Below are 217,408 nucleotides of genomic sequence, written 5' to 3'. Positions count from 1 at the left end.
CAAACACTCCTGATTGCCCACCCTCCTTCTCTCTCTCTGTTTAAACAGCCTCTCTCCGGAACTCCATCTCCCTTCGTACATACACTTCGTACTTCGAGCCTGTTTAACGGGGGGTAGAGCAAGGGGGTGACATTTCAGGAGTGAGAGAGACAGAAATTGCGAGGAAGCGAGCGACGAGGGGAGGGGAGGGGGGGGGGGGGGGAGATAAAGTGAGCAAGAACTCGCGATAGGAAACATCAGAGAGCGTTTAACCATTCTCGAACTTTCTCCTGTGTAACACCCCGCTGCTCGCCCCTTCCCCATCTAATCCTCTGGTGTTTTCCTCTTTTTGAAAGCTCCTGAGAACTTCGATTTTACGAGACCTTACACAAATATTTGACATTTCGAAAATTAACTGGAAAATTCAACAATTAAGGAGCCCGCCTCGTCTTTCTTTTGTCGAATCATTTTCGCCATTGTTTTTCCTTGCAAATTCATTCGTAACGTCATTTTTTTTTTTCTATTATGACAACCCTTTATCTCGATTCGTGCTCCCAAACACCTGCAATTGTCACGTGGTAGGAAATGGCTCGAGACACGTCCAGGGAATGAAGAATTCAAATGAAGAGGGGTGCTCACACGTGCCAGCTTTTAAACGATCATTCTCGAATCGCACATGCATGAAACGGTCACTCAAACCTTTTGTCTTTAAGGCATCTTTCAGCATTTTTTTACCGTCAGTCTAATCGCTGCCGATCGCTCAGGGGCCAATAATTATTGTTTGCAAAACACGGAATTATTTTGAGCAAAACATGTGAATTTTCACATTTTTTCACGATCATTAGAAATTTTGGTCCTACAGTTCTGGGCTCCTATTAAGGGGGAGTGTCAGTGTGACGGGCTGGAAAATGAGGTACTTTCTCGGAATTTTTTCGGAAAAAGCGGCTCGATCAAATTATTTAAAATGTTGTGTATTAATTTGTTGAAGTTATCAAGTATACGAGGAATTTTTTTTTAACTCTTAATACATTTTATTAAGCAGAGGAGCGCTCGCAAAATGGCGGTGTCAAAAAAAGACTTTAAATTATAACAGTACAGCTATCGCAGCATTGCAGAAAATTTGAAAATTTTGATTAGAAAAAACATGGCGCCCATTGAGAAAAATCGAATTTTACACAAAATTTTTGCAGTAAATTGTTAATGAAAAAGTAATGAATTTAAAAAAAAACTGTACGAGGCGACGATAGCGATAAATTTTCTGAAGAGAATCCTTCTTGATCGAAGTCGAGTGGACGAAATTTGACATAGTCATGCCTGACATAGTCAGGTCAAAAAACGTGCTTTCAAGAAAAACGCGTTTCGAGTTTCGATAGGATAAAATTGAATGATGTAACTTAAATATTAATATAAAACAAGTTCTTACCGATTAATCGGCTGTCCCTGGACCATGTAGAAGCTCCTTTGGGCCCAAGCTCTTTTCTGGTCACACCGATATTCCCCCTTAAGGGGGTTTCGAATTTTTCGCACCGATATGCCCACTTAAGGGGGTTTCAAATGAACGCTCGTCTCGCAATCGATTAAGGGGGTCGATGAACACGATCATTGATCATGAGAAATCAAAATATTTCAAGAATCTTTTAAGGTGGCTGTAAAACTTGATGTCTAAACGGAAAATTGAGTGAAAATATGATGAAAAATTGTGAAAAATTCTTATTTGCCTGGAGAAAAGTGCGACAGTTTGATAATAACGGATGCGACGACTATTCGGGATTTCTAACGTTATTAAGGCCGTTGAATTTTCTCAAATTGCGTCGTTCACCGTTCTCGTTTGAGGAAACGAAGATTTTCGCGTTTTGCTGGATAGTACGCGTGTTTGTAGGTGAGCATGTGCGTGTATGAGTTTGGTCTCGTCGTGGCTTGTGTTCCATGTTCGATCGAGGCGTAACGGGCCGTTGTCTCTTCGGATGCGGGTACCTCGCTCGATTCAAGGGAGGGAAACGCGATAGAGAGAGAGAGAGCAAGAGAGAGAGAAAAAAAGATAAAAAGAAAGAGATTAAAAAACAAGAGATACGTGGAAACTCGAAATGGAAGGGGGAAAAGGTTCCTCGAGGGAGGATGAAAATCCACACACGATCGAGAACCTTAAGGGATGCTAAACGAGCAAAAAGCAGCTGCGAATATTCTTAGTTGATTTAATAACAAAAATTGAGATCTTGCGAGTCTTCGTCGCCTGAATGTCCATCCCAAAGTCGCAGCCAACTGACCTCTGAACATTTTTCAACCCCCAAACACCCTCCCTCCTCGAACCTCGAGTCAAAAACATCGAAAAAGTGCTCCAAACTCAAAATATCGTAAATACTCAAAAATAAGTGTTCACGAGATCAAACCAAGGGGAAATAAGATTTTGGAGGGATCGAAAAAATCTAAGAAAAGCCTGAAGAGACCTCGGGGGTGGTTTCCCGTTCCGAAAAAGCCTGAAAAATAATAAAACCCTTAGGAAGATATCTAAAGCAGCATTTGTTCGTCGACGAGCAACCGCGAGCCCAAAAACAAGTGAACCGACGTTTTCCAACCCCTGAAACACCCTCGAAACCCCCGATCGCACAAAAGTCCTCGAAACTCGAAAAAAACGTGTAGAAAAAATTGCGAATCGTCGGAGAGGGTTACTTTTTCTCCACTCACCCCCTCGCGGGCCGCGGAGCCGGAGATCGCGGAGGCTCGCGATTGGCCGATCCTGGCCCCTCCCCGAGGCGGATCCTGAAGCGCTTGCCTCGAACCGGGCCCGAGATAACGCAGGAGAGAATTTCGACCGCGGAGCAACGTGGCCCTGCCTTGCCCTCGACGAAATCCTCGACTCTCGATCAGTCCTCGGCTCAACTCCGAGTCGTGAGCACCTTCGAGTCGCCCACGATTAAGTGCTCCGCGATCAAACGGTTTTCCAAGTTCGGACGATTTAAAAGTGGCGGTAAAGCAACCAAAACAGCGGCCAAAAGCCCTCCAAATTTTGTGCTTTTTTAAACAACCATTTTTCGTCGCTCGCTTTTTTTCGTCGCTCGCTTTTTCTCGTCGACATTCCCACGAGCCTCAACAGTGCTTCTTCGCCTCGTTGTTTTTATCGCTCATTGAAATGGAGTTTTTTCGTTTTAAGTGCACCGACTGTTCACTCATGAAAATCGTTCACGATTTTTAATCCGCACCAACGGAGACTCCGCTTTCGTCGAGCTCCTCCTCCCTCTGGAATTCCTCCTTAAACTCTCCACTGAACATTCTGACAGCCACGATTTTTCAAGGAACATCGACTATGGTTGTACTGTAAGTATTCGCTTTCGATTTTTATCCATCATTTCAACAATAAACACTCCGATTCGTCATCGAAAATCGTCATTTTTCATAAAACTCTCGAGAAAGCACGAAAGATTGTTGCTTCCGCGCAAATATCGACTGGGAATTTTGAAAAATTTTCCGAAAATTCGAAACCATAATTTTGGAGCAAAATTTGAGTTGTACCGAGTGTTTTTTTATTTGTTTTTCCCCCCCCCGAAAATTTAGAGATTTTCTTCCTGAGAGGGTCTCAGTAATTTTAAGAATTTTAGTGTACCTTTCGCTTTCATTCGATTTCACAAAAACTGCGTTTTTTCGATCCCTTTCCCTCGTCTCTATCCTCGCTGCCTCTAATCAGTGGGCGTTCTGCGACTGGGCGATTGGCTCGTGGGCGTCGCGATCCCGTTCCCATTGGTCGAGGCTCGAAGGGTCTCGTAAAACGGGGAGCGTCAGGGAAGGGGGGCGAGCAGAGGAAAATCGTAGAAAAGGGTGGTTTCTCACGGGAGGAAAATCGGCCTGGAATTAGCACTTTTGTTGAAAAGTGAAAGTTTGAATTTTCGACAAGAAATTCTTTTCTTTCGATCAATTCAATTCTGGAGAAAAGCTTAGCTCGGGTTTCCACTGAATTCGATAGAAATTTCACCAAAACGAAAAGCGAATTTTGTCGCGAGAAAATCCTTTCGACTACGAAAAATAAAGGTTTTTGGACGTTTTTTTTTGTTTTTTTTCTCTTTCGTTTTTCGATGATGGAACCTCGAAAAACGTGGGTCCGACGAGAGCTCAAATATTCGCGGGATCTTTATTCATCTCGTATTTTTTCTTGCGTCTCGAATGAATCAGCGATTAAAGAGGAAAAAAGAAAGGGAAAAATATGCGTAAAGGACTCGTCGTTGATCAAGGCGTCGACGGCTCGCGCCTCTCGACAGATCAAACAAACGTTGCCCGTGCCGTAAAACGATCCAACCTTTTATCAGCGATCTCAAAGGTCGTGAAACGACCCTTTTCTCGGCTCGCACGCTCCCCAATTTCGGGGACATAAATATTCGCGTAAAATCATTCCTGGGATTAGTCAATTCGCTAATTGTTGGTGGGTGAATAATGGGAATTATTTTATTCGAATAATTGTGGAAAGAAATCGTTTTTTTCTGATCGACCGAATATCCGGGGGCCGAAAGAAATTCAACTTTTCGTTTTCTCATGCGGCGAATTTAGAATTTCGAATGATTTTTTTTGAAAATTTGGTAAAAAGCAACTTTCCTCAACACCGATCGAATTTGTGGAGCAAAATGGAATCGATCGAATTTCAATCATTTTCTATTTATAATAAATTTCACGTTTTAACGTACAACTTTATTTTAAATATATCTAATGAATCGTGAAACATTCACGACGCTGAAGTTTCCAACGTTGGAGTTCAACGAAATGAACGAAAAAAACGTTTTTAATTCACCAATTTTTTATTTCACGAATCGTTGGTGCAGCTTGCAAAACTACGAATCGCAAATTTGGCAGGGAACAAAATAGGAGAATTACTGGAATTATTGGAGAGTTTTTTTCGATCATTTCGTTGGATTCCAACGTTGGAAACTTCAGCGTCATAAACATTCAAATTTCCGTCTTCGAATGGAGCACTAATTTTTCGGATTTTTTAGTTCATGGACCACAAATCCCCCTCGTCAGTCGACCCCAGTCAATTTCATCTCGTTTCTCAATTATTTTATCCATCAAGAATCCCAAAATGAGGTTCGACATTTGAAAAATCTTGTGATTCCCCTTCGCTCGAAGGCGAATAACGGTATCGTTGTGTTTATATTAAAAACGAGGTGAATTTAGGCCCAAAGAATATTGTTCTTGTCTGGCGAACACGTTCGAATAATTCAGGAGTGTAAACCACGCAATTTAGCGCATTTCGTATCGAATTCTGCCCACGTGTTTTCTCGCGATTCGCCGTTTTTTCTCTCCTTCGTTATTACCATTATTATTATCATTGGTGCTGCTACCATCCATTCTTTTTCTCCTGCCGTCCGAACTGACGCGTACTCCGCCAAATTTGGTTCTCCTCGACGGCGAATCGGGACGAAAGAACCGTTTGGTCTCGCTCGATTCTCGCAAAATCATGGCGAAAAATAAAAAACTAAAACAAACGTTTTCAAAGTAGGCAAATAATCGAACGCGAGACTAATTCCCCGAGCGGATTCTCTTCGTCCAGCAGGACTCGCGTTACAAGCGCGAATCGCCGTTTCGGCACAAGCTCGCGATAATATCGGCAGGAATAAACTGCCCATTTTTCTCGTACTCGAATGAAAAAGGGGGAAAAATCACCTCGAACACGGAATTATTGATGTTTCCTAATTGTCTGTAATTCAGATGAAAATTCGAGCGCAGAATTCGTTTTCCGATTAAAAATCAATCGTGCTTCGCAAAATCCGGAGATAAAATCTTAACGAAATTCCCAAACTTTTTATTCCCCAGCATCAACGAAGAGTGCGACTCGCCGCACATTTTTAAAGAAAAATCAATGAAAATTATACCCGAAATGCCAGTTTTTATGCCTTCCTAAAAATACGATCTTCTTGCGGAGACTCAGAATTTCGAAAATCCAAATTCTCAATCGAATTCCCATTTTTATCGAAACGAGGCACTAATCTAACGACGAGATCGAACATTTTCCGAATAGCTTGCCTCAAACGTTTATCCTCGGTACATTTATACTTATTCTCTCTCCCTCGCTTGCTCACTTTCTCTACCGCATCTACACAATCTTGTTGCCGGATCACCGCCCGATGTATCATCTTACGCGGTGCTAAAGGCGATGACTTTATCACCGATCCGGGCAATCATTCACCTCGAGCTGACTTCTCGCCTCGCGCGTCCTCATCCCCTGCCCCTTTTCACATTCATCCATGCACATTCGTGCGAACTTTAACACGCGGATTTATAGAGCTCTCACAGTTAAGGGCGTTTCACCGCGTTCCCGCCGCGCTCGCATTCGAGTGTAAAAAGTTTCTCGTAAAAATGGAGCTTTTGGGTTTTTTCGTTGGAAAATCGAAAGTGCTCGCGCCGGGGGCGGGAAAATACTCTGAGAAATGGGCTGCTCGATGGGAAGTGTTGGCCAGGGAAGCGTCGGGACACTCGACCGAGATTCCTGATTTGAGTTTGCACGAACTTTGGGGGAATGCGGTTTTTTATATTTCGGAAAAAGGGCCTCGAGCGAGAGAGGAAACGAGGAAAATTTTAAATCGACAGGAAAGTATGAATTCGGTATTGTTTTTGCTCGGCGAAGTGAAAGAGGGCGGACGGAGAGAGAGATTTGAGAAGGCAGAGTAGGTGTCCAGTCGGATCGATCGTAAACGTCGGGATTTTATGGTGGATCTTTCGATAAAACGCTGTTGAAATGTGGCTGCTCGTGGCTCGTCAACGCCCTCGAAGTCTCGGGAGCGAATATTTTTTCATCGGGTTCAAATGGAAGTTTGAATCGGCGGAGAGAGGAGAGGATTTTTTAGGCTTTTTAATCCTCAAAAGTCGGCGGATTCCGAGGTCGAAAAGTCGGTGATAAACGGAGTGGAAAGCGCACGAAAAAATCTCGGGAGAAGAAAAATTCGGAAAATCATCGACGCAGATTTTTGCACAATTATTCAAGTTCGGAAATGGAGCGACTAATGGCTTTCGATCTCAAAGGGTTTCGCCGATATTCCAAAACTCCTCGACATTCGCTTCTCGATTAATCGAGCCGCGGTGCCGTGAAACGCTCAAAATTCCCGGAGTGATGAACGCGTGGGAGATTCTCGTCGCCATCAAAATTTCGTGGTCAATGACTCGCTCCCGCTCGCGGCTACGTAACGTCGCAGTTTTATTCCCATTTCTTATTATTTTTTTCAGTGATAACGCTTGAGAAATGGAAGCTTTAGGGGCTCCTTAAACTCGAAGGAATTTATCAAATATTCGGCGAGTTGAATTTTTTAAAAATCATCTTCGATCGACCTCGAGCTCAAAACAAAATCCATTTTTATATTTCAATTTTTTTATTTTTCGGCTCCGATCGAATTTTTTTCGCATCAAATATCTCTCCGTACGTTTTCAACGAGGGAAAATGTTAAAAAACCTTTTTCAAGTTCTCATAGTCTTTATAATTTTTAAATTGAAGAACAATTGTCGTTTTTTGGAATCTGGCTTCCGATCAAATTTTCATTACAATTTCATTCAATTGAGCACCAATCCTCGGAGTGAGCGAGATTGTTGCGAGAGGCGAGAAGATAAAGTGTCGCGAGGAACCGCTGATTGAGACGCGTCGCGTCCGCGGACCGGACGAAAAAACGGGCTAAAACTCAGCGTGTTGAGAAGCCTCGACTAATTCGTAGACAAATCGGTATCTGATGGGCCTAACAAGCCGCGCTCGTGTCCGTGCGTCTGTACTACGATCGAGGGTCGTCGCGCGGCAAATTGAGAAAAGAGGGGAAGAAGATGAATCGAGGAAAGAGGAAATCGCGGGGTGTTTGATTTATCGAAATGGAAAAACCGAAGGGAAATCGGCTGAGAATTTGATGAAGAGAGAAAGCAACGAGTTTATTATTTGCTGATGAAAAGTCAGCCAAAAGTCCGACGAAATGATTTTTTTTCAACCTCAACGGTCGAGAAATCGACGAAACAAATAGGAAAAATAATTAAATCGAAAACCTGCTGGAAAAGCGAAACTCGGGAGGGGAAGAAAAATTAAAAAGAGCCTCGAAAATCGGCGAAAAACTCAAAAACCAGAAATTTTTACGTTCATTACGGACGAAAACGTGAACTTTGTCAAAAATTCGATAGGAAATGAGACGCCAATGAAAGAGGGGGACAAAAAATCGTAAAAGTGTTGAAAAAATGTTGAAAAAACGATAGAAAGGCCGGGGGGGAGGAAGAAAAGAAAAAATTGGAAGCTGTGCGAAAGAAAAAGGTGAAAAAAATCTAATTCGAAATTGCGCAACGTTGCGCGGGAGAGAATGAGAGGTGAAGGTGAGACGACAGCAGGAGATAAAATCCCGATTTATGGTTGCGAGATTCTCGCACCGTTCGTTTCGTTTCGTACGAAAAAGCCCGCGGGATACACGAATACTTGAGAGAGAGAAAAAGAGAGACGGGGAGAGGGAAAAAAGGAGGAGACCCGGAGAGCGGAGAGAGAACGGCACGAGTGACACGTTCTCTCTTCTCGAGCATTATAGTTATGGGTGGCCGTGGGTGGGCTGACAAGAGCGCGTGTGCAGTTCCCGCGGCTTCCTGGAATTCCTACGAACTTTTCTCTCGCCAAGAGAATCGAGGATTCCCCAGGGGGACTGTGACCCGGGCAGAGGGAGCGAGAGAGGACGAAAAGCCCGAAAAACAATGACAAATCGGAGTGAAAACAAAACTCGGTTATCGATGGAATCAATTGAGACGTGTTTTTGCCTCTTTTTCTTTTTTTTTTATCGAATCCAGAAAAAAACGTGTGATCGATCGATTTATTGGAGTTTCATCCATTTTCAATCGAGTTCCAAAACGACTCGAGTCGAAAATTCAATAAAGAGTTCATTTCGTCTCGAGTGAGTTTCGATTTTATACACACAAATTATTTACGACGGCGTCACGATGGAGCGAAAAAAAATTGAAACTCCGCTGTTCCTCCTTAATTACCTTCTTAATTCGCCGGAATTCGTCCTCGATCGTTAAAACTCTGGTACGACAAATTTCTTCGATCGAGTTTCGACCACTTCACCACTTTTCAAACGGTACTTCGTTGAAAAAAACCAAAAACAAAATATATGCTGTAAATTAAAATTTGCAAATTGCTTCCTCAAGATGCTCAAGATGCACGATGGAGCTTACTCTATTTTTCATTTTTACTTCCTCGTAGAGGAAGCTTCGAGCATCGTGCATCTTGACCATCCTGAGGAAGTTATTTGCAAATTTTTATTTCCACCATTTTTTTTGTATACAAGAAAATAATGTATTTTCTCTGCCTTCTTTTACGAACTTTAATTTATCTCTTTGTTTAAATTCATTAAAAAAAAAAAAAACTAAATGACGAGCCATCAGAAAAAACAGTTCGCAACTTTCAATTTTCACCGTTTTTCTATTTACACTGAAATTAAATAATTCCGACAAGTTATGACGCTGAAGTTTCCAACGTTGGAGTCCAACGAAATGATCGAAAAAACTCTCCAATAATTCCAGTAATTCTCCTATTTTGTTCCCTGCCAAATTTGCGATTCGTAGTCATTCAAGCTGCACTAACGATTCGTGAAATAAAAAATTGATGAATTACAAACGTTTTTTTTCGTTCATTTCGTTGGACTCCAACGTTGGAAACTTCAGCGTCGTGACAAGTTTACTGGAAAGTGTAGAGGAAGTACAGACTCATACGCGATAGCTTAAAAAATTTCCAAAAATTCAGGCGGTTAGACGATTTTTTCAAAAACTCGTATTTTCGTAAAATTCAAAATGTCATAAAATTTAAACCGTTCGACCGATATTCCTCAAATTCAATACCAACTTTCCTACTACGATAGTCTATTTGTAAAAAAAAAATTATTAATAAATCTTAAAATTTTCGAAAGTTAGAGCGTCGACAGTCTTTTTATGAAAATTTCAAAAGCTCGTCAGATTTTCCGAGTTATAAGCGTTTTAATTTTGCAGTGCCAAACACACACACACACGCGCGCACACATCCGGAAATTTTTTCTAGATATGATTTTTCGACGTTTTGGAACATTTTGGAGACGTTGACATTGAAAACTGGAAAAAAAAAATGTTCATCGTCACAAAGCTTCCTCGATGAGCTAATTGATTTTGAGCGTGAAACCTCCGCCGCGGTTCAAATGCGTGGTCGAGAATGCGTATGCTAAGTTTTTCGAAAAAAAGAGTAAAATCGATAAAATTGAGAAAATAGTTAGAATCGATAAATTTGGAATTTGATAGGTAAAAGGAGCGGCGAACCAGTTTCTCTCGCCCACGAGTTCCTATTTTTGGCGTATTCGCGTGTTATCAACGACACTAAAGATCGTTATTGAAAATGACGATTTTCACGATTCCACAAAAGGTTTTTCGCTTTCACGGCGTTCTCATGGGGTTTTTTTGGTTCCAGGAGTCGAGTTGGCTCGCCGACGATGTCAGCGACTGTTGCCGGTAATCAGCAACAGCAACACCCCCACCAAGAATGGGACATCAACGACTCGAGCGTCCCACGGGTAATTATTGTTGTGAATTTTCATCGAATTAAACGGAAAAACGAAAAATTTTCATCGGTTCATTCATTTTCCGACGAAATTGGAAGAAAAGGACCGGAGCAAACGAAAAAAAAGTCAAATTTTTCATCAACTTGCTTAATGTCGACAAAAAAATACGGAAAACCCGTAGAGAAAGAAAAAAACAAAGATTTTCATGAATTCACTCATTGCCAAATGGAAAAACAAGAAAAATACCGAAATTTCATGAAAAAAAAATCAAATTTTTCGTCGGTTTGTTAGTTTATAACGAAAAAAATGAAAAAAAAAAAAAAAACTGTATAAAAAGGAAAAAAGCAGTCATTTTCGTCAATTTATTCGTTGCCCAACGAAAAAAAACCAGAAAAAGACTGAAGAATATGTAAAAAAAAATGAATTTTTTCAACGATTCGTTCTCATTTACCGGAAACGAACGAAATAAACAAAAAAAATGATAATTTTCGATGATTTGATAGTTTTTTGTTGTTGAAATTTGATTGATTTTTCAAGTCAAAACGAATGTAAAAAAATTCATTCCAAGGTCGCCGAGTACGACTCCTGGTCCGAATGGGCCGACGGCCACGTGAGGAAAGTGTACGGGCCCGATTGCGAGGAAGCGAGAAGACACGCTTCCGGCTGGGCGATGCGAAATACGAACAATCACAATGTCAGTATTTTGAAAAAATCGTGTCTCGGAGTCTTGGTGTGTTCGCAAGGGTGCGTTCTACCAGGCGGTGGCAGGGTACACCTCAGACCAGCGATTTGTGACAAGGTTAACACTTTTTTCAACTTATTTTCCCATAATTTTGAGATTTTTTGAAAAAATTTACATTTTTTATTCCCAATTTTGATCCTACGCGTCAGAATTTTTTTTCGATGGCAAAAAACACTTTTAAATCCACTAAAACTTCGCATACATTACTTTGTTTTATTACTTCTCGACCAAATCATCATTTAACCCTTGCAGTCCCGACTTTCTTACAGTGACGCATTTTTCGTCACATTCTGTATTAAGGAGTTTTCGGGGTCCCCGATGACGAAAGCGATGGCAGATTTTCAAAATTGAAAATTCATAACAAAAGTTTCAGGCCAATTGGATCGATTTTTTAAAAAATCGTCCGCCATATTGGATCCGTCATTTTGAATTTTGGAAAAATGACATCGGATTCGTCATCAGCGACCCCGAAAACCCCCGAGTAACAAGTTTCGGGCTAATTGGATCGATTTTTGAAAAAATCGTCCGCCATATTGGATCCGTCATTTTGAATTTTAAAAAAATGACATCGGATTCGTCATCAGCGACCCCGAAAACCCTCGAGTAACAAGTTTCGAGCTAATTGGATCGATTCTTGAAAAAGTCGTCCGCCATATTGGATCCGTCATCAATTTGAATATCCGTCAATAAAAGGAAAAAAATGATGTTCGTTACAGGCGAGGAAAAAGCAACAAGGAAAACCTTGTCCAAACAGGCAGTGCTCGGGTCGCTTAGAAATATTGTCGTGTCGTGGTCACTGCGGTTATCCAGTAACACACTTTTGGAGACACACGGAACACGCAATATTCTTCCAAGCCAAGGGGCAGCACGATCACCCCCGACCGGAGGCAAAATCGACCTCGGAAGCGAGGAGAAGCGCTGGAGCTGGCAGGCGAGTTCGAGGACTCGCTGTTCTGCTCGCCCGAGACGCTGCCCTTGGAACTAAGGTACAGCAATCGAATTCTTCGAGCTTCGATTCGAATCACTCGCACTTGATTTTACACTCACTACGCGCCCACCGCGAACGAATTTTTACTCAAAACACTTTGCACTGTAGCACACAACTGGGGTAACTGCCATTTTGGAATGATAAAAAAAAAACGTTCGAAAGAAGCTGGAAATCGGCGGGCTCAAAAACTCTACGAAACGACCCATAGAAATTTATTTCAAATCGCATTTTCAAACGAAAACGAGTCGGGTCTCGAGAATCATTATCGATCAATGGCCAGCTCGAACGAAAACAGCGATAAAAATCGTTTGTTTTAAATACATTCGCGAACGTTTATTATAAATTTAACATTTACCTTGCTCACTGGATTCCACGCGTTGTTTTTTTCGAGTCGATTTTCTCCACAGAACATTATTTTTCATCATGTCGACGTAGCAACTTTCCATGATTTTTTTCGGAACCCTTTTTCCAGCTCCTGTCCTTGAGAGGCACGAAGCGACTGAACTCCGAAAACTTGGCGCCACCTCCGAGAAGCGCTCAACCACCACCGTTAATCTCGGACAAAGGTAAAACTATCGTTTCACTTAATTTCTCAACAAAAAACACTGGCACCGCCGTTGAGAGCGCGCACTCGTAGGAGCGGGGGCGAGAAGAGTTAGAAGGACTACGAAAAATTTGAGATTTTTCATCGTGACTAGCGAAATTGTTTACACTGTCAAAATGGAATTCTTACGTCAAGAATGTAAAAATTAATTGAGTAAATTTTTGAGTTGGTCAATATGTAATTTTCGCCTCATTCGAAGTCAAGATTAAGATGTAATTTTTGGCTGAAAAACTCTGAAAATTTTAATTCCAATTTATTCCATGGAATCGTGAGGGACATTTGAATATTTAATTTTTCGTTGCAGGATATTCTTGTTCGTGTTCTCCCTTCGAGTGCGTGTGCGGAGTTGGAGCGACAGGAGTTCCTTACAACAATCAATCGAACGGGCAGCAAACGACTTTGTACAACGCTCAAGGTTCGTCGAACGAGGGTTATTGGGTGCACGAAAACATGCACGAGGGTAGTCCGAACAATCACGAGAGTCAGGCGACGAGCAGCGGTTATTGTCTGCCGAACCAGCACGTCGCCCAGGAGGCTTCTTACCCGGATTTTCCTTCGTTTCCGAGCGACATTTTCCAGCCCGAAGAAATATTTCAGTTGGACCAGCCTCTGAGGGCGGATTTCCCGGTGAGTTCGGGGAGCGTGGACCGTTCGCCGGCGAGTTTGCTTGACCTTGGGAGCGGCACGATAAAATACGAGGTTAAAGGGGGCGAGCAGTCGTACTGGAATCAGCTGTTGAGCGACGACTCGAGCAGCAGCAATCCGAGCCAATCGCAGACGGCGGATGAGCGAATTAACTTTCCGAGTTTCGATTCCTCCAAAACTGTAATCGATCATTACGAGAGAAGGGAGAACAATTCGAGCGAGGAGCATTACGCGATCTACGGGAGATCCCAAGTCGAGAAAATTTACGCGAATGATTCCCGAAAAAACGATCAATCCTACTGGAGCGATACGAGCGAGCGGCAAGATTACCAAAACTACGCGTGTTCTAAACCAGAAGAGGGCGCTGGCATCGATTCCCGGAGATCGATCGATTGTTACCTTGCCCCGAGCAAGATGATCGATAATTCCTCGATTTACCAGCAAAAGTCCATGTCCCACGGGGCGTGTGACGATAAAATTTCTAAAACTAGTCAAACTACCTTAATCAACGAGCCTAATCACTCGATTTTCACGCCTTTCGACGATTATCATCGTCTCATGGTCGAACCTACTTTACCGACGAAAGCTAACATGGCTCAATCGATAAGCGAGCACGAAATCTTGCAACAGAATCGAATCCTCGACGACAGGCTCAACTACGTTCATTCGGAGGCCCACAATCCTTCGAACAACGGGAATTCCGTCAGTGAGAGGCTCTTCGACGGCCACGATTCGAGGGTAGGAGCCCAAAGAACCAGCCCCGAAACTTTTTTTTATCCTGCCAACGAGCGCTGTCAATACACCTGTGAAATTCTCGACACGAGATTGCCCAATTTAACCAACACCAATCCCTGCACCAACATCAACTCTTACGGCGATGTTTCCGACCTCGAATTACCCGCTTTCGTCGACTACACCCTCGTCGGCATGCTCTGCAGCCCCGGAGACAACAATCCCTCGAACAACAATAATATGGTCAGTAATTGTGCCCAAAACACTCAAACTTTCGTTCCCCACCATTAAGCCCAATTATTTGAGGTTATGACGCGAATCGACGCTTCAAAATTTCGGCATTTTTTTCTCCGCAACCGAACAACTAATTGGGATTCAACTGACGTCATTTTACCCAGAAAAATGGCAAAAGTCAGTTCGATTTTTCCATCTCGAGCGGCCACTTCACTTTTAAATAAAAAAATCAAATATCTTCGAATCAGGACGTGCAGTGAAAATCTCAAAAGTGGCAACGCATGCAAAAAAGTGAAAAAAACTTCGAAAATCACCGCAATATCGATTACGTGCACTGATGCGAGAAAAGACCGAATTCCTGCTCAAAATTCCGTTGCGTCGACGATCTCGACGCGTCCGATTCCGGCGGTCGTGATGCGTCGCAATCCAGGGAGCTTTTGTTCCCCCCAAAAAAACGAACGAGAAAACAAGACTCAATTCTCCATTCTCCGAGTCTTTAGAGATCCCTCAAAACTGTACTTATCGTTGAGAAAAAAAAAGAGAAACCTACAAAATCGCACTTTATTGATCTGACTGAAATGTAAGAGTTACTATATATCTACGACCACGATTTTTTCCTTCGACCCTAAAATATAGTGAAGAAAAAAAATATATGCATATATAGATATATAAATGCGTGTAAATTGAACATGAGAAATTAATCGATGCGATTTTTTTTCTGCGTTAAAATGTATTTGTATTATAAATAAATCTATCCATAGTTGCAAATGATTTTCCCCCTTTTATTTTTTTCATTTCAAACCACTAATCACGACGAGTGTGCTCACTAATTTATTTGGATTTGGGGGAGGGGAATTTTTGTTTCGTGTTGAATAAAAAATGAGCACAATTTTTTTATATTCATAATATTTATTTGTTTCGTATTTTCGTATCATCTATTCCTCCATTCACTTTTGTCTCTTCCAAAATCTATTCGTCGCTCTCTGTTTAATAAAACAGACCCGAGAGCCATCACAATACCGGCAGGGTCTCTGTTTTCACAGTGTCTTCACATTACTCAATTTTATATTTTTTCTCGTCCTTCTTTCTCGTACTTTTGATATCTCACATACATATTTCATATAATTCGTACACCCGTATCGATACAACGAATAAATGTGCATTCTTTTCTCTCAATTAAAAAGCGAAATATCAATGAATCTTCGGAAAAATTCGCAACCCTTTTTACTCTCAAACTATACGCAGATTTCTCTCTCTCTCTGTCTCTCCCGCACACACGAACACACATACACGCGGACGATCGATATCAGCGTTATAATTAATTAATGACAGTATCAATAATAATATTTACAAATAAATGATCGCAGCTGCCACTAAAGCGTGTAATAAACGTTTTGTTTTTTTTTTTTCTTTTCTTTTCCTCTTTTTTATCACTCAGCTTACTTTTGTTTTATCAATATGATTTACGTCTTCGACGAATAAAGCAATATTTAGATTGCAGAAAAAAAAAGTTATCGGGGCCTTACTGAAGGAAATGAGACTCATTTCTTTGACGAGTTTTGTTTGTTTTTTTTTTTTTTTTTCGGGGATTAAATCTATTGGTTTTGGGAAAATCAACTTTTTTTTCAGCCACACTGAAAATTCTAGCCGAATTTATTATTTTTATCTCGAAATTTCTTCTTCTTTTCCTCACCTTTTTTTCTCCAATCGTACAAAAATTAACGCATTTATAATTTAATTTGAGGGATTTTTTTTTCTCGCTTTTCATCTTTATTCTGTTTTCTTCATCGATGTACTTTCTAAACACACGTTATCTAGGTGAAAAAGTAACGCGAACCTTAACTACGTGGGATTACACTAGAAAAATAAGTGAGGAATTTCATTTAAAAAAATTTTTTTTTTTTTTTAATTTTGTAATTTTTTCAAATTCCTTCGATGCCACGTCGAATAATGAAGTTTAGCCCTCCTGGCATTTTTCTCTCCTCTTTTTATCGCCCTTCAACATCGTTCGAACCGAGAATATGGATTAAAACATTAGAAATTAAGTGTAAATGGCTTTTGGAAAATCGTTAAAGCGAACTGAATAACAGAATCGAGGCACATCCACGTTTCGAAAAACTTTTATCACTTTTTATTCACAAATTATCATTTTTCGATTGTTTTTTTTCTCCTTTCGACCAAATAAAACAGTAAGACTAGTCGGGATATTGGAAAATGGCAAATTATCAAATGATCGATTAATCGACGTGTTATATAAACAGAAAGAAAATTCAAATCTACTTTTTGAAGAGAGTTTTTCGACTTTTCTGAGGAATACTCGAGGCTCTTCGAAATCCAACGTTCAAAGGAACGTTTCGGGGGGGGGGGGGGGGGGGGGGGCAAAATGTTTCATCATTCTTAAAAATCGAAGAATAATAATTATAATGATAACAATACAGTTGCGTAGTATTCAATAATAGTTATGTTATTCATTTTTTGTGTTCATATATATATTTGTATATATATCGTGGCAGAGTAACATGAAATTCGAAACTCGAAAAGTCGTCGGAATATCGATTATTAAAAAATAAGGTTCGATGTGACAAACAAAAAGAAAGTCAATGAATTTCCATTGCAACTTGCATTCGATTGGCAAATCCTTTCAGCAATAACGTGAAAAAAAAGCAAAAGTTCCATAACATTTTGTAGATTTCTATTTGAGACGTCATCGTGGTCCGAAATCGAGTTTTTGAATTTCGAATTTCCGATAACTCGTGGCCGCTTGTATAATAAGTTTTTTGTTGTTTTTCTTGTTTAGGTGCAAAAAATTGTTACAGGACTCACTAACGATCACAGCTATATTTTACGACGAACTACGTTATTCGCTAACGCCTCAAAAACCAACGATCTCGACGTTTTTAAATCTTTCTTCGTGGATTTTTTGTTTTGTTTTTTTGCGTTGTATGTTTTGAGATTTTTTTTTCGATTTTAAACCTGTTTTTTCTCCCTTTACCGTTCTCGATTCGTTAAAAATTCGTATGTTTAAAAAACGACGAAAAAAATGTCCTCGCTCGAATGAACGAGGAAATATTGTAACGAAAAAATTGTTGTGTTTCCTCAATCGGCCATTACACAGACTCTTTCGAAATCGATAGCTCGCGATGATAAATTTCGAATTCAACCGCTCAATTCTTCAATTAATCATCTCTGATCGATTCGACCGTTTACGAAAATTCACCTTTTCCGTATTTTGAGAAAAATAAAAAAGAAAAGTGTTTTTTACCACAAATATCTAACCTAATTGCTCCTTTTGGTTTTTCTATGATTTTTCGTTATTTTCTGTCTTTTATTTTCTCATACCTAAGTCCGAAATACTTAAGATTTTGAATGGATTTACAAAATTACTTTGAATCAGTGTCGCTCATATTTAGTACGCTTATTTACACGCATATATTATTTAACAATAATAATTTCTATCGTCGCTATTATTATTATCGTTTATCATTAATTTTTCATTAATTTATACGTATTTTCTTGAAAAGGGCAATTACGAAGCTTTATCGCAAAAATCTTACGGCTAAGATACCACACGGTGCGAGATATATTCGAAGAGATTCGAGAAACAAAAAAAGAAACTTGAAAATCGAGTTCTTTCTTCTCGCTTCGGGAATTCTCGAATCGAAAGTTTGTGACGTGACCTCGAATGCATTCGCCGCCTGTTTAGAGTTGGACGATAAAAAATTCTTTTACGCGTCAAATTTTCAAAATTCGATCCTTCTGATAAAATGAGTGAGTGAATTCGAATTTTTCAAAAGCTGTCGATACTCTTCGACAGAAAGATTTAGTGGGACAAAGAAGCGAAGAATCTGAAAATAATGTTTTAGTGAGGTAAAAATTCAAAAAACTTGATTTTCGTTTTTTCATTTCAACCATTCGAGGTCGATTCTAAGTGCTAAGGCGAAGAAACGTAAAGAATATTAAACTAATATTACACGTTTTTGCGTTCGACCACTACGAGCGCGAAAAAAAATTGAATTTTTTTTCCGCCTTCGTTTTATCGTTGTGGTCCATTTATCTCCTTAAGGATCGAAGGAGAGAAAGCGAATAAAACGACGATAGTGTGTACTAAAAGTATCGTTGGATGTTGCTTTTTTTTTGTTTAGTTATATTTTTTTGTAGTTTATTCACGTTTTTTTCGCTTTTTTGAAATTCTCTCATTTTTGCAATCATCTTTTTCTTTTTTTTTTGCTTTTATCTTTAAGATTATATCACAATAAAACGCCAGCGCATCCTTCCGCCTCTTTTCATGTAATTAAACTTGCGCGTAACTCTGCCAACGTTGACCGATCGCTTCAATATTTGCATTCGTTCATTTCAATCGTTTCGTTTGATTCTATATTTTTGCATTTTCATGTTCTTTTTCTTTCTTTAAATAATATAAGATTTCGCTTGCTTTCTCAAGACATTTTCAATATCGAGGATGCGTTTCGAGGCTCTGGCAGGTTCTGGCCTTGATTCGAGTTCGCGGATGGTCGCGCAGACGTCAAGTCGCCGGAATCACGATTTTCGCCCACTTATTCTTCGGAGGCTCCAACTTTTCGTCGGGATTCCCCTCGTGATCGATTTTCCCCCCTCACAGAAATCAACCCCCGAGAGAAATCCCGGGGACGCGATTCCGCGATCACAGCGCTTTGTTCACCAAGTCGAAGAATCCACTCAAGATTCTTTCTCTTCTTTTTCTTTCCTTCACCTTTTAATCTCGCACTCTTATGCTCTGTCAGACAAATTCTCCTCTTTCGTTATCAACGAAAGTTCCAAGTTTAGGGAACGTAGGCGAGAGGCTTGATTCGCACTCTGTAAAATTTAGTACCTTTCGGCACGTTGTAACGATTCTCCGGCTGTGAAATTGAAAAAATTCATTAAAATCTCATTTTTTCTCGCTTTCACTTCTCCACATTAAACAGAAGATGGATAAACAACTTTATGAGCAATGATTCGATCGAAAATAGTAAAAAATCCAAAAGATTATTCAAAAAATTAACTTTCGAGTTGTAAATAACTAAATAGGCATTTTGATGATCCCAATGAACAAAATTGAGCATGATCTTTTATGAGTTTTCAGAAGAAAATACTATAAAACGGTGATTGGGATGCGATACGGGCATAATTGAGCGATGAATTTGAAAAAAAAGATGAAAAGATCTTCACCTTTTTCGCATGACAATATTGTTTGTCAACGACTTCGCCAAGAATATGTTTAGCAGTGGGCGTGCCATCGGGATTGATCCAGAGTTCGAGAGTGTCGAAGCACTCGGAATTGAGAATATAGAGAGTTCTCGAGTCTTGAATGACGCTGTAGTGTCGATGGGGAGTGTCCCATACGACGAGGACTGTGTCGCCGGGATCGCAGCTGGTGAAAGTGACTCCGACATCATGAATGTCAGGATAAGTGTCGGGATTTTTAATTAGAAGATCGCGGTAGTGGCTGATTATTTCGGAGAGTCTTCCGTTGGTTTCAGAGGCGGTGGGATTGTCGATGCTGGAAGTGTCGGAGACGATTGCGACCGAGGCGGTCATGTCTTTTTCCCGGGGATCGTTGCTCGAGCTCGCTTGGCAAGAAGAAGCTGCTGCGACCTCGAGATTCGCCAAGTTCGAGCGTTTCGAACGCTCCTTCACGAGCTCGATTTCGAGCCGAACCTTTTCCATTTCCAGCGCTTGGACTTTCGCCTGAATTTCGTCCTTGCTCTCCCGAATCAAACGCAACTCTGCCGATAATCTTTTGTTGTCCAACTCCAAAAGCTCCAAGCGACGCGACAGACTCTCGCTCTCCGATGCCGACGCTTCCAAACGAACTTTCTTCGACTCCGACACCTCCACGTCGTCCTTCCCACCCGATAACAACGTTTGGAGAGTTTCCTCCAAACCCGAACTACTCTGATTCATTCGCAACCTCCCGTCGCTCAATTCCTGACGCAGAGCCGCTCTCTCGTTCTCCAACTCGTGGATCTGATTCTCTCGCAACTTCAATATCATCCGGTTTGCTATCATCTTACTCTGGAGACAATTTTTCTCCTCCTCGAGATTTTCGACCTGTTGAGCAAAAAATAACTTTCAATATTTTATCAATTTTACGAGTAAAAACGAAACTTTCGATCTTCGCAATTTGCTTTTTGCTCTGCTACGGATTTTCTGTTGGAACGATCGTGAGCGACGATTATCCACATTCGAGGAATTTACTAGAAAACTTTTTTCTATTATTGACAATGAGTTTTTCGAGAAAAATCGTACCTTCTCGTTGAGTACTTGACGTACTTCGAGATCGTCGTCAGTCAAACGACGAATCATTTCCTGATACTGTTGACACTCCTCAACCAGCGCAGTTTCTCGCAATCTGTGAGCTTCCACTTCTTCGACCATTTGACGAGCAGCTTCGCGCAAACGATCGTCAAGCTTCGACTGAAAATCGGAATTTTCTTTCTCGATCGCCTTTCGCACTGCTTCGCTCTTCTCGAGCTCCATTTCTTCTTTTATTTTCGAGAGAATCGCCTCGTGATTCACACGCTCGATAACGTCTGGGCGCTGCAAGACGATAACAAATTTCTGTTGCAATTTCTTTTCAAATTAACATTGAAAGGAAACAATGAAAAAACTGCGGAAAAAAAAGTAATCCAATATTTTCAAGACTTCAGTCGTTACGCCTCAAGTATTTTATGAAAAAAGGGGAAGAAAACATGAAGAAATGGGAATGAACACAAAAATGGTTTGATGATTACAGTCAGTTTTTCGAAGCACGAATGGCTACAGCTTTGAAGTGAAAAATATAAATGTAAGAAAGTTTTTTTCAAAATTTTTCCGTTTTTTACTCAGCCGAAGAATGAAAAAAGTAGCATTACCTCGATTTTTTCGAGGCTCGAGTCGCTAGGGCTTCTTTCCATGGTGGAAGTGGCCATAGCGACCATTTTGAATCTCGTGCGAATGGTGTCGAGTTCAGATTTGTATTCCATCTGTAATTTGTCGGTGGCTTCTTTGACAGCTCGTTGTTGTTCGAGATTGGCTTTGGCGAGATTGTCTTCGAGTTTGCGGATGGTTTCGCGGCAATTATCGAGGCTGTTGCGAATGTCTTCGATTTCGAGGCGTTTTTTCTCGCGAGTTTCCTCCAGTGCAGTTTCTTTTTCGATGCGAGCATGTTCCATGGCTTCGTCCAATTGTCTTTGCAATTGTTGTTGCAAACTTCTCATTTCTTCGCGCTCCTCCTCAAGTTTCTGTCTCATGCTGTTTATGAGAAATTCCCGATCGGCCAACTCATTCTCGACGTTTCGGACCGCGCCGTAAACGTTACGAATTTCCTCGTCGCGATCGGCCAGCAGCTTTTTCACGTCCGCCATTTCCAGCTCGTGATCGACCGTCAATTCTTGCTCACGCTCCCGCAAAGCGCTCTCGCACTTTGCCGAATGTAAAACGAGCGCCCGACGCACTCGGTCCGTTATTTCATTCAGATCTGAATTCTCCACGTGCATTTGCTTGCGCAACAGCGATAATTCCTCCCGTAACGAAGCCAAAGTCTCGCTCGTTGACAGTTTTATGCTTCTCAATACGCTCCGCAAACGCTCCACTTCGCTTCGAGTGTTTCCTAAATTTTCCTGCAACAAAAGTTTCCGGGATTTTCGTTAATAAGCGTTTTTTCACTTGGACACATTTCTTATGGGCACTTTTATGCGTCTGACAGAGAAACTGTTTTTACCCATTTTTCAATTCAATTCTTTTGCAGGTAGCAGTTTTTCTAATCATTATTTTATTTTTTCTTCGCGAGTTTTTTTTCACATTCCGAAAACTCAAAGTTTCATTCTCACTTTGGGGAATGACTGCCTTATTATTGATTTAAGGTAGCGAATTTTTTTTGCAGATTTTCACTAACTCTCTCTATAAAAGCCAAAAAAATGGTGAAGAGCAAATATTTTTGGTGAAAATCTACGCGTGAAAAAGCCTGGTAATCGATATCTCGAAAAAGACAATTTTTCAAAAGCAACTTTTGTCCCGCATCGATAATCAAACTTTGACGATGAAAAGTTCGACGATCGATGAAAGTCAATTTTTTATGATTAATTGAAGTTATGAGAATTTAAAAAAGACACAGTCAATTTTGTACAACAATATGCGAGAAGAGAGCAAAAAAGTTAGGATCCAAGATAGGGCGATTGAGATTATTTACAAAAATCGTATAAACATCAAGTGCGAAATACATATTTGGTTAATTTTTTTAGTTGAGTGTTCGCTTTCTTTGGTGAATATCGAGAGAATGAGAAAATTACTAAAGAAGCGATAAAATGAACATTGATGAATCTCTTTTTTCGATAAATCGAAGCCTTGTGATTAGTTACGTGTTTCGTGTGTGTTCGTGTTGGATTATTGATAATTGTGGACAAATTTGTACGAAGGAATACGAGGAAAGGAACCAGAGAAGTGCGACGGCATCACAGCTATCCTGGAATAAAAATGATAAAATCTAAAAAAACGGCGGTCGTTCGTTCATCGTTGATGAACGGGGACATTTTTTTTCTTTTTCCCCCCAAAATTCTACAATTTTGGGATTTTTATGAGGGAAAAGAGACTAAGAGACAGAGTAGAAGAGAAAAAACAAACTATTCGAACGAGTTAGAAGTTTCTAGAGGATTTCTACGTCATAAATGAAGGAAAGACACAGAATAAATTGGTAAAATTCCCACAAAGATTAGGGGATGGAAGAAATTAGTTGAAAATCATTTCGATTACCTTCGTTTCGATATCAACTTCGAGGAAAATACAGTTTCTTTGAAAAAAAAAATTGGGAGAACAAATTTTCACTTCTGAATTGTCAAGGAGTTGAAGAATGAAAATTGAAAAAAAAAAACAAAAAAAAATTGTTTAAATACAAAAACAATGGAAAACATGAATTTTCATAAATTTTTCGCCTCCTCCTGGTGTGTTATCGAAAAAAATTGCAAGGATTTCGCCCCGAAATACCAATGAAAATTAGTTCTGAATCGAAAAGCGTTTGGAAAAAGTATGAAAAAGTGACTCCAGTTTCCAGGGTGATTTTCACAGGAAACATCGATGAGAAAAACAGAATAAGAGCTCCGAGAAAATAGAGAGAGGGTGAAGAAGGGATTGAGGGCTGTGAAAAAGAGAGGCAAATGGAACGTTTTTACTGCTACGACTACGAGTTGAAGAATCGTTTTTTTTTCGTATCATTTTTTTTTTTTTTAAATCGAGCCTGTAAATTCGTCCAAGTACCTGAAGAAGGGAAACGATAGCCTGGTGCTGTGCCTCGTTGTTATGTTCGCTAAGGCTGCTGGGCAGGGATTCGTCCATATAAAATTCGGTGCCCATGAAATCGTTGATATTTTCGTTGGAAGGGCTGCTCGCCGGGCTGTTAAATCCTTGTTGGAGATTCGAGTTATCACGTTGTAAAATAGTTTTGCCGTCGCACGTTAACGAGGATTTGGATGGATTGGAAATGGCGTTGGGAATATTCGAATTGATTGAAAATTTCGTTTCGCTCGTTTGTCTTCGTGGGGATGAGGAAGAATCCTCGTAATTACTTATATTTGTCGTTAGTTTCGAGTGCTTTTCGTGACACTTTGTAGTCTCAGTTAACTCGGCACACTCGGCCAATGGACTCAGAGGCTGCGATCTCTCGTTAAAGCCGGAATTAAGGGGCATATTATATGATTGCACGTGCTCGCTAGACGAGGACGAACGATTCAAATCAATCGCTCGGGAATTCAAGGACGACACGTTTGTCGAGGTCGAGGACGAGGGTGACAAACTTCTCGAATCATCATCATCATCATCATCATCATCACCAACCTCCAATTGCTTTTGAAGCTTTTGCTTCTTCGTATCGTCGTACGAATTCAGCTTCGAATCACCCGCTACTATTCGACCTATTTTCTCGAACTCCTCCGTGTCGGTCTCCGACTCGAAACCAACCCTGTGGATTCAATAAAATCTGTTAGCATTTTTCAACCTTACGTTGAGCTTGGATCACTACCGGGGGTCATTCTGGCCGTAAACCGTCACTTTTTGCCGACCTTATCAAGGCATTTTGTCAGGGAATTGAGAAATTTCGGTTTTTGTATGGAAAAAATGACTTTTCCAGAAATTTTTTGTCTCAATTAATAAAAATGATTATTGAATTTCGAGAAAGGTTGACGACTGACCTATCGGCGACCATGGGAACACGCTCGTTTCCTTCTTCCTTCGAGGAAGGCATGTCAACGGGCATGGAAATGCTGTCTTTCCCTTTGATTCCATCGGTGCTGCCATCGGTGAGGCTTTTTGAGAGAAAGAATTGCGTGATGGTGTTGAGATCAGGTGTGGCTATCGAATCGGCCAGGTCGGGTAGTTGGTCCTTCAGAGATTCCATATCGTCGACGGTCAACTGTAAAAGAATGTAAAGAAACAAAGATAAATTGAAATGACAATAACTTGGAGGAAAATGTTGAAAAATGATGGAAATACTGAAACTCTGAAGCGAAGAAGTTTGAAAATGTTAATAAACGTACTTTGGGCAGCCCACTGTCGAAGACATTCGGAGCTTGGGTAGCAAAGGGTGGCGGAGTGTCCTCGAGCCCAGGGAAGAGTGTATTGAGGAAATGTCCTTCGAATTTATTTTGAAATTCTCGTCTGCGCGCGATCTCTTCGGAATGAACGGTGAGCAATTGGCAAGCTAAGTTGCTGGCCCAAACGAGGAAAGCTTGTGAGAAGGTGCGTCGTCTGACGACTTCGGCAACGGCGGACAAGTACATTTGTGGGGCGAGATGGATTTGCTGGATGACTTCGAGGTGGCGTCTGAGGCGTTTGAGGCTTTCGTGGTACATGACGAGTTTCCCATCGACTTCCATCATTTTGTTTTCCACGTACATTATCCATTTGAGTCGATGATGAATGTTGACCGAAAGTTCTTCTTTAGCTTTCGTACATCGGCGACGAATGTCCCGCAATTGGCTGTGATTTTCCATCATCACAGCCAATTGGCGTCTGTGGGACGCACACAAATCTGGCAAAACGCTCGGATCCCCCAGGTTACTGGCGCGCGTCTGGTTCTGCGAAAATCCTTGGGCAAGTTCGCCCTGCTCCTGCACAAGCCTCTTCGTCTGCGCCATCAATTGTTCCAGGGCGAATAAACGCTCGCCCAAGCCCTTTATCTCCTTCATTTCCGGCTTGTTCGCCGCGTCTATCGCGCCGTTCACTTCACCCTTCAGCCCCTCCATCATCCGCTCGTCGAACTGCTCCAATCCTCGCGAGCACTGCTCCGCCACCTGCTCCAAACTGCTCTGATTGTCCTTCGCTGATATCCACTTCAGTAAACTCAACGCTTCGTCGCTCGTACACGCCGACAAATCTTGGGACCCTCCGACCGCTTCCTCGTCGTCCGGCGACAGAAAACCCTCCGCCTGGGCTCGCAATGCCGGCAAAATCGGAATTTTTGACAGCGTTCCCAAGTCGCCGTTGAAACTGCGAAAATTTTCAAGATTTTTACATTTTTTAACAAATCCCTCCGCATCGATGCTTTCTTTCCAAGTTTCAAAAGCTTTTTCCTTTTTTTTTTTTTCAAATCGATGTTTCTGTTTTTCGTGGAAAAATAATTTCCACTGGAATTCAAAGTTTTTTCGAAGATTTTAGAAATTTTTCCACTTTTTTTACTTTTCACCGCTTATTCGATTTCCCAACATTTTTCTCACCAGTCGAAGTGTTCCTTTAAGCAGAAAATCAGTAAAAGTTCAAGTTTCTTCGACGATTGCAACGATTTTGGATTCTTTTGATCAAATACACGTGACGTTGGACATTCTTTGAGTTTTAATCACTTTGCAGACCAATTTTTGTACAGAAATGTATTGTTTTTTGGCATCTGAACGTTCAATGATATTTTGAAAAATCTTTGGACATGAAATTCAGAAAAAAGTGATTGCAACATCGAAATTTAATTACTTGTTAAGTAGCTGCATGTGTTGCTCTCGCTCGGTCAAATAGAGAGCGAAGCTTTGTTGCAAAACCTCGGCTCTGGATTGAAACATGTGAGTGATGTCTTCCAGATTGGCAACAACAGCGGCCCAGCCTTGTTGCTGAAGATGCTGGTCGTGAACGAGACGCTCGCAGGTTCTCGTTTGTTCTCGAGCGAGGGCGCAACATTGCTGAGCGAGCTGAGCCCGAGCTACGAGAGTCCCGTAGGTCGCTGGCATGGCCAACGAAGCGTTGATCTGTTCCACGAGATCGACATCTGAAACAAAAATTATACACAAAGTTTTTAAATCTTAAATTCGAAATTTCAGATTTTATACTCATCAAAATAAACACTAGAATTGAAATTTTTATAATCAATTTTCATATCGCATTAAAATCAATTTCGAATATAAATTTCCATTTTTTTTTCATCGAATTTCAGGGATCACAGACTCCCAAAAATTCTTGTTAAAGATGAAATTATAATAAATAAATAAATTAGTCAATTTAAGTTGTTATATATAATTATAATTATAGGGATAAATTTTTGTCATGTTGATAATAAAAAACAATTTATTCAGTTTATATTATTTATTAATGAAATGAATCAATAATGAAAAGGTGGAATTCCAAGTTTAATAAATAATGAGATATTTAATATAAAAATTAAAAATTTTAAATATATTAAGTTACTAATTAAGTTTATTAAATTTGAAGATAAAATGATTATTATAGAAGAAATTGATTGAATAATAAAATATTTTATTAAAAGTTCTTTATAATATTTATTAATAAAAATAATTAAAGGAATGAAAGTTATAATATTTAGTTCAATTGAAATTCAAATTGAAAATCAGGAATTTAAAGAAATTGAAATTAAAGGTGAGATAAAAAAAATAGGAAAAATATAAATTCAAATAAATGAATAAAAAATTATAAATATAATATTATTAAATTTATATTTATATTAGGTTTTATATTTTAATAAAAACATTAACTTAAAATCCTTTCTAAAATTGAAAGTTTTCAAAGCAATATTAAAATTCAGTTTTTTCACGAGCGGATGTACATTAAGTTTCTTCAGTAGCAATATTCGACTTGAATTCTCATTAGAAACGATTCCAAAATGATCTTCAATTGGTTCTAGAATAAATTCCTTTTGCGCTCGTATTCGAGATCAATTTTTTAAAATAATTTTCACAATCGAGAGTATTTTTTAATCGATTCCAAATATTTCAAGGCTTTCAGAGCCGACTCCAAAGCCAAAATTTCTATTTGAGCCACGATTTGTGGAATTCTATTCGCCTTGAGATTAGTCGGGGGGCTGAATATTGATGCGAAAAAAAATTGAAGAGTCGCGAGAGCAGCGAGTTATTTAAATAAACCGGTGACTGATTGGGCGGTTTGGGTCCAGGAAGCGAGTGTCAAGGTTCGGCCTGGCGCCAAAAATGTTGCCTCTCTCTGTTCAGATGAGACGAGAAAAGCGAAAAATTAAGGGAGAAAAAAAGCTGAAGGAGACGAGCAAATATTTGCTTGGAAGAGCGACGACGAGATTGGAGTTTCGTGCAGTGCATCAGATTGGAAAATACGCGAAAGATTCGACCAATTAGTTTCAGCGAGCATAGAAAAAAATGGCCGATTCGATTCGAAAGCAGGAAATGAAAATGCGAAGAGAAAAAAAATGAAAAATTAAGAACGAATTATCTGCGGAATCGTGGGTTGGAAAGGCCGCTGAAAAAAAACGCTGTTGGAGCACACACGTGCGGCACCGAGATTCGTACAAGGTCGCGAGCGAGTTTCTATCTCGACGGTACCCTCGAGCCGAGTTGCGTCACTTTTTTACGCTTTTTTTTCTCTATTCCTCATCATCTTATATAGAACGGACAAAGTTGAATGGAATAGTGGGGAAAAAGGAATATCGAAGATAAAAAGGGAGGGAAAAATGGGGCGGTGGGAAGAGCGTTAAATCGATATCGGCGATGATAAGGAAAAAAATCGTCGCAATTATCACGACGAGTGAATACTTTTTATTTGCTTTATGAGAGTTTCACTTATTGCGTCAGCCTTAACGAAATGGTGAGCAATAAAGAATAGTCGATTTCCAGTAATTCGATGAGTCGATTTATTCCAAATATTCCATTGGAAAAATACGAAAATTGAGAAACTTTTAACTCGAAAATTCAAAATTTTCGTATTAAGAATAGAAAATTTCGAAAAATTTGGATTTTCACTGTTTTTTATTGCGCGTCGCTTGCATCGTTTATAAGCAGCGAAACAACGAAATGAGTTATTGGAGATTGTTGAAAATCCCGGAAGCGCCACGTGCTCGGATCCACACACGCGCACGCACGCATCGTTGGGCTCGGGAATTGCGAGAACGTTAAATCTCAAGTGCGATCCAAAGACCTCGAGAAATGAAGGACGCCAAAGCACACCGCGTATTGAAATACGAAAAAAAATGAGGCATCGTGTGTTCGAGGGTATTCGAATTTTTCTTTTATCTGGAATTTCAATTTCGAAAAGAAAACATTTTCGTAAATATTCATTGACACAAGTCCTCGTCGATATTTCTCAATGGTCGAGTATCGTTAGAAATAAATTGAATGATCGTTGCACGTCGAAATTTCATTTTTTTCAATCTTTTTGACGTAAAATTGATTTTCCTTGACAATTATTTGTACTCAAATTTGCATTTTCCAATTTATTTTCTTGTTACGTAAATTTCTAGAAATCTAATGAACGATTTTTCTCAATAATCACGTTCAGTGACGCAGTGATTGAAGATTTTTATTTAAGGTACAACTGGATGGATAGCTCGACCAAAAATTATATCTGATTGGAATTTCAGTACTTCGTGATGCAATAAAAATCTGAAAAAATTCAACAACATTTGGAAAGCTGTGACCAACAATTATCAATAATAATACTGCCCAAAAGTTGATAACAAATTGTTTAAACAATTAATTATTCAATAATTTTGCAGTGACCTATTGTTTTTTTTTACGAATCAAATGTGTGTATTTTCCCGAATGCTCACGAATTTTTTCCGAATTTTCGTGAATTTTTGAAATTTCTTGAAAAAATGTTGAAAAAAATTTTTAAAAATTTGAATTTTGGATATGTTTTAGAAGACATATTTACCATCAGTTTTGAAAAGTCTCAAGGTTACTGGATCAAAAATGTACAAATAGAGCCACTTAAATAATTAAAAAAAGGGCATTTCAACAAACCACGAAAATTTTGAAAAAAATCATGCGCATTCAGAAAAATGCGCACATTCGATTCGTAAAAAAAAACACAAGGGTTTACTGTAAAATTGTTAAAAAATTATTTATTTAAACAATTTATTAATAAATTTTGTGCAATATTATTATTGATAATTGTAGTTCATAACTTTCCAAATGTTGCTGAATTTTTTTAGCAACATTTTTTACCTTAAAAAAAAAAAAGAAGATAAAGGGTAAAAAGAAATGTTCCTTTTCCTCAATCTGATGCAATAGCAGGCGAAATTTACTATTTCAAATATCATCGAGATACGAGAAGACTTGAATGAAAAAATAAAAAAAAAAGCGCGAAAAAATCGAGTTCCTCGACTCTAGAACGAGGCTACTGAAACTCAATCGATGCGAGCAGGCCTCGATATGAGTCACGATTTAGTATAACGACGAAATTTCACGCAGCACATAAATATTCAATGCGTTACTTACACACCGACGGGAACAATATTAAATATATTCGAGAATAAAAAAACGATCTGCGCAGCGAGGGTTCTCGCGGAAAAGACGAGAGTCGAGGGGGAAACATTGATACCGATTTGAATGTTTGGAGCTTCGAAAAACTACGTCGAATTGTGAGGAAAGACATACTTTTCTACGACGCAAAAGAAAAAGGGAGAGATAATCACAGAAATTTGGATATTTCTACGAATATTTTTGCTTATCGAACTTGAAGATTTTCCAGTGAATTTTCAGGGAAAATAATTTCCCGCCCCTGATAACGGTGTTTTTGTTAGATCCTCGAGAATCGAAATTTTTCATGGTTTCTCTGAAACCAGTGGACGAGCGAGGAGAGGACAACCGGAAGTTCTGATAATTCTTAATTTTTTCGACTCCCGCGATGAGAAAAGTGCGGAAAAGCGCGATTGTTTGAGTGCGATTAATAAAAAAAGCAGCGATTTCACGATCGTTTTAAACGCTCAAAGTTTCGTTATTCGCGCTGAATGAAAAGAAAATTGAATTTCCATAAAAGGATGAAGAATCAAAACTTAGAAATAATTAAATTGATAAATAATTCAAGATTTTCACGTGGTTGAGCACGACAGTGATCAACTGTTTTGCTTCTAGTATCGAAACACGCGACTCGATGCATATCCACGGATATACGTGTATGCACGTAAAAACATATGTTCGCGTACAGGCATTTCTGGGAAACCGAAAGTAGGAAAAAAGCATCGATAAAAAACGGCATTGAAGTTGGCGTGGTTGGAGATCCGTACTCGCGGGTTCTTCGTTCCGCGTTGAAATTCCCGTGGGCACTGAAATCTTCGATTTCTCAATTTACAAAATCCCACAAGATCGTACAGCAAAGCGTAAGAAAAATATATAAAGCTACGAAAAAGCTCTTCGAGTGCTGACAAACGGAAGAAAAATACGAAAAGAATTTAACGAACAGTGGCAAAAGTTCTCGGGCTTCTGGCGGCGGCTCGCAATCTCTCCTTCCCCCCCCCCCGAATCTCCGTATAAATATAGATTCATTAAAACAAATTGTGTCCTACGAGCACAAGATTTGCCGCGGGCTTGCACGCGGATGGGGAGAATGAGGGGAAAAAATAATACGCGCGTCGAAGGTCAACGAACTTTTTGGCGTGGCTTTTAGAAACGGAGAAAAAGGAATAAAAGTGGAGCGCGATGAAAATAATAATAAAAAACGTACGAACGTACAAAAGCCCGAGATTGTGCAAGTTTTTCAACGAACGAAAAAAACGAATCGGAACGAAGCTTTGAACGAAAGCTCCCGACGCCTGGAGCTGTAAATCTAACTGGGATGAGTTCATTTTTCTCTCGATCTCTCTATGTGTGTGTTGAAAATATTGTATGTATATTTACAGCTGCAGTGTTTTATCCTTGCGTGGGTCGTACGCGTGCATGAACTCTGAGTGTAGAAAACGTGTACATACGTATACATCGCGATGCTTGTACACGTTCAGCGACGATATATGGGTCGTTTCATGTTAAATCGATAAACTGTGAAACCGCAGAGTCATTGGGAGGGTTGTGATTCGTTTGTTCTTGAAAAAACCGTTCCAAAACGAAGTTTTTCGACTTTTTCGCATGGAAATAACGAGCTTTTCGATCGTTTGACGTGATATTCTTGAAGAGGAGAAAATTTGCTATCGACTATCAGTGCCACACTTAGGGAAAGGGGGAAAATAAGTTTGGGCCCGTTTTTGGGTCCTGGGGCCGATTTCGGAAAAGCATTGTCAAAATTTCGATTCGATTATTTGACGAGACATTTGTGAAGAGCAGAAAATTTGCTATCGACTATCAGTGCCATACTTTGGGAAAGGGGGGAAATAAGTTTGGGCCCGTTTCTGGGGCCTGGGGCCGATTTCGGAAAAGCTAAAACTCTCGGAACTTCGACTCGCCATATCTCAGCGGGAATTCATCGTACGATGGCTCAACGGGGGTGTTTTGGATAGGATTTTGGTAGACCTAGCGACTGTCGGTGGACTCGGAACGATTTTGCAATTCCATAATACGTCCCGGTATCGGAAAAGGGCCGAAATCGGTCGAGGAACTAAAAAGTGAATATAATAGCAACGAATGAAGATATCTGAGGAAACCAAACGGCATTTTGAAGGGGATTCGAATCCCGAACGAATCGACATCATTAAAAATGAAAATTTCCACCGAAAAAAGTGCCGCAGCGCCATTTCCCCAAAAACCTTCCAATCGTTTTGATTCTTCCCAGAGTCACTCAACTCAAATTTCGAATAATTTTCATGAACGGACGTCTCAGTTAAAAAGAAAATCAAAAAAGCTTTTCTTTGGGGAAAAAAAGCAAAAGAATCGCGTCGCTCTGAATGACAAAGGAAAATGGAAATCGAATGACGAAAATGATGGTAGAAATAAATGCGAGTCCCTGAGTAGGTTCTCGTCGCGTATGTGCGACGCCCGAGTGTGTGCCGCGGATTGGCGATTATTTGCGTCGTCTGATGACATCGCGACACCTCATTGAAGAGGAGGCACGACTGGCCGGCGGAAAATTGTGAGACTTTAGAATTCTCCTCGACGAAGGGAGGTGCAACATTCGCGTTCAAGTAAATATGTGCTGCGTAAGTATGAGAAGAGTTTGCGCGACTCTTTGATGGCATAGCGACAGTAATCGATCGTGTGAACGTCACGGATTCGACAATCGGCAACATTATTTCATTAAGGAGTTTCGGTACAGAAGTCTAAATATTAAGAAATTGATGAAATTTGGTGATAACGTTCTTCAACATCAAGTGCGAAAACACAATAATTTTTTTTCAAAATTTTCTTCTACTAGGTTATCTAGTAATTACGCATTAAGGTATTACTGGATGGATAGCCCAGCCGATAAATTGTACCTGATCCGAATTTCCGTACTTCGTGATGCAATAAAAATCTGAAAAAATTCAGCAACATTTGAAAAATTATCAACTACAATTATCAACAATAATATTGCACAAAAGTTATTAATAAATTGTTTAAATAAATAATTTTTTAACAATTTTACAGTAAACCCTTGTGTTTTTTTTTACGAATCGAATGTGCGCATTTTTCTGAATGCTCATGATTTTTTTCAAAATTTTCGTGGTTTGTTGAAATGCCCTTTTTTTAATTATTTAAGTGGCTCTATTTGTACATTTTTGATCCAGTAACCTTGAGACTTTTCAAAACTGATGGTAAATATGTCTTTTAAAACATATCCAAAATTCAAATTTTTAAAAATTTTTTTCAAAATTTTTTCAAGAAATTTCAAAAATCCACGAAAATTCGGAAAAAATTCGTGAGCATTCGGAAAAATACACACATTTGATTCGTAAAAAAAAAACAATAGGTCACCGCAAAATTATTGAATAATTAATTATTTAAACAATTTGTTATCAACTTTTGGGCAATATTATTATTGATAATTGTTGGTCACAGCTTTCCAAATGTTGTTGAATTTTTTCAGATTTCTATTGCATCACGAAGTACGGAAATTCCAATCAGATATAATTTTTGGTCGAGCTATCCATCCAGTTATGATTTCTTATGCCCGAAATGTATACCTATATATATGGAAACGCTATGCTTATAGACGTGAACTTTAGTGATCAATTACTCGATAGCTGTGTAGAAGAAAAGTCTTAAAAAATGTGTATTGTTAAATTTGGCACTAAAGAATATGTTGACCAAATTTTATAAAGTTCCGAGCTTTTTGAAATTTTTTATGTTTTTAGCATGGTTTAGCACGGCAACATTGTATCGCCTGTACCGAAACTCCTTAAGGATGGAGAAACAAAGAACGCGGAAGTGGCAGCATTTTTTTCGTACTCCTGGGATCAGTGGCTGGCAATTAGTCACGAGATTGTTAAACGGCTCTCGAAATGAGAGAAGGAGGTCAAGAGGAGTGAAAAATTTTATCGAAATTCGTACAAATTCGGTTTCGTCTCGACTCAATTATCATTTTCGGGCCCAATTAATCCTCTTCGCAATAAAATATTCAGGGTTTGTGATTCCAATTATAGAGGTCAAGTGAAGCACGAAAAAAAATTAAAAATCGAAGCATCGAAAAGCGACGGAGGCTCGTTCCTTTGTTTTCGCTCATTTTTTGTTTGTTTTTTTTCCCGTTTTATTTTTTTATTTTGTTTTTTTTTCTCGCTTTTTCTTTCCCCCCGTGACCGGTCGTTATCGCGAGAGTTTAGCGCGAGACGAATAAATGCATACAATATTTCAGGTCACCCGAAGCAGCGACGGTTCACCGAGTCAGAGGTCTTCGATTGCGCGACGCAACGAAACTTGAGTGTAAACCGCGAAAGTAAAAAGAAAAGCTGAGCAGTGCGGCGGGGAAAAACGGAGCGAGTCTCTCGAGCACGCCCCGACAACGACGACTCTTTGCTCGCTCCTCTCATACCGTCTGCGGGATCGAAGTCTCGCTTTCGTGAACTAGATTAATTGTCGATCAAAGAGCACGCAATCGTTGCACCCATCATACTATTTGTATGCGTGTATAAATAAACAAATAAAAAACTTACTGCAGCATCGCTTTTACTTTATGCAACACATCCAGCTTCGATCGCGATCTACGACCTTAAAGAATTCGCTCTCATTTGTGCGCCGCCCAACTTCAAATCTTCATTCTCAAAAAAATTATTCTAATAAAGACAAAAACGAGGCGAATGAACGAACGAATGAAAAAATATATCGTAAAACAAATTCTCTATTTAAAAGATTTTTTAAAAATGAATTTCAATCATTTTTTTAATTAAATTCAAGTTGAATTATGATTAATTAATTACTATTGTTATATAGCATCATTATTAATTAAAATAAATATTAAAATGACGTGAAAATTATAAAAATACTTTATTTTTGATAAAAAAAAAATTGGACAATTTTTTTTCCAATGAGAAAAACTCGGTGGAAGGGATTTTCATTTTTTTCCTATATCAAAAGTTCGGTGGAGATTTGTTTTTGAATTCTCTTGAAGGAGAAACAAAAATGGTTGAAAATGAGGAAATTTTGAATTGAAGGAAAGTGGAAAAGTGCGGAGACGAGGACGTGGGAAAATGGGCTATTATTTCACCTTATTGAAAACTGCTTTAAATTAATTCTGACACGTCGTAATGAACGAGTAGAATTATTATTTTAATTTTATAACACCGAAAATCGTCTTAGAAACTATTTTTCATTTACGATTTTGAATTTTCGGACGGAAACGCTAGCCGCCATGCTGTTTTGGTTTGTGACGTCACTCCGTTGGTAAACAATAACATTGCGAAAGTCCAAGCAACAAGATTTGTGAAAATAATGTCTTCTGACTTATATCATTGTTGTCTCGTGCCTGAAGGCAATAATACGAGGGTAAAAACGCCAAAAAAAAAATGTGGATCCATTTACCATTGGTAGATGGGTCCTTTCTGCTTTCACAAAACCCTCTTCCATGATGCGATTTTAATAAATAAAATAAATGATAAAGTCCACAAAAGTGATAACAACTTGTAAAATTTTCAAATAAATCGAAAAAAAAAATGAAACACCCAATATGGCCGATGGCGTTTTAGAGGTTTGAAAATCAGATGAAAAAAGCGATTTTTAAAATTGAGTTATAAAATTTATATTGCAATTTTGAAGAATAAATATTGACGTTTCTCATTTACTTTTTACGAAATCTATCATAAACGAGTACTTTTACATATATATTTTTTTTTACATGGTATAATATTATTTAGGAACTCTTTCTTTCCTAAGAAATATCGTTCTCGTACGATCCAATCGGATTTAATTGCATGTGAATTTAGAAGTCACGCGATTGTCGTTAAAAAACGTTTGGACGATAAAAATGTTAATTTTCGATGTTTTTGGTGAGGCGGCGTTTTTAAAGTTTTTACGAATTCATGAGATTCGTCGATCGGTATTCAGGCTTAAAAAATGCGAAAGTTTGATGAAAAAAAATGATTTTCATCGGGGAACGAAAAAATAAAAAATTTGTCGGGTTCCGAGTATTTTGTATTCCCCCTCCCCCCCATTTTTTCGTTCTATTCTTCGTTTTATTTGTACTTTTGAAAGGGACTGTAGAAGCGTTTTCACGCGGGGGGGGATTGGCGATGAGAGTCAAGAATTACGCAACGCGCACGCATAACGAGGAGTGCTCGAGTGGGTCAGAGAGAGAAGGAAGATAGAATAAGTTGAAGCAAAGATTGTCGTCCGTTTGGCGTCGCACAGTCTGGCAACGTTGCATCAGCTGTGCCCGAGCACTCAACGACCTCGTCAGGCGTCCCGACAGGTAAGAACAAAAACAAATAAAGGATCGCCAATTTTTCGGTTAAATTTCTCAACAGCCGTTATCATAAACTAGAAAAAAATTCAAATGAACGGCTCAAGCATCGATCGAAATTTCATTTGAATTGATTTCTGCGTGAATTATCACATCGTTGATTTTTAGAACGATACGAATTTCAATTCCATTGGAATAAACTTGTTTTCGTTGATATTTCACTGACTAATTTAATTTAGAATTTTTTTCATGAATTATTCAAGAAAATGGAAAAAAAAATTGGCTGAAAATTGACTTTGCGAAATGAGTTTTCTTCATTTTCTTTTCATGTTTAGAGAATATTTATTCGTAATGAATTTTTGTTCCAAGACCGATTGAAATTTCGTATTTCTCCTCAATCCGACTGTCCCGGATCGAAGGACCGAATTTTTCGATCCGAAAAACTGAACAAATCCGATTTAAAAGGTTTTTTCATCGAAAAAGCTGAATAAAAATGCAGTAATTTTTGGGTTATTTTTGAATTTTACGTTCAAATATCTGAAACGAGTGAACTTGGCTCTTTGATCGACGCTATCGTTGGTTCTCGAGAAAAATAATTTATCGGTTAATTTTAAAGATTTTACAAAGCAAAAGTTTCGTTTGAAAGGCTACTACGAAGATAATGAAATAAAAGAAGTGAATTACCAGAGCCGTAATCGGTGTGCGGCGTGGGTGGAACATGACTCTCGATGGCGGCCTTGCTGAAGAGATAGATGGGATTGGTGTCGGTTCCAGCGGAGTAGGAGCAAACACGAGCGTTGGGTTCGAGGCTTTCGCCGCCACTCATGAGGAGCACCTGATGAGCGGCCATAACCCCGCATCTTCTCTCGATAGCTTCCTTCAGTTCGGAGACACTGAAAGAGTCAATATCGATTCGTAGTAGCTTACAAATGAGCCAAATTATCGAAAAAAGTGGTTAAAAAAAGCGTGAGAATTAGTTGAAGACATCGATAAAAATGTAATCGAGTGAAAAGAACACGAAAAACCGAAAGATTTTGAGTTTCTACGTCGGGGAGTGCGGCCCGCTTATATAGCCCAGGGCCGCCGTGAGCGTTGACGAGAAGCACAGCGCGCCCTCGCCACCTAGCGGTGGGGCGCGGTACTAATTTTTTTTTCCCCCCGTATCGTCTTGACTCCTGCCCACGGGATTGATTCTCCCCACAAAGTGCCCTCCGCGTCAAATTTTTCTCCCTCAAACCCCCGTTTTTAAATCGCCGCTCGTTGCCCAGGCTAATAATTCTCCGCGCTCTAATTCGCCTCGTGGCAAAAGGGAGCAAAACAAAAGCGCGTATTCTGGCCGATTACGAGCGCGAGATTATTTGCGTCGCGAGTTGCGCTGCCGGTGGTAGTTTGCCAAAGTACCGCAATACACCAACGAATAAGACACAATCCTCTGCACAGGCTAAATCTAAAATGGCGGAGCGCTATCCAACGATCTTTCTCCCGGAGTGCTGGGCACACGATCAAATAGGAGAGCGTAGAGAATCGGGAGAAAATTAGCTGAGACCGGAAGAGCTGGGATAGCAACAACAAAAAGAGGAAACAAAGCACGAGGATCGAGCCAGAGAAGAAGAAAAACGAGAGATCCGAGTCTAAGATGAGAAAAGAGTGGGAACGAGGGCTCTCACAGCCTCGTAATATATGACCTGCTTCTTACGAGGCTCGCACTACCGTCTCATACGCACAAATATTCAAAATATGGGACGTTTCGTTCTTATTATTATTCGCGAAGCTTTTTTCCCCTTTTTCATAATTTATTAACAACAATAATAAATAAATACAGCACACGAGCGTCCCACTGCTTTTCAGCGAGTTATCACAACTCGAGTTGCCCTCGAGTGGGAGATAATTGCCGGACAACGCAAGTTTCCATATCCAGGCCACGATGGGACCGAGTTACGGAGATCTTGTTTTCGATAATTGCTTTATAACGAGCTCGAGCCCTCCTACCTCTTCTAATCGCGATGGCGACGAGCAGAATTTTATCAAGATTCGAGCGTCCCCTGTCTAAACATAATTTTCATAGGAAATATCGCGACGGGTGAAAAATCATTACAAAACGCGAGCTCGAACAATCTCGACTATATTTTAATGAATTTCAAATATATTTTTCAGCTCTCAAAAAAGCGGCTGAAGCCAAAATACTGGAGGGTAAAAGAATACAAAGAAGCCCGAATTGCTGAAGAACCTTAAAGAAATGCGAGGATTCTTAAAAAACTCATTTTCATCATTTTTCAAATGACTCGAATTCTATTTTTGACCGATGAAACACGATAAATAAATTTAATGCAAAATATCCATTGAAAAAACAAATCAAATTTAAATTCCCAAAGTTATTTAGCTTCCCAAAGACATTCCCAAAAGAATAAAAAGGGAGAAAAAAAATGAAGGGGAGCCTGCCAAAATCGTGGGAAAAAATCGAAGCCCGTTCCCACCTCCGCGGACGCGTTTACACTCCGTAAAGCGGAAATCCTCACTGGCAGACTTGTCGAAACCCAAAAAATCGTGACCCGATGAGAAAACGCTTTGAAATTATCACGAGATTAATTTGTGGCGAAGGTGGAAAGGTTCCTCGTCGTTTTCTATTATACAAGCGACGTTTGTTTGTCTCCGTCGCTCCGGAGGGTTCATCGGCGTGACGGGAAGGGAAGGGAAAGGGGAAGAAAAATAGACTCCCGCGGCGGAGAGGCACGACTTGGAATATTGGAACAACGACTATCGACTGGAGCTCTTGTTGTTGTTATTATAATTATTTTACCGGTACTTGTTACACGTACAAAATACGTATAGATATACAAAGAAAGCGACGTATGCAAATTGCTGTAAAAAGTCGCATGGAGATTGTACGACCTGGTTTTTGCACTCTCTGCTTCGAGCTCGTTGTAAATTAAAGCCTCGGTAACAAAATAAAACGAATAATTGTATGAACGAATAATTTAATGAAACGGGGATTGATATTTTTTGTTGTAATTGTTTTGTTTTTTTTTTTTTTTCGTTCACGTAAGTTTTTGGTTACTCTTTTAACGTCAACAATTTGATTTGTATGGGGGGAGTGATGGATGAAGAATTTTTAAATGAATTTTGTTGACACGAAACGAAGTTTAGCAATGAAATTGAAATGGAATGTGAATAGAATTGAAACTTTTTTAAAAAAATAAATAATTTATTTTCAAGCTCGGAATTTGGGTTGTTGAAAAAATGGATTTTCGTGTTCTTCTAGGTCGCGATATTCTGGGAGACAAAACGGGAGAGGATTCGCTGATAAATAGTCGAATATTTATTTCTTTCTCATTTATAATTATAGGAGCGCATTGCCACGTGCGATTTTGGCGAGGGCGGGTTTTTGCTATTAAAGCGCGATGATCGAAACTTCGCAAAAATGACTTCTGCCAAGAACGCAAAAGACGAAGGCTCGTGCGGCGGACGAGTGCGGTGTAAAAACGTCAAAAATGGACGAGAAAAGAGGAAAATTAGACAAGCATCGATTTTTCACTAATTTTAACCTCCTTAGCCGTAAAAACTGTCAAAAAACTTTTGTTTTCCTCCATATTTTCGTTTCTAACCTCTTTCGACACGCAATCAAGTTCTGGGTGCAGCACCACAACTGTACACGTTTCCTCTATGTTTATATCGATCTCTTGAAAATTCGCGCAGTTTTTAATATACAAATATAAACGCCGCGTATTTATGGTCCACGATGATGCTGATGCAAGGCTTTTCTCGACAGGAAACATCGGTTACGTACTTGCCCCTCATCGGGCATCCATTTTATATCTTCTATACTTATATTCAACGTATTTATACATGGCCATCCATATATTCATCGTTATACCTACACGAAACACACATTGCTAATTATATCCGCGCGTTTACCAAGCCACGTGTGAAGTTTGTTCGTTCTACATGTATTCCCAAAGTTCTGCAACGTAATTAATATTTTAACGTGACTTTAATTATAGTTCCGAGTTATTCTCGACCTGTGGTCGAGTCAAAAGACGACTCGGTCACGAAAAAATGGCAAGGATGGGGAAAAAAGGTATTTTGAGAGAGGTGAAAATTGATGGGGAGGTTTACGAAATCATTGGGGATTTGAGGAAGCTGATTTTGACAGAAAGACAAAAATTGGCGAGTTATTTTATGTCAGAACAAATTCTTCGAGTCAAACTACGTGTGACACTGAAATATACGAAGGGTAAACAATTTTTTGTTTGTATAAAAATGTGTTGGAGGGAGAAAATAATTGCTGGACATTGGTCTTTCGCAAATAAGAAAATCATGTTAAAGCTTGGCAAATGTTTTTTAAGCCGATCGGTGAAAAAGTAAGAAACAATATTGCGGAAGAACTCACAAAAACAACTCCGGAGAAGATTAACGAATTGGAGGAGTTAAAAATTGTAGAGGAAACCCAGAAAATTGGTGCATCACCTTTAAATATATTGAAAATCCATTGAAATGTGAGAGAAAAATTACCTCTGAAGGGCCAGTTTGATGTCGAAGGTGATGGTAGCGCCGGTGTCGACGTGAAATATGTAAAGCATTTTTGGGCCGGAAGTGGAAAAATGAGAAGCTTGAAAAATTCTTATTTTGTAAATGGTTTTTCTTCTTTGAAATCAGGTACGGGCGAGAGCGCTGCAATTTTTTTTTTTGGAATGGCGTTTAATATGAGATCGGATAACTCTTAAGATATTCCAGTTTTGTTTTGTCGAAGAGAGTAAACTTGATTTTTGTATCGCAGCCTTTGTTTTGGTTTAGTCGGAACGAGAGAACCAAAATTTTGTGATTCAGAGCTGTTGCAGAGATTTATTGCAGTAAAAAACCAAAAGTTGAGCCTCGACGCTAAATTTTGAATTTTTTGGCGCAGTTAATTTGAACGGGGCCGTACCCCGGGTTTCCCACCGTTTTCGAGGACGGCCCCGAACCTACGAATCCTCATGGATCTTCGATTCTTTATGTTTCACAATATTTCCTCCGTTATCAATTATTTCGATTTTTCCTCGTTCTCCTCATCCCCGAAGAAAAGTCTTTGTTCTCAAAGAAATGATGCTGGAGTCGGAGTACCACTGGCGGAACGAGACGGTCAGAAAATGTCACTCAAATCCGAAGAAACTCGTATTTTTAAATGTATTACTAGACCTTTTGAGCTCTCGCGAAGCAACGTTCCGAGAATGATGAAATTCCGCTCGAAAAAACGTCTTCCTTAGCAAGCCTCTTGTGAGAACGGTCAGGTCCCGAAAAACTTGTCACAACGCGTCAATTCTCACTTATTTCCTTTGTTTCCTTTCGCGAAAACAAATGTTTCAATGTCTTTGTCACTCGCGCGAGGCTCTATTTTGTAGATGAAAAGAGATTTTATTTTGTCTCCTGAAAATAGTGCGAGCGAGCCGCAATAACGCAAAAAGCTCGAAATTCGACAGAAATTTGAGAAAAATAACACACGAGAGTGATAAATCGTCGATCACTTCCGCAATTCACTGAAGAGCCTAGAAACTCAATTTCTTCCTCTTTATTTCGTGCCTGCGTCGACTGTCAACACGTAGTTTTACGGAAAAACTGAAAATTTTGCGAAACCAAAACAAAAACAAAAGAGTGTTTCTTTTTTTTTAATTCGCGAGAAGAGAGACGCTCGGTTGAGCGCGCACGAATTGCGGGTTTACACTCGGAGGCGACGAGCCGCGCACTCTCTCTCAATGCGCCCAGTGGCGCTGTGTGCTCGCCCGGTGAAAAAACGAACTAGCAATCGCCTCCTGTCTTATTCACCCGATGGCAGGCCGATCAGCTGCTCGGTCAAAACAAAGAACCCTCTTCCGCGCAGTTGCATATATAAAAATCACCTCTTCTTTATTTATTTCGTATTTTCCACAATTTTTCAACGAACCGCTCTCAATTACGATGGATTACCGTACTCGCACTAAAATCCTTGAAGTTTGTGTATTTCGAATTCACAAATTCTCCATAATCTTCAGCTCACAATCGAATCATTCAAAATTAAATCGTAGTTTTCCGTTTTTATTTTTTTTACAAACTGGAAAAATCGCCAGAACGATTTTTATTTTCGTAAGAAATGGCGACGGAGTTGAGCGGTTTTTCAATTTCCGAAATGACGCAATCTCAATTTAAAATCGATCTTTCAAAAATTCAGCGGTACTCTTCGATTTGTTCACTCCCTCGAGCCGGAATTGATGGTAAAAAAAATCAATTATCTCTCGAACTTCGGAAAATCGCAGCGAAATTTAAACTGTTGTATTTTTTTACGAAATGTTGCAAAAATTGGTGCAAAAAATCGAATTTCCGAATATTTATAGACGGAATTTGATCACTCCGCGAAACTGGACAATCGAAAAAGCGGTTTTCACGTAATATTTGTGTTTATATGTTTTCTATTATTATATACATATATGTTTATATATTTATATGATTCTGTCTCTATGCGTGGCTCTCTTCGTCAAAGCTGCGCCGCAGTAGCGTGAAACGAATGCGCGAACGAGTCCTCGGGGGCCGCGGCGGCAGGCTTAGGAACAAAGGAGACTGCCCGTGAAGCTCGCACGAATACGAAACTTGACTCACACATGCACAGACCACAAAACATATAGAGATAGACGGAGGCTTGCGTTTTGATGCACTTTCCCCGTTTAGCGAACTATAATTAGACGATTATGGATTTTCTATTTAATTTGTCGCTTTTCGAGTTATTCAAACCGCGGTTAGATACCCGACGCGCTGTAAACTAATTCTTGCGCGATTCGTTCGGGTCTCTTATTTTTATGGCCTTTTCAGTTGTATATTTTATGTGTTAATACGTATTATTTTGTCTTCGATCTTTATTTGTTCCATTAGTTTCTCAATTGTTTGTCTCTTACTCGCTAGTCTCGTTTTTTCTCTCGTTACATATGCGTCTGTTGTACGTGTGTGTATGAAATAGAGAAAAAAACAAACAAACGAAAAACAATTAGAAAAAAAACTAGCTGGCAACCGCGTTGCTCGACATTTTGCTCTGACGCATAGCGTCGCCAGCTGTTTACTGGCCCTAGCGAATGTTCCTCGGTTTCTCGAGGACCGAGAAAGAGAACGCTCAGCGTCATATGTCTGTATGTCTGTATCTATCTTTCGTGGCGGGGGGAGAATCGTAGCTCCGTTGTGGTGGGGAGTCACGATAAAAAGAGAGACGAATGAGTGTCGCCATTAAACATGCGCGTTCCAAATGCGCAGTGTTTTTCGAATGCGCACATTCGACGTTCTTTTCCGTTGCATGCTTCGGCTTCGGCTAATTTTATCAAGTTTTTTATTTTTTTAATTATTCGAAATTTGCACATTTTTTAACCAACAGCGTTTGTGATGAGCTGCTTATGACATTTTGGAAGTGCGCGGGAATAACCTTTTGTCTAGAATTTTTCATGGAATATTTTCGAGGAGGGGTTTGATAAAATAAAAATTTGTTGGTAATAACTCAACTCTTGCTAGAAATCGTGTCTTTTGGCAATGAAAATGTTCCGTAATCTGAGAATTTTAATCAAAAACACAAAAGAATATTACGAGCAGTATAGACGACTTTAAGGCGTTGATGAATCGCTCAGAAAATCCTTTGAAAAGAATACTTCAAGTAGAATAATGTCGAATCATTCCGGAATCTTCATCCCTTTAAACGCATACAAATAAAGGACGAGTCTCGGCGTTTCCAGGTAAAAAATGGATCTGACCCGAAGGTATTTTCTAACGTGATCGAAGTTTTTTCATCTCCATCGCCGTACAGTACCAGAAAAAAATTTTTTCACTTCGAATTTCAAAATGAATTCAAATTTTCCATCGAATTTTCAAGAATTTGCAAAATTTTGTCTACAAAATTTAAAACCGAAAAGCAATTAAATTTTGAATTCCAAGTAAAGTTGAAAAAAAAATATGATCTCTGCGTCAATTGACATAAGAGAGTGATATAATTGTTACAATAATGCGAATCGATTCGTCCAGCGAGAAAATAATGACAATAATGAGAGAAAATGCGTGCTGCACGATCAGCTGTGCGAAGCGAAATGAAATGGGAATGGGATGGGATTCAGAATTGTGGATTGTCGCTTGGCTCCGAGCGCTCGGGTGGCGGTGAAACGAACTATTTGGAGTTGTTTTATTTTCTGACTCATTCCCTCCCAACTGTTCCCAACGTTCTTCGCCATCAAGAGAGTATCGGACGTGAAATAGCAACAAAAATGCGAATAAAATAGAAAACCACTTTGTGGTTTTATTTGTTGACCCATTTGTACGAATTGAAATTTATAGCATAGATTTTCACGGTCAATCTATACAAACGAGCAGTACAAATATTTTTATCTGCGAGATCAAACAACTTTACGCTCTTTTTTTGTCTCGAATCTCGCATCGTGTTTACCGTGTTCTACTACCGATATGAGAAGTATCAAAATTTCAACTCTCTTCCGCACTTTCCGGCGATCGTAAAATCGCATTAAAATATAGTCATTTTAGACTTCTAGAGGTGAATTTGAACAGCAAGAAATGACACATACGTTGGGATTTCGATAGCAAACTAGTGATTCATGAACTATGTCAATATTCGCGAAAACTTAACCTTTTTTCCAAGAAACTCGCTTTTGTGAAGTACAAAACCACGAAAAACCTGTTCGTGATTTCGAATATCTATATCAGAGTCGGTTTTATGATCTCGAAAAATATAGGCAAATAGTCAATGGATGGTCAAGAAAAAAACATTCCCGAATAACAACAAGCTTCGTTTTTTTTCTTCGTATATATTGAGATGACAATAGAGCGTCGTGAATGGTAGTAAGAATAATAATTCATAATTAATTTTTAACGATAATAATAATAATAATCATAATGGTAATGATATACAATATAATAACGAGAATATTACTAATTCGTAATAATTAATATTCAAGAGATAACAATTAAAATATACATATACATTTAAATCATGCGTATATATATGTATAGATATATTTTTAACGAAATTTTTGCATATATTTTTTTACATTTTAAACGCATTAATTTACAGGATAAGGCTTCGAATATTACCAGCTATGATATTACCACTTTGACGTTTCTAGAAAAATCTATTGATTGGAGTCATGAAGAGTTGCAAAAATTTTGTTCATGTCTATGGCGGTGCATTAGAAAATGACTAAGTTTTTATCTCCATTTTTCCTACTTTCCATCAAATTGTATGAATTTTATCAGAGAATTTACTTCAAGTATTGTTTCAAGGAACTTTGAGATGCGTTATTTGGGGGTGTAAAACGATTTTTCAACTATAGTATGGTTCATTTTCAATCGACTCCTCCGTTTTGATAGATTTTCCAAAAGCGATTTCAAATTATGTTTATCGTTGAGTTTTAATCAAAGATTTTTTTCAAACTATGAATATTTTTAAAGTCGCTTAATCGAATTCAGAAGGAAAAAAGATCTTTCGACCTCGAGGGTGAAAAATGTTGAGTGCCAAATTTGTTGAGCTAGAATATCAAGGGCGGTAATTCCTCAGCTCTATTCGTCCTGTAAATATATATCTATACATGTATATATGGATGATAAAATTCAATATATCTCATGATATGGTTCTCTCACTCTCTCTTTCTCTCTCTTTTAAATAAATTATTTCTCTTTTCTCTCCCTCTCGCTCGTGATAAAATGAATAACAATTCAACGAATATCAGTGTTTTCAATGCTGTTTCTCTCCCCTTTTCTCCACCCCTCGTTCCCTCATTTCCATTCGCACAAAGTATGTGTGCGCCTGATAAACGTGCAGTCTCTCCGGTAAATTTTCCAAGCGATTAAGTAAGCAGTTTGACTTGAATTTGCTTCGATATTCTCGTTATTTTCATTTTTTTCATTTTCCCTATATTGGGCGCTTGAAAATCGTCAAATTCGTTCTCAACCGTTTCTCAGTTACACGTTTTTCAAACTTAAATATGTATTTTTATACAATACGTTGAAAATGTTTTTTGTATTTTTTTTTTACTTCAATTCTCCGTCGCTGTCAACTTTTCGACGCTGTCACATGTTGCGACGAATTGAAAAGTTAATATTTATTTTCTCGCTATCTCGCGCGGTCATTAAACGCGACGAAAATTCAGAAATCGATATCAAAACTTCACAATTTTTTTGCTCCTTCCCAATTTATGATTTTTTCTTCCCTCCCTCCATTTCTCTTTCTCTCGTCAATGTTTTGTTTTTTTTTCTAGCTTATAGTACAACAATTTATAACTAATTGTTTATATTATAGAAAAAATGTTTTTCACCTCGGGGTACCCGGATTGGAAGGCATAGAAGGCACGCGGTACCTCGTACGTTTTATTCCCATTTAACAAGCTTTTTTATTTTTTTTTTCTTTCGTTATCCTCCCTTCATTTCTTTCAATATTCGATAATAATCAATATTTTATATATATATATTTATGCGACACTCGCACGATCCTCTCGAAATTTCCTTTTTCAAAGTTTTTTTCTTCACCGCGCCTTCCGCGCGTTCTGGAAATATTTGTCGACTTAAATGGGATCGACTTTGTCAATACTCGCTTTGGGGATCGAGAAAAGCAATGGCAATTCATGATTTTTTTGTGAGATTTCATCTCCTGACGAAAAATTTGTAAAATTTTTTGTTCTTTTTTTCTACTATTCTTTTGCCTGCTGGTTTAACAAAATTATGAATATTTGATCGAAGAACGATTCTGTTTTGCTTCGCTCGTTCGATTTTTTCATGAATTATTACTATTTCATTGTAATAATTATTCATTCATTTATTCGTTATCCACATTATTATTACGATTATTATTATTCGTTTTGAATTTATTTGAAAAAAGGTAATATCGTGGACGAATAATTCCTAATTAAACCTACGAATTGTAATCGATTTTTCAAAATGTTTTTTCCCAATTCATTTTTAATCCTGAATTTCATCTTTTTTTATCTTTTACACGAACTCGACAATTTTTTTTCGCTTAATTTAGTTCGGCAAACGTTTGCTAAAATTCCGTCGCAAACGGGGCTCGATTTTGTTTAAAAAATTTCGTGTAAAAATAGCAGTTGCAACGACCAGCGATTGGTTTGTTTGTTTTATCTGTTTTCGTTGAGGAAAAAAAAGCAAAAGAAAGTTTTTCGTGGTTCGTTCTGTTCGAGCCTCGCAGGGATGAATTAGGAATATTCCTGTGACAAAAAATTCTTCTGCTCTTTCCGGCGCGCCCCCGACTTTTCAAATGTTTTTTTTCTATTTTTTTTTTTTCCATTATTCAAGGCTTGTTTATTGGGATCTGACATGGAGGCGTGGCCAAGCTAAAAATGGCGCATACCGGGGTGCAACGTACATGTATGTGTCACATCTTCAAGTGACTTGTGCGTGTGTTAGTTGTCCATGTTGCACGCCGGTTGTAGTTCAAAATTTGACAGCAGATGTCTCACGAATTTTGTCAGATCCCAATTGGTCTTTCGTCATCTCCGTTTGGCCCTTAAATTCATTCATTTGTGAACAAAAAAAAGTGTTCTTCAGGAGCGAAAAATCGATGGAGTTTTGTTCGTTTTGTGATTCACGATCTTCGCCCCCCTCGTTTCCGGAACGAGGAGAAAAGATTTTGCTTATGTCCTCGTCGATTATTCGTTTGGAAGCGTGTATCGGGGATTTTCCTTGATGCGGTGAGGACCTTTACAAAGTTGTTCCACCGTTTTGTGAAAACCTGGCCACGCAGACGCTCCTCGTTTCGGCTCGACTTACTCGAACCTTTTTGCTTTCGTAGCTCTGCCCTTTTTTTTATAAATGTTTTTTCTTTCACCCTCTGTGTTTGTCCTAAAAAAATTTCTTCCATCTCTGGCTCAAGTCACGTCGACCACGCGACGCTTGCAATGGTTTTCGGCTGGCTGCTACGTCAACAACTTGAAAAACATCAGAGCCAGCGATATGTTGATGAAAAGCACTATCATTACGAGCTGCTGCCTCGAGAACCAGTCCTGAAAACAAGAAATTATCAATTATTGTTATATTTTCCATTTTCACATATTCTAATAACGTTTTGAACGTTCTGAAAATATTTTTGAGGTTACAAATACATTTTAGAAGTCCTCGAACAAGGAAACAATATCTCAGAGCTTTCCAACTACTTCGGACACTCCGAAAACTCGTCAGAGAATTTTTCAATTAAAAAAAAAATTATTCTCACGTTCCAAAAACGGTTCACTACATTTTCAGATATTATAAAATCATTTCAGTTCTAAAACGTTTAATCGAGCTCACGTGACCAATTCGAAATCGACGGTGGCGCCTCCCGTAGTAAAGTATATAACTATTTATAGCAAAAATATTGAAATCGCGACAAATAAATTTGGTAATGAGCACTGAAGTGGTGTGAATTCGGCTCCGACTCTTCGGTTGTGGCAAATGTGGGTGCAATTTGTGATAAAGTAATGTTTGCGACCGGCCTAAAAAGTGTCGTGGCGTACGTAAACTGCTCCGTATTTTTATTCATTGTTTTGGTGAGAAAAATCTGGTGTCCGAAAACGAAGTGCAGCCGGAGTCTGCACATTTTTAAATATTTTTAATATTCTCGATGAAATCCGGTAGAAACGGATTTTAGTTTGGGTTTGTTTGGACACTTGGCGTTGGCGATGCTATCGCGCTCGATGACATCGACACGCGAATACTAAAAAAAAATTTTAGCAACATTTTGCCCTTCTTATGGACACTGGGTAAGGAACCCCGAAATTTTTCTAAACATCAACATTTTTTTCTCGGTCATTTAACGAACATTTTAAACATTCTAGAAGTCAGGAAAACGCGACGCGAGATTCGTCTGAAATTCTAGAAATAATTTTTTCTTTTTACATTTCAGTATAAATTTTAGAACCCTGCTAGAATATTCTAGAAAAATGGAAAATTTTTTTCTAGAAATTCTGAAAGCTCTTGCCAATTATTTATTATCGAACTTCTAAAAAAATTATTTTACACATTCCACAAAATGATTTCACGATTTCGTCGCTGCTTAGTCACACTTCGTAGCTATCGATGCTGGAATATCAAGAAAGGGTCGTCAAGAAAGAAACAGAGCGAGAGAGAGAGACAGAGTGAGTGAGAGAGTGAAAAGAGACATTGAAGAATGCGAAATTTTGAATCCCCATCGTTGTTTTTTGTATTTAGAACTCACTTTAACCTGAGGACTGACAAGATAAAGCAGTGGATTCGCCCTGAGCCTCTCACTCTCGTCGATCTGACGTCGTACTTCCTCCCTCCTCATACTGCTCAACACGCTGACCTCCTCTCTTGACAGCGGAGAGGTCGCTGTCAACTGTATTGGCTGGGCGACGTCCGGCAGCGATTTCTTTCTCTGCAGTGGCATCGCCGCTACGGGTATCGCCTAAAAACGCATATTACAGAGGAAGAAAGTCAAACAATTTTTTCTAAATTTACAGAAAAATTCACTTTTGCCCTTTTATATAGTTTTTTCACATTGTCGAGTTATCGGTGGGTCAAAATTTTGCTTATATTTTGCAGTTACAGTTTTTCCATCGCTCACAACAATTTGCTCAAAGTTAATTAGTTTTTTCATTAAAAATAATGAATAAAATTCATAAAAATTAGTTGAAAAATGGTTTTTTCGGTTTTAGAACACTTTAAGGTATTCCTTTCGCTATCCCTTTTTTTACTGTCGCAAACTAGGGCACTCGAAATTTGGACCGATTCCTAACCTCTGAGAAGTCGCTGTTATATGGGAAAAGCTTCTGTTTCTGCCATTTTTCCTACTTCTATCGTTGATATCTCTTTTAAACATTCGATAACCCTTTATTTTTATCGTTGCTATGGATTCTTTACATTTTTGCTTCCTCATCGAGGAAGCTTCGATGAAAAATTTTTTTTTCCAGTTTTCAATGTCAATGTGCTCAAAATGTTCCAAAACATCGAAAAATCATATCTAGAAAAAATGTCCGGATGTGTGCGTGTGTGCGTGTGTGTGTTATGGCACTGCAAAATTCAAACGCTTATAACTCGGAAACGGTTTGAGATACAGGGCTACCGTTTTGCACAGATGTTAATCTATACGAGCTCTTCATTCTCTGATAATTTTGTCAGAATTTGTAAAAAATTACGAATCTGACGGCGTTTTGAAATTTTCATAAAAAGGCTGTCGACGCTCTAACTTTCGAAAATTTTAAGATTTATTAATAATTTTTTTTTTTTTATAAATAGACTATCATAATAGGAAGGTTGGTATTGAATTTGAGGAATATCGGTTGAGCGGTTTAAATTTTATGACATTTTGAATTTTACGAAAATATGAGTTTTTCAAAAAATCGTCTAACCGCTTCAATTTATGGAAATTTTGTAAGATATTGTGTATAAGTCTGTACTTCCTCTATACTTTCCAGCAAAGTTGTCTGAATTATGTAATTTCAATGTAAATAGAAAAACGATGAAAATTGAAAGTTGCAAACTGTTTTTTCTGATGGCTCGTCATTTAGTTTTTTTTTTTATGTATTTAAACAAAGAGATAAATTAAAGTTCGTAAAAGAAGGTAGAGAAAATTCATTATTTCCTTGTATTAAAAAAAAATGCTGCAAATTAAAATTTGCAAATTGCTTCCTCAAGATGGTCAAGATGCACGATGCTCAAAGCCTCCTCTATGAGGAAGCTTTGACCATCTTGAGGAAGCAATTTGCAAATTTTAAGCATTTTTTTTCTATCCGTGAGACAGTTTGTATCAGGAATTTAGAGTTATTCAGTGTACGAATTATTGAATAAAAATGTGGTGATGACCGATTCTCCACAAGCTCCCGTAGAAATTTTACGATTTTTAACATTTTAATTCTTCATTAAACGATCGATAACCTGACCTGAAATTTCGCCAATCTATTTGGATGCAGTTGTACTTTACTGTAAATTAAAATCAATTTTTCGTAGGGATTTCGGGTTCGTGAAAGGAATACCTTAAGACGTTTTAGAAACGAATATAAATTGCTTGGTTACTTGGTGTTAAGGCACTCGGACATAAAAATAAGCGAAATAAATGTTTATTGACAGTAGCCAAGGTTTGCAGCCTCCCCGCAACCACTTTTCGTTTGTTTTCCCCATTTTTTTTCGTCTCGTTTCCAAAATGTGCTGACTTTCGACGATCTTAGAAGTATTTTTGGTTCGGAGGTAAAAATCGAGCGCATTTCTGAATCGTACCTCGACGGGAGGCGCGACGATCCAGGACTCCGAAGCCCGCCTGGCCATGAGGGCAGGACTGCACAAAAGCGCCTCTTCCTCCTCGTCAGGCTCAGCCCACCCGAACATTTTCACGATTTGTTTGTCTTGCGATTCGTCGAAGGTCAAAAATAGAAGAAAAAATGTTTCATAGCGATTTGGACGTTTGTCTCGGTGATTTTCCGATCGTGTTTGGCCACGCGTCGTTGCGGCTCATTCCAACCAAGAGTTATCGAGATTTTTATCCAAAAAAATTTTTGTCCCAAGCTTTTCACCAATCGACACTTTTTAGAAAATCGTTTTTCCGGTTTCTGCCATTTTCGCAAGGTCCTCGATCACGTGAAAGTGGCCTGGACCCAAGTCGTCAGTTTTCCGATCGATTTTTAAGCGTTTCACAAATATTTACGTCTTCTCTTGTTATTATTAAATTTCAAGGTTGCTCGGAGGTTTCACACGTTTACGAAAAATCTGCTCGACGATTTGGCCGCTTCGACCGTTTAAGATGCTTTGAAAAATCGAGCCGAAAATGATCGAGTATTTAAAAATAGAAATAGCTTTTTTTGGTAATCGATTACCAGGCTGAATTGAATCGCGACAATAAAATCGAGAGACGGCGAGGAGCGCGAGGGAGCGCGGCGAAGGCGAAAGCTCGAACTGTGATGTTCGCAGGTCTGCCGGTCTTGGTAACGAAAATAGAACGTCATTTGCTCGGGGTTCGAGGTTCTTCCCCGAAAAAACGTCTCGGTCGTCTCCCCCCCACCAGCAGGTATCAATGCTCGATTCGCACGCCGGTTGATCGTGGAAATAGACGGACGGCCGCGAAACCGTGCGAGGTTAAATGTTCCCCCACTTTTTACATTTTTTTCTTTGCGCGGAGGAAGGAGCGTGCGAACAGGGTCAAAAATAGAACCGCGGAAAAAGCTCGGAGGAGCAATTTTTCGTCAAAAGTGACTGAAGAATCATCATTTTTCTCACATTTCGTTCCTTTCCCGCCACTTCTGACACAGCAACCTTCTAAATATATTTCCAAAATGTCGTAACACCGAATCCAAATTCACAACCAAAAGAGCAGCACAATCGCGCCTGCATTTTTGGCCGCTCGCCAGAGGCGCTGAAATCGATCGTCTTTTCTTCATATTTCTCTTTATCTTACGAAATCAACGGTGAGCTTGAGCATCAATTACGAATGAATAAACCCGAATTTCGTCGTCGAATCAGCCTCGTTTCGTCAGCCATTATCGAGGCTTGAAAAATAAATCGATATCGAGCAGTAAAAACTGTGAGCAGTGGTAATTGATGCTCAAGAAATTCCAATATTCATTTTCAAAAAACGTCATTAAACAAACATTAAATAAGTTACGTTCCTTCGTGTTTTTTCGTACCTGTAGTATTTATTGTGCAATATTTTTCTCTAGGCCCGTCGAAAGCTCACATTTTTCTTTCTCCCTCTCCTCCCCCTCTCATTATTTCTCAACAACGTTATTCGAATAATTATTATATTTGCGCATTCGAAAACGTACTTTCAGAACGAAGGTAATGGAATTTTTTTTGTTTTCTACCACGCTGTCATATGTAAACAACGATTTACACATCTATAAATGGGACTTTTCGATAAATTCACAATCATTAAGGATTAATACACATTGCTGCATATCAATATTTCAACATCGCTATTATAACAACAACAATATAATACGATTACAAACATAAAATTAACAACAACAATAATAATAAGAATAATAATAAGAAAAAAAATTCATAACGATACTAATAATAATTAATGACAAAAATCACGTTAATCACAATTTATTCGTATCTTAGGCTATTCGTTAATTTTCTATTATTCATTAATTATTATCTAGAGATCAGAGAATCGTGTGTATGTGTGTGTGTGTGTGTGTTGCGGTCAGAAGCATGCGTTAGAAAAATAATGTATCTCTGAAGAAGATGTGGGGAAGGCAACTGGTTTCATGGTGGATTGGTGTGGAGGGTATACGAAGCTTAGTCGTTCGATCATACTTTTGTTACTTTCTTCGGTGGTCCCCCTCGTTGGTGGAGTGCTCGAAAGAGGTTTCGTTCTCGGATGAATGTGACTTTGCTTATGAGTTTTTTTAAAATCGAATATGAGTAGAGTTTGAGGTCTTGATGGATCGAAAGAAACGAGGCGAGTAGAAGAAATGTGGGAAAATGGTGATTTGATAAATTTTCATGAAAATTCAGCTTCTTTTATGGCATTTTTTTTACCTTCGCTTTTATTCTTTTTTTCGTGAAGAGTCGGAGGTGTTGAGTGGCGAGTACTGATCGGGGCAGTGATAAGAAAATGATTTTTAAGCTCGATGAACGATCGATGAGAATGAAAAAATCAACTTTTGCTCGAAATCTTGAGCTGTCACTATTCTCGATCAGGATTTTCGTTCGAGACGAACTAGGCCTTTTTTGTGCTCATTCGAACAAACGTCGATACTGTCAAGTGCTGGGACGTGGAAATTGAGAAAAAAAATGGAACAGAGAGTAGTACGAATAATTGTAATCTTAAATAGGATAAATGAAGGAATTTGTTTGCTTGTTTTTTTTTCTTTTTTCTTTTTTTTTAAACGGTCCCCGCCTCCACAACCGCGATCACAAAAACCTTACCTTCCCCTTCGTTCTTCCCGCAATATATTTATATTTATACATATTTTTCATTGGTTTGCTTAAATATTCGTTAAATTTGATCGATCGGGGTCGATCGGACGTCAATTCAATCACGTTATTATTATTTAGTATTTTATGTTTCTCTAAAGCTCGCGCTACCGGAACACCCCCGGGGGGGGGGGGGGGGGGGGGGGGATTTTTGGCAAAATTCGAAATGACAATTTCCTTTTTTTTTAGCACCTGACGAAAATCAATGTTTTACAGTTTTTTAAGTTTTAATTTTAAGGTTTCGAAATTTTTGAACTCTTCGTTCTAATTATTCGCAGTTTTTGAACTTTTTATTTGTATATTTAGCAATATTTGGACGCACATTCAAGCTTCTCACAATTGTTGGACTTTTATTCGATTTATTTGGAATTTTTCATTCGTATTTTCGGTAATTGTGAACTTTTCATTCTAATTATTCGCAGTTTTTGAACTTTTTATTCGTATATTTAGCAATATTTGGACGCACGTTGAAATTTCTCACAATTTTCGATTTTTTTGCAATTTGTCAGTTTTCGAAACGAATTTTTTGCAATTTTTCGACTTTTATTCGAATTTTTCCCATTTTTGGGATTGTTATTCAAATTTGAAGACTTTTACTTCGAATTCATCGGGATTTGTGAACTTTTCGTCCAGTTTTTCGCAACTTTTGGATTTCTTTATCATCCGACGAATTGAACTTTATGTATATATAAATATTTTCGTGTATATTATATCATATTTTTAAACAAGGTACGCTCGATTTCACGCTCCCACGAATTTATTTCCTCTCTCTTCAAAAGGTACTTTCTGGCCATTTGAAAAACTCCATATTCCTTTTAAGGGGAGGTCCTGCCGCAGAGAGTGAAAAAATCTATCGTTTTCGGGAATTTTTCTTACAGTTTCAAGGATATTCCAAAAGTGGAAAAATATTTTTTCAATGTAAGAAATAATAATTTGCCCATGGTTTATGCGCCAAGTCTGATTGTCGTAATTATCGTCTGTAACAAAAATTCCAATTTTTTTTCCATTTTTGGCCATTTACCTTCCATACGAATCCATAAAAACTCGAAAAAATTGTGACATTCTATATTTACAGCACATTGAAGTGATATTTTTCGTTTTTACAAGCGTTTTTTTTTAACTTCCTAAAAATATAGAATTTCCCAATTATTTCGAGTTTTTACATTGTAAGCAGCTGAGAAACTTCGACAATTAGACTTGGCGCATGAACCATGAAAAATTACTATTTCTTACATGAAAAAAATATTTCTATACTCTTGTAATATCCTTGAAATTATACCGAAAAGTTCGCTATGTTAAGTTACTTCCGTCTATCGAAAAACATTCCCGAAAACAACAAATGATTTTTTAGACTTTTTAAAAAAGCACGACCCCCCTTAATTCGTATAGATAAATCGCAGTCGTCGGTACGCAAATAAATTAATGACTGGAGGGCACGTTTTTGTTGCTTAATGCGCGAGTGAGGAACTGTGCTGGCTTCAACGCTCCTTAATCTTCATTTTTTTTCTTGTTCTTGTTGTTTTTTTTTTTTTTTATTCAACAGTAAATAGATGCTCTACTATTATTCTTCATACATGTATAATGATAGCAATAATATATGTGTATATTTTATTTTTTCATCAATTTTTTTTTTCTCTTTAGGAATTATTGTTCTGAGAGGGTGGTCTGTGATTTTTTCGTCTTCAATTCTTTCCCCATCCGTCATTGAGATACGAAAAATTCGCCTTTTTTGTTTTCATTCCAGTCGAAGGGTTTTCATTCCCTTCACATTTTTGGGTCCCCCAAGAAATTGAAAAGAATTCTAGGACAATTCGGATCGTTTGCTTCTCTTTGAAATAAATTTACAATTTTCAGTTATTTTTTGCATTAAAAGTGAACAAATTTTGACTGTTCTCTGCCTAACTTTCGTAAAAAGACAAATTTTGAAGCTTCGATCCTCTTATAAATGGAAAAATGAGAGAATTTTACAATCAAAACCGACAAAGCTTAGCGAAGAAAGCTAATTGCTAATTTAAAAAGAATAAACAATTAAATTGATGATCAAGCATTTGCGGTGGAGTCCAAACCCTCCGAGTCCAGTTTCCAGATTCAATGCTACCGAAATTCTGGATAAAAACTTGTTTGGCTGGAATTGAACGAGGGAATTTTCGATTGGATCGTAAATTTCCAGATTCGTATTTCTCTCGTGATGTCGAACGAGCGAACGAATGGTTCAATGTTATTTAAGCTACTTTTTTCGTTTAACAGTAACATCGAACATTATATGCAAATATCGAACGCGTGCGTCTCCAGCGATTAAACAATCCTCACTGTTCACCGATCGCGAAACGAAAGAACAAACGGATTAATCAACATTTCCTGTTATTTTCGTATTCGAAAGAAAAATGTGGAGATTCGTCGCATTGGAGTGGAAGGTCGAGGAGGCTTTTTTGGTCCCGGACGAGATTAGCTCATTCGTTTTTATCCACGAATACGACAATTCAATATCTCAATATCGTCTCCATAAATCATTATTTTTAGGACGGTCTCGTTCTCGCTAGAAAAAATATTTTCCATTATTTTTTATTTTTTTTTAGGACAGGCACTGTTAGCGTGTCCGAGAAAAAAGCCTTCCCGAGTTGCCATTGAACAGAAAATCGATAAAATTTTTGTTCGTTCTCCCCACCAAAATTGGTGAAGAATAGCGAGCAATTATCACTCGACAAGCACGCGTGTCGTCTGCGACAGCTAAAAACAACGACACACGTCTACCAGGTACACATTTTTTTCTATTTTCTTCAGATATATATTTTTTTTTCGTAATTTCGTATTTCTTGCTTCGTAGGAACTGAAAGTACGAATAATTCCGTAATTCTTCGCTATTTTTCGTTTACACTCGAAATCCCTGAATTCCGATTGATTTTCAGGACGCAATGGATTTCCTGGCTTTCCAAAATGCACGGAAATCGGTTGAATTTTTTATTTATCACTCAAACGAATAATCGGGGTCCAAGCTCGTTTGGCAAAATCTTTTTTCGGGGAAAATTGCTTTCCCGTAATTCAGCGGTAATCGAAGCTAAATGAATTTCGTTGAAAAGCCGCCTCGAAGTGGGGTTTTTTTTTGTTTTTGTTTTTTTTTTTTTTCCATTTGAAAAAGACCAAAAACGGTTTAAGAAAAATATTCTTAAAGAGCAAAAAGTTTCAAAAACGCTCGTTTCTCTTGGTCATTTTTTTCTGTCAACAATGAAACGATAAAAAAATAATGAAATCGTCGCCAACTGTGCTCGCTCACTGTTTCGCGACGATGCTCAAAGCCTGGCGCTCATTTTTCCTCGTTTTCTCTTTTTGACGGTTTAATGAAGTTTTTGAAAATGTACTTATACTCTCATAGGGTAGCGGGGGCCTTCGATGTCGCTTCGAAGCAGGCGGGGACCGTCCGGCTCGTGTCCTGGGTACGCATGCACAGAACACACCACAAAACACCACAAAGTTACAGACATAAAAAAGAGACAATTTTTTCTATACGGTGTTAGCAAAAATCCCAAGAAAATTGAGAAAAGTCTAAAAATCGTGATCGAAAGAGTCTAATTTAAAAAAAAAAAAAAAAAACAATGATCAAATGGATTTGAACGTTCGGAAATCGATTTACGATTCGTTTCGTATTGCCAAAAGCTTTGTTCGAATGAAGAGTGAAAAATATCGAAAATTTATTGAAAATTCCCGCAATTAGTTGACCTCTCGAGTCGGGTGCTTAATTTAATTGTATTTACTGATAAAAAAAATGACAAAATCGAGCCAAATATGAATTTGAAATGGAAAAGAAAAGCACACTATAAAAGTCATGAAGTTGCGATTGAGTTCGTAAAACAATGAGTGGAAAAGATTTCTGACTCGATGAAGCAACGAATAGAGTAAGTACAAAAAATGATTGTTAATATCGAACGAAGTTCGATTCCAATAGTCAGAATGAAATAGTCAAAAAGTCATTTCGAATCCTAACATTTGTGCGAAACTTGAAAAACTTGAAAAATTTTGAGGTGGAAAAATTGAAGTTCGATTGAACCACCGATTCTTATCGAACCGGTTGGTCGTTTGTCCATTAATTTATTAGTTTTTGTTAAGGAATCGTGATTTGGGTGCAAAAATGGCCAAAGACAGAGGGAGGATTGAAAAACTTATGAAAAACGTGAGAGTGTGCGGGTCGATAAATGAGCAGTTAGAAAAAGGAATGACAACGCAAGGATGATAATCAGTGGGAAAAAAGTTGGAGTTTTTTGGACTGACCTTGGGGATCCCAATGCCTGCGCCACCCGAGGCCGCGACCGAGCCTCGTCCCGGTGGCACATAAAGACTCTCCGTTCTCTTCGGCTGGCCAGGACTCGGCAAAATGTCTTGTCCGAGGTTGCGGTTCTTCAGGAGCGCCCCTTCGAATTGGCTCGATGTTGGAGGCATGTACGTTGGGGTTGCAGCTCCACTGCCAACGACCGAACCGTTCAGCGGTGTTCCTGACCTCACCAGACTCGGGCCCCTTATCGATCTTTTGGTGTTTCCAAAAAAAAAAACAAAGATTTTTAATTAATTCAGTTTTTCCATTATCAAGCTTAATGTCAAACGACGAGTTTTTCGTTTCTAAATAGTTTCAAGACATTGGCAAGTGCATTTATTTAGATTTTTCATCAATTTTCTTTCATGCGTTCTATTCATTCGCATCGATTCAATTTATTTATTGAATTTGAGTAAATTCATCAAATTACACGAAACAAATCAATTAATCCCAATGAATGAAATAAAATAATCTCACACGAGTTTAAGCTCAAAATTAATTGATTAATGAAATCAGATAAAATGCGGAATTGGGTGAAAAATTATCGGAATAAAAAACGTTCAGTCAATAACGGTTTGATGAAAATCGATCACTCAATCAGTGTCGATCACTCGGTCAAAAAGCCAATTAAAATTCGTTTGATTACCTTTCGTTGGGGTCTTGATTGGTCGGTATGCTTTTATCAACGGACGGTTGTCTCGAGCCAATTAACCGTGAGTGAGCGCGAGCGTAACGATCCACCGAGCTGTCTCGACTCGGTGGCCTTTTGTAGTGGTCCAGCCTGTTGGAAAAATCACAAAAACCATTAAAAAAAATATACGAAATGAGAATTCCATTGATTATTGGAAAAAAATTTGTATTCAAAAGTATTGAAATAGAAAATAAGAGCAATTGACACAATCGAAGACATCGAAAAATTCAAACTCCTTGGAGAGTTCTCATACAGAAACGCTCGGGTCCCAGACCCCCCGAATGAAAAGGAATAATTGATCGACCTGTCGTTCAGAGACTGATTGGCAGCTCCACCGGCAGAGGGACGATCCTGAGGGTTGAGGATCCGTGAGTTTCTTCGTATACTCGTTGAGCTCGGTGGCCTTTGGCCATCGATGTTCGTCGTCGTGTTCGAGTCATTTTGATAGATCGATTGTTGCTGCTGTTGTGGTTGAATGGGGGTTTGGCCGTAGACGGATTGTTGATTGTATTGATTCGGTCCGCTCCCATACTGATTCGGTACGACTGGGGCCTGCAAAGAGTAATCATTTTACAGACTGTCGATAAGGAAGGAAAACTGGGGGAAAACGAACAGGCAGCTCCTCTCGGCCGATTTTCAATGGTTAAAACGACCAGAATGAATGTTGATTAATGAAACAACAACGGGAAATTACACAAATAATCACACGAAGAATTCAAAAAATTTCAACATCTAAGGCGGGGGGGGGGGGGGGGGCGGGGGGCTGGGCGAAAAATCACGAGAGTTTCGTGCTCGCTTACACCGTAAAGCTGGGTTCCGAATTGATTCATTTGGGCCATGGTCATTGGACCGTACATTGTCGGTGTCATTGGAAACAACATCTAGAATCATAAAGAAATGGAAAACGAAGAGTAACCCTCGAGCGAGGCACTTTCTCGCGGTTGAGATGAGAGCTACGCGTTTGAAAGTGCGCGCGAGTAGATCGTCAAGCTTCGAAGAGGAAAGCCCTTTGGAACTTTTCCCTGAGAAGCTCAGTCCCTGGGGATTTATCTCCAGAACCTCACGATCTAGCCACCAGCGCAGTTTTCTTCAGGGATTCGATAAACTTCGGAGCGGATTTGACTTGCAAGCTCGCCGTTAAAATGACAGTCAAAGCTTCTTAGGCCCGACAGAAAGTGAAGGAACAATTCTGCCGATAAATCGTTCTCACCTGCTGACTGGAGTACGCCGCTGGGTACTGATTCTGGAATCCCTGAGGGCTCGAATTTTGCTGGTAACCAGGATAATGGTCCTGCGGTTGTTGTTGCGCGGGTTGCTGGTTGTTGGGCGTTTGAAATTGGGCGTACTGGCCGCCTTGAACTACGAACTGGTTGGGGCCTCCGGCAGGAGCGTACGGGCCCGGTGCCGCGCCCGGGAGCCATCCCATCTGGGCGTATTGTCCAGGCAAGCTGTTGCCAAACTGATTGGGTTGCGACTGTTGTTGATTCTGATAGGGATTTTGTCCGTAAGGATTCTGGTTCATTTCGGCCGGTGAGAGTTGGCTGGAAAGGGGATTCTGGTTGATGGTCTGATTGGCCATCTGGCTCTGCTGAGCGGCGTTGGAGTTCTGGTTGCTCGTCGGCGTTTGATTTTGTGCGGGTTTCATGCTGGCCCGTCTCAAGGACTGATTGATCGATTGTGCGATCGTTTGCGACGGGCCCATGGGCTCAGCATTGTTGCCGGATTTCAAGGGGCTGGAAGCTGCCGGCTGCTCGGCAATGCCACCCTTTTGTAAAATACTCTTGCCAGGCGAAGTGTCTTGCGGCGGTGGAACGTATTTTGGGATTTCCCGGTTGCGCAGCCTCTCCAAACCCGGCTGCCGGAAATCCGGGGCGAACTGACGCGCCGTCTGCTGCGCGAGCTCCGAATCCGCTCGTGCATGCTCCGCCGACATATCCGCCAACTCCGCCTTGCCTCGCGCCGTCGCCGTCCTCGATATCGCTATGTCCGCTTTCTGGAGCGCTATTTTACTCGCTCGCTGCGCTGCGCTCACCGCAGCGTCAATCCTCTCCCGAAACTTTGCCGATCTTATCAGAAACAAGTGCTTCTTCTTCTGGCTCGTTATCAACACGTTGTTCTTGTACTTTCCTTCCTCTTTGCTGCCGTCCCGAAACGTCGTTACTCCGTAACCGTATTTACGGTTGTTGAACCATTCACCCTCGTAACGCAGACCGTCCGAACGCTCCGATATTCCGAAGCCCGTTCGCTTGTCGTTCTTCCATTCACCCAAGTACGTCTCTGTCACCGAGGCGTCCATTTGTTCATCCTGTAATACAAACAAAAGCGTTTTACCGAAAAATTCCAATGCAGCGACTAGTGCAGACGAATATTCGCGACTAAAATTCAATATTTTTTCATTATTCGTTGTTTTCAGTGGTTCAATGGAGTGAAAAATAATAAAATTGAATGAAAATTTTGAAAATAAGTTAAGACAGAGTATTTCAGAGGTTGATTCACGAGGCAGGCGAGCCGTGAAATTTCGAGGGGAAAATAATTATAGGAAAGTACCTCAATTACGAACGAGGCGTTACTGTCCGTATGAACCGAGGCCGAGGCTTGACTCTGCGAGCTTTCGGTCGACATCCAGGAAGCGGAGCTTGCATTGCTCCTAATACTGCCGCCCGTACCACGCTTCTCGAGATCTCCGGTGCTCCTTTGCTTTCGTATCTTGAGACCCTTGAGAAAAACAGAAAAACAAACAGACATCACAGCACCTTAACGAAGCGATAAATACTGAATTACTCGAGTTTTTATCCAAAGCGCTGCCATTGCGAGGTAAATTGAAATAAATAGTAAAACTAAAGAGCATTTTCTTCGTTTTTCGACCGGTTTCAACTTTTTTTTTTCAAACAAATGTTTGATCGACGTTCGATTTCTCAAGATTATGAAAATTAAGAAAATTTCTTGATCGTCGATGTTGTAACAGAATTATTCGTTTTTTTAATTTTGGAATCGAGTACATTGAATTCGTTTTGAACAGCCTTCGATTTGGCTCTCGATTTTTGAAAATATTTTAATATTTCGATTCATAAAAAAATGTTTCATTTTGCTTAATCATAGAGGAAGCTATGTGATGATGAAATTTTTTTTTTCCAGTTTTCAATGTCAATGTGCTCAAAATGTCCCAGCAAAACATCGGAAAATCATATCTAGAAAAAATGTCCGGATGTGTGTGTGTGTGTGTTATGGCACTGCAAAATTAAAATGCTTATAACTCGGAGAATTTGCAAAAAATTACGAATCCTACGACGTTTTGAAATTTTCATAAAAAAGCTGTCGACGCTCTAACTTTCGAAAATTTTAAGATTTATTAATAATTTTTTTTTTACAAATAGACTATCATAATAGGAAGGTTGGTATTGAATTTGGGGAATATCGGTTGAGCGGTTTAAATTTTATGATTTTTTGAATTTTACGAAAATATGAGTTTTTAAAAAAATCGTCGAACCGCTTGAATTTTTGGAAATTTTGTAAGATATTGCGTATAAGTCTGTACGGTCTCTATACTTTCAAGCAAAGTCGTCGGAATTATTTAATTTCAATGTAAATAGAAAAACGATGAAAATTGAAAGTTGCAAACTGTTTTTTTCTGATGGCTCGTCATACAGTTTTTTTTAATGGATTCAAACAAAGAGATAAATTAAAGTTCGTAAAAAAAGGCAGAGAAAATACATTATTTCCTTGTATACAAAAAAAGATGCTGCAAATGAAAATTTGCAAATTGCTTCCTCAAGATGGTCAAAATGCACGATGCTCGAGGCTTTCTCTATGAGGAAGCCAAAATGAAAAATATAGCACCTCATAGAGTAAGCTTTGAGCATCGTGCATTTTGACCATCTTGAGGAAGCAATTTGCAAATTTCAATTTTTTTTCTATCAATTTTCCTAATTTTTTTCGATAATTTTTCACGAGTTATTTATCAGCTAAAAACGGGTTTGGAGGTCACGAAATTTACATTTTCGCATTTTCCAACACTTGACGACGATTTTCGCTAGGATATTTCACGGAGATTACGAATCTCTCCAAGTTGTTTGAACAGACTCATCGATTCGAAGTAGAAATCTAAAAAAGCTCATTTTCTAAAAAATTTTCAATTTCGAAAGGTAAATTAGCAAAATGAAAGTACAAGCATTTATTTCAATGGTCGACTTACCGACAGAATGCCTTTTTTGAGGGATTTTTCAGTGAGGCTTTTTCGCCTCGCAGGCGGATCATCGCTCCGGGCTTTGAGTACGAACCCACCCCGGCTGTCGTCGACGCGACGATCTCGTCGATCGGTTGGCTCCGGTGTCGGGGCGGCTGCCGGTGCGCCGTCGGCGCTCCTTAAGGAAGTTAATGAGGCACGAATTGCCGCTTGTTTCGGCGGTTTGTAGTGGCTTGCTAAACCGAAGGGTGCGCTGGCCCTCACCCCGTAGCCGTGGCGCATTCCTCGGAGCCATTGCCCCTGGTAAGTGCCTGTCAATCATTATCGAATTGACAAATCGCAAATGGAGTTGACAAAGTCGACTTGAATATTCTATTTTTTTTTCCAAAAAAGCGATTAAAAACCTAAAGAAGCCAAATTTACGACAAAAATCTGACAATTTCAACTAATCATTAAAAATTCAAATCTCAATAAATTTATTCAATATCGAATCGCTGTAAACGGAAAATAATACGATTTTTCGCATCACGCGACGAAAATTTGAAGAAATTTCGCAACGAATTGCGTCCCTCGATTACAATAATTCATTTCCCCAATTTTTCTCATCCGATTCCATCGCAGCGACGCGACGTAAATTCATTCATAAAATCGACGGCGTATCAAGAGGCAAAATAAGAACGATGAGAATGAAAAAACCATGAGATAATTGGGAGTGAATGAATAACGGAGGAGTTCATTAAAGTTTTGAAGTCGCGGGGTATCGAAAGATGCGAATGTTCCTACATTGACATTCGTAATGTCAGGATTCCTCAGTGCTGATTCGCCTGACGCAATATCCGGTGATTAAGGAGCCATGACAGTGTAAAATTTTTCAAAAATCGATTGTTTTCCAGTCTCATCTTAAGGTACCTACAGTTGTGCATATTATCAAATTTTTCAATTCCAATTCGAGTTATTACGCTCCCTACGAACTTCGTAAGTGAATGAGAAATTAAATATTTACTAAATATTCTTTATCTCATTCTTTCTTACTTTTTCACGCGAATTTTTCGGTAGAGTTTCAAGGATATTTAATAATAATAGCAATAAATAATAATATTTTTTCAACACCGAGAGAAAAAATTACTAGAACCAATAAAATGTAGTTTTGAAGCGAAAAAATCATTTATTTCATTATTCGCCAAAACATATTAGACAATTGGTTCCCTCATATATTTACTTGGTTCTAACAATTTTTTATCAATTATATTATATGTAATATGCAGTTTGAATCAATAACACATTTTATGATTAAAAACATGCATGTTTTTGAAGGAAGCACTTATTTTTTTTACGAATCATGATTTTAACTATATTATATTGTTTATGTATTTTAACTATATTATGTTATCAATTGCAAAATTATTTTTCACTGCCCGTGATGGTCATCACAGTTTATGGTACATCTCTGAAGCCATTTTAAGGAGTTTCGGTACAGAAGTCAAAATATTAAGAAATTGATCAAATTTGGTGATAATGTTCTTCAACGTCAAGTGCGAAAACACAAATTTTTTCAAAATTTTCTTCTACTTAGTTATCGAGTAATTACGCATTAAAGCAGATTTCTTATGCCCGGAATGTATACCTATATATATGGAAACGCTATGCTTATACACGTAAACTTTAGTGATCAATTACTCGATAACTGTGTAGAAGAAAAATCTTAAAAAATTTGTATTATCAAATTTGGCACTAAAGAATATGTTCACCAAATTTTATAAAATTCTAAACTTTTTGAAATTTTTTATGTTTTTAGCATGGCAACATTGTATCGCCTGTACCGAAACTCCTTAATCGAAGAAAAATTCGTACCTGCATGGGGATTCGATACCGATCTACCTACATCTTTCTAAGTACGCACGCTGTCCACTAGACTACCACGACGTTGTTAGATATAAACTGAAAAAGGAATTATATAAGTTGCGTAAAGTATTATTTCGATTATTTATTTGTTGAACGATGACAGTCACTGTTAATTTGAAAACATATTTTCACGGATCTATCACTTCATTATATTGAACTCTTATTTTAATGAAAATCTTTTTAGAAACAAAATAATGATGAATTCATTGCAAGAAAATAATTTTTTCGAAAAAAGCAATTTCGTATTGAAGTCGCTTTGTAGATTCAAATAATCTAATGTTTTTTATGCGATAAATGTAATTAATCGAAGCGAAAAAAATTTAATCAAATCTATCATGCATCTAATCGATACTATTAAATAAGAGTTTAATATAATGAAGTAATAGATTCATAAAAATATGTTTTCAAATCAACAGTGATTCGCTTGGTTCAACGAATAACTAATCGAAACAATGCTCTGATTTAATAAGTAAATACACGTTCTCAAATTAAATAATTTTTTTTCTCAGTGAACGTGAGAAATACTAATTTGTATATGGTTTATGCGCGAAGTCTGATTGCCGGAGTTTCTCAGCTGCGTGCAATGTGGAGATCGTAATTATAGTCTGCGACTAAACTCCGAATGATTTTTTCCATTTTCATATATATTTCTTCCTCATTCGAATGAATCTCCGTTCGAAAAAAATGGCACCGAAGCTGGTCGTGTAAGCCGGAAGTGAAAAGGTTTCGGAGGCTTTCGAAAAAAGGTGGGAAGCCCGGGGCCGAATGTTCGGCGTCGAAGGAGCTTAAGATCGTTTCCGTTTGTAGAAAAAGCGTCGTGCTGTTTTTGGTTATTTTTGCAAGTGTCAGAATCCCCGTACTGCGGAGGTTCGTGTGGGTCGCTCGCGTGCGGGAGGGCTCCGAGTGCGGCGAGTTCCGGCAGCTTTCTGTCTGTCTCGAGGCGTTGGGTATCCCCGTGTCGGCGTTCCGGTCGGAGCGGGGGGTTCGGCGGAGCTTTTCCTGCGGCGTTCGGGCGGCCAAGGTGGCACGAGTCTCCCCCCGCCCCCCCCCCAGTATGCTGGGCTTGGAGCTTTCTCCGTGGAGTTCTCGGGCGCAGGCTCCGCGGGATTTTTTTCTCCGGCGGCGTTCCCTCTCCGCTGTCGCGGAGCGGGCCGTGCTTTGATTCCTCTGCAAGCTCGACTCACGTGCTCCGCCAATCCAGGTCAATTTCTCCTCTCGAAGTATCCCCGGCGATTCCGGTCCACCCTTTGGCTACACCGGAACAATAAAAGCGGCGAGAGGCCCGATCGAACCGAAGCTCAAATGGAATCGAAGTTTTTTCCACGTGCTCGACCAATCCGGGTCAATTTCTCCTCTCGAAGTATTCCCGGTGCTTCCGGTCCACGCTTTGGCTACACCGGAACAAAAAAAGCGGCGAGAAGCCCGATCGAACCAAAGCTCAAATGGAATCGAAGCTTTTTCCTGGGGGACCGTACTATGGAAGAGGAAATAAAAACAATAGTAACTGCTGAGACAGGCGAGACCGATAAAAGCAAGCAAAATCATTTCCTTTATATAAAAGCTCCGAATTCGATGCCCTTCCCTGAAAAAAAAGCTCTCCTCTCCAGGCTCACGTGGAGTTACTGAGAAACGCTGAATAAACCCGCGCTCGCTCAAACGAAACTCAAATTTTACACTCGACCTCTCGCCATTGAGTTTAAATGAGAACGAGATAGATTAAAGCTTAGGAATGCCAGATTGCTCATAAGAGATTCGGAGTAATGTACCTCTCGCCCGGCGATATTCACGCGCGGCGTAAACGTATATGTACACAAATATATTTTACAGTCGAGCCACTCGACGAGCTTTTACAACTCCCTGGCGCCTTATGTCGTACTGGTCACTTGTCCGGCGTCTTATATATATATAAATATATATATTTATATATTTATATATTCATATATGAACCTGCGTATATGTATATTGTGTGTACGGCCCTGAAATCGTTCTAGCAAAGCCACACACACACGCGCACACACAAACGCGCGCGCGGGGCACTTGTCGATGATTGGCTGTGGCTGGTCAGCTTGAAATAGACGGACCGCGTCTCACTATTTTCTCGCTGATGCTCGTCGAATTGCACCTCGTATATGTGTATATATATCATTGTATTAATATGTATACATCGATGTATTTGATAATATATTCTTATAAATTGATAAATATTCGTACAAAATTGTATATCGTGACGAATATTCGCTAAATATCTTTATACGTCGATATATTGTCGTGTATATTCATGTGGAACGATATAACGAGTGATTCCTCGATATATTCATCATTTTATCTTCGAATGTATTGACATACGTCGAGACTTTATCGGTGTTATTGATGTTTAATTAGTTACGATCGAAAGAGAAAAAGAAAATAACAAAAATACGGGAACTAATAACATCATTGAAAACGCTGTGATTTATGAAATATCGGTGAAAGAATTTTCGAAATCCGTTCGAAATCACTCTGCTTGCGGTAAAGACTCTAGCAGCGACTCGTCTTCATCTTACTATAGATTTGTAAATGTACTTGTTTCGAGTCGCTACCGCGACTCTAAATACGTCGATATATCACGGAATATATTGATTTACGTTGATATATTAGCGGATATTTATTTTGATATATGTCGATAAATATTCGTAAAAATAAGTTTATTGGGATGAATAATATTGGCTAAATATCTCTATATATCGATATATTTTCGTTTATGTTTATTTACAGAGATATAATAACTTATTTCTCGAGCTGTTTACCATTGTATCTTCGATGTACCATTGATGTACGTCGAGACTCGGTCAGGTTTATTGTCATACGTCGATATATCACCGAATACATTGATTCACGTTGATATATCACCGGATATTTATTGATATATGGTGATATATCTCGACGATTGATTCACATTGATATATCACTGGATATTTTTTTGATATATCACTGAATATATTGTTATTGCTTAAAATATTGATATATTTTCCTGTATACTTATTTACAACAGTATATCATTGAGTATATATCAATATATTTTCGTATATATTGATATGTTCCGGTATATTTTCGTAGACATTGATATATATCGTTGTATTTTATTATATAGTCATATACTTCGGTATATTTTAGTATGTATTGGTATATGTTGGTAGATTTTGATAGATAAAGTGATAACTGATATTGATTCGTGTGTACTCTTGTATTACGTGAATGTATTCGTGTATATACAGGTATTAATAGAGATATCCAAATGGATAAATACAGACATAATTCGTCACACAATCGCAAAATCTTTTTCGACTCTGGCATGTTGGTGAGAATTAGTCGGTACGAGAGTGTATTTCCGTCCGCCAGCCTCCAACTTCTCAAGCTACACAGAGGCGAAAAAAGCTGCGTCCCCAAGACCGTCGAAAAGTGCGCGCATCGCCATTCTGACGGTTGATGAGTTTTTCAAAATAATTCTGAACGCTTTTTTTTTTACCTTGGACACAACAACGGACCGATTCCAAGGCTATGTGTGTACCGCCGTTTTTATGAAAATGGTAATTTCTTTTGATCATCGAAAGGTTTAATGGATTGAAATGATTGGGAATGAAAAATCGAATTTACTTTCGTTCGTTATAGAAAGCTTTTTCTTTTATAATACCGTTAAATATTGAAGGAGAGACTCGGAAGGTAAATGAGTTTGAAACGGTGCAAGAAAGAATTCTCGAAGAATTTATACTTGGAGCAATTTATTTTGGTCCACCCACGAATTCCCTCGAGGTCATTATTCCTCGAGCAATTAAGGGGGAGGACGAGGAGAGAATCGAATGAGAGAAAAAAAAATCAATTCTTTCGTCTCGGAATTTTGAATATTTATGAGCATAACGGAATCGTTAGGCAGGAACAAGAGACAAAATTCAATGCTCCGAACGAGGCACTCAGACATCGAATTATTCAACTCGGTCTGACCTTTCCTACCCGGTGCCGATTACTTTTTTAACTGGATATGTCGATAAATTGATTGGAAAGAAGAAAAATGGATTTCACAGGGGCGAGAGAGTGAGACATTTGTGGAATAGGAAAATGGCGAAGGGAGCGACAATTAATCGATGCTTTACCCGCTGGATGACGACCTCCCTGTCCCGCTTTTGGGTCAAGGTCCCCCTCAGCACCATCGGGAATTCGTGTGACCCAGACTTTATCTCAAATATATCTACAAAGACGTAAATATATACTCGATACACACGAACGATTGTTTCCTTCATCGAAAAAGCTTCATTTTTTATTCAAGAGCTTCTTCAGGTCACTGTACACGGAAATAGGAATTAATCGACCTCCATCAATCCATCACCTTATTTTCGAACATCCGAAAAAGGATTCTTCGCGAACAAACGTTACCGAGGCGTCGGAGGATTCGAGATTTCTATTTTTGGCGGTGAAACGAGCGTTTTTTTTTTTTTCTATTTTATTCATCAAATTTTTCTACGTTATCAATTTTTTACGTAAAAAATGTAAATTGTAATTTATGTGAGAAACAAACTTTTCATAAAAAACATTTGAAAAATCAAAAGTTTAATTGTTTTGGAATGAAAAAGAAGAATATTGAATTTTCGTATCTGCGACCCGAAAATAAACCATTTTTTCGTGTAATTCATTTACAAAGAAATGGAATTCCTCCAATTAGGAATTCGGTTTTGTTAATCGCATCGTCCATGGGATAAAAAACTAAAAAAATCGTTTCGAAGTATGAGATTCCCTGGTTCTTGGTGTTCCCGATTTATTGTGAATTGGAAAGATCGGTCGGAGAGCTCAGAACTCCAACTGTTCGAGTTAAAGAAAGTTTGCTTTGATCAAAAATCAAAGGGAGTGGGTGCAGTGAGGAGAATTCCACAGATTTGACGTTTCAGTCGGCGTTTACATTGGGTAAAGTTTACGAATGTGTCTCATCCCGTTTATTCGACGATATATTTTCATCAAAGAATTCGCTGTGTAGAAAAAAAGCGATGTTACAGACGCTGCCATTTTTCTAAGACGTTAAAAATTAGTTGAAAGAATGCTTTCGAGTTGACTCAAAGTTATAAACAAAAAAAAATCGATAAACTATATAAATATACGAGCAGGCAATGAATTGATGAGTGTGCCTTCCCGATTTAGATGCACATTAAAATGCAGCGAGAAAGGGTTCGTTTGCTCGTATGGACGAGGAGGGATGAGTCAAAAACGAGAGAATTTCGTGGGCGTTTCGGGTGCTCCCGGAATTGAGAATGGTTTTGCGCGAGAGTTTGAAGCCGGTTCAACGTTTGACGTCAATACCAAGAACAACTTTGACGGAAGCTCTTTTCCTTTTTCCCCTCTTTCGTATCCGCCTCCTTCCCGCCCCTCTCGTTTCCTTTTCCACGATATATTAATAACCAAAAGCGATTAAAAATACGTCATTTTTTCATAAAAATAAACCTACGCGGCTCAAACTTTCTCGAATAATGTAATAAAAACATTGGAAACCTCACGATACTACGATAACACAAGCTTTCGAGTTATTCTGGCCTTAAATACCGGTACTCGAGGTATTTTGACCCCTGAATACCGGTACTCGATAACATACGACCCCACGGTGACGTGCGTATCGAGCCAATGTCACCAGGAATTTACGACTTTCCGACTTTCTTGTACTCGAATACCGGTACTCAGAGTATTTCAATCTTCAAGCGGCCGTACCCGAATACACCTGTCCCGGAATGCCTGCGCTCGAGGATATCGAGCTCCCGAGACGCGGTTTCGATACAGAGTCGCTTGAGTACCTGTACTTGGGTGAATTCGTCCTTGGATACCGGTACTCGAAAAGCTCGGCCACGCGAATCGGTTATACGGAGATTCGGAGACGCGTGCGTCGTTGAGTGTCGCCCTGAGTACTTGTACTTTGATTATTTCATGCATGAGTACCGGTATTCACAGATTTTATACCGGAAGCTCGATTATATTGAACTTTGGAGACTCGTCTTACGAGTCCGGGTTGCCTGAGCACCTGGGCTCTGATAATTTTATGCTTGAATACCGGTACTCAGGGTTTGATGCTCTTAAATACGGTACTGAGCATGAGAGCAGCTGATTCCCTGAACATACGCCGCTCCAGATCGCTTTCCGGGTAACAACCTCGTTCAAATAACCCGCGTCCGGTATCTCGGTACTACGAGTACCGCACTTGGGGCGAGCCTGCACTCGAAATTACTTTTCTCATGAATGATATACGCGCCGACAATAATTAAAGGACACAATATCAACTTATCGCTTAGTTAACATCGCTTTTTCGAATATCAGGACTCTAAGTATTTCTTCGTTACAAGTATCTGTACTCGAATGTTTTTTTGAGCTAGAGAGGGGATTTTTATTAGTTTGAACTCCGTAAAGTCTGCTATGTAAGCGTCAAAGGATTGTCGGCGATTTTCCTACTTCGAGTACCGGTACTCGGACGTGTTCGTCCCCTAAATACACTCCTCCTAAAACCGCGCTATCCTCGAGTCAACTACTCGAATACCGGTACTCGGAGGGTCTTTTAGCTCGAAATGCCTGTACCCGAGTACTTAATCAATGTGAAATTCACACCACCTGACACTCTAACCGACGAATGACGGAGTGATGGAATACAAGCGCTCGAGTGCCTGAAACAACAATATTTCGTACATGGGGCGTCTAGAAAACGACTATTTTCCTCGAATACCGTGGCAGATGAGTAACGAATTATTTGGATCCTATTATTTTGACAACCCTGGCTTTATTTCTCGGTCCCCTCTCCCGCTCTCTCTCTCTCTCTCTCTCTCTCTCTCTTTCAATGTATTTTTTCTCGCTCTATATCTGGAGCACGGTAGAGCCGACGACGGAACGGCCGCGTTACGAAATTCTTCGTCATTCTTCGTGAGTGCGAGAAAGCCTGCGCGAGGATTGCTCAAACGTTGACGATGGGGGATCGGATTAAAGGGAAAAACGTGACGGAAAAAATAATGGGAAAGAAGGAAAAGTTGAAAAATAAAAATAAAGAAAAACACACACTTTGGAACGAGAGTGAAGCGCGCAGAGAAAGAGAGAGAAAATAAAAAGAAGGGTAAAAATGGCCTCCGAAGACCTTGACGGCGAGGTCATTAGCCGCAGGCCATAACCTCATTTTATACTCTGGAGCTTTTTTATTCTCTCTCTCTCGCTTTTTCTCCATCCAGCCCGAAGCTAAATCCATTTTTCTTATTGACAGACAGAGAAATACTCTCATTCGCGAATCAATTCCTCGTAAAATGAATAAATTTCGATGAAATGGGGAAGGAAAAAAAGCACGGAGCATATTTCCATCAACCCCTTGACGGCGCCTCAAACTCCGTGAATCGGGCACAAAAGAGAGAGATTATTTATCACGCACACGCACACATTCCTTTTTAGATCAAGGTCAACGAGAGAGCCAAAGAGACTACGACGAGGGATGAAAGCTCATCCGAGTGAGAGTGAGTGACGTTGGTTTGAAGAAAAATATAGAAATAACACAATAATAAAAAAAAAAGCCCAGCTGCCCCCCTCCAACTTTATTGTTGTTTGCTTCAATTTGTTTTTTACGTGCCCACGCTTTCCATGGGTTTTTCCGGATCCTCAGTCAACGTCACCCAAGTTTTCGATGAAATTTATCTGTTGTTATTTTTTTTTGATCCCGACTACCTTTTTATTTTTTAATTTTCTGTTTTTTTTTTTTTTTTTTTTTTTTCAAAAAATTTGCATCATTTTAAGTTTCGATCGAGTTTTTCTCGTAAAATCGACTCTTCTGTCTGATTTTCGTCGTAAACGAATGTTGAATTTTCACTCTGCCATTGAATTCGTAACATGAATTCAAATGATGAAAAATAAAAATCGACATTTTTTGTCGTAAATTATTTACTTCCACGAATAAATCATTTTCGGAGGGGTAAATAAAATTGGGGGCTTGATTAACTTGATTCTTAATGGACTCACCACTGTCGGCGTAAGTCTCGGACCCGTAACCGTCTTGCAGGCCGCTTGCCCATGTGCCTTCGTACCTCGCTGTCGAGGTCGTCGATTGTCTCACCCCATAACGACCCTTAAAACCCTGAGTCCATTCGCCCCGGTACAACCACCGCCCTCTCGTCTCCATACCCAAACCGTGGCGTTTTCCATTTTGCCATTGTCCCTCGTAAGCCGAGCCACTGAAAAATTCAAAGAATTATACATCCCAAAATGAAATTGTTACCAAGGGAATTTATTAAAAATTAACAAAACTTCTTACGAGCCTGAATTCTCATTTTTTCCAATAAAATTCCATTCAATAAATCATTCATCGAACGCCTATTTAGAATTATTGTTTTTTTAACCGCCAACGTGAAATAAAAATGGCTGCAGAAAGCCACGTTTTCGAGTAACCCATTTTTTTAAAAAGCATCGGAAATAATCAATTGTTCAGATTTGAGAAAAGATTCGATGAGAATTTTTTTTTTTTTTTTTTTATTATTCTCGCACTCAATAATTTTAACGAACGATTTAAAAACTTATTTAAGTCGAGTAAATGGAGTTTAATGAAAAAAAAATGAAGAAGTAATGAGCCTTCGTGAATCAGTGACGAACAAGTGAATCGTACGATTCGTAATTTTGAGGAAAAACGATTAACGAGAGCGAGAGAGTTCTTGGTCGTGGACTCGTTTCGCATTATGAAAGAAAATATTAAGGATTCGGGCTCGTATTTTCGCGTCTAATGGACCGGTTTGTATCTTTGATCGTTTTAATGGTTTTTTGGTGGCCCGCGAGAAACGTCCCAGTAACCCGGACTCACTAAATTTCAATCCTCATCTCTGCCTAGCGTTGTCCTTGGACTCGGTGACCTACATTCAGGATCGCAGCCTCCCCTACCGGGATTCCAGCTCTCCCAGCCTCCCTACACAATACTCTCGCTCTTTTAGTCTCCGCGCATACACTTCCATACGAATTTGTATACATCCGTGCATGAGAAATCGATATTTTGACCTTCCGATTATCCCGAGCCTGCTACGATTCAAGGTTTTTCGAGGCTGGAGGATTTCAAGGTCGTTTTTATGCCTCGAGTTAGTTTTTTATCTACGATAATATAATCCAGGGATCAAAGTCGTTCTTTATTGTCACGGGGACTAGATTCATCGGATGCGAAATTGATTGAATTCAAAGCTCGGAAATAAAAAAAAATCAAAACTCGTAGAAATGTTAAATCGATTATTATCGTGTGAATTTGGAAATTTATAATTGAGCTTCGAGTCAATTGTGAAATCTAAAATTAAGTGTCGAATGAGTTTATAAATTCGGATTCGAATATCGTGTGGAAAGAGAAAACCATTTTCACTCGAAAATTCATTCATCGAAATTTCTTCGCCTCCAAATATAATTGTTCCGAAAAAACAACTAAATGTATCAACGAAATGTTCAAAATATATTATATATTAACGAAGTACGGAATTTCCGTATTTCGTGATGCAATAAAAATCTGAAAAAATTCAGCAACATTTACAATTTTATGAACTACAATTATCAATAATAATATTGCCCAAAAGTTATTAATAAATTGTTTAAGTGAATAATTTTTTAACAATTTTACAGTAAACCCTTGTGTGTTTTTTTACGAATCGAATGTGCGCATTTTTCTGAATGCGCATGATTTTTTTCCGAATTTTCGTGGATTTTTGAAATTTCCTTTTTTAAATTTTTTAAGTGGCTTTATTTGTACATTCTCTATTGTACATTCTGAAATAATTCATGAGCATTCGGAAAAATATACACATTTGATTCGTAAAAAAAAAAAAATAGGTCACCGCAAAATGATTGAATAATTAATTGTTTAAACAATTTGTTATCAACTTTTGGGCAATATTATTATTGATAATTGTTGTTCATAGCTATCCAAATGTTGTTCATTTTCATCAGATTTTTATTGCATCACGAAGTACGGAAATTCCAATCAGATATAATTTTTGGTCGAGCTATCCATCCAGTTATACCTTAAGCTGGAAGAGAATTAGAGCTTATTCAGGACGGAGCACGACGAAAGGTGAAAAGCTTAAAAAGCGTGGAAACGAATGGGGTAGGGGGAGAAGATGAAGAGTCGAAAAAACGTACACGAGGGGCACGAAAATCCTTGGGAATGTCTGCAGATGTGAAAAATCCTCGAAAAGATGAAAAAAAAAAGAAAAAAAAAAAAAACGTTAGAAAATGTATATATAAAACATGAGAAGAAGAGTGGAGGTTGCGAGAAGTTAGAGAAACGGAAAAAAGAAAGAAGAGTCTGACCTGGGCCACGTGTAAACACCGGAGACCTCGAATCCGTAGTGCCAGCTACCGGAATATGCGCCCTGACCCTTTGGCCCGGTGCACACACCGTGTCCATGAGCTTTACCGTCCTCCCAGCCGCCGCAGTAAGTGCCACCGTCGTCAAAGTCGAATCTGCCGCCGTTAACCTGAGGCCGATTTGGGCCGGTGGCGTTGGTAGTTCCGGTGGCAGCTCCCGGTTGTCCGGGACTGGTCGTCTGGCCACCACCTGCTATACCGTTCGGAGCACTCGACGTGCTCTGCTGGCCCTGCTGTTGCATGTCGCCACTGTTTTTCCCCTCGGCCTTTAGCCCACTCCAAAATTTTCGTCACTTCAATTTTTCCCCACCTTTTATTTATTACTTTCGTTGATTAAGCTTTTTATTTATTATTCCATTTTCCACCGGGGTCAGCAACTGCTCGCCTCCAAACTTTTTCCCTCCACGCCCCCACAGTTCGCCATTATTTTCTTCGGGCTTTTTCAACTTTTCGAGCCAAGCCCCAACCCCAGGGGAACGATCCCTTTTTTCCACTCACTCACACTGACACTACGAGGCCAACTCTGTGACGAGATCTTCGGTCACGGGGCCTGCGAATAATCCAATTTTTTTGGGACCGACTCCAACCTCCTTCTTGCACGCATTTCTTCGGCTACCTTTGCAAATAAAATGGACAAATTTTCTATCAGTCTTTCAATCGAGTTGTCTCCAATGTCGATCATTATTTTTTATTCAATGTGTTTTTTAAAAATTTTTTTTTTATGCAATTTCGTGATTCATTCTCCATTCATCGAGAGCTCGAGGATTCGTCGATTGGTCGAGCTTTCAAGTTTTTAAATCGAGTTTATTTCAAATGATTTTACGAGTCTGGCAAATTGGGGCTGATTCGAGCAGAAATAATGAAGTTTTGGAAATGCATTTTGGAGCTCTTTTCGATTAATCGACTTTTATGGACTTTCGAGTTCCACGCGGTTCCGGTGCGAGAATGAATGGAAAAAATTGGAAGCGAAACGAGCAGCAATCGTTTTGGTGAAAATCATCGAATTTTGTAAACGAGCTTATTCCGGTGGAAGAAAAAGGGCTAAGAGCCACTCTTTCGTTCGGGTTCATTTGCTCGAAAACAATCGAATTTGAAGAATAATTTTCCGAGCTTTTTTCCGATGAATCGATTGAAAAATGTTGTTGTTCCCGGTTAGAAGCTCGAAATTTTTAGTGCTTTTACGAATGAGTAATCATCGAGGCACAACGAGCGATTGAATTCAAGTGAAAACAATCGAAGATTAATTTCCCGAGCTTTTTCCCGATCAATCGGTCAAGTAACTTTAGCCTGCTTTTAAAGCGATTAATTCAATCGAAAATATAATGAAACTTCTAGATCGTTATTGAGCTCTCGATATTCTCGAAATTTGGAAAATTTTTTTAATTTTTTCTCTCGATTTTCTTTCCCCCGTTTTCATTAAAAACTTCAACCGGAAAATTCGACATGATTTTTTTTTGCTTCGCATCCGCGCCCATTTTTTCGCCCGCGTGTCGACGTGGCTCTCGAGGCTTCTCGGGTACAAATCTCGGCTATAATACGAAGACGATCTCCCACAATTGTACGGAGGTATATACGAAAACAGAAAAACACAGACGATCGTACGAAGCGCGATTCCTCGTTCGTTTTTCCACCGTGAGCGCCGTTCCGAAATAACCGGCCTTCGCCCTCGTGAAACATATAGAGAGAGAGAGAGAGAGAGGGAGAGATTTTAGAACCCGGAGGAGGAGGAAGAATGAGATATCCACAGGCGAAAATTGGAGTACGAGCGAGGGCGGATCGAAATACAAAAAAAACTCAAATTTCCACGGAAAAGACGTAAATTGCTTGCAAGAAGAGCATTCGAGGGAAAAAAAGCTCATTCGTTTAATTATTCTATTGCACCAGTGCGATTCAACAAGTACGAACGGAATTTGTAAGATCGGAATAATTCTTAAAACTATAAAAATGATGTAATAAATTTATTCGAAGCTTCAAAATAATATTGAATAAAAAAATCGCCGAGACAATTAATCGAATAATAAAACTCTGTAAAAGTTCATTTTCTCGAAGAAAAATCATTCTGAAATGAGTTTTACTGAAAGAAAAAATCTTTCGAAAAATTGATTTTTTGGGTTATAAAAATTGTCCATTTGTTCGATTATTTATTGGATATTTGAAAATTTTTTAAAATCCCTCATTCGACAGGAAACTTTGAGTGGAGCAGTTTTTTCGATTTTATTGATAAAAAGCGTTGTTCCGTCTCCGTAAAAAAGTGTGTCGAGTTTCAATGATTTTTCTCTACAAATAATAATCCCTGGCGAGAAGCTGATTGAAACGAATAACTTTTCAATTTAATCCTAGCACACGGACACACGTCAGTCGAGAGATTCCCGAGCGTCCTGCGGGACGCGGTCTACTTTCGAACCCCCTTAAAAATAGACGTCGTCGACCGCCGCGCGCGCGAGAACGAGAGAGAGTGAGAGAGCCACAGACAGAAAAAGAGAAAGAGAAAAAGAAGAGTGAGAAATCCGGAATCTCGCGAACCGGGTTCGAGACCTCATAATTCTCATTTCTCCAATTTTTCCACCATTTTAACCACGAAACGCCAAAGCTCGAAGAGAGAAAAATATTAAATAGAAAAAACAAAAAAAGAACCGGCAATTCGTCAATTTCACAGCACTCTTCGTATTTTATAATCGTGATCCCCGGGATTTTTGCTAAGCACGAGTCACCTCATAAGTGTATATACATATATATAAACATCGCGTCACGTAAATATATTTACGCGCACGAAAGAAAGGAGAGGAAAAAAAAAAAAAAAAAAAAATTGGCACAAATTTGAGGTTAAAAACATTCACCAAACATTTTTAGTTCGACAAAATTCAATGTTTGAGCAAACATTATTTCACTGATTCACTAATTTTATTTATTTTATTTTATTTCATTTTTTTTTTCATTTGTAACGGATCGTTAGTTATTATTTATATGTACACGTGTATTTACTTATAGAGAAAAAAAATGTACATATGAGCGTTCGTAAAATTGGCCCCCGAGATTGGTGATGAGAGTTCTCGGGGCGCGTCCGCGCCACGCCACGGCCCTGACGCAAAAAAAGCTCTACCCGTTCGCGTTTAACTCGTCGTTCGTCGTCATCGTCGACGACGACTCTTCGCCGAGAGCTTCTCGCACGCGTTTCTCCCCCTCGGCCGCTCGCGGCCCCCTCCGCAGCCTCCTCCTTCTACTCTCTACCTTCCTCCTCGTCCGCGCCCCGAAAAACGCGAATGTTCCCTCTCCCTTGGTGAGCTTCGTGTAGGTGGAGAAACGGTACATGCCGATTATGTGCCAGTTCCTCGCGGTTTGTACATAATTATATATCGGCCACGGCAAATCGACCGGGATTCGAGCTTCCGAGCTTTCGATCTTGTCACTGAATTCTCACAGCTTTGCCAGGCCTGAGACCGGCTACGAAAACACTTTTTTCGAACTTTTTATCTCAAGTACTTTCCGAGTTATGCACTGTTGGAGACTCATCTTTTGGGAGAGCTTTTCATGCGGAAGAAGCTCGGGCAACTCGAATCAGGCTGTCCCGCTTTCATTTTCACCTCCGATTGGTCAGATTTTTGGGACACTACAGTTTTTATTTCAGATTTTTATGTCAAATAGTTCTCGGAATATGAATTTTTTAAATATCTTTTTGTGACGGGACTTTTCATGCGGAAAAAGCTCGGAAAATTCGAATTAAGGTCTCTCGTTTTCGTTTTCATCTCTGATTGGTCGGATCATTGGGACACTACAGTTTTTATTTCAGATTTTTACCTCAAATAGTTCTCGTGATATAAATTTTTTTAGTATCATTTTTGTGACGGGACTTTTCATGCGGAAAAAGCTCGGAAAATTCGAATCAAGGTCTCTCGTTTTCGTTTTCACCTCTGATTGGTCGGATTACCGGGGCACTACAGTTTTTAATTCAGATTTTCATTCCAAATAGTTCTCGTGATGTGAATTTTTTGAATATCACTTTTGTGACGGGACTTTTCATGCGGAAAAAGCTCGGACAATTCGAATCAGGCTCTCTCGCTTTCATTTTCACCTCCGATTGGTCAGATTATTGGAACACAACAGTTTTTATTTCAGATTTTTATCTCAAATAGTTCTCGGAATATGAACTTTTGAATTTCAACTTGGACAGAGCTTTTAGTGCGGCAAAAACCCCGGTCAATTAAAACGAGTTTCTCTCACTTTTAGTTTGACCCCGGGTTGAGCTATTCTCCAGGATGCTGCTAGTTATTTTCAAATTTTTATCTTGAGTAGTTCTCCACCGGATGTTGATGTTTTGAATTTCGACTTAGACCGGGCGGTACATGCGGAAAAAGCTCGTGCGATTGAAATCAACCATGAATTGTTCCCATTTCGTCCTCGCGTTCGTCACATTACCGGAACCCTACAGTTTCCATTCCCATTTTAAATCTCAAGGCGTGCACGAGACAATAATTTTTCAAAATTGAAAAAAATCGAAAAATGTGCCAAAAAATTGCGTGTCCTATTGATTTGCCAATTTTTCAATCTTCCCCCCCCCCCCCCCCCCGATTCGCCTTCGATCTAATAAACTTTTTTCCAAATTTCAATAGCTCTTGAACGCCCCGCGTCAATTTTTTTGTGTCGCGTTCGAGCTCCCAGCGACTCCAGAGAATCTGAAATTGCCCGAATCCCCAAAATATTTTGACACCTCTCATTCCCAGTAATATCCTCAACAAAAATAAAAAAAAAAAATAAAAAATCGCTCACATTGACAGGCCATTCTATGCAAAATCGACTTTCCCTCCGGCTCGTTAATTTCACAAAATTTGTTCACGGAATTTGGTCCCCTCGCAGCTCATGCCCCGCAACTTTATCAAGCACCCGGGAGATGACAGCAATCGAAGCTTTCACCGACGAAAGCTCTACGCGAGCTTTGACTGTATTTCGTTTCGCATCGTTCGTAGAACGACCGGCAAGAAACGACGCGCTGCGGTCGCTTACGCAACGCTTCTATAAGCATCCGTGATCTGCACGGAATGTGGCACCACCGCCACGAGAGGCCTCTCGCACGAGCTTGCACACTCCGACACACTCGCAGGCGGCTGAGGCTGAGGGGTAGTTAGCTGACAAGTTGTGAGTTGTACGGAAAGCTCGATAGGACAAAACGAATAAATTACCCTTCCCGGTGAGCGAAAAAGCGAGAGGACTCAAAAATGGAGATGCCGCTCTCACTCGATAGAGCGTATCGGTCAATTTCACTCTCCGCAGGTCCGCCAACCTTGCGGACATAAGTGGAAGCGTCATTGGCAAGGGGCTTTCCCGGCGTTCCCTTCACCGAGCAGTCGTCACGAGCCTGTCACGTGGCCTTCGATCTTTTTATTCTTTTATCTACTCACGCGGTTTTTACTGCTCATCGATGGCTCAAAATATCTGAATTTCATGTCGGCATGGACTTTGCTTTCGATGTTTATTTTCATTTTAATTTTCACTTTTCGTTTCAATTCTTATTCCCCTTTCAATATTTTGTTGCGATTTAAAAATTCCAGTTTCCATTGCAATTTGAATATTTATTTTCATTCCAATACGAATTTCGATTATTCTTCATTTCATTCAAAGTCGAGAGGTCTTTTCCGACGGAATTGAACGCTCGGAGCCCGCTCCCTGGTCGGCGGGCACCGCAGTAGGTTATTCCGTCTTTGGTCAGACGAGCAAAGTGCGCGATCATACGCTCGAAGAATCACGCGCAAACCTATCACGGAATTCTTTCGCCTACCTGCGAGTCGCCGCGTTTTTTTCTTAGCGCAACGAATTCGAGAAAAGTAAGCCCCCAAGAAATCGGTTTTCCTCTCAAAAGCCTGAAAAAACCCCAAAAATTGATTATTCTCAGAACTTTAATGAATAAAAAGCGAGAAAATTAATATTCCCGAACGTTTGTTATAAGAAGAAATGAAAAGTCGGTGAAAAATCCTAGGATACCGACAACCACCATTTCTTAAAAATTCAAAAAAATACTGTAAACTTTGAAAATGCCAAAAATTCGAGGAAAATAATCTAAAAAGACTAAAATCGATTTAAAATACTCGTCCTCTCAACTGTTTATCAGAAAGGTCGTGATTTGCAGATACCCAAGAAAGTCGGGAGAGTACATAGTAAGAGCAGAAAGCCGAGGAGGCCAGCGCGGGTAAAGGCGAGGTAGGCGGTGAGGCTACACCTCTCTAGAGCTCGCTAGGGCTTCTATTTTTATCATGGGGTAGCGAATTGTTCCACGAGGCGGGCATCGCAGCCAGAGAGAGAGAGAGAGAGAGCAAGAGAGAAGAGCGAGAGTGCGGAGCGGTATAGGATCAAGCCAGTAGTAACAGCCAGTAAGAGTACGGCGAGCAGCCGTGCTCTCGTCAATGTGACGACCGGGTTCAAACCATTTATAAATAGTTAGAAATACGAGAGAAAGAGAAGAAGAGGGAGAGAGCGAGAGAGAAAGGGGAGGGGGGGGGGGGACTCGAGTAGAAAATGAAACACTAATTTTCAATTGGATTAAAATTCGTAGGAAAAAGCGTCGAGAAGAAAAAGCTTAAGGAGTTTCGGTACAAAAGTCTAAATATTAAGAAATTGATCAAATTTGGTGATAATGTTCTTCAACATCAAGTGCGAAAACACAAATTTTTTCAAAATTTTCTTCTACTTAGTTATCGAGTAATTACGCATTAAAGCAGATTTTTTATGCCCGGGATGTATACCTATATATATGGAAACGCTATGCTTATACACGTAAACTTTAGTGATCAATTACTCGATAACTGTGTAGAAGAAAAATCTTAAAAAATTTGTATTGTCAAATTTGGCACTAAAGAATATGTTCACCAAATTTTATAAAATTCTGAACTTTTTGAAATTTTTTATGCTTTTAGCATGGTTTAACATGGCAACATTGTATCGCCTGTACCGAAACTCCTTAACAACCATTTGGTCTTCTTAATTCTTGCGTTATCGTAATTCGATTGAAATTTTTCGAAGGAAACGTCACGATATTGGGAGATTGTGGAAAAAATGATTTTCTTTTTTTCTGCTGTTGAAAACGAAGGGATAAAAATTTATGTTTTTTGAGCAATGGTCGATGTTTGGAAAAAAATATTTGGAAAACGAGTTTTCCAGTGAAAGCGAGTTGGGCGAAAGATTGAATTTGTGAAAAGTTGTTCATTCCTTGGGGGATAAAACGACTAGTGCCTGATGTATTTGGTGGGAAGTTGGTAATGACGAGGAATGCAAGAAACTGGAAGAGGAATTTCTCGTGTTCTTTTTTCGCAACTTCAATTACTGTAATCTTGGCCCAGTCTCGTAATATAAATATCTTATTTAATAAAAAAAAACGAGATAAAAAGCGTTTCGCTTCCGTACGAGACGGCGATATTCTCACGACGGAATTTTCCCTACGTGACTCGAATCCAAAGCTCCAATTTCCGGCCCCCAATGCCCTCGTGTCCGTGCATGTGTGTCGGTATTTTATGTATGAGGTCACTCCTTTTCGCCCAAGACTCTTCTTTGGCTCCAAGCATAATTTCCTGTAGAATTCTCAACGCCCCCCTCCCTCTTTCTGTCATCCTGCACCGGACATTACGGTGATACGCGAGCTTCCCAAGATTATTGTACTACGAACCCAGCATTTATCAATTCGACCCTGATTCGTAGCCAATGGAAAAACTAAAAGTACGAAAGTGATTGGTAAGCAAGTTCTTTAGCAACAAAAAGATCGAGAGTTGCCAATATTTCAATTCGAGGTGTGGGTCAATCGTAAAAATTTCATTCAAAACAAAATTAATGCGAGAAAAAAAAACGAATTCGGATATATTTTTTTATGAAAAACTATAACAATATGAGAAAATATGACATTCGAAGCTAAGAAGAAATGAAAATAATTTCTTAGAAATAAAATGGCAGAATTGAAAAAATTCGAATTATAAAAGAATTTTATTTATAATTAAAATCGAAAAAACAATGGAATTTTTTTTTCCGGTGAAATAACAAGGTTCTTGTTATCGGGACTCCTTAATTGAAGGGCTGAATGCTTAATCGAATCAGGAGCGATGGGAAAATGCTGCCCCCCCCCCCACCCCTCCTCCCCCTTAATATTTGTTGACTTTATTGAGCACGTGATATTCTCTGACCCTCCACTAGCTTCATCCCTAATTTCATGCTGTTTCTTCTGTGCTTTGTCCTTAGAGCTTTTTCAAGGCTCTTTAACCGCGTTTTGCCTTTTTATGGGCCACATGAGTTGGCCTATTTGCATACATGAGAGTCAACACGCAATCGGGTGTATACGCAATGTATTCGCACGCGTCTCTCTCACGTTGAAAGGATCGATCAACCGGAATTGCGCGACACGTGCAATTCGCCTTCTCGTGCGCCCGCGCATTTATTTTCCTATGGATATTTGTGCTGGAATTTCTACAGGGTGGCTCGGTGCTGATGGTCGGTGAGGAAGAGCGACTTCGTGATCGAGTTGACGGACGTAAATTCTTTTATGGCGCGGTAATTAATGGAGACAGTGAAAATCCATGGGGTTCCTGTTGTAGAGCACTAAATTTCCTACAAAAAAGCTCCCGGCCGCATTTCTCTAGCTGCGGTAGCTTGGCCCTGAGAGCAGCTTGAATAAGTAGTTGAAAATTGACCGAACGACTACCCCCGAAAATTAGCGCTCACTCGATCGGCTTTCACGACGAAACTACTGAAAATAGAGCGGAAACCGATGAGACTAGTTTTGTAGAGCGAGAAATTTTCTACAATAAAGCTCCTGACGGTGTTTTTCTAGCTCCGGTATTTCGATCCTGAAGGCGGATTGGGGGATACTACGATTTCCGTGGCGCCAAATTTTGACCGTGTAGATTTCATATTTGACCGAAAATAAGACATTTTTCAAGTATGGTAAAAATTGAAATTCGACCGTTAAGAGGGTGAAACGAGGGTGTTAAAAGTTTTAATGACATGTTTTTGTGGTTCGAATTGCCCGAAACTGGACACAAATATTTTAGTATACGAAAAATTTACACTTATTTCGTCATTCCTCGAAGTCCGATCTTTCAGGGGGATGAAATTCGACCTTTGAAGGGGTTATCCATTAAGGGAGTTAACAAATTCGACCGCTAAAAGGGTCTTTCCTATGGTTAAAATTCATTTTTTGTTCAATCTCGGAACTTAACGGTACAGACTATTCGCGTTATTCAGAATACACCACCTGGAGGTTGTCTGTTTGGTATTCCTTGGCCCTGAGAAGAGCCGTTTGTGAGTGTGTGCGTGCGCGTGTATGTGTGCGTGTGCGTGCGTGCGTGCGTGTTTCAGAGATAAGGACCCGCGGCTCGTCAATTCCGCAGTATTTTGCGACTCCAAACCCTCTCGTCAGTGTGTGCGTGTGCGCGTGTGTGAGTGCGTGTTTGTGTGTGTCTGTGTTTCAGGGGAATTCATTCCACTCTGTCGAGAGTTCCTCATCCGACGTTTGGCATAGTTGTTCGATTTCTTCATCAATTGTTTGCAGTCGAGGCTGCTTCGGTTTAATTACGGATTCCAATCCTTCGGATTCGATGGAAGGCGGATCGATTTCTTGCAATTCAAGTCCCGTTTGCTTTACGCCATTCACCATCCCCGGATATACTTTTTTTATATCGAGAAGAAACTGCATTATTTGAGATCCCAGGTCATCTTTATAATCTTTTTCGAGATATTGCTGCCTGTAATAATGCAGTGCCATGTATTGGTGGAGTAAAGTGGGTGTTCTGCGACAGAGAATAGCCCGTTTCAATAATTTATTTTGATTTTCCAAATCGTTTATCGTATTACTTGGATCTGTTTTACTGACATATTCACCGATACTGTGGTTTGTTGTCAAATGCACAGTTTCATCACCAAAGAGCTTTTCCACACCAACGTATTGTTTGGCGCTGTCAGTACAAATTCGAGACGTGTTTTTAGCAACAAATTTGTGAATAAAGGGCCACAGGTCTGTCTTGCTCTTGGAATTCACTCGGAAGAATAAGCCTGTTCTGTCTTCTTTGCAGTACAATCCTAGGACAGTTATAGTCATCGAGTTTGTTATTCTTCCGCGATGGTATTTTCGTTTAGTGAGGAATGTCTCGTCGATTTGTACTGTTTTTCCTTCACCTCCGAGCAAAATCTCAGAGTTAGAAGCAATAACTTCAGCGACTTCTCGACAGTAGCTGTAATAGTCGATGATGGTTGACGAGCTTAGTTCGCTCTCATTTTTATGCTTCCGCCAGCTGAGCAGTTGTCGATGTAACTCGGTCACTTTCATTTTTGCAACAAAGCAAATAATTATTGCCAAAACTTCGGAGATTTTAATCCGACATTTTTCCCCATCAAAAAATGTTCCGTCGCTCGGATTTATGGTCTTCCGGCAATCCTTGGCACCTTTTTTTTTCGCAGCCTTGGACGAACATCGCCATGTCCAGCCCAGTTTTTTTTCTTTATGTATTTCCACTTTCATCGGCAGATTACAACACTGTGGCGGCTGCGAGTTTTGCGATGGAATAAGGCCAATCTCCTGTAAGAACTCAATTGACTTTTCATCAGATTCGATGAGGTTGTGGAATGAATGAAAAAAAGAAAAATTTTCAAGCTTTGGGTGCAAGGAGGAATGTTTTGAAATCGCTGTCATGATAGTTTACCGAAATTACGACGATGGAAATATTCGTTTCGGCTCTTCAATGTGAGTTAATTAAAATATAAAAATCATACACAAAGATTAATCGCTCTGTCAAGAGAATAGTTCCCGTCAAACAAAGGATAATCCACGCGGCCGCTCGAATGAGCAAATGCTCATATGTGCGTTAGTGGCGTGTGTTTAATAATTTCGGCTGTAGATCTGAAAGAGACATCTCTATTTGAACACCTATCTTTTGCATACATGAAAAGGAGGTTGAAAAAAGATCTCATCAAAAATTTTAAAACCGGCAAATTATTTTTTCAATGTTTATCATCATTTTTGTGTGGCGGCAGCCGACTCGTGATTCCAAACATATATGGAAGATGTTCCAGACCCACCCAACGATATCGCACATATATCGAAGGTGCTCCAGACCCACCCAACGATTCTGTACACACATCGAAGGTGCTTCAAACCCATCCAACGATTCCGCACATATATCGAAGGTGCTTCAGACCCACCTAACGATTCTGCACACATATCGAAGGTGCTTCAAACCCATCCAACGATTTCGCATACATATCGAAGGTGCTCCAGACCTACCCAATGGTTCCGCACACACGTCGAAGGTGTTCCAGACCTAACCAACGGTTCCATACATACATCGAAGGTGCTCCAGACCCATCCAACGTTTCACACATGCGTCGAAGGTACTCCAGACCCACCTAAAGATTCTGCATACAGATCGAAGGTGCCCCAGACCCACCCAACGATTCCGCACACATATCAAAGGTGCTCTGTGCGCGTCTTCGCGAGTTGGCTTCCGTCACACAAAAATGATGTTAATCATTAAAAAAAATATTTGCCACCGTTGAAATTTTAGGTGTGATCTTGTTTAACCTCCTTTTCATGTGTGCAAAAGCTGAGTGTTCAAATCGAAGTGTCCCTTTTCGTACTATATCCATAATTTCAGCAATAATATACGAAGCATGTACGAATGTTAACAAATTTTAACGAATGTATGTTACGATACTTCGGGCTATTAATTTTTAGTAGGGGCAGTCACTAATTAACTTCTCAAATAAGAAACCAATAATTCAATGTTTAAATATACGATGGGAAAATGAAATTATGATCACTTTAGTATTGACCAACATTGAACACCACGGATTTCGGCATGAACTATTTTAGCATCACGAAACATGCTCTAATTACTCAAATCGTTAATTATTTCTTTATTCTATTTCTTTATTCCTACAAATTCGATGGCTTCACGCTGATATCTGCAGGTGCTGCCATTCCCCTATATTAATCAGTATGTTTTACGCTGATAATACGCACCCTCTGTGCCCACCCCTCCCCACCCCTGCCCCCGAAATATATTTTCCATGCTGAATACGTGTCCTGTGATGGTAAAACTGCAACGAGAGTCCAGGCAGCAGAGCCCCCGGCGGGGGGTTGGGGCGACCCCCCCCCCCCCTCCCCCTCCCTCAAGAGAACATCTTTATTGACATTGAAATGAATTTTTTCCATGAGAAATATTAAAAATACAACAAATAATAAATGATGTACAAATATATTTCTGCCAAATTTTAACGCCCCCCCCCCTTCCCCTTTTTCCTCTTGAAGCTGCATTTTTTATTTCCATTACACTAGAATAAAGTTTCATTTTGAATCAAATATGGATGCTGCGTGGTTAGGATTACAGAACACAAACATAATACTTTAACTTTCAACCCTCCGTTTCACCCCCTTAGAGGCAGAAATTCAATTTTTTTTACTCTTGAAAAAAGTCTTATTTTCCGCTGAATATGCAGACTGCATTGTCAAATTTTGGCGCCACGGAAACCGTAGTGTTGCCGCGGATTGAAATCGTAGTTGAAAATCGATTGACCTGCAAATCCCTGTAAATCAAAGGTTCATTCGATCGGCTTCCACGGCCAAACTATTGAAAATAGAGCAAAAACCGTAACGACTGATTTTGTAGAGTACAAAATTTCCTATAGAAAAGCTCCCGGCGACATTTTTCTATCTTCAGTATTTCAGTCGTGACAGCGGCTTAAAAAAGTAGTTGAAACTGGAAACCAAAAGTTCACTTTCTCGGCTTTCACGGCTGAATCGCTGGAAATAGAGTAAAAACCCATAGGACTGATGTTGCAGAGCATAAAATTTCCCAGAAAAAAGCTCTCGGCAACTTTCTTCTGCTGTTCGAATTTCAGGCCTGAGCGGTATCGGAAAATCCCTCGGACTTGTTCGCGCCCAACCCTCTTGCATAAGCTCCCAGGCCCAAACAACCGGAGATAGAAAATTGTTGTCGAGGACTTTTTTGTAGGAAATTTTCCATTCTAAAAATTATTCCCCTATACTTTTCCTCTATATTAAACCGTTTCCACAGTATACGCGTTGAAAGAACGCACTTCCTCGAATTTCGATGGTTACGATGAATCCTGATCGAAAAAAAATTATGAAAATCTCCAACTCAAAATTCAATCCAGAACTCAAGTTTACATCCGTGACCGTGCCCGGTAAAGCGCCGCGTGTATGAGTTTCAGATACGAGCAGGACAAACACGCGGATTTGTCACGACTCTATAAACCAGCCTCAATGACGTACGAAATAAAAGCACGGGCCGTAACACGCACTTCGTCATAAATTCTTCTGTTTTCATATACCTGTATCCTTTCCGCTTTATTACTCATCCATGAATTTTGTAAAATATTTATTTATGCTCGTTTAAAAATGGCTGGGGCTCGAAAGACATTAGATTCTATTTTAATGACTATTATCATGAATTTTTTAGTTAAAAAATCGCTAAGTCGTTAGCAACGGTGTTTTGTACTGAGAAAAACCGCGACGAGCCGTTAACTGGCTTCGATACTTCGAGATGTTATCGAAATGTCGAGGTATTGAAGAAAAATTGACAGAAATTGTGAAAAATCATTGAAAATCATTTTTTTTTTCGATGGAAATATTCGAATAGTATGCACATATCGAAAGGTAAAAATGATCAACCAAAATTTTCATCAATAACGAAATGATTAGTATTAGGATATAAAACAGACCATAAAAACGTGTCCAGGTGTGATGAGGCGACCTCGCGAAGCCCTTAATTGCGTTACATCCAAAAAGCAATGGAATTCACTTGATTTAATGAATGGATTATTATTCGAATCGAAAACCTGACATTGATTCAATTTTATTTGAATAATTGAGGAATTAAGGAAAAAGCACTGTGCGTGGAAGTATCATCGGGCGAATGTGATTAGAGGGATAAAAAAGATGGTTTTAAAAAATCGTTTTATCGAATAATTCACTGGGGGTGAACGGACGTGGAAGTTGAGCCAGGTAAAAACTCGCGAAAGCACTATTTGATTCACCAGGTAAACACATCGATTTATTTCGCCGGTACACACTCGCGAAAGCCCCGTCGAAAAGGGGTAGCAAAATAGTCTGGACATAAACAAAAGCCCGGAAAAAGGGGAGTCGTTTGAAAAGCGAGATTAAAAAACATGGTAATTCTTAAAAATTATCGCGACCGCGATATTTTCATCGAATTTATAATCAGCGTAAGAAATTGTGCTGCGAAGTGTAATTTTCAGTCACCCCGATAGAAAAAAGCTCTCCTATCGATAAAAATATATGCATATTTTTTCATCAATTAAGAAAAATAATCGACGTTTTTTACCCCTGATAATCTCGTCGCTAAGTCGGTCACTCGAACTCTTTCATGGCTGACCCCCTTTTTTTCTCTCTTTTTATCTGGGCCTTCGTGCAGGCATTTGCCAAAAAAGCGTGAATTACGAAAAAAAGCATTCGCTTAAACCGACTCCCGTACTTTCTTGGGATCGAACACTCGTTAAACCGTAAGTTGATTTCAAAATTCTTATTTTCGTATAAAAAAAAAGCATTCATTCGATTTAATTTCGTCGTGATTTTTGCCCTCGATGTATAGATATACGAGCCGCTTTATTTTTCTCCTTTTGTTTACGACTCCCCGGACGTTGCACACTTTTTTTATCTCAACATTTACGTCACGAAATACCAAACGATTACTCAACACACGTGAATCTCGTACTATTTTCTCACTTTTCTTTACCGCCCGTTTAAAAAAACTTGTCGTTCGTTACGTACTTGTGCGCTTTTTTTTTATATTTTTCCTTTTTTTCCTCTCTTTTTTTTCGTACGGGAAACACGCGTCAGGGTGGTGGCATGATTGCGACTGGCGAGCCGCCGCGGCGCTGCCCACCCTCGTCCCACTTTTGCACATGCGCAATTCGATACCGGCGCTCTCTCGCCCCCACCAGCCAACAAGCACACGACGTGCAAGCTTGGAAGCACCGGTGGCGCCGCCCGTGTCCTCGATTCGAAATCAACGACCGACTAAACACGTTTTTACTACTGGAAACTTTTCTAACCTCTTCTGCCATCTCCAGATTCACGAACCACCATTCGAACTGATTATTTCGTTACGGGTCAGTGAACTGTGAAAAAAAAAATTTTTAACATTGTTCGCGAGTCTTCGTGACAGTCAATTCACATTCATTTATTTCTCTCCCCATAATTCATCGACAAAATCAATGTTAAATTCCGAAAAAATTCTTGACGTTTTCGTTTTCTCTTATATTACTGTTATTCGAAACTTTGACGAGAAACGAGATTCCTCTTCGATGAAACACGTTGTAGCTTCTTGGATTCAGATAAACCATCCTTACCAAACTCGTGCGTGTTATCAGGAACGAAAAAACTGTTAAAATAATGAAAAATAATCGTGTTTACGTGTCCTCGACGATAAATCAACGTCCTGGCTGACGCATCGTGTTTCAAAATTGGAAAAATGGTGGACTATTTCCAGTTGATTATATTCTCTCACGGATCAAAAAAAGTGTCAATAAAATCATGAAAATTGCTTCAGGAATTCTTTTTCGTCATGAAAATCGTGCTATTTATCTGACTGATGGCGGAGCACGCAGTTTTCCACTTCACCGACGAAATTCAATATTTCGATCGATATTCCGAACTTTTAATTAATAATCAAATAATGGTGCTCTCCACTCATTGCGGCCAAAAGTGACGAGTTCAAAAGTCTAGATGGCACGACTGTGCGGCGAAACGACCGCCGCGTTGACATTCGACGCTTGTTATCATCACGTGTGTCAGCTCTTTCTTATCGTACACAAATGAGCAACGTTCACTGTCGCTTTTAATCAATAAGATTGATTTTTAATCATTCCAAGCTAGCTCCCAAGATAGCGAGTCTTCGGCCCATTGTTTGAAAGACGTTTAACAGATGAGCAGTGCGAATCAAAATATCCGACAAAAAATATTCAACGTCAAACGTTCTCTATTCAGTGTATTAATAAGTTAGAGTCACGAAATGAACGTCGAAATTCGTGAAGCAAGGAAAGAGGATTGCAAAGCAATTCACGAATTAATTCAAGAATTGGCAGTATTCGAGAAAATGCCAAACGGACCAAAAACTGACTACAAAGGTGACGATTCCCTCCGATTTTTTTCATTCTTTTTTTTATCGCATACATTATTTTATTTCGACGTACATTATAGACCTGGAAAGAGACGGTTTCGAGACCGATCCACCGCTCTTCAAGGCCTTTGTTGTCGTTCACAATGCCAAGATAATCGGACATGCTCTCTATTATTATACTTACTGCTCTTGGGAAGGGAAATCAATGTTTCTTGACGAATTTTACATCAGCCCTAATTATCGCAACAAAGGAATCGGAGATAAAGTTTTCAAAACAATTGCCAAGGTAAATTCGATATTTCCTCTCGAACGAAAGTAACCGCCCGAATCTCAGAAAGCTGCCTCGAGTCGTAGGGATTATCTGCGAACTCGTTCGTGACTGAGCTGTCACCTGTCAGGGACTGCCGGACTTTGAGATCGCCAGGAGCCGTTAATTTTTATCATTTTCAACAAGAGTTCATAAATTCCAGATATTTCCGATCGATTTTATGAAATTTGATGCTTATCATTGTTTCATTGTTGAAATAATTGAAGTTCTTACCGGAAGATTCGTTGGTGCGTACGTGAATAATGAATTTTTCTTTCATTTCGTTTGCGAACAGAAAGCAATTGAAGATGAATGTAAAAGGTTGGAATTCTCGGTTTTGGGCTGGAATCCCGCGAAGGAGTTTTACCTGCGGAGAGAAGCCGTCGATATCACGGAGTCCGAGGGGTGGCATCATTTCCGTATTTCTAGTGACGCGTTGAAAAAAATTTCAGGCAAAAGCGTAGGAAAGTAGTGGGAGAAATATGGAAATTTTTAAATAATTGGAAATGCGGTGGCTCCTGAAAGATTTTCTGGGAGAGACTCGCTTTATTAAATGCACTTGAGTCGCTACTGTGACGCTGCATACGGCGGACGTATGAATCGCGTGTTTTCGTTTTATTTCGTGAGTGTATCGGTCGAGAACGACACGAGGGGCGCTGCGATCGCAGACGAACGACGAATCGCAGGCAAATAAAAATAATGAGAAAAAATAGAGTTTTATGAACGTGAACAAAGAAAACCTCGGGGAATAAAATTGAATTGTTTTCTCAATTTTATGTTAGTTTTTATGTTTTCTCTCACCTTCGATAATCGAGATTCCTTTTTTTCACCGAAAAAACCTACCCACGTAGCCCTCGAGAAAAATCGACGAGAAGCGCCGGAAACTCGCGATCGTTTGTACGATATCTCACGAAAAAATTCCACGCGATCAAACGAGCTGACCCCGAGGACGATCCTTCGCTGACGAATCACAGAAAGTGTCAAATCATGAAAATTGCTTCGGGAATTCTTTTTATTCGTGAAAATCGTGCTATTTATCTGACTGATGGCGGAGCACGCAGTTTTCCACTTCACCGACGAAATTCAATATTTCGATCGATATTCCAAACTTTCAATTAGTCAAATGAGTCAAACAATGGTGCTCTACCACGCATTGCGGCCAAGTGACAAGTTCAAAAGTCTAGATGGCACGACTGTGCGGCGAAACGACGACCGCCGTTGCGACATTCGACGCTCGTTATCGTCACGTGTCAGTTCTCTCTTCTCGTCGTAGACAAACGAGCAGCGTTCACTGTTGCTTTTAATCAATAAGATTGATTTTTTATCACTCCAAGCAACGATAGCGAGTTTTTGGCTCATTGTTCGAATTCTATTAGCAAAATGAGCAGTGAACGTAGCGGCGCGTGCCCTTAAAGTGGGGAATAGCCATCAATACAAGCAGGAGAAAAAGAAGAAACAGTGAATCAAAATATTGGACAAAAAATATTCAAAGTGAAACGTGTTTTTTGAGTATATTAAGTTAAAGTCACAAAATGAACGTCGAAATTCGTGAAGCAAGGAAAGAGGATTGCAAAGCAATTTACGAATTAATTCAAGAATTGGCAGTATTCGAGAAAATGCCAAACGGACCAAAAACTGATCACAAAGGTGACGCGCTTTTTTTTCATTTTTTTTTTATCGCATACATAATTTTATTCGACGTTGATTGTAGACCTGGAGAGAGACGGTTTCGAGACCGATCCACCGCTCTTTAAGGCCTTTGTTGTTGTTGACAATGCCAAGATAATCGGACATGCTCTCTATTATTATACTTACTCCTCTTGGGAAGGGAAATCTATGTTTCTCGACGACTTTTACATCAGCCCTAATTATCGCAACGAGGGAATCGGAGATAAAGTTTTCGAAGCTGTTGCTAAGGTAAATTCGAAATTTCTTTCAACGAGAGTAACAAAATCGGTAATTATGAAGAAGTGGAGCACTGCCGCTTAAAATGATTTCTAAATTGCCTCGAGTCTCAGTGATGATGCGGGAAATCATTGTGTTCAAACATATTTTATTTCAATGAAAGTTGATGATTTTTCACAAATACATTTTTTTTCTAATTATTGAAGATATCAGAAGATTCGTTGTCGCTCAGCTGGAAAATGAAATTTCGTTTAATTTGATTTACGAGCAGAGAGCAGCTCAAGATGGATGCTGCAGGTTAGAATTCTCGGTTTTGGGTTGGAATCCCGCAAAGAATTTTTACTTGAGGAGAGGAGCCGTCGATCTCACGGAGTCCGAGGATTGGCATCATTTTCGTATTTCTGGTGACGCGTTAAAAAAATTCCTAGCCTAAAGCGCGGAAAAGTAATTGGAATGGCTTTTTTCGTCGTAAACAACTAAGGGAGGCGCCACCATCGAGTTTGAGTTTTGGTCACGTGAGCGTGCTTTTGTTCGTGAGTGTATCGATCGAAAACGACGCCAGTGGCGCTGCGATCGCAGACGAATGAATGACTGGCCTGTAAGCGAGTAAAAATAACGGGAAAAATAGAATTTTGTAAACATGAATAAAGTAAGAAAACCTCGGGTGATAAAATTGCATTGTTTTTTCAGTTTATTGTCAATTTTTATATTTTCTCGCACCTCCAATAGCCGAAATTCCTTTTTTCACCGAAAAACCCTACTCCACGTGGCCCTCGCGAGGAAATTTCTCACCAGGAAAATCGACGAGGAACTCGCGATCGAAAATCACGTTTGTACGATGTCGGTCCTCGTGAAAAAATTCCACACGATCAAATGAGCTGGCCAAATCTCGAGGACGATTTCTTTTGTGATGAAAATATTTCGATCGTTTCGGAAGATTCGGTTCCGAGTTCCCAAGCTTTCAGCTTTCATGTAATAAATTTTGCGTCAATTTGGTTCATTTAACGAATTTATGCGATTGGTTATTTCGGTATTTTCATTGACTTCAAACCAGAAATTCCTCATTATTTCCTTTATTTTCAAATAAACAATTTTTAATATTTTGGCAAAAGTCCTGTGGCTCTTCAGATTTTTATGGGAAAAGGGCATTCGACGTTGACGAAGAGAAACGACAGAAAATCATCCAGAACAGATGGGGCGGCTATGGCCTCCATTTTCGTTTGTGGGACGAGAAATACGCGCCGGTCACAAAGATTCGTGAACGCGAAGAATTGGTGTTAGACAACTCGGAATACTGTGGGATTTTATCCGATCGTATGATCGGTGCCTGCTCATCGTTTTTGACCTTGAATCCCGAAAACGGGCGATACGTTTTGAGCAAATGCGATCTCAATAACTTGGTAAATGAAAAATCTCGAACTTTTAGAAATTTCATTAATTCGCCATTTTTTCAATAATCGATTTGTATTTTCCGGCAATTTTTCGAATTACCATAGTTCTTACTTTCGATTCGATTGAATTCGCGGAAATTTTATGTCATGAGTTTTTCATCTAGAGACGCGCGTCCAAGTGTCGAAGAGAAAATTTTTGGCGAGGCAGGTGAAGACGTGCTTAAGATCGAGTGATTTTGAAATTTGCACATTTTTCAAATTTCAATTTTTAATCATTTTTTTCAAATTTTCATTTATTTTTCGTTTTTTTTTTTTTTTTTCAGTACCGATCCGAATTTTTTTTACCAATTATTCGAAACTCTTCTTTTCAAATGGAAATCGATAATTGAGATGAAATAAATTTTATTTAAGGAGGCTCGCTCGCGAACGCCCGCGCAGCAGAAAAAAAATAATTTTTTAATATCTCATGGTTAGATTATCAATATAATGACATGTGCGAAATTTCAGATGTGGTCATCGACCATTTAAGATGATGGATCAGTCGGTAATCACAGCCGTGAATATGAGAGAGATAGCTGCAAATTTTGAAAAGGAAATTTTTCCACATCGTTCGTCTGATCGGAAAAATAAAAATGTCATCGGATTTTTGCGATCGTGCTGCGTACGATGACATTTTATTATTTTAATCGGACGAACGATGCCAAAGAGTTTCAATTTTAAAAATTCGAGGTGTGATTACCGACTGTTCCATCATCTTAAGAACGAAAAAAATAGTGAAAGTTAGGATTTTTAATACGCAACAGAAATAAACAAATAAATAGAGTATTGTTCTCCAAATCGTAAGGATTCAGAATATATCAAAAAAGTTTGGAGTCATCGACCTATCTAAAAAGATATTGACTGTTAAAATGTCTACAAACTCGTTGTTCTGGGACGTTTCGTGACGGTGAGACGATTCCGCAACGTCGCAGAAATCAGATGTTCAGCACAACGCTGAAGCGCATGCGCGACATTCGAAGCGTCGACTGCCTAACCTGGAATTTGTGAAAAACACATGCACGTTCTAAAAAAACGAATTAATTGTATAAAAACGAAAAGTTTTAACGATTAACACAATTTATATACTTATTTTCCAACAATAATATAAATACTGTTATATATCACAGGTAATAATGAGACCGAAAAAAAAATCGTAATAGGTCGTTCAGTATTTCTGTATGAATATAAATCAAGTCGTATTTTCAGCTGTTGAATTATTTTCTCTATATTTCGACGTTGCCACTTTTTTGTGAGCAAGATCGTAACGTCAAGCTGTACCTTTTTTCTGTTCTTTTTTTATCGATGCGTGACTGATTATTTCTGTTTTAAATGATTAATAAAATAGTTTTATAATGCATTGTGGTATTGCAAATATGCGCATTTAAGAAAAAAGGGGGTGCCCCGCTCATGCACCCACGGAACGAGCCGGCCCTACGCGACCGAGCTTCCTTAAAAAATATCGGGGCCGCGAAACTTTTGGTTTTTCGAAAAACCATAAAATTTTATAATTTCATAAAAAATTAGTTAATTAACTTTTTTATTTGAATTATTTAGTTAGAAAATGAAAGATTCATTAAAAATTTATTGGCAAAGTTTTTTGATTTTCCTTTATTTTTTCATTTATTTTTGAAGAAACTCAAAGACGTTTCGATACTTCGTTATCATCGTTACATCCAGTACCTCGATTTATCGCACAACATTTTGACGGACCTGAGATCCCTCAGCGGAGTTCCGTATCTTGTTTACCTGAACGCTTCGCACAATCGGATAAAAGATCTCTTGAATTTCGCCTCTCCCTGGTTCCTGACCTACGTCAATTTGTCTCACAACGAAATCACTCTTATGAAGGATTTGACGCAGTTTTGGAGCATCGTCAGACTCGATTTGTCGCACAATGCCATCGAAACGATAACCGGATTGAAAAATTTGAGGTTTTTTGAAAAAAAAAAAAAAAAAAGAACGATTTATTTTCCAGCATCCAAGAATTTATTTTATTTTTTTATTCTCCCATTCGAGAATCGAATTGATTAATCTTTGGATTCGACTCGATTGTTCTCACGCTTTTGACGAGTCGAAAAATTAGTAATTTTCTACCCCATCATCGGACTGTGAAAAATACGTTTTTGTTGAATCGATTGGAATCACGAGGATCGATCATCAGATTTTTGCATTTTATGCTTACCAAATTCGAGTTTTCTATTACTTTTTTTTTCAGATATCTGAAGTACCTGAATCTGTCGTACAATTTAATCGAGACCGTCTCGAATCTCGATGATTTGTTGAGCATCCAAGAATTGAATTTGGAATACAATTATATAACGTCATTCAAATCAGCGGATCCTGATTCGGGTATAAACACATTGGCCAATCTTCGTACTTTGATTATGGGACACAACAGGCTCAGCACTCTTGAATTTTTTCGAGTTAAGAATCCATTTTGTTCTCAATTGATGAACTAAATTATCATTCGATTGATCGAGCTTCGATTTCATTTTTTCCATAGATTAAGTCAATCGAATTTTTATTTATTCAATTTATTTTGGCAATCAAATCGTCACGCAGTCACGCAACAATGATTTTTGCGTTTTCTCAAGCGATTGATATATCGATTTTCCTGTATTTTTCACAGAGATAAATATTTTTATGCACGAAAATTTGCTAGGACATCGTACAAAAATGACGACGTGCCAAATAAAACTGTGCGTTTACCAAATTCTTTATTTCAAAGTCTTATATTTCATCGCAGAAAATGATAAAATTTTGGCATTTTTAAGTTTTCTTGTGCGTTATAGAAATAAGTAAAATTATTTAGTAATTTAGTAATTAATTAAGTTGATTAATTAGTAAAATCGGACCGAATTCTGTTAGAATAAAAAATGGAGACCAACGGATGCAAACCAACAAATATTTTTCATCACACTTCCAAAATCGGTCTTGTAATCTTTGCAGATTTAAAAAAAAAAAAAATTGAATTAACAAGATCGAAATAGGTCTATTGTACAACGTTGCCTTCCTGTATAAACTCAAATAGTTTTTTATTGTAAACACTAAAAATTTTTGCGACTTTGCGTTCATAAGCCTACATTTCTTTTTCGTTAAAATTCAGTCAAAATATTTCACTAATTTTTATAATCAATGGAAAAAGTTGAAAATTTGCAAATTATAGCATCTTTTACGGTGAAATACCGACAAAATTTTGAAAAACTGTTTTTGCAAAATACTTTCACCCCTTCTTTTGGAAGGACAACAAGAATAGTTATTTGTAGCTACACGTTTTTTAATCTCACAATTTATAGCTAAATATATAGAGAAAAGAATAAATAAATTATGCGAGGTAATCTTGAAATTTTTTCTGAGAGTGAAAAAATTTTATTAGATTTATAATTCCATGGAGCACTAACACTTTCTGCTATGAGAACAAAAAAAACATTTGCTCCCCGATTTCAGAGAGAAAAAAAAAAAATACAGAAAAATATCAAAAATCTGAAATATTGGGAAAATTACTTTTTTTTTATGTACTAAAGATTTCCATTGGATTTCCGAGAAAAAAGAATATCGATTTTTTTTTTGCATCGCCCTATTGAAACAATTCATAAAATTTGTTCCAGGATGCGTACGGGCTTCGGTTGATCGATTTGAGGTACAATAAAATAGCGGACCTTCTGGAAGTCTCAAACCTCAAGAGTCGTGTTTACGAAGTCGATTTGCGTGGCAATCCTTGCACACAATGGCCCAACTACAAAGACGTATTATTATTTTCGATGCCGAGTGTAAAGTATCTCGACGGTTCCGAAATAACAGTTTCCGAAAAGGTTGCTTATCCCCTCAATTAAAGTGATTTCAAATGCAAAATGATAAAAATATTTTTAGAGCTTTTTGTAACGAAAAAATGAATTTTCACACATTTTTTTTGTCAAACCAGGTTTCGTCGGCCACTCTCTTCGATCCTCCGATCGAACTCCTCGCAGCGAGGAGCATCTCGAAATTACTGTTATTGGAGCAATTGAGCATCCCAAAAATCGATGCCAGCATCACGCCCTACGATCTCACGAGCCCACCTCTCGTCATTTTGAGCGGTCCATCCGCTGTTAAAAAAGTCACTCTTGGGATCAGGGTCGCCAAAAAATTGGGGCAGTGGGTGAGCTTTGGAATTGAAAATTTTGAATTTTCAAAAAACCAAATTTCTTTGATCAATTGACTAAATTCTCTGCAATTTTTTACCGAAAATCTCATTATTTACGTTTCTTCGTAGGCTTTATGCTTTCAGTGAATTATCGTAGTCAAATATCGAGGGAAATTCATTCCAAAAAGAGATTCTTCCAGTCTATAATTTGTGTGAAATTTGAGTGAAAATTATAAAATTTATGTGGAAACGTGATTAATCGGGAATATCTGAATCCCCTTTCTCAAGGTCAGATACTGTCGCAGTCACACGACGAGAGAAGTGACGGAAGAAGAGGACGAATCGGAAGCTTATTACTTCGTTTCGAGAGAAGAATTCAACGGAATGCTGAGGCGAGGGGAGTTTTTGTCGATTCAAGAACTGCTGGGAAACAGCTACGGATTTCGTGAGCCAGGAAACCTCCATTTTTCCGGTTTTTTTATAGAATCTGAAAAATGAGAATTCAGTTTTTCATTGGGTTCAATTCAACAACTGAATTTGAAATTAAATTCAATCGGATTTGATTGAAAAATTAAATTTCAACAGATTTTAAATCAGCTTTTATTTTGAAATTGAAGTTAATCCGATTTTATTAATATTAATTATGAATTAATAAAATTAATAATAAATTCATTATTATTATTAATTGAATATAATAATAATAATAAAAATAATAATATCATTAATATTATAATATTAATATAAAGTAAATAAATGAATCGAATTTAATTTAAAAATTGAGTAAAATCCGACGTTCCAACGACACGAATTTCCTTTTTGAGATTGGAGTGAAATCGCTGCGATGAGAAGAGAGAATAAAGTCGGAATAACGCAAATGGACCTTAACGCGACGATGCAGATGATGCACAATTACGAGAACGTCAAAGCGATTCTGGTGATGACGAAATGCGAGCAAATTCACAGGGAATGGATCAGCGAAAAGTTCCACATTTTCACGTGGATCAAAGACAGCGTCGAGAATCTTTTAGCCCTGAAAATTGGTCGCAACATCGTCACCGAAAGCCCCGAAACGTCGAGCAGCAGAATTGGTTTTATTTCTGGCATCATCGACGACGTAAAAACCGAATTTTTAAGCTCAAATTCGAGACGAAATTGAGTTCGATAGTCGAATTGATAAAATTTTTCATTCTCTTCGCATCAACCAGGTCCTCGAGACCCTCGAACTGCCCGAATACAGCATGTTCGTGAGGCCACAAAGCACCGGCGAAACAAACACGGATTTGATCGAACACAGCAAAACTTATTTACCAAAAACTATCATAACTCAGAGCCAGTTGGAAATGGAGGAAAAGAAAAAACACATTACCTTCAAATCGGAAAGCGACGTGAAAACCAAATCCGCCGAACTAGTCGTGGAAGAGAGTCTACCAAAAGCCTCGGATCTTCGAGTAATTTTCATTTTTCGTGTCAGACCGAAAAATTTCCGAAGTTTTTCGATTTCAGTCACAAAGTTTGATCAATTTTTGCTTCTGGGTTTCTTATGCTTAAAAAAAATTTTTTTAATTAAAATTTGTGTAAAAATTTCATGAAATTTATCGTTTAATGTTTGTTTTCAAAAATTTGGTTAAATAACCAAAAATCGTTTTCTTTTTCATGCGGAAAAGAGTCGTTTGAATTTTGATCGTAAAGCTGATGAATTTTCAAACTCGGGCAGGTGATTTTGGACGAATATTCGAACATCATTGTTGACGACAAAGAATCGAAGCTCAAAAGGAAAAAAGCTCGAGCTCTCTACATGCGGAGCGTCCAGAAGCTGCGCAGCGAAGGCATTCACGAAATCGAGGACGAGGACGAGCCTGACGAGTCTCTATCGAGTGGCCAATCCGTCCAGCTGTTTGTAATGCCAAAAAAGTCTTCTCCAGACTGAATATTCGAGGTCGAATCCTGGTTATCTTCCTCATTACAAATGTCCGATTTATTTTTGTGTGTTTCAAAAGTCCACGAGACGAGCAATCGATCCGGAGAATCTGAAAAATACGTACATCGAGATGACCTTGAAATCTAGAAACATTTACGTCAAAAAACATCAAAAAATGCCCGGATTTTTCTGCCACGTGGTGAGAACAAAAAATCACCGTAAAAAATCCCATTGATTTATTGAATTCTCAAATAATTCGAAATTCTAATCGCTCCTGATTCATTGGGAATTGGGATTGAGAATGAGAAAGTTATGAAAACCTTTCGTTTATGTGGTTGAACAAATATTTACAAAACGAATGTTTTACGAAAAAACAAATTCAGATATTCACTGACGTGTTTGACGTCGCGGAAAAACGACTGATCGAGATTATCCACGGAATCCACTCGAACGAATTGCTCCAAAAACCGACCCCGATACCGGAAATCGAATACCTTGAAAAACACGTTGTTCCAAAGAAAGTGCAAACTATCGTAAAAGAATTGCGGGAGTGAGTGGAAAACTTATTAAAAATTGTGTGAAAATTAATTCGACTACAATCTCAAAAATCGAGCATTTAATTAAAAAGAAGAAAAAATAGAAATTATTCCTTTGATTTTGTCACTTGAAATTTGATCAACTTTTTGGAATTTTCATTTTTGGTTTGTCGACTTTGTAATGATTGTGGTCGAAAATCCAGTTTGCAGAGTCTGAGAATTTCGTTGAAGAAGAAAACATCTTTTAATTTGTTTACTGAACGAAAATCTTGTCGAATTTCGCAGAAGTTTATCAACTTCGAAAATTCAGAGGAAAACTCTTTTGAGAACGCATGGTCTGACGTCGTGGAAGGAAGCAATGCCGAGTCAAATGTCCCAAGATCCGAAAGAGTTGGTGCAGTCTTCGATAGAATGATGCAAAAAAAAAATAAACCAATTTGAATGAGAATCGAAGTGGAAAACTCGTTGAATAAAATTGTTTTGAATAAATTTTTATTAAAAACAGTACACGCGCCGAGCTATCGATAAATATATATTTATTAAGTTACTTCAAAGTGTATAAAAAAGTCTTTTATTCTCTAGAAAAAATTCGTCTTTTCGTATTCCCTTACTGGAACGAAGGAACAAAGACGATTTCAATAAATTTGACAGTTTTTAAATGACTTAAGTTAATGAGGAACTCTTGAATTACATTTTTCCATCATTTCGTAACTCGAACGAGGGTTCGATCGTAAATTTCGATGACGGTCAATTATACTATAAAAATCAGTAATCGGATGAGGAATCAATTTACAAACGTTTTGTCATGCTACGAGAAAATGTTTTCAGTCATAATTCTCTACTTACAAAATGTAAAATGTTAAGTCGATAAAAGGAGAAAAACATTTTGAGAGTACGGAAACGAATCGTCAAACTTGCGCTTGATCAACAACCACCAGATTTCCTGGTTTCGAAGACGCATTCGATAGTGTTCCATTGTAGTTATCCTGAGCCATGAGAATATTAAATGATTCCTCAGTCATTTGATTATCAGGCCCCTGAGATTTGAACTGAATCTGAGGACCAGTGAATTTTTCGTAACCGATCTTCCGCCATGATTCTTCAGGGTGATTGCTTTCTTGGATGCTTGGCAACTGAACGTCATTCGTGGTTGAATTCACTTCGATTGTGTGGCCAATCCATTTTTTGTCGGTTGCTGATATTTCGCCTCTTTCGTGCTGTATTTTGTGCTCCTGGAGCTTTTGCTTTTTGTCAAAATGCTCATCGCAGAGGTCGCAACTTTTCCGTGATGAAAATTCAGTCATGAATACATTTGATCGAACAATTATTCAAAACAAATAGTTCAATATATAGAAAAAAACTAATTTCTTGGGAAAAAGACGTAAACTCACTTGAAAGACACTTTTTTCGCTGCCCTCGCCATTATCTCAACCGGATCATGAGTTTTCTGATGCGCAAACAAATTGTATCGTTCCGCAAAGCTTTTGCCACACAGAGAACAGCTGAATGGTTTTTCGCCGGTGTGGACTCTCATGTGACGCTTCAAGTGGGAAGTCGACAGCAGCGATAGATCGCAAACCTGTAAAACAATCTTGTTTGTTAAAAAAATCCAAAATTTCATGAGAAATTAAGACAAAAATTATTTTGTTCCAACGTCGCAAAGTTTGATGCATCAAAAACTGCTGCATTGTTTTTTTTGTTCAGAACTATGTTTATCGATAATCAACTTACGAGGCATTGGTAAGATTTTTTGCCAGTATGTGAGAGCGCATGCATGTTGTAAGAAGTGTGATGAACAAAGCGCTTGCCGCAGAGTTCACACTGATAAGGTGTTTCTCCTGTGTGCATCGGCAGATGTCTCATCAGAGCTCCTTTCTGCGTAAAGCATTTGTCACAAATGTTGCATTTAAATGGACTAATTCCATTGTGCATGCCGATATGAATTTCCAAGGCGTGTTTGTGCTTGTAAGCTTGCCCACATTTTTCGCACATGTATGGCCGTAGATTCGAATGCGATTTCACATGAGTTCTTAACTCCGCTGCAGTTCTCCACTTTTTGTGGCACATTGTGCAACTGTATTTGAGAGATTTTTGACTATATTTTGAAATTCTGCCTGATTTCCAAGTGCGTTTTGGCGATTTTGGTTCACTGGGATCTTTTTCGACTTCCGGATGGGAAATTGTAGCTGAAATTTCCGAATCTATTGTCGTTTCGTTTTCCAAACGTTGCTCAAGACCATTTTGCGTGAAATTTTCAAGATTGCCTCTCGAATTCATGTTAGATTGATAAATAGAATCGATTCGATCGAACGTTTCTTGATTTTTGCTGTAATCGCTGCCATAATCGATTTCCTCATTTTTTGGACCGTTTCTCGAGATAATTAACGGATGTAAATCGATGCCCAATTCTTTTTTACCCTCGTTGTTTGGAATTGAGCTCGGTAGGTTGCTGTCAAGTACTTTTGACACTTCACACACATTTTCATAGCCGCCATGGAAATTCGAATTCGGTAGTTCCTGATGAAGTACTTTTTGACCATTATTTATAGAAATTGAATTATGTAATTCGACACCAAGTGCACTTTGGCCATTATGTGTCGAAATTGAGTCTTGCAATTCCTTGTCAATTGCTTTTTCATCGTGGTTTGAGTCTGTCAATAACGAATTTTGCAATTCCTCTTCGAAGACTTTTTGTGCATTGCTCATTGAAATTTGATTCCGCAAATTGGTGTCAAGTATTTTTGATGACTCGTCACAACTTTTTGATTGAAAAACTTCAAAAATTTGGCATTTAGCATTGTTGGCGGTCCATTGAGCTTGTTCAAGAGTTCTAAAGAGCTCGTAACATCTTAGACAAATATAAGAGCTGCGAAGCTCACTGGAACAGAGTCGCAGGACTCTGAGAACAAAATTAGCCAGGGATTCTCCACTCCGTGGCATAGAGGTGTAAAATATATTGAGAGAAGTTGAAATCCCGAGAGCATCTTGGCAGACAAGGCAAATCGAAGATTCATCAGCTATGGAAAAACAGATTCCATCCGGAGTTGTTCTACTCTGCATTTTGGAGTCGATCTCTGGCACAGGTCTCAAAATTTGGACTGTTACGATCGAACAATGTCAAAAAACGTCAAACATTGATGATCTCACGATTTGCGCTTCTATTTCCAACGTTTCCGAATCGAGAATTGATTATCAGTATTTTCGAACAATCCCATTCGAAGCAACATCAAAAATGAAATTCCATGAATATTTTCGTAACTTTTTTTCATTCACTCAATTTTTAAAAAACCTTTGATTTTCGATGTTTACATGGGGGACGGACCATTTTGAAAATCAAAACATCTATTTTTAGGTTAGAGTATGAAGAACTTGGTTTTTTAAATCTCCCCAGAATTTATTTTGGAATTTGATTGTTTCTCGTTTTTCTGTGGTAACGAGATGTGAAATCGTAATAAATACGATTAAGATAGTAAAATATACGATTTTGAGAAATCATAAATTCTTCTTGTTATAACTATTGCGCGACTTGCGCGTCGCGTTTATGCGCGAGCCGCGACCAGCTGGACCAGCAGCCAGCAGCCGGCCGGTGCCAGTTCACAAAAATCACCCACAAACGACATCAGATGACGCTCCTGTTCGGCGCAAAAACCGCAAACATAACGACACAATTCATTCAATCAAAATACCAAAATACTTTTCACAAAAAATCGAAAACTCCTCGAGTCTTCACAGCTGATGGACTAGCAAAAGCAATCATGAGTGTGGATTGTGTTTGGAGATGTTATTTATAAAAAAACAATATCAAATATCAAATAAAAATGTAGAGGATTCCATATAACAAGCTCTATGGCGTCGTATATCTCCCGGTCAAAAAAAAAATGCGTTTCTTTAGCCACCTCCAGATATTTCTCGTATGTTTTTTTCTTATCATTTCTACAAATGTATATATTTCTTATCTGAAAACACAAAGCTATAAAAAAAAACTGATTTGGTTAATCTAATCGTAAGAGAAACTAACGATTTCTCAAGAAAAATACGATTTTCTCAAAATCAACGTAAATTTCTCAATGACCTTGAAAATCATCGGGATATTTGTTTTCCTAGTCGGCATATACAGTGAGCGAGCGAGTATTACAACAGCAGCGCGCTGTGCATATGTGTGTACCTAATCGAAAAAAAAAACACGAAGTTCTTTTTTTTCCTTGTTGGCTATCTTCCACAAAATAGTATGTTGTGCCGCTACATAAAAAGTTAATTCTCAACAAATATCGACGAAAGGTCAATTGTTATCTGGTGGAAGGCGACCCATGTTTCGATGATTGAATATATTGAATTTCCGTCCATCTGTCTGCGTTTCAAAAATAACTCTTTCCTGATATATCGGGTAGGAAAATATCACTGGGGAGCGCAAAAATCTTCGATAATTATGAGAAAATTGCTTTAGACAAAAGTTGACCAAATTTGAGAGGTTAAAATACTTTTCGAAACGTCAACTGTCACCGTTGTCCGTAAATTTTGTCAGAAGAGATCGAAAATATTTTCGGGCTCATGGTTCAGGTTGAAATCTAATTCGCCAGAGTTTTTCAGACATTTCTTATGGTTAGGAGAAGGACGGCGCGAGTCTGGCGAAAAAAGACTCAAACAAAAACAAGTTCAAATAACGTATATTCGAAATGTGAGTGAACTTGGCCGTTGGCTCGACAATATCTCAAGTGCTGATAATCATCATTGCCTCGCCATATACAAGAATTTATCTCCTCTCGCTGACGAAATTCTCGAGACCGATTATGTACAAATTGACCAAGCGCATGGGAGGAACCTCAAACCAATAAACTGCGAAGATGTATAGTTGCGGGTCAGATATTGAAGGAGAACTTTCAAACTTTTAATGCGCGATTACCAAAAAATCATATAAAAGGCGCAGCGGGATTTTTTTTTTTATTTCTTGAGGTGTGGAGGTTCGTTTGTGTCATAGTGCTACGTTTCGTACGTGCTTCTTGGATGATGCAAACGTCAGCCGCGATTATCAGCCGGTACTAATTATGAAGCACATTTTCTGCTGATTACGATTTTGGTGAGCTTTTTACATTGTGTTTCTATAAATTATACCTTTTTGTTAATTTTAATTGGTGCTTTTGTTTAATTACAAAAAATTTCATTTTCTTCAACTGCCAGCAAGAGCAGAAATTGGTATTGAGAAATTTATCAATTTTCTAAAAAAAAAAAAAAAAAAAACACTAGAAATTTTACATTTTTTTATTTTTTTTCTCTTCGAGTTTTTGTTTTAAAGACTTTTCAAGAAACCACGCGATAATTTGGTGGAGAATGAGATTGATTTTCGAGCAGAATTTGGGCATGCGTTTGAAAAAAGCATCGAACCATCGAGTATGGTGATTTTTGAATTTTTCATTTTTTCGAAGAACCCTCACGGACGAAAAATTCGAATAATCTAAAAGAGGAGAATTATTTTTTTTTTCCGTTGCGTAAGAATCGGTTGTTTCAGGATTCCTTTCGTTTCTTGCAGTCAAAAATTTGTGTGTTCGAATAATATCAGCGAGTGCTAGAAAAGTAAAATAACTTGGGACTTGGAACCCGAGTGTCCCGAGTGGACTAGGAGAAGCCAAATTATAAAAAAAAAAATAAATAAATAAACAAATAAAAATAAAAAATTCTCGACTCGATTCAAACTCGATGTGACGTCACGAGCCCTATATTTCGAGATACTCGATAAAAAAAAAAAAAATCGGGACAACATATCTCAGCAGCTCGGGACACAAAGTCCCTTAATCGGGACGAGGGAAGCCCAATTAGCAAAAATAGGGCACGGTGTCCCACTTTGGGAAGCTAGGTCAGAAGGGGAATGTTGAACTTGAATTTGGCACGTTCGAGGGGCTCGTTTATCGGTCAAAGTGGATTTTACCCAATCTCAGTTTTCGAATAATAATATTTGTAAATAAAAATGGATGTTGCAGGCAAGCGGTTCGATAAGAAAGTCGGCCGAGTCTTTGACAGGGATTTGCGATTGTGATGGCAAAACGTGACTGTGGAATAAGCCGTGAAGTAGAGGAAACGATATTGGAGCCGTTGATTACGGTCAGGATGCTGTATATATGAATATCGATTTACACGTGAAGGGGCGTTGAATCTCTGCGGCTGGTGGAAGCCCCACTTATAGATATACCGCGAAGCGCTAACAGTATAGGCGAGCGAGACCCTCGAGAAGGGCTTCAGCTGGAACCGGTAATGGAATTATCCAGTGGTAAAGATATTTTTCTTCCACCTGAACCAGTATTTGTTTTATGCCCGACGAAACATTCACTCGCAGTAAGCGAGACGCCTTCGATGTCTCGTGAACAGCGTGGATCTTGGACGTAAGTTAAAGATAGATTTGCAGATTATTGTCATTTCGGATGGACACGATAACGGACGAGCGAGTGATAAAAAAGTAAAAAAAATCGTCCCAAGCGGGATTTGAGACTTCGGAGGACGAGTGAGGCCCAAATTACGTTCCAAATGGGACTTTTTCGCTAGATTCGCCTCTAAATGGGACACAATTCGTCCCGAATTAGGGGCGCGGCAGTGTCCCGAGGCTCGCTTCAGCACGTTTCAGCGGCGAGTGCCCGATTCGGGACGACTCGTCCCGAATGCGATTACGGTGTCCCGAGTATCTTTTCAGGCTGCATCGTGACAAGTCCAACATTCGGGACGTAATTTCGGACTCACTTGGCAACATACGGCCAAATTTTTTTAATTCGAACCGTTCCAGAGGCTCGCTAATCCGTCCGCGCGCTTTGGATTCTAATTTTGTTGGAGGGGACAAAGGAACGTTTATAAATGGGCAAATTTCAGGGCCGAAATATCTCAGAATTCGATGGACTTGATGAAGGCCCGGAATTCTGGGTCATTGGATATTATAAGCCTGGATGAACTCGCTTGGCACGATAGCATCGACGATTGCTGGATCGCTGTCTACGATTACGTTTACGACTGCACGGAATTCCTCGATAATCATCCGGGAGGATTCGATGTTATTTTGGAATACGCAGGACGGGACGCCACACTCGCTTTCATCGGGACTGACCACTCGAACGACGCGAAGAAACTCCTTCAAAAGTATCTAATTGGCGAACTGCCTATGGATGAAAGATTGTTCCGTAAAAACGATGGTATTAAAATAGTTGAACTGTGATACTAAAGAACACAAAAAAACAGAAAACATGTTTATTCTCACGTAAAAATACACACTGTAAAAAGAGCGCTTCGATTAGTTTTCCGCTCATGATTCATAACACTTCTTTCTTATTTACAATGATCCTACTGGCGCAGGATTTTAGAGTTATTCGTTACAAATCTCATTAGATTTCATAACCAGAATTTCATACCGACTGCACTATTTTTTCATTTTTATCAGAGTTAACAATCTTTACTCCTAAATGCCTAGAAATAATACTTGACGTTAAGTTGCAAATGGTCTTTCATCAGAAATAAATTGTCGACCTATCCGACTAGGATCTCAGCTCAGGCCCCGAAAGCCCCCTCCGACTGAGTTTTTCAATCGTGGCACATCTTAAGACATTATTTTACAATATTATGACGACGAATGTGGTGAGGAAACGAACTTGAGTCGTTGGTTTTATAATTTTTTTTGTCAAATAAACTTAATGAGTAATAAAACAATGTTCACCATTGATTGTCGACTAATTACAATTAAGAATTTAGCCGCCATCATCGGGATTTAACGACTCCTCGTAATCTCAAATCTTCTACCTGAGAATCTATGCTGCGTGCCATCAATGATGATGCCAATATGCTGCCTAGTGTCACCAGGAATGATAAGCCTTGGAAAATCAATTTTGGGGCGAAAATTTTCCAGGCCATGAGATGACGACAATGGATTGTTGTTGTTAACATGCAGCCGAAAGTCTGAAACAACAATTTGGGATTAAAAGAACTCGATACAAAGCAATTTGGAATTTTTTGCTATCAATGTTGCATTTAATTTGGATCCAGAATTGATTCGATCCACTGATTTGAATGTTTTTTTTTTTAAATTCCTACCCGTATGCCATGGAGAAGCATGTATTTTCCATAGAGCATAAACAGAGCGTTGTGGAAGGTTGATCCCCGTTCAAAGAGAACATATTCGCCTTTCCTCATTTCATCGTGTCCGTGGAACTTCAGTTTAATAGGGAATATCATATAAAAAGTGAATGGAACAATGGTGAGCAGTGGCAAAGTCATTGCTATGATAAGATGAGAGCCGAATGTATTTAATCCTGGAAAAAAAATTTAATACGTTAAAGTAACCTGACACATAAAAACTTTATCAAATGAGTTATTTTCCCAAATATAATTACAATAAAATTGAAATCGGAGGAATCTCACCTATCAAAATCGCAGGAAGAAGATTCCCGTAAGCATTACCAATATTTCCAATGAACGCTGCATCCCAATGAAGTGTTGGGAACGTGGACTGGTGACCCGTTCCATAGAAAAAGTACTCGGCGATGAGAAACCAGCAGAGTATTGCAGAATCTGGTACTTGAAGCATTTCAGCTAAAATTGGAAAAGATAAAATCCATTTGGTATCAAAAGATATTTAATCAAGTTGGGGAAAAACGTACCTAAATTGTTAGCATTGTGACACCGTTCGATGGCTACAAGGGCAAGGACTACGGCAGAGGTAACGAACATCAGGAATGTTCCCAGGGCAAAAACGTTGCCGAGTACCAGGGCCCAGAGAAGAGTGAGAAAAACGCTGACGGAAACAAAGGCTGAGCTGTAGAAAGTGATGGACGAAGAGATCACGGGAAATTCTGATTCATCGATGAATTGTCTGGAATAAAATAGTTCTCGGATTCTGCTGAAAAAAGTTGGTGCTCTCCGGTCATCGACCGTTAGCTGCTCACTTTTTGGAGGCAGCCAGAATATTCCCAGTGGACGAAAGTAGACGTTGATGATACCGAAAAAGGAAAAAAAATAAGCAATTCCAGGCAGAGCATTGATTTGCCTCGAAATAGCAACTTTGATTCGAGCTTCCTTGGGCAGTCTCTCATAGACCCAGTAACAACCGATCGTAACTGCGATCACACCGTAACAATATCTCGCGATGTTGGCGATGGGGAAAAACTCGGACAGTCTTTCAGTATTCCGCAGCCAAGTGGTGACGATTGTGACGTACATGGCGAGGCTGAGAACGCTGACAATGAGTAAAGTTCTTTCAGCTCCAGCGTTGTTCAGCAAATCTGATTTCTTGGCCAACATTGTGCAAGTTTCTCGATCTTGTTCCTCTCGACAACGCCATAAATAAGATGAAAATCTTATGGCTGCGCAAGCCACTAGTCCCACAAGAATCCATAAATACTTGAAGCTCCGTCGCCTCCCAATGCTTTTATCGTGCCTCCATCTTTTCTCGCTGCTTCCAGTAGTGAGATCTTCTTCAAGTGTCTTGAGAGTCAGAACAGCCACCATTGTCACAAGAAGATACATCATCACTTTGTCCTCTTCGACGATGTAACTATTGGAAAATAATCCACAGAATGAGAGCAGAATAATTCCTCGCTCGAGATAATGAACTTTCTTCAGTTTCACACTATTGTACCACGTCAAAGAAATGGTGTCCCAATTTTGTGCAACTAGCAAAGCGAGCAGCGAAACGGACACTGTACCGGTTGCAAAAGTGTTGGAATTTTTGAATTCTTCCATAAATCCAAATTTGTAGAGTCCAGCGGTGACTAAAGTTGTGATGACGTTTGTGGCGATGGAGACTGAGAGGAAGCTCGTTTTCATTATTTCGTTTGTTCGACGCTCGTCTAGCGCGCTCAGCATTATGTGAACAAAGAAAAGAACACAGAAAAATATGATTAGTCCCTTGGACATTGAGCCTGGATCGAATTGGATCCAAATTTCGGCACAAAGGTCTCGAACCGTCTGCAAATATGCTCTGGAGCTTTCTGCAAATTTCTGAAAGCTGTTCTCGTCGCTCACTCCCCTTGCATCTCTTTCCACAGCTTCGAACAACTTATTTATTTTCTGTAGTTGTTCCTCTCCGAACAAAAATGAGTCACTGGAGTAAGCTTCGATGTATTTCTTCATTTGGACCACGTTTCTCCACATTGAATGTGCAGCGAACCAAAAATCTGGTTGTTTGTTCCCCTCGCTTCTGATTTGAGGCAAACACTCTAATATTACAGAGCCTATGTTCGAAAATGGCAAAGGAATTCCTAGCAGAGAAGAAATTGTGGGAACGACATCGATCTGATTGACGATGTTTCCAGCCTGCTGATTCCTTTGCTCGAGCAGTGGCAGGCGCGAATAAACGAACATTCCGGCTTCGATCTCGTTTCTACTATCTCCGCCGTGGTCTCCGCTTTCCGTCATTCCGTGATCACCCATAACAATTAACATTGTATCTTCGGGAAGAGATTTGACAATCAGCGTAATGAGCGTATTAGTTTCCCTCAACTTTCTCGTCATTTCAGGGTGATAAGGCCCATGTTTGTGGCCACAATGATCCACACCCAGGATATGAGCTACCAGCAGGGACCAATCATCTTTTTTGAGCTCTGGTACAATAGCATCTTTCACTTGGCGATCCACGGTGTCAAGATCCCAAACATTGAACGAAGGTGAAGGTGATTGCCGGAGAAATTTATTTGGGAAAAGAGAAATCCATGTATCGTCACCCATGAATACAACTCCGTCAGTTTTGCTCGCTTGATCAACAAGATTGTCTTCATTGATGCTGTCTGACGCAAAGTTAGAGCCTGCATCGATAAACGTTGGTAAAGTGCCTGTCGTCAGTGCCTTTAGTCTTTGCATTGTTGTTGTTGGCGCGTCGGCAATCGCTTTGAAAAGTCTTGTGTTTTCTGGTGCAGAATTTAGCAAATCTTGTACTATAGGAATTTTATTGAGGTGATAAGTCGCATTGACCTCAATGTCTTTGTGCCAGTCGATAAATTCATATTTCAGTGCATCAACGATCAACAAAACTACTCTGCTCCTTGCTTCCAAACAAATGCTTCCAGATGCATTTGTGTTTTTAAATATTTCCTCCGGAGAACAACTTTTTTCTAACGTGCATTTTGTACATTTCGAATGTTCTGTTCTTGCTACTCGAGTTAGAAAAAATCCATCGATGAAGAGCAGCAACGATGAACACAGAAGATAAGAAATCCAGGTCATAAATAAAAAATAATACCATCGCTTACCCATTCTCCACTTTTTTGACGATTATTCTCGATTTTCCGATGACGCCAATGTTTTTATTTTTATTTTTTTTTCAAATATACACACACATAACCTTAGAGTGAAAATTTTTGTCTTTTATTTTTAATTCAAAGATTTCAAATTTGTTTCATACGACAAAGATTTTTTTATCTCCATTAAACCACTGATCACTTTTTACTGAGGGCACGATACACGATTTTAGGAACTTGCTTGTCCGGTTTTTTCGTTTTTCCTCAAAATTTTTTGTTGTTATAACGAAAAAACTTTTTATTTTTTTCCAAATATACACAGACACACATAACCTCAAATTCTCCGAGCTTTTTTCTGTTTTCTTCACAATAAACAAAACGTAGAAATTCAATTAATAACGACTATCGATTTCTCTCACAATTTTGGTTTGAACTGATTACTCTTCATTAATGGTTCTTTTTTGCATGATTTTTTGTTGCTATTTTTTAAAATATCCTAAGCTAACCCAAAAATGAAGGGCGACCCGACGATTCCGTTGGCGGAGCTTTACTCGCTGGCCTTCCGTGACCTCAGCTGTGCCTCAGCTCTCAGCTCAACAACTTTCCCTTGGAACAAAGCGAACAAAGTAAATATACACATCACATCATAACAATTAGAAAAAATAAGGTTCTAGAAAAATTATTTAAAAAATACGAAACAATTCTCTAATATTCTTACCGGTTGTCAGTTGTCACTGGTGCATTTGTACATGAACTTACGAAAACACATTTAACAAGTACGAATAACAAAAGCATATTTTATCACGTATGACTGAAATGAGTAAATAGTAACATTTTTCAAAATTGGATTTTTAGCTATGCCTATTTTAGTTACATTCATTCAAGTTCTTACCAAAAGTGTTTAGTCATTTTTTGAGGTTAACTTTGTAATGAATTAATCAATTTATCGTATAAGAAACTAAACGAATGAAAATAGAATTTCTATCAAATAAAAATTGTTACATTGTGAATGAATCATATAAGCGAAATTTCTACAGTGAAAATAAACGTTTCCTTTGTTCTAGAAAATTGCTGCACAATGCAGCGATTAATGGGACTGAGTCGAATATGGCCAGAGTTGAGATTCTGTGTCTCGAGTAGTCCAGAAAAACTCCATCCTGGCTTAGCTATTCTCAAAATGCCGAAAAGAACCAACATGTCAAGGACTTCCGACGTTCTAGAGAAGAAACTGAAATATCAAGACGATATACCTGAAAGCTTCAGACTTGTTTACAGAGGGGGAGTAGACAATTATATTCATTCTGCGTATATAATTAGTACACTTGGTTTAGGCTTCGGAATGTTATCACTCTATAATATTTTCAATCAGGATGGGCCTTTGGAATTTCCTATAAATTCACCATTCGAATCATTGACTGGAATTGAAAGTTACTCTGAACTTTTTATTATGTACGCCTCGGTTTTCGCCATGATTCTCAGCATCAGAGGTATCAGCAGAAGATTCGTTTTGCGAATGTATTATAACGAAAGAACTGAAACATATAGAGCAATACGAGTCGGCTACATCCCAACCGCAACCAGGCCTCATGATTTTCAAGCTGGAACCCTTCAACGAGTCAGATCAAAATCTGTCATACCATGGTGGAACATGCAGTATAAGATTAATGGAGAAAAATTGTTGCTATTCGACGAGGGATTCAGAACCAATGCTGACTATGATAGGATGTTCAAAGATTGAAGTGTTACTTGAATATAGACATGAATCGAGCTTGAAAAGTTCGTCATCGGATTTCGCGTTGAGTTCGAAATAGTTCAAACTCATTCCTGGTTTTGAAATTCGAAGCCAACTTTAGAAGCTTGAAAAATTATGATTTTCTTTTCTTTGTTTTTTGACGTTCTTTAACGTATGGAACAATTTGAATAAAATCCATTTTTCAAGCACTGAAATTTTCTTCATTTTTCAAAATTTTTTTAGTATTTTTAAGAATTAAAATCGCTCGAAATTGGAAAATCTTCTTGCATTTTAAAATTTAATTCTGTTTTCGAGTTTGTACATTTTTTGAATTGAGGGGATTAAAATATCATCAAGTCCGAAATAAATTTGGTATATTCAACTGTACAATTATTATACATCGGAAAATATAATGATAAAAAATAATTTTACGATCGAACACAATTGAGTAATCAATGTTTTCGTTCGTACTTGCAAACAGCTTCGTAGGGCAATCTTTTAACGACTTTTTCATCATCGCAAAGTTCGACATCGACAGCAAATTCATCAATTCTGACCTTTTGCAGAAAAGCCCTTAAGCCCGTGTATCTTCCCTGGACAATAAGAATTTCCTTGCCGATTGCTGGTAAAACTGTTTCTAAATGTGCTTGATCCAATTTGAGGCAATGTCCTTCGACATTTTCGGGACTTTTGATTTTCAGTTTAGCAACAAAGGCATTGTCGAAAACTTGCTGAATTTGGCCCTTTGCCTTGTAATATTTGTCTCCCAAACTTTTTGTGATGATTTTGACAGTAAGACCCTCGTGAAGCCAGCCTTTTTCCTTTCCACGCTCATTTTCGTCGTCAGATTCTGCTTTGTATTTCTTTTTTCTTTTTCCGGAAGACGAAGACTCGTCTTCATCGTAATTACGTTTTTGTGAACTTTCTCTTTTTGATCTTGATGTTGATTCGTCTGATTTGGATCTTGATGCGTTTGGAGAGTCCTCCTCATCGCTTTCTGGACTCGAAAGCGGCTCAGTCTTTATTTTCTTTGTTAAGGAACTTGATTTCTGTGATAAACTGTTGGAAAGAACTGGAAGCGGCTTCGGTTTCAATTTCAATTCGAAAACGACTGGAGCGTCGTCTTCTGTTCTTGACAAAGGTACTTTGAATTCTCCGGAGGGATCATAAATTTCCTGACGCCCTTTTTCTACTTGTTTCTCAATAAAATCCATCATTCGTTCTTGATCGTCTTTGTCCATTTTTTGTTTCTTCGCTTTCTTTTCCTGCAACGCCAGTGTCTCTGGGTCACGGTCGATGTAAGTGACAAACCAGCCTGGAATCATTTTTCATCTCGTTAGATATGAACAGTCACAAAATTTCTACAATTTTAATAATTCCAAAGATATTTACTGTGTTTAGGGTAATACCTTTTTCTGTCTCGTCGACGACACATTTTCCGGAACGACCGAGCCATTTAACAAATGCTGTCAAACTGAGCCAAATGGTAGCATTCATATGAACATGACCACGATCCGCAATATATTCCTGATAAACTCTATTGGCTGGTGTGCGTCTCGTGCCAAATTGTCTTTTAAGTAAATTTATATAGCCTTGAGAAAACTCTCGAGAAAATTCGTCCATATATTTGTGTTGGTTGTCAGCAAAGAGTAGCAACTGTCGATGATGTGATTCGGACATTGTGTGACACTTAAACCCATTTTCGTCTCGACACTGTTTTTCACACATTTGACAAAACCATCGTAATTTTTGCAATCCTTTAGCTTTTATCTTGTTCGCGATATATTTTGGAGTACCCACTTCGTGTTTGCCCATTTTTTATAAATAAATTTAGACGCAGTTTTCAGTATTGTCTTTGACATTCGAATTTATAGGTTACGTTCGTGTAAACATTGACTTTTTCGTACTACTGATGCAGCGCACAATCTTTATTGGTTATTCGGTTCATACTCAGTTTTATACAAACGTACAGCTTGACAGTCTGAGGATTAGTTTAGACTTAAATTTTTGAATAAAAAACGTTTTGGAGTACACGAAAAATTGTTATTTTTTCGTTTTATTCCCAATAGTTCGTGATTTCACCGCGAGGATCGTGTCAGTCCTCAGCTGACACAGCTGAGTTGCTGGCTGTTGTTTTTTTTTTGAGGTTGTTAGTTTCGTAAAAAAGTTATAAATATCTTTCAAAATAAACGCGTCCAATAATTAATCACCGTTATTCAATAATTAATCAAAGCGAGTATTTCCTGATCATCAAATTAGAGAAATTCATAAAAAATTCCCATTTTCTATAAAATTTGGGGTGTTTTTCAAGAACATATTGAAAATGGGAAAAGTTGTGCGTGCAGTTCCTCGTTGTGGATGTGATCGAAATTCGGATCTAATGAAGAGAAAAAGTAGAGGACTGCGGTAGCTCACACGTTTTTCCATTCCAAAGGTAAAATTTTTTCATAAGAAATTTGTCCAACAGATAAAATTTAATGAACAAATTTTTGTTATTTTATTGTTGGTTTTTACTTGGAATCAAAAAAGGTACAACCAATGGATGACAGTACTTGGCTGCAAACTAGGTGTAACACAACGTGTTTGCCAGCTCCATTTTTCATTGAAATACATTATAAAAATTGACAAAACGCGATCAGCTGATGGCTCAATGCATAAAATTCCTCGAAATTTGTGGTATTCGTCCAACAATGCTGTACCATCAACCAAAATCCATTCATGGTTGGATAACAAAGTAATGATTTAGCAAGCAATGAAGTCGAAATTCACGGAACATTCACATTGTAGAATTTCAAGAAATATTGGAGTTTGTTGATTTTAGTGATGAAAAATTTCTTTCATAGAATATTCAAAAATCTGCTGTTACTTTTGCAACTAAAATTTTGATATTTTAGAACAGGGGACTGCAGACTCAAAATCCGATTGCAAAGTCAAAAACAGTTGAATCTGTCAAAAATTCTATAGGAAAAGACAGCAGAGCGGAAGTTGCTGAATGAGAATTGAAAACTGAACCCAAAAGAATATTATTGTATTCTTCATCTTTCAGGGATCAGACAAACAAGCAAATTAATCGTCACCAAAAGCAACAGACGGAACCAGAAATCAAATTCACAATAGCCATGCTCAGAAAGGCCAGTTGAGCGCAGTTTTTTTGCCAGATTCTTAGGCATGGTCTCAGTCATCCTCTGAGCATTCACATTTATCGATCGTTGTACCTTTAAGGTGTAACTTGAATTGGAAGTGGCTCTGGACCTTTCTATGTAAGTAATCATCATAAAAATCATTGTGCTCTTAAAACAAATGACTTGGATTTACTTCATGAGAATACACTTTGAATTTCATGACTCTTAATACTATTTAATGCGAATTCTTTGAATTCATTGATTTTTAAAAGAATTTAATTTTTTCAAGTTCTTCCCATTCAAATCTGAAAGTGCAAGGTTAATCATTTAAGATTGTTTTCCACGTTTTTTTGTTTCTGTAGATCCGAACGTGTATAAAGATGGACAAAGATAATCTTTCGTCAAAGATATTTGTGCTTGCCTCGAAACTTTAGAAGATCGTTTGATCTGTACAGGATTGGAATGGACATTGAAAGGTGGTTTTTCATTTGTTTTTGTTTTTTGTTGAAATTGCAGTTTAACTATCAAATTTTCGTCGTAGACCATAATTTTAAGAATTTTAATCTCGAATTGAGGCTTTTCAAAAAAATCCTAAGAGAAAGTCATTAACGAAATGGTCGTTGAAACTTTTTCTAATGGTTTGCAGCCATCATAGCCGTTGCATGGAAATTTGAGATGACAAAGAATCTTGCGCGCATCAGCAATGTTATCCCAGATGCCTGCTCTGTTCAAAGCTGCAAAAATACGTTGTTCAACTCGGAGACGTTGGCTGCAATCGTCGAAAATAAATACCGCAGGCAACAAAAGGTACATTTTTTGATGACACAGAAAATTTTGAGTTCTAAAAATGGCGGGAATTTGAGAAACAGCAACTCTTTTGAAATTATTCTAATCTCCTTATCCACCGTTCAATCATCAAATTTCGATCGAATGTTATTTTTATCGTTTTTGATTATAATAATTGCAAAAACCATTTTGATCGAGTTTTTATTTCTCTTCCAACGATTCTCAAACTTCTTCTCAAACTCTTACCATTTTTCTGTGTTTTTCTTCACCGTTGAATTGATCAATGACCCGGATTCGAACAATGAACGATTGATTTGAAAAAGTGCCTCCAATGTTTGCCTGATTATAATTTTGTTGACAGACGAGCGAACGTCCAAGTCGACGGGTGGAATGAAGGAAAATATTGACAAATCGTAACGCAGCAATGTGACTTCTAGTTGAGTTTCTTCGATTTTCTCTCCCCGGTTGAACGAATTTCGATACTTTTGACGAATTTATACATTTTTATACGTCGTAAAGTGTATTTTACGCTACTCTACCGATTACGTTGGTTATCATTTTTATTTTTTATGATCGAAAACGACCGAAATCTTGGGCATAAAACATTTTTCGATCGCGATAATCGAGTTTAATTATTCATCATCGTTTTGATTGTGAAAGAAAAGAAATGAGAAATTAGAGGTAGAAAATTCGATGAAAAATGTCTACAGAGAAAAAAACTTTTGAAATTAGCGTATTCAGCATTAAGCCGGAATCCTTTTCGACCCCAGGGACGTTAAATTCTCACGCAATTGATTGCCACCCCTCGATTGTATAATACAAACGAAATGCACTCAACAACGATCAATTGAGCATGAATATTAATCCCCCTGAAAACTAATGTGCGATGAATTTGCAGGCTCGACCAAGGACTCGGAGGCAGAACGGTGTAGCGTGTTTGTTCGGAACGCTTTCCTTCAGGGTCGGATAATAATTCATAGCAAATTGTGAAAGGATCGATCTCCAGAAGAGTGTAACGAGTATTTCTCGCTCGATTAATATTGATTGGGGCTGTCGACATCGTCATGACAACTCGAATCGATAACAAGCGATCAGGGAGGTAGATACGACACGAAAGTGATAATGAGAAGCGTTTAATGGAATGAAGGAGTTAATGCGATGAGGACGAGTCGCCAGGGCGGAATCAGTCTGCATTAAAGCGAGCACGAGCCCGTAGGAAAAGTCGAGTCGAAGACAGCATCGAAGAGTCTCGAGCATGGGAGTCTCCGGGGCCTTTGGCGGGGCCGTGAAACCCCTCAAAAAATGGCGTTTGTTCAAAGCAACCGATTACGTATCGCTCATGTACCCCTGCTTCGAACTTCTACGAATTTACGGTTTTTTTCCGTACAAAATAACGTCAGGATCGACCATGGTTTCGTCGAAGCTCGGCTACATATATTCGACCCTATTAACCGGCTTGAACTTCGGTCTCATGTGTTTCCTGCTCTACCAAATGGACGTTTCTCACAAGCTCCAGTACGCCTCGGTTCCTGGTTACCTCCAAGGCAACTGCTACGTCGTTCTCGGCTGCTCGATCGCCTTCGTTTCCTACGTTTACAGCTCCAAACGAATGCGTTTGCTCTGCGACCTCGCTGAGCTTTCCGCCCGCTTGCCAAGCTCCTCCTTCACTCAAGTCACCAAAATCGTCCACGCCAAAGACATCCTCGGATTCTTTTTCCTCGTCGCACAATACGGAAATATTTATTCGGAGGAAGCCACTGTGATCGTTTCGAAAATTTTGGCCATGTACATCACCGTCGTCGTCTACCTGGTCGACACCCTCTACGTCGATTCCGTCATCGTTTTGCGCGTCTGCTTCGAACGAGTAAACGACAATCTCATCGCACTCAAAGACAGCATCTGCACCGAAGACCCTCATCTCCTTCGCAGGGTTTATCACAAGCAGAAGAACCCTCTTTTGTTACTCGAAATTCGAGCGATGAAGAAACAGCACAATGACATTAGCGAAGTCGTCCAACGACTCAACTCCACGTTCAGCCTCCAAATCGTCGCTACCGTCACTCTCACCTTCGCTGAAATCACGTTTTCCCTCTATTTTTACATACTTCAAACCGTTGGATTTCAATCCATTGACCTTAAAACTCAAATTTGGTTTTGCTACTTCATCACTTCGGTTACTTACTACTCCGTCAAAATGGCCTCTATCGTCTGGGCTTGCGAGACTGCCAAGGCCCAGGCCATCAAAACTGGAATCATCGTTCACGAAGCTCTCATTGGCACTACTGACAAACAGGTCAAGGAAGAGGTACTTTCGTACTGTTCTGTTCTCACTTCTGCTCGAAAACGACCCTCACGTTCTCTTGGACTCGTGCCACCTTTCTCGTGGCATAACGAGCTTTAATTATACACCATTTTCTTCGTTTTTTTCATAACGAGCACAACGGTCTATCTATGGTGATATTGATTTCGATGAGTATTTGAGGGTCGAAACGGTCGAAAACGACCCCAATTTTATTTTGGGCATAAAATAGGTTTTTCGTGTCTTAATGAGCTTTAATTATACACCATTTTCGTCCTTCTTCTATGACGAAGATAATGGTCTATAGTTGAGTCCCATTGAGTCGGGATTATAACGACATTTTTTACTGACAATTAGTTACTCATCATTCGCTAATCGTTTTCTAGCTTCAATTGTTCTCTCTTCAACTTCTCCATCGTGACAATAGTTTCCAGGCAAAGGGCTTGTCGTTGGACGCCACTTTGATAACTGCGGTACGTTTTACTACAAATTCATAAAAAATTATTATTTTGTGTGCTCTGTCACTTGTTCAGTCGGTAAAAATCCTGTTGCACGGTTTATTCCGAGTAGCTTGATATTTTAAAGAAAATATGAGTTACACGCTATTCTCATTTTATCAGAGAACAAGGTGTAACTTTTATTTTTCTCAAAAAATCAAGGGTGTCCGAGTAAACCGTGCAACCATTTTGCAGTTATCTCTCTCGCACTCGCGCAAGTGATAGATCACCTTAAAAACGAAAAATTCGACTAAAGTTCAAAAATTTCAATAATTTTATTCCTTTTTTTATTCGATTATACGATTTATCAATAATTTTTCAATTTTTTCCTACTTTAAGTACTTGAGTTCATTTAATTTTTTCAATAATCTCCTCATCTTTGGATTTTATTTTATTTCTGTTTGAAAAAGAAATTTTCTTCAAGGATGATCGAAGCAATGAATAATGAAAAACTCTGTTGCAGATTGTTGGAGGAATCGCCACGTATCTCCTAATCTTAATTCAATTCCTCGTTGCTGGCAAGACCTCCAATCCGGACTCTCAAACTACTCCAATCCCGATCATGACGTCGACTCCTGGCGATTGAGAACGAGAATCGTGTCGTTTTTCTCCAGTCCTGGAATTGCAATATTTTTTTAAGGTCTTTGTTGTTTTTCAGGGTCGATCTTTCGAGAGCTAATGGGAGGTTTCTTATAAAAATACACTAATCAATAAAATTGTTGTTATATTTTCTGGTTTATTAAATAAATGAATAAGTTAAAATTTTCGATTTATTTCAGTTTCTTCGAACGTAACAAATTTTTGAAACAATGCATTCAAAAAAAGTTGGTTTCGAAAATCGTATTTACTCCCTCGCTTCAGAAAATCCGTTGATTATTTTAATATTTACCAAACATGGAATAAAACACTTTGAGAATTCCAAAAAGTTTATCAATTTTTGGATGAAAAATGAAAAAAAATCTTTATTCGAAATTGAAAATAGAAATGAAATAATGCAGGAAACTTCTTAGTCTATGAGCTTCGAGAATTTCCCGCCGTTTTGAGGTGGCGCTGCAGCCGTTGATATGCCACTTTCCCAGCGACCTTCAAGGGGTACTTAGAAAAAGCGACGTTCAAAGAGTTCAAAGCTCTCGTTAGATCGAAATCGAAGGGGAGAACGCCAAAGTCTATAAAAAAAAAGTCATCGCACCATCCCGCAGTCGCGGAGAGAGCTGGGCTCGAGGGGCAAAAAACATTAACGAAAACTCCGTTCGTTGCCTACTTAGTCAAGACTTTTTCATCTCTCGCAGCCCAGGGTGTAATTTGGCTGCTCCCTCCGTGCAACGTCGGCCAAAAAATCCCCGCGTTCTCAGTAAATATGTGATAATTTTCGTGGGAGTGTTGTGTGTATTAAGGGGCTGGCTCGAGGAGGTTAAACGTGAAGTGTGCGCGTTGGTGGTGCTGTGAAACGATCGTGAATTTCGTTCTCGAAGAAACGAAGAAGAGACAATGTTCAATCACGAATACGAAAAGAGGCTTTTAAAGCCAGTTTTGAAAGGGGATCGAGGTTCAGAATCTTTGTCGACGTTGACAACGCGGACAAGTACCAGCTTGTCGTGTACGATCGCGCCCCCGTCGTACCTCTCCCCCACAAAATGCAGCAACAACAGTTTCGACCGTTTCATTCCAACGCGATCGGGAAGCAATTGGCAAACGACATTTTCGATGATCTCAGAGAACCGAGGACCTTCGGGAACTTCTGGAAGTGTTGGTGGCTCTGGGGGTATGGGCTCCGGAAAAAAAACTCGAGAAAATGGTGAGTCCAGCCGAGACGGGATCGCATATTCCAGTTTACTTAAGAACGAGTTACTGGGGGCGAGTATCGAGGACGTTAAGGGGCAATCTGAGGAACGTAGCGGTTCGGGGGGTGGTGGAAACGGCGTGGGCAGCGGGGGCGGGAGAGGGGCGATGTGGTCGGTTCTGCGAAGCAAGAATCTCTTCAAATACGCGAGCCCGGGAGGCCTTAAAGATCACGACACTCTGCTGGATCAGAGTTCGCCTTATTCCCTGTCTCCGTTGAGTGCAAAGAGTCAAAAATTGTTAAGATCTCCTCGGAAAGCTACCAGAAAGATCTCCAGAATCCCCTTCAAAGTGTTGGACGCGCCAGAACTCCAAGATGACTTTTATTTGAACCTAGTTGACTGGTCCTCCCAAAATGTTCTCAGTGTTGGCCTCGGAAGTTGTGTTTATCTCTGGTCCGCTTGTACCAGCCAAGTAACGAAGCTCTGTGATTTGTCGGGCGATGGAAACAGTGTGACATCGGTAGCATGGAACGAGCGTGGGAATTTAGTGGCAGTGGGTACTCATCTGGGTTATATTCAAGTTTGGGATGTAGCGGTGAACAAACAAGTGAGCAAGCTTCAAGGACACAGTGCCAGAGTCGGAGCTCTAGCTTGGAACGGCGAAGTATTATCTTCTGGCAGTCGAGACAGACTAATCCTGCAGCGAGACGCTCGAACTCCTTGCATCGTAGGTGAAAGACGTTTGGGTGCTCACCGCCAAGAAGTTTGTGGCTTGAAATGGTCCCCGGACAACCAATATTTGGCCTCGGGAGGAAACGACAATCGACTTTACGTCTGGAACCTGCACTCCCTTTCTCCCGTTCAAACTTACACCGAACATTTAGCTGCAGTGAAAGCAATAGCCTGGTCACCCCATCATCATGGACTCTTGGCCTCTGGTGGCGGCACTGCTGACCGGTGCATCAGATTTTGGAACACCCTGACTGGTCAGCCCATGCAGTGCGTCGATACCGGCTCTCAAGTGTGCAATCTGGCCTGGAGCAAACACAGCTCCGAACTCGTCAGCACTCACGGCTACTCCCAGAACCAGATCCTCGTCTGGAAGTATCCGAGCTTGACGCAAGTTGCCAAGCTCACAGGACACTCTTACAGAGTCCTGTACCTGGCAATGTCTCCCGACGGCGAAGCCATTGTGACAGGAGCTGGTGACGAAACTCTAAGATTCTGGAACGTGTTCAGCAAAGCACGTAGTCAAAAAGAGAACAAGTCTGGACTCAATCTTTTCACGAGTATACGCTAAATTGAACTTTACATACATTAAGTTCAGCAGCGATAAGAAGCTGCTACGCTAATTATATTTGAGAAAAAATTTGCATGATTTTGAAGTTTGCATCGTAGAGCGCAGCAAAAAATCATGGTATTCTTGAGACGATAACTAAATCAGTAGAAATAAATTCAAGATTATGGAAAAATCAATTATTTTCCTCCAATTTCGACGATGAAAACTTCAACTTCGTGACATTTTTTCGCCAGCGTGTGCATATGCGTGAGTGTGTATGTATGTGAGCGCGCGCGTGCAATATTACTATTGTCTAAACCGCTTTGGAAAACGCAATCGTTCAAAGTCACCGATCGAATCGATGCATTTTTTTTTTTTTTCCGTAATTCGCACAAAATCTTTAGTTCGTTCTCACAACATTTATTATTTTGTTTTTCTCCATCGCGCGGGGCATATACTCGAGATGAATTATTATGGAAAGCAAACAAGAACAAAGTCATTTGTACAAATTCAAGTCCAACATATATTATTTACCAAGTGAATTTACTAATTTATATATACGATTTAAACACGAAAAGAAACAAAATATAATAATAATATATGCTACTTTACTAACATTTATATAGAATTTTGTGGTTGAAATAAAACACCATAATTTTTCCTCTTTTTTTTTTTTGTAGATCTTTTAGGGCTCATTTTTTTAGCTGCGGTTTTATTCTCTCTTTCGTCACCCTCGCTACGATGAAATCACGTAGCTTTTGTGTTTCTTCAATTGTTGGTTAGAAACATACACGTTGGCACGTTGGGTGTGTATTTATACATAAATCTATACATATTATATGTACACAGTATATTTTTCGATATTCATGTATGCGTACTTGTAGTGGAAAAAACGATATTGGAGCTTACATCGTTGGAGTACAACGAAACCTTGTTATTTACAAGTATTTTGGCCACTTATCATTGCATAGCCAAAAGCTCTGGGAATTCATTTTCACGGCCTTCTACGGATGACATTGAATAACACTGAAAGTTCACTCTCTCGCTTTATGATCGTGGGACGAAAATAGAATAGAATTTAATTCCACATGAATTGTGACTTGCACCGTATCAAATGATTTATAGGATTTTTAAAAGTTTTTTTATTTTTGTTTCTCAATAATTAGGTATGGGAATGAACTTTCAGTCTTGGAGTATTTTGAAGATATGGGAAACTGGAAACCCATTTTCATGCTACTTAACCTATTTCCTGAGTCTAAGAAAAACCATGGGAATTGATTTTCAAACTCAATATTCATGGAAAAAAAATAGAAAAGAATATTTGATGAAATATTTTTCGTTTATTTAAACGATGGAACATTCAATGTTGAATCTGATTTGATAAATAGGTTGCATTTACTTGCGTATTGACAACCAATGGAAAAATGATGGTGAATGATGATTGAAATCAAAGCGTTGATTTACCATGTGCAAGCGTGCGCAAATTAGTACAAGCTATTTAAGCAGAGTGAGAGAAAGAGAGAAGTGTGTTGTGTGCGTGTGTATTTGTTGTTGGTCGGAATGAACATGAACAATGAAGCTCTCCCGTTTCAACACTGTCCGATAACAATGATTTCTCCTCGAAATCATTTTGTGCAATGATTCTACGATAAATCTATTCGACCATCATGATTCCATAATTATTACAATTTAATAATACAATATTAAATATTATTTAGGAGGTACTAAAAAGTCTGCGTTTATGTCGCCAAGTGACAAGACTATAATTATTGTAATAAGAGATGATTTAAATGGAAGAAAACAAAATTGTTGTTGAACCATCTTTTTTTCTCCCCCATATAATTTCTACGAAATTGAAATAAATTTTGTGTCAACGCCAGGGATTTGACGTCATTGATTGTGAGATTGAAATGAATTTTTGACGAACATCAGGAATGTTTTTCACATTTTCTTGCGCGTAATTTTTTATTCGGTTTTTCTCATTGTTTCTCGAGATGGAAATATTATTTGCACAAAAAATAATACTATATAAAATAGTAAAGGAAAAAAAAATTAACAAAAGTTCAACATTTTTCGGCAAATGTTCGATCCTCTTCGGGTTAATCTTAATCATTCGAAAGCGATTTCGATTTTTTCTTCTTTTTCTTTTTCTTCTCGCTCTGTGGTGCCTCGGACGCGTCAGCTGTTGTTTCATCTTCTTCTTTCGTCTCTTCCTTCATCTTTTTCTTCTTCGCTTTCTGTGGGTCTGAAAACAGTAATAAAAATTTTTATTTCGCTTTGTTAGCTCACATGCCTGAAATCAACTTTTTTGATTTGTCAAAAAAGAAAAAAATTGTTTTATAGTAAATTACAAAAAAGATATGTGAAGCCACAATATACTCTAAAATGTAATAAATTTGATATTGCGAAAAATTTTTTGAAAGTTTTCGAAAACGGTTGAACACCCTTGACTTTAAAGTCATTGACAGGACGTTAAATTCGTTTGTTTTATTTTTAGAGTATTTTCGAACCTTGAGACGAATCGTCTTGAGGTTCGGCCTTGACCTCGGAAGTGTCCATGTCTGTGTCCTTTTTCTTCTTCTTATTCTTCTTTTTCTTGGTCGTTGGTTCTTCGGATTCCTCGGTTTTGATTTGTTCGGAAGTTTCAGCGTCCTCCAATTCCATTTTGACGACAGATTTCTTATCGTCCTTTTCTTCTTTGACGTCGCTCTCGCTCATCCTCTTTTTCTTCTTTTTAGGAACTGCTGACTGCTCGTCTTCGGGGCTAATTTCTTCGACGAGGATCTTCGGTTTTTTGACTTCTGATTCCGAGTGTCGCCGTTTGATACCGGCGCCGCTTCCGCTCGGCAAAGTCGAGTCTGCCGCGGCTGGGTATTGAACGAATTCACTGCTAGAATGATATTTTTCAAATTTAGCTTTAGCTTTTCCCGTTCCGCTGATTCTTCGAATATTTCCGTCCTCCAGAATCCGCAAGCGGGACTCCAGCTTCGCCTTGTGCTCGGCTCCGAGGTCGAAACTTCCGTCTTCGCCAAGGGCATCGACCCTCGTTGCGAGCGCAGCTTTGGCCGCCAACATTCTTGACATTTTACCCTTGTTTTTCGTCGAAGCTTGACCGACCAATTGCGCGTGATAAATGAGACCGTACTTCGGCGTGTCTCTTTTGGTTTTAAGGGCACGGAAAAGGGCTTTCTCGGCACCGAGGATCTGGACCGTCGAAGCCGGATGTTTTGCGAGGTTGATGAGGGAACCAGCGTGCGAAATGAGCCGGGCGCCGACCAGTTCTCCCACGAGAACGGTCAGATTCGGAGCCATTGCCATCATTCTGGTTTTCAAGTAATCGTAAAGCTGGCTTCGATACTGCGAGATCTCGATCACCTGATCGCACAGATTTTGGATGTTCAGAATATCGTCCTCGGAAATTTCGGTTCCCATTGAAATCTCAGCAGCCTCTTTGACTTTCTCTTCGATTTCTTCGGCCAGGAGATCCGAAAGGTCGCAGGAGCTCGTGTTTTCTCGGGTTCCAATTACTTTAACCGTTTTCACGAACGCAACGTTGTCGGTTATGATTTTTCCAAGCTCGGGGAAGTGCCAACCGTACCATTCCCTGCAGCGCATCACATAGTTGTTTAATTCCTTGTCCAAATCATCGAGAAGACAAACAGCTTGGATGATCATAGTGTCGATTTTATCAGGAGAAAATTTCAGCTTGTATCTGGACAAACTGTGCGCCAGACCCAGAGCCATAGCCGTCATTTCTTTCTTGGGGAATCCGGCTAATAAAGCATCCGTTTGACTTCTTATGCATCTCATCAATTCTTGGATGGTAGTGTTGCTGACACAGGACAATGACATTTTGTCTTTTATCGCGTTACCCAATTTGGCGTCGGCTACAGCCAGCTGCTCTTGCACCTCTGCGCAATGTTTCTTCAGGGTTTTCTTCAGAGTCTTGCATAACTTCCCCTCTACCGCCGCTGTTGTTGCTGCCAAAGCCTCTGTTGTGTCAGCAAATTTTTCAAAATGCTTCAACTTTACGCTGCAAAGCATAATTTTTGTTTAAGACATAAATTAATATTTTTGATATGGTTTTTGAACTTACACAGGTACGCTGATTTGAGGGAAACCTGAATGCGGTAATCTCAATGTTTTATAATGTCTGGAGAGCAAGACACGTTTTTACTCCAAATTACAAAACATATTGATTGAACCAGTTTTTGATTACCGTTTAGGATTTTGAAAATTGAACAGCATGATTTTTAACATTGTAAGCATAATAATTTGTTTTGTAAGAAGAACTCTGAATTTTACTGCTTCCAAATACTACAATTGATTCGAATTGTATTATTTTTAACTCTCGACTGCCCGCAGGGCAAAAAAGATGGGATTTTTATTTCAAGATATTGAGATTTGAAGGTAATGTGTATTTTTGTTATCTTGTCCATGGACAGTGCGTCTGTCAAGGTTTATTTTAATTTTACTCATTTTCCCGGCTCTTTTCCTTGATATTTGAGGTTATTGGTGAGCAATTTTAGAATAGAAAGATACATAAAAAGTACTTACATTTTTGAAGCAGCTTCAGGCGTCTCAAAATCACGATAAAGATTCTCACTTTTGGTCAGTTTGTTCTCGTCAAGTACCTGTAACAGTGTCAAAACGAAATAAATGCATAATTGAGGTCCTATGGGAGCACGTGTTTTATCATAGAAAAGCATTGTTGCGACGCCGCCTTTCGAGAGGTTAAACCCACTCGGCTTACCTTGAAAATAGCGTATCCCGCCGGAGTTTCGAAAAGGACCAACATTTTGACACTCACTTGCCACTATTCTTTATTCTCAATTTTTTCAACAAATTCATAGAAAAATATATTCATCAATAATATTTGCGCGCTACTCTAAAGGAACACGCGGCACTGTGGCACTTTGCGCTACAATCAAAAGGAAACCTCGTGCCTTGTCCCTTGCCCGGCAGTAGACTGTCGCCGTCTTCTTCTTTTTCTTTCACTTGTGGCTATTCTCACGTCTGCCCGTGAGACTAGCCTGGCCACTGGTGGACCGCTTCGACCAAAGACTGTCGCCGTCGCGCGTCGTCTCGTGTCGTCATCGTCATAGTTGAAGATGGCAGCACCGTCCGAGAAACTTGCTAAAGGTTGATTTTCATCAGGCGATAAAACCATCGAAACCAATCATTCGTCGTTCTACTCCAATCGCGAAGCTCCAACTGCGCCCGATCGGAATCGTCCAATTAGAATTTGTTGATTTCGTTGTGGATGAGCTCTGTGTGACGAAAGCGTAATTCATTCCTAGAATGCGCTGATTTCCGTCGCGTAAAAAAATCGCGAAACTGGAAATGCTCACATTGGTGCTTAATATGCTTGTACATTGATTTCATAATTTAGCAATTCATAATCAGCGTTCATCGACACTACTTATGAACATGTGAATTATATTAGAAGAATATCATAAAGAAAGAAGAAAATATTTAATTAGAAGAACAACATTTTTTCTGTCTTATTATTGAGGAGAAAGTTTGTAAAGCGGAATTCAGCTTCTTGTCGATTGGACCTAATATGAACATTTAAATTATCAAGAGAATTTCACTCGGACTGTTACACCTGAACGATCGCAGCGCCATTAGAGGGATGCCGACTTTTCGAACTACATTTTAATTTGGAGCATTCAATTCTTCGGTAGTATAGTGGTCAGTATCCCCGCCTGTCACGCGGGAGACCGGGGTTCGATTCCCCGCCGGAGAGAATTATTTTTGTTTTTCAAGTGTTGAAGAATTGAAATTCAACTCTTATATTTTGTCTTTGGATAAGATTCATGATATAACTTTTTTGTTGTGTGTTAGGGCAGCAAACTGCTCCAAGTCAAGCAGCACTGCTTTTTAAAATTTTAGTATTACATGACGCAAATTCGAATTCTTCGATAGTATACTGGTCAGTATCCCCGCGGGCAGTCTCACCGCGGCTCTGCTGTTGTGAGCATCGTTCCTAACGTACAGAGAATACCTATTTGAACGAACGCATAGAAACCGATAATCAAAAACAAGTGCTTTGTTTAACCACCTCAGTCACAAAACAGGCGCAATTATCTTCTTCAACCTGTGCCGTGACCCATCTTTTTATAAAATTCTATCATAAACGACGCTTATAATTCCCAACGGGGCAAGCCCAATGTGGGCTCCCCCGTAGTGACTAATTTGAAAATGTCATCGAATAAAAAGAAATCAGAGGCAGATAACTCGGCCCACACATCGATGCAGGCGCTCAAAAGACCTCATCATACCAGAACACTTTCCATCCAAGCCTTAAATAAGGAATATAAGAACTTCATGCGAGATTTCGCCTCAACTCAAAACCGCGCCACCACATCGCAGCCAAATCTCGCCGCAACTCGAGGACGAAAAATCCACGAACAACCGGAGGATGGAAATACTGACCCAGAACCAGGGAATAGCAAATGGATCTCACCGAAAAAAACAGTAAGGAAAAAAAAATCTCCCTCATCGAATCGAGACTTTCCGACCGAAAACTCCTTTGAGAGCCTTACTGATATTATAAACTCCGAAAGTCAAAACTCGCCGTCTGCTAATTTCCCGCCAGCCGAGGCAAACGCCACGCCCAATACGGCGGTTATCAAGTCAAAGAACACCAAACCTCCTCCGATTCACCTACAGAATATCGACAATATAAAAACCATAATTAACTTAATCACCGAAAGAAAAATTGAAAAAGAATCCTTCTTCATACGACAAACCGCTACCAATGAAGTCTCAATATACGCTACTAACATCGAAACATACAATCATATCTCTCAACTCCTTAAAGACGAGCAAATTCAGTTCTTCACCTTTACGCCGAAGGCTCAAAGGCCAAAAACACTCGTACTGAAAGGAATATCCGGCGACTTCACCGAAAACGACATCATCGAGGAAATCAACCTCCTCAATCTTCGCAATACAGAAGTTCTCAAAGTGTCCAAAATGGCCACAAATCAGAAAAACAGTCACAGAAATATTTTCTTGGTTCAACTAAAACACGATAGCGAGCCGATCCACCTAAGAAAGACAAACCACCTTCTATTCCAAAAAATCAAATGGGAACAGCTAAGAAAAAAAACCATCTTTCAATGTAGAAAGTGTCAACGTCTAGGTCATGCTAGCGTCAACTGCAACCTGCAATACAGATGTGTCAAATGCAGTAAATCTCACGAACCAGGAAAATGCGAAATAAAAGCCGAATCCGATAAACAACTACTCCAATGCGCGAATTGCGGCAAAAATGGCCATCCCGCAAACTATCGCGGCTGCCAATACTATAAATTCATAGAAAGCAAAACCAAAGCATTTAAAAGGGAAAATCAAACACAGCTCACAAAAAACATAAACACATACAATCGAACGGTTTCTTCTAACGTCTCCTTCGCACAAATCACATCAAACAATAACACCACAAATCATCAATAACATCCATCTAAAACCACGTTCATCTCGGACTCTCCACCGCACTGGATCACAGATATAAAAAAAGAAATTATTACTACACTCACAGAAGTCTTAGCTCAACTATCTACACAAATCAACAGCAACAAGCAGAGAATCGATCTCCTATTCGAACACATGAATCTGGAAATCCACGCCGCGTAAACTCAAATCATCGTCGCTTCTGCGCACCTCACACCCGCCAACACTCCGATCATCGAAGACCATCTGCTGAATAATCTCACAATCGCGGCTATTAATGTACACTCAATTAGAACACACCATCGAAGGTACAATTTATACACTTTCCTTATCAATAATAATGTTGATATCGCTTTCGTATCAGAAACTTTTTTAAATCCCTCACACAAAATTACGTTCAAAGAATACGATATGATCCGCACGGACCGCCCACCACCATCAAAAGATGGCGGAACAGCAATCTTATGCAAAAATAATTTAGAGTATAATATCATAAAATTCCCCACATCAATAAACAACCAAATAATTGAATACACCATTATCAAACTTCTCACGAACAATGATACACAGAGATCGAATGCTAACTTATATTTAATTAGTATCTATGCCACCAACAGCTCGAACATTAAAGAAATTTTCCTAAGAGAACTTAACCATATATTCGAACGGCTGAACTTACGCCACCCCAACAATAAATACATCATAGCGGGAGATTTAAACGCCAGACATACATCTTATGGCGATCGTATTATCAATCCCAGAGGGAGGTATCTGTACGACTGGGAGAACTCCACTGGACTTAACTTTAGAACTAAAGTATACTCTCCAGATAGCCCCACATATATTCCAGCGCAAACAAACATTGATCTGTGTCTGGCTGACTCATCCATTAAATTCACTAACCTTCTCTCTCACCATCTCCAAACCCTACCGTACGATAGCGACCACAACGCACTTTTTTTCACTGTTGAAATCATAAACAGCGACAAAAACACAACTTCTAAGCACAGATACGTATTCAAAGCTACCGATTGGAAAAAATTTGAAATGAACCTGAACGATAACTACACTTCAACTCTCCCGGATAATATCAACATCTCCATACCCGAAATTGATTCCCACCTCCAAAATATTGTTTTACACATAAATAGATCTATTAAACTCTGTGTACCCCGATTCAATAGCAACAACAACACAAATATCTATCTTAACCGGATTATAATTAAATTACAGAAACATAAATCAAAACTTCTTACTGCATTAAACAAACAAAGACGTATCGACCCCCATGGCACATCCCCACTGTTCAGAACTCTCAAATCGCTCATCAATAACACAAAACAACTCATAATACACCAGTTCACAATCTGCATAGACAAATACTGGAAAAAAATATATCAAAAAATAGATCATAGAAACCCCGACAAATTTTTCCCCAAAATTAACAACTTATTCAGACCAAAAACTACTAATTCTATTCAATGCCTCCATATAGATTCAAACTGCAATATCGTTACACGAGCCGCCATTCCAGTCGACTCCACCCCAATCGAGAATAACAAATATATTTTTTCAACCCCAACAGATATCTTAAACATACTAGGCGCTCATTACGAATCCATAAATTCCCCAAGACATTTAAACCTCAACACTCGATTAAGAGAAATCATTGATAACAAAATAAACAATTTTAAAAAAGAATTTGACGCAATCCGAAGCAATTCTGCCACTCTCACTGAATTTAACGACGCTAATAAAGCCTATGCCCCTAGCTCACCCGAAACACTCAGAACGTACTTCTCTACAATCCCACAAATGCAAAAAATTTTACAAAAGCTCCCAAACAAATCCTCAAGCGGCCCCGATAATATACCTCCAATCATCCTTAAACATCTGCCCCCAGCAATAGTCAAAGATTTAACTATCATATTCAACAATGCGCTTAACGTACAATACTTCCCCATAGCCTGGAAATCCTCCAAAATCTTCCCAATTCTTAAAAAAGATAAAGACCCCCATGATCCAGCCAGTTACAGACCGATCAGTCTTACGCCGGCAATAAGTAAAGTCTTCGAAATAATTCTACAAAAATCCATTCTCTTACACTGTACAACAAAAAAAATCATTCCGGATACTCAGTATGGATTCAGATTTAATCATTCTACAACTCACGCTATCAATAAGCTTCTCTCAGACGTCAACGGATACCTTGCTACTAAGCATATGGTTGGCGCGACCCTAATCGATCTTGAAAAAGCTTTCGACTCCGTATGGCAAAACGGGCTAATTTACAAAATGATTAAAGAAGAGTTCCCCCCACATATATGTTTTACGGTGTGGGACATGATCTCAAACCGCAAATTTATCGTGTGGGATGGCGTAAACAAGTCTTCTAAAGATTTTACCATATCAGAAGGCCTACAGCAAGGGACAGTCACATCCCCCCTTCTGTTTAACATATTCACTTGTGACATTCTAAATTCGTTCCAACTAAATAGCGGTAATAACACACATGCAATAGCTTATGCGGACGATTTAATCATATACTGCGCAGGAAAAAGCATAAACAATATTCAAAACAATTTACAAGCATTAGTCAATAAAATAAATAACTACTATACCACATGGAATCTGCGATTAAACCCACGTAAATGCGAAACCATCCTCTTTAGGAGAGTTAACTCCGCACTAAATAGCGTAGATCGAGACCACAAACACAACTTCTCCATAAATACACAACATCCGGACACACAGGAACTTGTCACGATACCCACCAATAATGCTGTCAAATATCTAGGCGTGCATATCGATAATCTAGTTAGAGGAAATACTCACTGGACAACCCAACTCGAAAAAGCAAGACGGCGATACCACTCACTATCCCGCCTTATGCATAACAAATTTATCTCACCTACCGCGAAAATAATAATCTATCAAATATTAATCCGCCCGATTCTTACGTACGCAGCCGCTGTGTTGTGGAATCTTGGAGCCACTCAAGCTGAAAATCTGCGCCTTTTTGAACGTAAATGCCTACGTACAGCACTCTTTTTACATAGATCAGCCGAGACACAATTCCAGCATAGAGTCAAAAATCAGATTATTTATAACAAAGCCAAAATCCCCAGAATAGGTAATTTTATAATTAAGCTCGCCAGAGACTATTTTCCCGACAACTCCCTATCCACAAACCCAACCATCCAAGCATTCAGTACACCAGACCCAATTATCACAAACAATTCCATAGCCACTGGTTACATACAACCTCAATCATTTATTTTACATGACCGAGCCGGCATCATCCAAGACTATAACAACATACCCATCTTAATGCATTGGAAAAGGCATGCAGCTAATAAAAAACTCCCCACTAATTATGAACTCATGATGGCTAAACGACCAAACTTTATATACGATTCATCCATCCCCATATGCAATAAACTTCATCACAAGCGCCTGGACAAAAAATACTTCTGGCTAGACCTCACAGCCGTATACATAACTAACCTTAGAAACAGATTAGCTATTGAGGATACCCGTCCCCACAGAAAAAATACTAGAAGAAAAAGAAGATGAATCAAGACTAAAAACAGAAATTTAGAACACGATATCATTCGCCCCTTAGACTCCCCTCAAAGAGTTCATAAGCAAATTCCTCATAAACCGATATGAAGCCTCTCGTCTTCGATAAATTATAATCAACTCAACTATATAAAATAAATGTAAATAGCATTGTACATTAAGCATAATTAATTAGCACATTCCAAGCGTGGTTTTTCCTTTGTTGCCATAAACACACCTGTCTTTTTTTCCACGCAATATTATCAATATAAATAATTGTAAAGATACCCATTCGCATAGATGTGTCCAAAACCAGATATTCGTCCTGCTAATTCTAAGTTCCAAAATATATGAAAAGGTAGAGATGCTGAGTAAATTCAGCCCACCGTTTATAAAACCCTCTAACTCTAAGCATATAGTTTTAAGCTTTTTTTCCCCTGTACGCTCCTACCCGAAAAAATTGTAAGACACACTTCTTTGTAAAATAAAAAAAGTAAAAAAAAAGTCAGTATATATCCCCGCCTGTCACGCGGGAGACCGGGGTTCGATTTCCCACCAACCCCCCAGCCGAGCACCAACGGCCCAAGTAGACCCCACACAGACGAACACAGTCACACTCCCTCATGGGTAAGCGAACTCAAACACGAGTTCAAAACGATGGCGAACAGACTCCTAACCTTAGAAGAAAAAATAACATCCAACTCGAGCAGAATCGACCAACTCTTTGAGTTCGTCGAGGCACAAATAGCGTACGAATAACACAAATGGACAATAGCGCAAATCCCGCTCAAAGAAACACGTGCGCCTACAACGCACAGAGGAGAGGCACATTAAAAATAGCAGCAATAAACGTAAACTCTATCATTAAACATGAACGTAGGGTAGACCTCGAACAACTCATCAGAGAGTATGACCTAGACGTAGCACTAGTCTCCGAAACTAAGCTGAATAATAACCACAGAGTATACATAGAGGGATACGAAATTATACGGACAGACAGACCGAACGCGAAAAAAGGAGGAGGCACCGCCGTAATAATCAAAAAAGACGTACCGTACAAAAAAATAACTGACCCGAGTTCAAAAGAGAATAAAATACTAGAATACACGATAATACAAATTAACATGAGCCATGGGCGGAAAGTAATACTCGTTAGCATCTACGCAACAAATAAAATCGAATCAAAAAAGCCTTTTTACAAGAATTAACGAATTTATGTACCAAGTTAAAGTTAGAAAAGGATAACACATACTATATAATAGCCGGGGATTTCAACGCCAGGCATAAAGAGTTCGGAGACCGAACTAATAAGCCTAGGGGTCGCATATTAATCCGATGGGAAAGAGAAAATGCGCAGCGATTCGAAACAAAAATATATGTACCTTTCGAACCGACATATATACCAGCTCAAACGGTACTGGACATTGCCATACTAGATTCAAGACTGAAACTGAGCAACCTTATAAACAATAAACTAGATACCATTTCATATGACAGCGATCATAAAGCGATCTATATAGAGGTACATACGCAATTAGCAAATGCAAATACTCCAAACGCAACCCCAAACAGATACGCATACAAGCAAACGAAATGGAAAATGTTTACGAAATATCTAAATGACCAATATGATCTGGAAATACCAGATAACAGAAACCTAAATGAGCAAGAAATTGACACCCACATAGAGAAAATTAATCAGAAGATTTTAGACGCAATAGAGAATAAAGTACCCAAAGTTGAGAACACACCCTCCACATACAGTTACATAACAAACAGAGTCAGAAAAAATCCATGAAGACAAATCACACCTACTAACCCTGTTACACACGCTACAAAAAAGCAACCACACGACAAATAGGCAGATCATTAAACGGATTAAAAAAACAATAACAAAGATTAAGGAAAAGATCAGCAAGGAAATAAAAAAAAACATAGAAGCGCACTGGCAAAAAATTTTAAATAAAATAGACTATAAAAGCCCGGAAAAGTTTTTTCCTATTATCAATAAAGTATTCCGATCTAAACCGAGACACGATGTGCCTTATATGACAATCAAAAGAACACAAGAAGCTATGATACAAAGAAGCCAATGCAACTTAAATCTGGCAATAACAGATGGAGAGGAACTAATCATAGAAAATCAAGGCGATAAAATAAACACAATTGGAGCATATTTCGAAGCAATCAATTCACCCCGTCACCTGAACACGAACACGAGATTAAAAGAGATCGTTGACCAAACAGTAGAAAGATTTGTTGAACAACACAACGTACGAAGAAGAAACTCCGAAACCGTACAAACCTTCTCAGAAAACAACAGAGCACATGCACCAAACATCACACCAGACAGCCCGAAATACTTTAGCACCATAACAGAGGTACAATATATCCTAAAAAACCTACCTAATAAGACTTCAACGGGAACCGACAATATACCGAGCATCGTGCTGAAACACCTCCCTCCTAAAGTCATGAAAGATTACACAGTCCTATTTAACAACGCCCTGAATACACAATACTTTCCAAAAGCTTGGAAAAACACAAAAGTCTTTCCGATACTAAAGAACGACAAACCGCCAAACCTTCCGTCCAGCTACAGACCAATAAGTTTAACCCCAAATATTAGCAAAGTCTTCGAAGCAGTAATTAACAACTCAATAGAAGCACACATACAAAAGGAGAACACCATACCGGACAACCAATTTGGCTTCAGAAAGAAACATTCCACTCTGCACGCAATTCACAAGCTACTTTCGGACGTCAACCGACATCTGGCGAAAAACGAAATGGTAGGAGCCACCCTCGTGGACCTAGAGAAAGCGTTCGATTCGGTTTGGATCAACGGACTCATATACAGCCTGATAAAAAAGAAATTCCCAGCAGAATTAATAGGAACGATTTGGAATATGATTACAAACAGATCTTTTATCATATGGAATAGCACAAATACATCGTCCATAACATTCAGAATCTTAGAAGGACTAGCACAAGGGCTAGTAAACTCACCCACCTTATTCAATATTTACACAAGCAATGTACTCAACCTCTTCAACCTAAATCAAAACAACAACACTTACTCTATAGCATACGCGAACGACACAATTTTTTACATAGCAGGGAAAACCCCAGAAGAAATCAGACCAAAACTCGAACTAACAATAAAAAAAATTAATAACTACTATGCCACATGGAATTTGCGAATAAACCCAGGAAAGTACGAAACCATCTTATTTAAACAACCAGAAAGGTTAATTTCTCAAAAAAATGAAGTGTAGCAAAAGAATTCACCATCACCACATTCAATCCAGACACGAGAGAACCAGCCATCATCCCAACAAAAAAATCGGTCAGATATCTAGGGATGCAGATTGACCACCTCGTCAGATACACCAAACACATCGACTCACAACTGAAAAAAGCGAGAAATTGTTCTCGAGCACTCTCACGATTATTCCACGATGGCAGAATCAACAACAGAGCAAGAGTGATCTGCTACTTACTTCTCATCCGCCCGATCATCACTTATGCTGCACCAGCTTGGTGGAACCTGGGAGCAGCCCAAGTTGAAAAGATAAGACAATTTGAAAGAGCTTGCATAAGGGCAGTACTAAACCGCTACAGGAAATCCGGAACCAACAACATTGAACGAATAAGCAATATGCAATTATACGATGAAGCAGAGATACCAAGAATAGACAACTTCATGATAAGAATAACCAGAGACTACTTTAACCAACTACCCAATATCCGAAACGAGACAATACACAGGAGCATGGAGATAGTCAATAACATACACCGAGCGGTGGCCAAAGAATACCTGCAACCGCAAGCATTTACGTACCTCGACAGAATTGGCCTAATCCAAGATCAAGACAACGTCCCCACCCTCTTCCACCGCAGCAGACACAAGGCCAACACAAAGATCCCGATTGACCACTACCTAAACAACAACGACATGAAATACTCCACGGATACTTCGTCTCCCAAGAAGAGACGAAGACTTCCACCGGATACTTCCTAAGTACTGGTGGCTGGGAGAAAACGCAGCACATATTGCAACCTTAAAAAGACGGAAAGGTCTGAGAGAAGCGGAAAACAGGCGCAGAGCCGCCCAATTCCAACAATAAGAACAATTGACAACTAGTCAAGCCCTTGCAAATATGTAAAAATGTAGATAAATGTAAATAGCCGTATCCCTAAGTTAATTTTAAACCCAACCAACAGAGCATATGGTGGTTTTTGCCATATTTTTTTTCCCACCAAACAAAAACGAAGATAGTATGGACGAAAATAAAATCTAGTCCACACACCAAAGAACCAAAATAAGAGAAACGGCACACAGTAGTTGCGAAGAGACAAGAGTAGCGAGAAGCGACTAGCAACCGCCAAGCCCCTCCAACAGCAATAATTTATGCTAACTAGACTAAGGTTTTTTTTTCTTTGTTTATTTAAACCTAAATGTAAGAAACGAAAAGATAAATAAATAAACATTAAACAAAAAAAAATCTAATTACCCTCAGAGAAACACGAACAACTGAAACTCGCAGAAAATAAATCTATTAAAAGTAGTAGCCATAAACGTGAACTCTATAGTCACATATCAACGCAGATTAGACCTCGAACAACTTCTCAGAGAAAATGACGTTGATATAGCTCTAGTCTCAGAAACCAAACTGAACAAAAACCACAAAGTATTTTTCAAAGGATATGATTTTATACGAACAGACAGACCAAATACCAAAAAGGGCGGCGGCACTGCCGTAATAATTAAAAAGGGCATATCTTTTAAGAAAATTTCCCAACAGAGTTCGGAAAAAAATAAGATAATAGAACACACAACAGTTCAAATCAGTATTAACCAAAGTCAGGAGCTAATAATTGTGAGCATATATGCTACCAACAAAATTGAAACAAAAAAGGATTTCACGAACGAACTTACTAACTTATTCACTAAACTTAATTTAGAAAAAGATAACACTTTCTATATAATAGCAGGAGATTATAATGCTAGACATACGGAACTCGGGGACAGAGTAAACAAGCCAAGGAGACGCTTCCTAACGCGTTGGGAAAGAGAAAACGCCCAGCGTTTCAAAACCAAAATTTACGTGCCCTGGGAACCAACCTACATACCGGCGCAAACAGTATTACACATAACAATAATAGACTCCAGATTACACCTGAACAGCCTAATAAATAATAAGCTAGACGCAATTTTTTACGACAGCGACCATAAAGCCATTTTAATGAAATTACAAATACATCTGATTGACACACCAGGCGAAACACCAACCAGGTATTTATATAAACAAACAAAATGAAGAAACTTCACTAAATTCTTAAACGAGGAATATGAGCTAAACATCGCAGACGACAGAAATCTGTCTAAAATAGAAATAGACAGCTACATAGACCAAATCAACTTGAAAATCACAAATGCAATAGAAAATAGAGTACCAAGAGCAAAAGACACACAACATACATACAGTTATATAACAAATAGAATTAGAAAAATGCACAAAAACAAATCTCATCTGTTAACATTACAACATGCACTACAAAAGAGCAGGCTAGCGGCCAACAAGCGGATTATCAAGCGTGTAAAGGAGACAGTCCTCATACCAAAAAATTTATCAAAAGTAGTAAAAAAATAAATTGTTACAGAGAAATAAGAATTGCGAGAAGCTGTTAACAACAGCCAGGCTTCTCAAATAGCACAGCTATGCGCAATACGGTAAGGTTTTCATTCTTTTGTTTATTTATACCTACAATGTATGAAACGAAAATTACAAATAAATAAACATTAAATAAAAAAAAAGGTTCGATTCCCCCGAACCAAAACTGGACATACCGGGTATGCTTATAAAAAAGACAAATAGAGCACTAATTCAACAGAGTAAATGCGATCTTGAATTAGCAATTCATAACGAAAATAAATACATTATCCAAGACCAGAAAGACATACTGAACACCATGGGGGCCTATTTCGAATCCATAAATTCGCCACGATACCTGAACGACAACACGAGACTAAAAAGAGTTGTAGACCAAAGAGTAGAAGAATTTTTAGCCAAATACAACAACGACAGAAACAACGACGTAACCAAACATACATTCTCAAGCTCAAACAGAGCCCACTCACCGAACATCATACCCGGAGACGCGAAACTCTTTTGCACGATAACGGAAGTTTACTGAATAATAAAAAAAAACTGGCCAATAAAACCTCAGCTGGAGTTGACAACATCCCGACAATAATACTAAAACAATTACCACCCAAAATAGTAAAAGATTATACGGTACTATATATTCAATGATGCCTTAAATACTCAATATTTCTCAGATGCTTGGAAATTAGTAAAAGTGATCCCCATCTTAAAAAAAGGAAAACCGCCATATGAACCGTCGAGTTACAGGTCAATCAGTCTCACGCCCAATACAAGCAAAATTTACGAAGCCGTCATCAGTAACGCAATAAAAGAACATAACACGAAAGAGAAAGTCATCCCTGATAACCAATTCGGCTTCAGGCAAAAACACTCGACAGTACACGCGATTCACAAACTCCTCTCCGACGTGAACGACCATTTATCAAAATACGAGATGGTAGGAGCCACCCTCATCGACCTCGAAAAGGCTTTCAACTCCGTCTGGATTAACGGCCTCATCTTCACTCTTCTGAAAAAAAAATTCCCATCTGAACTAATAGGAACCATATGGAGCTTGATAGCCCAGAGATCTTTCATCGCATGGAACGGCTCAGAAACATCCTCGATAACATTCAGCATATCAGAAGGGCTCGCTCAAGGTCTAGTCAACTCACCAAAATTGTTCAATATATACACATGCAACGTACTCAACTTATTCCAGCTTAACCAACAAAACAATACATACTCCATAGCTTACGCAGATGATACGATTTTTTACATAGCAGGTCAGAACCCAAATGAAATCAAGCCAAAACTCGAGGAAATAGTCAACAAAATTAACAATTATTACGCAATGTGGAACTTGAGGATTAACCCTTCAAAATGCGAGTCGATCCTCTTCAGACAACCTTTCAGACAAATCTCTGTAAAAAAAAGAAAAGAAGCTGAAGAGTTCGCTATCACAACATACAAACCGGATACGAGAGAACCAGCCATCATCCCAACAAAAAAAGTCGTGAGATACCTAGGTATGCAAGTCGACTATCTGACAAGATGTACAAAGCACGTTGATGCGCAGTAGAAAAAGCGAGAAGCAGTTATCGAGCTTTATCTCGACTATTCCACGACAGCAGAATCAGCAAAAGGGCCAGAGTAATCTGCTATCTCCTCCTAGTCAGGCCCATAATAACGTACGCCATCCCTGTCTGGTGGAACTTTGGAGCAGCGCAGGCGGAAAAAATAAGACAATTCGAGAGGGCTTGCCTAAGAGCAGCCCTGGGCCAATACAGGAAAGCGGGGATAAATAACATCGAGAGATTAAGCAACAAATTTATATACGATACGGCTAAAATAACCAGAATCGACTGTTTCATGCTAAAGTTGACACGGGATTACTATAGCCAGCTACAAAACATCGAAAACGAAACGATACAAAAGCTGAAAAAACCGAGCGTCGACCTACGGGCAGCCACAGATAAAGGGTATATACAACCTCAGATGTTCACGCAGCTAGACAAAATGGGTATAATCCAAAACGTAGACAACATTCCTACTTTATACCACCGCAGTAGACACAAAGCGGATAAAAAGATCCCAATTGATCAATACTTGAGAGATAATGATAATAATCTCAAATATTCAACCTCCATCCCGGATAGAGACTCAGTCGACTTCCACCGTCTACACCCGAAATACTGGTGGCTGGGTGCAAATGCCGCACATATCCCCGAATCGTAAAGAAAAAGAAGACTGCTAATAGACGAAAACAGGCGTCAAGCAGGCCGTCGCGGTCATTAATAAAATAGTAAAAATGTAAAAATGTATATGTGTATATAAACTGTAGCCCTAAATAGTATTAAGTAGTGCCTTCCAAAGATAGTCAGAGTGGTTTTTATTTTCAATTATCTTATCTTTTTTCCACAACTAGCAAAGAGTAGCCCAGAAACAGTTTGGGCAAAACTGAAATGCAGTCCACACATCCAATATGTCTTTATTAAATATCAAGTAAAACAAATCTAATTTACAAAGAACATGGAGATCCGAGACGCTGAGAACAACAGCCACACATCTCATTAACCAGCTTTCAAGTTAACATTACTTTAAGAACGACAGTTACAGTCTACACGATCACGCTTGAAACATATGAGATTGTAAAATTCGTAATCAGCAATAATAACTTCTATACTCATACACTCCCAAAAGCAAAAAACCGAAATCGCTCATCCTCAAAGGGGTAAACGACGGTTTCTCAGCCGAAACTGTTAAAGAAGAGCCAATATCCCTCAATCCACAGAACGTAAGAATAGAGAAAGTGACGGAAATAAGTTTTAACAAAATAATTCAAAATCAAACGAGAAAAGGAAATTACTTCTTAGTACAGATCTCTCATGACAGCCCAACAACAGAAATGACTAAAATTAAGCTATTCTTACACCAAGTTATCAAATGGTAGCACTTAAGAAAAGAAAAGATATACCAATGCAAAAGATGCCAAAGGTTGGGACACGCCAGTACCAAGTGAAGTGAAGTGCGGTGAAGAACACACGGACCACAGAATTGTAAATTATCCGCAGACCTACCCTGAAACAGGCCATCAGCCTACTATTGAGGCTGTTTGTTTTACAAACATGCCTTAAGCATAGTGAACCAGAATAATGCGATCAAAAATCAAGAAAGAAAAGCAAGGATACAAAGAATAAATAAAGTTTACAACCCAAGCGTCTCATACGCAGCGATAACGAACCAACAAACTACACAAAACAGAAACACACCGCGCACTACAGAGCAAATAGCACAGAATAGCAACCACCAAAATGGTAGCACACAAAACCAAACCGAGAATTTAACCCAACACCAACCTGGGTAAACGAACTAAAACAAGAATTCAAGAACACGGCAAGTAGACTCTCATTGCGTTAGAAACTGCAATAGCCAGCAACTCAAGCAGAATCGACCAATTATTTGACCTAGTATATAGGGGCACAAATCGAATACGAATAATGGCTGCACACCACCAACAAGCTTATACACATATCCACAGAAACACGCATAAACCACGCAACATAAACACACTAAAAATCGCGGCAATAAATGTTAATTCAATCGTAACGCATCAACGTAGACTCGACCTCGAACAATTAATCAAAGATAATGACTTAGATATAGCACTAGTATCCGAGACAAAATTAAACAAAAACACACAATCTAAGCATAGAAAATTATGACGTAATACGAACAGATAGACCCAACGCCAAAAAAGGTAGGAAAATGGCAATTGTAATCCAAAAAGACTTACCCTACAAAAAAATACCCTACTCATGTTCCGGAAATAACAAAATTATAAAATACACAATCATACAACTCAAGATCAATCAAAATCAGAAACTAATAATAGCCAGCATATATGCTTCCAATAATACAGATTCGAAAAAAGTTTTCATAGACGAAATTACCTAACTATTCGCCAAACTCAACATTCTACATTATTGCGGGATATTATAACGCCAGACACAAAGATTTCGGGGACAGAGTAAATAAATTACGGGGACGTTTCCTGACTAGACGGGAAAGAGAAAACGCACAGCGATATAAAACAAAAATTTACACCCCACACAAACCAACTTACACACCCGTGCAAACAGTGCTAGATATCGCCATAGCTGACTCCAGACTACAATTTAACAATCTCATCAATGATAAACCAGATACTATCTCGTACGATAGTGATCATAAAGCAATCCTCATGGAAATACAAACTCAAATCATAACAACACCACAATCTCAGACATCAAGGCTATTATACAAGCAGACGAAGTGGAGACTATTCACAAGATGTTTAGATGAAAAATACCAGCTATAAATTCCAAATAATAAAAGCCTAACAAAACAAGAAATTGACAACTACATCGAACAAATAAGTATGCAAATATACTAAGTACAATAGAAGAAACAGTCCCAAAGCTAGAACAAATAACTAGCACAAACAACTACATTACGAATAACATAAGGAAAATGCACAAGGAAAAATCACAATTATTGACCATGTTACATGCGCTATCAAAAAACAGGCGATCTCCCAACAAAAGACTCATCAAACAGATAAAACATTCAATATCAAAAATCAAAGAAGAGATACGCAAGGGAATAAAAAAAAACATTGAATCGCATTGGACCAAAATTCCAGAAAAAATAGACCACACAAACCCGGACAAATTCTTCCCCATCGTGAATAAAGTTTTCCATCCCAAACCCAGACAAGACTTGCCAAACATGTCAATAAAAAAAAACGGACAGAGAAATAATCCAACGAAGTCAATGTAACTTACAATTCGCAATTGAAGATGGAAACAACTATATATTTGGAGAAAACTTGGACAAACTGAACATCATAGGAGCGTATTTCGAGTCAATCAACTCTCCTCGCTACTTAAACACCAATACAAGGCTTAAGGAGATAGTAGATAACACAGTAAAAGAGTACACTGCAAATTATAACATCGGTAGGAACAACCAACGCAGTACAGTGCATATTCTCGGAGACTAACAGAGCACATGCCCCACACAGAAACGCTTTTGCAAACACGCTCTAAGGATAGTTAACAAAAATAACGCAATCAAAAAAATAAGCAAAAATACAAATATCAGTGGATAGAACATACACCCGAACATATCTTACACAGCGGTCATAAACCAAAGTACAAATAACGAACAACAGCCTCAATTCAGGAGAGAGATAACTCCCCACTTTAACACAAGTGGCTTGAACAACTCCCGAAACGAAAAACGCAACTCCACACCCACATGGGTGAACGAACTTAATAATGAATTCAAATCCACGTCAAACAGACTGTTAACACTAGAAACAGCTATCCCAAAAAAAATATATACTCCCAAAAACATGAAACCAAAATCGATTATTCTAAAAGGCGTGAACGGAGGCTTTACAGCTGAGTCAGTTAAGGAGTTTCGGTACAGGCGATACAATGTTGCCATGCTGAACCATGCTAAAAACAAAAAATTTCAAAAAGTTCAGAATTTTATAAAATTTAGTGAGCATATTCTTTAGTGCCAAATTTGACAATACAAATTTTTTAAGATTTTTCTTCTGCACCGTTATCGAGTAATTGATCACTAAAGTTCACGTGTATAAGCATAGCGTTTTCATATATATATAGGTATACATTCCGGGCATAAGAAATCTGCTTTAATGCGTAATTACTCAATAACTAAGGAGAAGAAAATTTTGAAAAAAATTGTGTTTTTGCACTTGATGTTGAAGAACATTATCACCAAATTTGATCAATTTATTAATATTTAGACTTTTGTACCGAAACTCCTTAAAGAAGAAATATAATCTCTCTAAACTTGAAAAACGTAAAGATAGAAAAACTCACTGAGATAAATTTCATCGAAAAAAATCTCGTAAGAAAAGAAACGTATTTCTTAATCCAAATCTCGCACAACAGCGGCATGGCAAAGCTCACGAAAATCAGACACCTCTACCGCAGGTAGTAAAGTGGGACCATTTACGCAAAGAAAATAATTTTCAGTCCAGTAGATGCTAAAGACTAGGCCACGCCAGTTCAAATTGTAAGCTGGAGCATCTTCTCGTATGACGAAGAAAAATAGGCTCCGTTATTTCTTTGATAAAATTTTGATAGTAATGAGGAGGAGGAGATTGAAACGGTTGAGAGCCTTATTGGCGTACGGGTGGTGCTTCGCTGACGCGAGAGCACTTCATCCGTAGCCCTCTGACAGACTTCAGTGAAACCAGAAATCGTGCCAAGGGGTAAGGTTGTCCCGTGACAAAATACAAATTTAATTTCACAAAGAATATAAAGTACCGAGACGCTGAAAACAATAGCCATACATCTCATTAAATAGTTACTAAGATAACATTATTATAAGGTTTTCATTCGTTCATTTATTTCTATCTAAAATGTAAGAATCAATATTTCGAAAACAATTGGAAACGCTATCGCTCCGATAATGACTCTCTGGCAAACACTTCGTCATAACATAAATGTACTCTTATCTTAGAATCGCTGCCGCGACTCTAGATATGCAAATAAATAAACGTTAAACAAAAGATTCGATTCCCCGCCGAAAAGATTACTTTTGCGTTGCAATGTTACTCTGATAAGCAGTTTAGCATGCTCTGGCTGTACCAATATCACACGGCGATTGATTATTTGGACGGAACGCTAACTCGGTATTCTAAGAGAGACAGTCGGAGTGTACGTAGCTATCTTTGTTGGTACAGTCCACTAAAAAAACAGCTGGGACTTCGAATATGGAAGTGTTTCACGGTTCACACTAGAAAACGTACAATATAAATACGACTGTACAATACAAAATGCGCATGCGCACAAGTTAGATAGAAAAGGACACGTTCTCACAGTTTTGCTTTCTCTTTCGGAACTCTCGGGCTTGTTAGGACCTTGTGGGAGTCAGCGTTTCAGTATTAGTAGAGTTTAGCGGTTTCAAATTTGTGCATAATATCGATGAATTTATTAGGTGGAGTGCCCAATCGAACTAGTTTTCGATTTAGAGCTTAATATTCAACGATACATTGAACAATTGGGTATGCGCACTTGGAAAATGTCACGTTGAATAGTGTGGTCCGGAATTGCACGGTATTTGTCACACTTGGAATTAAGGCAAATTCACAAGACCGTTTCCCAAAATTTCGTCTGCTACGCTGAAAACGACGTTTTCATATTCTTCGGTAGTATAGTGGTCAGTATCCCCGCCTGTCACGCGGGAGACCGGGGTTCGATTCCCCGCCGGAGAGAATTATTTTTGCATTGCTTGTTGATGTTCATCAGTCACTTTTGTAAATGTTCACTCACTTTCAGATAATTTGCGATTCTGTGACAGTACGATGACTATGCAAGCCCGGTATTCTTAATGCCGATACATGACTTCTGATCTGGGCTTATCAAGTGTCAATGGTTGATTTGTGGTTGTCAAATGGATGTTGACAGTGTTACAGTTGCATCGTCAGAATTTTCTGGATTAGGATCATTTTATATCCCAGTTGATTTCCATGAACCTGTATGAGGTTGTATCATGGCAGGTCACGATCAGGTCAGATCAGCTCAACCGGATTAGCTAATTATCAGGAGCTGCAGTTTCAGAACAATGACCTTCCCTATCAGTGAATACTATAAAGGCTTGAGGACTACGGGAATTCTTAACCCATTTCGTTCTGAAGTCTTTGCAAATATGTAAGGCTTGTTGAACCTAACAATTTCTTATATCCGATTCCGGTGAATAAATCATACAATTGTGTTTTGGAATCTATGCTATTAAGTCAAATTTGGTTACATCTACCGCCATCTGGTAGGCTAGGAGAATATCAATCGTGTACTATCAGTAGGTAAATTCCAGAATAAATATTATCGTTCGTCAATAACCAGTCAAAATCCAATAATAAGTTGAACAGTGGCGTATGTGTACTTAGCTAATGTTAGAATATTCTTAAATGATCATGTTCAGGATTCCACGGTTGTTGGCTTAGTTCAAACTAATCTGAATTCTCAAAACTGATTTCCAAAATTTCGTCTGCTACGTTAAAAATCAATTTTTCACATTCTTCGGTAGTATAGTGGTCAGTATCCCCGCCTGTCACGCGGGAGACCGGGGTTCGATTCCCCGCCGGAGAGATTACTTTTGGTTTTAGTCCTTCCCACTCATTTTTTGATGTCAATAACATGCAGGCAGAATGACTACTTCGGTAGCACTCGAAAACAATTTTGACGTTGTCATCGTCGGTTCAGGCCTCACCGGTCTTACAGCCGCGTATTATATTTTGAAAAGAAATGTTGGATTAAATGTTCTCATTCTCGAGAAAAATGGTAAAGTTCCTTGGTCCCAATAATTTTAAACATCAAATAATGTTATGCATGTAACCCGCAGATGCGCCGGGCGGCAGAATTCTGCTGGGCACCATTGGCCAGGCATATTACGGAAGCTATTCCCAGAAAAATATCGTCAAGTTGCTCACTGAACTAAACATTCCAACTGATGGGAATCCGAGTGAGCAGCAGCGACCTGATAATCAAAAGGATTTTTCATTTCTTACAACCACGGACGTATCTCGCTTCGCTTCCGCTCAAGTTTATCATTTCCTCAAATTGGTATCTATTTAAATTTTACTCGGATAATATTTTTATACAAAACAGTTGAAGTTTACAATTTCATGCACGAAATAACGAAACATCAATGTTATTTCGGCCAAAGCTGAATTCGATGACGACCGGAGTCAGATTCGCTCCTGACCGAGCAATCATTTCGAAAAATGTGGATCATCAAAACCTTGGAAAAATGAGTTTAAAAGAATTGATTGAAAGAACCGTGAGTCCGGGACGCCCGCGAGGTCTCTGCGAAAGTTTGTTACGAGTTTGTTGCCCAGGGATTGAAAGCTTGGACGAAGTCTCCGCACTCTGGTTTCTCGTTATGTTGACCGGAGCCGGAGGCGTTTTTGCAAAGTTTGCTGCTTCCTTGTCCAAGAGGAAGAGATTCTTCATCGAAGGGGGCTTCGAACTATTGGTGAAAAAATTAGAACAAAGGATCATTGATTTGGGAGGAAACATAAGGCGTTCTGAAAACGTTGTCAAAATCGAAGACAACGATAGAGCCATTTTAGTTACGACGGCAGTAAGAGACGAGCGCAAACGATTTAAGCAAGTATCACAGAATTTGTAGAGACGAATCTCACAACCAAAAGTACTGAAAATCACGGTATTCTGACATTCCTCTGTTCATTCTCACCCACGATCATCAGATCCGAATGTATCATAGTCGCCGTTCCACCACCAAGCAACGCCCAAATAATAGCGGAAACGAAGCTACCCAAGAGTTTCCTCGAGTCCCAAAAGTTTTACCAAAACGGAAGAAACACGTTTTTCCGGGCTTCGTACGAACGAGAGTTTTGGACAGCGAGTAGCTTCGTTATCGAAGCCACCCTGATGGGCAGCAATCTGAGAACGATTTATGCCGCCACCGAAGGCAAACGTAAATCGGCTGTTCTCGGAGGATTCTCCTCAGCGAATAATCCAAACGAAATAATTGCTGCTTTAGGAAAATCTCTGAGAAGACTTGGTCGAGTGAGCGAGTGCATGAGCTGTGAAACGAGCGACGTTTCTCCAGTTCATTTTTTAAGGCCCTGCTCACTCGAGTACCATGTGAATCCCTTGCTGACTTCTTCTTCTGCTCAACGGTACAGAATAATATCAACCCACAACCCCTGATTTCCTACTCGAGGTCATTTTGACCCAAGCCAAAGTGGGTCTTATGGAAATTGAATAACTATTTTTTCAAATGGTTGACACGGCGGAACCGTTGGTTTTCTGCCAGCATTGGATAATTCGGCTAAGTATGATCGTTTCCAGAAAATTGTTCCACAAGGTACAAATTTCACTGAGAATTATGTATGCTCAAAGTGACCTTGAAGCGGGGATGACCTGGTCGGAAAAAATGCAGTCCAAATTTAGTGTCAACCGCTGATTCTAAATTGCTCTTGCATATTACTCCTCCATTGACCATAGAGTGCAATTAGCGGCGAGCGAATTCGCGAGCCAGTGGCCTGGAACTGTGGATGGAGCTATCGAAGCTGGCGAAAGAGCTGCACGCGCGATACTGTCCCGAACACGACCCCAAGCTCTCGGAATCAATGACTTAGTGGAAGGGCCATCGTTAGGGGTGGGCCAAGAAATGCGGTTCGTCATCCAAATCATTCTGATCAAAATTTCTAACTAAGAAACTTGTATTTAAGGTCTGGTTGGGTTCGCAGGGGACCGTTGGAGGACGTGTTTAGTCATGGGGAAGCGATCGGAAGAGCTCACAAGATTTGCCTCGGGCTCAACGTTTGTCTCTTCTTTTCCTTACTCGTTAACGCTTACTAATCCTTAAGGGGAGATTGTAATGCTGGAAAAGAGAATTTTCTCATTATTTTTCGATTTTTGAAAATGTTTTATTACATATTCCAATCTTACAAGAAATGCCAAACACGGAATTCTTGATTTTCGCTATGAAATATTCTGAAATGCTAATAAAAAGTTTTAGAATCCACGTTCCTCGTCGTGGCACATCACAACGAGCGGAATAATCGTCAAAATGAAAAACTCGAGGATTCTTTCGACTTTCTTAGTCACCTTCAATGCAAACTCAATTATGTACAAACACAACGACAAATAAATATTAAAAATTCGGAAAAGGGTACATTAACTTCCGTCAAAGAATGATTCTTTCGAAAAAGTTGTTGAATCCAATCATTTCGTTTCATCTCTCAGATTTACTAAAAGTTCAAAAAAATTACGCAAATAGAGAAATTCGTTAGATTTTTCGAACGCTAACGGATCGAGCAACCTATTTCACGATATTTTTTGCGAGAATCAATATTTCCGTACGAAGAAGATTGTACACCATGAAAATCCGGAAGAAGGCATGCAAATTTTGTTGTCAAGATCAATTTCGTCATAATCAAGAAAAAGGTCTAAAAAAAATTACCTTCTTTTAGTGTACTAACTGCGATGTTTCCTAACCATGATCAATTCAACAGAATGTGTCAATTAGGATCGTTTAGTCTCAGTCTCTGTTTTTGTCTCATATATTTGGATCAAAAATCACTGTGACAATTACATAAACGATAATTGAGATGGTCAGGCTCGTTTTTCGTAATGCTGCATCTCTTATGCTTGTTGATTTGTGTGGTAAATAGCCCAAGCAATAGCGACGACGAGGCCAGCGAGAACAAGGGCGATCCTTTTGAGCAAATACCCGGAGCCTCGTTGTTGAGGTTGGTTCGAAGGTCCCGAATCTTTCGTTCTGCGTCGTGGCTTGAACTTTCTCTCGAATCGTTCAACTTCGATGCGCTGTTTGGCTCGTTCCTCGTTCCGTTTTCTCGCCGCTTCCATCTCGATTATTCTCTCTTTTTCCTGCTTTATTTCCAGACAAGTTTTGTCGCACTGAACTTGAGCCCTGCCGTTGCGCAAATCCAGGCAAAGAAAGTCTTTCTTAATCCTTTTGCAGGGGCACCAAACTTTCACTCTTTTGCTGCACCCTTCCGGGTTTGGGCACTCACCAGGATGACAATTCTCTACACAACGATGTCCGCAAGGATACTGCAAAAATATGAACTCGATTAGTACGAAAGTAAGTCGTTTTGCTAACTCGAAATAGAGATACTCAAACCTGAGACGTCAATTTTTTAAAAAGGTCATAAATAGCAAATTTTCTTACGTTCTTGGGACACTGATTTCCGCACTGGAGCAGTTCCCGACGTTGATCTTCCGTCATTGAGTCGACGGAAGTGAGTTGAGCGCATCGTTTGTACAAATGATTGATGCCACAGTGGCAAGAAACTCGAACAAGTTGTTTGCAGGGGTAGCAGTTTCCTGCGTGGCATTGCCTGGGGCAGGAATGTTGGCACCCGTCCGGTCTGGGACGGGAGCAGGGTCGTTCGCACTCAGGACAATCGACGATTTGATCTTCTTCCCCGAGGAGGCTGTGGCAAGGAATTTCGCAAGTGTGGTTGGTGCAAGTGAGGGTTCGACCGCAGGGCCTTTGACACGAGAAGGGTTTGGCCTCGTGGCAGGCGAAGGGAATCGTCTCGTGTTGGCCAAGGCACGTGACCATGATGGAGACCTCGCAGGGTGGGCAGGGGAAACTTTTGAGATGCGTTCTGCTCAAGTCTCGTGCGTTGACATCAGGATTTTTGGGAGTAACTTTGACCCAGACTTTGGTGTGGCAAATCGCGGTGCAAGGATGACCGCATTTTTTTCTCACGAGAGAACAAACTTTCCGACAAGGTGGACAAAGCCCGTAATGGCATTTGTGCGACTCGCGTTTCGGGTGGTAGCAGACAGAAGGCGTTTTGCACAGTTTGTTGCAGATCGGAGGCTTGATACGCTTTATTCTGCCACAAGGAACGGTTATTTTGCTGTTGCCACAGTGGCACTGGATGACGTTGGTGCGCGGGCAGGGATAGCAGGGTCCGGGATGGCACGGGGCGAGGCATTTGTGTTTTTGGCAGTTGAGCGTATTGTCGCATAATTTGTCGCACTGATTGAGGACCCCGCGAGATTCGCAGTCGCAGCACTTTCTGTTGCAAGTGTGATTTCCGCAGGCGCGCATTCCCCCGCACTTTTTGTTGCAATGAAACTCTTTGGCGCAAGCTATTTCTTTGACGTAACTCCGACACCGACAGCTTTTCGTTACGACCTCCAAGCAGGGCCCACACCGCTCGGGGTGGCAGCGCATGTTACAGTAGTGCGAGCCGCAGTCGAGGAGTTTCCCGCAGGTATCGCCGCACGTCGGCAGGCTTCCGGGCCCCGCCTCTTTCTCCCGTTTACACGTCACCCCGGGATAGCGCTTTTTGCCACAGGGACAAGAGCGCTTCTTACCGGCGGGACACTCTCCACAGTCCTCGGCTCGATGACAACGCCCTTCGCAAGAGTGAACTTTGCACGAGAAAATCCGGCCGCAGCGCGTTTCGCATCTCCAGTCGGCCTCACTGCAATTTCCAACTTTCGTCTCCGCGCCGCAGTGACACTCTAAGGATACCAACTCTGCACACGGCGGACATCCGCTTTCCCGCGGGTGACACTCTTCCTGGCAGGTGTGCCCGCAACCCGCTAGTTTCATCGAGCAAACCTTACCGCAGCTCCATTCTTTGGCGTTGCAACGACGCGGCCGCGGCGGCTCTTTCCCACAGAAACATCGCACTTCCAACATCTTCGGGCAAGGCGGACAGGGCCCCGGGTGACAGAGAAGAAGGCAGTGGTGACCGCAGGCTGGCTTCAAAGCTTTGTCGCATTTTTCTCCGCATGAATGAGGAATCAGCCATGGCTGATATGCCGGGTCCGTTGTCTGCCCACAGAAACAAGTGTATCTTCTTGGTGTCTCCTCTTCTGTGTATTCCATCCGACATTTTGGACTGCACAGGCAATTTGTTCAGAGTTAATTAACTTTTCAGTTCTTTTCTCTCTATATATTATCTCTCTCTGTGTATGTGAAAGTGTTTGTCAAAAAATTCTGGTCTGTTCTCAATCATAAATAGTCGAACTAATAGTTACACAGAGACTCTTTCACAAAATCAAATCAAAATATTTTGATATTCTATTCAACACAGAGGTGCAAAAAAAGTTTAACAGCGTAGTTTGATCTTTGAATTCAAGAACTCGTCAATAATTGTACGATATTGGTAAACGGCAAAATCAAATTACTAATTTTAAGACGATTCGGAAACGAACGAGATGAGCAGTGACCGTGGATTCGATTACGTATAAAGAAAAAGTTGCAGTAATTTTTATGGAATGATAGGTTGAAAAAATTACAAAATTTTTCCCAATGTTAAAGAATGAATTTTAAACAGGTCAAGCCTGTCGGCACAGCTGGACTGATATAAAATTAGTAAAAAAAAATGTTGCTCACCATGCCCACAAAGGATTTATTCCTTTCTCCCGTTTGTAGCCGAGACTGTCGTGTATCCAATGCTGAATACAGCCCAGATGCATGAACGCGAAACACGTGGAACAACTCCATATCTGGGTAAAAAACGATTATTTACAATTGTTTAAATCATAATCTTTTTTCCTAACAGTTTATGCTGGCAGTTGAATTAATATCCAGTCTTGCTTAACACTAAAAACTTTAGAATAAAAAATAAATTTGAAACTATTTAAGTTTTTACTTCTGAAGTATTGAACACATTTTTATTGAATCTTTGTGAATTTAATGATATGAATAAATGTTTGACAAGAAACAGGTTTCAAATTTGCAAATTGAGTTTCTTAAAATAATAGCTACTTTTGCCTGAGATTCGCGGAGAAAAAAACTAGAGAAAATCAATATCGATGTTCAGCATGTTGCTATTTTTGCACATTCTTAAAAAAATCCACGAACATTTGAACAAAATGTAGAAAAACCTGAAACTATTGTCAACTTATTCATTTCTGAAAATCGGAAACAACAATCTATAAACAGTCTAACGAATATAATTAAGTCAAAGAATTTCAAGGTTCAGAGGATTCTGCAATAGAAACTTTGATCATTTTAAAAATTATTGCTGTCTGGTTTTTCAGACTATCGTGATATTTGAATATATCAGAGGACACTTATGAACTTGAATATTTGCTTACTGGATCCGTTTTTTTCACTGAGGAAATGCAAATGAGACAAGTAGCTCCACCGGATTGAAAAATGTCAGTCAGATAAGAAAGAGATTTTTCGGTATCGCCGCCTTCGCCTTTGTAAGAAGAGACAACTTTTGAGACGGCGAGTTGCAAAACTTGTTCCCGATCTTCATTGTCGTCCTCTTCGCTCGACGAAGAATCGACGATCAACGCTCCTTTTTTGTTGGTCTGCTGCTCTGTTAGGTGTTTTTGAATCGACGCTTGATTCTGAGCCTGAGCTCTCAGGAACTTTCGCATTTTGGCGTTTGAGGTTAAGATCACGATCTCAATGCAGAGAATAAGAACCAACTGCTACGTAGCAGGCACGTACGTGTTGTACGTGCCGGCTGAGAAAATCTGAGGCAATCGCAAAGTTCATGCGAGTAAAAGTGATAACAAGTACATTATCGGTTTTTGTGCTGGTGAACGATCACCGCTGTACTGTAAACAAACTTCATTCCAGTGCCGCCGCTCCCTCGACACCCCCGCCTCTCGTTGTTAGATTCCAACAGTACCGTATTTCGTTTGACGTTTTTGACTGTTGACTTCCGAGGGAACGACGTGGAAAGCCGCGCGAAAGTCCGAATACCGAGAATGTTAGGTTGTTAGAAAACGCGGGTATTTTGAATTCGATAAAAAATTTCGAATCAAGTATACCGATTATGCAACTCGGATGACAAGTTTATTATTTGTTATTGTTTGAACAAGCGAGACGAAAGAAACTTAGGTGAACCTGAATTAAAAAATACTTTGCAAAAAAAAGCATAAAATACAACAATCATAATATATTCAGAGAAATTCAATGAAAAATCCAAATCAATGAAAACGAAGAGCCACCACTATTTCTTTGTAATTTTTTATTAACATACGAATTGCGGGCAATTCGTTCTTATCACCTTAAAATAATATACAAAAGATTCAAGATTTAACTTTTACCATGAATTAGTTAACAATAATTTGATGGACGTTAAAAGAAATACGATGGAGGTTTGATCAAGTCTTTGCTCTACATTTTTAAATGTAACTGTAACGAAAAAAAAACAAATTCAAAAAAGTTCACATTGGGTCTAATGATTACAAAATAAAGTGTTTTTCTTTTTTCTAAAATTATCAACCACAGAGTGTAAAGAAATATTCTGCCTTCAACAGATTCGGATGGAGATTAGTAGACAAATTTTAATAGCATTTTTTGATACCAAGAGATTTTGAAAAAATAAAAAAATAATCACATTTGGGCGATTGATGTTCCCTTATACAGAAATGATCAATCGCATAATGAAAGTAAAAAAATTAAATAATTTCTCAGCCAATGAAATGTCGTTCACTTTTTGAGAGAATTCCTCAAAATATGTCTTAAACATCCTGACACAACCGGATCACCGGTTTCAATAACTTGCGCTAATGCACTGGAACTCTTGTCCAAAAGCCTGAGAGATTGTTTCTTCAGTTCTGTGCAGCACAGCGATTCGGCAATCAAAAGATACTCAACTACATTGTCCGTACAAAGATTATTGAGCATATAATTTTCACACAATGTTTTCAATTCAGTGACTTGATACGTGTTGGCAACCTGGATCATTTCTTTGGTTATATCTTCCAGATCATTTATTCCTCCGGTGTAAAGATAATTGAGAAATTCCTTGAAAACCTCTGCACTGGTGTCATTGATTCGTACCACAGTCTTTTTTTCTTCTGTATTCTCATTGAGAAACATTGTTTCAAGAACTTTGCTCTGCGAGGCGACAATTGCTTTATGCGCCGGAAGTTCTTGATCACCCAACAGAAAAGTCACGTCGCAAAAGGTTTTTCTGTCCCACATCTCTTTTATTCTCTCCAAAATATTTGGAGGGTTTTCAGAGACTACTAATTCAGTGCGTCTCGTGATAATAAATGTAACTGTCAGTGTCAATTTGTCATGTGCTTCCGTCGACAATGTGGTATTCAGAACTTCGTGCACCGTTTTTTTCTCAAGCGGCACATTTATCTGAAGTGGAATATTTTGGGGAACTGGTTGATTGAAGCTGTAGGAAATTGGTTTCCATTCGTTTATCCTTATTTTTACTTTCATTGCTAAAATTGAGGTGGTCTCGGACAGCTCGATGGTCAAATCGCTCTTGGGGGCTTTTGGAATAAGGAATAATGTACAGAACCCTCGATTCAAGCCTTCAATTTCAAAGCGGTTTGATTCGATACCTTTCGAATAAGCAAGGTCGAAACGCAAAGACCAATCTGACAAAATCCACTCGAATTCTGTGCAGTATCGCTGTACACCATGCATCTCTTGTCTGTAGCTCTTCATGGGCCTTGGATCAGTTTCGTTCGACGTACTGGAAAAGTTACAACACCAAAAGTCCCTTTCAGTGATCCAAGATTTAATTTTGCACCTCGATTTCATTCGAATCAAATCTCGTTGATTTTTCATTACGGATCAACAAGTTTGAAGATTGTTACCTGCTTTCTGAGCTGTCGTCTCTGGTACTTTTCTTCACCGACTTTTTTCGTTTGATGCATGGTTTCGGGCCCATTTTCTTTGATTGTAATCGCTCAGTCGAATTAGAAGAATCCAAAAATTCTCGAAATATTGAACAATGAAAAAATGGTTGACTTTCTCAAAGTAAATTTTTGCTGCGATTCTCGTCAGCAATTTGACTCAACGATGCTTTTATGACAAAAAGGCGTGAAAAATTGTCCTGAGTGAACTTACAATCGTAGATTGTTCAGAGCTTGACGCTACTATGGTATTTTGTTTTTGTTTTCTTTTGATGATGCACTGTTTGTTTCCGACCACTAATGGCCGTTTTCTCCGACGCGGTTCAAACTCAGTTCAATTTTTTCCATATAGTTTCGAGGTAGGATGAACTGAGTTTAAACTCAGATTGACGTTGGAGAAAACGGGCATAAAGGTGAAAACGGCGCGGAATAAAAACGTCGAAAAGTCGACTTCTGGCCCTCTACAGGCAATTACAGGAAGAATTGATTGTCGTATGCACAAATACTTCAAAACGTTTTTATTTAATGCATTTCGTACAATATAAATCACAATCCATAAAAAAAAAAATTCCTATTCCTTTTTCCCTTTGATATCCCCAATATTAATATATAATCTTTGCTGTGTCCCCAATATCAATTACAAAAAATATTTTTTTTGTGAGTTTGAAAGAACGTGGAAATCTCATTTCGACCTTTTCTATATATGGTACAAAAGTTCGTTGGTCACAAAAATTTGCTTTTGGTCTAGTATCATTCATTCATCATTTCAAACGTTCGGTCATGCAGTGAAAGTGAATTTAAAAATAATTGAAAAAATTTTTTGGTTGCTTCTCGATCGATTACTTTTTGTTCTCGCGCTTGTATAGTTGAAAAAGGGGAGGGGGAAGCAGGTTGCGGATTATGGATTGCGATTTTAAAGTTACTTTTATTACATACAAACTTACATTATTTTTCCATACAATTGACTCTTAACTTACATATAACTTATAACTTACATCAAAGTTGAACTTCGACTAACACAAAAATAAAAAAATTGTAGTCGTGCTATATAAAAGAAAGAAAAAATACAATTTTTGGAAACCTTCATCACTTGAAAACGTAGTATAAAAATACAAACATTATCATAAACTAAATGAGTTTTGAAAAATAATGCAAAAGGAAGAAGTCCCTCGGCTTACGTTTTTGTCGAAATATATTCGCCCATTAAGACTTTTTCAAAACGACCCAGGTCTGATGATCAACATCATGTAACGATAACATAAAAATTTCAAAATTCGCAAATTGTACGCATTGCCAAAAACGTCTTCAACATGGAATGATAATTGTTGAGTAATAAAATGAAAAAGAAAATTTGACTTGGGTAGTTTTTATTCTTCATCTGACGATGAGGAATGGAAATCGATCAGGAGTTTTTTCAAACTCATGGATACCTCTTGATCTCCCTCTTCAATAACTTCTACCAATGCATTGGCACTGTGTTGAAAAATGTCAAAAGCTTTTTCTTTCAGTTCGGTGCAGCACAGTTTGTCTGCTACAAGAAGATATTTTACAACGTTTGTCTCACAAAGATTTAGCAGCATGTAATTTGTACAGGTTTCTTTCAGTGTGGAGACTTGATATTTGTCAGCAATAACTATAAGCTCATCAACTATATCTTCAAAATTGTCCACTTCTCCAGTATAAAGATAGTCAAGAAATTTCTGAAAGACCTCTGCCCTTGTGTCAGGTATATTAACTGTGCCTTTCTCTTTTTCCAACATTTCATTCAGGAACATCGCTTGAAAAACTTTACTCTGTGCTGCAACAATTGTTTTGTGGGCAGGAAATTCTTCATCGCCGATTATAAAATTAACGTCGCACAGAATTTTTTCCTCAAACAAAACTTTAATATGTTGAAGAATATTCTTTGGAGGATTTCTGCTGATAGAAACTTTTGGAAATCCAGCGATTGTAAACTTTGCAAAAATCGTTAGTGGTTCGCTTACTAGAACAGATCTCTGTTCTTTTTTCATGGAATTAGGTATACTAATTATCAAACGGTGCCTTTTATTACAACCATTTACCATGTTGAATAAATTTGATTCTTTTTTATTAATGTTAATTGACACCTCCATTTTCAAGATGGATTTAGGATGCGAGAATATCAGTGTCAAATGGCCAACAGGATCCATCGGGTTTAAAAATATTTGGCACATACATCCATTTGTACCGTCGAGCTCAAAACAGTCCGATGTAACACCCTTAGAATATTTGATGTCATAGAACAGATGCCAATCACACAATTTCCACGTGAATGTTGTTGTATAGCGCTGTTGACCATGCATTATTTGGCTGTATTTTTTGACAGGTGGTTCCATTTGCTCTTCCCTAGTTTTTGGAAAAAACCTGATATAAAACCATGTAAAATCTCGAAGATAAATAGTTTTACACCAAATATCAATTTCAATTATTATAAGATAAAAAAGTACCTGAAGCTATGATAGACTATTTTAAACAAAATACAATATGCGAGAATCCTAGCAACACTAAAGGTAATAAGATATGAGAGTCATAATTACTGTAATATAAAAATTATATATTTAGGCAAATAACTTTATGACAAATTCAGGGTGAGATACTTTTACAATTCCCCGTTATATATATCAACTGAATAAAAACATTTTACAAATCCTTCCCTTAATAGTTCTGTTTGCGCTGGCTGAACTTTCTGCACTATTCTATATATATTGGCATGTGAATATTAATTACTTCTTCAAAGCATGTAAGTATTTGGAAAGATGGAATGACGAGAAAAGAAATTATTTCTGTAGGTAGTTGCACCTTTTACATCTGCTAACTGTGGTTGACTTTTGTTTCTCTTTTCAGTTTTCTTCCTTTGCGGTAGTATCGCAATAAGTTGCTTAAACAATATACTACGGAGTCCTGGCCCTTGTTGAGTCCGACTTTCATCTAAAATTCTACTGGCACGCTTATCGAACGCGAATCATTTTGAGGTTCGCAAACTTTTTGGATCGTTTTTCGACAACTACGCGTATCAATTATTAAAGAACAACATTTGGGGTGAAAAAGTATGATATTTCCGATGTAAAACTTACATTGCGGATATTCTTCCAAATAGTACGAACGTACGTTGTTTTTTGATGATCTCGTTTCGGAACGTTCGAGATTGAACGATACAACAGCAACAACAGAATTCGAATGGATGGATGATGAGATGAACGAATACATACAAGCAAAGGCCAACTGAAAGATCACGCCACTGTAAAAAAAATGGCGGGAACCCCGGTTCTGAAGTACGTGGAAATTTAAGTGTATCGACAGTACATAAAGTAAAAAACTGAGATAAGAAATAAAATAACTTCTAAAAAAACTGTCCAAAAAACCGATCATCACATACTTATGAACGGAAATAAAGTGCCAGATATCACTAGGGTCACTAGAAAAAACAAACCTCAAAAATGTGTATGGAACAATGCACAATTTTTTTATGCTGCTTAAAAATATTTAATTAATATCAGTTTCAAACGCGTAGAGCGATGGAGTTCCAAAAGGTTGCGATTCGATGCAAACAAAATAAAAAAACTCCATAAATACAGTGTGGTGGCTCAACTTTTATAAACGTTTTTATTTGAGAATATATATTCATTTCAACTATCATATATATATTTGCAGGTAAAAAAATGCTGAAAAATTTCCACACAAGACGTTTTTATAATCAATGAATTTTCTTCTCTTAAATCTTTGCATCAGATCTATACATCAAGCACGTAAAAACAAAGGTAAACTCTTATAACAAATAGAGAAAAAACAACGCAATACGTTTTCCATGACAAAAATAAGTGCTGGAACAAAAAGTCTCGGCATCAGACACAAAATCATAACTGAACAACAAAGCGAAAAAAAACATCGCCATGTTTACACGGGAATCGATAACTTCTTAGAAGAATCTTCTAATATTTTTTTCAAGCTCATTAACACTTCAGCATTCCCTCCTTGTATTACTTTTTCGTATACATAAGAACTGGTCTTGATGAACTCAAGAGCCTTTTTTTTTAAATTCACACAATTCAGATTATCAGCAATAATGAGATAATTTATCACCGTTTCCGGAAACAGATCATCCACCATAAAGTTTTCACACATCGCTTTCAGTTCCTTAACTTCGTATTTGTCTGCAATCTTTATCATATCTTCAACCGTGTCAACTTTAAGGTTCACCTCTCCGGTGCGCAAATAATCGAGGAATTCTTGAAATGTATGTGTATTATTTGTGTCAGTGATTTCCACTGTCTTGGGTTCCACCCTTGCATTTTCTGTACTGTAAAACATTTTTCGAAAAACTTCGCTATGTGCTGCAAGGAAGAATTTCGACGCCGATAACACACGCCCCTGCAGGGAAAAATTAACATCGTAGAATTCGCAGAGCTCATTTTTTTTCTCAAGATATCTTAGTTTGGATAAAATTTTCTCCGGGGGAATCTTCGAGGTTAGGTATTCGAGACCCTGGTCGCGAAACGAAGGTTGAGGAATTTTGACGAGTGTAAAGTCTACTGAAATCGTCACTGCGTCATCTGTTTCTTTCGATGAGTCGTTTCCGAGCACACCTTGCAGTTGTTTTTTTTTTCTTTTAGTATTGTTATCGGTAGATGATAAATTTCTGACATCGGCTGAGACAAGCAATACGGCGATAATTTTTGCTTGTCAATCTGAATACTTATTTTTACAGCTAGAATCGATGAAGGATCAGAAAACGAAACTTTTATATTATGATGCTCGGTGGTCTTGTCCTTCAGATCAAGGAACAGTTCGCACGAACACTGAACACCTTCCAGTTGAAAAGAGTCTGACTTCAATCCCTTGGAATAAATTGTGTCATAAAGTAGACTCCAATCTGACAAAATCCAGCTGAATTTCGTAGTGTAACGTTTCAGAGCTGGAATAATTTGTTGAGTGGATTTTTTTTCAGACTTATTTGCTTCCATTTCTTCAATATTTTTGTTAAAAAATTTGTTCAGTTGATACGAGTCACACTCGTTCAGAATACTCCGTGGAATATACTAAACGCGACACTTTGAACATTTGTTTTATTCTAATCCGACGTTTGTAGCTACGATCTTGAATGGTGTCAATCCCAAGGCAGTAGTTTGAGCGACTGATGACAGCAGAGTTGATCATTCGTGAAAAAAAAAATTGAGAATAGAAAAAACAGCGATAACGCGACCAAACAACTCTTTCGGTAAAAAAGGAATTTGTTTCGTTTTTTTTTTTTATAACAACAGACTCGGGATAAAATTTGTCATTTATTCAGAAAACTTTCTTCCAATCAGAGTTCTGAAATATTAAGTTTTTGGACACGAAGTTCGAGCCCAATAAATTTCAACAGTTTTAATATTCCAATTTAATGATGCGTAATAATTTATAGATGAATAAAGCCTAAGGCAATTGCTGTTTCTAACGAAACATTTTTTTGTTAACATTACAGGGTGTACGAAAGAAAATAATTTTTTTCACCATAGTTACTTCTATATCAAGTAGCTTACCTACACGTCATTTAAACTTAGACTATCACAAAACTATAAAACAAGTTCGAGAAATAAAATATAATGATAAACTATCCGAAGAACTTACAGTAGATAATTTTAGATTTTTTTTTTTCAATACCCTTTTAATAATGTCACTTGATAAATTATTCTCAGAACTGCATAATACCTAAGCGAGGACCAAATATAATTATTGTTCTGTAAATGAACTTATTTATGACTTTAACAAGTGCAGAAAATATTAATAAAGGAAATTATAAAAAATAAATGTTTAGAGGTCGATTTCCATTTTAAATTTGATGCTTTTCATTCTAAAGGTTAATCAGATTGGGATTGGGCATTCCCAAGAACAAAATAGATTGCATGTAATAAGCGAGCTCTCCATGAAATCAAAATAAATCATGTATTGATGCTCTTAAAATAAAAAATGCACAAATGTTAGAAAAAAATTAGCTGAGGCAGATGTGAAATCATGACACAACGAAATTAGAGAATATAGAGTGTGAAAAAAATTCATTATCTAATATGAATGTATCTCATCTATGTTTGTGAAGAATTGCTCAATATTTTTGATAATCCTGCATATGCCTCGAGATCACCGTTTTTAATAACATTTTCCCAAGCACTCGAGCTGTTCCGGAGAAGGTGGAGAGCTTTTTTTTTCAATTCGTCGCAGCAGAGCTTATCGGCAATGAGAATATACTGTACAACGTTTTGGATGTTGAGATTTTTTAACATAAAATTTGCGCACATTTCTTTGAGCTCTGTGACTTCATACTTATCTGCCACCATTATCATTTTTTCAACAGAGTCTTTCAAATTATTAACCTGACCAGTGTACAAATAGTTAATAAATTCCCTGAACAGCTTTGAATCTGTATCAACTATTGTGACTATGCTTTGTTCGTTTTCTGTCATCTGACTTAAAAACATGGCTTGAAAAACTTCGCTGTGTGCTGCCAGGATAGTTTTGTGTGCTGGAATTTCTTCGTCGTCAAACACAAGAGTAACGTCGCAGAACTTCTTGTCCTCGAATAAAGCTTCCACTTTTTTCAGAACATTCGTCGGAGGAGGATTGTCGTAGAGTAAAGGTGCAGGAACTGCTATGGCCACAAATTCGGCTACAATAGTAAGCGTGTCTTGGACTCCTTGCGATGAATCGATATTCATCGCATCAAGGATTGTTTTTCTATTTTGTGATACGGAGATTTTCAGAGGAGTGCATTTACTGATTGGTTGATCTAAACCCCATGTCAGCGGTGGATTCTCATTAACCACCAATGTTACATTTGCGGCAAGGACAGACACAGGATCGGACAGTATTACATGGATATTGGACTCCTGATCTTCTAAGTTGAGAAATAACCGACAAGTACAAGGAGGCACACCATGAAGCGGGAAGGAATCGGATTTGATTCCCTTTGAATAAGTGTTATCATAGAGGAGGCTCCAATCGGGCAACACCCATTCGAATTTCGTGCAGTATCGTTCCAGAGCTTGCATTCTTTGGCTGTATATTTCTTCGGGCCACTGATTCATCCGTGCTGGATAACTGAAAAATCATTGGTGTATAACAATAAACATGCATGAGGGTCGCAGTAAATCTGAATACACTGAAGTAAATAATCAAAGAAATGTAAAATCAAGAAAAATCAGAAGCTTACCGCGTGCTGTTTTCAAGCAATTTTTTACTTTGTTATTATCCAACGACCTTCAGAGCGTTGAGCGAGTTGGGACCTCGGCTAACAGTATGGAATTCAAGACAAGTATTTATGATAAAATACTGTAAATATTTTTCAACTAAGATTTATATTTGTCACTGAAGTGACCCGCGTTAGACATTACCACTTATCGAAAGCTACATTCGCGTAGTTACGTAGCCTCGAATAATGTTAGACAAAAAAGCCGGCTATTCTCATCTCATCCTAGGGCCTGACACGTGATCAACTTCAACGACTTTTTTGTTTCGAAAGTTTGAAATTAGTTGCAAATCGGCACTAGCGCACTTGGCGGTGAATTTTTCAACTGAATAACTCAAGTATTAGTGGTGGTATGGTAGAGATTGATCTTCACTACTGACATCCAAGTGCAACAAAGACAGTGAACAACATTACTCGCAAAATGCGAAGAGAATGAGCGCTGAATCGATCCGATCGGTTAAAAAATAATTATAATGGAGAAAACTAAAAAAAACCGAAAAAAAAGACGTTTTTAAAAACATTTGTATCATCGCTATTTTTGAGGATGAAGCGATATTTTTTTTGCATGATTTATCAAATTTATTTTTGAAAAGTCGAAGTGTTTGGCTACAAAACTTTAATAAAATCTTCGTTTTTTGTTTGACGGTTGATCGTGTAAAAATGGCGGGGGTCAAAATGCAGCCGCGGGGACGGCGTTCAATCAGCACCACTTTCGTATTTCATATATTACGCGTATATTCGCCTGCCCGTGGCTGCATGCTTTTCAACCTCGCTGACGGGATCACTTTTGGGCGATCTGCAACATTTCTTGCGCAAGGATTGTCCATGCTAATGGTATGCACCGTATACTATGCACACAATTTTTTCAGCTCGCTGGTATTTTGGCATTTGTCTGCAAGGGCCATAATTTATTATTGAACGATCTTCTTTAATTCGTCCCAGAAAATAATTTTCAGTAACCGGTGTCCATTTAAAAATCCATGACATTTCAGTTACAGCAGGATTTCAGAATTCAACACCCAAATGTTGTCTCTGCTTAAATCTCTGCGCAATGACCTTTGTCATCGAGTGGGAAAAAGTCTGATTCAATTGCTTGTTGATTTGAGTTAGACAGGTATAAATTGGTTACGCTCCTATCGAGCGTAAGTTCTTTTAAAAAGTTCGAATCTTCCGTTATTAATGCTGAGGAAAAATTGAATCTTAAAAGTAAACAAATCGAATTCATATTATACGACACTTTGAATATTTGTTTGGTTTATAGGTAAAAAATGACAGTTAATCGTGAAAAATTATAACGCAGCTAATAAACTTCTTTCGGTAAAAAATAAATGTGTTTCGTTTTGTTTAACAACAGACGTTTCGGGACAGGATTTGTCATTTTCTTTAAAAACTCTATTCCAATCAGAATTCTGGAAAATCAAGTTTTTGATTTTTCAATTTTCCCATTTGAAATGGATGATTCGTAAAAGTTGGATCGAAATAATTCATAGATGGATAAAGCCCAAGGCAATTGCTGTTTCTAATCAAAATTCTTTTATTAATATTACAGCGTGTATGAAGGAAACATTTTTTTCACCATATGGTTACTTCTATAATATCAAGTAGCTTACCTACACGTTTTTTTAAACTTACACTATCACAAAACTATAAAACAAGTTCGAGAAATAAAATGCAATGATAAACTATCTGAGCAACTTACAGTAGATAATTAAAAATTTTTTATTTCAATACGCTTTTAATAATGTCACTCGATAAATTATTCTTAAAACTGCACAATACATAAGCAAGGACCAAATATAATTATTGTTCTGTAAATAAGCTTACTCATGACTTTTACAAGTGTAGTAAATATTAAAAAAAAATTTAATAAAGGATATTATAAAAAATAAAAGTTTGGAGGTCGATTTCTATTCTAAATTTGATGCTTTTCATTCTGAAGGTTAATTGGATTGGGATTAGGCATTCCCAAGAACATAAAAGATTGTGAGCTCTCTACGAGATCAAAATTAGTAATGTTCTTTGAATTAAAAAAAAACTGTTCAAATGTAAGAAAAAAAAAATTAGCCGAAGCATTACATGTGAAATCATGGAACAGCGAAATAAAAGAACATTGGGTAAAAAAAATTCATTGTTTCGTTGGAATATTTCTTATCTACGTTTTTAAAGAATCTCTCAATATTTTCGATAATTCTGCAACTGTCTCGACATTACTTTCCTTGATAACATTTTCGTACACACTCAAGCTGTTTTGAAGAAGGTGTAAAGCTTCCTTTTTCAATTTGTTGCAGCAGAGCTTATCGGCAATGAGAATATACTGTACAACGTTTTTGGTGTTGAGGTTTTTTAACATAAAATTTGCGCACATTTCTTTGAGCTCTGTGACTTGATACTTATCTGCCACCATTATCATTTCTTCAACAGAGTCTTTCAAATTATTAACCTGACCAGTGTACAAATAATTAAGAAATTCTCTGAACAGCTTTGCATCTATATCAACTATTGTGACTCTGTTTTCTTCGTTTTCTGTCATCCGACTTGAAAACATGGCTTGAAAAACTTCGCTGTGTGCTGCCAGGACAGATTTGTGTGCTGGAATTTCTTCGTTGTCGAACACGAGAGTAACATCGCAGAACTTCTTATCACCAAATAAAGCTTTCATTTTTCTCAGAACATTCGTCGGAGCAGGATTCTCATAGGGTAAAGGTGCAGGAAACGGTGTGACTACAAAATTGGCTACGATAGTTAACGTATCTTTGACTTCTTTTGATGGATCGATATTCATCACATCCCAGATTTCTTTCTTATCCTGTGATACAATGATTCCCAGATGATCGTTTTTAAGGACTGGTTGACTCAAGCTCCATATAGATGGTAAATTCTCATTAATGATCAATGTTACTTTTGCTGCAAGAATAGATGCAGGATCGGATAATAGTATATGAATATTGCTCTCCTTATCTTGTAGATTGAGAAATAATCGACAAGTACAAGGAGGCACGCCATGAAGCGGGAAGGAATCGGATTTGATTCCCCTTGAATAAGTGTTATCATAGAGGAGGCTCCAATCGGGCAACACCCATTCGAATTTCGTGCAGTATCGTTCCAGAGCCTGCATTCTTTGGCTGTATATTTTTTCGGGCCTCCTATCCATTCGTGGTGGATAACTGAAAAACAATTAGTGTATAACCATCGACATGAGGGTTATTATTGCAATAGATCTGAATACTCTGATGAAAATAACCAAAGAAATGCAAAACCAAGAGAAATCAGAAGCTTACTGATTAAATCGGGTTGTCTTCAAGGAGTTTTTCACTTTGTTCTCATCCAACGACATTCAAAGCGTTAAGTGAGCTGTCTGACACTGTACAGAATTCAAGTCAATTATTTATGATAAAATACTAAAAATATTTTTCAACTAACATTTATATGTGTCACCGAAGTGACCCGGGTTAGTTGTTACTACCACTTATCGGAAGTTACATTCGCGTAGTTATTACGTAGCCTCGAATAATGTTAGACAAAAAAGCCGGCAATTCTAATTCTACTGGGCTGACACGTGAGACGTGAACAATAGAACAACTGAAAATCTTAAGTGTAACCGAAACGACTTCTTTGTGGTGAAAGTTTGAAAAATAGTTGCGAGTCGGCACTAGCGCACTTAGCGGTGAACTTTTCAACTGAACCCAAGTAACAGTGACGACGCCAGATCCATTGAGTGTGCGACAACAAAGACATCGAGCAAATAATTATCCGCTCGAGAGCTGAAAATGGCGGGAATCCCATAAGCTCGCCTACCCTAGTAGCACTTTTGAAAATTGCTACTAGGGTACATCGAAACCTCGCCAAAAAGAACAAAAAATTCATTTTTTTCCACGCACCATGACTGCATACGTAAAAATTCTAAAAATAACAAACCGTTATTACGTACGAATCGGTTTTTCGCGCATATAGAATATTGTTACGTTTCATTTTGCAGCAATTGTGAATTCCAGTTTATTTCAACTAAAAAACAGCATTAATTTTCCTGACAAAAAATACATTTTATAGCTCAAGATTTACAATTGACGTGAAAACAATTATAATAATACAATATTATTCAATGAAACGTTTCAAAATAATATACGAAGATTTAGTAAAGACGTATAATTTATATGCACAACATTTTCAACTCGGTAACTTGATATTTGCTTCCTACAATCATCATTTCGAGGGCCATTTCTTTACTTTTTTAGTACAAAGAAAACCTCGAAAAAATGGAAAAAATGAATTTCCGATAAAAAGGAATGGAAATGAGAAAAAAATTAATTCCTCACAATTTTAATTCTCACACCGAAAATTGACAAATTCGATTTCCCCAAAAAATAGTCAACATCATCAATTTTATGTCACGTACTTCTCGACCATTACCGCCGCCTTTTTGAAGCTGCTTTCTTTCCAACGACGCGAAGCTCCCTCTGCATCAACACCTCGTTATTCAGTTCTCGCAAGTCTGCCACCTTTTTCCATTCAAAAGTCAACTATCTTTCTGCGTAACGTGGTTGCACTTCTCCCACGAAAATCTTCCGTTTATTGTTTTATCGTGCACTCTCTCATAATGGGCGCGTGTTACGCGTTTCCTATTGTTTTTAAGGTGCGAACCGTTGGAACGAGCTGTTTCCCGTAGCACATCGACACGGGCACGAATATAAAGACGCTGATTTTTTTTATGCAACCGAATAAATTAATGTCAAAAATTTCTTTAATGGAGAACTTCCACAATGATCGCTGAAAAATAATTCCACAATTTTTTGGTTTTCATGAAAAACCGAGATGAACATTTTCGAGTATAAGAAATCCTCTTTCGAAATAATTTTGGTAAATTGAAATCGGAGCATTCCAGGGGCATTAAGGGCTGCGGGAAAATTGCATAGGAAAAAATTCAAATGGCCATAAATCCGAAAGTATGCGTCGGACAGCGCCTGCTTTTCGCACGAATGAAGTTCGTGCCAATAACTTATACTGACCGGAGGATCTACGCTGTAGCTTAAAAAATAACTGAGATATTGATTTTTGAAAAAAACTCCATTTTCGTCGGTTTTTAGCGATTTTCTCCTCAACTAACGGTCCGATCGAGACGTCCGACCTCTCGTTTTCTTCGTATTTTTATTCTCTACAATTCGTCTCTTGACACCATCGCGCTCACTCCGATAGTTTTCATTTTATAAGCAAAAAACTAAAAAAACAGCGATTTTTTGCACTAAATTGTTAATAACAAAGTTATAAATAAGAAACTCGAGTGGACGACAGGTCTCTGTCTCATACGGAACCATTCCCCAAACAATGGCGCTGCTCGTTTTCTTCCGACACTTCTTACGTGAAAAAATCCTCGCAGCTTGGCCTGTTTTTCGACTATTTTTTCGTTTCAGGAAAATATCGAGCATGCATTTAGCTATACGAGCAAAAATTATGATAAAAAAATGTCAATTATTCAAAAAGAAATTCACGCAGCGCAACTGGTGCGATTTTTCATCTGGATTAGAAAAAAATGCACTCGATCCTTCATCTAGAAAATCGTCGCAAAGTAAGTCCAAAGGGAATTTCGAAAGTGTCCATTTTCGCATTATTGGCGAGTGTTTGAACGAAGAGTCTCAAAATTCGACTTAAAAAGAGCTGCTTAATCGTCGATAAAAAATGCACTAACGAACTTATCGAAAATTCCGTACGAATTTAACCTCGAAATCGTATTTTTAAGACATTATATCAAAAGTTCAAAAAAACCAAATGAAAATAGTTCGAGTTATGCTCCAAAATTCAACGAATAAATTCTTTCAAATTTCAAACCATTTTCCCCCCCTTTTAGAGGGTCCAACAACTATTTTTAGCCAACGAAAAAAAATCGATTCTTCAACAAATCTTATTTTTAAGACATTATCAAAAGTTCAAAAAAACCAAATGAAAATAGCTCGAGTTATGCTCCAAAATTCAACGAATAAATTCTTTCAAATTTCAAACCATTTCCCCCCCCCCCCCCTTTTAGAGGGTCCAACAACTATTTGTAGTCAACGAAAAAAAATCGATTCTTCAACAAATCTTATTTTTAAGACATTATCAAAAGTTCAAAAAAACCAAATGAAAATAGTTTGAGTTATGCTCCAAAATTCAACGAATAAATTCTTTCAAATTTCAAACCATTTTCTCCCCCTTTTAGAGGGTCCAACAACTATTTTTAGCCAACGAAAAAAAATCGATTCTTCAACAAATCTTATTTTTAAGACATTATCAAAAGTTCAAAAAAACCAAATGAAAATAGCTCGAGTTATGCTCCAAAATTCAACGAATAAATTCTTTCAAATTTCAAACCATTTCCCCCCCCCCCTTTTAGAGGGTCCAGCAACTATTTGTAGTCAACGAAAAAAAATCGATTCTTCAACAAATCTTATTTTTAAGACATTATCAAAAGTTCAAAAAAACCAAATGAAAATAGTTCGAGTTATGCTCCAAAATTCAAAGAATAAATTCTTTCAAATTTCAAACCATTTTCCCCCCCTTTTAGAGGGTCCAACAACTATTTTTAGCCAACGAAAAAAAATCGATTCTTCAACAAATCTTATTTTTAAGACATTATCAAAAGTTCAAAAAAACCAAATGAAAATAGTTCGAGTTATGTTCCAAAATTCAACGAATAAATTCTTTCAAATTTCAAACCATTTTCCCCCCCTTTTAGAGGGTCCAACAACTATTTTTAGCCAACGAAAAAAAATCGATTCTTCAACGATTTTGTACTTTTTTCGCCCTCCAAGTTTCGAGCCCTTTTTTTACGCTTCCGAGAGATTATTACGCGGGTAAAGTAGACTAAGAGAGAAAAATGAACGAAATAGAAGGCCTGGGACGACAGAAATCCGTGTGTCGAGATGGAGCAGTGTTTCGCACTTTCCTAATTGCACAAGGTCCGTGAAGACTGCAGTGGGAGAAGGAGCCAAGATTTTTCTCATGCGGCCCAGTCAAAAGCGATTCCAGTAAAAGTGCACTCGCAGCGAAAAAGAAAAAAAAGAAGAGACTCCGCCGTGTTATAATATCGTAAACATCCGAGCATCCTGTGGCTGATTAATTCTCGAGGATTTCAAAATTCAGTAACACATTGATGAACACGAGACTGCGGAGCTCGTATATAACTCGATCTTCCAGGATGTTCGAACGCCAGTGCGAGCAGTGAAAGCAAAAGCGAACGAATCGTTCTTGAAAATGATCGCGTGCACTGTCGTGAGTTTGGTTCCTCATTTTTCAAAATCTTGTTACGAGTGTGTTGAGTGGTAGGAAATATCGGACATTTTTCCAACTTCTGGGTCGTTGATCGTTAATTTTTGAAGCCTCGGTCGTCACCGGGGCTCGAAGTGACCCGAAGAGAAGCTAAAATCCAGAACTTTTAAGCTAAAATCCAGAATTTTTAAGCCATTACGAAAAAAATCTGAATGTTTTTCAGTGGAAACTTTTGAAAGTTACATTTCAAATTGACGAGTTCACTTTCCACGGGAAAATATGGGAGAATTTATTTCATTTATTAATATTAAGAAAAAATGTGAATTTCTAGAAGCTGTGAAAAACAAATTTTACCTTTCAAATGGGGAAATTTGGCATTTTTGTTTTTCAAATACTCTTGAGAATCGATGGCTAAAAATGAATCGTCGCAATCGTGATTTAATGACGCGTTTGAACATTTAGTTCCCTCCGATTTCAGATTTTCTATTTGGCATTCGGCTTCTGTGAAGCTCTACCGAAACCGAGCGCTTCAGAGGACCGAGATTTTCCACATTTAAAAACCGTTGATCACGGGCACGGGGCTACGAGCTATCAGAACGTGAATGTACAGAATTTCCTTTCTGTTCCAATCCCGAAAGATTTGCAGGTCGACGATGGCCACGAGTACAAAATCCAGCGCGAATACCCCCAACACCCGGACGATAAAAAGCATCACGACATTTCGTCGTTGGATTTGCTCAACTACGTGGACTCGGAGGCGGTTGTCGAGCACGTGATTATTCCCGCAGAAGGTAACTGCGGTCAGTTGGAGTTGAAAGAGCGGGATGTTGGAAAAATTGATTTTTAAAAAAATTGTAACTCCGTTTGGAGAAAAGTCATTTCGGCAAAAGCGACGATTCCGAAACTGAAAAGAGTTTTTTTTTTTTAGCAAAACGAAAACGAGGAGAAAAATATTTGTCGTGAAAATTGGCGAGTTTTGACGAAATTTTGAGTGCACTTACTTTCTTGCAGCTTCGGAAGACTCGGACGACCGCGAGGCACGCTCGAATCACGAGTCTCAGTACAGTGCTGCTCCCTCGAGTAACTACGAGAATTACGATCACGAGATGATCGAGTACGAATATCACTAGGCTAGGAAGCTGAGGATAAGAGAAATGCAGAAAATTGGAAATTTTAATCTCGAAAGGTCAGGGCCCCAAATGACGATGTTGGGTCGAGGGTTTACGATCACGTGTGTAAATGGAGATTAATTAAATGAGGAAGCGACGGAATTTCAGTTTTTTCATTCCTTCAACTTTTATTCTCCTCCTCGATCCACGGACTCCTTTATTTTCTCTCCTTCTCTCAAACGTTCTCGACTCGTAATTTTTTCGTTTAATATACAGGTTAAAATAATAATTTACGTAAATAACATTATTATATAGTGAAAACAACGATTTACGAAAAATCGTCATAACGCTAAATTCTCGTGCTCGAAAGATTTTGTTTGTGTGTTTAAAGTTTCGTGACTTTTTTTTATGTACAACTCCTCCTCGATTGGATTTTGTATCCTTTTTCCTTCGTTTCACAAAAGCTCTCCCTCCCTCTCGTTCGTATTTTCACATCTGCACGAGTTTAAGTTCGAGGAGTCTCGAATGAAGACTAAAATTCTTTAATCAACTCCAGCAAGGTACTTTACTCTTAGGACAGAGATATTTCGTTCCAATGAAATTTCGATTTTCCTGCTATTTGCCATCAGTCTTAAATCATTGTCTGAGAAACTTTCTTTCGCTTTGAACGACTCAAGAGGTCAGCCTGAACCGGACTCTCAGATTTATATCAAATTTGTGAGATTTTCATTGAGTTTCAAACGAAAATAATCTTTTCGAAATTATATATCGAGCTGCTTATCCGCACCTTTGGAAAATCCAGCAATTGATTCATGCTAAAAATCAGCTCGTGGCTGAAAATATTCGATATTTTCCTGCTTGAAAAACGATAAATCTTCTGGACTCAGGATCCCCTCCGAAGTCGCTTTCCATTGAATTTTCCTCAATTCCGATGTCTTTTCGAAGCTTTGATCAATATTCAGGCTTAACCTCAAGCTCAAACTGACTCGATTACCGATTGAAAAACCATTTCGAGCCCAAACTCCAATTGGGAATGAATATCGAAACTGAAAACTCCGCAAGTCGAAATTTCACGTTTAATTTCACCAATATCTCCATCATTATGAATAATAATGAATTAATATTAATAATCATAGCTTCCAGAACAATGCTCTATTCGTTTTGTTGCATCATTATTTCTGCACTGTGTGTATTATACTCTGTTTTTCATTTAATTATCTTGATTTTTTCTTCTTCTTATTTTTATTTTTTTTTTCTTTGCTTTTCATTTTTGTTTTTTCAATAGAATTCGTTAGGCAATAACATTATATTCGAACTAGGAAACCTGAGGAGAGACACTCGAGGCGAAACGTGGAGGGGCGGTGGGGAGTTTGGCGAGAGAATCAATTTCCGGTAGGAAATATTCCCAGCGCAGTTTCTCGCACAATGTCCCTCGCTAATGATACGACACAGTATCTTGTTGTTATTCTCTTTCGTAACTTATATCTGTACTTTTGTTAACTCATCTCTTCATTAATTATAATCTATAAAGACTTGACTAGATCACGTTTTTTAGTTATTGACTGCTCGGTCTACTCGCTCGCGCTACCACGTGGGATGAGACTCTTATAAAAAAATATTGAGGGTAGATGAACTAGCTACGATTACTTGTAAATACACGCATATGCAGAATATTCCAGGAGCAATGTTCGTTGGTGAAATTTAAAGCGCAGACTCGAATTCCGAGCTGAAACATTTGGAAAGGACTTTCGATTGGAGTGAGACGAACAAGTGTTCTCGTTCTATGGCACATGGCGCTTCAACGCTTGCAGATAGAGCGAAATATCATAGGAGCAATATTGTAGAGCATCGAATTCTCTACGAAAAAGGTCCTTACGACCATTTCTCTTCCTTCGATACTTTGGTCTCGAGAGCCCGTCGAAAAAACCTCGTCCGAACCGATTTCTGCGGCGTGGAAATCCAGGCCTCGTCCCATGCGCTCTCAGGCCTAAAGTACCGGCGATACGACGACGCTGCCGGGAACTTTTTTATAGGAAATTCAATTCTCTACAACATTGGTCCTATCGAATTTTGCTCTATTGTCAACCGTTTCTTCAGTTTTCGAGGAAAATTAAAACTTCTCAGGATTTTTCGACTCGGATCTCGTCTCTGGGCTCGAATTATTCACGTTCTGCGTCACTGATCTTGGCACATCCTGTATATGTAATATGTATATGCCCACATCTGTAGAATATCTACAAATACAAGAATATATATACACGTATATTTGTATCTATTATTTTAGATTTATTTCGTTTAGGTTTTTCCTGTAGGGTTTTGTTGCTTGAATATCGTACTGTTGGTTGTTTTTGTTGTTTTCATCACGACGCCGATTGGCGTCTGGACAGGTCGAGAAACGACCGCGCGCTAACGCGAAGACTCGAACTTGTTCCCAATTCCAATAGTTTTGTTTCTTTCTTTCTTAACGCTTTTATAACGATAGTAATAAATTAATCTTACGGTTTCGAAGGTCGTACTCGCACGCGCGCGTGTGTGTGTGTGTGTGTGTGTGTGTGTGTTTTTTTCACTCGTCGTTTCTCCGAGATTCTTTGTTTCTCCGAGTGAACCTTCTACTACCGTATTAATTCCATGTTTATCAGTTAAACTAAGAATCGTCAGGAAGGTTTTTCAACGTCTCAACCAGGACGACATTCTCATCAGACGTAGAACTCGTTCTTTGGACCCAACTCGTACTCTATCTCCTCGTTCTTGTACGTTTCCATTGCCTGATTCAGAATTTTTCATTAAATCGTTTACAAAAGGAATATAAAACAGAGGCCAAGTAAATATAAATAAAAATTGTCGAAATCGTGGAAGATAAAACTTTTAAAGGCGAGGAAGACAACGAACGATTAATTGAATAATAAAGAGGAAATAAAAATCGTGACAAACGATTATTTTACCAAGGATAATGAGCAAAGTGAAATAGTTTAGGCCTGAAATGGGCCGGTATGGAGGGGTTTGTAAAGTAAAACGTTGCTAAGGCTGATAATGCAACAAAACTGAAATTCAAATAACGATAAACAAAATACAGAAAAATAATGAAACTAAATAATAAAAAATATTTAGGATAAAAATTGGTAAATTTAATATGAAGGAAGGAAGAGAGAAAAAACAGTTGTAAATTTTTTTATCATAGGGTTAAAAAACGATTGTAAAAAAGTGAAAATTCAATGGACTTACCACGTTAATGTCCTTTTGCAATTCCTCGATTTGCTCATTGTGAATCATTCTAAGTTTCTCTTTCTCACGTTCTTGAATCTTTTGTGCAACTCTTCGTTCTTCCATAAATTTTTTCGTATTGTTTTGCTGTTTTTCCCTCAGTCTGCCTTCCTTGATGCCTCGAGTTTTGAGGCTTTTGTCGTTCATAACTTCGCGGGTCGATTCCACCGAGAGCCTTGCTTGGCGTGCCTTCATCTCTTTTATTTCTCGATCGTGTCTCGCCGCCAGCTGCTTCGTTTGGGCCGATTGAGCGGCTGTACAAAGCTTTCGCAATTGATCGCGTCGTTCCTCGAGGTGAGAGCGCACGAGCTCGCGCTCTTCGCATCTCTGACGCTCCGCGAGGTGCGACCATTGGGCTGTTTGCTCCGAAACTGCTCGGCGGACTATCGGATCCCTCGACAATTCCGCTTTGCTGCCATTTCCCAAATGATCGTATTAACTTTTAATCTTACAATTTATAATAAATTTTATTTTTTTTTCTACTTTCCTAACTGCGACACTAAGCTAAATTATTCTTTTATCATCAATCACATATTTTTACAGAGACGACTACGACGAGTAACTTTTTTCTACTGCAAACGTTCTACGACTACAATAAATCGAGGAGATATCTCAATGAAACCATCAACCCTTCAAGAACATCGATTAATTCGTTAAAAAACTTGCGGCGAAATCACTCGAGAGGCGATCTTAGTTCAAATCATTTTTGAAAACGATCCTCTTGTAAGAGAATTTCAAAAACAATCGTGTCAGTGAGTTTGCCGGTGTAAGGATTTTTGAAAATTTTTTTCTACGGAGAATAGAAGAAAAAAGCTTAAAAAATTAACGAGTTTTTGGAATACGATCAAAAATCCAAGTAATTTTGGTCGCTACAGTTTTCTTTTTTTAAGGTAGGAGCCGCGCGACAATCGATGTTAGACGAACTCGTGATTTTTGAATTATATAATTTTTACGTCATAAAATTTCATATGGCTAAAGGATTTAATAGGTTACCGAAGATTATATCAAGAAATTTACGATCAAAAATAGAAATATATAACACGGCATCTTGTGAGAAACCCATCCCGCCAACACTATGATTGCAGAATTCATTTCCTTATCGATTAGATATAGTTTATGTTAAAATTGCTCCTCATTAATTATATTATAAAGATTCCAATGTGACCATAAAAATCTAGGGCCACTGACTCATTCGAAGAGAATTTTTTAAATAATCTCGATGAAAACTCAGAAAATGGCAGGAGATCGACTGCCATGAAGTGGCTCGAAATAAGCAATCATAAGATATTTCTAATAATAAATTATTAAATATGATCTTGTATAAATTTATACGAATACAGTTTAAATTGCCCTAAGATTTATTCAATACAGAAAACCTTTCTTATAACATATTTTATTTCGACGATTAATAAATAGTCATTTGAGCGCAGAGTCGCGCAACTCTTACCTTAAGATGATGGATCAGTCGGTAATCACAACCGTGAGTGCGAGAGAGATAGCTGCAAATTTTGAAAAGGAAATTTTTCCAGATCGTTCGTCTGATCGAAAAAATAAAAATGTCATCGGATTTTTGCCATCGTGCTGCGTACGATGACATTTTTATTATTTTAATCGGACGAACGATGTCGAAGAGTTTCAATTTCAAAAATTCGAGGTGTGATTACCGACTGATCCATCATCTTAAATGAAAACGAATGAAGGAGGTTACGAGGGTGAGAGGTAAAAGTTCAAAAGATATGAGAACCATTGATTAACGATGATGGGAATAATGATCAATAGTTGATTGGCAACATCGCTAAATGCTCTGTAAAAATTGGTTTGATCGTTAACCGATTCCTGAAGAGTTGAATAGTTGATAAGATTATTGTTTCAATCCTGAAAAGATCGATAGTACGACGAAGTGAATGTAACTACATTGAAACATTGATTCTTACATTGAATCAATCTAGAAATTAAGTGGAAGAGAGAAAGTGAGAGAAAAATGAGCTCTGGACGAATGTGAGAACAAACCATGTAGAAGAGAGATAAAAGAAAAGAATGTTATGGCACATACGAGAGGGAAGCAAACGTGAACACACTCAATTAAACAGCTATACTGCAGTTATTGCACAATGGCGTCTATATAGAGAAGAATAATTATATTCGAACTTGTTATAGAAAAGCAGTCCTCAGGCTATGTACATATAGGTTATCAGACGAATATCACAATTAGCTAGAGTGTAAAACAACATTAAGGGCTTTGAAAAACGAAATGATTTGAAGCCAGAAAATCGAGAAGCCTCAAAAGAAAATTTGAGATTTTATTGAGCCAAAAACTATATTTTTTGGATGAGAAATTGAAATAGAGAAAAGTGCCAATAAGAGGAAAAATTGACTGATTTATGTATGGTAGGAAAACTCGAAGTGAGTTTTTTGCTGTGTTTTTGGTAATAGAAATCATTTCATTTGTTACAAGCCAACATCGAACGTAGCAATAGTGTGTGAAAGTACAGTTTAGTTAACTATAGAGTTTTGTTAAGACGAGATTAAAAATCTCGAAATATTAAGCTATGTTAATAAAGATATTTGATTTAATTTAAATGATTAAAAGTTCAAAGTGTTTCTATATTTTAAGTTCAATTGAGATTTGTTAAATTCTGTCACCATCTCGCACGCACCTGCTGTTTGCAGCTCCGACAAACTCTGTCGTCGTGCTTGCGTCAGATGAATGATCGAGCTGTCTTTTTTTTGTCAATTTCATGCGCGATAAAAAAGACTCGTTCACACATTTGGAAACAAATAACGAGTAAAAAAAAAATATGTAAAAAAAAACAATACGATAATAAACGAATGAGAGAGTAAAATAATGTGGAAAGTTTATTACTTACTTTTTTCCTTTTATAAGTTTTTCAATTGCAGCGCATTGTTGCTTTTGGACGGTAAGCTTTTCCTTTTGATGTTTTTTCCTCAATGAGTCGAGATCTTTTTGTTGCTTGCGAGCCATTTTTTGATAGCCCTTTTCCTGACGCAGCGAATCGCCAGTTATTGGCTCGAATTCCATTATTTCTATTCAATGAACATAACAATTTTTTACTGTTACTGTTATAAATCATCATTTCTCTTGATATTATGGAAGTAACGGCACCGTTACTGAGCCGTTAACGTCACTATTTTTGTGCTGCTACCGTCAGAATGACCTAACGTGAACGGCCAGTTCACGTTAGAGTTTCTGTGTTGTTACCATCGTAGTAACTACAGCATTACTGTACCGTTACTGTTGTAGTTTCGGTGCCGTTATTGTGCCTTTACACTAAAACCGTTGCTGATCCGTTACCCTCACTAAAACAGCACCGTTACCGTCATAGTTTCAGCGCTGGTATTGTCCCCCTATTGTCGCCGTTACTGAACCGTTACCCTCGCAGTGACAGTACCGTTACTGTGCCGTCGTCGCCACTATTTATGTGCCGTTATCGTCAAAATGACCATTGAAGTTACAGTTCCATTGCATTTACCACCATAGTTACTGCACCGTTTCGTGCCGTTACCGTTACTATTACTTTGCCGTTAGCACAGTCACTACCATGCCGTTAACGTCACATTTACCGTTATCGTTAACTCTACAGTTCCTATTTAGTTTCTGTGTTCATCATAGTAACGCCATGTTTTTATGCCGTCGCATTGTCACCGTAATGGAACCGTTACCCTCACAGTAACGGTACCGTTACTATGCCGTTACCGTCTTCATTTCTGTGCTACTTTATCGTTAAAATGAAAGTGCAACGATAGTGTTACAAAATTCTTGTGCAGTTGCTGTGCCGTTACCATCTTAGTTGCTGCGTTATTTGTAGCATTACCGTTATCCCTACCGAACCGTTACCCTTACTATCACAGCACTATTACCGTACCGTGATCGTCTTCATTACTGTGCGGCTAGCGTCAAAGTTACCGTCTACTGTTCTTAGACGATTACGGCCATCGTTACCGTTATCGAGCTAATGTTACCGTACCGTTAACGTTAATGTTAACTTTGCTACTTTTTCTGACACTTCCTCGATTCTTCGCCGTTATTATACTACTCTAGTACGCTCTAAGCTAGTTTTACTATTTTACTAAGTTGACTTGCTTCTCGTTCTACTATTTTCCTTTCCTTCCATATCGCTATTGCTGTTGCATAGTCTGACTTTAAGGTACAACGAAAGTCGTTTTCAATATTCAGAATGCGGCAACGTACTGTTGAGGTTCCAAGTATTACTTTTTTCGTGTTTTACCGAAATTCGTAATAACGCACCTCTCGCTTTGGCAGCTTCTTGCAAATGGCGAGACTGCGAGGAATCTCCCATCCCTTTTGTATCACTATCCTCGCTACCAAAACCTCGCAATTTAGCTTGAGCCGTTACATCTGTTTTCCTCGCTGCTTTTGGAGCCGTTAAGGCATCCATAAGATCTGTAAAATGAAAGAAAAAAATTAGAAGCATGCACATTTTTGGGAAATCGTATAATAAGCATTCATCGAGCGTTTATAAAAAATATAAAAAACCACTTAATTTGAGAGCTCTAATTGTAAAAATACGGGTACGAATTGTATTCACCTTGAAAACCATCTGGCACGTAAATCTTAATCTCTATGTTGCAAAAGAGCATTGGAAGGGACATTGGAAAATTGGCCTCTGTACGAAGTGCAATGTGGCGATAGCCCGACTGTAGGCCATCGAGTGGAACGATTCTTTGGCCAAGAAGACGACCATTGGATTCGTCATATACGGCGAAACGTAACGCTGCGAGATCCGGCAAAACGACTTTTCTGAAGAGAAATGGCTCCTCGTTGTATACCGGATTTAGACCGTTCGCCTGTACCGTCCTCGTTCGGAATTCTTTTCTTATTGTGTCTGTCGGTAATCCGTACATTTCTACCTCTACGTAAGTGCCTACTTTCTTGTCGGAAAGAAATTGTCCCGCGATTACCTGGAATTCAAAAAACGGTAAATTCAGCGTTTAAACAATTTTCGTCTTATTTTCCAATTTTCTACCTTTAAATTTCTGTTAGTTCTCACAACAATCTCCGAAAGTGGCATTTTTTAAAAAGTTTTCTAGAATCATACAAAGATTCCCAGACTCACTTGCACACTACACTGAGTAGCAATGACCCCATCTACAGGACTTTCGGCAAAAGGGTCGAAGCTTCGATCCGCCCTCCTCATGAAATCAGGCTTAAGTAAATAACCGGAAGATCCATTGTATTCGAATTTTCCCTGATTCAATTGCATCGGGAGGTCGGCCGTTTGGAAATTGAGAGAGACCATTTGGCAACCTGCGTTCCAAAAAACCTGCACAAACATATAAATCGACAGAGTCAATTTATCGTCGAGAACTGAGAGAGTTATTTATGGAGACTTTTAAAGTGATTGAAGAGAAAACAATTTTGCTGCTTCGGAGTTAACATTTTTAGAAAAGTTAACAACGAAAAAAGCAAATTTTTCAACAATCAAACGATAATTATTAATCATTTTCATCCAAAATTTATCTGCACATACCTGTGGCATATAATTGGAAGAATCTGCTCGAGTGCCCTTTGGATAAATTCGGCTCATTTGTCGTTTATTGTAATTAACAAATTCGATAGCCGATGTCTTGAGATGATTTAGGCCCGATGTTTCGGCGAAGGAAGACATGTTGTGATGGCAATTTTTCTCTGCAAATACAAAAACAAAAAGAGTCAAGATCCACTGTTTTCTTATATTCCAAAAAAAATGAAAGTCCATTAGATATAATTCGTGTCGAATACAGTATTTGTTTAAATTTACTTCCAAACATCGTTAGATATTGAAATTATGAGAAGAAATGTCTCCGGCAATTTTTCGCTCCGAAGCTCGAGCGATGAATAAGCGTCGAGTTAGTATATCAACCAATGAGATGGGGAGAGAGGAAAGAATGGGCGTGGCGGACGCCCAGTACTCGCGCTCCGCCCAGAAGCTTGTCACAACGCCGCGGGTTGGCTTTCACTAAGTCACTAATTTCTAATCAGCTGTGAGTCGCAGATAAAAATGGCCAAGAACTTTTCTCCTCACAATTGGACGTTCCGTTAATCCTGAGAATTCTAGCAACGTCTCAACAAATCCTTCGTATATGTTACATATTAATGAAGACACGAGTGGATCCGGAAGTAAGAAACCTCAACTGACTCACGTTCGGCAACGTCGAAGCCTTGAAATTTGATGGGTTGGGCATAATTGACCATTGATGATAGCCAGGGATGGACGTTTGTCGTACTTCCGGTATAAGGCTGGACGACAGCGAGTTCCAAACTGTCACCGAGACCTGCTGGCCCGGGTCCACTCTGTGACGAATGTTTTTGCGTGGAAGCGACCACAACATCAACGGATACGACTTCTTCTTGGAAAACGTCCGAATCCTGGTCGCAGAACAAGCACAATTAGTGCGACGATTATTCTCCACTAACAATAATTCGAACGATCATATTCGCTTTTGAGACTCAGACAAAAATTTAGACTCTTTGGTGATGCGTGATCAACTGTTTGTAACGAATTTAAACAATGGCCAGGTTCAGACGATATTTCAGATGAAATTACCACTGATTGTTGTTCAACAACTGCAGCAACTGTTGGCGGTGCGCTGGGGTCTTCTTTGACTTCATCTTCTATGACGAATTGTCCCTGTTTGAATAGTTCGAGTTCTCGTTTTTCAACTTCGGACTTGAGTCGCTTGTTCTTTATGAGGATCTTCCGCTTGAGCATACTGGGTGGTGGAAGAGGTACACCGGCTTCTAACTGCGAGACAAACCGAGTTAAACAGAGGATTAAACGATGTTTCGAGAGGGTCTAATCATCGCAGTTCATCAGCTGTGGATGAGTTTGCACAGGGATTGTCGAATAATCAAGTAACCGTGATGGGGAGCAGTGAATTGAGAGGTAGGGGGATGAAAGATAAAGGCGTCCTAGGCTCTTCATCGAGGGAATGTGGGAGAAGGGGTCGAGGATCACAGAGGAACGTGTCGAAGCATGAATATCTCTCTGTGTATACATGACGTGCCTGGATCAACACAATCAGCTGTGAATTACGAAACTTCACGTACAGGCTTGCTCAAAAGTAACGGTTAAGCTTTCAAACTTTCAGAGCAGAAGGATCAAGCAATTCTGAAGCGATTACTTCCTGAGCATTTTTTTCTGCGACCTATATTTCGTCAGATATTGAAAGATTAGTTGGACAGCCAATGAGAAGCGCGTTTCGCCTACCGACGCTATCGCTCATTGGCTAGTCCGCGTCGTCCCCACTCTCCGCTCGCTCGCGGCCGAGGACCGATTAATTATTCAATAACTCCTCAACGAGACGTCACAGAGAAAAATACCCAAAGACTTTTCTCTTCAGAATTTTCTCCTCTAACGAATGGCCACGATTCCTACACAATTTTTCAAACAGCCTGTACACGTACCGGGTATTCCTTGAGAGGTTCACGGAGCAACAGGTCCCCGAGAATCTCATCACAATATTTGGCGAGTTTGTACTGTTGTCCCTTGCTGCAATGATTCTCGAAGCTCAGTATGACTGGATATTCGGAAGTTACGAATGCTGTGTCCCTCACAGCATAAATCACATCTTTGAAGAGTATATCGGTGCACATCGCTTTACCATGAGTTATTATCGGTTCCTCATCCTCGCCTTTGCCGTCCCAACAATCTAGCTCGACGCACCTTTCGTTTCGTTCGTTCAAACAGACTTTCAATAATTTTTAAACCCAACACAATTTACCTTTTACTTCTAGCAACGATCAATTTTTTCAATTAATTTTCTTACAAACTTCTCACTAAACTTATCCGGAAAATCGACCACCTCAACGATTTCTTATTTACTCCAATCCAAGTAATCTACCAACTTTCTTCATCGAATTGAAAATTCATTGAAAACAATTGACTGTAAATTCGTTTAAGCAGCAATTTGATTATAAATGGTGGATAAATTATCGACATTTTTTTTAAACATTCAATTATCCTTGGTAATAATGTTTATAAATAAAATTTTGATCGCAAATTCATTCTCACCTGCATCCGGCCAGTAAAACTTGTCTGTACATCTCGACGCTGCTCTTACCACCGAACTGACGACCACTCAAATAAGTATTGTGACTGGAGTTTATGTAATAATGTGCAAGTGGTTGATCCATGTCCATGTAAACATCGAGTCTATCGAGAAAGACTGGTGCATTTTCGTCAGACATCAGGTACCTTATGAAACCATCTTTGGTCATTGTTTCTGTAAATACAATGGAGTTTTTACCCTCCGTCGCAAGCGGACGGATGAAATAAAAGTAATGCGTCATTGACGTAACAACTACTTTGATTTCTCGCTGTCTCGTTCTTCTCATAATCGTTTATTATCTCCGACGCCCTTTTCTTGTCGTAAAGTGGATACAAGATCTCATTCAGGGTCGGGTCCCGTTGCTTCTCGTTCAGAAATGTTATCAGCTGTTCAAGATTTATCGTGTCAGCTTTTCCCTGCGTTCTGTTGCGAGAGACCGATCGTAAAAAAGGTCAATATTTTAAAATCATTGAATAAAATTATTTGCATTTTACTTTATAGTTTAAAAATATTTTTCAGCTCATTAACTTTGTTTCGAAGCGTCCAAATTTTCGAGTTCAATTATAAAATCAATCCTTTTTCGTTGATTGTTTTTTAAAACAATCTCGAAGTTAATAAAAAATTAAGCGATTTCGGTGAGCTATTTTTATTTCGAGAATCTTCATTCCTTCGTTTTTGAGCAGAAAAGTACTGTAGCTTTTTTATTATTTGAAAACTCGAGTAGATCCGGACCTTTTCACCGTCCAACGAATTTTAACATCCTGCAGAACTGTTTTAATTAATTATATTATCGTTAAAATGGATGAATATACAAACATTGATTGGAAGAGTTCCTCTATGTCATTTCTCGGACAAATCTTGTGGTAGAGGTCGTAAAAAGCATCGAAAGTGAAATCCTCGGGCTCGATAACGTCGTTCTAAAAATAGAGAAATGCTAATTATTGTTAGAGGCCAAGAAAATGGGGAGTCTATTAACTTTTTTTGTATATCTCTTTTTCTCCTCATTTAAAAACTTTACTTAAAAATTTTACTTAAAAACTTTACCTCATTTTCATCAATACTTCATCACATTCGTTATAAATTTATTATTATTATTTTTTTTTCATTTTATCGAAACTATTTAATAATAGACGAAGTTTCATTTATACCTCAAATTGTATCGTTCTTCGTTTAATTTTGTGTAATTATTTCATTCGTCCCAGTTTTTTCATTGAATTCTTATTTTATATGAAAAACGAGGTTTTCGCATTGCAAATGGCCTCCAAAACATTGAATAATTTTGGAATCATTGGACAAAATCATGAAAATCTTTCGTTGAAACAAAGAAAAAAAGAAAACAGTGGAATACGTGAATAATTTTAGTCTTATTTGTCATGTTTCATTCGATAGAATTTCTCGAGGCAAAATTACATTGGAAACAGGAAAAGTTCACCTTTTCTTTAGGCAGGCCAAGGTCCGAGAGACACTGGTAGACGAGTTTTTCGGTTTTTCCGGAAGCGAAGGTCCTCGCGACGACCTTCACAGGTACTTTGCCATTGGGGTCGACCAGCATCCGTAACCTCATCCAACTGACAAGTGAAACAAATGAAATCAATGGTACGAATTGATCCAATATTGTTGGACTGCAAATCCGCCTGGGAACGAAGAATAAAATGACACTCACTGCTTTTTCAGACATGTCAGAGGACAAACATTGTTGGCTTTGACGTTGTGAGTGATTTTCCGGATCCCAGCGAGCCAAGTCTATCCGAGAAAAGAGATGAAAAATATGTTACTTCTATAAAAACGTTTTCGATATGAAATTTCTCCAAAACTGATTATAAAATTAATCATTTTTCGAACTTCAATGATTAAGGCAGATTAGAAAAGAAGGATTTTCGTAAATGAGTCCCGATTTTCGAATATTTTGAACCTCCACAAGCGCCAGTCTTCGAAGGCTCGATCTCATAAAAATGCTGATCACGTGGTTTCTATATAACGAAGAAAAAAGTAATTTCAACTTTAATTGGCAACGTCAGTTGAAAAACTTTGAAAAAAATCGTATTCAGAATTCCCAATCTGCATGTTCCAACGACACTTTTTCTCTAATCACAATATATATCATCTAAAAAATCATTCCGCAGGTTTTTTTTCCAACTTCGAGAGCGTCTCCGTGGTCGGTATTTCCAATGAATTTTCCTCTCTTTCCACAGTGAGTTCTCAACAGAGATCTCCATTCATAATATTCCTCCGGATTAAAATATTGAGTTTGAACGTTTGATTCGAGAGCTTGCTGGAGATTGATCACGCGCGAATGCGGCGCAGTCCGGTTGAGCTGAAAGGCAATCGAGCGGAGTAACGAGACGAGTCTCAAGGGCTTTCCTGAGGAAAACATACCGGGAGTGAAATCCTCCCTGAATTTATCCGTTTCTCTCGCTCTCTCGAGCGAAGATATTGCGCTTGAGGTGCGGACTCGAGACTCGATTACCAATTAGCGAAGGAGCATCTTCATTAAGGTGGAGGGTGAGATCGATTGATTGCGCAAGATTAAGGGGGTTGTGCAAGGCTGGAAAAGCTTTCTTGGAGGTCACGTGAATCCCGCGAGAGGGAAAGAAGTAGAAACAATGAAAAATCGTCTTCCGGCGGGGATTATTTGCTCGGTTGAATTAGCCGCTATTTTATAAACAAGAGAACTCGTAATGGCGCCTTAAATAATCGACGATTCCTGCTCTCCAAGGTCAATCGGATTGGAAAATCTCTGAGGAATTTTCGTTCCCAATAAAATTGAAGATAATCAAAGAAAGAGAGAGAAATAAGGAAAACGAATGACCGGATATCGTCCGATCGTTACAGCAATTGAATCCCGGCAGCTTCGGCTCGTAAATCCCCCCGAGAAATCCAAACTTGCGTCATCGAACACGTTCAATACGATTCGGAAGTAGAGAATACTGTCGAAACCTCGGGAATATGCTGCTTCGCGTGCGAATCCGATGTTTACTTATTTTTATTCATTATTTCACCTCGTTTTCCACATTCGCACGAACATTTACGAGTTTCGAACGCTAACAAACTGACAAGAAAAAGTTAAAATTCGGATGGACTCATTCACTCTTCGTTCTCTCGGACTGAAGATCAACTTTTTATTGAACTCAACTCAACTGGAAGTTCGCTCCTTTGTCTGCTTCCGAAACGTTTTTTTTTTTTTCATTCATTTTTATGAAAGATCCGCTCCATGATTTGTGGAATCATATTTCATGCTTTTGGCCTTCTAAGAAACTCGTGTTCGTTCTCAAGCTTGGGAAATTCAAATTTTTCAATAAAAATCCTCGTTTTTATTAAAAATCTCGGATTCACATTGAACTTTTCGCAATCAAGATCCTGAATATTCGTTGAAAATCATGGCTTTGTGCTGAAAATAACGAATTGCGAATGAAGCCAGTGATTTTTTACGAAATTTTGAAATTTCATATAAAAATTATGTTTTTCGATGAAAATCTTGAACCTTGATTCAAATTTTCCAATAAAAATAATGTTTTTTCATAAAATCTTGAATTTTTAATAAAAATCTTAAATCCTAAATGAAATTCCATCGTCTTTGAGTAAACTGTTGAAAAATTATGCGAAAAACATTTGAAATGTGTTCTCGAACTTTTAGAGAGCAGTGTACACAGTTCTTATCCGTTTTCTTCCCCCCACCCCTCCTCGTTTCCCTTTTGCCAGTTCCCTGCGAGAATTCCATCTTAAAAACGAATTTCCAAATCGACCAGGCATCGATTGAGCAACGGTCTCGCTCACTGGCATCGTAAATCACGCGTTTTAACGCCCACGCGATTCATCGTGTACGTACCCAGAGGTACACACACCGCTGAAGTGAACAGCACGAAACGACAAATCATTCGTGTTTGAACTATATTTAGAAAATCACTCGTGCAAAGGGGATGAAAGGGCTGTTTTTTCACACGCTCATAAAACTTTTTGTTTTCGTGAAAAACATATTTTTCTCCACGCAAAGCCAATCGAATCTTACTAATTTCTTGATCAACACGTCTCGAACGAAATTCTTACGAGTTCGTGGCTGCGCGGACGTGTGCCAACTTTTTTTATTGGCACATTTCGAATAAGCTTTCAATGCGCAGTTGAATGGGACAAAATCGAAGGGAATTTATCCCCGGAAATTTCCTAATCGTTGCAGGAACTCATCGTCTTTGACTTTTTTTTTTATCGAAAGATTGGATTTTTCGATCAGCAATGTTTTCGGTCCACACAAATTCGTGATTTTTGAAAATTTATATCGATTATATATCGAGATTTTGAATATTTTTGAAGTTTCAGAGGAGAATCGAAGATCTTGAAGGAATTGAGAAGAGTCAAAGGAGCAGCAACGCATAGAATTGCATCGTTTTAGGTCGATTATCTTATTGCGAAATTTTGAATTCCAGGAATTCGTACTTGGAATATTTGGGAACGAGAAATCGAGAGTCTACTCTCAAAAGTGAACGCTGGATTTAGAGAATCGATGAATTCCCAAGTTTCGCTTTACCGATCGATATGGACCGCCTCGAGAAGCTCGAGGGAGCAAAATTTACGCGCTAACTCGAAAGTCCGTTTTATTCGAAGCCGGTTTTATTACTCACGATTTTTATTTGCTTACCGAGTTTTTATTTATCTTTCAAGTTTAAATGCACGACTGATGCTTTCGGAATAAAACGAAAATATAACTTGCTCTGCGAGCTAGCTGTGCATGAGCTCTGAGTGAATTATAACACGTACCTTGGCGGTTGCGATGTCCGGACAGACGACGTGCTGATAATTTATGTTGGTATAGTCAACACCCGAGCATATGGTCAAACTCTTCTCTTCGAGCTGTTCTCCATGCTTCCCAACCAATTTGTCGTAAAGCTTTGGATCCTGAGAAACAACGATGGCTATTTAGTCAGCCTAATCGATCGAGATGAAAAACAAAATGGAAGATTTACTGTCAAAATTGTGCTTTTCGATCGACGATTAATTCGACAAAATCGGTTTAAAAATTTCAAATCATTTCCCTTCCATTTACTCATGATGCGAAGAATTTTTTTTTTATTTACTTCAAATTCTTATTATTAAACATTGTAATTCAAATATCGAATTAAATCGTTAATGAACTTGAAAATTAAAATGAAAAATTTAGCATTAAAAAACCATTTCAATCATAAAATACTCGAGAAATTTCATTCTCCTTCACAAAATGTTTCAAATAATTTTATTTTTATTGAAATTTTTATTGAAAAACAATGAAAATTGTTATTTTTTCATTAATCTGAAGAAATATTAAGAATTTTTTTCCTCGAGTAAAGTTTTATGAAAAAAAAAAACGTATTTTTTTAAATCGTACAAAAATATTCAAAATGTAGACGGCCCGATTGGACCTTTGCGACGTAAGCTTTCTTATAAAATTCAGAGGAGCAGCACAGAATTTTCTCACTCGGATGCTCCCAGTCGGTTTTCATACCGACATCAAAAGTTCAAAGTTCACAATCAAATTTTTCCTCACATTCGCTGTGGTTTCTATGTCATGTAAAAATAATATTTTTTTTTTTTTTTTTTTTTTTTTTCAGAATATTTTCTTTTATTATGATACGTTTCGGCCAAGAGCTTAGAACGAAGGAACTTGCACCTTCTTTAGAGACTTTGAAGTGTCAAAAAATGTTGGTTTTTATCATGATTTTGTATTTTCGTTTATCTCAAATCATTCGTTTGCTACTTTTTTTTTTTTTACTTTTTTTTCTTATTTTTTATTTTTTTTTACTATTTTTTTTTCTTTTTTTTTTTATTTTTCTTTTTTTACTATTTTTTCTTACTCCACTCAGGCCTTGACACAATCGGTCAAAATTATCTCCGAAAAATCTGCATTTTTTATCCTCATTTAGAATCGATCGTCCTCGCAGTTTTCGAGAGAAGAAAAAAAAAAAAAATATTAAAAAGCCTTTGAACTCGTCGGTGAACGGACGAGCTTAAACACGCGATTCTAATTACGCGCAGTCGGAAAATCAGATAATTTTCGCTCGTTAATTCTCCCCTAATTCATTAATGAAACACGGCAAGTTGTCCCGGGCCAAAGAAAGGTGAAATTGAGCGGCGCGGCAAGCCCGCCCGAACGCCGAATCCACGGAGGCGCGGGCGTGTTTGAAAGCGATTAGACACCGTTGCGTTTGTTTAAACATTGAAAAACAATATTTCCGAGGGAAACGTTTCACTTTGCCCGTCCCCACGCAGGGGAATTAATATTGAAAAATAGTCATCGTTGCGGTAACGAAAGTGGAGTTTTTATCAAAGAAAACAGGTGACAGAGAAGCTCGAAAAGGAACTCGCTGTTCGGGAGGCAAATGAGAAAGTTGTTCGTGTATATGAAAATTGGTGAAATTGTCGCTGGCAGATCCGAGAGATTTGACGATCCAACGAAATTGTTTATTCGAGCAACAACTCGCGTGGCGAGCAAACGAAAAGCGTTGCTCCAACAAAACTTTTGAATCGTTGATTCAAGGACACTTTCGACGTGGCAAGAAATATTCGTTGGAACGAACAACGGTTGAAGCTTTTCTACGAAATTTTTGTTCGAATTTCACCAACTTCTTTGAGCTTCACAGGCTTCGTTGATCCAACAAACATCTCGAGTCAGCTCGTTTAATTTTCAGTCTAATTACTTTTTCCAAAGGCAAATATGAATTTTTTTTTTTTCACTTTACGAAATAATTACAGATTTGTATTTATTGAAGTATCATGTTTTTTCATGATTTGTGAAATTTCTTTCTAATTGTTTTGTTGAAATTATTAACAGTCGGTTTCGTAACTTTTTTCACGAAATTTTTTTTACATTTTAACTTTTTCCAAGGCCAAATCGTCTCGTACTCTGCTCCCCAGCATTAAAAACTTGGCTTTTTCTCTCGATATCCGAGCAGCCATAAAAGTCTCGATATTTTCAACGAAGCTGTTTTTTTCACGAGTTTTTCTCTTCCTTCCTCAAGCCCATAAATTTTCTTACCTTCGGTACGCCACCGGCTCGTATGTCACTAACTTGACAGAGTTCGATGACGTCACCATCCTGAAAAATGGAAAAATATAAGAATTCAAAGCAGGTTAACTTCGAGGGGTTAGTAAATTCTCCGAATTTCTTTTATTTTAGTATTTTTCAAAAATACGACGAAATCAGGTTTCGAGTTTGTCTCCATAAACGAGGAAAAGTGAGTGAAAAAGATGTTTGAATTCTGCGAGCTTCATTTTTTCGTTTCTCCTATTTTTTCGTGGACCGAAGATCGAAATCAAAGGTTTTCACGGTGGAAAAAAAATGAATGAAAAACGACCAAGTTTGGTAGTCCTCACCTTGCCTTCGCTTTGCCAGTATATGAAGAAGCCATACTCGTCGACCTTGAACGTGCAATTGAGCTCGAGATCAATGTTGTCCTTTTCCTCGGTCCACCGATCGAAGACGCAGCCGATTCTCAGCGGCTCCGGCACTTCGATTTGCCAATTGAACTCGAATCTCTTCGTCATTTTTCAGGGGATGCACTGCGAAGCGTTGTGGGAATGTGTGTGTGTGTGTTTCTGGTATTTTCTTCCTCTGTTACGGCCACTTGGATTCCAACGAAAGGAAGAGCTCGTTTCGGATCTTCGGCTACTGTTTTGAAACGACATTAAACGTGGAGCTTTCATTTCGGGTCTCAAATTTCTTAAATTTGTGTTTTTATTGCTGTAGAGTTTCATGATTTCATTAAAAAACCTCCGAAAATTTTCTGACAATGGCCCATTTTTCTTGCAACTTTGCCGAGTATTTTAAAACTCTTTTTCTTCAAAATTTTATACTTTTTAAGGTAGTTCATGCGCGTGGAATTAACGGAGTTTCGATGAGCAGTCGACTGCCGAGCATTCCAAATTTTCGAGGCTTTTTTTCCAAATTTTATAGATCTTCGTGTTTCGAAGTGAAAGCATGGAAGACGAAAAATCGAGAAGACTGTCGATCGATCGTCAACGCAAAATTGGAAGCAAATATTTTCAACTATTTTATAACATGCACTTTGATTCCTCACGAAAAAATGTTTCGAGTATAAAACAGACTCGAACGAAGATGAAATTTTCAGCTTTTTTCTTTCCTACCAAATCTTTAAGCCCCTTAAAAGCAAATTTTCCAACAACCGACTTCGGTCGACCCTCCGTACCGTTCCATTCAATTTGTTAGAAGAAAAAAATAATATTAATAAAAAAGAGAAATAGAATAATGTCAGGGTTCGAGGGAAGCTCGGAAGCAAGCGTAAAAATAGAGGCAGCAGAGAAAGAGTCGAAGCAAACACGAGCGAATATATACGCCTGGGGAGCTGAACGCGAAGACCGAAATTCGCAATGGAGCGAAGCACCAGCGGATCGGGAGTAGAAAGAGAGGCTTTTTATGGAGTATGGATGGAAGTGGCTTGACGGATGGTCCGAGGTGTCGTCGATTTATCGGAGCTATCTGGTCACTCGACTCTGCCAATTTCCATCGCGTTAAACCACGATCGATATGGGTGACCCCGATACAAATTGGACTCGGAATACGTGGTCCTGGGCATGCAGATTGAGTTTCGAGTTGTTTGAGTTTATTTGTTGAATTAGAGTGCTGCAAATGTTGAAGAATTTCCAGGGTTCATTTGCACTTTCGAAGGCTGTTTGAGCCTGAATAACGTGGTAGTCAAAAAGCTGTTTTCGAAGGGTGACTTTCCGGGGGTGAGCGGTTTGTAAAAAGCTGGAAGCAAAAGTCGAGGGCAGCCCTTTCCCTCATAAATCATGAGACGTAAAAAGGTTAATGGATTCCTGAACGTTTTTCTGCGGCATTGAAGAGTTTCCAATGAAATTTTAATATCCGAAAAGGGGGGCTGAAAAACCTCGGTGAATAAAGTCCTTTTGTATTTTCGTATCGTTACTCAGACGTAATTAATCGAGAAGGAGGTTTGTTGACGAGGGTGAACGAGGCGGTCCTGCAGGGGGCGACTTTTGTCTGTTTTTCGTTTGACGAGTCAGCAGTTTCTTTCCCCGACTGAAGGAGAGTCCAAAAAATCCGAATTCGTCGCTGAATGCGTCTGAGGATCGGAGGGGAGCAAAGCAGTCGCTTGTTTTCCTTGTTTCCGTTTCGGAATGTTGCGCGATGTTATTCCCGGCGAAGCAGGAGCCAGAAAACTTGGAAAACCTCGGCTGAGCACGAGTGCGACGACGTTTTTCCTTGCCGAATGAAAAAACGAGGCTAAAAGAGTATGCAAAAGCCATTTCCGGTTGAAAGCGAATGATATTTGTGGGGAATCCGGAAAATTGAAAATCGTCCTTGAACTTGACCGGCGGTGAGAGCTCCCGATCAAAGGACTCGAGAAACGAGCGAAAAACAACCCCTTAATAAAACAGTCAGCAGTTTTGTTCGAGATGAACCAGGAGCCGGAGATATTCAAATGAATTCTTCAGCGTGGCTGGCAGTGAAGCTTTTCCGATAAAAAGAACGAAAAAAACGAGTAAGAAGAAAAAAGGAAAATCCAATAACGGGCTGGCTAAGTTGACGCGGAAAGGACCGTGCTACGTGGGCAAGTGAAACATCGCTCTATAAAGCACAGAGGAGACAGAGGATCATATGTGCTTTAAGCACATTGAGTTCGAGATGAAGGAGGGAGCGTGAGGGGATGGATGCCATCCACTCTGGTCGTCCCTCAGTCCCCTCTCCTCGCCTGATTGGCCGTTAACCTACCCCCATAAAACGACAAGTTGCAAACAGCTGAAGGGAGCTTTCTCTGCCTAGAAATTCCGGGGTTCGATACACACGGGTTTATGTGCTAACCTAATTCGTGTATACAACGAGTGTCTTCGATATCCCATTTCCAATTTCGGAGTTAGATAAATTACTAAATTTCAAAATAAAAGGTTTTGTTTAATTTTCTCACGAATTTCTGGCACGATGATTCAAGGTTTGCGCAATTTGGCACTCGATGTTATTGCGTTTTCAGCGTTATACGAACCGCTCAATTTATCTCGGCCTGGAAAAAAATTTATTGAATTTTTGTTTGTTTATTATCTCAGGGGAATTGGCACCTTAACGACGATGGTAAATCTCGTCATGCCCGCGTGACGGGGCAGAGAATTTCACCCCAAAATCATCTACTTGTGTCTGCATTTTCAATCTCATTTTCACCCCGAAAGGGCGAACTTAAAAATCCATGTTTTTTTGGAATCGAGCTTTTATTTAAGAAATTTGAAAATTTTATTCGAATTGGGAATTCGAGTACGAAAGAAGTAAAGGAAAGTTGGTAAAATGCGTTTAAATTTGACAATGGAAATGCTGTAATTTATCAGCAAATTTAACAAATGTAGCGTCGACTATTTGAAATATTTTTATAAAGAAAACGCGTCGACGAACTTTCGGAATGAACGTTGAAAATGGACGGTTTTTGACTCGATTTTACTTTCCACTCACGCGCGAGTTTTCTCGCACGTCGTAGCCAATTAATTTAAGGCCCATACACTTGTGACGGGCGGAAAAATCGAAATTTTTTATCACATATTCGAGTACAATGTCTGAAGAATATTCACACGGAATTTTATAAAGATCAGAGCATTAGTTGAATTTTTAAACGCGATTATCTCAAAATCGTTTTTTTTTAATACCTTTGCAGTGGACACGATTACTAAAAAACTGTTAACCCGATCCACACGAAATTTATACCACCTATTTATTATAAAAATAGCTTGGGCCTGGACGAAGGACTTCGTATTTTGTTAGAAAATAAAAAATAGTAACAAAAGACCGAAAATTTAGCAGCTCAAAAATGAATTTTTTGTTAAAACTGTCGCCATTTTTTTTTAAATCGACATTTTTACGAATCCTTTGTCCAGGCCCAAGCTATTACTATCATAAACAAGTGGTATAAATTTCGTATCGATCGGATTAATAGTTTTTCAGTTACCATGCCCACCGTAAGTGATGCTTAAAAAAAAGTGCCACTGCAACAGGGCTGGAGTTGCGCGATTTTGAGAAATTTTTCGATGAAAAAAATTGCACAAGTAGCTGATCATATGTGCCAATGAACGTCGTTCACAGTTTTTCAATAAACATTTATTTTCTTGTCTCGAAAAGGAATCAAGAAAATGCCATTTTTTCGCCGGCTGCCCATGCAAGGCCTTAACACCCACTTGCCTTTGTGTACCGGGTTCAGGCACCGGGGATTGAATTTTATTCGAGGATTTTGTACCAAAGGTAGAATTCGGGGCTTCTAAGCTCATTGCGTCTCGTCTTCTGTAAGCCGGATGTTCAGTAGTGTAATCCGAAAAGAGCGTATAAACAAGACAATAAAGATATTTGTGGAGCGGCTACTCGGGGCTTCTTACATTTAATTAAACTCAATAAATTTATTATACAGTAATGGCAATTGGAAAAATAAGTGAAAGACGAGATCCGGGATTGAAGAGAGCTTCTCGAAGATTCAAACATCAGGAAACGTGACGCAGGCGATGACAGTTGACTGTCATCGGCCATTACCACTTGGTCCGAGAGAAACGTACTGCGCTGTCGTAAGTTATAGCACTCGATCATTCTTCGATGCTTTCAAACGATAGAGGCGAATTATATTAGCGGCGAAGCTTCGGGGGTCTTGAGATAGTATCTATGTGGCCGGAGTCTTTACGGGAAGGGAATGACGTAGGAACTTCTGGATGTACTCGGGTTACAACGTTTGTTCTCTGGAGAATAGCGTTCAATCGGGAAAATGGATTGCAGGTTATGGATATGTATATACAGTGAGTAATATATGTGTTTAGGCTGCGGAGGGGGAGGGGAGGGGGGGGGGGGGTCGATGTATGATCACGATAAACACGTGGTAGCTTTTGTCGATAGCAATGCGTCATGACGAGCGTCAGGAGACGAGGAGTTGAGCAAACATTTGACGTTCACAAGCCTCCGGACTCGTTCTCATCTCGACTCATCTCCATTTTCAAGCGTCAGTGCTCTCAAAGTCTACAGTGGGTCTCGAGACTTTGGGAATCGATTGCTTTCGAAATTCTGAAGAGATTTGTTCTTGGACATTTTTTTGTGGGACGCTCGCTTCGTGAGATATCGAAAGCTCGGCCAGCAGCCAATGGCGCTGCGCGCTCAGAGCGACGCAGAGTGGGGGAAACGCTCCGCCCAGAATTGCACGCACGCGGTTGGCTCCGACACTTTGTTCGATTGCTCAGCCACGCTTTGTCGGATCGACAAATGGATGAGGACTTTTGTTCCCAGGATTTTGGGATCTTTCGGATTTCGAAGTCAGATAATGAGTTTCATCATTTTTATTTGGGATTCGCCGATCTTTTAAATCTTCTTGAATTTTATATTTTTCTTGACACTCGCTTGCGAGGGTGTTTCGTTAGTTCACCATGGACAAAGTGCACGTGGAAAATTTCTATTAGCTCTGCTGGGTTGGAGTTGATATAAAAATAGATTTACTTCGAATGGGGTCCATTGGCTCGAGTTGGTTTCGATTTATGTTAAGGAGGGTGGCTACACTCGTCAAAATGATAAGAAATTGATCAAATTTGGTTATAATGTGCTTCAACATCAAGTGCAAAGACACCATTTTTTTCAAAATTTTCTTCTGCTTAGTTATCGAGTATTTACGCATTAAAGCAGATTTCTTATGCCCGGAATGTATACTTATATATATGGAAACGCTATGCTTATACACTTGAACTTTAGTGATCAATTACTCGATAACTGTACAGAAGAAAAATCTTAAAAAATTTGTATTGTCAAATGTGGCCATAAAGAATGTGTTCACCAAATTTTATTAAATTCTTATCATTTTGAAATTTTTAATGTATTTAACATGGTTTAGCATGGCAACATTGTATCGTCGGTAGCCACCCTCCTTAAAATTGCAAGCTTTCTCAAGTTCTGGCTTACTCATGACAGCTAATTTTTCAGTAAATGATCGCTCCCACCGATTCGCAGATTTTTCCGATTTGCACTTCTGCTAATGCACAAGCTTTCAAAGTTAAATATTCGGTTTCATTCCTCGATGATGATAAAATCGTACAATGCGACAAAAAGTTGAAAAAATACTTACGCCGTTAAGAGTTCCTCTCCCGGGTCGAATATATCATCTTAGTTCTCAGCTGCACCTGCAAAAATCAAAGTTTGGCTAATCGAGTTGGAGAATTTCATTGAAAAATAATGCTAATGTTTATTTTTACGATGTTGCTGAGAAAAACTGGTTTCATGAACACGCATTAATTCTGAGAAACAAAACTACACACTTTTTTTTTTTTAAATTACGTGACGAATTAGCATATACAGTGGTTAGCACATTATGTATGAGCGCTTTCGAAATAAATCCTACGAAAATAATTGCTGCGCCTCCTCTAATTGACAGAAATAAACGAACGAAACGACGGAAAATTAACGATGGACAATAGAAAAAAAACACGATTTCATTAAAAAATAAAATCTCCCGATTTTATTGAAATATTGTAAATAAATAATAAATAAAATATTTATTAAAAGTAAATCTTTAAATTTTATTCGATCAAAAAATAATATATGTGAATTTTAGTTAAAAATTAAAATAATAAAAAATAAAAAATTCTTTTAAATTAAAAAAATAATAATAATAAAATAAATAAAAACATTTTATTTTTTGATAGAATCTGTTGAATAATTTTTTTCAGTACACGTCTTAAGGCCTCGTTTTTCGAATATTATTTCGATTGAATTTATAAATAAAAACTTTGGATTCGTTGTTCAACGAATTCGGAGATAGCTTTTGAGATGATTATTATTTGATTTATTCATTTTGAGGAACCTGAAGAACGACTTAATGAATTTTATTATTCAATATGAAAGACGATCGTAATTTAATCATTCGAAAATACACGATCTCCCTGTTGTGATCCTGCTTCAACGGCCTTCCGTTTAATATCAATTTGTATCGCGTGCGGATATCCCGAGCCTTCGAGTCCGCTTGACTGGGTCTCGTTATGTCTAAGTAACTTTTATCTTAATTGATACGTGCGAATGACCATTCAGAACGGAACTGTGTACACGAACAATTGAAGGATGATTCACACGCACGATCCAAGCCTGAAATTCGGTTCGATTAAAATTTATAGGCCTTTACGAACTCATGAAAAATCCTCAAAAATTCCGCTTTATTGAACATATTTTTAAAACTATTTTTCAATTTTGACGTTGAAAAATCCTTAAAAATTCTCCTTTTTTCAACATATTTTGAAAATTATTTTTCAGTAATAATGGCGCTGAAGAATCATCGACGAATTGTTCAAACATATTTGAGCTGAATTTTTAGCCACGCTCACTAATTCCGATGAATTTTTAATTTAGTCTTCTGATTTTTTGGACAAAACCAGAAATTCATACTAAAAATCGGGAGGAAAAGAAAGGATATTTTTTCAAAAATTTCGTTCTTTACAAATAGCAACGACAATAAATACAAAAATTATTGTCATTCCCATTCTACAAATCGATATCGATCCGTGACGAAGCTTCGGAAGATATTAAAAATAATAAATTCAAATGCTTTTCCCCACTTTTTGTGAATACTAAGAAAATTTTCTGGAATCTTCCCCCCCGTTTGCCAACCGAGGTTGCTTCCATCCACGACGAAAAAGTGGGTCTTCGAGGAAATTTCTTATCAAAAAAGTAAATAGAAAAAAATTTGTCAACATCGTATCAGAGAATAGTGAAAAAAAATTGTTTCTCCGAGCCCCGAGGCCATTTGAAGCGTCCAATAAATCAAAGAATTGGGACATCCTTCGGTCGTTTGCCACCTTTTTCGTTTCGCTTTCCACGGGAGATCGTTGCGTAACGTTTTTACACGATTTATCGATGAACTTTTGTTCGACCATTTTTCGTGTTCTCCATAAACGAAAGAGAATGTTAATGGCTCATGGGTTTTAAGCTCGCTGGGCATCGTATGCTGCCCACAACTGATAACGAAAATTCAAACTCGCTTTTCTGTTTACCAACATCGTGAATGCGGTTGCTCAACATTTCGGAGCTCTCACGTATTTGACACACAAATACGTTTCTCTTTTCCTCCTTCATTCGTTGTTACCATTTTTCGCCTTCTTATCCTAACAGTTGTCGATCATTTAATCCATTCTGCTGCGTCGTACGACTGAGAACATCTCATGACACAACATTCAGTTCTCGCAAAGTCTGCTATTACAAAAGAACGACAAATTCTGTCAACAGCAAACGTTTACAATGACCAATTACTTGAATATCGAAATTTCAACTAATTTATTTATTTCTGAATGATTTACCGACCGAGTTAACACAAATTTATGAAAACTCGATAATTAGACACTATTTATTTTTCCAAAATTTTATTACGATATTTTTAAATGCGTGTGCTTTTGAAAAAATGCAAAAGAAAAAAAAATGAATAAATCAATTTTTATCTCCGTATACAATGGAAATGAAAAACAAAATCACCTTCGTTTTTATCGAACGAAACAAAACAAACCTTCACTTCGTTTAACGTTTCATTAAACTTGAATAGTTCAAAAGAAACGAAAAAATGTGAGGTATATTTTATCCCATTTTCAAAAACATTTTCATTTTATTACAATAAATAAATCAATACATTTTTTTTTCCTATATTGAAAAAAAAATAATAAAATTTTCTTCCCAAACAACTGACCTTTCACACTCAACGACGTCAACAGTCAAATCGTTTCAAGAAAGAAAAAAAACAGAAGAAAAGGAAAACGACCAAGGAAATAAACAGGAAGCTGCGTAGAAAGAAGAAAGCGAAAAAAAAGACCAACTTCACGACAGTTTACAGACTCGAGTTGCTGTGAAAATAATACGAGACTGAGAATATTGACTCTTTCCTCTTCCTCCGGCAATTTCCTCTCGTTCCTACTATTATATTCGCGGTATATGGCGATGGATTTTCCTAACTCACTTCTCGCTTCTCAGCGCCCCGGTGACGACTCCGTACTCGACGTCAAATCGATTATCGATTAATCCCGTTTGACCGATTATTACGCGGACATCTATATATATATATAAATACAAATATTCTGTTTTGTGATTATCAAGTTTCCTCCTTCCCGTCATTTCCGAAGGTGAATACTCCATAACCATCTTATGTGTTGTCCGATAAAATAGAGTCGCTATTGTCGAAACAACGGAAAGCGAATTATGGAGTTATAACGATTTTTCAAGCCAGAGAAATGGAACAATGAAAATTTATTTTCCTCTCATTTGTTTTCGTTTCCTCGAAGCTTTTGTCCTCGTTTACTTGCGGCTTTTGTTCTCGAAGAGGAAAATTTTCGACGACAATAAACCTAGACAGTGAGACAATTCAAATTGTGCCATTCACTCGAGCGATGGTAAAAGAACCGAGGCTCTCGTTGGTTTTACAATCTTCATGGAAAATGAGAACAACTTTGTCGATTTTGTTTTCATTTTTGTTTGTGTTGAAGCCGGAAATTTCTTGGGGTTTCCACGAGGAACTCGTCAACTTGTAATCGAGCCGAATCGACCTTCGGTACGAGGTTTGAACAAAGTTTGTGAATGTCCAAAAAGATGGTTCAGAGAATATTCGAATATAATTTGGAAAATGTTCTCCAGTTCGACTCGAAAATTATTATTTGAAAATACTTCTGAATTTAATTAGAAAATATACGCGATAAATATTTGAAAATTTCATTCGAAAATGTAGTTAAAAGAAAGCTCCGGATCGAACGGAATCGTGCGTGAAATATATTCGAAATTTTCATGTGAAAATACAATTTGGAAAATTTCATTTGAAAATACGAATTTGGAAAATTTCATTTGAAATAATTGGACAAGTCTTTGGTAAATCGATTCGAAAACATGGTTTGAAAAAATTTTGGAAAAGTCAATTCGTAAACCATCGTGCAAGCGACAAGACTTGAGCTCGGAATAGGCTATTTTACACCATGTAAGAAAATCTATAAAAATCCATTTTTATGATAGATTTCGTAAAAAGTAAACGAGAAAGGTCAATATTTATTCGTAAAAATGCAATGTAAATTTTATAATTCAATTTTAAATATCGTCTTTTTTCATCTGTTTTTCAAATGTCTAAAACGCCATTCACCATATTGGATTCCAACGTGACGTCACTCCGATAGTAAACAATCTAGATTTTTATCGTGCGCTCTGTGTTATTTTGAAATTTTACATATTATTGTGCACGTTTGAGAAATTTTATCATTCATTTTATTAAAATCGCATCAGGGAAGACGGTTTTTTAAAAGCAGAAAGTACAAATCTACCAACGACAAATACGTTTATGGTGGCGATGAATCCACAATTTTGCGTGGCATTTTTACACTTGCATTATTGCATTCAGCCACCAGACACCGATGCTATACCATTATAACTCATTATTTTCACAAATCTTGTTACTTGGTCCTTCGCAATCGTATTGTTTACTAACGGAGTGACGTCAAAGCCCGAAACAACATGGCGGCTAGCATTTCCGCGCGAAATTTGAAAATTATAAATAAAAAATAGTTTTTAAGACACTTTTCGGTCTTATGAAATTTAAATAATAATTCTACTGGTTTATTACGATCTTAGGATTATTTAAAAACAGTTTTCAAAAAAGGTGTAATACCCTATTGAGAAACTCTGGACCAAAAATCTGTAATTCTTTTCCACGATGGGGTTGCATGAAGCAATGAATTTTCAGAATTCCATTAAAAATCTTTTTTTCGACGATTTTTTATTTATTGCTTCCTCATCGACGATGAACATTTTTTTTTTCCAGTTTTCAATGTCAATGTGCTCAAAATGTTCCAAAACATCGAAAAATCATATGTAGAAAAAATGTCCGGGTGTGTGTGTGTGTGTGTGTGTGTGTGTGTGTGTGTGTTTGCGTGTTATGGGACTGCAAAATTCAAATGCTTATAACTCGGAAACGGTTTGAGATACAGGGCTACCGTTTTGCACAGATGTCAATCTATACAAGCTCTTCATTCTCTGATAATTTTGTCAGAATTTGTAAAAAATTACGAATCTGACGACGTTTTGAAATTTTCATAAAAAGGCTGTCGACGCTCTAACTTTCGAAAATTTTAAGATGTATTAATATTTTTTTTTTTTTATAAATAGATTATCATAAAAGGAAGGTTGGTATTGAATTTGGGGAATATCGGTCAAGCGGTTTAAATTTTATGACATTTTGAATTTTACGAAAATATGAGTTTTTCAAAAAATCGTCTGACCGCTTGAATTTTTGGAAATTTTTTAAGATATTGTGTATAAGTCTATACTTCCGCTATACTTTCCAGCAAAGTTTTTCTGAATTATTTAATTTCAATGTAAATAAAAAAACGATGAAAATTGAAAGTTGCAAACTGTTTTTTCTGATGGCTCCTCATTTAGTTTTTTTTTTAATGAATATAAACAAAGAGATAAATTAAAGTTCGTAAAAGAAGGTAGAGAAAAAACATTATTTCCTTGTATTTTTTAATTTGACGAACAACGTGACAAAATGATCGAACGAAAACACGAGAAAAAATTGGTCACTGCGATGCTCTCGTGTGCGTCTGAGTTTCCAATTCTCATCGAGCCGATATAAAAAAAGTATCGCGCGGAGGATCGGGCTCCAATCATTTTCTCGTGACCCATAAAAAAAGTACCCTCGACGAGCGAGGAGAAAGCGATGAGCCGGGTAACGCGCTATCGCGAGACTCTCGCGCCTGGGACTGCTTCTTCACCCAGCGAGGGTGAGAATCGAGCCAATGGCGTGATCTCCGCACGAGAGCGAGATAATTAATCGTAACGAGTGACAGAACCTCGTCGCACGCGGGGCGGTCAAGTGGAAAAAGAAGGGAGATTGACGAGGAAGAAGGGAGACATTTGAGAGGAAAGATCAAGGTTTTTGAACCCATCAAACTTCTCGGCATATATATCGCCAATTTTTTCATTTATCGACAAATTTTTCGGCGTTGGATCAAAGGAAGCGACAAAATTCATCGTTTGATCGGACTGTTTTTTTCTGTGGCCGAAATTCTTTATTTTAAGGTCGTTTTTTTCACCGATTTGTTTTACTGATCATTAACGATATTTTGAATGATTTATTGAAAATATTTTTTACGGCACTTAGCTATCGAACTACCTTAAAACAAGAAAACTCGATCGAGAGTGCGAAAGAAAAGTGAGAATAAGTTCCTCGTCGAAGGTTATCGATGCTCCTCGATTGTTTGCTTGTCATTGGATCATTCTGATGCTCAAATCGATATTTTTTCACAGTCGAATGGTTGGATCGTCGTTGAGGAATGTTGGTCGAAGTGCTGCCCTCGAAATACGCGATTCAAGGAGATTACCAATAATTCGTAGCACGTTTTTTCTGGCTGGCAAGATAAACAATCCTCGAAATAATCGTGTTTTCGTTGAATTTTTTGAAACACGTTTGATCAATAGCATTCGCGTAACGCCAGGTGCGAGGAATGACGATCGAAAAATCGTAAATCCCGGATTTCGAGAATGGAATTATTTTCATATGAAAGATGTCGAAAAGTTCGTTCAGGCTGCACTATTTTTGTCGTTTTTTAAATAAAAAATACACCAGAATAATGTGAAACACGACGATTATAAAAACTGATTTTTCTCGCCAGTTTATCATCGGAGATTCATTTGAGTTTCGGCACGTGCTCGGCCAGGAAATTCCACCCCAAAACCACCTACCCATGTCTGCATTTTGGATCTCATTTTCACCTCGAAAGGGTGGCGCTCCCGTGAGATCGTTAGTCGAGAAAATGCGTTTCCCTTCGCCCCTATTCCTTCTTTACCGACTCATTTGTTCTTTCGACGAAGAGCGAACGGGGGACCGAGTGTTGTTCGATTGCGAATTCCGAGTCCAAACAATCGAATAGTTTCTCTCCTTCGATCGCGATATCTCGCAGAATGAAATTTTTCGATATACATTTCGATACAGCGTGAAATGTAAATTATCTGCCGGAGTTTAATTAGAGTGGCGAGCGTTGAAAAAGGGAGCAAAAGAAGGTTGGAAAAAAATGGAGAGGAAAAAGGAGAGAATCTCTACGGGTCACCAATGATGAAACTAATTAAGGAGGGAGGGGTGAGTATCGATGCGACGAGGCAACGAAAGAGGTCATAGCGAAGGAGAGATTCAGCCAGGACACGAGACCCCCACTCTGGCTCCTGCTGCCTCCACTTCTCGTCCGTGTACGTTGAATTTTCGATATCTCCGCTCGTTTTCCATCCCCCCGTTTTTTTATTTTCTCATCTTGACGTTTTTTTCTCTTCGTGCTGATTATTCTCTGGCTTCAAAACTTCCTCGTTTCCTATTCGTGTGTCTTCCTGTGTCCGTGAGCGTGTCTACGTTTGTTTGTTATTTTGTCCCGGTGCTCTTATCTTTTCGCTCTCTTTTTTCCTTTTTCTGCACTCTTTCCTCGTTTATTTTCTTTTTTCTCCGCTCCCCCCCTCACTTCCTCCCGCCGGCTTCTCGTGCCTCGTTCCTTTTTCGTTTCGTCCTGTTCGTATTTTTCCTACCTTCGGACTATTTATCTCCAGCTTTTTCAGCCTCCTATCTCACTATTTTTATTTTGACATTTCGTTTTCTTTCCCACCGCATCCCCCCCGCGCTGCCTTTCCGTCGCTGCCGCTTTTTCCAGCGGGCGTTTATTTTTCACCACTCCTTTCCCTCTTGTTTTCCTTTCTCTTTATTCACTTTCCTTATCCACTTTTTCGTGGCTTTTTTGCCAAAAATTCTGCCTCCCCTTCCCCTTCTTCTGTTATACTTTCTTTCTCAACTTTTTCTTGTCACTTTTTCTTCCTCTTTATTCTCCACTGTTTACTCCACCTCTGGCTCAGCCTTCCTCCATTTTTTCCACGGAATATCTTCCTTCCTGGCCCTTTTTCATTCGCTTTTTTCCTCCAATTAATCGTCTTCCTGTTCCTCCCCCCCACCCTCTTCCATTCCCAAACCACTTTCTCTCTCCTCTTTCTTCCCCTTTTCGTATCGTGTCCCAATTCCCATTTGCTTACTCTGCATTCGTTTTCGCTCACTATTTTCTCTCCTCCATTATTCTTCTCATAGATGTTATAATTTTTTCTCTTTTTCATAATTCCGTCGTTTTTTCGTGCTGTTTACCTTTTCGTATCTCACCTTCTCCAAGCGTCCGTCTTTATTTATCTCCCCAACCGTCGAATCCATTTCGTCTGGACTTTCCAACCCTCGAGCACGTCTCCCTTGGTTCACTTCACCCTTTCTTCCTCCCCGCCCCTCCCTCCGTTCCGCAGCTTCGCATTTCCGTTGGTACGTCCAACTATCTGTGACCTCACGAGGTTCCCTAGGAATACTCGGGCTTGTTACTCGCTCAAGCTTTCCGCTACGATCCTCCGAGGGCCCGCTGCCTCATTCCCAGCACCTAACTTTTCTCTTGCTCGAGAGATTTCTCATTTTCTACCACCCCAGCAGCACCCCTTTCGTTTCTGCTTTCGAGCTTTTTGTACCAATTGCAAACCCCCGCCCCCTCTTTTGCTGTCGATTATTTTGCTCCTCGTGGATGGACACTGGTTGATCGTTGACTCGGATCATTCGAGCGCGAGGAAAGGGAAGAAAGATTTTCGGGAAAATAATAAAAGAAAGTATTTTAAATATCGTACTTTCGTTCTTGTTCGAATAGGAAAAACACTTTTTCAAATTCACAAAATTCCATCGTCAATGGAGCATCGAAAGACCAGGGGAAACGTCGTTCTCATCGGACAACATTTCGCGGAGGGAGGACGAAAATTTCTCGAAATAAATAAACACATTTTCATTTAAACAAATCGAAATTTGTTTAAAAATATGTTTTTACTGATTTTAGAACGAAGAAAAAGATTCGCTATGAAAGAAAGATCAAAATAACGCGGAAAAAAGACATTTGGATCACTCGAATAATGATTTTTGAAAATTCCAGTTTTTTCTGTCGAAGATTTTGTCTGATAAGTTGGAGAACTTGAGCATCGAGCCGAGTTTCAAAACTTTCATTTCCAGGCTTCTCGGGCTAAAATTTCTTCAAGGATTCCACAATTACTCGGTGCCCGGACTGCTCTGTCATAAAGTCCCTCCAGTTTCGGTATCCTTGTAAGGGCTCGGAGGACGAGGTGCACAATGAATTGATAATTCACTGACGAGAGTGGAGTCAGCGAGAAATGTTGAAAATATAATAGAATTTCTGCCTCAGGCATTAAAGCTCTCTTTATTCACGAATATATAAAACTTGCTCTCCCTTTGTGCACTTTACTGAGTACCTGTCGAGACACTTATCTCGTATGACCTTGAGGTAATACGTAATCAGGCTGACGAGGATCACTCTTTTCCTTTCTCTATCTTTTGAGGACCTTCCCACTCTCTCGATCTCTTTTTTACCCATTTCTCTCTTCGCACTCGCTTTCCTCGCAACGCTCGTCAAGTGTGTGCTTTCGAAAGTCTTTCGCCGTGCGACTTTCAGCGCTTGGATATATGGATTTATTATTTTTTTTTGGAAAACAGCGAAATTTCAATGCAACAAACGTTTTTACTTTTGAACCGTACACAGTGCGAATTCGCATTGGATAAATGATAAAAATACAGAAAAATGTTAAACATTATTATTTTTAAACTGATTTTTCGGAGGGAGTTTATCATCGGAGGTTAATTTAAATTTGAGCGTGTGATCGGACAGGATATTTTACCCCAAAATCATCTACTCATGTCTGCGTTTCGGAACTAATATTCGCCTTGAGAATGTGGATGAAAACCGTGGAATTTGTATCTGCTCGTGGTTTGAAAGTGAGTGGATGAATGAGCGGTTCGATGATAATGATTTCGAGAATCGAGCCAATTTAGACACCCCTAAAATTCGACCCTATGAGGACGATTTACCTTAACGAATTTTTCATCGAATCAATTTATTCGTTTTTACAAAATTAATCAAAATAATCGGTTATTATGTCCGCCCGAAAAATGTAAAAAAAACTTTTCAAAAAAGCTCTCGCGCCAAAATAATGTTGCTCGTTATCATGTCTCTCATTCGTCAAGAACGTAATGACGAAAAATCAGCCCGATTACAGGTGGAGCCCCAAAAGTACAAAAATAATCATTCATTGAATAGCTAATGAGAAAAAAAAATTTTTTTTAAACGAATCAGAACTACTTTGGGAGATTCGTCGAAACGTCGAGCATTGAGTAACTGCTACGTAAATTCGTCGCACACATTGCAAAATCACACAACAACGCGAATGCCATTGTGCAGTGCACTTCAAAGAGACCTCTGTACCTGTGCTGTTTACATTAAGCCTAACGAACTGTGGCAACGATCGCTGTGACATGCGAAGGTTGACCAGCAGCGAGCATAGTTTAGTCACAAGATCAACGACAATATCCAGAAATCAATAATTCTGTGCTAAGTCTTATTTATCCATGATTAGTTGATCGTGGATTTCGATAGATAAAAATTTTTTATCGATTTATCGTGCCTCCAAATCAGCTCGTATGATTCGATAGCAAGAAAATGGGAGCAAACTTTAGTCGATTTTCTCCAAAATTCGTGTGAAAAGAATTCTTTAAAAATGGGAGAAAAATAGCGTTTCACCAAAACGTGAAAACAGTTTGAAAAAAGTTGCCAAAAAAAGTTCTTCCCACAAAATTAATTTATCGAAAAGCTTCCACGTTTTTTCCCCAAATTGGCATCCAGAAAAGATTTCACGGACGGAATTCGTTCCCAGAGGAAAAAGTGGGTCGTCGAAAGCCCCGCGAAAATTCAGATTTAATGCGACGATCGTTATTAGAAACGACGTTTCAAATAAGTTTCTACTACTGACGCAGCAAGAAGCTTCCACCGGCTGGTCCATTCCCCTTAAAATCATTTCTGCAATATTTGCGTTCGCGGTCGCAGGCTCGCAAGTGAGGCGGAGTTGGGTGAGCGCACTAATTAGTAAATCGTTGAGCCTTAAATGGCCGGCACTTAGAACGCTGCCCGTGGCCCTGCGTGTGCTGCGTCGCGGTTGAGCGCTGGGACAAAGCAGTTCGAGGCCGTGATTCTCCGAGAGGCAATAGCTAACGTTCGTGTACCAGGGACAACGAGAGGCTTTTAAAGTCAAAGTAATACGTGAGATAATAAAAGAGAGAAAAACGGTGGGAGGGCGAGAGAAAAAGTAAAAAGCGGGGACGACGTCGCCGGATATTTTCCTCTGCGAGGAGCGTTTGACGGAGCCACGCTCAGGGTGCTTGAGCAAAGTGAGGAAATAACACGAGACTCGATGGGGGGAAACGTGGGGAGAGAAAAAAGTAAAAAAAAAAAAAAAAAAAAAAATTAGAACGGTAACGGATGGGGGTGGTTGGTAAAAGAAGAATTAAAAAAAAAAAAAAAATGGAATGTTTGAAAAAAAAAATGGAAAAAGTTAGAAACTCGAAAATTCAGCCCCACCTCGAAGAAGCTACGTGTCCGGGGGAAACTACTCGGATACTGGGAAAATGTAGATGTTAAGGACCGGGAGGAAGCGAAGTGAAAGAGGAAATAGGGGCGACGAGGAGCACCGGAGAGGGCGAGAAAAAGTGGCTTGGAAAATTTTTTTTTATTAGCGTATTCGTGAACGACGAATGACGGGAGGGTGAGAATAAGTTACTGGAAGAATGATAAATTTATGGTGGTACGTGGACGAGGTGGGAGGCCATGGAAAAACGAGGGGCGCATGGAAATTTTGATGGGAATGTAAAAGCTCAGGCTCGGGGTAAAAAGCAGCCTGGAAAATAAAAATGTGATGAATTTTGTCGTCGAAAAATAATCTGTCGTGGGTCTCGCAATGGAAATATCGTAAGAAATTTTTTGGGGAATGGAAAACCGAATTTCCCATCAGCAGAATCATGGAGGGAACGACGACCTCGGATTTTTCCTGACACGAAGGAGGCTCATCATTTCGAGATGAATTTTCAAAAAACTGTGAAAGATTTTTAAGCAACAATCATGTTAGGAGCAAGAGTTTCATCCCCTGGAATGGTGCAGTCAAAAAAAGTGGCGAATCAAAATGTTTCGAGTTTTCAGGCAACGCGAACCGTCGAAACTACCTTAAAAGCTAAAAAAATGGGAATGGATGAAGAAAAAAGTGTTAAGGAGGGAGGATCACGAAATAAAAATAATCAGAATTTTATCAAATTTGGTCATAACATTCTTTGCCATCACGTATACAAATACAATTTTTTTCAAATTTTTTTTCCACGTGGTTGTCGAATAATTGAGCGTTAAATCGAAGCCCTTATGCACGAGAACTCTATGCTTATACACGTGAACTTTAGTGTTCAATTACTCGAGAGCTATGTGGTAGAAAAATCTAAAAAAATTTATATCGTCTTGTATTTTTATGAAATTTTATGAAATTCTTATGATTTTGAAATTCTCCATATTTTTAACATGGCTTAGCATGGCAACATTGTATCGTCGCGATCCACCCTCTTTAAGGAGGGTGGCTACATTCGTCAAAATGATAAGAAATTTATCAAATTTGGTGATAATGTTCTTCAACATCAAGTGCGAAGACAATTTTTTTCAAAATTTTCCTCTGCTTCAACGTGAACTTTAGTGATCAATTGCTCGATAACTGTACAGAAGAAAATTTTTTAAAAATTTGTATTGTCAAATTTGGCACTAAAGAATGTGTTCACCAAATTTTATTAAATTCTCATCATTTTTAAATTTTTTATGTATTTAATATGGTTTAGCATGGCAACGTTGTATCATCGTTAGCGCCACCCTCCTTAATATCATTTTATTACCAGAGTAAAACAATCGTCTCGAATTTTTTTCCAGACCTTCGTTATATACTTCATTGTTATTGTGTGCATTTTTTATAAACTTCGTAAGAAGCGTTCATTCGTTGTATTGAAAAATAAACGATTTTTTGTGCATAGTCCCTACACCCCTGTGTATTTTTCTGCAATACTTAAAGACGTTTATCTAAATAACGAATAAGACGAACCGCTTAAAATTTGATATGCGCGTCAGTCCGCCGACCCAGTGAAACTCTTCCTAAATTTCGAGACTTTCTTACGAAAATTGTTTCGTGCCTGAACTACCTTAAATTAAATGAAAAAAAAAAATAAAAAAATAAAAAAAATAATTACAATTAATGAAAAAACGTTTTCGAATAAAAAAAATATAAGAAAGTGTACCGTCGATGAAAAACGATCGCGAAATGTCCAAGTAAAAGATGGTCGAAGGAAACTCGTGAGCTTGGCGAATATAGCAAGCACGAAAACTGCCCCAAAAGTGGTAAAAGTCTCTAAGAGGCATAATGAGAGTGTTTAAAAATGAAAAGTAACTGAAAGCTTCGGAAAACATGAACCGGTAGATCGCGACGAGGAAGCTAGCAGCAAAATAATATATTTGATGAGAAGAGTGAGTGCGCGAGATCTCCGAAGCAGGGCGGCACAGCCGCAAACAAATGGTCGATTAGACTTTGAGGGCTCTTCGTATTTCCAAGTGCTTTTATCCCCCGTGAATATTTAACCGAAGAACACGCTTTTTTTTCTTTCACTACCTCCAGCACCGAGAAGACTTTGTGTGCCTGTGTTATTGCGAGAAAAAAAAACAATGTGGATGAGACACGAATGAAAAAAGTGTGGGAAATATCGTTGACCCAGGCATTGTTAGCCAAAAAATAAAAACTGGAAAAACAAAGCCAGCAAGACTCGAATTACGAGGCTCGAATGAAAACTGTGGGCGTGGACATTCACGAAAATATTTAGTGCTCCAGCTCGTCGCTCGTTACTATAGCTGAGCAGCTCAAGGTTTGTTTGTTGGGACCCAAACAAACCCAACGAGGGGGGGGGGGGGGGGGGGGGACACGAGAGATCGTTGGATAGTTGGAATTCGCCCACGAGCTTTTGTCCCGACGATTGGCCAACTGTCAGCTCGAACATTGTACTTTTCTACGCACATTCAAACTTCAATTGAAATATAAGAAGTTGGGACAAAAAGAGATGGAAATAATTCCTCTCGTTTCGCTCTGGTCGACGTGCTTTTTGACGGAAGAGAACACGAAACGAAAAACAGAAGCTCGATTCTGGGAGCTTTGACATTGATATACATTTAGCGGAGTTATCGAATCAATGAATTACAATTATTTACGAAAAATTTACCATAAATATTATTCTGATGGGGGTGGAACACGTGGAACAACGTGTAAACATTTTTTTATTGGCAAATCTTTTTTCTTTTTTTTTTTTTTTTATGTCGCAATCAAAGTTCGAACGAGTTCAGAATACATCGCTTTTTTTATTCGTTTTTCCATTTTTTTTTCTTCAATTTTTAAAAAGGCCCAATGCCCAGCGTTGTACGACTCTTGGGAGTTCGACTATTTCGATTTGAAAAAGTAATGAATTTATTGAATTTTCTTTCCATCTGAATTTTTTCCATTTCAACTTTGATTGGAGTTTTTTAAACTTCAAATCCATTTTTTCTGGTCAATATTTTTATTGAAAGTGAATGAAAGAAATTCTCTCGTTTCATAGGAGTGAAATTGAGGAAGAAGTTGTTTAAAACCGAATGAAAGAGTACTTTTTTTTTGCTTATCGAAATCGAGTGAAAAAAGTTTAAGATTCTGTTAGAAAAAAAACAACGTGGATTTATTGAATTTTTTCCATAGTAAATTTTGTTAAATTTTTGAATTTTAGTTGAATTTTTTTCATTGCCACTTTCAGTGGATTTTTTAATTTCAATCAATTTTTTAAAATTGAAAGTAAATGAAAAAATTCTTTCGTTTCATCATCAAATAGGGAAAGGAATATCTTTTAAAATTGAATGAAACAATCAATTTTTTTCCATCGAAATCGAACGGAATAACTGGAAGTCAGTGGAAAAGTTTGAGATCGGAGTTCGTGACAGTGAATTGCAAAAAGTTAATTCGACTCTTCATATTCGATTAAAAATGATATGTGAAAAAAAAAGTTTCAATAACTTCAAGCTCTCTGCGATCCAAGTCGCTTAATCTCCAAAGCATTTCCGTGCATCCAATATTTTCCGGGGTTATTGAACTTTAAGGGCCTTCAAGTTTATTTGTTAACTCTAACCGAATCCACTGCGACGTTGTTCCGAATACATATTTTCCAGCCCTCCTTTCCGAAATTGGTTTTTCCTGGATCCAATCTCCGCGTATATTTTTCAACTTATTTCCATGAAATTTAGTGACGAGCATAAGAGGATCGTATAGGAAAAAGGTTTTTCGTTCCAATCTCGTTCCCATAGAAAAAAATTTATCTTCCAGCGCTTACTACGTCAAGCTAAAGAAAAATCTTCATTTCCTTCCCCATTTTCTGTCAGCCGAGATCTTCGAACCAACCGCAACCCTCCCTCCAAGAACAACAAATTTCAAAAAAACTTTCAAAATCAAACGTCCACGAAATTGGTAAAACAGTCGAAAGGCGTTTTCATAAAAAAAAACCTAATCGAAAATCCTGCCATGCGATTCGAGCCAATATTATTCCAAAGTTTCCGATCCCTGTATAAAAATACACAAGGAAAACTGAAATTTTTCTGAATTCAAGCAGAGAAAACCAAAAACGACGAAAGAGCAGTGAAAAAAAAGAAACAAAAAAAAAACAAAAAAAAAAAAATGAGAGAAAAGTCAGAAATTTAAATACTGACGATCAAGAGTGCTCGAGGAAGGGCATAAAGTGGTTGGCAGCATAAAAAAGCTTCTTACCGGCCACTGCGGAGTTACCGGCGGCACGAGTACAGCAGTATTTGGATAATCATCTCGAACGTTCTCGCCAATGAATCTACGCACATGATATACATGAGTTAAAACCGCACAAAAATTTCAGCCTGTGAGGATTCGCTGCGCGTGTAAAATTCGATATTTAAGTGTGTGCGTGTTTGTGTGCGTGTGTGTGTGTGTGCGTGTGGGTGAGAATATCTTTCCCGGTAGTGAAGAGATCACGCGGGGCGATCCCGCGGAATGCCGTGACTGCGGTAACTCGCACTCGATGCTTAATATTCCCGTGCGGCGGAAGGGTTATCAGTAAAAACAAAGTGTGCAGCTTGAGCCGATTGAGAGTGTAACGTCTCTCCCTTTTAATCCGTATTAAATTTTCAATTCGGATAAACAAAAAAAAAAACACAAATTTCGTTCGTCAGTGTGCGTTTGAATATTATTTCAAATTATTTTCACATTTATTTCCTGTTTCCCTCTCTCTCTCGCTCTGTTTCTGGTTCTCTCGCTTGTGGTCGTGTTTAAAATTTTTTTTTTTTTTAATTATTTTTTTTTTATTTATATTTTTTATTTTTATTTTTATTTTTTTCATACGTGTGTAAATCGCGTGGCTGGTAGTCGACGAGGAGGACAGGGGCCAGGCAAAAAGGCGACCTCGTCGTCGGCGTTGTATATGTAACGGGCGTAGAAAACTCGCTCCTCACTTTCTTTCGTTCGAAAAGTATACGAAGGTGTGTAACGACGGGCGATGTGTAATTGTCGGATCACAGAATGAGTACGAAGCTGCCAAACACGGGGATTATTATCGTCTAAATTAATGGCCACGAATTTCGTGTGCGTCCGCTTGTGAGCTAATAACCGATACGTTTTTATATTTTGTCGAAGTTCGAGATGCAGAGCAAGAGAGCGAGGGATACATTGTGTAAACACGCAAATAAATATATAGCCGGAAATTTGGTATTTGGATTAATGTGTCTTTGCGTTTTTATCTGTCTCTGATTTTTTTCCCTCCCTCCCTCTCCTCTCCCCTCCTCCCCCCCCCCCCGCCCGTCCTCCTCTTTTTTGTTTTTATTTTTGAATTTTTTTTTTCTGTAAATCCTCTTTTCTGTGAGTAAATAAATATATGTATATGTACGCGGTATATAAAGCGTGTTTGGCGAGTGTTCGACTCGCGATACTGAAGAGTTGAGAGCTCGGAAAAAGCGTAAGAACCTCCCGACTTACTCGCGACGGACGGGCGAGCCAGCTGCCAGGTGCCTGGCTCGATACTGGCGAGATCTCCTTCGCGCATGTCCCTCGCAGCGAGCCGCTTGCCTCGTGCCATCTCCCTCGAGCGTTTGTGCTCGCTCTCTCTTTCTCGTTCCTTAGCGGGCGTTTCTTCTCCCTCTCCCTCTCTCTCTCTCACGCTCTTAAATAAAATCGCAACTCCCCATTTTCTGGCTCTCTTTCCCCCACTTTCGGTGACCCGCCGGCGGCCTAGCACCCGCGGGAGGTTCGCTGAGCGCGCGAGCCCCGCCGACGGAGGTGGCTCTTGGAATTCGTTGCGAATTCAGCCTCCCGGATCCGCGGCAATCGACTGACGGTAAAACAATTGGCGAGAGTTAACTTCTTTACCGACCGACGGTATCGCGCGCGCGCGGGGGAGGAGAGCAGCGAAGAGACCGACCGCGCTCTTCATTATCGACCGTTGGACACGGCGAACCGGGGAGTTTCTACTTTACCTTACGTTTGGTATTAATTCCTGAGGATTTCTCGTATCAACGAATTTTCGTTGGTCGTCAGATTTCCTACCTTATCGAGCCACTGTCGAATGGAGATTCGCTTTACCGCCGGTCGGTAATGATTTTTTACAGAGCTTTCACCAGAAATGTTTTTCAGGATGATTACTTTTTCGTTGTTGCACTTTTAGAGGTGAGAGTGTTGAATAAATTTTTTTTCGAAATTGTTGGGCATACGATGAAATGTTTCGCTTTTGATGATGCGGCTTTGTCGATACTTGATGATTTTTTTTTTCTGGATTTCACGCTTTTTGATAGAGAAACTATTTTCGAGAACGCATGGTATTTTTTTTTTTTTTTTTTTTTTTTTTTCAGGTGTTTTACTTTTATTATTTATTTTTGCGGATTTGGGCGATGAAGAAAATTGATATTTGCCGCAGTTTTGTTTCTCTTCTCGAAAATGAGGAAGTTTGCTGAGCTTGTTTATTCGAAAAACATGAGCTTTAAATTCATCTTCGTCATGGATTTTTCATAAATTTATGGGTGAAAACGTCAGAATGAAACTCTCGATTCTACACGCAGCTTCGACTCGTTAATATAATATTTCCCCACGTCAGAGCTTGATGCTAGTTTCATCAGAGCGCGAATGGATGTTCCTGATGAAAATAATATGGATATTGACGCGGAGGCAGAAAATTCACGCTGAAATACGAAAAATATTGAAATTATTATGATTTTTACTTTTTTTTTGGAGTTTGCGTTATAAAAGACTGAAATATTGCGGGGAATTTGGGCTCAAAAGCATGGAAATTCGCAGCAACTGTCACGTCGTTGTTATTCATTGGAAATTGCATTTGTCTCGATTTTCTACTGCGCATTTTAAGGGGGTCCTGCTTTAAAAAACCAGGAAAATCGACTCTTTTCGAAAATGTTTTCGAATAGACGTTTATAAATCCAAAAAAAAAATGCAAAATTCTACATTTTTAGGGAGTTTGAAAAAAAAACGTTTTTAAAGAAGAATAATACCACTTCAATGTACTGTAAATATAGAACTTTGCCATTTTTTCGGATTTTTTTTTTTCGGAAGAAAAATTTGGAATTTTCGTTAAAGACAATTATTACGATTTCCACATTGTACGCAGCTGAGAAACTTTGACAATGAGACTTTGCACATAAACCACGTACAAATGAGTATCTCTCACATTTAAAAATGGTTTTGTACTCTTGAAATATCCTTAAAACTATACCGAAAATTTCGCTATGTTGTGTGTCGCTACCATTAAAAAATTCCCGAAAATAATCGATTTTTTTTAACTTCCTAAAGCAGCACCCCCCCTTAATATTATGAAATAGATACCAATAAAAATGTGGAGTTTTCGTGGAATCACAATGCAGGTGAGCCTCGACGAGAAATTTATTTCTTCCTTTTTTCGTGTCAGACTTCGATCCGT

At 38.7% G+C, this 217,408-nt stretch overlaps 20 protein-coding genes, 4 long non-coding RNA genes and 3 other non-coding genes across 42 annotated transcripts; 15 read left to right on the top strand and 12 right to left on the bottom strand.

Annotated features, from left to right (window-relative positions):
• The first annotated feature begins 3,280 nt into the window (after positions 1-3,280).
• Positions 3,281-15,203, top strand: LOC122417798 (uncharacterized). Its single transcript, XM_043431598.1, has 6 exons — positions 3,281-3,291; positions 10,397-10,499; positions 11,056-11,286; positions 11,946-12,215; positions 12,690-12,783; positions 13,126-15,203. The coding sequence occupies exons 1-6, from the start codon at positions 3,281-3,283 to the stop codon at positions 14,487-14,489; spliced, it is 2,073 nt and encodes a 690-aa protein (XP_043287533.1). The 3' UTR covers positions 14,490-15,203.
• A 599-nt stretch (positions 15,204-15,802) lies between these two features.
• On the bottom strand, positions 15,803-43,440 carry LOC122417797 (RB1-inducible coiled-coil protein 1). 2 transcript variants are annotated; one of them, XM_043431594.1, is made up of 10 exons: positions 40,908-43,440; positions 37,083-37,291; positions 26,382-26,670; positions 24,956-25,907; positions 24,611-24,831; positions 23,682-24,381; positions 21,305-22,051; positions 20,700-20,990; positions 19,620-20,501; positions 15,803-19,309 (listed from the first exon to the last, which is right to left on the bottom strand). In XM_043431594.1, exons 1-10 carry the CDS (start codon positions 40,973-40,975, stop codon positions 19,232-19,234), a joined length of 4,437 nt encoding a protein of 1,478 aa, XP_043287529.1. In that variant the 5' UTR covers positions 40,976-43,440; the 3' UTR covers positions 15,803-19,231. The 2 variants fall into 2 exon arrangements, with proteins under 2 accessions (XP_043287529.1, XP_043287530.1); XM_043431595.1 differs by having other exon boundaries at positions 24,258-24,381.
• On the top strand, positions 32,760-34,655 carry LOC122417800 (uncharacterized). Its single transcript, XR_006262349.1, has 3 exons — positions 32,760-32,837; positions 33,862-34,129; positions 34,359-34,655. It is a non-coding gene; the product is annotated as an uncharacterized lncRNA (long non-coding RNA).
• A 221-nt stretch (positions 43,441-43,661) lies between the features above and the next one.
• Positions 43,662-59,087, top strand: LOC122418293 (uncharacterized). The gene is made up of 3 exons (XR_006262488.1): positions 43,662-44,113; positions 56,879-57,056; positions 57,673-59,087. It is a non-coding gene; the product is annotated as an uncharacterized lncRNA (long non-coding RNA).
• Positions 45,101-50,017, top strand: LOC122418294 (uncharacterized). Its single transcript, XR_006262489.1, has 2 exons — positions 45,101-45,224; positions 49,578-50,017. It is a non-coding gene; the product is annotated as an uncharacterized lncRNA (long non-coding RNA).
• On the bottom strand, positions 47,613-90,598 carry jp (junctophilin). Of its 3 annotated transcripts, XM_043432415.1 has the most exons (12): positions 89,451-89,759; positions 75,687-76,359; positions 73,374-73,585; positions 63,489-63,790; positions 61,844-62,011; positions 60,507-61,601; positions 60,097-60,177; positions 59,601-59,848; positions 59,252-59,386; positions 58,566-58,818; positions 49,585-49,794; positions 47,613-48,394 (listed from the first exon to the last, which is right to left on the bottom strand). In XM_043432415.1, exons 2-12 carry the CDS (start codon positions 75,983-75,985, stop codon positions 48,308-48,310), a joined length of 3,090 nt encoding a protein of 1,029 aa, XP_043288350.1. In that variant the 5' UTR covers positions 75,986-76,359; positions 89,451-89,759; the 3' UTR covers positions 47,613-48,307. The 3 variants fall into 3 exon arrangements, with proteins under 3 accessions (XP_043288350.1, XP_043288351.1, XP_043288352.1); XM_043432416.1 differs by lacking the exon at positions 60,097-60,177 and having other exon boundaries at positions 89,451-89,997; XM_043432417.1 differs by lacking the exons at positions 47,613-48,394; positions 49,585-49,794 and adding an exon at positions 52,990-57,729 and having other exon boundaries at positions 89,451-90,598.
• Positions 90,599-90,894: 296 nt separating this feature from the next.
• On the top strand, positions 90,895-102,596 carry LOC122418406 (uncharacterized). The gene is made up of 17 exons (XM_043432579.1): positions 90,895-91,877; positions 91,951-92,156; positions 92,473-92,648; positions 93,703-93,824; positions 93,889-94,094; positions 95,126-95,482; positions 97,145-97,443; positions 97,728-97,935; positions 99,121-99,324; positions 99,435-99,650; positions 99,924-100,080; positions 100,457-100,749; positions 100,841-101,215; positions 101,335-101,532; positions 101,633-101,752; positions 101,937-102,103; positions 102,375-102,596. The coding sequence occupies exons 1-17, from the start codon at positions 91,763-91,765 to the stop codon at positions 102,502-102,504; spliced, it is 3,549 nt and encodes a 1,182-aa protein (XP_043288514.1). The 5' UTR covers positions 90,895-91,762; the 3' UTR covers positions 102,505-102,596.
• On the top strand, positions 92,991-94,755 carry LOC122418289 (thialysine N-epsilon-acetyltransferase-like). Of its 2 annotated transcripts, none has more exons than XM_043432425.1 (3): positions 92,991-93,824; positions 93,889-94,094; positions 94,289-94,417. In XM_043432425.1, the coding sequence occupies exons 1-3, from the start codon at positions 93,710-93,712 to the stop codon at positions 94,340-94,342; spliced, it is 375 nt and encodes a 124-aa protein (XP_043288360.1). In that variant the 5' UTR covers positions 92,991-93,709; the 3' UTR covers positions 94,343-94,417. The 2 variants fall into 2 exon arrangements, with proteins under 2 accessions (XP_043288360.1, XP_043288359.1); XM_043432424.1 differs by having other exon boundaries at positions 93,160-93,824; positions 94,354-94,755.
• A 50-nt stretch (positions 102,597-102,646) lies between the features above and the next one.
• Positions 102,647-105,637, bottom strand: LOC122418286 (zinc finger protein 665-like). Its single transcript, XM_043432419.1, has 3 exons — positions 103,821-105,637; positions 103,481-103,668; positions 102,647-103,367 (listed from the first exon to the last, which is right to left on the bottom strand). The coding sequence occupies exons 1-3, from the start codon at positions 105,147-105,149 to the stop codon at positions 102,998-103,000; spliced, it is 1,887 nt and encodes a 628-aa protein (XP_043288354.1). The 5' UTR covers positions 105,150-105,637; the 3' UTR covers positions 102,647-102,997.
• Positions 105,638-106,292: 655 nt separating this feature from the next.
• Positions 106,293-109,734, top strand: LOC122418290 (cytochrome b5-like). Its single transcript, XM_043432426.1, has 3 exons — positions 106,293-107,163; positions 108,062-108,460; positions 108,939-109,734. The coding sequence occupies exons 2-3, from the start codon at positions 108,333-108,335 to the stop codon at positions 109,276-109,278; spliced, it is 468 nt and encodes a 155-aa protein (XP_043288361.1). The 5' UTR covers positions 106,293-107,163; positions 108,062-108,332; the 3' UTR covers positions 109,279-109,734.
• On the bottom strand, positions 109,296-113,473 carry PIG-O (phosphatidylinositol glycan anchor biosynthesis class O). Its single transcript, XM_043432414.1, has 4 exons — positions 110,714-113,473; positions 110,475-110,645; positions 110,148-110,365; positions 109,296-110,012 (listed from the first exon to the last, which is right to left on the bottom strand). Exons 1-4 carry the CDS (start codon positions 113,301-113,303, stop codon positions 109,815-109,817), a joined length of 3,177 nt encoding a protein of 1,058 aa, XP_043288349.1. The 5' UTR covers positions 113,304-113,473; the 3' UTR covers positions 109,296-109,814.
• A 327-nt stretch (positions 113,474-113,800) lies between these two features.
• On the top strand, positions 113,801-115,076 carry LOC122418292 (uncharacterized). The gene is made up of 2 exons (XR_006262487.1): positions 113,801-113,913; positions 114,352-115,076. It is a non-coding gene; the product is annotated as an uncharacterized lncRNA (long non-coding RNA).
• A 300-nt stretch (positions 115,077-115,376) lies between these two features.
• Positions 115,377-117,084, bottom strand: kin17 (kin17 DNA and RNA binding protein). Its single transcript, XM_043432420.1, has 2 exons — positions 116,429-117,084; positions 115,377-116,334 (listed from the first exon to the last, which is right to left on the bottom strand). The coding sequence occupies exons 1-2, from the start codon at positions 116,832-116,834 to the stop codon at positions 115,472-115,474; spliced, it is 1,269 nt and encodes a 422-aa protein (XP_043288355.1). The 5' UTR covers positions 116,835-117,084; the 3' UTR covers positions 115,377-115,471.
• A 37-nt stretch (positions 117,085-117,121) lies between these two features.
• On the top strand, positions 117,122-122,485 carry LOC122418288 (gustatory receptor 23a-like). Of its 3 annotated transcripts, none has more exons than XM_043432422.1 (8): positions 117,122-117,453; positions 118,066-118,279; positions 118,504-118,617; positions 118,788-118,948; positions 119,289-119,353; positions 119,826-121,232; positions 121,613-121,699; positions 122,187-122,485. In XM_043432422.1, the coding sequence occupies exons 6-8, from the start codon at positions 120,183-120,185 to the stop codon at positions 122,307-122,309; spliced, it is 1,260 nt and encodes a 419-aa protein (XP_043288357.1). In that variant the 5' UTR covers positions 117,122-117,453; positions 118,066-118,279; positions 118,504-118,617; positions 118,788-118,948; positions 119,289-119,353; positions 119,826-120,182; the 3' UTR covers positions 122,310-122,485. The 3 variants fall into 3 exon arrangements, with proteins under 3 accessions (XP_043288357.1, XP_043288358.1, XP_043288356.1); XM_043432423.1 differs by having other exon boundaries at positions 119,289-119,363; XM_043432421.1 differs by lacking the exon at positions 119,289-119,353.
• Positions 122,486-122,844: 359 nt separating this feature from the next.
• fzr (fizzy-related) lies at positions 122,845-126,589 on the top strand. Its single transcript, XM_043432043.1, has 2 exons — positions 122,845-125,589; positions 125,668-126,589. The coding sequence occupies exon 1, from the start codon at positions 123,212-123,214 to the stop codon at positions 124,802-124,804; it is 1,593 nt and encodes a 530-aa protein (XP_043287978.1). The 5' UTR covers positions 122,845-123,211; the 3' UTR covers positions 124,805-125,589; positions 125,668-126,589.
• A 129-nt stretch (positions 126,590-126,718) lies between these two features.
• Positions 126,719-129,845, bottom strand: nop5 (nop5 ribonucleoprotein). Its single transcript, XM_043432042.1, has 4 exons — positions 129,537-129,845; positions 129,341-129,417; positions 127,294-128,816; positions 126,719-127,028 (listed from the first exon to the last, which is right to left on the bottom strand). Exons 1-4 carry the CDS (start codon positions 129,579-129,581, stop codon positions 126,889-126,891), a joined length of 1,785 nt encoding a protein of 594 aa, XP_043287977.1. The 5' UTR covers positions 129,582-129,845; the 3' UTR covers positions 126,719-126,888.
• Positions 129,846-130,460: 615 nt separating this feature from the next.
• TRNAD-GUC (transfer RNA aspartic acid (anticodon GUC)) lies at positions 130,461-130,532 on the top strand. Its single transcript has one exon. It is a non-coding gene; the product is annotated as a tRNA-Asp (tRNA).
• An 18,146-nt stretch (positions 130,533-148,678) lies between these two features.
• On the top strand, positions 148,679-148,750 carry TRNAD-GUC (transfer RNA aspartic acid (anticodon GUC)). The gene has a single exon. It is a non-coding gene; the product is annotated as a tRNA-Asp (tRNA).
• An 802-nt stretch (positions 148,751-149,552) lies between these two features.
• TRNAD-GUC (transfer RNA aspartic acid (anticodon GUC)) lies at positions 149,553-149,624 on the top strand. The gene has a single exon. It is a non-coding gene; the product is annotated as a tRNA-Asp (tRNA).
• Positions 149,625-149,683: 59 nt separating this feature from the next.
• shps (sheepish) lies at positions 149,684-151,865 on the top strand. Its single transcript, XM_043432577.1, has 6 exons — positions 149,684-149,816; positions 149,878-150,098; positions 150,202-150,644; positions 150,746-151,180; positions 151,509-151,679; positions 151,754-151,865. The coding sequence occupies exons 1-6, from the start codon at positions 149,684-149,686 to the stop codon at positions 151,863-151,865; spliced, it is 1,515 nt and encodes a 504-aa protein (XP_043288512.1).
• A 46-nt stretch (positions 151,866-151,911) lies between these two features.
• On the bottom strand, positions 151,912-156,627 carry LOC122418192 (NF-X1-type zinc finger protein NFXL1). Its single transcript, XM_043432264.1, has 4 exons — positions 156,102-156,627; positions 155,395-155,507; positions 153,202-154,897; positions 151,912-153,083 (listed from the first exon to the last, which is right to left on the bottom strand). Exons 1-4 carry the CDS (start codon positions 156,390-156,392, stop codon positions 152,652-152,654), a joined length of 2,532 nt encoding a protein of 843 aa, XP_043288199.1. The 5' UTR covers positions 156,393-156,627; the 3' UTR covers positions 151,912-152,651.
• A 405-nt stretch (positions 156,628-157,032) lies between these two features.
• LOC122418014 (speckle-type POZ protein B-like) lies at positions 157,033-158,977 on the bottom strand. Its single transcript, XM_043431994.1, has 2 exons — positions 158,586-158,977; positions 157,033-158,461 (listed from the first exon to the last, which is right to left on the bottom strand). The coding sequence occupies exons 1-2, from the start codon at positions 158,657-158,659 to the stop codon at positions 157,456-157,458; spliced, it is 1,080 nt and encodes a 359-aa protein (XP_043287929.1). The 5' UTR covers positions 158,660-158,977; the 3' UTR covers positions 157,033-157,455.
• A 377-nt stretch (positions 158,978-159,354) lies between these two features.
• LOC122417932 (speckle-type POZ protein-like) lies at positions 159,355-162,184 on the bottom strand. 2 transcript variants are annotated; one of them, XM_043431862.1, is made up of 2 exons: positions 161,720-162,184; positions 159,355-161,009 (listed from the first exon to the last, which is right to left on the bottom strand). In XM_043431862.1, coding segments are annotated over exons 1-2 (1,020 nt in total). In that variant the 5' UTR covers positions 161,722-162,184; the 3' UTR covers positions 159,355-159,991. The 2 variants fall into 2 exon arrangements, with proteins under 2 accessions (XP_043287797.1, XP_043287798.1); XM_043431863.1 differs by having other exon boundaries at positions 159,355-160,991.
• Positions 162,185-164,008: 1,824 nt separating this feature from the next.
• Positions 164,009-166,120, bottom strand: LOC122417937 (protein roadkill-like). 2 transcript variants are annotated; one of them, XM_043431873.1, is made up of 3 exons: positions 166,010-166,120; positions 165,829-165,906; positions 164,009-165,716 (listed from the first exon to the last, which is right to left on the bottom strand). In XM_043431873.1, exon 3 carries the CDS (start codon positions 165,701-165,703, stop codon positions 164,705-164,707), a length of 999 nt encoding a protein of 332 aa, XP_043287808.1. In that variant the 5' UTR covers positions 165,704-165,716; positions 165,829-165,906; positions 166,010-166,120; the 3' UTR covers positions 164,009-164,704. The 2 variants fall into 2 exon arrangements, with proteins under 2 accessions (XP_043287808.1, XP_043287806.1); XM_043431871.1 differs by having other exon boundaries at positions 165,829-166,120.
• Positions 166,121-167,382: 1,262 nt separating this feature from the next.
• On the bottom strand, positions 167,383-171,841 carry LOC122418271 (TD and POZ domain-containing protein 3-like). The gene is made up of 3 exons (XM_043432405.1): positions 169,285-171,841; positions 169,143-169,225; positions 167,383-169,028 (listed from the first exon to the last, which is right to left on the bottom strand). The coding sequence occupies exons 2-3, from the start codon at positions 169,196-169,198 to the stop codon at positions 168,017-168,019; spliced, it is 1,068 nt and encodes a 355-aa protein (XP_043288340.1). The 5' UTR covers positions 169,199-169,225; positions 169,285-171,841; the 3' UTR covers positions 167,383-168,016.
• Positions 171,842-172,980: 1,139 nt separating this feature from the next.
• Positions 172,981-174,252, top strand: LOC122417843 (uncharacterized). The gene is made up of 3 exons (XM_043431673.1): positions 172,981-173,103; positions 173,579-173,891; positions 174,112-174,252. The coding sequence occupies exons 1-3, from the start codon at positions 173,086-173,088 to the stop codon at positions 174,228-174,230; spliced, it is 450 nt and encodes a 149-aa protein (XP_043287608.1). The 5' UTR covers positions 172,981-173,085; the 3' UTR covers positions 174,231-174,252.
• A 119-nt stretch (positions 174,253-174,371) lies between these two features.
• Positions 174,372-215,498, bottom strand: LOC122417842 (1-phosphatidylinositol 4,5-bisphosphate phosphodiesterase-like). Of its 8 annotated transcripts, none has more exons than XM_043431665.1 (22): positions 215,375-215,498; positions 214,231-214,306; positions 198,605-198,659; positions 192,879-193,173; positions 192,541-192,600; positions 190,290-190,427; positions 187,204-187,283; positions 186,973-187,108; positions 186,357-186,457; positions 185,797-185,963; positions 185,504-185,714; positions 184,897-185,155; positions 184,037-184,234; positions 183,633-183,858; positions 182,981-183,138; positions 182,567-182,773; positions 182,039-182,411; positions 181,738-181,893; positions 180,338-180,515; positions 180,128-180,190; positions 177,432-177,882; positions 174,372-176,974 (listed from the first exon to the last, which is right to left on the bottom strand). In XM_043431665.1, exons 4-22 carry the CDS (start codon positions 193,047-193,049, stop codon positions 176,906-176,908), a joined length of 3,402 nt encoding a protein of 1,133 aa, XP_043287600.1. In that variant the 5' UTR covers positions 193,050-193,173; positions 198,605-198,659; positions 214,231-214,306; positions 215,375-215,498; the 3' UTR covers positions 174,372-176,905. The 8 variants fall into 8 exon arrangements, with proteins under 8 accessions (XP_043287600.1, XP_043287601.1, XP_043287604.1 ...); XM_043431666.1 differs by having other exon boundaries at positions 215,464-215,498; XM_043431669.1 differs by having other exon boundaries at positions 215,452-215,469.
• Between the last annotated feature and the right edge of the window lie 1,910 nt (positions 215,499-217,408).

The sequence above is a fragment of the Venturia canescens genome, chromosome 11 (assembly GCF_019457755.1).
Source record: "Venturia canescens isolate UGA chromosome 11, ASM1945775v1, whole genome shotgun sequence".
NCBI classification, from domain to species: domain Eukaryota; kingdom Metazoa; phylum Arthropoda; class Insecta; order Hymenoptera; family Ichneumonidae; genus Venturia; species Venturia canescens.
Note: the sequence above shows the minus strand (reverse complement) of the source record. Positions and strands in the feature narration are given on the sequence as shown.

Excerpts from the sequence above, each read along its gene's own strand:
- LOC122417798 (XM_043431598.1), top strand. Across the intron at positions 10,500-11,055 it reads ACGACTCGAGCGTCCCACGG|GTCGCCGAGTACGACTCCTG; the intron begins GTAATTATTGTT and ends ATTCATTCCAAG. Across the intron at positions 12,216-12,689 it reads ACGCTGCCCTTGGAACTAAG|CTCCTGTCCTTGAGAGGCAC; the intron begins GTACAGCAATCG and ends CCCTTTTTCCAG.
- LOC122417797 (XM_043431594.1), bottom strand. The coding sequence starts at position 40,975 with ATGCTTTACATATTTCACGTCGACACCGGCGCTACCATCACCTTCGAC. Across the intron at positions 26,671-37,082 it reads GCACACCGATTACGGCTCTG|ATGTCGATCTCGTGGAACAG; the intron begins GTAATTCACTTC and ends TTTTTGTTTCAG. Across the intron at positions 22,052-23,681 it reads CTATCGTTTCCCTTCTTCAG|GAAAATTTAGGAAACACTCG; the intron begins GTACTTGGACGA and ends CTTTTGTTGCAG.
- jp (XM_043432415.1), bottom strand. The coding sequence starts at position 75,985 with ATGCAACAGCAGGGCCAGCAGAGCACGTCGAGTGCTCCGAACGGTATA. Across the intron at positions 59,387-59,600 it reads AATCAGTCTCTGAACGACAG|GCTGGACCACTACAAAAGGC; the intron begins GTCGATCAATTA and ends TTTTTCCAACAG. Across the intron at positions 48,395-49,584 it reads TTGTCAGTCCTCAGGTTAAA|GACTGGTTCTCGAGGCAGCA; the intron begins GTGAGTTCTAAA and ends TCTTGTTTTCAG.
- LOC122418406 (XM_043432579.1), top strand. The coding sequence starts at position 91,763 with ATGAACGTCGAAATTCGTGAAGCAAGGAAAGAGGATTGCAAAGCAATT. Across the intron at positions 92,157-92,472 it reads TTTTCAAAACAATTGCCAAG|AAAGCAATTGAAGATGAATG; the intron begins GTAAATTCGATA and ends GTTTGCGAACAG. Across the intron at positions 97,444-97,727 it reads ACCGGATTGAAAAATTTGAG|ATATCTGAAGTACCTGAATC; the intron begins GTTTTTTGAAAA and ends TTTTTTTTTCAG.
- LOC122418289 (XM_043432424.1), top strand. The coding sequence starts at position 93,710 with ATGAACGTCGAAATTCGTGAAGCAAGGAAAGAGGATTGCAAAGCAATT. Across the intron at positions 93,825-93,888 it reads ACCAAAAACTGATCACAAAG|ACCTGGAGAGAGACGGTTTC; the intron begins GTGACGCGCTTT and ends CGTTGATTGTAG. Across the intron at positions 94,095-94,353 it reads TTTTCGAAGCTGTTGCTAAG|AGAGCAGCTCAAGATGGATG; the intron begins GTAAATTCGAAA and ends ATTTACGAGCAG.
- LOC122418286 (XM_043432419.1), bottom strand. The coding sequence starts at position 105,149 with ATGCAGAGTAGAACAACTCCGGATGGAATCTGTTTTTCCATAGCTGAT. Across the intron at positions 103,669-103,820 it reads AAAAATCTTACCAATGCCTC|GTTTGCGATCTATCGCTGCT; the intron begins GTAAGTTGATTA and ends ATTGTTTTACAG. Across the intron at positions 103,368-103,480 it reads GCGAAAAAAGTGTCTTTCAA|TTGCGACCTCTGCGATGAGC; the intron begins GTGAGTTTACGT and ends ATCACGGAAAAG.
- LOC122418290 (XM_043432426.1), top strand. The coding sequence starts at position 108,333 with ATGGAATTATCCAGTGGTAAAGATATTTTTCTTCCACCTGAACCAGTA. Across the intron at positions 108,461-108,938 it reads GAACAGCGTGGATCTTGGAC|GGCCGAAATATCTCAGAATT; the intron begins GTAAGTTAAAGA and ends GGCAAATTTCAG.
- PIG-O (XM_043432414.1), bottom strand. The coding sequence starts at position 113,303 with ATGGGTAAGCGATGGTATTATTTTTTATTTATGACCTGGATTTCTTAT. Across the intron at positions 110,366-110,474 it reads TCTTCCTGCGATTTTGATAG|GATTAAATACATTCGGCTCT; the intron begins GTGAGATTCCTC and ends TTTTTTTTCCAG. Across the intron at positions 110,013-110,147 it reads TGCTTCTCCATGGCATACGG|ACTTTCGGCTGCATGTTAAC; the intron begins GTAGGAATTTAA and ends TTGTTGTTTCAG.
- kin17 (XM_043432420.1), bottom strand. The coding sequence starts at position 116,834 with ATGGGCAAACACGAAGTGGGTACTCCAAAATATATCGCGAACAAGATA. Across the intron at positions 116,335-116,428 it reads CGTCGACGAGACAGAAAAAG|GCTGGTTTGTCACTTACATC; the intron begins GTATTACCCTAA and ends AAATGATTCCAG.
- LOC122418288 (XM_043432421.1), top strand. The coding sequence starts at position 120,183 with ATGGGAGTCTCCGGGGCCTTTGGCGGGGCCGTGAAACCCCTCAAAAAA. Across the intron at positions 121,233-121,612 it reads ACAAACAGGTCAAGGAAGAG|CTTCAATTGTTCTCTCTTCA; the intron begins GTACTTTCGTAC and ends ATCGTTTTCTAG. Across the intron at positions 121,700-122,186 it reads ACGCCACTTTGATAACTGCG|ATTGTTGGAGGAATCGCCAC; the intron begins GTACGTTTTACT and ends ACTCTGTTGCAG.
- fzr (XM_043432043.1), top strand. The coding sequence starts at position 123,212 with ATGTTCAATCACGAATACGAAAAGAGGCTTTTAAAGCCAGTTTTGAAA.
- nop5 (XM_043432042.1), bottom strand. The coding sequence starts at position 129,581 with ATGTTGGTCCTTTTCGAAACTCCGGCGGGATACGCTATTTTCAAG. Across the intron at positions 129,418-129,536 it reads CGGGATACGCTATTTTCAAG|GTACTTGACGAGAACAAACT; the intron begins GTAAGCCGAGTG and ends ACACTGTTACAG. Across the intron at positions 128,817-129,340 it reads CCTGAAGCTGCTTCAAAAAT|CGTAAAGTTGAAGCATTTTG; the intron begins GTAAGTACTTTT and ends TATGCTTTGCAG.
- shps (XM_043432577.1), top strand. The coding sequence starts at position 149,684 with ATGACTACTTCGGTAGCACTCGAAAACAATTTTGACGTTGTCATCGTC. Across the intron at positions 150,645-150,745 it reads GACGAGCGCAAACGATTTAA|ATCCGAATGTATCATAGTCG; the intron begins GCAAGTATCACA and ends CACGATCATCAG. Across the intron at positions 151,181-151,508 it reads ACTTCTTCTTCTGCTCAACG|AGTGCAATTAGCGGCGAGCG; the intron begins GTACAGAATAAT and ends CATTGACCATAG.
- LOC122418192 (XM_043432264.1), bottom strand. The coding sequence starts at position 156,392 with ATGCGAAAGTTCCTGAGAGCTCAGGCTCAGAATCAAGCGTCGATTCAA. Across the intron at positions 155,508-156,101 it reads CAGTGAAAAAAACGGATCCA|ATATGGAGTTGTTCCACGTG; the intron begins GTAAGCAAATAT and ends TTTTTTACCCAG. Across the intron at positions 154,898-155,394 it reads ATAAATCCTTTGTGGGCATG|TCCAAAATGTCGGATGGAAT; the intron begins GTGAGCAACATT and ends TTGCCTGTGCAG.
- LOC122418014 (XM_043431994.1), bottom strand. The coding sequence starts at position 158,659 with ATGGGCCCGAAACCATGCATCAAACGAAAAAAGTCGGTGAAGAAAAGT. Across the intron at positions 158,462-158,585 it reads GACGACAGCTCAGAAAGCAG|TACGTCGAACGAAACTGATC; the intron begins GTAACAATCTTC and ends TAACTTTTCCAG.
- LOC122417937 (XM_043431871.1), bottom strand. The coding sequence starts at position 165,703 with ATGAATCAGTGGCCCGAAGAAATATACAGCCAAAGAATGCAAGCTCTG.
- LOC122418271 (XM_043432405.1), bottom strand. The coding sequence starts at position 169,198 with ATGTCGTTGGATGAGAACAAAGTGAAAAACTCCTTGAAGACAACCCGA. Across the intron at positions 169,029-169,142 it reads AAGACAACCCGATTTAATCA|TTATCCACCACGAATGGATA; the intron begins GTAAGCTTCTGA and ends ATTGTTTTTCAG.
- LOC122417843 (XM_043431673.1), top strand. Across the intron at positions 173,892-174,111 it reads CGTGATTATTCCCGCAGAAG|CTTCGGAAGACTCGGACGAC; the intron begins GTAACTGCGGTC and ends ACTTTCTTGCAG.
- LOC122417842 (XM_043431665.1), bottom strand. The coding sequence starts at position 193,049 with ATGACGAAGAGATTCGAGTTCAATTGGCAAATCGAAGTGCCGGAGCCG. Across the intron at positions 182,412-182,566 it reads CTACTCAGTGTAGTGTGCAA|GTAATCGCGGGACAATTTCT; the intron begins GTGAGTCTGGGA and ends TTTGAATTCCAG. Across the intron at positions 177,883-180,127 it reads GTCGGAGCTGCAAACAGCAG|CAAAGCGGAATTGTCGAGGG; the intron begins GTGCGTGCGAGA and ends GGGAAATGGCAG.